The sequence below is a fragment of the Dipodomys spectabilis genome, unplaced genomic scaffold (assembly GCF_019054845.1).
Source record: "Dipodomys spectabilis isolate Male_0828 unplaced genomic scaffold, ASM1905484v1 ptg000628l, whole genome shotgun sequence".
In the NCBI taxonomy this organism is placed as follows: domain Eukaryota; kingdom Metazoa; phylum Chordata; class Mammalia; order Rodentia; family Heteromyidae; genus Dipodomys; species Dipodomys spectabilis.
In genome coordinates, this window is record NW_024871305.1 from 857,845 (window position 1) to 1,134,123 (window position 276,279).

The following is a 276,279-nucleotide window of genomic DNA, read 5'->3' on the forward strand; positions in this document are numbered from 1 at the left end:
CTAGGTGGCATAGGGGCTCGGGGGGACCTGGCTCTGCCCAGCAGCTTGCTCCTCTCCCCGCCCCACCCCCCATCATGATGTCTCTGGATGAGATGTCTCCTGCTCATGTCACTTTGGGGAGCAGGTTCCTTCCGGGCTGCACCCTGGCTCTCTTGGAGCTGCTCTGGGGGCTGAGGGGCTTAGCAGGAAGGCCTGACTCACCATCAAATAGCGGAGACCCAAAGTAACTGTGACTTCACAGATACAAGGACAGGCTCTGGTAGTTCAGGGCCGATGACGGCCCTCCTCTGCAACTCCATCTCCCTCATCTGACCTCATCCTCAGGGTTCAGGAGAACCGCTGGGAACACCAGGATGGAGAAAAGGAGGGGCAGAGGGGACAAGCCTGTCCATCAAGTAGATAGATCCCCATTTGCAGCTGGGTTGATCAGCTGTTGACCTCTTATTGGCCAGAACTTAGTCACATGGCCAGGCCTAGCTGCATGGGATGCTGGGAAATGTAGTCTTTGTTCTGGGAGGGGGGTGCACGTGCCCAGCAGGCAATGTATGAAGAGAGCGTGGCCTGTGCAGGGTCACGGACTCTCTGGCCTGCTGCCGTCAGGAAGTAGATTAAAGCCAAACGCTTTCAGAGCCGCCCGGACAGGAGGTGTCATAATCCCTGGAGCATCTGGTCCATTACAGTTTAAAAAAACCTAGACAAGAAGTATTAGCAGAGCACACAGGAAATAAACACACAGGCTCTTTATCTTCAAACAGCAATTCGGGGAAATCTCATGGGCCAGCACTCTGTAAGCTCGCTCCCATGCCGACGACCAGGGCAGAGCCTGGTGACCTCATCGGCTTCAGCTCCCACGCGGGTGGCTGGGAATTCCGTTTCCAATACAAGAAACTTTGGGGACACATGCAAACCGTAGCAGGTGACTTGAAAACAACTAAATTGAAAGCGGACTCTCTGATGACGCAGCCAATCCACTTCCTAGTATACACCCAAAAGAGCAGAAGCCAGGACTCGAGACACCTGCACGCCTGTGGCCACAGCTGCATCCATAGCGTCCTCCCAAACTCCCCGAGTGCGCGAGCAGATCCCGTGTCTGCCGACGGGAATGCGTCTTAGACATGCTAAGCAAAATGAGCCACACCGAGGGACACGGCTGCGGAAGACCCCACGGCGGTGCCAGGACAGCTGCTCCCCCACCAGACTCTGGGAGACCTCGCTGGGGAAGGGAGCTCGGGGGCCCTCATAGATGTTCCTGTCCGGGCTGGCTTTGAACCTCAATCTTCAGATCTCATCCTCCTGTGTAGCTAGGATGATGGGCGTGAGCCACTGGCACCCAGCTAGCGCCATCTTTTTTGAGAGAAAAAGCCAAGCTAGAGCTTGAGCTGAGTTCACGACCCAGTACTCACACACACACACACACGCAGGCATGCATACGCATGTGTGCACACGTGAACCACAGGTGTTTGAAGACACTCAAGGAGGGTGGCCAGCCCCGATGGGTCATCTGTTCCCTCCACAGACATCAGAGTGACAGGGATCTGCAGCGCCCACATTGTTGTTGCCACCAACGGAATAACTGGCTGGTTATCCCGGCCTGTGTAAAGCAGCACCAGGCCGTGAGATCTGACAGCCTGTGACCCCCGCTGCCTCAGGACTCGTTTTTCTTCTTAAATGCACCTGTAAGTGGATGTTCCTTGGATCCGAATCAGTACCCTGAGGATAGGAGACGCCACAGCGTCCCCCTCAGCGACTGCTCCTCCTCTGGACCAGCGCACACACATACATCTGAAAGTCAGAGGAACTTGGGTGCAAACCCCTGATCTAGTCTTTTGGTGCTGTGTGACCCTGGGCCCAGCGCTGTGTGATCTCTGTGCCTCATTTTCTCTGTGAGTCTGGAGTGACCCAACCGAGCGCAGTAACACAGGGACACACCCGTGTGGATGCGGTCAGGAAGAACCCGGTGTGAGCTCAGGACTTCATCCCTTGGACTCCTGGTCTCTCATCTACGTTGAGTTTGCTCCAGTTCAAACGAATGTCCTTCAATAATTAATTTCTCTTCCTACTTTAATCTTCAAAGCCCCTGCGGCCTTCGCGAGGTGGCGTGGCTGGAAGCAATTAGATGCTTGCTGGAGGTGCTGGCGGCCAGGGCCTCAGTTCACCTCCGGGAGCCGGGGCTGGAGGGAGGTAGGTGTCCTCGCCCGCCTGGAAAGTGTCAGAATGACAGAGGCGGCCGGGCGCCGGGGTCCAGGAGCTCGGCTTGGCCCTGGGACTCCTAGGGCTCCTCCACCCATCTGCCTCCTGGCAACACCTGAACTGGGGCCCAGAGGCCAGCCCGCTTGCTTGGCACCAACACTCAGTCTCCGGGGCCACGGGGACAGATCCTGGCCAAGGACACCACCCCCTCCTGCTGGCTGGCTGTGGTGGGGGCCACGGGCTGTGCCAGCAGCCAGAGCTACCTTGTCTCTGGCTCTCTGTTCTCTGCCTGGCTGTCTCTGAAGCCTTAACCTCTGACCACTGAGTCTGGAAATATCGCAGGCTATGGCATACGCTGTGACTCCTTGTTGAGATGCGTGTGTGTGTGTGTGTGTGTGTGTTCAGAGATCTTTACGTTCACACACATTTTGTGCAAGTACAAGAAGACAGTTGTGTGGGACTCACCGCCCCTTCCTCTCCCATCAATTGCCCCGGCTGTAATTCCTACCCGTAGGCTGGAAGCAGAGGTGGGCGTTCGGGGGGTGATGAGGCCGCAAGGGTGGAGCGCTGTGACTGGAGTTAGCGCCCTTGAAAATGGCCCCCAAGAGTTCTCCCTCAGTCCCTGTCCACCAGAGCAAGAAGTTGGTAACTAGCAGCCGGGAAACAATCCTCCCCCCACCTCAACCGTGTGCCCCCCAAACTCACACCTCCGCCCCCGGAGCTGTCTACCTGCCTGCCACCCGAGCTGTGGCACTTCGTTACACAAACACACGCTCATGTTCATGGCAGGAAGCACGGGAGACGGTCTGGGGCAGAATAACCGAACTGCAGCAGAGCATGACCTCTGTTTTCTCCTTGCTGGTGATTATTTTTAGAGAGCCAGCATTTGAATCTGTACCGAGATGTAATTTTTTTAAGCCAAATGAGATGATGGTGTGCACCCGGGGCGCGCTTCCCCGCGCCAACGGCCTCCACCTTCTCCTCCTGTGAGACTTCATCTCACCGAGGCCAGTGACCTTGACGCGGACCTCCCCAGAATGCCTCTCGGCCCAACCGAGATCTAACTGTGACATGGGGTTTTGATAACTCAAGATTCGAGACGCTACTTGGGGTGGCAGAAAGAGGACCAGGATGAGCCCCCTGACCTTTTTGCCAGCCCTGCGGCGTGCCCACCCCACGCCAGCCATGCCAGCTGCTGGGGGCACCTTCTGGCTCCGGCCAGACAGCAGCTTTTGCAGCGGAGTCGGGCCAGGGCCCGCTCTGCGGGGACCTGAACCCTGGTCAGCCTCGTCCTGACAGACGGCCCACCCTGCGGGGCCCCGGGGCCCCCCAGCCGCTTCCCCACGGCCAGGTCTGCCGCAGACCCTGTCCGTACCGCCCCATGTCCCCGCTTCTCCTGCCAACTGAGTTCACTAGGAAGGGAGTTAGGTACAAAAGCCAACATTTCTCCTGCCAGCAGAGCACGTCAGACAAATTATTTCCTTTTCCAATAACAAATATTTTTTGTGTTCCAGTCAGAGCAAAATAATAAAGCTGTCACTTTTTTTTTTCTTAAAGCTCAGTTCTTCTATCGCCTTGCTTGGCTTCTCCACATGGCCTGGCAAGGCTGTGGCCTTGGAGTCCCTGTGGGGAGAGGCACCGTCTGCCATTTCTCCACCTTCCCGAAGACCGAAATGAGTCCTAGGCAGACAGTTCCCAAAGTGGGTGAAAGCCACTTACGAGTGCTTCCCTCAGGACCTAGGCCTTGTGGTCCTGGCAAAGCCGATGTGGGCACACGGCCAGTCCACACCCAGATGCAGGTGCCAGGGCCGGGAGCAACTCAAGACCGCCATGCGCCTTCAACGCCATCCCACGGGACCAGCCCCACGCGGCTGCCGAGCCCCACGCACAGGCTCTGAGTGCCCGCCGCCTCCTGGTTGTCCCCCCCCTTCCCCCAGAACCTGTCACCCACCCTTCTCACAGTTGGGGAAGTAAGCTTGAGCGTCTAAGGTTCCTACCCAAGCTCGAAAAGCCTGGCCCTGGAAGATGGATCTCACCCGAGGCTGAGCCGGGTCCTGCCACTGATCACCAGGCCAAGCTTGAGCTTTGTAGAGAAAAGAAAAGTGTGTACCTGAGAAACAAACAAAAATTAGCCGGCACTGGTGGCTCATGCCTGTCATCCTGGCTACTCAGGAGGCTGAGATCTGAGGATCGCGGTTCAACGCCAGCCCGGGCAGGAACGTCCGTGAGACTCTTTGTCTCTTACCTCCAATTAACCACCAGAAAACCAGAAGTGGCACTGTGGTTTGAAGTGGTAGAGTGCTTACCTTGAGAGAGAGCTCAAGGACAGTGCCCAGACTCTGGGTTCAAGCCCCACGACTGACAACAACAACAAAACACACATACCCATACACTCACACACTCACACACACACACACACAACACAGAAAGACAAAAAATCATGGTGCGATCTGCGGCCGTCTCTTACACAGCACAGCACAAATGTCCTCTCAGACCAGTGGACGTGTTTTGGGTTGTGTTATTATTGTTGTGTTGCTGCTGCTGCTGCTGTTACCTTTAGGTAGTTGTGCAAAGCAAAGGGGGTTCAGTGCCACAGGCGGGTTAAGAGTGCCGCATCCGTGTCTCTATCGCCCAACTTTCTCAGCCCCGCCCACACGCCGCAGGGCTTCGGTTTGAGTTCTCTGGACACATTCAGATTGGAAGAAGAAATCAAGGCCCCCGCCCGGAGTCACCGCGGCTCCCTGGGCTCCTTGACTTTGGGACTCCAGGGTCCGATGAGGAACAGGTTCCTGCAGCTGCCGCCGCTCTTTCTTTTGTGACAGTCCTGTCTGAAACCTGTCCCCTAAGGAGGGACGGCTCAGCTCCACGGCCACTTCCATCACAGCCCTATGATGGCTGTGCGCACAGCTCCACCGCAAGATGCCGGGCTCACGGTGGCTGGCGGCGCCCCCTGGTGGCAAAGCACCCCATGGAGGCGCTCCTGCGAGTGCCACCAGGGCCGGAGGCGCAAGCCCTGGGGGGCGTGGCTTCCTCACTCAAGGCACCACTCCCCAGGCGGCCAGGCCCCGGGGCTGCCCCGGGGTGGACACGGCAATCCTGTGCGCGCAGCCTCAGAGCTGAGCTGCACAAAACCCAGGCATTAGATGGCGGGCGGGGCAGGGGCAGTACCGGCGAGGCGGGTGTTCTCCTACCTGAGTCATGCCTCCAGCCCCCGTTTGCATGCCCAAGGCGTGCAGTCCGGGCTGCAATCCTCCTGTGTGTGCTGGAGGTGACAGGTGCACCCCACACACCCAGCCACGGCTTGAGATGGACTCTCACGAATTGTTTTCATCTCAAACCCTGACCTCCGATCTCTGCACACAGCGTAGTTGTTTGTTTCGTTGTTGTTGTTGCTTCCAGGTGACGTCAGCATGCTTGGACACGGAGCCGCACGGTTCCTCTGCCCGCTGCTGCTGTGGTGAGAGTCCCCCGTGTCTCACAAGGTCCACAGTCCATTGTGGGGTGTGTGTGTGTCCTGGGACTTGAACTCAAGGCTTGGGCACTGTCCCTTAGCTTTTTCACTCAAGGCTGGCACTCTACCACTTGAGCCACAGCTCTGTTTCTGGCTTTTGGGGAATTCCTTGAAGCTAAGAGTCTCAGGGACTTTCCTGCCCGGGCTGGCTTTGACGCAAGATCCTCCGATCTCAGCCTCCTGAGTAGCTGGGATGGCAGGCGTGAGCTCCACCAGGCCTTGGTCCCTGCCCCGTCTCCGTCCTTCCTCTTGGCTCTAGTTACTCCATGGTATGCTCCCAGGCCATGCCAGTGCCCTCCCGTGAGCAGCAGTGCAGTTCTCCAGCCTTCCTCCCTTGGCTGACCTGTCCGTCCGCCAGACCAGGGAGCTCCCTACTAGGTGCTGACCAGGAAGTGGGTGGGCCGCACCGAAGCAGGAGAAGCAGGCCTGGGGGCTCAGGTGTCGCTCCCCCCCCCACCCCACCCCCCGTCCCCCGGCCAGGCCCCTCAGCTCTTTCTGATGAGCCCTATGGTTTCCGCAGTGCAGTTTGGACTCTGAGATCCTCCAGCCAGCTTCAGCCAGCTTCTCTGTGCCCATTTCTTCATCCACGCTGCCAGGCCACCTCCAGGAAGCCGGCTGTGACTGCCCCCCCATCCCCCCCACCCCGGCCCTAAGACCTTCATACCAGACCCTGTCCTGATCATTGACAGCCTAACTCACTCAGCCGCTAAGCAGCAAGGGTGACCTTGAGCAGGGCTCTGGGCCTGGCGTGGAACAGTCACGAAGGTCACCTGCCCTCAGAGGCCGTCGGCTGAGTGTGGGGTACAGCGAGCACCTCCGTTCCCAGCCTCTGCCGCTTCGCCATCCTGACCGAGGAGGACACAGGCCCAGAGAGGTGATGAGGCTCGCCAAGGACACACAGCACAGTGCCACAGGGCACCGCTGCCCTGCCCGGCCCATGCCCATCTTCCTCCCCAACAAGGCCGAGCCCCAACAATTCACACCGACGCCCTTGACCCTGGCATTGCCATCTTTTTTTTTTAATAGATAAGAAAATTGCATCTTTGAGGCATAAAGCCACCCGCCCAAGGTCGCGCACCTTCTCTAGTGGGTGCCAGGCCCTGGGGTGGTACAAGTCCCCAAGTCTCACCTCCTTCCGCCCCCCCCACCCCCAGCTCAGAGCTGAGCTTCTCCCCAGCCCTAGCCTATCCCAGGCCTGGCAGGTCACAGCGCTCAGTCCCTCTGCAGTCCTCGCCTGAGCCTCTCCCTCCCCCTCACACCCCCTCCCCCGCTGCTCCCTGAGGAGCTGCCAGCCTGCCTGGGCACAGGACGCTGCAGCTGGCCCGGCGGAGCTGCCCTCACCCCTCCCGAGCCGGGCGCAGGGGAGGGAGACGTTCTCGGCCTCTCCTGGTGCTGGCAGAGCTGCCCAGAGGCTGCCTGGCGGCTGGACGGAGCGCTCTCGCTGGACGGAGCGCTCTCGCGAGCCTCCAGCCTCGCCCCCCCCCCAGCTGTCCCCCCAGGGACGCAGCCTGGCCGCTGACACTGTCCACAGGACCACGGGGCTCGGGACCCTCCGTAAACCCCGCCCCGCGCCCGTGGCGGGAGGGAGACGAGGAATGAATGAACTTCTCAGCTCCCGAGGAGGCCGGGGCAGAAAGGCTGGAAACTGACTGCCAGGAGCTGCCCAGTGGGGCCAACTCCCCGCTGCCGCAGCACACCCCTTCCCCTGGCCCCCACCCCAGCTCCCCTCGAGCAGCAGACAGACGCGGGGCACAGGGTTCCTGAGACTAGAGGTGGGTTCAACTTCAGGAGAAGTTTCTGGGTGTGTGTGTGTGTGTGTGTGTGTGTGTGTGTGTGTGTGTGTGTGCAGCTGCTGTGTTGGGTGAGCCCTTTTCTGTGAGCTGGAAGGTTTGCTGTCAGCTGTTTGGGGGGAGCAGGGCTGCAGAATTAGAGCTGGGGTTCTGGGAAGGAGGAGATGTCCGTCTGGGGCGGATTGGGACTTGCTGTGTGACCTTGGACAAATCACTGCGGCTCTCTGGGTCTCGGTGTTTGCCCTGGGGAGACGGGCCAGCCTGGAGCAGGCTCCGCGCTCTGCAGTCTCCAGGCGTCTCCTTGCTCCGGCCGTGCCCTGCCAGTGAGGTCCTGCATGCAGAGCAGCCGGCGCACCGCGTGGGAAACACAACGGCTGTGATTTAGTCCTCACCCCCCATCCCCCGAATCCCGCCGCCCTGACTCGAGGTTCCCCTCCCTGTCCGCCTCCCGCCGCTGCCGCCAGCGTTCCTTCTGGTGGAGAGGATTTGGAGCGGCGCTGGCTGCTGTGAATCGCGTAGACATCGTTGCTGAGGGTAAGAGCTATTGTGGAGGTGATCTTGTAAATACCTTGTAAATTTAAAAAAGGGGGGTTCCACATACGATCCTAAACCGAGCGCCCCAAAGAGGCCAGAAACGAAGGTGCGTTAGAGGCCTGCTTCCATGTGCAGATTAAAAAGAGCAAGGCCCAGAGTGGGAGAGTGACCCACTCAAGGTCACACAGCAAGGGTCGCTGAAAATCCAAGGTGCCCTCACCTTCCAGGCCCAGGCCCTCCCTCTGGAGAGGCAGAGCTGAGGGGTGAGGCCATGTTGGGGCTCCTCCCTGGCAGCGTCGCGGGCCCCATCTCCTGACCCTGCCAGGGCCCTCCTTCTCTGAGCCTCACTCTAAGTCGGGGCTTGCCAAACCACGAGCACGGTGTTTGCCCATCCTGTGCCTCAGTTTCCCCGTCTATAAAGTAGAGCGCATCCTGCCTGCCCCGTGGGGTGGAGGGGGGCTAACGCGGGGCCTGCCTCAGGCAGAGCAGAGCGCTTCGCCCCCTCGGTGCCTGTGCGGTGGCACTGCGCCCCTCGGGGCGCGGGAGCGAGCACAGCACCCGGGCGGCAGTGCCACCCCTGTGGGGGCCGGCGTGGCCTCTCGCAGCGGACACAGCCTCCGCCCTCCACGCTGCCGGGGGGCTGGCGCCGTGTCAAGTCAGAGGTGGAGGCCGCAGGTTCAAGACCACCCAGCCTGGAAGGCCGCCCCCACCCCTGCCTTGTCCAGCCTGAGCCCCTCCGGGTGGTTCCGCGGGTACATAGTAGCTGCTCAATAAACACGAGCGACCGCCACGGTTTCAGGACGGTGCGCGTCTGTGTGGCCGCCGGCTGGGAGGTGCCAGGGAGATGACTGCCCTCCACCCTCCTCCTCTTCCTCTTCCTCTTCTCCCTCCAGCGGCCGACCTGAAGCCCCCGCCCCACCCCCCAGGACATCGTCCGCCATGCCCGTCCCCTCTGCAGACCAGAGCTTGCACCTTGGACATCCTCACTTTGGCGCCTGCAGCCCGCTGACCCCGCTCTGGCCGGGTCCGCCTGAGGCCCCGCCGGCCAAGGGCCTGTACTACCGCCGGGCGCGGAGGGTGAGCCCTCCCGACACCGCGCCGGCGCCGGCGGCCGACCCGCAGCAGGAGATGCTGGTGAACGTGGGCGGCTGCCGGTACCGCCTGGCGTGCAGCGCGCTCGACGCCTTCCCGCTCAGCCGCCTGGGCCGCCTCCGGCGGTGCCGCAGCCGCGAGGAGATCGGCCGGCTCTGCGACGACTACGACCACCGCAGCCGCGAGTTCTTCTTCGACAGGAACCCCAGGGCGTTCGGCGCCATCGCCAGCTTCCTGGCGGCCGGGAAGCTGGTGCTGCTGCGGGAGATGTGCGCCCTGTCCTTCCGGGAGGAGCTGAGCTACTGGGGCATCGAGGAGGGCCACCTGCAGCGCTGCTGCCTGCGCCAGCTGCTCGCCAAGCTGGACGAGGCCGCCGAGCTGCGCCGGGAGGAGGCCCTGGAGCGGCAGCGCGACGCCCGCGGCCCCGCGGCCCGCCCCTCGCGCCGCGCGCGCTGCATGCACCGGCTGCGCGAGATGGTGGAGAACCCGCGGTCTGGGCTGCCCGGCCAGGTCTTCGCCTGCCTCTCCGTCCTCTTCGTGGCTACCACGGCGGTCAGCCTGTGCGTCAGCACCATGCCCGACCTCAGAGCCGAGGAGGACAAGGTGAGTGGCCTCCGGGCGGGGACCGCGAGAGAGTGGGCGAGCCGCAGGCCAAAGGAAGAGCCTCACGCTCGCGAGACGCACGCTCCACCGCTCGAGCCAGGATCCCGGCCGGCGCGTTTACTTTGTGTGCCTTGAAGTGGGGTTGGCTTTTATCTAGGCTAGCCTTGGATTGCGATCCCCTAATGATGCCTCCTGTGCAGCCGAGACCCCAGAGATGCACAAGCCGGAAATGGCACTTCTCAAAGTACCAAAATATGAATGTTATCCCATGTGAACTGCCTGCAGTTTTAGACCAGCCCATTCATAAACGATCACTGTGTGTGTGCGCACATGTGTGTGCAGGTACCAAGGCTCGAACTCACAGCTAGGTACTGTCCTTTAGCTGTTTGCTCAAGGCTGACACTCAACCACTTGAGCCACAGCTCCATTTCTGGCTTTTTGCTAGTTGATTGGAGATAAGAGTGTCACAGAATTTTCTGCCCAGGCTGGCTTCAGACTGGGGTCCTCAGATCTCAGCCTCCTGAGTAGTTAGGATTATGGGTGTGAGCCTGATGTGTGTGTGTGTGTGTGTGTGTGTGTGTGTGTGTGTTTGCTGTTTTTTGACAAAGGAGCCCATAAGGGCAAAGTGACCGGCCGTTGAAAGCCGTTTGTGCCCCTCGCTAAAACAGAATCCATCGATAGGGAGAAAGGATCCGCCCACAGCTGGCCTCGGCGGGCTGGGAGGGTCTCTGTGACCACAGGACGTCACGTTACCTCTCTGAGCCTAGCTTCCTCCTTGCTAGAATGGGTGATGCTTTTTTAAAAAGCTGTGACATTGACCTGCAGGCCCGAGCAGCTACTGAGCTCACATCCCAACCAGCACCCCTCATCCCAGCTCCATTTTCAGATGGAGAAACTGAGGCATGGGATATTTGTAAGGACACCACGATCTGGAGTGCACAGAGGACCAAGGACTTTTGAAAATGACAAAGGCAGGGGCCTGGGCCTCGCTTCATGGGACTCGAATCGGAGGGGAGGCGGGGCTGGCAGCCGGGGGGCAGCTGAACCCTGCTGGGGCCAAGGAGGAGGGCGGCCAGAGCTCTGGGGCTAGCGGGGGAGTCTGTTCTGTGCAGCTACATCAGCCCAGAGACACCCGTAGAATCCGGGGTGGAGAGGGCCTGCTCCACTGTGGGGCGGAAACCCAGACAGCTAGCGGGGTTCTTTCAGGACTGTGTCCTGCCATTTGCATAAAAAAGCTGCTCTGTCCCGCAGTGCAGCACACGCTGCCGGGCTTTGCTTCACGTCTGCCCCCAGGGGACGGTCAGCAGCCGCCAAGCTGGCCAGCTGCTGTGGGGACAGCTGTGGGCTGGGTCAGGCAGGGGCCTGGATGACATTGGCCCAGATGAGTGAAGGTCACGGGCATTCCCGGCACAGAGACCACAGACCCGCGGAGGCCGAGACTCCCTGAGGACGGGCAGGCTCCCAGGCTCCCCCTTCACGGGCTGGCACCCCGGATTGTAAATTAAGGTGAACGGGGCAGCCAAGCCGGGAAACTGCCATGTTCTGAGTCTCCTCGGCCCCCGGGGGGCACAGAGTCACCTCCCGGACGCTGAGAGGCTGCGGGGTGGTGGTGGTGGTCTTGATCTCCCCTCGGGGCACCTGAGCTGTCTTGTGAGGCTGGGCTGTGAGGACCAGGAAGGATCCTGGACACCTTGCTGGGAACAAGCCCCCCGTGCCCCAGACACAGCTGCTGCCCCCAACCTGCCCTTCCACTGGGGCTGGGCCTCAGGGGTCCTGGCCAGGCACTGTGGCTCCCGGCAGGCCTGTGAGCTCTGCGCCTTGGAGCAAGTGGATGCACTCGTGCTAACCGCACCCCTGGTGATCTAGAACATTCCCTCCCGAATGACCCTTAGGGCTCTTTCGCACCCATCACACCACCACACCCAGGGCTGCCGTTTTGAAGGCTGGTGCCCCGTCCACGCACGTAGGACACCCCGCTACCACCGGCAAGGCCCACAGGCAGGAAGGCCAGCCTCACCCGGCCTTTGAGGAGCTCCCAGATCTGGAATGTTCCGTGACCAAATCCAGAAAGGTGGGGTGGGACCACTAGGCTGGTGTGTAAAACACAGACACCTCCTCCAAGAGGGGGGGCGCGGCTCGTCACCCCCCTCCTCTGTCTTTTCATCTTCAACACCCGCTGGGCTAGGGGGTCTTTCCTAGGCCCGAGTCCCTACGCCCCTGCCCAGTGTGGCTGAGGCAAAGCCCGCCCTCCAGGACGGATGCCCACCCTCTAGGGCGGATGCCTCCCTCCAGGACGGATGCCCACCCTCCAGGATGGATGCCCACCTTCCAGGACGGATGCCCACCTTCCAGGACGGATGCCCACCCTCCAGGATGGATGCCCCCTCCAGGACGGATGCCCCCCTCCAGTATGGATGCCCACCCTCCAGGAAGGATGCCCACCCTCCAGGACGGATGCCCATCCTCCAGGACAGACGCCTGCAGGCTGTTTCGGATGCAGAGCAGTGTGGGGTTCAGGTGGAGCGACTTGGCAAAGCCAGCTTGGTGCAGTACAGGGGGCCAGCGAGGGGGACAGGGTACATGGCCTGGAGAGGCAAATGGCAGCCAGGAGGCGGAGGCCGAGCCTGCCGGGCCTGCCGGGCCCTCAGAGTCACCTTCCTGCGCTCTTGGCCGGCCCCTTGGAAAGACTCTTAAGCAGAAGAGACCTCCCCCTGGAGGCCAGCGTGGGAAGAGGCTCCACAGGGAGCAGGAGGCTGGGCCTGGGGGAGCTCTGGCAGGCTCCTTCCTGCCCCGCCTGCGCCCGTTCCTGGGTGGTGGTAGGCTCTGGACACTGAGTTGGAGCAAGCCACGAGGTGGGGTGAGACCAGGGCACAGTGTCTGCTTCGTGGGCTCCAATCTCCCCCGCTAGACACAGAAGCACAGAGGGGCCCGAGGACCTCATCTAAGTCACACAGCAAGTTGGCGATTGGATTGAGGAATCAGGAGCTAAAACTCCTGAGCCCTCCCAGATCCTGAAGCAAATTTGCAACAGAGCTCCATGAGAATGTCCTCACCTTCCCGTGCGATCACATATACACATGCGCTCGCGCGCACACACACACACACACACACACACACCAACGGCCAGGTGTGCTGCCAGGAACAGTATTCTAATAACTGCTTTGTAGACATGACTTCCTTCCACTCAAACAGCCCCCTTGGGGCAAAGCAACGAACATCCAGAGGGGAGCCCTGATTGCCCCAGGGAGTGGAAGAGCCGGGATTTGAACCTGGGCCCCAAGCAATCTGAGTTGTCTCTCCGCACAGCAGCTTTGGGAACTCGGGGAGGGAGGCAGAGAGGCTGCCGGGCTGGGCTGACCAGCAGGGCTGAGGAGGGACCAGCACTGCTCCTCACAAAGGCCACGCACGGGCCCGTGTCAGCTGAGCTGGGCCCACGCACCGGCTTTTTCCACTTCAGAGCATTTTCTTCCACAGAAAACCTGCAACTGTCAACATTTTAGGTTTCACTTAAGTAGCTGGCTTCAGTCATTCGTCCACTCGTGTGTGTGTGTGTGTGTGTGTGTGTGTGTGTGTGTGTGTGTGTGCGCACGCGCGTGCATGCATGCATGTGTGCACAGGTGTATATAACTCCTATAATATCTATAGCCAATTCCTCAATCCTGGCTCCATACTAGAATCATCTATCTTTGGGGAAATTCTACTGCTCATGCTTAAGGGTCTCCAGGATCCCTCCTGGGCACGAAGACTTCTCCAAGCCTGAGCGTGACATATGTAAGGCTAAGGTCGCTCTAGAAGTGTAACAGGCTCTTTAGTCATCTGGTTATCGCGGTAAAATGTAGATTATGAGGCCAGGTACCATAGTTCACACCTGTAATCCCAGCTTTTCAGGAGGCAGAAATCAGGAAGACTGGGAGATGTGTTTCAAGAATTGAAGTGCCTGTCTAGCAAGCACAAGGTCCTGGGTTCAAACCCCACTACCACCAAAAAACAAAAAACCCCAAACAACAAAAAAGTTGATTTCTCTTTCTCATGAACCAGTTCCCCGAGTGAAGAGATCTGAGTACCCATGTCTTGACACCCCCAATTTCTCCCCCTTTGTGTTCCCTTCTCCCCCTGGGACATGGATCCAATCTGCCTGCTTGGAGCCTGGTCAGGAGCAGGCTCACCTGTGCTCTCCGTGAGACCTCAGACATTCCTGTACACCTGTTTGCAGGAGAGGCTGGGAAATGGGGTGAGGGCTCCCGGGCAGCTGGCCCCAGGTACCTGGCCACACCCTAGACAGCCAGGTTAAACAGGAGGGCCGTGCGCAGCTCTGCCCACAACGCAGGCCCACGCACACAGGCTCTGGTTCCCTCCTGTTTCCCTGCACCTGCCTCTTCCTGCTCTCTGTCCCCAGGGCGAATGTTCTCGCAAGTGCTACTACATCTTCGTGGTGGAGACCGTGTGCGTGGCCTGGTTCTCCCTGGAGTTCTGCCTGAGATTCGTCCAGGCCCCGGACAAGTGCCAGTTCTTCCGCGGGCCGCTGAACATCATCGACATCCTGGCCATCTCGCCGTACTACGTGTCGCTGGCGGTGTCCGAGGAGGCCGGGGAAGAGGCCCGGGAGAGGCCGAGCGCCGCCGGCTCCTACCTGGAGAAGGTGGGGCTGGTGCTGCGCGTGCTGCGGGCGCTGCGCATCCTCTACGTCATGCGCCTGGCGCGCCACTCGCTGGGGCTGCAGACGCTGGGCCTCACCGTGCGCCGCTGCGCGCGCGAGCTCGGCTTGCTGCTGCTCTTCCTGGGCGTGGCCGTCACCCTCTTCTCGCCCCTGGTCTACGTGGCCGAGAACGAATCCGGGCGGGTCCTGGAGTTCACCAGCATCCCCGCCTCCTATTGGTGGGCCATCATCTCCATGACCACGGTGGGCTACGGGGACATGGTCCCCCGCAGCGTGCCGGGCCAGATGGTGGCCCTCAGCAGCATCCTGAGCGGAATTCTCATCATGGCCTTCCCGGCCACATCCATCTTCCACACCTTCTCCCACTCCTACCTGGAGCTCAAAAAGGAGCAGGAGCGGCTCCAGGCTCGTCTCCGCCGCTTCCAGAACACGGCCGGCTCGGGCAGCGAGCGCAAGCTCCTCGCCGATGTGGACGACCCCGTCCTCCAGGACACGGCCTCCCCCAACACCTATGTGTAACTCCGCCGCCAGCCCACCGCCTAGCCGCGCCCCAGCCCAGGGCCTGCACCCCAGGGAGCATCTCCCAAAGGAAGAAGGGGACAGAGCCAAAGAGGTCCTCTGTCTGTGGAATCCTTGGAATCCTTGGCCCTCACGGCCTTTAGGCCGAAGCCCGCCCCATCCACTCCCTTCCTCCGCTCCCTGCTGGCCCCCCAACACACGCAGCTCCCCCAGAGGGCTCAGTCTCCCTGCCACGCTTTGTCCGGCTCCCCTCCACACAGCCTGTGGAGTGCCACCCCTCACCCTCAGAGCCTGTGTCCTGGACCACCTCACCACTGGGAACTGGGGGTGCCACCCTCCCCTCAGGAGTCCACGGGGAGCTCACCACCATCCTCGGCATTGCCCATTACCGCTGCTTCCCCACCCGCCCCCCCAGATCTGGAGCAAGCTCTTGGCAAGGAGGGCAGAGCTCATCTCTGCAGCAAATCCCAGGCTGGGGGCTGGGAGGGGCGGGGTCTCGAGCCTGGGCCTGGACAGGAGACACTGACAGGGTAGTAGGTACCCTTGGTGGCTGAACTCCACGTAGCCAGCCCTGGCTGGCTGGAGGTTCCACCTTGTCCCAGGTGTTTGGGGGACTCCTGCCCTGGTCCACCAATGCGGGGAGCTCAGCCAGCCAACTCAGCGAGGCTGCCTCGGACCCAGCACACCCTCGGGGCAGCCTTCTGTCTGCTCCTTATCGGCTGCCCAGGCCAGAGCCCTGCTTTGGAGTACCCCAACCTTGCATGTGGGTGTACTGGGGCCTGACTGCCAGGACGAGACAGCCCACACCCAGACTAGCGAGAACGAGCAATGGACTCTGAACTGTCAGGGCCCAAGGGCCTGGGGTGGGGGGGTGGCCCTCGTCCTCCCCCTCCTCCAGACAACCATCCCCAGGAGTCGGTGGGGACGCCCCAGCCTTTCTCTACGCCCTGTGAGGCCCATGTGGGTCTGCTGCAGGAAGGGCCTGGCGGAGTCCCGTGGACATTTGGCTGCGTGATGGGCATTTCAGCAGCCACGAATCTTCTGATTTTTTTTCTCTCAGGCAAAATATTGAAAGGCCAGAGCCTCCCACTTCCTGTCTGCTGGGTGCTGGGCCGTGTGGGTGGCACCGGGGCTTCTCATCCGTGAACTCTCACTGCTGCAAACTCGGGCTGGATCTGTGGTTCTCTGTCTGGGGTCCCGGAGACCCCTTTGGTGGGTCTCCGCCAAGCAGGCGGAGCTCTGCGTCCCGCTCACTGGTCAAGGAGGATGGCTAGAAGAATGTACGATTGCTAGACCTCTCCCCTCCCGCTCAGTGCCTGGCCGCAGCGGGCCGGGCCCGGGGGAGTCATCAGAGGAGAAGCGGTGGTGGGCCTGGGGCCCCAGGGCGCCTCTCTCACATCTGCCCTCTCTTCTGAGCGAAGCCTGGCTTGCGCTGCGGGAGTCCCTGGCGGTCCGTCACTCTCCGCCGCAGCCATGCCGTGCTGTGACTGCCTCCCACCCCGCCATTCCACCGCCCTAAGCGCACCAAGACCCAAAGGAACGCTCAACATCAATATTGGATGAACTCAGCGGCATTACACGGTTCCACCGACTCCACACTCACCCGTGGAAGTTCTCTACTAAATGAGAGGCAGAAAATTGAGATTGCTTGCTCACATGTGGGGCCTCATTAAATGCTATTCCCCCCTTCCTGTGAATATCCCAGGAGGCGGGTCTAGCATTGCCGGGCAGCAGCTTGCCCGCGATTGGATGGAGTGGGAGTGACCAGCAAGTTGCTAGGTGGTTTCTTCATCTCCATTGGCTGTCAGGAGCCTTGTGGTTCCCACAGTTATTCCCTCGGGGAATGTGCCCAGGTGCAGGACCTGTGCTGGCCAGCACAGACCACCTGTGTGTACAGGGGAGCAGATCTCCCCTGCAGGTCTGCCCCTCGGCATGTCCCTCTCTCCACATGTGCCTGAAAGGGACCTTCCTTTGCCCTTTCCCAGTGCTGGCAGGCTTCACTCATTCTTGCAGCTACAAGGACTCAAAGGTCATGGGTCCCACCTGCCCATTTTCCCTGTGTGAATGAGAAGGCGCAGGACAGGGCGTGATTTAGCCAGGGACACAGAGGCAAGCCAGGGACACAGCCAGGGACAGCAAAGCCAGGATGCAGCCCCAGCCCCGGACCCCCAGCCCTGACCTACCTGTTCTCTGCCCAGTGCCAGCCTCTAGCCAGCATTTGGCATCCATCCACCGGGCGGTTCAGGGGCATGGTCTCATTAAAAGTAAGACAAAAGGAGCCCGGCCTGCTGGCAGCAGCGGCTCCCAGGGGCCTCGTGGACACGCCCGCAGCATGGGGACTTTCATAACTCACCTTTGCGGAAGAACAAAGCCACCCCGAGCTCAAATCCCCCCTCCCACCGCCTGGGAGCTCCGCTGAGTGGCGGTGAGCGGATGAAGACCGGAGCCCTCGAGAGGCTCTGGGTCCCCTGCTCCTGCCTGGCTGAGCTTTCAGAGCCCCCCGCATGCCCCGAGAAAACCATTAAACATACTAAGAAGCGTGTTGTGACCCGTCTGGTGTGTCCAGCACGTCCAGCCAGGAGGCTGCTGGGTTGACTTTGGGGATATAGCAGAGGCAGGACGCCTCCGGCAAGAGGTCAAGTGGGACCAAGGATAGGTAGTCTCTGTCTCTCTGTCTCTCTGTCTCTCTGTCTCTCTCCGTCTCTCTGTCTCTCTCTGTCTCTCCGTCTCTCTGTCTCTCTCTGGCTCTCTCTTACTCTGTCACTCTCTGTAATTCTCCTAGGCTCTATATCGCTGTTTCTTTTTTTTTCTTTTTCTTTTTTTTTTTTCGGGGTCTGGTCATGGGGCCTGAACTCTGGGCCTGGGCGCTGTCCCTCAGCTCTTCAGCTCAAGGCTAGCACTCTACCACTTGAGCCACAGCGCTACTTCTGGCTTTTTTCTTTTTGCTTATGTGGTGCTGAAGAATCGAACCCAGGGCCTCAGGCATGCAAGGCAAGCGCTCTACCACTGAGCCACCCTCCCAGCCCCTACAACTATATTTATGTGGCATGCCCAGAATCAGCAAATCCGTGGGAGAACGTAGCTGAGTGGCTGTCGAGGGGTTGGGGGGAAGAGGCTGCTAATGAGCACCGGGTTCCTTTGGGGGTGACACAAATGTAGCATTCGATACCAATGATGATGTGCAACTCTGCGAATGCACCGCAAAGACTGCAGTGTGTACCTTTTAAAGGCTGACTTCTCTGGCAAGTGAATTGTCAGTAACGAGAGGAGGAGATGGAAAGGCGGAAGAGCAGGGGCAAGGACGCAGCTTTGGTGGGCCTGGGCTGGAGCCTCAGCTTGGGGAGTGGAGTCATAGGGCTTAGCTTTGGGCTTCCCTGGCCAGGCCAGGCCACAGTCACGAGGGCAGGCCAGACCGCAGCTGGTGGGGTCCTCTAAGCTGCCGTGGAGACTGGGCTGCACAGGACACGTCCTGGACTCCGCTCAGCCACATCAGTAGACTTCCAACAGCTCGAGTTGTTTATTATTTTCCTTTTTATTCATGTGCGTGAGCCAGGGTCTCACTATAACATAGCCCAGGCTGGCCTCACATTTGGGATCCTCCTGCCTCAGCCCCCCGAGGACTGGAATCACAGATGTGCACCTTGCATTTCAAAAGCCCACCAGCCCGAAGGAGCCGAACCCGTGAATGCACACAGAAAACTGGCACACGGGTATTTACAGCAGCCTTATTCATCGTCATCTGTGGAGAGGCGGGTATCCTGCAGCCGAGAGTGGAAAGCGAAGGTGCTCTGTCCAGGCAATGGGGGTGGGGGTAGGGTGCAGAAGGAGGCTGAGCACAGGGCCCCAGAACCAGCAAGGCTCCAGGGAGGCCTCCAGAGCAGAGGAGGCCGCTTGGGCCTGCAGAGAATGAAAAAGAATCCCAGGACACGGGTGGCAGAGAGCACAAAGGTGTATTGGTAAATCAAAGGAGAGAGCAGGCACCCCAACAAGGCCTGGGGAAAGCCGTGATGGGGAAAGTGGGTGAGGGGCTCCTCAGGAAGAACCGACCGCTCCCCCTGCAGGGAAATGAGCTCTCAGGTTCCAGGTCTGTCCTGGTCCCAAACCTCAAAGCCGTGCTCTGCCCTTCCCTAGACCTGACAGCACAGTGGTTTCAAGGTCGTTGGGCCCCTCCATGGTGGTCTCTGTCTGCTCCGCTCCCCACAGGTAGGGGGCCAGGGGCTGGAGAGACAGCTCAGCCCACGAGTTCGACCTGCACCCATCAGCGAACCCCCAGCATTGTCAGGGCACATGCCACCTCCAACACCGCCCCCGCCCCAGTACCTTAGTGCTGATGAGACACTGAGCAGAAGATCCCACAGCTTTGGTTCCCATCCTGCCCTGTCCCCTAGAAGCTCCGAGGTTGTCCAGCTCAGGGGGTGGACTGAGCCTGGCCTCCTGTCATGACAGGACTGAGGATCGGCCCGGCTGACCTGCCACTGTGGAAGCAAGGCTGCACTCCAAGTGTGAAACAGCGCAAAACCCCAGGGGCACACGCAGAGCCAGGTCCTCTCCACAGCCGGGCCCGGGTCCATGCTCCGCTTCCTCTCCACCCACAGCTGCTCTGGACAGTCTTTGCAGTGACCTTGGGGTCTCTTGTGGCAGGCGTCAGAGCTTTATTGCCTGCATGCCTGAAGGATTCTCCCTGGCACTGATGCACTGAGTTTTGCTTATTTGGTCATCAGCTAATGGACTCTTGGGGGAAAGAAACGGCATTATGCTGCCGCCACCGCCACTGCCATTGTGTAGATGTCTGTGTAGATGTTGTTGTATCCTTTGCATTACCCAGAAGTGGAATTGATGGGACTACATTTAACCACTTTGGAGAACTGCTGGACAGACGCCGCAGCGCTTCCCACAGCCGCCGGCCCCGCGCGAAGCTTTCATTTCCCCTCCTCTCATTCTCACCCACACGTGCTGCTCTTTTTGTTTTCATCGCCATGCAAGTGCAGGTTATTGATTTGCAATTTTCTGGTGGTTAAAAAGGAAGGGATCTTTGTGCGTCCTTACTTGAATGTCTTCCAGTTAGACCTTTCTCCATTTGCTGGGTTGGCCGCTTCTGTCATTGAATTGTCAGAGGTTTGTTTTTGTTTTTAAATATTGCACATACAAGCCTGTCATTATGAACAGGACTTACAAGCGCCTTTCCAGTTCTGTGGGTTTCCTTTCACTCTTCTGACGCTCCGAAGCACAAGACTTTTTAGTTCAGTGGAGTCCCCATATTCTTTTATTTGGCACCATACCTAGGAAAGCCTGCCCTGGTTCAAGGCATGAAGTTTTCCTGCTGCGAGCGAGTCTCACCTGTTTCCTGTGTGGCACAAAAGGAAGGAGCCAGCCTCATTTATCGATGGTGGCTACTTAGGAAGATGGATTTTAAAAATATTTCTTAAGGCTGTATTAGAAAAATCTGTGTATAAATAGTTAAATGCTCATTTCTCCTGGGCTGTGAAGCAGGATGACGATTCACAGGACAGACCCTCTGCTCGGACTCCGTGGAACTTTGCAAAATGCCTTCCGAGTCTTATTTTAGGGCCTCTGTTCCCTTTCTAACACAATGCTGTAAAGAAACCCAGTCTGTTAATTTTCCATCTCGTGTAGGATGCAGTGGACCCCCTACTGGAGATGGGCAGAAATGAACATCTCACTCCAGGCTGATGGCCGTGGGGCCTGACCGCATCATCCCCACCTCCTCCCCAACTCCTCCCACTGTGACCCTGATGGCCGTGGGGCCTGACTACAGCATCCCCCTCCCCCCCTCCTCCCACTGTACCCCTGCATGGGCACATTGTAACCCACTCTCGGGACACTGAGGCTGGCATCCCAGGTCCACGTTTCTAGTCAGTGCCCTTGCCCCAGGCTGTCCACGGTCCAGCGATGGTTCCCAGGGCCTGGGACTGCAGAGGGAGGCCCTGCTGGAAGTGGGGAGAGGCACCTCAAGGGCGCAGCACTGGCATGTGCCAAGTTAAATTACCTCAGCCCCCAATCTAAATATGCTACTCTTTGCAAAATGTTCTGGGGGGGGGGATTAGGCCAAAAAGACATCAGCAGATTGTCCATTTCAAAAGCTGAGGTCACCACCCCCTGCCACGGAGCACGCTGAGTCAGAACGGGGCACAGACTGCAGAATGGAAAGCTTGGGCAATGAGATCTGTGCAACCAGGGGACAAATAGTACTTACTTGGCAGAACACAGCAGTTAATGTCACTCTGAGTAGCGTGCTACCCAGTGATTATGTGATTAATGAGGGCATGGGCTGGGAGCGAAGCTGAATGGAAATGACAGCGTCATTTCTGGCCTGGGCTCTAGTCACCACAGAAGCCCAATGGCGCCTCAATCTCATTATTTCCGGGGTGAACAGTGTGTGAGAAGTGAGCTCATCAATAGGCTGGGAACTTTAAAAAGAAAACCCTCCATCCCTGGACAGGTGTGACCGTGAGAAATGTTTATTCCAGAGGTGGCTTGATTTTTATTTTCAACAGCACTCAAAGGTAAATGGTGGAATTACTTTCCTCCGTGCTTGCCTGGCCTTTGCCTGGTAAGTGTCCTGCTTCCTCTGTGTTCCTGAAGTCTCTCTCCTCTTTAGAGGTGCTTGGCTGCCCCCCCCAAACTCTGGGAGGAATGTCCACAGCTCAGGTGTCCCCTCCCTGCAGGCAGAGGAGGGAACTAGCTTCCTCCTTCCCGTTTCCAACCTCCTTCTTCCTGGCTGTCAGGAGAGGGCAGAGCAAGGTCCACTACACCAAGTCTCCACTCCTCCTGTAGGCTAGCTACTCAGGGCTCAAAAGGGTTGTGTGCTCCAAGGACCTAGAGATCCTGGCAGCCATCCTGGGCAGCAACTGAGGTGGGAGGCTGGGGTGAGGCACCAGGCTGGGCGAGCTCAGCCTCACGGGGTGGGGTGGGCACTTGAGCAATGGGGTGATGATCTGACTCCTAGTTCAGAGTTGGTAGAAACTTGACTTTCTTTTGTTCCAGTAGTGGAGCTTGAACTCAGGATCTGGGTGATATCCCTTGGCTTTTTCACTCAAGGCTGGTGCACTACCACTGGTACGCTCCACTTCCAGCTTTTTGGTGATTTATTGGAGATAAGAGTCTCACAGACTTTGCAGCCCAGGCTGGCCTTGAATCATGATCCTCTGATCTCAACTTCCTGAAGAGCCAGGATTTCAGGCGTGAGCCACCCGTGCGCAGCTCAGAAGCTCGACTTTCCGCAGCCTGTGGAGAGTGCTGGGCCTCGCCCTGGGGGAGGACGGTATTTTCTCTCCGTCCTTCACTCACCTTCCTCCCGCCCAGGCAGGCCCTCTGATCCGCTGTCCCTCTGAAGCTTCAGGATCCCCAGGACACGTCCCTATCGAGTGGCACAGACTGCACAGCACTGGGTGTGACTTAGGCCTCCACCTAGGACCATGGCGGTGCTTTGGAAGTAGTTGGAATGTGTGGAGGGGACAATGAGGAGAACGAGGTGCCCACAGGTGCACAGCCCCGCTGGCTGGCAGGATGAGGGCCGAGGCTGCGTCCTGCACTGTCTAGCTGAAGCCGCCAGCAGCGTGCACAGGGCCAAGCCACACATGCCCAGCAGCAGCGGCGCTGGGGGGACCCAACCTCAGGGCTGTGGAGCCAGGCTCTCCACACCTGGCTCCACAGCCCCAGTTGGGGCTCTCCCGGCGGGAGAGCTGGGAACACGGACACGGAGGGAGGGGTGGGGATGGGCTCACCCCTCTCTAGAGGCCATGAGGCCTGGGACTTGCTGTCTGGCCCGGGAGGCCTGGGGGCCTGTGCATTGTTCCTGCAAGAGGGTAAGTCCCAGTGCGAGGCTTCCTACAGCATATACTAAACCAATGTCAGTGCTGTTCTCTGCTGCGATGCCTCCGATGGGCATGGGAGTGTGGGGCGTCTCTGCCCATTGCAGAGGTCAGGTGACACTAAACATCGCCGCCCTGGGGCCTCGGAGCCAGCTTCCCAAGGCCCATCTACAACAGCTGTGGCCTGGAAGGCGGGAGCCGCCAGCCCTTCCCTCCCAAGCTGCACAGGTGAACTGGGCCTGGCCCTGGCCCTGCTGCTCCATAATCCTGGAGACCAGGGCTCGGGTGGGGCCTGGCACGCACAGGGTGCATCACAAGGTCTCTGTCTCCCCCAAACCAGCAACACGCAGAGGCCTGGACCACCAGAAGCGACTCTTTATTCAAGACGGTGTACAGCAGCCCCTCCAACACCCCCTCTACCCCCCCCCCCCGGGCCTCTGCGCAACCGCAGCCTCAGCAGGCCCTACCCCTGCAGGGGCCCAACTTGCTGGCCATCAGTTCAGCTCTTGAATTTGCCCACCAATGGCTTGGAGGGCCAAGATCCCAGGCCCTGCTGGTCCAGGAGGAGGGAGAGCTGCTGGCGAGCCTCCTGGTAGGGTCCTGCCTAGGGGGAGACAGAGCGGGGTGGGGAGAGAAGGGTGGAGGGAGGGTGAGCAAGGCTGGCACTAGGGGACAGAGGACTGGCGATGGGGTCGCAGGACAAGGGACGCGCTGACCTTGATGTCCTCGTAGGTCTGCAGGGCCAGGAGCTGCAGCTTCCCCAGAGCCTGGGCAGCCTGGCGGAAGGCCCTGAGGAAGGCGGCCTTACAGAGGCGCGAGGGGGGGCCCACAGCAGCACTGAGCGGAAGGAGAGGAGAGGAGAGGAGAGATGAGCAGCAGGGGAGGAGGAACCGCAGGCCTGCCCGCCATTCAGCCCCCCGAGGGAGGGGCCTGCCCCCCAACCGCAGGCCCTCCTCACTTGCTCTTCACACGCCCCGTGGCCACATCCACCACTTCAATGTCAGGATCCCCCAGACTCCAGTTGAGGCTCAGGCCATGGCAGGTACTGGGGGTAGGGCTGGAGGGGGCCACTGGAGGCCCCGAAAACAGATGCAGGGTGGTGCGGACGTAGGGCGGGGGCAGGCACGAGGCCCCATCTAGGCTGGGGCGGGCATGGATGGCCCTGTTCAGAGTTGGAGGGTCGTGGCAGGGGTCAGCTGAGGAGCAAAAGGCACAGGCCGTGGTCAGAGTCATCTCCCTGCACCCCCACAAGATCCCAGAGCCCCTTCGCCATTCGGGCCCCTTACCCAGGACCAGGCTGGTGGCGTAGAGCGGTGGCAGAAAGTGGGCCAGCAGCGCGCCGCCCAGGCCCAGCACGGCCCAGCGCGCCAGCTTGTCGCTGGCTGACAGGCAGCCCACTCGGGTGTCCCGGAGCGCTGGGGCCACGTAGGACACTGGCTTCAGCTGCCCACAGACGTGGACCTGCAGGCGGAAGGCTGGGATGTTCAGGACACTCCCCTCCGAGGACAGCGGGAGGCTGCGGGGGATCCAGAGTCAGCTGTGATTTTCTGATCCTGGCCCCCTCAACAGCCAAACTGAGGGGTGCCCAGCCCGGGAGCCCCACATACTAGACATCGTGAGCTGCTCCCTTGGGGGTGTTGCTGACATACAGGTGCAGGAAGATCCCAGGCTTGAGAGCAAAGGGGGGCCCGGGCCCCGGCTGCGGGACCAGCACAGCCTGCTCCTTGCCCTGGGGGCCCCCCTGGGTGGCCAGCAGCAGCTGCCGGAAGAAGAACCTGGGAGCGGCAGGTAGAGAGGGGCTGGGGCCGTCACCCTGGCCAGCCGAGGCCCAGCCCGCTGCCCGCCGCCCCCCCTCCCCCGCCCCTCACCTCAGCAGCGCCCTACGGGCAATGATCAGACCATGACAGTCATGCAGCTGCCGACCTGAGAACTCCAGCCAGCTGGCACAGCTACCACTGCCGGTGCCCAGCGCCACTAGCTCATAGATCTCCTTGGTGTGGCCCTTGGCACTGGGGATCTCTGCATAGGGAGGTGGAAAAGGCTTGGTGATGGGCGGGGGGGGGGGGGGAGAGCAGAGGCAGGCAGGGACGGGGCCATCCTCACCCCTCTCCAGGATGACGGCCGCCACCGTCCCCTTGCAGGCCTGGTATGGAGAATTCTCATCCAGCAAGCGAGCCAAGCCAGCGCTCACCACAGCCGCACAGCGCTGCTCATGGGTCAGGATGGTCTCTGCATGAGGGCCAGAGATCAGTGGCGGGTCCCACAGGCCAGGCTGCTCTCCCCAGCACTGGGACTTGGGCCAAGCGCCCATCTACTGACGCTCAGGGAAGTGAGTGGGCTTTCTGCTGCCCCAGGGGACCCTCAGAGGCAGGGGAAGCTGGGTTCCCTGGGTGCTAGGCCTGCCCTCCTCTCCTTTGGGATGCCAAGAAGGGGACAGTTTCCACCTTGGAGACCCGGGAAGCTGCTCTTCTAACAGTCCCTGTCCTTCAAAGAACGTTAGAGCAGGATCAGATGCTTCTCAGAACTGCAACCTGCTCAACCTCCCACCCACCCTAGAGCCAGGTTAGCTTTAGGGCAGCAAGCCTCCCCCAAGGGAGGCTCCCATACCGGTGCTGTCCAGGTGGCTCTGGATGTAGCGGAGGGCCGAGAGCGCTGCTTGCTGTTTGGCCTCTGTCTTGCTGCTCGCGGTTCCTGCAGGGCAGACCACACCATCCAGTTCCACACACACAGAGAAGGGAAAGCCAGGACCTGGGGGGTCAGGGGGGAAGAAGGTGTGAGGGAGGAGTCACTCAGGACACAGCACTATGAGGACTGCAGTTTGAAGCCAGCCCGGGTAGGAAAGTCTGTGAGGCTCCTATCTCCCATTAACCAGCAAAAAGCCAGAAGTGGACGTGTGGCTCAAGTGACAAAGTGCCAGGCTTGATCCAAAAAGCTAGGCTCTACGTCCGAGCCCCAATAATTCAGAACTCATGTGCCGAAGGTCAGAAAGCTTGGGGGAACCGTCCTTAGCTCAGGTTGTAGATGACCCATGTCTCGATCGCTCGAGATAGGGTCTTGCTCTGTAAACCAGGCGCACCTTGGGCTCATGATCCTTCTGCCTGATCCTCCCAAGAGCCTGCAGCCAACACACCCAACAGGTGCGACCCTGCCACAGGCAGATCCAGGCCTGGAGACCCGAGGCGCAGCTGGTTCACGGCGTCCAACCTGGAGGTCCCAGGCTGGGGAGGGAGACTCAGCCCCTTGTGTCCCCCTCCGCCTGGCCACCTGGGGTTGGTGAGCTGTCCTCGTGTCCTGGGGTGGGGCTGGGGGGTCCCACCGCGGCCCAGGCCAGCTCTAGGCCCGGCCTCACCTGCCTCCTGGTCCTCGCGGAAGGCCAGGGCCACGCCCAGGCTGGCCGTGTACTGCTCCAGCAGGGCCACGGCCTGGCCGGGCGGCGGGTCTCGGGGCAGCGGGCCGGGCGGCGGCGCGGGGGCCGGCGGGAGGTCCCGGGCGGGGCCTGCGGGCGGGACCCTCGGGGTCGTCCCCGGCGGCGCCCCGGGGTCAGCCCCGGGGTCTTCCCCGGCGCGCGCCGCCCCGCGCGGCCCCCCGGCCCCCGCCGCGCCCCGGGGCTGCCCGCCGCCCTCCGCGCAGGGAGCCGGCGGGGCCCCCCAGGCGTCGTGACCCGAGCCGGCCCCCGCCGGCCGCCAGGAGCCGGGCCCCGGGCTGATCTGCAGCGAGGCGGCCAGGCGGGGCTTCCTGCGGCCTCCGTCGTCCGCACCCGCCACTCCCACGCCGGGCTGCGCCGCCATGGCCAGGAGCGATCTGGCGCGGCGCATGCGCGGCTCTGTGCGGCCGCGTGGGGAGCAGGTGGTCGACGGCAGGTTGTGAGCTCCGCCTCCCTCGCCTGCGGCCGACCAATGGGAGCCCTCAGGGTGCAGTGCGATTAACCAATCGGAAGGCCAGGCTCTCCGGGGCCTTGCGGATGCGGATCCCCCCGGCCTACGCGCCTGTCCCAGGGCGAGGCCGCGCCCTGGGCCGGGCAGGGCCGGGCTCCTTCCATCAGCCTGGTCTCCAACCTCGGGTGGTCCTGAAGGTTGGAGAACCCGTGAAGAAGGGCAGGGGGCTTTTGAACTTGGCTTTTACGCTGTGTAGCTACCACCCCAGGAGGCCTCCAAAGCACAGCTGGGGCCTGGGGCCTGCGGCACCAGGCAGCTGTGTTTGCCCAGAGGACCACAGAGCTATTAGCACCCATGTTTAAGACTTCCCTGGAGGCCTGGCCGAAGCCAAACAGAAGTGCTCACCAGCCCAAAACCTTAGTACCCTGGCTTTCCCAGGAGGAGCAGTTCTGAGTTGGTTCACAAAAATACCCGAAGACGCCAGATCTTCAAGGTCAGAGGCTAGAGGTGAAGGGGCAGGAGTGGGGGGGGACAGGAAGGATAAGATGAAGCCAGGGATGCACACAATTTGCTGGGAGGGGACTTGCAAATGAAATCTTACAGTACATCCAGGTAGTGAGCAAGCAGGCCCAGCTCCTTCTTTCTGGGTCTCATTCATAGTGGCGGTTGCTTTGTGCTCTAGGGCCTGACAGGGCTCATGGGGACATGACCGCGGGACATGGCAGTGTAACTCCTGGGACACAGGAACCGTTGGTGTACCAGGAACTTGGATCTTCCAAAGAATAGGCATGGTGGCTTGTGTAGATGAGCCCTCACAGTTCAGTGGCCAAAATCAGAATGGGCCACTCCTCATTGTTTTTTATTTTTATTTTTTGTCGGTTGTGGGGCCTGAACTCTGGGCCTAGGCATTGTCCCTCAGCTCTTCAGCTCAAGGCTAGTGCTCTACACCACTTCCAGCCTTTTCTACTTATGTGCTGCTGAGGAATCCAACCCAGGGCCTCATGCATGCAAGGCAAGCACTCTTCCACTGAGCCACCTTCCCAGCCCCTACGACTCCCCATTTTGTGGCTGGTCTGGGATGGAACAGTATCACCCTCCTAAAGAGATGAGACAATGCAACAGGTGTACCAACTGGTCAAATTCACAGTGAGACAAAAGCAGAGTCACCAGACCCAGATCCCTCCCAAATGCCCACTGACACCACGGCATGCGGACAAGTGGTGATTGGATGCCACATTCCTCGTTAACTTAAACCATGCAGCGCTGGTTGTAGGGAATTTTGAAGCTGAGCTGTGAGACATGGAAAAGGTTTGAGAGGTTGGAGAGCCTCCTCGACAGTATGCCGACCCCTGAGACCTGGCGTTGGGAAGGTTGAAACAGACAGTTCTGGAGAGGGTAAAGGGGCTGGAATGCTGCCCCCTTCATTCGTGCTGGAAGGCCTGAGAGCTGGACCTTGAAAGACACATGAAGGAGAATCCATGTTTGAATTATGCCCAGGTGGCAGTTTTTACTCTCAAAACAATAAGGGAGCCAGTTGTTCTTTACACCAACTCTGTTTCATGTCAATGACTGTAATAACAAATAACGTACCTATGGCAACCTTTATTTGTTGTTAGACCAAATAAATAAGCTTGCCTCTAGGAACTCGGGGTTCAGGAACCGGTGCGCCATGGGCACCCTGGTCTCTGCTGCCTCCATTCTGTGTTTTTCTCGTTCCTTTGGCTTTGGTATCCTGTAGTACTGTCGCAAGTGGTAGTTAGCAGTAGCTGGTGGATCACAAGTGGCACAACTCATCTAGAGCCATGAGTCACCATGATGGTTATTCTAGAAGGAAGGCTATTGGCTGACAGTAGTATCAGGAAATTCCTTCTTTCCTTCTTTTGTGTATGTGTGTATGTGTGTGCATGTGCTGGTCCTGGGGCTTGAATTCAGGACCTGGGTGCAGTCTCTTAGTTTTTTTTAAACTAAAGGCTAGCACTCAAACACTTGAGCCACAGCTCCTTAAGGACCTTCCTGTCCTGGCAGGCTTTGTGCCACAATCCTCAAATCTCAGCCCCCCCCCCACCCCCCACCCCCCCCCCCCCCCGCTGCCTTATCTGGATAAGGTAATCACAGGGGGGAAACAGAAGAGTCGGAATTGGAGAGTGGCTTCATGAGGAACATTTAATGAGGATGGAAGGGGCCAGGAGCCAAGGACTGCAGGCAGCTTCCAGATGCAGGAAAATGCATAGCGTGGATTCTTCTGGAGCTGCTGACCAGTGTCTGCTATGCCTTGATTTTAGCCCTGTGAGAAGTGGGTTGGAATTGTGACCTCCACAACTGTAAGGTATTTCATTTTCTGAAGCCAATAGGCTGTGACAACTTGTAGCAGAAATGGGCCACTGATTTAAACCGTCTTCCAGCTAGGTGTGGTGAAGAATCACTCCTGAGGCAGGTGGGCAAGGGTTCAAGGCCAGCTTGAGCTACATAGAGAGTTTAAGACTGGTCTGGACCTTCATATAAGACCCTGTCTCAAAATAAGTAAACAATTGTTTTGGTTGCTTGTATCCTGAAGTAATTTTGAGAGCTTATGTCGCCTCAGTTTTAAAATCACTTGTCTAGTTACAAAAGGTGCCATTTCTGACTGCTGGTTTATTATAATCACTTTTTAAATATATTATCATCAAAATTGTGGAGATGCGGCCGTAGCCCATCCCGTTTATGAAAAATGCACCCCAGATGACCTAATTGGCCAGGCCCATCCTCCGAGGCAAACAGGCAGCTAAATCAGACACCGTCTGACTTCAGCCTTCAATCTGGGTAGATGTGTTGGTATTTTCTCAGGAGAATTGTCTCATCTCATTTCCGTTTTCAGCGACTCAATATTACCAAGCAATACTCGGATGCCCCAGGGACTGCTCCAGACAGAAAACATCTTGTCCTTGAAGAGGAACTTTTGATGTCGGCTTCTGAGGTGGTCAGGGGAGACATCTGCAGTCTGGAGTGCCGAGTCTTAAGGAGACAAGCCAAAAGTGCTTCTCCTTACTTCCCTCCTCTCCCTTCTACCATTTAAGCCACTCCTCCAGGCCTGTCTTTCACTATTTTTGAGCTAGGGTCTTACTTCCTAAGTGAAGCTGGTGTAACAGGTGCATGCCATCCTAGCTCCTTTTCTTTTGTGGAGATGGAATTTCACAGACTTTTCTTCCCTGGGCTGGCGGGGAACTTCGACCCTCCCAATCTCAGCCTTCCACGTCGTTTGTAAGGACAGGTATGTGCCATGTGGCCAGCTCAGAGAAGGCTGAGAAGGGGATGCTGGTGAACTTTTCTTGCCTGGACCGGCCTCAAACAGAAATCCTCCTGTGTACCCGGCCTCCAAAGCTTTCCTCCTTTCAGAAGAGCATTCATGGGAGTGTAACCTCCGCAGAAAAGCACGCCGGTAATGAATGGATTGTCCACCCTGACCACACCTGTGTGACCCCTCCTAGGGTGAGGAAACCATACCGACAGCCCTCGAAGACATCTCGCCATCAGCCCTGATCATTGGGCATAGCCTAAAACATACAAAACCCAGGGCAGCAGAGCCAGGCGACCCGGAGGACGCCCCTGCAGTCAGGCCCGGGAGCCAGCCCTCGGTGCGGGCGGTGCCTAAAACGCATCAGGTCTACGCGTGGCGCTGCAGACGTGCAGACTCCGCTCCGCCCGCACGGGGGCGCTCGGGGGCGGCGGGGCGGGGCTGGCCCGGGAGGCGGGACTTCCTGCCGCCCAGGGAGCTCTTCCGGCCAGGTGCTGCTCCGGAGGCCGCCTAGGCGGGCGCCGCGACTCTCCCCCCGCTCTCCGGGGCCGCGAGGCTCCTGCTGGGCGCCGCTTCTCCGGTAAGCACGCGACCCCGGGACGGCGCGCGGCCGGGCTCCGCCCCTCGGGAGGCCCGAGGTCTGCGCCGCGGAGGCCTCTGGGAGAACCCCAGGCGGGGCGGGGGCGCCGCGGGGGAGGTCGAGGCAGCGGAGCCCGAGGGCGTCGGTGCCCGGGTCTGTGCGCCCGAGGCCGGCAGAGGCGCCTCCGGCCCCCGGGCGAGGGCTGGGGCTCTCCGAGTGGAGCGAGGACGTGCAAAGGCCCTGGGGCGGGAAGCCGCCCTGCGAAGGTCCGTGTGGCTGAGATGGTGTCCTCGCGTTCGCCCCTCGGGGACGCCCTTCCCCGAGCTGGCTGCTGCGGGTGCCAGGAAAGCCATGCCGAAAGAACGTGGTAGAGGCCAGGCCAGGGGGACCCGGGCTCGGTGTGAGGATCCGCGCGGCCTCCATCCTCGGCGAGCTCGCAGCTAGAGGAGGCCCGAGCGTCCCGGGCAGCCCCGAGGCGCGCCCCGCAGTCAGCGGCCGTCGCTGTGGTGTGCTGGGCTGTGTGTGGAGCCGACGGCCCGCGGGCGCGCAGAGGCGGGAGGGGCCTGATGAGATGCGGTCGGGCTGTAGGGAAAGGTTTGCTGAGAAGGACCGCCTTGCTGGCGTGGGGGGCCCGGGGGGCCCATCTGGCTTCGGGACCGCAGCTGCTGGGCGGACAGGACACTTCCTTCTGCTGTGGGTTTCACCAACGAGAGCTGGTAGGTTCTTCCCGAGTCGGGAGAGCTTTGTGTTCACTTAGCTTTTCATTACACACACAGCCAAGCACCAAGTCTGACAGTGGGAGGACAGGTGGACCAGGCTGGGCCCCGGCACCGGCCATAGTCACGCTCACCCAGCTGCCTGCGTCCCCTACCTTCCGCGTTCCTTCTGAGGCCGCCTCGCTGTTCCTCCCGCTTTTCTCCAACAGTTGCTGTCCCTGGGTTTGGAGCCATCTTTCCAGGTATGCGTGCATGGGGGTGCACCTCCCCTCGCTGCTTCTGACTGCGCCCATCTCTAAGATGCTGCTCCTAGGTGCCCTGTCCCCTCCCCTTCCCTCCCCCCATGGCTCACCCAGGCTAGGCCAGCAGGCAGGCTGCCCGTCTGCTGCTCTTCCTCCCTCCGCGTGATGCCTCTGGGCACTTGTGCATCCCAAGAAGCCCGGGAGCCTTGTTCAGGCGATGTCTGCCCCTGCTTGCTTTCCAGGATGGACTTCCCCAGCCCCCTCCGCCCAGCCTTCTTCATGACTGGCCCCCTTGGCATGAGTGATATCCCCGACTTGTCGTTCATGTGTAGCTGGAGAGATGCCCTGACCCTCCCAGAGTCCCCTCTCCCCTGCTCCAAGGTGAGGATGGCCCCAGGGCCCTGGCGGCTCCAGGAGGGGCCCTGGCCAGTCTCCTGGGAGTGTGTGTGTCCACACGGGGTGACTTGGCAGAAACCAGGCCCCACTTTTCCTGTCAACCTCTGGCTCGGGCTTTCTCTCGTTTGGTACTTGATCCCTTTTTGTGACTGGAGATACCCACGCTGTGGATGCTCCTGGCCTCCATTTATCCGCTGGAGGACACTTGGGTAGTAGACATTTGGGTGGTTCGCTCTTTGGCTCTAAAACATAACGCAGCCATGATCTGCCCAGCTCTTCTCTTTACTACTGGCTCTGTCCCGCGGGACAAGTGACAGCCTTCCATGCTGCAGTCTCCCATCAGCAAAAGGACCGTAACACTTGGACCAGCTCGCGGGTTGCTGGGTGGGGTGGGAGCAGGCGTGGCGATCAGCGCTGACCAGCCCTGACCAGCCCGGGCTGGACTGCTTGTTTCCCTAGGGTGGGGCACTCCACCCGGCCCCGGACCTGCTGTGGGAGCCGGCGCTGCCAGGACCCATCCCCCTGCTGCCTCCCGGTCCCGGTAACGGCCTGCTTCCTCCCTGACCCTGCTAATGGCGTCCAGCCAGACACCCCCAGACCCCGCCATCACTGGGGCTTCCCAGTCTCTCCCCTAACTTCGTCTTCCTTAGACCCCTGGGACCCTGGCCTGACAGCCCGTGACCTCCTTTTCCGAGGCGCGAACCCCTATCGGAGGCAGCCCCGGGCTGTGCTGGACATTACTGAGCAGGTGAGGGGTGCCGCGGAGCCCTGGCCGTGCTCAGTGACCTGGCGCCTGCCCACCCCCCTGCAGCTGGGTCACTTCCTGGGTCCCCCTCCCCTCCGCAGCTCAGCCACTTCCTGTGGGATCATGGGGACGTGGCCTTCACCCCGCTGGGGAAGCTGATGCTGGAGAACTTCAAGCTGGAGGGAAACCGGGTGAGTGGACCGGAGTGGCCGGGGAAAGGCTCCCTCACTTGCAGGCCCGGGGCGCGGGATCCTGACGAGGCCTCTCCTCGCAGAGCCGCTCTAAGAAGGTGACGGTCGTCAGCGTGAAGAACCTGGTCCGGGACCTCAGCGGACACCAACCCTGGGGGCAAGTGGCCAGGGAGGAAGGACCGGATGGCGGCAAGGCGGCGCTGGTGGTGGGGATGTGGAAGGGGCCGCAGTGTGACCCAGGTTTCTGTCACATCCGCCTCCCCACCCCATGTGGTCATGAGCTAGGTTTCCCTGTGCCAGAAATACTCAACTCCAGGAGCCTGTTCCTGGATCTCAGGCCTGGCTGCGTCGGGGTGTTGGATAATGTTGGGGGGGGGGGGACTCTGTCTCCTGTTGAGTCATGCGCGCCCCTCCACCCGGCCTGACTCCTGCAGCTGTTTGAAGGGCCTGCAAGGTGGCCTGTGATTCCGAGGGAAGAGGCTTGGCTGAGGTCCCACATCCATCTTCCTGCAGTTTCTGCGCAGGGGTCACACGTGTGCTCCCGGTGTGGGGCACGGGGGTGGTTGTGGGAGGATAGAAACACTGCGAGCCTGGCCAGTGTCCTGTCCGTGGCTGCTCAGCGTCATCCTCTGCCGTCCTGCCCCCAGGTGTCCCTGGGCTTACCTCACCCACCGGCAACGCCGCTTCTCCATCCTCGGGGGCCCCGTCCTCAGCAGGACGGTCTCGAGCCTGCTGGGGCGTCTGCTGCGGGAGGAGCTGGCCCTGACGTGGGAGCAGCTCATGCTGGACGAGGCCTTCACCGGGGGCGCCTTGGCCTGGCTGCCTGGCAGGACTGCGGGCACCGGGCAGCTGGTCTACCCCACCGGAGGCGCCCTGGACAGGCTGTGTATCCTCTCTCACTGGCTGGAGGAGGGGAAGGGCCGGAGCTGGGGTGGGAGCCCGTGTGATCCTTAGCCAGAGACTCAGATCTCCAGGAGGTCAGTTTGGCTTCCGCCGGTGACCCCCAGGTCCTAGGGGACCCTGGATGCATCCAGCTCCGGGGACCTGTTCGGCAGGTTGTCACCTGCACCGTCCAGGGAGAAAGTAAGGCCCTGGCACCTCTCCTCTACCCCACCCAGCCTGCCGCCTGACCGGAGCCTGACCCCCCCCCCCCCCCAACCTCTCCTCCGCAGCACTGCTGGCTGTCCGCTCCGACTACCACTGTGCCGTGTGGAAGGTGGGCAGGCAGGGGCGGCCCGCCCCTTTGCAGGTGGTCCAGGTGGAGAAGGGTGCCACCGGGGTCAGTCTCAGGTGAGGGGCCGGAGGCGGCTGGGAGAAGGGCCGGCTGCGGCCCCCCCCCCCCCATCCGCCTCACACTTTCCTGTGCCCACAGCCCCCACCTGCCAGGGGAGCTGGCCGTGTGCAGCCGCTCCGGAGCCGTGTGCCTCTGGACGCCCCAGGACGGGTACTGCCCCTCTCCCCATAAGCATGCCACCCGCGCTCACCCGAGCCTGGCCTCCATGTCCCGCCTTGGTGCCCACATGTGCCTTCTCCGTTAGGCTACAGCAGATCTACAAGGACTCGGACACGCTCGTGTTCCGGGACCTCTCGCCCTGGCGCTGGGCAGACTTCACGGCCCACCCTCGGGTGCTCACCGTGGGTGACCGCACCGGTGTGAAGATGATCGACACACAGGTGGGCATAGGTGGAGGTGCCCCCCTCCCCCGGCTCCGACCCCTACACGGTGGGGGGAGGGGAGCTCTGACCCTGTGTCCTCCCTAGGCACCCCCGGGCTGCGGGCTGATGCTTTTCCGAGGGGGGGCAGAGGCTTCCTGCCAGAAAGGGGAGCGTGTGCTGCTCGTCCAGTACCTGGGCCAGACGGACGGCGGGTCTCTCCCGCCCACACTGCACCTCGTCTGCACCCAGGTGAGCACACCTCCACCCTGTCCTCAGACACCAGAGCTGCCCACGGCAGCACTTGAATTGCTGTCTGGAGATGTCTGTGCGTGGTGGCCGGCGGGCCAGGGTGGCCTTTCCTCTCAGTGCCACTCCAGTGGGCATCCAGGTGGGGGCGGAGCTGGGCGCCTGTGCAGAGCAGGTGGCTCCTGCTGAGGCACACGTCTGTCCTCCCCTGTGGGGGTCCTGGCTAGGGGACAGGTTTCCGGGAGGGGCCCTGTGTAGTCTTCTTATAATGTCCCCAGTTGTGCCAGCGGCTCGCCCAGGGTGGTCCCGAGGCTGGGCAGAGCGCTGCTGCTGGGTTCCCACGTGCCCCGAGAGCCTCGTGGTCGGGCAGGCCTCCACGGGCCGTCACGTGCCCCGAGAGCGTCGTGGTCGGGCAGGCCAACGAGGGCCCTCCCCAGATGCCAGTCCTGCTTCCTTCCTGCCCCAGTTCTCCCTCTACCTGGTGGACGAGCGCCTCCCCCTGGTGCCGATGATGAAATGGGACCATGGCCTGGCCTCCCCGCCCCTGCTGGCCTGCCTGCTGCCTCCTCCTGGTCCCAGCTGCCCGCAGCCCCTGCTTCTGGGGGGCCAGGGGGGTCAGCTGCAGCTGCTGCACATCACAGGTGGGTTGGGCTGGCCGGGGGCGCACGGCGAGCCCGCGGGCGGGGGTCCCTGGGCCTAGCTGACTGTCCTTCCTCCAGGAGACGGAACCTCCCCGCCCCGGCTGGCCACACACCCGCAGTCCCTGCCCTCCTGCACCGACTCCCTGTCTGCCTTTCCCCTGCTGGAGCCCAAGAGCCATCAGCAGCTGCAAGAGCGCCTGGAAGCTACAACTATAGGTAGCCGGGCAGGGAGAGGGTCAGCAGCTATGGGAAGGGAGGTGCCAGCCTTGCCCATCACCATGCTCTCCTCCCTCCAGGCCTGTCTGCCACCATCCCACCACCCTGTGGCTCCACGCCCATCCTGTCAGTCTTCCAGCTCTCGGCCGCCGGGGACATCTTCTACCAACACCTCCGCCTGCAGACGGCCTGCAGCCTCCGTGATGAGGGGGCTCCAGGCAGCCCGGGGCCCCACCGCCTTCCTGCCGGCGCGGCCTCTCACCCTCAGGACCATGCGCCCACACCGTCCTGGGATGCCCAGGCCACTGCCCACTGCAGCCGGTGGCTGGAGGCCCTGCTGCAGGTACCCCGTGCACCCCGTACGTGGACTGCACCCACCTTTTCCCACCGCCACCTACTGGGCCGCCTGGAGCTGCAGCAGAGCGCAGGGAAGACCACGGAGCGCCTGCGGGCAGCCATGGCCGAGGGGCGGCTGCTGCGGCGCGGGGACCTGGGCCCCCTCCCTGCTGCAGAACCACCCCCCGCCCCCCAGCCAGGCCCTCAGGACCAGCTCACCGAGCGTCTGGGGGAGGCCTGGGAAGGCCGGGGTGCTGCTTGGTGGGGGAGACAGCAGGACAAGATTTCAGGGCCCAAGAAACAGGCCAAGCGGGCCAAGCGCCGGACTCAGCTGTCCAGCACCTTCTCACAGAGCAGCTGCATAGACCGCCCGGACAGCCCCGGTGGCCCCACCCCGAGCCCCTCGGAGGCTGCGCCACGGCCCCCAGGGACGCCACCCTCCCAGGCATCCTTGTCGGGACCCTGGTTACCCCGAGCCCCATTGGAGCGGCGGCAGCCCCTCCGGGACCAGGTGGCCAGGCTGCCACCCGAGGACACCCCCAAACAAGCCACGGTGCCCCTCTCACAGCAGACACCTGGCCTCACCAGCTCCCAGCCTCCCCGGAAGAAGCCACGCATGGGATTCTGAGGGCCAGGGAGGCCGCCTCCCTGGGGAGCCCACAGGCAGCAGTTGGGCTGGGGGGCACTGGTGTCTGGTGGGAATGGGGGGACCATCTACTCAGCTCACCCCAGCTTCTCAGGGCCCACTGTGGACACCCCTGCAGTGCTCCACACTGCCCGTGCCCTCTCTGCCCCTTTGGGTCACCTGGTCCCAGCCTAGCAGGAAAGGCATGTGATCTGTGCACACCAGCCATGTGACACTGCTAACAAGAAGTTTATAATCACATCGCGTGACTGCACTAGCCATGCTGCTTGTGTACAGGGAACCTGGGGTCCCACATGGGGGGGGAACCTCTCACAGCCCAGCCTTCAGAGTGGGCTCCGTGGCCACCCTGTGGGAGGAAGGGGTAGACCGTGCCCACTCCCTGCCCCTGCCAGTTTGATGGTGAGGGCCACCTTGGCTTCAGTCCAAGCCAAACTCAATGTCCTCTCGGCCTGTCTCCATGCTGGGCTTTGCCACAGACCATACCTCATGCTTTTCCATTTTGTCACCTGAAGACACAAGAGGAAGAAGGGTGCTCACTGTCCCGCAGCGCCCTCCCCCTTCCCCACCTGCAGCCCACCCCCTGCAGCTCCCTCCCCTCCCCACCTGCAGCCCACCCCCTGCAGCTCCCCCCTCCTCCACCTGCAGCTACACCTCAGCCAACACCTTGGCCTTGTCCCAGGCTGGAAAAGCCAAGGATGATTTGAAAGCCCGTTTCTTAGCCCAGGACTTGCTGAGCTCTCTGTGGCCACCAGGCAGCTGGAGGCTCAGCCCAGGCTACGCCCCACAAGTGGCAGCTGGCCCATGAGCCTGGGAGTTGTCCTGAGTCATGAGCCAGAGCTCCAGGCTGAGGTTCATTGTCACCCACCGTCCTCACCCCTCTACCCCTGGTCTTGTTGCAGGGTGGATGGCCCCCAGGTTTGGGGTGCAGGCATGTTACCTGGCGGGTGACTGTCCCCAGCCTCTTGGGAAGGGGCAGGTGCAGGGTCTGTCGTGCAGGGTAGGGGCAGCTGGCCTGCGGGCTCAGGGTCACTGAGCTCCTGAATGAGTGGCCCCAAGGCTGCTGTGGTCTGCCTTTGCGTCTGCTCACTTGTCCCTTCCTTAAATATGCCCGCAAAAGGCTGCCGGGCCTTCTTGGAGGGGTCCTTAGAGAGGGTGAAGATGCCGGTCAGGGCACCCGTGTGGGTGTGGTTCAGCTCAGGGTCACTGTCGGCATCGTCGTCACTCAAGCTTGAGATGGCCTCGATCTTTGGACAAGATTCCTGCTGGGGACAGAAAAACTGAGCAAGCTCCATCTGCACCAGTCACCCGGGGTACCCGCCCTCTTCCCCACACCACAGGGTGGCCTTGCCCACTGGGTGTCAGATAGGCTTGGCCCGGGCGTCTGCCCACCTGCTGCCCCTGTACCACAGCTCCCCAGGAGCCCTGGCCACCTGGGCTTGCTTTGAGGGGTGGGCCTCACCCCTTGCCCTCCCCTCTGTCCACACATAATTCAGCCAATCAGATTCCTGAGGTGAGCTGGGTGGGCCCCTCAGGAAAATGCTCCCATGCATGGCTCAGGTGCAGGCACAGCTGCGACAAGTCAGCAGGCAGATAAGTGGGAGAAAGCCAGTGTCTGCCAGGGCCTTGAGAGCCGAGCAGCACCACCTCCAGGAAGGCTGGGGCACAAGGACATTTATCTCCAAGCGAGGAATGTGCTTTGTAGATGAGAACCAACGCAATCAAGTCTGAGCGTGGCAGAGCGCGGGCAGCCTCACCTGCTCCTCCAGAGATGCATCAGTACCATCAACATCCTCCAAGTCAGGCAGATCCTGAAAAAGCCAATGCGCACGCGTCACCAGGGAGGCAAGAAGCGTCCGGTTGTCCAAACTGTGGAGCATCTCCCCACCCCGGCCCCCCAGCAGCAGCCCTGGGTATGTTCACAGAGCCCAGAACCAACAGGACTTAGTTTGGAATTGTCTAGCTATGTGTAAACATAGGAATGCATATACACAACCAAACGTGGGCCACCCGGCACTGAACCAGGTGACAATGCAAAGTGTGGCATTAGAAATGAGCCAGGATGTGGCCTGGGGCCAAGCAGAGGGGGCAGCAGCTGCCCTGCCCAAGTCCTGTGCCCTGGCCTGTCCCCAGAGCGCCTTTTCCCCTGGGAAATGGCTAGACTCTGAGGCTGAAGGCCAGCGCTCACTCAGCACCCCCGGGGACGGGACGGAGGCAGTCAGGAATGGCCACTCCCGGGCTGTGGCCATTAGCAGGCTGCAAGGGCTTTGCAGAGAGGCCTCCGGTGATAGTGGACCTGCCCCAGGCCCCGAGGCCTGCCCGCACCTGAGTGCGCACAGCCCCACCCCTCGGCGGTGCGGACTGCTAGCCCGGGCCACCCTGTGGGTGGCAAGGACACGGGGTGTGGACCCCATCCCTGCGCTGCCAGCTGCGTGCCGGTGCCCCCCAAGCTTGGGCCTCCACCTACATCGATGAAGAGCTTCTCCTTGGTCTCCAGGGCCACGGGTTCTAAATCCTCACCAGATGCCACAGCTAAGCTGCCGTCAGCCGCCGACCCCGGGCTGGGGGACTCTGCGGAACAAGGATGGGTCACTACTCCTGCGCTTGCTTTCCCCAGGCAAATGGGCAGCCTGTGACAAGCCACAGAAAGCACTGGAAGCCGCCTCCCTCCTTAGGCTGGCCTGGGGGGTGGGCATCACTGCCGTGGGCTCGGAACTCTAGGGCAGAGGGGGGCCTCCAGAAGGCAGCTGCATTACCTTGGGGTGCAGCTCCCCCAGGGGCCAGGGCCTGGGCTGGCTCTTCTCTCTCTCTGTTAGCCTCCAAGGGCAGCTCCTCTTCTCCACCCGACTTTTCTGGAAACAGCTCATCCTTGGCCTCAAAGCTTTCGTTAACGAACAACTCTACTTTCCGCTGCGTTTCTGCATCCACGGGGGGCACAGGCGGCCCTTCCTCGCTGGCAGGCTCACCCTCCGCACCTTGTGGCTGTGGCTTCTCCCCTGGACAGGGCAAGTCCACGGTGCGCATGGAGAGTCTATGGGAATGCAGGGCGGCGGGCCCACGGGAAAGGCCCTCCAGAACCCACTGACCAGAGCGTGGCTTGGAGGCAGCCGAGCCCGAGGTCGTTTAGGAGATGCCACACTTTTTAAAGGGCACAAAGCTGGAAAGCCAGGCACGGTAGCATACCCCTGTAATCCCAGCACTCAGAGGCAGAGGAAAGAGGATTCTGGGTTCCAGAGGAGCCTGGGCTACAGAGTGAGACCCTGCCCTAAAGAAAAACAACTGGCTCAGGAGGAAAGTATGTGGTGGGGGCAGATGTATGGCGAGATGCTTAGAGCTACCCCATCTGAATGGTGTTAATAATAGTCACCACTTCACTGTTCTTTCAGCTTTCCTGAAAACATGAAAGTTTTCCAAAACATTTAAAAAAATACATGCCCCTCCCCACCAGGAAAATGTCTTCTCTTCGTGGTATGGTCATTCAAGTAGGTAGAAAGCAATATAATTTTGCCACTTTTTGGTCGGGCGGGGATTTTGCCATGTTTGAATAGGAAAGGTCTTGTTGCCGTCAAACACAGGGAGGAGGGGCATGCCAGGAAGAACGCGTTCCAGTGCTATCTATCGTATGCTCTTTGTGTCACAGATGGGGTCTCACATTGCAACCCAGGCTGGCCTTGAACTCGTGATTCCCCTGCCTCAGCCCCCCCAGTGGCATGCACCACCCCACCCAGCTGGAAAGGGACTGTGCGGCTCTTTCCTGTGGCCACCCACACAGAACCACAGGATGGACCACAATGCTGGGTTACTGATTGAGATGGAGGTCTCTAACTTTTTGCCTGGACTGGCTTTGAACCTCGATCCTCCCAAATGCCACCTCCTGAGTAGCAGGGTTTACAGGTGTGAGCCAACACACCCAGCTCTAGAATCGGTCTGAAATTTACACGTAATTGTTGGAGACCGAGCCACAGGTGAGTGAACACATGCTCAAAACATCCCGGAGACAAAGGGCTGTGGCTTCACCGGCAGCTCAGGGGTGTCCCCGTGGAGCACGCACCTTTCTCCTGGCCTGCCTTCTCCCTTCGCCGCTCCTCAGACCGGCGCTTGATCATGGCCAAGGCCTCCAGGCTGTCCAGGATCTTCTTGCGCTCCCTTGTCTCCCACTGCCGCCTTTCCTCCTTCTCGGCTGCTAGCCCACCCCGGGCCCAGGCCTCGGCACAAGCCCTGTGGAGGAGGAGGGGAGACCCAGACATGGGGATGAGCTCTCAGCAGCGAGGGGCACACGCCAAGCACGGGCTGTCTCAACAGACTTGCTCACGTCCTAAAGCGAAGGGCGCAGGACGCAGAGGAGCCGGCCTCTGCCCACACCGCCTGCTTGTGCGTGCTCGGGGCAGTTTTATTCTCACTGGCCAAAGCCCTTCAATAGGTGAGTGGCTAAGTGGATCCAGCGGCTCCTGACAATGGAATATCATACACCCATGAACAGAAATAAGGTGTTGGGCCACAGAACAACATGGGGGAGACTGAAATGCACTACTATACTGAAAGAAGCCTGCTCTGTTTCTCTGATGACCCAAAACAACTATTTGAAAAGTCTAGTCTTTTCCTTCCCTCCCTTTCCCCTTCTTCTTTCCTTCCTTCCTTCCTTGCTTCCTTCCTTCCTTCCTTCCCCCCCCCCTCTCCCTCTCCTGGGACTTGAACTCAGAGCCTTGGCGCTGTCCCTGAGCTGCTTTTGCTCAAGGTTAGCACTCTCCCACTTGAGCCACAGCACCACTTCTGGCTTTTTCTGAGTAATTTATTGGAGATAAGTGTCTCTCACTTTCCTGCTTGGGCTGGCTTTGAACTGTGATCCTCAAATCACAGCCACCTGAGTAGCTAGGGTTACAGGCATGTGCCACCAGTGCCCAGCTTCTGGTTATCTTTTTATGAGCAAAGAAATGGAATTGGTTTTCTCAAAGCACAGACCGATTGCCAGCAATTACATGAGAGGAAGCTATTATGTATTAGCTACTGGGTAAGTGCAAATCACAACTGTAATGGGTCACATTCTGTAGAATGACTGTAAGTAAAAAAGTAGATGAGCCGGGTGCTGGTGGCTCATGCCTGTAATCTTACTCGGGAGGCTGAGATCTGAAGATCACAATTCAAAGCCAGCCTGGGAAGGGAAGTCCATGAGACTCTTATCTCCAATGAGCCACCAGAAAACTGAAAGTGGTGCTGTGGCTCGAGTGGTAGAGCGCTCGCCTTGAGCTGAAGAGCTGAGGGACAGCCCAGGCCCAGAGTTCAAGCCCCACAACTGACTTTAAAAAAAAAAAAAGGTAGATGAACTGGGCACACCTGAAATCCTCCATCCTGGAATGGGAGAGCAGGGAGGAGGAAATTAAGTTTGCTGAGGATGTGGAAAAAATTGGAACCCTAGTTTATTTTATTGTGCGAGTATGTTGGTTTGAACTCAGCCAAGGCTTCGTGTTCTTGAGGCTGCTGCTCTACCATTTGAGCCGCACCTTCACTGTGGCCTTTTAGTGGTTAATTGGATATAAGAGTCCCACGGGCTTTCCTGCCCAGACTGTGTTGGAAACAGGATCCTCAGATCTCAGCCTCCTGAGTTGCCAGCATTTTCAGGCGTGAGCCACAGTGCTCAACACTGTTGAAGTCTAATGAGAAGTGTTCAGAGATGAGGCAGAGGCTGCTCTTCTCACCTGTCCTTGGGAAACACGGGTCTGTCATCCAGGTACGTGAGCTGCTTCAGCCGGATAGTGACGGTCCTGCGGTAGTAAGGGATCTGTCGGATGACTGTGTTTCCCATCAAGTTCAGCACGCGCTGTGGAGCAGACAGGCAGCGCCAACATGATGCTTTGCTTTTCGGGGGACGGCACTGGGGTTTGAACTCAGGGGCTCACCTAGACAGGCACTCCAGCCCTTCAGCCACACCCCTCTTTGCTTTCATTATTTTTCAGATAGGGTCTTGTGCTTTTGCCCAGGGCTGGTCTCAGACTGTGAGTCCTCCTACCATTGCCTCCTGTGTAGCTGGGCTCATAGGGGTACGCCACCACACCAGGCCCCTGAGTGATACCCTCAGAATACGATGTGCTTCCTTGAGAAAAACGGAGGTGTGAGTATCACATCCAAGCGCAAGAATCGGAGCAATGCTTTTCATTGCTTCTGGTGCAGTTGATTGGGTGGGGCGACCCTCCCTTCAACTGGAACTTTCCAGCTTGGTGTCCCCTTCCAGAGAAGTATTGGAAAAACATTCCCTGAGGCTTTGCCAAGTGCAGCTCAAACTAGTTTGCTGCCCAATTGCTCTTCCTGCCCTGCATCTCTGTGTAACTGATGATCTCTTTCCTGTCTAGTCGGCATGTCCTTTCAAGGAAGCTTGTGCACATAGATAAAAAGTGATAGACAGGAGGGAAATGCAGCCCCTATTTCCCGTGAGCCTCCCTGGACTGGGCCCTTCTCACTGGGCTTGCAGGTGCCCCGGAGGTCAGGACAGCAGTGGACTATTTTCAAATGCTGTAAGTTCCCCTTCTGCTTCAAAAGGCACACAGAGCCAGGCATGGTGGCTCACACCTGTAATCCTAGCTACACAGGAGGCTGAGATCGGAGGATTGTTGTTTGGTGCCAGCCTGGGCAGGAAAATCTTTGAGATTCATTTCTAATTAACCACCAAAGATCAGGAAGTAGAGCTGTGGCTCAAGTGGCAGAGTGCCAGCCTTAAGTAAAAAAGCCAATGGACAGGCCCTGAGTTCAAGCCCTAGTACGCCCCACACACACACACACACACACACACACACACACACACACACACACACACACACACACACACTCACGGTTCTGTGGTGGTTGTTTGTATTGTTTACCAAATTGGGCATGGTCTCGAGGACGCTCAGGATCTCCGGGTCGCTCAGCCTGTTGTGGGAAAGGTCGAGGACACAAAGTTTCCTGCAGTCCTTCAGGTGACGAATGTCGTCCACCGTCTCCAGGTGGTTGTGGGCCATCTGCAGTGTGTTCAGCACGGGGAGGCAGGCTGGAAGGGGGGGTGGGGAGAGTGAGCCCCGGAGCCGCCCCAGGGGAGAGGAGGGAGCGGATGCTGAGGTCGGGAAGGCGCCTGCTGCCGCTCTTACAGAGGTTCTCGATGGTCTTGATGTGGTTGTTGCTGAGGTTGAGTGCGTCCAGCTTCTGCAGGGACTCCAGGTTCTCGATCTTGCTGAGCAGGTTCACATGCAGGAAAAGGCAGCGCAGGTCGGTTTGGGCTTGCAGGTTCTCGATTTTCCGTATCCCGTTACACTCCAGCCAGAGGCAGCGCAGGCCTGTGTACTCTTCCAGGTTCTCAATGCGGTCAAAGCCTTGGGAGAGAGCCAGTGAGGTGACTGAGCTCCCGTGGTGGACCGGGGGGGGGGGGGGGGGGGTGGCTGGGGGGGGAGGCAAGCCGGGGGAGGAGCAAGGCATGGTTGCTGTTGTCCATGAGAGGGATTCTGATGTTGAAATCCTACCCGGCAAGGCCAGGTGTTAGGAAGCTTTGAAAATCCTATGTTCTAATCGTTAAAACAGGGATACAGGAGGACCCGTTGCAACAATGAGATGTACAAGTCGTTATGTCGAAAAACGAACTTTACAACTTTGGTGGGGGGGCGGGGGGGGGGGGAGGAGAAGATGGGAAGGGATGGGAAGGGGAAACAAAGGAGGAGGCTGCAATGCTTGATAAGAAATGTACTCATTATCTTGCCCATGTAATTGTAACCCCTCTGTACAGTATTTTCACAATAAAAAATAAATTAAAAAATCCTATGTTCTTAGAATACAAAAAAGTAATCCAGCATGCTTCCTTTTTATCTAGACAACCAGCAGCCCTTTTATGACTGTTAGGCAAAAATTTCCTTTTTTTTTTTCCTATGTGCTAGTACTGGGGCTTGAATTCAGGACCTGGGGCATTGTTCCTGAGCCTTTTCTCTCAAGGTTAGTGCTCTACTGCTTGAGCCACAGCTCTCCTCTCAACTTTTTGGTGGTTAATTGGAGGTAAGAGTCTCACGGACTTTCCTTTCTGGGCTGGCTTTGAACTGTGATCCTCAATCTTAGCCTGCTGAGTAGTTGGGATTACAGGTGTGAGTCACCAGGCCTGGCTAAAAGAGTGTTTTTTCATGAATGTCCACTATACTCTGCCGGTTTAACTTAACTACAAGATGATCTCTGCAGATAATGAGTCCTCTGAATCCATGCCCTCACCTTTGAAGTGCAGATACAGAGTGTCATTCAGTGCAGGTGTCAGGTAGAGCTTGTGCTGTTTGCAGAGTTTTTGCAGGAAATTCTTAGTCATTCTGTTCAGGTGGAAAACAAACAACAAAACAATTTATTTCACCATGTGGGTATGGGTGAGAGGGGAAAAATGGGAGGGAAGGAGGGAGAAAGGGAGCAAAGCGGGTGAATGTATCTTTACCTGACTTTTATAATTGTAACCCCTCTGTACCTCACCTTTATAATGACATTTTTTATTATTTTATTTTGTCGGTTGTAGGGCTTGAACTCTGGGTCTAGGCGCTGTCCCTCAGCTCTTCAGCTCAAGGCGAGCACTCTACTGCTTTGAGCCACAGTGCCATTCCCGGTTTTCTAGTGGTTTATTGGAGATAAAGAGTCTCATGGACTTTCCTGCCTGGGCTGGCTTTGAACTGCGTCAGCCTCCTGAATAGCTAGGATTGCAGGCGTGAGCCACCAGCGCCCAGCTTACAATGACAATTAAAAAACAAGCCGGGCGCTGGTGGCTCACGCCTATAATCCTAGCTACTCAGGAGGCTGAGATCTGAGGATCTCGGTTCAAAGCCAGCCTGGGCAGGAGAGACCGTGAGACTCCTATCTCCAATAAACCACCAGAAAACCAGAAGTGGCGCTGTAGCTCAAGTGGTAGAGCGCTCGCCTTGAGCTGAAGAGCTGAGGGACAGCACCCAGGCCCAGAGTTCAAGCCCCACCACTGACAAAAAAAAAACAAAAACATTTATTTCAGCTTGCCAGCTGAAATATAAGTTTCAAAGCTTTTAAATGTATCAATTTATGTTTGTATTTTGTGCAGGTTCTGGGACTTGAACTCAGCCACACCCTCTTATTTGGTCTTTTCTGCTCCATTCTGGCTATCTACCAGATGAGCCACCAGATCCACTTCTATCCTTTTTTCTGGTTAATTGGAGGTAAGGGTCTCACAGGATTTTCTACTGGGCTGGCTTTGAACCTTTATCCTCAGCTCTCAGCCTCCTTGAGTAACTAAGATTAGAGATGTGAGCCACTAGGGTCCAGGACTATGTCCACTTACATTGAAACCTCTACACCCTCTGATATGTTGGGCATCTATTTTCATTCCTCCTCCCTTTCTCTTTTGCACCCACTCCCCCTCCTTTTTGGCACATTTTCAGAGCCTCATCTGCCATTGCTACTTTCAGCATTCTTAAAAACTGCTGGTTATGTTCTAATAAAAATGCCGACACTGCCCCCTGCAGAGGCGATGCTAGAAGTGCACGGGGTGTGCGTGATCCACAGACCGAGCCCACCATCCCCTCTCGTCTGCCCTCCACCCAGGGAACGTGCAGCATGCCACAAACCTGGGTCCCCGCTCATCCCTGTCATCTCGTGTGTGTGCAAGGTGAGCGTCGGCTCCACTGTCACCACTGGGCTGGTTCTGGCTCTGGAACTCTGTGTCGGAAGAACCCACACCTACTTCCTTAGGGTCATTAACATCTGTAAAATCAAGGAGATTCTCTTTATGGAGATCAACAAAGGCCCCCAAAAGGTTCCCTCCCTTTTCAGTTTGATTGCTGTCTACTTTTAGCAAGGAGCACTAGAAATCCTCCGATGGAGGGCCATTTTTAAAACGTTAGCAAAGACTACATTAAGAAAAAATGTCCTTGATTGATTGGTATATGAACTGTTCTCAAATAAATATGGACTGACCAAACAAGCTTCGTCAGAAACACCAAGATCCCTTTTATATGAATTTTTAAATATGCAAGCCAGTGCAATATGTTGCTTAGGGCACACGAGTACTAAGCAGTGATTTTTTAAAAATATGTGCAAAATCTGCTTGAGAAAGGGAATGGGAGGAGAAAAGGGTGGAAATGTGACCATCAACCTTATGTGAAATGTTTTATTTCCTTAGCTAAAAAAAATAGACAAAATGTTCATCAATTTCAGCTCTGTAGCAATCCATAGGTATTTGTTATGTTTTCTGTTCATTCATTGGGCTTAAACAGTGCCTGGGCACTGTTCCTGAGTGCCTTTTTGCTCAAGGCTGGCACTTTTTGCTCAAGGCTGTGGCACCCTGAGCCACAGCTCTACTTCTGACTTTTTGGTGGTTTTAATTGGAGATAAGAGTCTCACAGACATTCCTACCTGGGCTGACTCTAAATTTTGATGCTCAGATCTCAGCCTCCTGAGTAGCTGTTATTATGGGCATGGGCCACTGATGCCTGGCAAAAGGCATGGAACTTTTTTTGTTGTTGTTGGTCATGGGTCTTGAACTCTGGGCCTGGGTGCTGTCCCTCAGCTCTTCAGCTCAAGGCGAGCACTCTACCACTTGAGCCACAGCACCACTTCCGATTTCCAGCTGGTTCATTGGAGATAAAGAGTCTCACAAACTTTCTTGCCTGGGCTGGCTTTGAACTGGGATCCTCAGATCTCAGCCTCCTGAGTAGCTAGGATGACAGACGTGAGTCACCCGGCGCCTGGCTAAGGCGTGTAATTTTTAAGGGCTGTGTGTCTTAGTATCACAGGATGAGTCTGAGCTATGTCACATGTCCTTACTGCCTACAACGCCCAGTCACACAGCAAGCAGACCGGCGTTTGCGGAATAATGAGTGGGTGCTCAGTGAAAGACTGACGGATTGTGTTAATAACAAGAGCTACCATTTATTAGTGACCCAGTACAAGCTGCAAACTCTGTGTGTGTGACTAGGGTTTGAACTCAAGAGCCTTTTGCTTGCTAGACTTTTTTGCTCACAACCAGCTCTCTTCCACTTGTGTCCCACTTCCAAGCCCAGCACTTTACTGGTTCTTATGGAGATGGAATCTTGTGGACATTTTTTGCCCAGGCCCTGAGCTGCAACCCTCTAGATCTCAGCCTCCTGACTGGCTGGGATGACGGTGTGGGCCCCCGGCACCTGGCTAGAGACTTTATAATGATCTCCCCCTATGTCTATACAATGATCCCTGCTCACAGGTAGACAAGAAGGCTGAGTCTCACAGCCTTCAGGTTCTAGGCCCACGTCTTGGTCCAGTCACTCCCAAGCAACCCGGGACAGGCGGTGAGCAATTTAACTGCAAGGCTCAAAACCAAAGTTGGCGGGGAGGCGGGAGGGGGGTGGCTAGGCCAGGGCTGGGCCCCGCCGGGCCGGGTCTCGGTTCTGTGGCTGGTTTGGCTCCAGTGGGGAGAGGGGCCCGGGGGTGGCCGGGAGCGGACGCGTGCCCTGGCTGCCGGAGGGCCGCCGCCGCGGCGCGGGACGCTCACCCCCGGCCTCGTCCCCGGGCCTGCTGCGCTCAGCACCTTCCCCGCGGACGCCCTGGTCCGGGTGGTCGCCCGCGGACTCCTCCACTCGGGGCTTGTCCGGTCTGGGCTTGTCCGCACCAGCTTCCTGCGCTCGGGGCCCCTCCTCGCCGGGCCCCTGAGCGCCGTCCGCGGCGGGCTCCGCGGCCTCGGGGTGCATGTCCACGCCTCTCACGCCGAGCGCCCCGCAGCCCTGCCCAAGGAGCCCCGCTTTCCGCTCCGACGCCGGCGCCGGCTCTGCGGCAGCCCAACGCTTCCCAGGGTCGCCAGGGTAACCGCCGCGCACGCGCACTGCGCCACGCCGGAGGCGGGCCTGGCGCGGGCTCCGCCCCTCGGCGTGTAGGGCGGGTCACGTGGGCTCCACACGTGGGGCGGAGCCCAGGGGTGGCGGCGACGCGGGCGGCGGCCGCGCGGCTCGGGCGGGAGCGGCTCCCTGCAGGTACCGCGCCCCGCGCGTCCTCCGTCCCTCGCGGGTTCCCCCCCCGCCCCGCCCCGGGCGCGGCCTCGCCCTCTGCGGCCGGCCCCGCGCCCGAGCGCCCCGCGCCCCCTCCGCGGGGGCCTCCGCCTCCTCGGTCCCGAAGGGCTCGGCTCGAGTAGGTGCGGGGCCGTGGGTGCGGGGCTCCGGCGTGGAGTCAGTCGGGAATGGCGGTGCTCCCGGAGGAGGGCGCGGGGGGGGGGGCGGCGCGTGGCTGGCGGCGGGGGGGCGGGGACCCCGGGGGGAGCGGGGCCCGGGGGGCGCGGAGACCCCGGGGCGCGGGGGGAGCGGGGCCCGGGGGGCGCGGGGAGCGGGGGGAGCGGGGAGCGGGGGGAGCGGGCCCGGGGGGCGCGGAGACCCCGGGGCCCGGGGGGCGCGGGGCCCGGGGACCCCGGGGGGAGCGGAGACCCCGGGGCGCGGGGGGAGCGGGCCCGGGGGGCGCGGGGACCCCGGGAGGAGCGGAGACCCCGGGGCGCGGGGGGAGCGGGGAGCGGGGCACGGGGAGCGGGGGGGAGCGGGCCCGGGGGGCGCGGGGCCCGGGGAGCGCGTGGCTGGCGGGGGGGGGGCGGGGACCCCGGGGCCCGGGGGGAGCGGAGGCCCGGGGGGAGCGGAGGCCCGGGGGGAGCGGGGCCCGGGGGGAGCGGAGGCCCGGGGGAGCGGGGCCCGGGGGGAGCGGAGGCCCGGGGGGAGCGGGGCCCGGGGGGAGCGGGGCCCGGGAGGCCGGAGGAGCCTCGCGCACGGCCCCCACGCGCGGCCTGAGTGGTGCGCGGTGTCCGGCTCCCCAGGCCCGTCCCGCGTCAGTGCCTTATTCCCCCTGCACGGTGCGGTGGGCAGCCGCTGGTCGTCTGGTCCCCGAGGAGGCCGCCGTTTAAATGCAGCCCAGTGGCTCCATTGTCTTGGGTGTCGGCCCGGGCGTGGGGCGCCTTCTTATTTTAACGCCTCCTGTGTGTTGATGGGTACTGGGTGTTGGAAGAGAACCGTGGTCTTCCCGGGCGCCGGTGGCTCGTGCTTACAATCCTAACTACTCAGGGGATGGAGACGTGGAGGATTGTTGGAAAACATCCTGGGCAGCAAAGTCTGCAAGATTCCTTCTCTCAACCAGCAAAACTCAGAATTGGGCCCTGGCTCAAGTGATAGAGCTCCAGCCATTAGCAAAAAAGCGCGCGGGGAGGGGGGGGGGGCAGCACTCAGGCCCTGAGTTCAAGGTCCCCCCCCAAATAGTGAGGTTCACTCAAAGGAGTATTTTAGTCTGTTTATTAAATATTATTTGCGTAGCAGTGTGCCAGGAGTTGGGGAGTAATAATATTCAAGATATATGAGATTATATCACATCGTTACAAAAGTCCCACCAGGGTAAGAACTTATATCTGAATAGCAGAGCTGTAAGGTTTCTAGAAAATATTGTGGAGATGGCTTCATGACTTGGAGCTAAGGTAGTATTTCTGAAATAAAACAATCATGAACCTTCAAGGAGAAACACTGATACATTTTTCTCCATAGACAATTAAGACATTCATCAAATGCTGCAGAAAGAGACACAGAATATGCAGAGAACTTGCATCTAAAAGCTAAAGAATTTAAAAAAAATTGTACTGGGGTCTGAACTTGGCTTTGCTCTACCACCTGAGCCACTCCTTGGCCCTAGAGTCTTCCAATTCTCTGAGGAAAAAGAAGACAACACTGTGGGAAAAGAGGCACCAGATGGGAACAGATTTCATGGATTAAACAACAGTACATAAATGTGTAAAGAATTTCAGCCCCTTTGGGGATCAGAGAAGCCATGAGGTCTTCAGAATTTGGGGGCAGTTCCTCCTGTGCAGGGGAGGGACCTGGTCAGGGCAGATCCCAGGGGCTCCTGGCCTCTGGTATTGTTGGTTAACTAGACTGGCAGCTGCCATAGTAGGTTCTGCACACTTGAGTATATTTTTCAAATATCAGAAAAGTTTGCTTTAGATACAGTTCCTGTCCTCTGTCAGCCTGAACTGAGTATCATCCATGGCCCTGGAATTAATTATTTAAATGAATTAATCTTGCCAAAGACCTGGGCTACACATGGCGTGGCTCTAGGCAAGCACCTCAGCTCCTCGCTCCTGCTTCTGAGGAGACTCCAGTGCCTTCTGCTTGATGGCTCTTGCTTTGGGAACATGGCTACATTTCCAGCTTCCTTTCTACTATCCTAGCTGCCAGACTGACAGTTTATCCCTTTTCCCATTACCACAGAAACAACTTATAACCACACACACGTTTAATCTGAGTGTGCTGGCTCACACTCCTGCTCCTGAGCTATGTGGGAGCTGGAGATGTGGGAGTCCAGGTTTTACCAAACAGGCAGATAGCTCACGAGACATTTCAATGGCTAGGCCCAGTGCTGCTCACCCACCTGTGATCCTCGGACAGTAGTTGGGTACTGTGGTACATGCTGCCCATTCTAGAAGTTCTAGGTAGCCCAAGTCGGAGGATTGGAGCCCAGGGCAGCCCAGGGAAGAAAGCAAGCATCTCCTCTGAGAATAATAACCAATGTAGAAAGGGGGTAGAGGTGTGGCTCAAGTGGTAGCACACCAGCCTTTCAAGTGTGAGGCCCCAGCACTGCCAAACAAAAGACCCCCACAAGTTTAGCCTTAGGGTTTAGGGTTCTGAAGGTCAAAAGGCTAAGATTCATCTTGCTGGGCTAAATTGAAGGCACCCAACAGGGCTGGCTCCTCCTGGAGGAGAATCCTTTGTCTACTTTGCTGGCTTCGAGAGGCACCAGTCAGTCCTTGTCTGGTGACCCCATCTCTATCTTCACACCCTGTTGCGGGGGTACCATGAGATCACATGCTCTTGCATTCTGCCTCTGTGGTTCCATCTCCATGTTTGGTCTTCCTCTCTGTTCCAGGAGGAAGAGCAGAAGCACTTCCTCCTGGGCAGGGGTCCTTGGTCACACCTACAGATGCCCTTCTGCCATGCACGATGCTGTGTTGACTGGCATGCAGGTTGGATTGTTCAGCTGACCGTCCAGTCAGTGAGCCAGAGGCCTTGCTGCCCCTGCCCCCCCACCCCCCACAGGGTCTAATAGAAGAACTTGTGGGGATTACTTTACATAATCAGACTTCCAAAGGATTAGTGCAGCGTGGTGTCTGGCCGGGTGTGGCCGTCACTGAGCAGGGAGATGGGTTAGGACTGTTTCGGTGAGGGGCTGGGCATTCTTGGAATGTAATGTAATGGCTCTGGGGCAAGGCTGGCTTTCTTCTCCTGGAGATTACTTTCCATGGTGCATTGAAGGGTCAGGACTGGGAGGACAGTGTGGGTGATTTGCTGAAACTTCTCTGAATGGGGTCTGAGCAGATGTGGAAATGCAGCGAGGTCTGCCGAGGTCCGTGCTGTCCATCAGACCCCAGCCCAGGGCTCAGGCTGCCCCTCCCACCTCACCTGTCCCTCCCCAAATCAGTGCCCTCCTGCCTGCCCTGAAGATGAGTTCCACACAGCTACCTAGCTTGCTTGCTTGCTTGCTTCCTTTCTTTCTTTCTTTCTTTCTTTGTCTTTCTTTCTTTCTTTCTTTGTCTCTTTTCTCTTTCTCTCTTTCTTTCTTTCTTTCTCTCTTTCTTTCTCTCTCTCTTTCTTCCTTTCCTTCCTTCCTTCCTTCCTTCCTTCTTTCTTTCTTTCTTTCTTTCTTTCTTTCTTTCTTTCTTTCTTTCTTTCTTTCTTTCTTTCTTTCTTTCTTTCTTTCTTTCTTTCTTTCTTTCTTTCTTTCTTTCTTTCTTCTTTTGCCAATCCTGGGGCTTGAATTCAGAGCCTGGGCACTGTCCCTGAGTCTCTCTGTTCGAGGCTACGCTCTGCCTTCCTGCTTTTTCTGTGTATGTGGTGCTGAGGAATGGAACCCAGGGCTTCGTGCATGCCAGCAGGGAGAGGTGGGATGGCAGGTGAGGTGTCTTGGGAAACACAGCTGCCTGCCTGAGGCCCCTGGTGTTTTTGTTGCCATTCCCCCCAAGTTAATTTCCTCCAAACAGTCCATCTGTCCATTTGGTCGCATTACTGGGAGAAGAGGTGTAGGAAGGGGGCACTGGGGTTGGTGGACTGCCCAGACGCACCCCAGTGCCTCATTCTGAGATGCAGCCTGGTGGACTGGTCAGTGCTTCGTTCTGAGACAAAGGCGGGAGGCCAGGCACACCCTGGTGCCTTGTTCTGAAGTGAAAGTGGGTGGACTGACCAGCCCCCCCCAACTTGTTCTGAGACAAAGGCGGGTGGCCAGGTGCACCCCCTCCTGTGACTCATTCTGAGACAGGCAGGTGGACTGGGCAGGTGCGCCCCGTGCCGCGTTCTGAGATGAAGGCCATCTATGCCCCTGGTGCAGGAGAAGTTTTGTGTCTTCTCTGGAAAACTTGAATCTTAATGTTATGTAATGTCTTTCCAGCTGTGCTGTGAGGGAAAAGAAAGAAGTCTGTGTCTTGTTGGCTTTTGTTCACAGCTCGGCCTTCGGAGGACGTGGTCAGTGGTCAGAAGGTCCAGGCCCACGGAGAGAAGGTAAGAGAGCTGCAGCGGGACGCTTGGGAGCCCTTGATGTCTGACTCCTCCCCAGATGTTCCGGCTGTTGAGACAGTTGGGCTCCAGGGGCAGGAGTTTCCTCTCCACAGCTGTGGTGTGAGGTCCCCAGAGGCAGCCCTGGCCTCTGTCTTGGAGCTGCGCATGCACAGTGGGCACTGCACTCAGTGCGTGGTCCGCCCACAAGTGTGCCCACACCAGCCTACGGTCTGTACATGGGGCGTGCAGCTTCATTGAAAGTACTGTTCCAGCCCCCTGGACACACCCACACCACCAGAATAGGCTTCTATCCCAAGTGCTCAGTGGTCTGAAGTCCTCATTTTCTTCCTTTTCTTTCTTTGGGAATCTAGCCCATGCTAGGCACATGCTTTGCTTTGCCCCTGAGCTGCTCCTCCGCCTTGTCATTCTGTTACCCTTTAATTGAGAAGGCCTAACACAAGTAATTTTTCTTCCCCTCCCCTTCAATCCCTTCCCTTCTTTTTCCACCCAAGCTGGTCTTGAACTCCCCATCCTCCTGTCTCAGCCTCTTGAGTGCTGGGATTACAGTTTTGCACCATTGTGTCTGACTTGTGTTTGCTTTATATATATTCTGGAGTTTGATTAGTCATAATGAAGAAACACATGCTTTAAAAAAGCTATTTCAGGACCAGCTCATTTAGGATGGTTTAACATAGAGCTTGAAGTTTTAATACTTTTTCTTTCCTGTGTGTGTGGGGCAGGGGCTACTGGGATTGAACTCATGGCCTAGAGCTTGCTAGGCCAGTTTCTTTCACTTGGGCCAGCCTTGGACTGAGATATGAGTAACTGAAATTAACAGGTGTGAGCAGTGCATCCCCGGCCCTAACGCTTTTTCTTACAAGAAGTCAGTGTTTTGGCCGTTGGATATGGCTCTCATAATGATAACCACTCAGGCACTGTGGCCTCTGACTTCGCCTGTAGGTCATGCATCTCCTTGGTCAGCATCTCCAGCCGACCTCCGATGGCCAGCACATGTATACCCACCAGTCACATGATGTTTTCATCATCTGGTTAAGTGTCTGCCTCTTCACTCTTTGTTTATTTGCTTTAGGTTGTTTTGCCAAGACAGAGTGTCAGTGCATGGATAGCCCATGCTGGCCTCTAAATCACCATCCTCCTGCCTCAGCCTCCCAAACACTAACAGATTTGGCCACCTTACCCTTGTACAGAATGCTTTTCTGTGCAAGCTTGGTTTTGTCTAGGAGGATGCTAAGGTCATTAGGCTAGGGCCTTGCCCCACACAGCCTCTGCCTCCTCCACCGTGCCCGTGGCTATGGAGGCCTCTGTACTTGCTGACAACTCTCTATGAATTGAGCCTGTGTCTTTTGAGTCTGTCATCTTACTCTGCAGGAACAGGAATTAAAAAAAAAAAAAAAGAGTTCAGCACATTGTGCTTACTTCTTTCCCCACAACACATAGTATTAGCATCAGAATTTTAGGAGGAATCTGGGAATGTGGTAATTGTATTGATGAGTCTCCTGGGGAGAAAGGAACTTGTGGAGACCCAGGTATTAACTGAGCAGATCATCAGCTGGCAGGGTGCACAGGCCGCAGGCCTTGGAGGGGTCACTGTTACCTGAATGCAGGCATCAGGATATGTGTCCTGCGTGGTCCTTAAACACCTTTTTCCTGTCCCTGCAGGGTACCATGGCTGCTGTGGACAGCTTCTACCTCTTGTACAGAGAAATTGCCAGGTCTTGCAATTGCTACATGGAAGCCCTGGCATTGGTGGGAGCCTGGTACACAGCCAGGAAAAGCATCACCGTCATCTGTGACTTCTACAGCCTGGTCAGGCTGCACTTCATCCCACGCCTGGGCAGCAGGGCAGACCTGATGAAGCAGTACGGAAGATGGGCTGTCGTCAGTGGTAACCAGATTTTGTGTTCTTTCGTATTTTAAGCGGGAAGCTGTAGTCAAGGAGCTGTTGTGTTTGCTGCGATGTTTTCCCGTGAACAGGTGGTTAAGAGTGCCTATCCCCGCCTGCCCTCCTCTTCAAAAGACCTTGGCTCCGGGCAGCGTGCTGCCTTCCACCGCCTCATCTCAGCCTGAGGCAGTCGCACTTCCTGTCCCTCACATTCCCTTTTTGATTTTTGAATTTCCATCACAGTGTCCCAGAAAAGCACCTCCTGGTGCTCATACAAGCCAGATGGAAGTTTGGAAACAAACTCCTACTTCATCTCTTGCCCTTGTGCTGGGTGTCAAACAGCCCTGTCTGACTGTGGAGCGCTGGGGTGTCTGGCGCGCAGCCTTTGCATCCCTCATTCAGCATGCCCTTGCCCTGTGGGGGTGGAATGTGCACTCCCTGGGGTGCAGTCGTCTCTGTTGAACTGGCTGTGGGGAAGGAGGTTTCTTGTGAAGGTCCCTTGGAACAAGCACGCTCAGGTTTCTTGGCTTGCATTTCAGGTGCAGCAGATGGAATCGGAAAAGCCTATGCAGAAGAATTAGCGAGCCAAGGTCTCAACATTATCCTCATTAGTGGGAACAAAGAGAAGGTGCAGACTGTTGCCAAGGATATAGCCGACACCTACAAAGTAGAAACTGATGTTATAGTGGCAGACTTCAGCCGAGGACGAGAGATCTATGTTCCCATTCGAGAAGCCCTGAAAGACAGGGACGTTGGCATCTTGGTAAATGACGTGGGCGTGTCCTACCCCTACCCGCAGTATTTTGCTCAGGTCTCAGAGGACAAGCTCTGGGACATCATAAATGTCAACATTGCTGCTGCTAGTTTGCTGGTCCACATGGTGTTGCCAGGAATGGTGGAGAGGAAGAGGGGCGCCATCGTTACCATCTCGTCTGGCTCTTGCTGTAAACCTACTCCACAGCTGGCTGCGTTTTCTGCATCGAAGGTCAGTTTTTCCTTCCCAGAAAATGAAATCCTCAAACGACAGGCCGTTTATTTACAGCCATGAGCTCTTTTCCAGCAGCTCCTGTTTGCTTAGGCTGTATTTTTTTCTGGAATGATAATAAGCAAGTCTTCTCTCCCTCCACACTTGCTTCCATGTTTCCTCTTAAGAGCTGCCTCCTCCTCTTTCTTCCAGGCTTACTTAGACCACTTCAGCAGAGCCTTGCAGTATGAGTATGCTTCTAAAGGAATCTTTGTACAGAGTCTAATTCCTTTCTACGTAGCCACCAACGTGGCTACACCTGGCAGCTTTCTGCACCGATGCCCCTGGCTGGTGCCTTCACCTAAGGTATACGCACATCATGCAGTTTCTACTCTGGGGATTTCGAAGAGGACCACGGGATACTGGTCCCACTCCATTCAGGTAGGGTGGCTTCTAAGCTTGCTCAGTGACACACGGGCCAGGGTGGAGAGGGGAGGACTGTGCATGCTGACTGTACTCACAGTCTCAGCTTACAACATGAAGATGCTCTCAGCCTGTCTGACAGCTACAGATGGAACACACACACTGCCTTAGTGGGAGAGGGTGGGGGCCGGAGTGAGAAGGCTGGGCGGGAACTCCATAGTGAAGACTCCAGCACTACTCGAAGGGTGACCTCCAAGTGAACCTCAAGGTGAAAAGCCTGAGACCCCAAGATAGTGCACATCTCCCTCACATGACCATGACCTCCAGAGTGTCTCTGTATTCTTGGACTCATTTGTTCAGGCAGCAAAGTTTGTTGTTTAAAATTTGTTGTTCAGACATGACAAAGACCTAGGTCTGTTAAGAGAATCTTGGCTTTGTTAAATATTTAAATAGTTAAATATTTAAAATTATGATTCTGAGTATTAGGGAGAGAACTCAGTGATTTATAACAACTGGTTTGTGGTTCATTCAGTAATTTGTGCTTTATTATCTAGCATAGAAACTAGCTGTGCACTAATTCAGACTTTTTTAATACTTGGAGGTTTCTTCCCTCCCTCCCTTTCTTTTTCTTTTTTCTTTTTTTTTTTTTCTGCTTAGGCTCACCTCAAACTTTGGTCCTTCCAACCTCAGCCTCTAGTACTGTGTAATTTATATGCACCAGTGTTCTAGTCGCAAACCTTGTGTGCACGGATGAGCTCCTTAGAGTGTTCTCCTGAGTGTTTATGAAGCTCATTTGATTCCTGAGGTAGATTCCCCCCACAGAACTGTTCCATTTCCACCTTTTCAATATCATTTTTATTTTACTCAAATTATTTCCAATATTATCAATCTGTTGTGCGACATCCCTGTGTCATTAGGAACCAGCAACACCCAGTGTGACAGCCAGACGTGTTTCCAGACACTGCCATCTCTGGCTGGGATGGGTCGAGACCCCTCCTGGTTCCCTGAGCCCCTTCCTCATGTCCCCAGCCACCTTTTCAAGTACTAGAGTTTCTTAGTTCTCCTTTAAGTATGTTCCAGCCTGTCCCCCGAAGTCGGCTCTTCGTGGACTACTAACCTGTTAGTAACTGTTCATCCCATGTGAGATAAAGATGGCATTGGCAACCACACACATCATTCTAGACAGGATGTGCGCATGCACGTGTGTGTGTGTGTGTGTGTGTGTGTGTGTGCGCGTGTGTGTGTGTGTGTGTGTGTGTGGTGTGCGGGGGGTGGGGGGGACGGGGGGAGAAGGGAAGGAGAGATAGTAACAACTTAAGTTGATCACATCTGCTTGTTCCGCAATGATTATAGGATCGTGTCTTCTGCAAAAGTTGTTCCATACAAACCAGGGGCTGGCTTTCTCCCTTGTCCTTAGTAAGGTTGCAGCTATTTGTCTGATAAATCATGTGCATGAGTGTTGATGGCTTTGGACTCTAACCTTCAGCTTTTTTTTCTCTCTCATTTTCAGTTTCTCTTTGCACAGTACATGCCCGAATGGCTGTGGGTATGGGGCGCAAACCTGCTCCACCGATCCTTACGTAAGCAGGCCTTGTCCTGCATGGCCTGAGCCTGCGCTGGGAGCCTGCAGTGTTCCCACGTTTGGAGAAACACATATAACTTCTGTGCTGTATTTTCTTTCATTGCTGATTATCTGGCACACTGATTCCTCATTTGCAAAGCAGACTTTGAGAGTGCTGTGAAAAGCTCTTGGGCCACAGGTGTGGCACAGAGCACAGTGCCAGCCGCCCGGGCGGGGAGCTGGGGGAGGGGCCTCAGTGTGGCTTTGCCTCCCACTGCCCAGCAGTGGTGTGACTCACGTCTATCCACGGTGTGTGTCATCATGTTGTCGTCTTCATAAGAGCCCCAGCAATCTCACCCCATGTCACCTGGTGGCGCCTACCGCTGCTGCTGTTGCTTTTTAAGGGAGTTACTTATTTTCTCCTGGTAGGCGACTGTGGGGTTCTCAGATGTTCACTAGGAAGACCATTGCAAAGCAGAGGGCCTCAGCGTGGACGCGTATATGGCGCCAAGGCAGCGGCTGTGGTGGGTGTGTGGAGATGCCACCCTTCCCTGAGGGCCCAGAGGACCGCGTGTGCTGTGTGCATTATGTTTCTGAGCAGCTTTATTTATGGTTGTGTTTTAAAGAGAGGACTTGTCCAGATGACATAAGTGGAACCTTCCAGGGTATGAGAAGTCTGTCCTCCTCTTGGTCCTATGAACCAGCCCCCAGCCTGTGCTGTAGGTTACCATGTCTCACCCTGCTCCTCTACAGTGCTGTCTTTGTTCCTAGATTTGGTCTGCATCAGGTAACCCTCAGTCAGCTTTTGATTATTGTGGATAGGTAGCGACTTCCCAGTGTGACATCCAGCCCTCAGAGCTTGTTCTGTCTGATTTTCATACACTTTTCTATGTCGTCCTACTGCATTCCCCTGATGTCATGGATGTAAACATCAAGTATTTATGGAATTGTAGTTAAAAATATGGACACATTATGTGTGTGATCCAATGTATTGTATCTGTTAAATAGTAATTTAGAAGCTCACTTTTGGCCTCTGTAGTGGCCTTGTGCATTACATAGTGAATGCTTTTATTGGTGTGAAGACAAATGGGTGGGTGCAGCCCCCCACTGTACAGGTTAGTTTTGGACCTACTGTGAGATGGCTTTAGTTCAGATCTTAGGAAGCCCGTAGTCCTCAAGGGCCACGCTCCTAGTGTCATGTCCCTATGCAAACATGGCAGAAGGTGCAGAATTAAAACTCAAGAGGTTACTACTGTGATGCCAATGCTGGGATATAATATTGTGATACATAGTAATAATACAGTACTGTGATGTGAAAGCTGGGAACTTGGTTGGCAGTGGGGACTGGTAGAGCTATGTGGGTGTTCTGTCAGTGGTGAGGTGGCCTATGTGCTTTTAAACTCTTGGGCCTGCAACCTTGCCCATAGCATCTCCAGCTGAGACATACACCTGGAAGGTGTTCCTGCTGAAGTTCTGAAGTTCTTTCACTCCTAAATCATGTGTTCAAAGATGTGAAAACTATGCTTGAAGATACTGTATGGCAGCAAAGGATTCAGCACAGATGACTCAAATTCCTCTTCTTGTTGCATGGATGAGAACATTGTTGATGTGAAATAAGTACCAGCAACTTTGTGTAAAAACTGTCAGGCTGGGTGTGGTGGTGCATGCCTGTGACTCCAGCACTCTGGATGGTGAGGTAGGATCTAGAGTTCTAGGACAGCCTAGACTCGTAGATCTGGTGCCAGTCATGTGTAAAGTTCTGTGGTGTGGTAGGATGTCCTTGCAGCTTCTCCCCTTGGCAGACTCAGCCAGAAGGGCTGATTGGGGCAGCTGTGGGCAGTTTGTCCCTCCTTTCAGCATAGGATCAACACAGAGACTGCTTAGGTTTTCTAGCCCTGGTAAAGAGCTTTCTCCCCTGGAAGCTTGTTGGAGAATTCATCAGACCGTGACGTTTCCAGCCAGTGTTAAGGATGTGGGGCATCTGCGTCTTGGAGATGGAATCTGCAGGTGGAACAATAAAAGCATTGCATTTCCTTGGAAAAGATTTTGTTGTCAATGTTTGTCAGCTGATGGTTTGGAAAGAGGGTTCTTCTTGTGGAGATGATGGGAAGAATTAATCTGAGAGCGTGTGTGGCTGTAATTCACTAGAATGATGTTGCCGTGACAATGGTATACCTGCCCCGGGCCTGGGAAGCCCAGGGTGCCAAGTGGCTCCTGATCTCTGCTTAGCTGTGTGTACAGTGAAGTTTTTCTTTATTTTTGAAACAGGTCTGTTTGTAACCCAGATTGGCCTTGAACTACTTTGTAGCCCAGCTACAAAGTTGGACTCCAACTCTCTGTCCTCCTGCCTCAGCCTCCCGAGTGCTGAGATTACAGGTGTGTACCGCCACACCTGCTATGAGGGGGGGAGGTGTGATCAATGATTTTGGCAGCATGGACATGGTGGCTTGCTCTGAGCCACTGTAGTCAGGTGGTAGGGATGAGCCCAAGTAATGGGTTCTTGCACAAGATGAGTCTGGCATGGTCATTGGAGTTACTTCCACCCAGCCATCACTAAGGGGCAGGACCATGGGGCAGCAGGTGCTGGGCTGGCCAGGCTGCCTCATTGCCTTCCTAAAATGTAATCCTGACAGCTGCCTTCGGTGGATTCTCACTCATGAAGTTGTGGAGATTTTTCTTTTTCTTTTGGCAGGACTGGAGTTTGAACTCAGCCTGATGCTTGCTAGCCTAATGCTTTTACCACATAAGCCAAGCTCCCACATCCCTTTTTGCTTTTTTGTTTAAATAGAGTCTTCTGCTTTTGCCCAGGATTTGCCTCAGACTGCAATCCTCTTACCTGTGCATTTTTTTTTTGTAGCTAAGATTACAGATGTGAATCTCCATATTCAATATGTTTGTTGGGATGGGGTCTTGCCATTTGTTTTGGGAGGAGGGGGCCTGGCTGGCTTCCTGATCTCTGCCTCCCAAATGGATGGTATCCCAGACTTGAGCCCATACACCTGGCCCGCCCCCCAGCACCTCTTCACATCTGTGTCAAGGCTGAAGCTCATGCTTGAAGCTGCCTACGAGACGGCTCCCAGCACCGCCAGCTGCAGGGCCACTTAACCTCGGGCATCTTTTGCTTCTGAAGTAGCCTGGGAGCCCCGGAGTCCCCCGGTTCAGCCGCTGCCTTTGGCTGTTTCTATTTCAAATAGCTCCGCTTCGCGGGACTGCAGATCCTCTTCTGTACGGGGACCCTGGTCTGGGAGGTTGCGGTAGGGCTGGGAACGGTGGTAGCCCGGGCGGGACCCTTTACCCGGCGCTTGCTGGTCCCTAGGTTCCGGGAGGGGCGGGGGGGCGGGTGGAGGCTGTGTGACCCCTCGACCTGGGCTGATCCCAGAAGAGCACTTCCGGCCCCGGAGGGCCCAGGTGCGCCCTCGCCGCCGCCGGCCACGCCCGCCCGCCCGCAGCCCCGCGCGCAGCCCCGGGCCTCAAACGCCGCGAGACCTCCGTCCCTCCCCGCGGCCCCCGGCGCCTGGAGCGCGCACGCAGGGTACGCAGGGCACGCAGGGTGGACGCCGTCCGCCGTGGGTCTCCCCGCTACACCACGGGCCAAGTCTCGCGAGAGTTGTGAGTAAACAGCCCCGAATGGAGAGCCGAGGCGCGTTTGCGGCGGAGGCGCCGTTTCTCCGGGCCCGCCGACCCCGAGCCTGAGGCGGCGGCAGGTACGTCATCCGCGCGCCGCGCCCGCCGTCCCGCCGTCCCGCCGTCCCGCCGCTGCGCCTCAGAGGCCGCGCCCGGGGCCGGGGCCCGAGGCCGCCGTGCTCCCCGCGGCCCCGCACTGCGGCGGCCGGCCGGGCGGGCGGGCGGACCACGGCCCCGGGCGGCCGAGCGGGCGGGCGGGCGGGCGGACCACGGCCCCGGGCGGCCGCGCGCCGTTCGGACCCCCGGGCCGGTTCGCCATCTCTTCCCGTGAGGTACACTTGAGCGGGGCGAGGCGGCGGGCCCGGCCCCGGCCGCTGCCCGCCTGCGGGAGCCGGGGAGGCGGGCGCGAGGTCCGGCGGGGGTCTCCCGGCCCTGCGCCGGGTGGCAGCAGCCCGCGCGCGCGGGCCCCGGCGCCGACCTCGGCGGACGGCCGCCCCGCGCTGGACGCGGAGCCCGCGGCTCGCGGCTCCCCGCGCGGAGTGACGCCGCCCCCCGGCCGCAGTCGGAGACCGGAGACTTCCTTTCCTTGTGCTCCCGGGGGTTTGAAGTCGGCCCCGAGCCGCGGCCCCGCCCCCGGGCCTCGTCCTACGGGGCGTCGGGCCGTAAAGCCCCCTTTTCAAGCGTACTCGCCAGCGTTACTCACCTGACTCCGAGTGAATGTGCCGCGTGGTGCGGTCGGCCCCGCGAGCCACTGTGGGACCACGTCCTGCCACCCCAGAGACGCCTGGCACCCGCCTGCCGTCGGCCCCCATTTCCGGCCGGCTTTCCCAGGGTTGCCTTTTGCACTCAGCATCTCCTGCCTGTGGCCTCTGGGTCTGGCAGCCTTCCCGCAGAGCCAGGTGTTGAAGGTGCGTCCGTCAGTGCTCCTCCCTTGTTATTGTGGAAGGGCGTTTGTCAGATGGAGAGCACACAGGTTGTTCAACCACGCGGAACACTTTTTCCCCAGCAAAATTTTCTGCTCTAGTCGATGATGGCAGGAGCTGATGGTGGGAGCTGATGGCCCAATCCACCTCTGTCCCTGAAGTCTCTACTGAATTCCCAGACACCCCTTATAATCAAGGGTGGTTGTTTCTAAAAAAGTGAGCTCTAAGGCAGCGCTTGAAGAACCTTGGGAACACTAGGAATGAGTTTCATTATCGCTCCCAATTCCTGTGTTCTTTGGTTCTCTTCCATCTGTCTGGCTGGACTGCTGCCTTTCAATTTGTGTGGCTGCCACAGGGTGACAGACAAAGAGAGTAACACAACTAGAAGGACCTAGTTAGTGACCTGCACCTCTCCCTCTCAAAGGGTTTATAGCAAGTTCTTACTTCAGGAGGGAGTCGTATTTTATTAGCAGATTGGTGAGCTGAAGTACTAACAAGAAGCCAGAACTTAGGTTTGGTATTTGGATAAAAAGAGATGAAGGGTCTCTTCCCTTTCTTTGTCTTTGAGGCAGGTTTAGGAAGTGATTAAAAAAAAAAAGGCTGGTATGTCTTCCTTTGTGGACTAGTTTGTTCTGACATGTTGCAGAGATCTTTTTGCTATATTTATTAATCTTGACAATGTCTTTTTGCTTAAAGAAATGAATTTAAAATGAGGAAAGTAGATAGTTTGGAGGCACTTCATGTGGCTGGTATTGCCAGATGATCAAAGGATAAGCAAAGGCTGCTAGGAATCGAGAAATACATGAAGGATGTAGGATGGCTATATAAATAACATAAAAGTCAATGACACAGTAAACCCAGGGTTATCTGTTGACACAAGGGCTACAGTACAGATCTCTTTCTTTTTCTTTCTTCCTTTTTTTTTTTTTTAAATATAGAACTAAATTAGACGTAGTAACATTCAGGAGGTTGAGGCAGGATGATTTTGAGTTGGGGGCTATTTTCAGCTACATAGTGCGTTTGAGGCCAGCTTTGGTGACCTGGTAAGGCCCTGTCTCAAAAACAAAAAAACAGGGCTAGGAAGGTGGCTTAGTGGTAGAGTGCTTGCTTTGAATGCATGAGACTCTGGGTTTCATTCCTCAGCACCACATAAGCAGAAAAAGCCGGCAGTGGAGCTATGGCTCAAGTGGTAGAGCGCTAACCTTGAGCTGAAGAGCTGAGGGACAGTGCCCAGGCCGAGTTCAGGCCCCATGACTGACAAAAAAAAAAACAACAAAAAAACCCCACAAAAAACAAACACCAGGTGTTATTGTGCATAACTGTAATCCCTGCTACTCAAGAGGTGAGTCCAGTTCCAGGCCAGCCTGAGCAAACGTTAAGGAGATCTCATCTCCTGTTGGTGCATGTCTGCTATCTTAGCTACAAAAGTTTGAAGAATAACTGTCTGAAAACCAACTAGCAGGAAGTGTTGAGGGGGCATAACTCAAAGAGTAGAGTGACTGTCCAATAAGCATGAGACCCCAAAACACTCACACATAACAACAAAAAACCCTGCAACTTACTGATGGTCAGAATGTGCCAGAAGAAATAGTTCAATCAGACTTAAGTATATACCTTTATTTTAAGATTTTTAAGTATATACCTTTATTTTAAGATAGTATGTACTGACATTGCTTAATTGCTAGCCTGTTAAACAATGGTAATATTTCAAGTATGTAATTAGTTAGGGAAGTGGTAGCTATGTAGCCAGCTTTTAATTAAAGTGGTTAGTACCCTTGCATGGCTTAAACATTCATTCTTCCTGGAGCTATCTCAGTAACTAGCTTATTAGAATGCAAGACTTGGCTTCATAATTAGATGATTATCCCTGTGATACAAATAATGTCCTCTACCTGAATTAGGTCTTAAAAGTATTTCCAGATAATTTCCGATGTCTTTAAGTTACACCAAAAGTATAGTCTTTGTGATATTCTTCTATTATGCTAATTATAAGTAAAGAATCTTAGAGCAGATATTAACTGACAGACAGGAAGACCATTTGTTTACCAAGGTAATAAATTTTCTTTATTTTGTGTCATTTTACACACATTTCATCCTGTCTTATTTCTGGTACATGGGATTTGAACTATGTCTTTTTCATTCATTTAGTATTTGATGTAATTTCCTTTTTCCTTTTTTTTTTTTTTTTTTTTTTTGTGCTATTCCTCAGGATCTGGGCGCTGTCCCTGAGTCTTTTTTGCTCATAGCTAGCAGTCTACTGGTTGAGCCACAGCTCCACTTCTGGCTTTTTGGCAACTAAGTGGAGATAAGAATCTCATGGGCATAGGACTTAACTGCCTGGTCTTATTCATATGGCGATCCTCACATCTCAGCCTCTCCTGAGTCGCTCATATGACAGGTGGGTTAGAGGAACAGTCAGGCTCATGAAAGATCGTCTTTTAGGTATTCCTTTTATGCACCTACAAGAGATCTTGTACATCAAGAATTCCTAGAAATTAAATCTAATTAGCCTTGGTAGATCCAGAAGCACATTAATTAGGCCCAAGAGAAGATGATATACCAGTGGGAGCCAGCGAGATGGTGAACGTTTTCAAAGGGTGCCTTTTTCTTAGGCTTCTGTCAGGACAGTTTAAAATTGCTGCACAGCATTCCCTAGTGTAGATGAACCATAATTATTTCAACTTTCCCTACTATTGCACATTTAGATGATCTCTAATTTTTCCCATTTTTATTGTGTCCTCAGTCGTAAATGGTTATATGCTTTCAGGTTCACGTGTTGGGATGGAGTTCAGAGGATTTTAGAAAGGCAGGCTCCTCCTTCTAACTCTGTGTCCTCTGCAGACAGAAGGTTTCAGTTCCCAGCTAGCTTTCCCTCTTGCTAGCATGGCATGGGGTCCTGGGCAAGTGGCTTAGCTCCCCTGGGCCTGATATCTCTTCTGAAAATATTACAATAGCAGGCTGTTGTGATGATTAAATGAATTATACATGCAAATTACTTAGAATAGCACTGGCCACATAAGAAATGATCCATTAGTGTCAGGTTTTTGCTATTACTGGATTTATTAGGCCAAACCCTGAAGCTATGTACATTTTAAGGGTTTTGGAAAATTGCTGTTCTAACAAACGTTCTAACAGTTTTGTTTTTTATATTTACCAGTAACACATTAGATTACATCTATTATTAGGTTTGTTGAATTGTATTATTTATTCATTTATTGGTGGCAGTATGATGAACTTGGGACCCTCACGCATACTAGGCAGGTGGTCCACCACTTAAGCCAACACCCCAGCCATTTTTGCTTTTGTTATTTTTAAAAATAGGGTCTCACTTTTGCCCTGGCTGGGCCCTTGCTTCTGTTTATGCCTTCTGTAGCTGTAGCAGGGATGACAGGGACAAGCCACCATGCCCAGCTAAAATTGGTTGAGGTGGAGTCTTCTGAACTTTTTGCCTGAGCTGGCTTTAAACAGTGGTGCTCTCAATCTCAGCCTCTTGAATATCTAGGATTACAGGCATGAGCCACCATACATACCTGGCTTGAATTTGTTTTGTTTTGTTTTTGAGACAGGGTCTCACTTTGTAGCCCAGGATGGCCTGGAACTTGAAATACTCCTGCCTCAGCCTCCTGAGTCCTGGGATTACAGGTATGCACCCTCATGCTGTTTGGGTTAGCTGAATTCTTAAACTTATTATATACTGAGTACTTCAACTTTTTTTTTTAAAGATATCACTTTTATAATGTTAATCATACAAACCCAGGTTAATTTTAACAGGGTTTGTGTTGTGTGTCATTACTACTAGGGCTTGAATTCAGGGCCAGGGCATTCTCACTTAGCTTCTTTTCCCTCTACCACTGCTCTACCACTTGAGCCATGCCTCAAAAGCTGTGCTTTTTGGTGGTTAATTGAAAGTAAAAGTCTTGGTTTTTCCCTTCCCTGGGCTGGCTTTGAACCCAATTCCTCAGCTCTGTTCCTCCTAAGTAGCTAAGATTATAGTTGTGAGCCACCAGGCCTGGCCAAAAGTCTTCTTGAGTGTGAATGTTTCTAGAGGAAGTGCCATCTCCTTAGAATGAGATAGATGGTCAGCCCATGTCCCAGTTCCATGTCCATGGGTTCAATCAGTTGATAGTCAGATAGACCTAGGGAATAAATCATATTGGTCTGATTATGTAACTTTCTTTTGCTGTCATTTCTAGACAGTGCTGCATAACAACCACTCACATAGTATCTGTGTTGTATTAGATGTCACAGCCCATCTAGTGATCATTTAAAATATTCAGAAGGATGACAAGGTTATATGGAAACACTGCATCATTCCATTCATCCATCTAATTTTCATCATCTATTATTGGGGACTAAACCTTTGGGCTTTGTGCTTAATAGGCAAGTTCTCTACCACATGAGCTGCACCCAATCTTTTTTTTTTTTTTTTGGAGGGGAGTGGTTGTGCAACTTGAACTCAGGGCCTGGGCGCTGTCCCTGAGCTCTTCAGCTCAAGGCTAGCACTCTACCACTCTGAGCCACAGCTCTACTTCAGGTTTTTTGAGTGGTTAATTGGAGATAAAAGAGTCTCATGGGGACTTTTCTGCCTGGCCTGGCTTCAAATCATGATCTTCAGATCTCAGCCTCCTGAGTTGCTAGGATTACAGGTGTGAGATACCAGTGCCTGGCTAGTCCTTTTGTTTTGGTTTTTTTGAAACAGACTGTTGCTAACCTTGCTTAAATTGCCCTTGAGTGTATGATCCACATGATCCATCTGCTTCTGCCTTCTGAGGAGCTGGGATTATAGGTGTCACTATGCCTGGCAGTTGTTTTTCATTTCTGACTTCTTCCTGTTGCTTGTTAGTTATTAATATTATTTGATCAAACCAGCTTAGTCTTCCCTGCCATAATTCATAGCTTGTGCAATGCTGTCCTCATCTGCCCATTCTCCAGCTCCCTGTGTACCCCTCTTTAGAACACCCACCTTCTTGTCCTTAGCATATGTATTCAGAAAGGGAGGAAAGGAAGAAGTTAGAATTTCGTTACACATGTTCACACTGTGTACACACTCTGTGTGGCTTCAGCAAGCCTGTGTCAGGGCTTATGCATGCCAGCCTTGGTTCTGTGGGGCTCCTGGGAGGCTCAGTTGTTTACATGAATGACTAGAGGCAGTCTGCATTTTCAAGTACACTGGACAAGTCTGGGACTGACCTGCAGGACCCTCATGATCAGTACCTTCTCCAGTTGCACAGATTATTCCCCTTATCTTTCTTCCTTCCAAATACACAATTATCAGTAGCTAACTGCTATGTTTCACTTTCTGGGCTTCTTATCTGGAAGGTCATCTTTGAGGTCAGAGGTTTCTGCTGGGTTTATTCCCTGGAACAGGGCAACTCAGGCCAAGCAGGAGCAGTGGCTCTGCTGGCCATCCGTGGCTCTGTCACTCCTATACCTGGCCTTCCTAGCCTCTCTCCCTTCCACTCCTCCTCAGCTTAGTTCCGCAGAAGCTGGCTGCAATGTCTCCCTCCTTCCATTCAGCAGGGACTGTGTCAGCTCAGCTTCCCTGATGCCCTAGTCTCAGCTCTCTGCCGTTTTCCTTTTGTGCTTCTGATTTGGCTGTGTGAGCTAGGGTCGGCCTCCTGTGCTGTATCCCACCTAGAGGAATCTGCCCCCGATGTGCTTGTGTGCTCTGCAGCACCTGGCAGTGTCTGAACTTGGGAAGCACTAAAATTACATTGATTTTCTGGAACCCTCTTAAAGTACTATTTTTTTTCTTAATTTGGGGGAGAATTGTTTACCTTATGAAGTCTCTTCATTTAAAAACCTCTAGCTTATTTCTTGTACTCTTTTCTTCCTTCCTTTTTTTTCCCTTTTACCTTCCCCTTTTCCTTTTTTCAGATTGGCTTCAAACTCCTGAATTTCCTGTTTCTGCCTGGCTAGTGCCTGACTTATTTCTTTCTTTTCAAGTCAGGCTCCTGCCTGAGTCATGAGGACACACAGCTCCCTTCCACATAGACCACAGCACAGTACAAGTTCGTTCTCTTTTTCTGTAAGTGAACTGTTTAGAATCAAAGTGGTTTTAACCCAGTTGGCCTACAGTTTTGATGGTATTTCTTCCAGTGTTCTATTATGTTGTCCAAATAGATCATAGATTCTTTTTTTTTTTGGCCAGGCATGGGGCTTGAACTTGGCCTGAGTGCTGTCCCTGCGCTCTTCAGCTCAAGGCTAACACTTCTGGTTTTCTGGTGGTTTATTGGACATAAGAGTTTCACAGACTTTCCTGCCCGGGCTGGCTTTGAACTGAGATCCTCAGATCTCAGCCTCCTGCTAGCTAGGATTACAGGCATGAGCCATTGGCACCTGGCAGGTCATAGATTCTTTAGTTTGAGGCAGAAGAGTTCTGAGATTTGTTTTCTTCATTAAAAAAAAAGACACAGTGAGGGACCCATTTAAATCTTTTAGACATTCCAGGTTGTTAGCATGCTACCATTTTTGTGTTATCATTTAGTATTATCATTTGACCAGTAATCTTTAAGCTGGGTATATGCTTCATGAAATCACATTCTTTGATTCCCCCATTGTGGGAAATGCCCAGCATAAAGACACACAAAGTCTGGGTGGGTTCCTAGCAAGTGTTGGGGTGACAATAGGAATCCTAGGCTCCTTCTCCATGGTGTATTGTGCTCTTCTTGACATTGTAGTAGTTCTTTCTGCTGAGGTCCACAGGGCAGCTGTCAGTTTCCTAGCAGTAGAGGCTTTCCAGAGTAGTTGCTCATGGCAGCAATGGAGGGCCTCAAACTTCTCCTTCTGTTTGTGGAGGTGTCCAGCATGTGGATAGGGGCAGAAGCTGAACCCTTGTTGCTCTAAAGTGTGGCTTTCTGCCAGGATTTAACCCCTGGCTAGAGAGGTGGCTGATGCTTCTTCGCCTGTCCTCTCCCCACTCCCTCTTCCTCCTGCATTATTTGTCTCACGTTCATCAGTGTAGCTGGGTTTTCTAGTAACACCACAGCCAGCATTTCTTTTTTTTCTTTCAGTACTGGAGTTTGAACCTCACACATGTTAGGTAAACACTACCACTTGAGACATGTATCTAGGCCTTTTACTTATTTTTTAGAAAGAGTCTCAGATTTTTGTCCTTCTATGTATATACACATCTTCCCAAGTAGCTGGGACTATCGTATAACTCAGCCTGTTAGTTGAAGTGCAGTTTCTTGCTAACTTTTTGCTTGGGATGACCATAAACCAGCATCCCCCTCCAGTCTCCCAAGTAGTTGGATTATAGGCATGAGCCACTGTACTTAGCGTGTGTGTGTGTGTGTGTGTGTGTGTGTGTGTGTGTGTGTGTGTGTGTGTTTGTTTATGTATAATTTTTTGCTGTGTTCATTGGGAAGACTGATTTTTTTCCTTTCTTCTACAATTCATATATTTTGAAAGATACCTGTACCATGAATAATTTAATACTGAAATAACATTCTTTAGCAATAGCTTGCCTCCAAAGCTGTCCTCTTATGTCAGTTCCAATAAAGGGCTGATCTGGTTTTATAACAGATTTAGCAGGTTAAATGTTTTTTTAAGTTTGAGGGTTTGGCAAAACAAGTCTAATGACAGTAAAAACCTTTCTATGCACTTTTCGTGTAATTGGCAGGAAATATTTTACAGTCTGAACACTTTTAATGCACTGTCTCTTTTTTTTTTTTGGTCGGTCATGGGGCTTGAGCTCTGGGCTTGAACACTGTCCCTCAGCTCTTCAGCTCAAGGCAAGCACTCTACCACTTGAGCCACAGCGCCACTTCCGGGTTTCTGGTGATTTATTGGAGATGAGTTTCACGGACTTTTCTACCTGGGCTGGCTTTGAACCACGATCCTCAGATCTCAGCCTCCTGAGTAGCTAGGATGATAGACGTGAGCCACCAGTGCCCGGCTACACTGTCTCTTAAAGATTGTGTTAAAATGGATTTGATAGAAACTAGCTTGCCATTAGGTATTAATTTTACAGCAGAAAATAATGTTCATAAACTGAGTTTTCCTGAAAACTTGGTGAAATTGGTTGGGAATTAGGAGCGTATTGGTAAGATGGCCTGGTGGTGAGTTACAGGTAACAGGAGCTACACAGAATCCGAACAAGCCTCCGCCTCCTCCTGTGTGTGCCTGGCTGCTTGTGGTCTGTGTGCTCAGGCTTCTGATGTCTACAATTCTCTTAGGCTGGTTTGTGCCACTTTTACATTTACTGTCCTTGCTTTATTTTAATTAAAGCTTGTTTCTATGAAACAAGTGACTCATGAACAGAAATGAAATAGGATGTCTTATTATTGGGACCCTTTGTTCCTTTAGTCTTAATTGCAGCTGTCACTGGATCATGCCTGCCTCTCTCAGGTGCTCCTAATGCTTGTGTTCCTCTTTTTGCTTCAGAGATCACGTCACACGGTGATATTGGCTGAGTTCTGCTTGACTTGGCTCTGTGCAGATGGAGTCGAGGACTCAGTGGTGTCGGTCCGAATGACAGCAGCCTTCTGTCCAAAATGGAGAAGAAGCGGAGGAAGAAATGAAAGCCTCCCTACGGGCCAAGCTGCGGATGGCCATGGGACTTAACTTCTATTTACGTTGGACAAGACTGTAGGATGGTTGACCAGTAAAGTTGCAGCATTTAGCCAAAACACAAGTTCATTTTTGATCAAGGAAGAAAAAGTGTGGTTGGATTTTAGCAATTTTATTCACTTGTGACCATGAAGCTTGTCAATGTCTGGCTGCTTTTGCTAGTGGTTTTGCTCTGTGGGAAGAAACATCTGGGTGACAGGCTGGAGAAGAAAGCGTTTGAAAAAGTGCCATGCCCTGGCTGTTCCCATCTGACTTTGAAGGTGGAATTTTCCTCAACAGTTGTGGAATATGGTAATGGTGTTTCTGAAGTGTTAGCCCCAACCCTCTGCTGTTGCCAGGGAACTTGTTCTGATTTTCTACAGTAGACGTCTAATGAGATGAGCACACACTACATGAAGGCTTACCTTCAATCAAGTCTTTTCCCAGGACGGGTTGCTTGTGAGAAACACAGGCTACTTGATTCTGTGGAACAAATACCCTTGTAGCCAGGAGCACTGGTGCTTGGAGTTGCTGAGTGCATGTTCTAAAGCCCAACTGTCCAAATGTGATAGCTAAGCAAATAGGCCATTTCATCTACTCTCCAGTTGTATGTTCATTTTTAGCAAAATGAAAAAAGATCACTTGACTCCCTAAATTCCTTTTCCTTTTGAAAAACTATTTTTCATTGTAAGTTCATACTTACTTAGATAAAAAGTATTGTTAAAAAACAACAGCAACAACTGATAAAACTCTCATAGGAGTATAGTTTTGAATGGTGTATTGTGAAATTGGCTTAATTCAGAGCTCTGAAGCACTCTCCAGGCTCCAGACTCCTTTCCATCTGTTCTGTTTACTCTGGGCTTTCAGGGCTACTTTCTTTTACTGGTGGAAGTTCATATTACATGTACTTTGTTATATACACATATATCCTTGTTTTTCTTTGTGATCATTGATTTCAGAATATATTGTGGCTTTCAACGGCTACTTTACAGCCAAAGCTAGAAATTCATTTATTTCAAGCGCCCTGAAGAGCAGTGAAGTGGACAACTGGAGAATTATACCTCGGAACAATCCCTCCAGTGACTACCCTAGTGACTTCGAGGTGATTCAGATCAAAGAAAAGCAGAAGGCAGGGCTGCTGACGCTTGAGGGCCACCCCAACATCAAGCGGGTGACACCCCAGAGGAGGGTCTTCCGTTCCCTGAAATTTGCTGAGCGTGAGTACCGGGCCTCTTCAGTCCCCTTGAGGTTCACACTGCAGGAAGCATGGAGGCAGTGCGGTGTGTTACCACATGTTACTGGCTGGCATGTACAATGCGGCTCTGTGGCTTTGCGGTAAAGGAAGCCTGAGGCTCTGCAGTTGAGGTGCGATTGCTTCTGTCAGGAGGGATTCTGTCTAGGATCGCCTTGGGGCCCCTAAACTACTGAAGGGGAAACAACCTTGTCTTTTTTTTCTGGTGACACAGTGTTGCTGTATAGCCCAGGCTGGTCTGAGAGTCAGTCCTGCCTCAGTCTCTGAGTGCTGGGACATGTGCCACCTTCCCCATAGACCTTACCTTTGTGTCTCCTCTTTGCCTGAGTTTGGCTTTCTCAGCATACGTTTTTGTTATAAAATATCTTTTCTTGGGTTTTAATTTGTTTCTGTCCCAGCCTCCTGTCTATGAACAACTGTGCCTCAGCTGGGCCGGACACAGGGATGAGGGGAAGGGGGTCTGGCTCCCCATGTTGGCTCCAAGGCCACAGCTGCCACTCCATCCCAGTTGTTCAGGTCAGCATAGAGTTATCCTCAGATAAAAAGTTCAAACTACCATGCAGTGTTTTCGAAAGTGTATATCACCAAAAGGGCCGTCCTCTTCATCATGAACCAGGAAAATAGTTTTAGCTGCTTTAGCTAGTCCTGTTTATTGTCCTTTCCTTCACTAAAAGGGATATCTGTCACATACTAGGTCAGGAGCCTCGTGCATGCATTTTTTGAAAAGTTAACATACAGTGTTGGAAGCTAGTTCTTGACTCAGCTGCAGACTTCTGGGATCTAACTTCTTCAGAGTCCTTTCTGCTAGTCCAGATGTTTTGTGTTATTTTTTTCTCCTTAAAAGGCGATAGTACCCTAAAATGATCCAGGAAAATCAAATTAAACCTGGGATAGTTGGCCAGTTTGCATACATTGTATTTACTTGAACTCATCTGTATTTTGTTTTTTTCATCATAGAGCACTCTAGAATGTTTTAGCACAGGAACCCTACACTGTCCTGGTGGTGGTCCTATGTGCATCATTCCACAAAGACACAGAGAGCCTCTGCTCTTCTTACCCTTAGTGGTGCTCTTGAGCAGTAAACTCCTTTTCACTGAAGCTTTTTTTTCCTCATCCCTAAAATGGATCTACCACCTCCCTTACTGGGCTCCTGGAAGATTAAATGAAATCAGGCATTTAAAGATAGCTCAGGAGTGTGCAGAGTATTGTAAATGATGTGGAATGGTGATGGTTTCTTCCTCTAACTTGAAGACCATTTCACTTGGTTTTGGATGATCCTGTTCTGCCCTGGATTTCAGCCTTAGTTCTATCCCATGAGCCCTCAGACTAAATGAACCTGTTGTCCACAAGACAGTATTTAAAGGTATTATGAAGGTATCTGTTCCTTGATGGCTCTACAGGTTTTCTAAATTGTTCTTAAATAGTGAAGGTTACAACTGAATTTGATAGCCCAAGTGCAGTGTGAGTCACTCAGGGTGAAGCAGAGAGCCTGACCCTTGATTGAGCGTTGGTAACTCCAGTGTTATTTCTGAAGGGACTTAGCAAGCAGAGCAGCAGTGCCATGCAGGAGATGTGTAGGCTGGGCCAGCACTTGTTTCACATAGCTGACTTTGGGTGGGCTTCCACATTTTGTTTTCTCTAGGAGTCACCTGCTAAGCCTGGGAGAGTCATTTGTGTTAGAAACAGCTGCTAGTATAGGTTTGTTCTTAAAATGGATGATGCATTATAATATGAACTTACTGAAAGAAAAAGAAATCTTGTATTTGTTTCACTTTTCTCTCCCATTAAAAAAATAGATTTACAAATGGGAAAATGCATTATTCTTAGCAACTAAGTTTTGGCAAAAGTATACAGTCCAAGCCAGGTGCCAGTGGCTCATGCCTGTAATCCTGGCTACTCAGGAGACTGAGATCTGAGGATCACAGCTCAAAACTAGGCCAGGCAGAAAAGTCCTCGTGAGACTCTTATCTCCAATTAACCACTCAAAAAAAAAAAAACAGAAGTGGGAGGCTCAAAGTGGTAGAGCACTAGCCTTGAGCTAAGGGAAATGCCTAGGCCCTAAGTTCATGTCCCATTTCTCCCCTCCCCCAAAGGATATAGTCCATTGTGATACAGAATTGTTCCATTATCTTCAGAAATTTTCCCTCCTTCTCCCCCTTCTGCTTATTCTGGGTTATGAAATGTGAAATTTAACCAGGTAAGAATATTAGTATACTGAGCAATGCATAGTTTTAGAAGGCCCTTATGTGCTGGGCATGATGGTGCATACCTGTGGTCTGTATCCCAGCCCTCAGGAGGCTGAGGCAGGACGATTCCAAGTTCAAGGCCAGCCTGAGATGAGACCCTTTTCCAACCCTCTCCTTCCTCCCTCCACCAGAATAAAAGGTTTAGCCAGAGATAGATTTAGTAGCCAACATAGCCTTTCTCTGTTGCACAAGGCAGTAGTGTAAGGCTTCATGACCTCCTTGTGGCCAGTTTATTCCTCTCCGGCTTAGTGAGAACAAGCTGCTAGTGAAAAATGAAGTAACAGAATTGAACTTTTTTTTTCTTTTTTAAAGATGGTCTCAATAAGTAATCCAGTCTGGCATGGAACTTTTTATATAGCCCAAGTTGGCCTCAAATTCAAAATCTTCTCCCAAGTCTGTGATTATAGACATGTACTACCATACCTAGCAAAACTTCTTAAAATTTGTTAGTCCTGTTTTGCCTTACCTTGGTTAGAAAATTCTAAGTAGAGGACAGTTTGGGAATAGTATGGGAAGTACATAGGTTCTACTGCTTTGAGAAAAATCCTAAAAAGGAGAGAATTCCACTTCTCCTCAGATGTGATTTCAAGGAACCACTGCTGAAGTGTGGTGTATTTTTCTCTTTTTTCTGATTGTTCTCTTTCTTGGCTCCAGCGGACCCTGTTGTGCCTTGTAATGAAACTCGCTGGAGCCAGAAGTGGCAGTCATCACGTCCCCTGAGGAGGGCCAGCCTCTCTCTGGGCTCTGGTTTCTGGCATGCCACTGGAAGGCATTCAAGTAGACGGTTGCTGAGAGCCATTCCACGCCAGGTTGCTCAGACATTACAGGCAGATGTGCTGTGGCAGATGGGATACACAGGTATGTGCCCTCAGTAGGGACTGTGAGAAGTCTGTTGTCAGAGGCTGTCTTGTGCAGTGCTACCTTATGTGTTTGTCCTTGCTGTTTGTTGAGCAGCATGCAGTGAGCTACACCTGTCTTTGACTTCTGGTAGCTGGCATCTGTGTCTGTCTGTGACTTTTCTATATGGCACCAGATGTGTCCTGAGTCCAGAAGGGCAGATTGCAGAGCATTTCTTTCCTATCAACATACACACAAAGCCTGGGCTGGCTGGCAGTCTGTAGAGGTCTGTACTTCCTAGGAAAGAGATCATGTTGCAAGATGGTCACCTGGATTTGTGTAATTTTGTGAAAATCAGTTTTTATCACTTGAGTTTGGTGCTTTGTATGTAGAATGACTTAGTGACTGACTCCCCTTGCTGATCTGTTTCAGACTGAGAAACTATTAAGGTCATATCTTTGAAATAAAAGCAATAAGGTTCCATTGTTTTACCATCCATCATGCAGAACATTCCTGCTTGAACTAATGTGAGAATTTTTTTCCCGTATTCAAGTATAAGCCAGAGTCTTGCCTGTAGACTGTCACAGGTGGTTTGGCTTTAATCTCCTGGTTGAAGATTTGCCTCTCTTGTGGTTTCTTATCCTGATACCCTCACCATCTCAGAGATACTTCACAACATTTAATACCTGGTAGACAGACATTTTATTTATTTTTTTTTCGGTCGTGGAGCTTGAACTCTGGGCTTGTGGAGCTTGAACTCTGGGCTTGGGCACTGTTCCTGCGCTCTTCAGCTCAAGGCGAGCGCTCTACCGCTTGAGCCACAGCACCACTTCCGGTTTTCTAGTGGTTTATTGGAGATAAGAATCTCACGGACTTTCCTGCCCGGGCTGGCTTTGAACTGCGATCCTCAGATCTCAGCCTCCTGAGTAGCTAAGATTACAGATGTGAGCCACCAGCACCCAGCTTAGACAGACATTTTAGTAAAATTATTTTCTTTTCCTGTTTTTTTTAAAGTTATTTTTAGAGTGAGAAATTCTCTGTAATCACTAGCAACATTTTTCTCAGAGACTCTGTGTGTGTGTGTGTGTGTGTGTGTGTGTGTGTGTGTGTGTGTGTGTCTGTGTGTGTGTGTGTCTGTGTGTGTGTGTCTGTGTCTGTGTGTGTCTGTGTGTGTCTGTGTCTGTGTGTGTCTGTGTCTGTGTGTGTCTGTTTCTGTGTCTGTAGCTCAGAGTTGCCTTGAACTTAAGCCTTCAACCTTTGCCTCCTCCCCACCCCCATCAAGTGCCAGGATTACAAGTATGCACCAAAATGCATAACTTGATTTTATAGACACAAATTTAGAAAGATGTTTCCAAATATGATCTTGTATTTCTTCATTTTGGAATAGGTGCAAATGTCAGGGTTGCTGTTTTTGATACTGGGCTGAGCGAGAAGCACCCCCACTTTAAGAATGTGAAGGAGAGAACCAACTGGACCAATGAGCGGACTCTGGATGATGGTAGGTGTCAGCCTACAGAGAGTGGCCACTGGGGGCCTCAGGCTGTCGCTCCTTCCTGTCCTTGTCCATGTCAGGCAGAGTGTGCTTTTCCGTGTGCTAATGGCCCACAGTTATGTGGTCAGACTTCACCTGTTTGTGCCTTTTTGTATGACAGAAGCTTTTCTGAAGATTTCAGGAGGTGTAGGGAAGCAGAGGTGGGGTGCCAGGTGGGGGCCCCACGGGGGCAGTGGCAGCAGTTTGGGTATAGGACAGTGGAGTACCACCAAGTTCTCCCGTGGGGCTGGAGAATGACATTTACATAGACGGCTTGGCAGCAGCATTGCACTTGTAAAATGGCAGCGTCTCACAGGACTTCTTCTTCCTGTGGGCATAGGTCTGGGCCATGGTACGTTTGTGGCAGGCGTGATTGCCAGCATGAGAGAATGCCAAGGATTTGCCCCAGATGCAGAGCTTCATATCTTCAGGGTCTTTACCAACAACCAGGTGGGTGTTTGAGGACCCCTGAAACTGATGGGACCCGTCCTGAAATGTAAAAAGTAAAAATGTGTTTATAAGTAGTGCCTGTCAGTGATGCCAAGCTTCCCTCTGGTGCCCCACTTGTGCTGGAGCCTTGCCCTAGTCCTTTCTGTCTCTGTGTGACTTTGCCCTTCTACCACCACTTGCCTTGACCTACCTTGAGCTCTGAAGACCTTGCTCCAGGCCCACTGTGTTCAGTGATTCCTAAGTTTTCTGTTTCTTAAACTTCAGGCATGCTCAAGGCTACCCTGCCATAGGTCTTGCTGGTGGATGGATAATAATGTGCTTTGTGTTTTTTATTTGTGCTTGAGATTTATTTGAGGTTTTTGTTGTTGTTGTTTTAAAAGATACTTATGGAAGAACTAGGGGCATGGCTCGTTGGTATTGTGCCAGCCTAGCAAGTATGAGGCCTTGAGTTCAAACCCTAGTTCACCACACACACACACACACACACACACACACACACACACACACACACACACACACACACACACACACACACACACACACACACACACACACACACACACACACACACACACACACACACACACTATGCTTTATGTAGAGCGTATTCTTTATCCTAAAAAAAGGGTCACTGATACACTGGCAGGTGTTTTAATTTAACTAGGTTTCTTACACATCTTGGTTTTTGGATGCCTTCAACTACGCCATCTTGAAGAAAATTGATGTACTAAACCTCAGCATTGGTGGCCCTGACTTCATGGATCACCCCTTTGTTGACAAGGTTGGTCAAGTTATTGCGTAGCTCCTACTCTTTTGTCTCCCACCTCTGTCATTTCCAGTGGGTTAGTGGCTTCTTACCCAAGTGACAGCTTTGTGAAAACAGATAGTGACATGAGCTTTAATGACTTGTTTGTCATAAACCAGTGGGTTAAAGGCCTGTTAATTCCTTTCTAACCTGTATAGGCTTTGCTCTGCTCAGCTGCTCTGCTCTGCTCTGTTCTGTTCTGTTCTCCTCTGCTCTGTTCTGCTCCACTCCGCTCCGCTCCGCTCCCCTCCCCTCCACTCCACACCGTGTCTTCCTGAACCAGGCTAGTGAGCTGTGTGCCCTGCACTGCTCAGTCCTGCATCGTGGGTACTGTTCTCTCTCTACACTAGTGTCCAGATGTGCCTACCTTGTCATGCCCACACTGCCTTGGAGAGGCTCCTCCTTTTGAAGATTGTTGAAGTCAGGGTTTTAGCGATAATTATGTGTTGACTGTTTAGAGTGGCATACTTGTATTAACTAAATGCATGCTAATTTTGTAGGTGTGGGAATTAACTGCTAACAATGTTATCATGGTTTCTGCTATTGGCAACGATGGACCTCTGTATGGGTAAGTGGCCTCAACAGAGTGGTTTTGGGATACTTTCCCTGAAACAACTGAAAAATTATGTCAGTCTGTGCATGTCTACAAATACTTGTTTGTATCTAATACTTTGTGTTAACAAATATTGTCAATTAAATAAAACAACAATGTGTAAGAAAACCTTGAGTATTTACCAATCCGCTTAGCAGTTGTCAGCATAAGGCCATTCTTCTGTTTCTTTTTTTTTTTTTTTTTGGGGGGGGGGGCAGTTGTGGGGCCTGAACTCTGGGCTTGCGCGCTGTCCCTCAGCTCTTCAACTCAAGGCTAGGACTCTACCAGTTGAGCCACAGCGCCACTTCCGGCTTTTTTTTTTCCCCTGCTTATGTGGTACTGAGAAATCGAACCCAGGGACTCAAGCATGCTAGGTGAGCGCTCTACCACTGAGCCACCTTCCCAGCTCCCTTTTATTTTTTTTAAATGCTACAAATAGCTATTTAAAGGCCCAAATCCATTTATTTCTTTTTTAAAAATAGTTATTACAAAGTTGATGTACCAGAGCGATTATAGTGCTAAATTTCTTTTTTATTGTGAAAATACTGTACAGAGGGGTTACAATTACATGGGCAAGAAAATGAGTACATTTCTTTTTTTTCTTTCTTTTTTTCTTTCTTTTTTTCTTTCTTTTTTTTTTTTGGTCCGGTCGTGGGGCCTGAACTCTGGGCCTGGGCGCTGTCCCTCAGCAATTCAGCTCAAGGCTGGTGCTTTACCACTTGAGCCACAGCGCCACTTGCGGCTTTTTTCTTTTCACTTATGTGGTGCTTAGGAATCGAACCCAGGGCCTCATGCATGCAGGCAAGCGCTCTACCACTGAGCCACCTTCCAGCCCCAATGAGTACATTTCTTATCAAGCATTGTAATCTCTTCCTTTGTTTCCCTTTCCATCCCTTCCCATCCTCCCCGCCTCCCCTATAGTGCTAAATTTCTTAATATTCTTTCTACCTTCCCTGAAACAGGTCAGGAAAATGACTGTTAGGAAGGAATGGGTTCTGAGTATGTATTGAGAATATAACTATATATAAAGCACAGGGGGTTCAAGGAGAAGTAGAGGCATGCCTGCCTTTCTGGAAAGATGGGGTATACACCATGAAGCTCCAGAGTAAGAAAATGCTTCCTGCTGTTTTAGCGGCTTGTGAGAGACCTCAAGTAGGAGAGCAGCAGGAGCCAAGTGGCAAGAAACACAGCCCACTAGCCTCTCTGTATGGCTTTAGATCTCAATTTTCTTTCTACCTGCACCTTTGATTTTTATTCTGTGTTTAATGTGTGTAGGTAATTTCTTGTGTTTAGCATCCTGTGTTATTGACTTGGGAGAACTGTTTGAGTTAACCAAGGCAGAGAGGAAATGCTGGACGTATGTTCCTTGTGCTGTGTACAGTGGGGGAGAGACTGAATGTCTGTTCTCCGTGCGTGCACATGCTTTTGGTGTGGACATGCACCAAAGCCAGCTAGACAGGCTGGGCTGAGGCACCTGCTGAGGGAAGGCAGGTTGTCTGGAGGATAAAGGGAGCTAATGCAAAGCACCCCCCACATTGTATGAGGCTAAACTATGTAAAGTTGGTGTTTATGTAGGTGAGCAGACATAAATAATGAATAGCTTAGCTTAGAAGATGACTCTTCCCTTGCAAGAGGTCCAAGGTTCTGGATTGGCTGTGGCATAGCAATGTGTGTTGTGAGATATAATTGTCAGTGGGTGGACTGCCCTTCCCATACCTCTCCTCCCAAAAGCCCTAGTTACTGTGCAGTCCTGTTAGGCTTTCTCATTTTCCTTGCATGTGTTCCTCCTGGTCCCCTGCTTTCTATTTCTGACATCTCTGCTTAATTCCCACTTGCTAGCTTGTCAGTTTCCTCGCTCTTCTTCCTTCATTTCGTCTTTTTCACTCCAGCTCTTCTGATGTAGATCAGTGGGTCCAGGGTTTGAGCTGACCTGCCCCCAGGCTGAGAGCCTTCCCTTTTCTGAGCCCTAGGTCATTGCCTGTCACTGAGTGAGGGCATAGGGAATGACAGGTGTGACACAGGACTGTTCACACGGCAGTTACAGTGGTGGAGCGAGGCTGTAGGAAGAGCACCACACAGATATTGCCTTCCTTTTTGTCTGTTTTTCTGTTCAAATAGTTCCCTAGCAGTTTTTTACTCAGTAGTTTGCACTAGATCGTATTGAGTAGTAGATAAAATCCACATCTTCCAAGGGCTTTGAAATTCTAGGCTGGAATTGGCAAACTTTTTCTGTTAGGGGTCAGAGAGTAAACATTTCAAGCTTTGTGGCCAGATAGTCTCTGCTACTTGGCTTTGGCCTTGTGGCATGAAAGCAGCAATGAGTTATGTGGAAGTTGATGGGCATGGCTGTATTCCAGTAAAACCATACTTAGAAAAACAGGTGGCACTTGATTGGGCCCACAGCCACTTTTTGCCAACTCTAGTCAGAACCTGTTGGCTCACCTTTATTTACAGCTGGCACCTTTACCTCAGGTCTGGTCCTCCTGTGTCTGTAGTAGAAGCTGTGTTTATTTCATATTCCCTCTCTCCGACCCTGCTGCTAGTCCTCCTGTTCACACCTGTCTGCTCTTTTCCATGCTGTTCTTACTACCTTGTCACACAGTTGCCCTCCTGAAACCCCATGGCTTTTGTGGGAAGTTGTCTTTGACCATTTTTAATCAGAGTAGTGAATTTAAGTTGTGTCGTTGGGAAAACTTGGAGAGGAAGGCCTTGTCTCCGCGTATTTTGTGCTTGTGGTGCACACATGGACCTGGATATCTGCAGTGCCTCTTGCAGTGATGGTAAGTGCCATGTGACCATCCCTGTCACCCAGCTGGAGACAGGCGCAGGCTGACAGCTCGGGCATTGGGAGAGTAGAGGACGGAAGCATGCTGGTTGAAAGTGAGGCGTGTGTCCATCCCAAGCCAGGCCCCTTGCCAGGATCTTTCTCTGGGGCCTGTACCCCAGCCTGAGCCTACAGTCGTGGCTCTCCCCTTTTCATTACCAGCAGTGATGTCTTGATTTTCTGGCTCAGTCCTCTCAATAGCTTCCCTTTTTAACACTCTTGAGTGTGTTAGGTATTGACAGGTCAAGAGTGGATGGGTGGGAGGGTGGGAAGGCAGTGTTCTTTTGATGGCTTCAGTGAGAGGTTCTACTAGTGACTTCAGTTAGCCTATGTTCCTTAGAATCATAGGCCTGTGTAGACATCCAGCATTAAGCCTGCTTCCTCTGAATGGTCTCCCTTCCCCGTGGCATGTTGTCCCTACTGAGCTCAGATGTCAGTGTCATTGTTGAGTGGGCTTAGTTTGAAGACACTGCAGTCTTGCTGTTATTATCTTTTCAGTCACTTGGAATCTGTTACAGTTGTTGAATTGTCAAAGAGTTTTTCCTTTTGATAATGGAGTTTAGATGTGTGCATGTCTAAGCACATAACTGGTTATTTCAGAAGCACTTCATGTTGATTTTAGAATTTGTATGTTTTTGGTCATTACTAATGTCACAGTAGCTTCTTTGCACATCTAGTACCCTTGATGTACAGGAGAGAACAGCTTTGGGTTTTTTTGTTTTTGTTTTTTTCCTGGCCATTCTCTGAGGGCTTTCTCTAAGGGCAGAAGATGGCAGGGTAATAGTTGTACCCACTTTGTCTGAGAAAGTGAGGTGCACTGCTAAAGGTCAATTGATGCTTCATCCTCTGCGGTGATGTTGTTGGGGCTAATCTGGTGGAGGAAGCAGAATGAGTACCCTTGGAACAACTCAGAAGTGATGTGAGGATATGTAGTTAGGTGGTGGATTTGTGACATGTTCACACGTGGAAGTTCAGAGTAGGGAGCAAGTTAGGGAGCCTGTGTGGTAAGGTGACAGGGAGAAGAGGGAAAAGAGGAAGAGCACTGCAGGTGAGAGGTAGTAGTTAAACAGTGTGGAGTTGACTAGGGCAGTGGCATCTCACAAGACCGAGGAGGGTAGCAGCCTGTCAGAGCTGCACAGGTCTTGTCACAGAAGAACCTAAGGAAGCTTTAGATTTTTCTGGCAGTGTTTTTCCTTGTTTGAATGATTCATTGTAAATTATTTCTCTCCCCCCTTTTTTTTGTGTGTCCCAATTTAGCACTCTGAATAATCCTGCTGATCAGATGGATGTGATTGGAGTGGGTGGCATTGACTTTGAAGATAACATCGCCCGCTTTTCTTCCAGGGGAATGACTACTTGGGTATGCTTTCCTGTACTAGTCTAACGTTGGCCCCCAGAGCCTGGGTCTGAGCCTTGAGATGGACTTCTTAGCACACAATAGATAAGCAGCCAGGGCTGCGGGCGTGTGGTCTTCAGGAAGTCAAAACTTCCAGCTCCTTTGGTGTGTGCTGTCTCAGTCTAGCATCCAGAGCCACTGTGAGGTGTGAATGGTTCTGAGGGCCATTTCCCAATTCCTCCTCCTCTTGGCTTGTTTCTGAGTAAAACTTGCTCATAGGTGAGCTGACTCTGCTCACTCACCCTCAGGGCTCCTCAGTGCAACTGAGATGATTTGCTTTTCACCTTTCAAAGTAAATCCAGTAAGAAAGCTTAATATGAAATCTGCTAACATGGAAATAATAGTATTTAGTTTCATAAAATCAGAATGACTCCCAGCAAGTTTATAACCCAGTGGGTTCACAGTGAGTTCACCCTCCCTTGCCCAGCAACAAGAAATTTGATTCAGAATTTGGAGCTCCCTCAGAGTGACACTCAAGTACTTTTACCCTTGAGGTGGCTGGGGGACACCTGCCCTGGCATTGTTTGGTGTCAGGTCATCTCTTGGTGCTCAAACTTTGCATAGGACCTCCAACTCGAGGTCCCAAGTAAGGCCCCAGAATCACACCTGGGACTCATTCACATCTGCAGAACTCCATGGGATAGTCTTCTATGGCAGCCTTAGTGCAAGACATTGTGCGCTCCTGGGTGCCCCCTTCTGTCAGCTGCCAGGGCTCCCTTCCTGATGCATTCACTGGATGCCACCTGCTGGAGTTGCCACTGCCTGCACGCCAGCGACTCCACTCAGCACAGGGACCACACCCTGTGCTATGCCACGTGTCCTTATCTGTACTCCTCGGGCAGAGGGGACCTGGCCTCTGCCAGTGCAAGTCTCAGGCTCTTGTGTAGGCGTCTTCAATGATCTGTGACGGGATGTCACATCCTTGGCCCTCATCGGGGACTTGTTTTTCAGTGGCAGTCTGAGCAGTGTTCTTTAGTTACCTACAGAGAGTGCTTGGGCTGACACGTCTTCCTCGGTGCCCACAGATCCTCCTACATTCCTTTTGTGAGACATTGGTATGCTTTTTCTCAACAGAATTTAAGATCCTGGCCAAGTGTGGTGGTAACAAGTTTAAGGCCAGCTAGGCTATATAATAAGAATGTATCTCAAAAAGAAAAAAGAAGGAAGGGGGGAAGGATGAAAGGAACATCAGCTTCTGTTGTACTTCTCATTTTGCTCCAAATTTCAGGAGACTTAAGAAGTGCTTAAACTGACTGCAGGTTTAATGTGGTCATCCTACATTGGCTTCTTCTTCCCTTTGAAACAGACCATGTGCATGCACACACACACACACACACACACACACACACAGAAATATGCTACTTTTTTCTAATTTTTAGTTTTCTGATTTTTCTAACATTTAAAACTTATCTAGAGAGAGCAGTTTCTCACTTCTATTCAGACTGACTAGTGTCTGGTTTTAGCAACTAGCTAAAATACTAGCACTTAAAAAATAATTTGTTGCCGGGCACCAGTGGCTCACGCCTGTAGTCCTAGCTACTAAGGAGGCTTAGATCTGAGGATCACGGTTCAAAGCCAGCCTGGGCAGGAAAGTCCGTGAAACTCTTATCTCCAGTAAACCACCAGAAAATCAGAAGTGGCACTGTAGCTCAAGTGGTAGAGCGCTAGCCTTGAGCTGAAGAGCTGAGGGACAGCGCCCAGGCCCAGAGTTCAGGCCCCACGACAGACAATTATAATAATAATTTGTTTTCTGGCTGTCTTCTTTTACTGGGTATTGTAAAACATACTAAAAATGATTCTGAATCCCACACTAGCACTGCAGCTTTTTCTGGTTTACAGGGAATTTCAGATTCGAGCCTGTAGCTGCCTCAGGTTTCAGTGTGTAAAGTCCTGTGTTTCTGTCCTGATCTATTCACTCCTGTCCCCACGTGGCTATGTGCCAGGGGGAACCAAGCTGTTCTTGTTTCTAGGAACTACCAGGAGGCTATGGTCGTGTGAAGCCTGACATTGTCACCTATGGTGCTGGAGTGCGAGGTTCTGGTGTGAAAGGGGGGTGCCGGGCCCTCTCAGGGACCAGTGTCGCCTCTCCAGTGGTCGCTGGTGCTGTTACCCTGTTAGTGAGGTAAGCATGTGCAGCACAGAGTGTCAGCTCTATCTGGCCTTGGGGCAAAGGGGCAACAGTGGGGCAGACAGTGGGTTTGGGGCTTAAGGCATGCAGACTGGTGCTATCTCTGCAGGAGAGGTGGGGTCCCCGCTGTTAGGGTTAGGTGATGTGTGCCAACGCACCTTGTAAGCTGGAGGAAGCCAGAGAGCGCTGTGTGTGGAGAATAGCTATTGACTGTGGTTTTAAATACATTGTGTGCTAGACCTGTACATTTTCTCTTCACCTGAGTGCCATGTATTGGTCAGGGAAGAAGTTGCATCTTTTCCATGTCCTGTTTCTGTTAGGAGTCGTCAGCTTTGTTGTACCCACTTAATATGCCCACTCTGATGTTGTGGGTACAGAGAGATAGCAGTGTTGTGAAGCAGGTGAGCATGTCCATCTTCTCAGTGACCCTTGTTTGTTTGTTTTTTTTGTTTTTTGGTCCGTTGTGGGGCTTGAACTCTGGGCCTGGGTGCTCTTCAGCTCAAGACTAGCACTCTACCACTTGAACCACAGCGCCACTTCCAGTTTTCTGGTGGTTCATTGAAGATAAGAGTCTCATGGACATTTCTGCCCAGGGTGGCTTTTAACTGTGATCCTCAGATCTCAGCCTCCTGGATAGCTGGGATGACAGGCGTGAGCCAGTGGCGCCCAGCTGATCCTTGTTTGCTTTTGTGGCAGCTCAGGCTGGACTGTGAGGGGCGGGGCAGGCTGGGTTCTTCCCTGTTAAATCTCATCTATGGCAGAGCAGAGCTGAGGCACAGGCCCATCTCTGCAGGTAGTGTGCCTGGTAGGGAGCTCTCAGACATGGGAGGTGGGGTGGAAGCTTGCTTGCCCCGCCTGTGGTCAGGTGAACCTCGTGGGCTCCTGCTCATTGTGCTAAGCACCAGCCTCTGGAGCTTGCATTCACCCCTATATCTCTCAGTAAATTGACTTCTGTTTAGCTGAGGTCCACATTTGGACACTGTTGTGATAATACTGTGCATGTGAAATCTTTTCTGTGCTAATTTAAAAGTTAAACTAGGCAAATGATAGTGAATATGTTTTTGTTGTAGTTTCTTGCTTGTTTGTTTTTTTGCCAGTCCTGGGGCTTGAACTCGGCACCTGGGCACTGTCCTTGAGCTTCTTTTGCTCAAGGCTAGCGCTCTACCATTTGAGCCACAACACCACTTCCAGCTTTTTCTGTGTATGTGGTACTAAGGAATCGACCTGAGGCTTCATGCATGCTAGGCAAGCACTCTACCACTGAGCTATATTCCCATCCTCAAATTTTTTTTTTTTTTTAAGTAAGTGAGTTGCATGTTTATTTTAGCTTCTGATGGCAGAGGTTATTTTGTTTACTAGTACTTGGGTCAAGTATCTGTCCACTCCTACAGGTCAGAGGTAGGTTCTAGAAAGTGCTGCAGTGGCCTCTGAGTTGCCTTTGCTGCTAGAAACTCATCTCTCCCATTAATATGGCTCTCTCCCCCAGGCACACATTGAGATGTGTTGGGGAGGGAGGCCGGGTGTATAGCTTACTCATGCTTTTGTTCTTGCCAAGTGCCAGAGATTCAGCCAGGGCTCTTGTTTCTAGTGTTGTGCATTCTGGTAACAAAACACGGTCCACTTCGCCCACCTGCTGTGATTGTTAGCAGGAAGTGAGGGTTCCAGCTTCAGTGGAGCTGTCACCTCTGTGCTGCCCAGTGAGGGGGGATGAGAAGATGGGGAACTCGCCATTCCCAGTGACAGCTGTGACTGCAGACAGCTTCAGCATCAAGGAAAGCTTTTGCTTTCATCTCCTGCTGGAGATAAAAACACCTATTGTGATGTTAGGAATACCTTGTAGCTTGACAATAGCTCGTGATAGATGCTGAGCCACAGGGAAGTGGAGCCTGACCTTTCCCTTTGCTTTATAGGTAGGAAGTGGAGGAGGACTATTGACCTATAGCTTCTAGCAGTTATTTTATTCTGTCATTAAGAATTAATCGTTCTCTATCTCCTTCTGTCAGATTTTCCATTTAGAAAACTTGCCTACCCCTGAGACCAAACTGTCATGCAGAAATATTCCAAGGCTTTGTGCCTATTGATTTTTCCTCCCAACTTGGAAATTAAAATTTACTTGTATAAGATCTATAGGTAGACCAAAATGGATTTTTTTTTTAGTGATAGTAAGGAGTTATTTTAGTAAAACAAAGTTAAAATAGGGACAGATATTTCCTGCTACTCATGCTGGAAATGAGGACTCCAAAAATGAATGTTACAGACCCACAATGAATGTTTTAATGATAGAGCTACCTAAGTTCCTGGCTAGGTAGAGCTGGGTATTAGTTTTCCAAGATGCATTCTGACAGTGAAATGCTGAAAGCGTCTGAGGTCCACACATCCAGGCCTCATCCACCTGGGTGACTCATCCTCCAGATGCGGGAACAAAAAGACAAAGGTTTGGTCTCCAGCCCACACCTCTGTCCCGTCCTGCATTGAGTCCCTCTCCAGCATCCGCTTATGCTCATTTTCTTCCCCAGCCAGCTGATGTCCCAGATTGTGTTCACCCCTCCCATGGGGATCATACCTTTTTAGTATTCTTACCTCTTGCATCCTATGTGATAGATTTCATCATTATTGGGAAAGTTAATTTTGCATAAACAAACAGGCTAGATAAAATCACTGTTCAGAAAACCATCTGGAAGGTCACTTACTGAGCAGCTCATCCTGAGGCAGGTGCAGCAGCCAGTCACTTTGCTTGGCTTCACCCAAGAAACCCCTGTTAGAACTGAAACAAGACTAGGGGGCCACACAGTTGCACCTTTGCAGTTAGGGACAGTCCAGTTTTCATTCTTTCACTGAGAGGAAATGAGCAAATTTTTACTCTCCCGCAGCACAGTCCAGAAACGTGAGCTGGTGAATCCTGCCAGTATGAAGCAGGCCCTGATCGCATCAGCCCGGAGGCTTCCTGGAGCCAACATGTTTGAGCAAGGGCATGGCAAACTGGATCTCCTTAGAGCCTATCAGATCCTCAACAGCTACAAGCCACAGGCAAGGTGGGTGTGCTGGTCTCAGTGGGCCTTTCTCCTTCACTGGTCCCTTGGAGGTTTCCCTCTGCACATAAGAGCCTCAAGGACACTCAGCCTAGCATTTGGGTGCTCAGTTCTGGGTTATGGTGTGGCTTTTACTAGCGTGCTGACGGCAGAACTCAACCCACTGAGTCACCTAAGTTCTGTTATCTTCAGTGTAAGTAGTTAAAGAAAATGGCAACTCCCTGTTGGCATATTTAAACTTTTAACATAGATTTACAAAAATTTTGCAAGAAAGAATCCTCAAGAACTTGTTTCCAGCTTTCCTCGCTGACACCACCTTAGCTGATATCGTTTAATACAGGTTAAAAGTAAGGTGCCACCACTAGGCCTGTCTTACTAGGAATCCACGATGCTGCCCTTCACGTTCCCCTTGTGTTCTTTGTCCAGGATCTGGAAACTCACTGCATTTTGTGGGGCATGATTTCCTCCTACCCTGGATAGCTCATCTAGCCTTTGTTATCACATAACTGGTTTTCTTAGAGACTGACAGGCACTTGTTTTGTCAGGTCTTTTCTCTTGATGGGTCTGAAGGGGGGGCTTTTTTTGTTTTTGTTTTTTGTCCTGTTTTGAAGTGATTTTAGATTTATGGGCCATATTTAGTTGTGGATCTGAGTTTCTCTGTTGTCACATGGCCATACCCATTTGTTAGATGCCCCTCGTGCTGAGCTAGGAATGGAGCTGGCCCAGCAGGATTCATTTGAGATAAAGGAAACTGAAACAAGTGTTGATCACTCCTCCAGCCCTCACACCAGTTCTGTCCGTGTCCCTGTGGGTTGTGCTCTGCTAGCACTCACGGACTCAGCTGAGTGTATGGTTGTGAGTTTCAGCAGCACAGTGAGAGTTTAGAGGGACCTGTGGGGAAAGAGGACAACTCAGTTGCACGGTCTTGAGAACTCCTGGCTTAGCTTCCTAACTCCTTCTTCCTGGCCGCTCTAAGGCAGGGACACCCTCCTGGGGCTCGGTCTAGGTTTCCATTGGGGCTGGCCACACACTTGTTCTCTGTTAGCCAGAGCAGCTCCACAATTCCAGCCTCCAGAGGCAGGAGCTCCCACCAACTGCCTAGCAGCCTTCTGAACCCAGGAGCGCCCCATAGCAAGCTCCTCACACCACACCAGCCCCGCAAGCTAGACCATGGTTCACTGTTTCCTGCTCCTCGGTCACTAAGAGGCCTGTGTTTCTGACATACTCTTCCTTATTCCAGCTTGAGCCCCAGCTACATCGACCTGACTGAGTGTCCCTACATGTGGCCCTACTGCTCACAGCCCATCTACTATGGAGGAATGCCAACAATCGTTAATGTCACCATCCTCAATGGCATGGGTGTCACTGGGAGAATTGTGGATAAGGTGATGCTTCTCTGACTGGACGGTGACTTAGCATGGCCTAGACATTTTTGCCTTAGTTATCTGTCCTAAAGTGTGGAAAGTCTCTTCTATAGGGACATGGGTTTCTCATAGCTAGTCCTGCATCAGAAGGTGAGGACATTGTTTGCTCTCTTGCTCCAGTGTCTCGGGTGTGGCTTCTGGCAGCTAGGCCCCATCACTTCTCCTTCTGCACCGTGGTGGCTGTGACGCAGGCCTGGCTGTCATTACTTTGCTCCTTGGCCTTTGGGTTTGGAGGGTTCTTTGTAGTTTCTTGACTGCTTACTTGCTAAGTAAACATCAGAACAATAAGGGACTGGGAAAAAAGCTAGAACATTCTTTATAGCCCCACTCCTCTAACACTGCCACTGTTTTAAAAAATAAGACTTACCATACCTAATCTGAAATACATACTTTTAAATCGTGTGGTAGGCAAGGATTCGAATCCATGCCATTTTAATTTTTGAGTTCTTGGAATCTGTCGGCATAAAACTCACATCTAACCTCAAATCTGAGTGTTTTGATTTACATAAGCTTTCTACTCAGGTAAAAGTTCCTTGGCAAACAGCTTCTGTGCATGTGTCCCCCTTTTTTATGTAATGCGGGAAGATAATTTGAAGCGGTATTTTCCAGGCTTATCTGGTATCTTTCATACAGCCCCCGGGCTTCTAGATATTCGTGTATCAAGTTGCCAACTTATTGAAATATTTCCAATAACCAGTGTAAGTAATGAAGGATATGAGGCCTTTCTGTTTTCTGCATGCATTTCATTTCCACCTTGGCTTGGCTTCTGTTTTCCTGCAGCCTGACTGGCAGCCCTACTTACCACAGAATGGAGACAACATTGAAGTTGCTTTCTCCTCCTCCTCGGTATTGTGGCCTTGGTCCGGCTACCTGGCCATCTCCATTTCTGTGACCAAGAAGGCAGCTTCGTGGGAAGGCATTGCCCAAGGCCATGTCATGATCACGGTGGCCTCCCCAGCAGAGGCAGAAGTAAGGCCATGTCAGGCAGAGGCCTGTTTTCCTTGACCTTTTACCATCCCTAGCCAGGAAGGAGAGGAAGATGCTGAGGGTTGGGTGTGAACTACAGGTGGCAGATAGGATGACCCTGGACCATCATGCACTGCCTCCAGAGTGGCTGCATCGATGGCCAGCCTCACAGAGAACAGGCTGCTGGCTTTGTTGTTGGCCCCACAGCACCAAGGACCTGCCTGGGCACATCGGAAGCAGGCCTCCCTGAAAGGAAATACAGAGTCGTCCTCTGTGGCTCTACTCTCTTTTACAAAGTGCTTTGAGTTTTAAGTCTTCAACTCTTGAGTTAGAATGGAATTAGTTGTGATACCTGAACGTTTGTTGTTACTTGGTGTTTAATGTGGGTTCAAATAGTAAGTAGAAATGACCATTTTTTTTTTTCGGTTGATCGTGGGGCTTGAACTCTGGGCCTGGGCACTGTCCCTCAGCTCTTCAGCTCAAGGCAAGCACTCTACCACTTGAGCCACAGAGCTACTTCTGGTTTTCTAGTAGTTTATTGGAGATAAGAGTCTCACGGACTTTCCTTGCCCGGCCTGGCTTTGAACCATGATCCTCAGATCTCAGCCTCCTGAGTAGCTAGGATTACAGGCGTGAGCCACCAGTGCCTGGCTTTAGAAATGACCTTTTTAAGCTAGACTGGGTAGTGCATGCCTGTAATCTCAGCACTTGGGAGGCTGAGGCAGAAGTATTGAGAATTCAAGACCAGCCTGGGCTACGTAGTGAGACCCTGTTTCAAGAAAACGTAAGAGAAAAGAGATATTTTTAAACTTGAAAAACCTAAGAGTTTTTCCTGGAAAAGGACATTCCAAATTTCCAGGGATTTTTGTTTTCTTTTTCAAGGCGAAAAATGGTGCTGAACAGACTTCAACAGTGAAGCTCCCAATTAAGGTGAAAATAATTCCCACCCCTCCTCGGAGTAAGCGGGTCCTCTGGGATCAGTACCACAACCTCCGCTACCCACCAGGCTATTTCCCCAGGGACAACTTACGGATGAAAAACGATCCCCTGGACTGGTAAGCATCTGCCTTGCACTGATGCGCTCCAAACCCCTGTCCTCATGGTGCCCTGTTGGCAATTCTGTCATGCTCTGAGGACATCTCAACTTCTAAATATTCACAAATAAACTTAGAGGAATTCTGCTGCAGCCGGGCACTGATGGCTCAGATCTGTAATCCTGGCTACTCAGGAGGCTGAGATCTGAGGATCACAGTTTGTAGCCAGCTCAGGCAGGAAAATCTGAGACTCTTCTCTCCAATCAACCATCAAAAAGCCAGAAATGCTTGGCTCAAGTGGTGGAGCATTAGCTTTGAACAAAAAAGCTCAGGGACAGTGCCCAGGACTGGCAATTAATTTGTGCTGTAAAATCCTTGTTATCATTTCCCCTCACCTCCTCCATTCAGTTAGCCAGTAAATGCAGTCAGTGTCACCTTCAGCTGGCCTGTCCTGCTGTGTGTGCCATCCTTTGCCCCCACCTGAGTTTGTCGTCAGCATCCCGCACCTGGATGCCATGTTGCCTCCTTGTGTCACTCTGTTCTCTTGATCATTTCCCAAGTGTCACATGAAAACAAGCTCTCCTGATGCCTCTTCTGACTCATTTATCTGGCAGAGACTGAGCCGCTTCCCTCTGTGGCCCCTCACACACCCCTGCCCACTTGCTGTCCCTTATAGGCCATCTGAGACACATTGTTCTTGGCCCAAAAGCCAGACGTTTCTGCTTTAGGTTAGGTATTTAGGTCCATGTTTAAAATAGGTGGATGGGAGGCTGGAAGATTGGATTAGGGTACAGGATCAGAGGGAGCAGGAGGCACTGGAAGATTGGGTTACAGGAGCAGAGGGATGTGGGGATATGAGAGCAGCATGCAGGGCTGTGCCCTACAGGGAAGCCAGCACACTTGTGCTACTGTAGAAACAGGTTCTAGAGGGAGGCCGGGGAGCATTGACTTGCCTGGCCCTTGGTTTTGCCAAGAGCTGTGGGCAGAGAGGGCTGGAGAAGCCACATCAAGTAAGCCGTGCTGTCAGTCAGTCTCACGCAGGCTGTCCCTGATAGAAGACATGGCGCTTGCCCTCCAGGCTGAGGACCAGCCTCCTTGCCTCCCTGTGGCCATGCCCTAAGCTCATTGCCAGATGCAGTGGCTGCTGGCTGTTTGCTTTCTGCCACAGCCGAAGTGCTGTTTCTGTGCACCCTACGCTGCCTCTGCCCAGGCTGGCACTGCTCCTTCAGAGACAGCTGCACTTCTGAGGCAATCCCATAACAGGACAGGCCTTTATCCCTGTGGCTCTTGCTTTTCAGGAATGGGGATCACATCCACACAAACTTCAGGGATATGTACCAGCATGTGAGAAGCATGGGCTACTTTGTGGAGGTTCTTGGCGCTCCCTTCACATGCTTTGACGCCACTCAGTATGGTGAGCCGCACATTGGACACATGTTAAATGTCTGAAAGTGAACCATTGAAGGAAACCTGGGCAGGGGCTCCCATCGAGTGGAGGCCGGGAGGGAGGCTCTGATGATGTGCACACATCCTTGGTGATGATGGCTATGATGCCCAACTACACACAGGGTTGTTAGACATGGGGGGACAGAGATGTCTGCAGTTTTTGTTTTTAGTTTTAATTGTATCTTACTGCTTCGAGCAGCCAGCACTAGTTAGCAATGCCTGCTCTCTTATTCCTTGCCTCCTCCTGTGGCATTCACTACAGGGTAGCCCAAACCAAACCATTAGAAGTCAGTACCAGCCCGGTGCTGGTGGCTCACGCCTGTAATTCTAACTACTCATGAGACTGAGATCTGAGGAGCATGGTTCCAAGCCAACTTGATCAAGAAAGCCTGTGAAATCTTTGTCTCCAGTTAACCACCAGAGAACCAGAAATGGTGCTATGGCTCCAAGTGGTAGAGGGCTATCCTTGAGGAAAAAGAGCTCAGGGATAGTATCCAGGTCCCGAGTTTGAGCTCCATGAGCAGCAACAACAACATCAAAAGTCAGTACTGTCACTGTTTCTAAAACAGTGGCACCTGCTATCAGAAGTGGCTGTCCTCAGCCTTGACCCTTTGTCCCTAGGGACTTTGCTGATGGTGGACAGTGAGGAGGAGTACTTCCCTGAGGAGATCACCAAGCTGAGGAGGGACGTAGACAATGGCCTCTCGCTCGTGGTCTTCAGTGACTGGTATAACACTTCCGTCATGAGAAAAGTGAAGTTCTATGATGAAAACACGAGGTACTGGGGCAGCTAAGGTGGCACATGCCTTTGTGACTTGCTGGGTAGCAGAGAACAGGAGTGGAAAAGCGCTTTGTATGGAAAGAAATTGCCTGTAAGGAAAGATGCTCGTTGACCTGACACACAGTTTAGAGGTGGTCTCTTTCCTTGTCGATCTTAGGTACTCAAGCTTTAGGTTTCTGTTTAGTCCTGTTCCATTCTATATCTTTTAATAGTAAGGTAGGCAAATTCAAAATGTACCTAAAAAACTTTGGAGACTTTCTAGTTAATTAGCTGTTGATCAAGATCTCTAGACTAGCAAATACATTACTTGTAATAAATTTGGATTTTTTTTCTGTTGGATTTTTTTTCTGTATAGTCTTGTGACTTGACTGTGTAAGGTTCGTGTGTCTTTTCCCTTGCTTCTCTGATTGTGGCTGAGCAGTTAGAGGTGGTGATTTCAGTGAAGTGCTGATTCTAGTGCCATAAAGTAAAGCCTTGCCATATGCTGCACATGGGTTGCCAGTTGTTTGAAGTTTTTCTCAAACCAAGCAACTGGTTCCCATTGACACTTGGGTGTGGATGGGATTGTTACCTGAGATGTGTAGTTTTGTCAGGGATACATGAAATGTGTAGGTTTTTACTTCTTGTCCTCTCTGCTGTTGCCATTTCTTTCAGACAGTGGTGGATGCCAGATACAGGAGGTGCCAACATCCCAGCTCTGAATGAGCTGCTGTCTGTATGGAACATGGCATTCAGTGATGGCCTATACGAAGGGGAGTTCACCCTGGCCAGCCATGACAGTAAGGCTTATGTCTGTGTGAGCGTAGGCATGAGCTATGTACTATGAGCAAGGGGGAGGGGTGGTAAAGGGAAGTCTCAGAGCCAGGGTAATGGGATTCCTAAGCACTCTAGCGTTTGGAAAGGATTAGTCAGTGCTTTCAGAACTGCCTCTGGGGCTAGACATGTAGCTCAGAGGGAAAAGTGTTTACCCAAAATGTGCAAGGCCCTGGAGTCTATCCAGGAAACCCAGCATCAGGAAACAAACTGAAAATATTGAATGCAATTGTCCTAAATTTCTGGGCTGCCTTTAAGAGTCTTCATGCACTACTCATTCTCAAATAGGAAATGCCTCATAGGTTCTGATTACTTATAAAATAATATTTGCTCCCACATAAATTTCTAGCTGTGATTTTGTGGCCCATATAATGATAATTACTATTGACGGGCTCTTCGAGCCCTGACTGAGCTTGCCCTGTGTCTCTGGCTTCTCTGACTTGCCCTGTGTTCAGGCACTGTATATTAATCTGTTTCTTACTTGAATTTTGAGGTGATCACTTAATTTCAGTGCGACAAGGAAACAGTATATTCTCAAGATTACAGACAGTCTTACAAATAGATCCAGATGGGAGAGAAGAATGCACTAGTGAAAATTGTACATTGGGTAAATGAGTAGCTGTTGGTGGAGTGCTTGGGGTTTCTGTGCACCTGTGACTCTGAACAATTGTTTTCTAGTGTACTATGCATCTGGGTGCAGTATTGCTAAATTTCCAGAAGATGGCATTGTCATAACACAGACTTTTAAGGACCAAGGTAAAGAATGCTGTTCCCAGGTTTTTTGCTTCCCTCTTTTTCTACCTTTTCCCTCCCTCCTCCTCTCCCCTTTATCTTCCACCCTCTCCTCTCCTCTTCTTCCTCCCTCCCTCCCTCTTTCTTTCAATGGCTTTCTTGCATATCACTCCCACAGCATAGCATTCACCCTTCTAATTTGCTCAGTTCCATGAATTTTAGTGTATCAACAAAAGTTGTGCACCTGGCACAGTCTGCTTTTGAGAACATTTACATCAACCCCCGAAAGCTCCATTAACAGTGTGATCTACTTGCCCCCCCCCCCTTTTTTTTTTGTCTTTTTTGGTACTGAGGATCGAACCCAGGACGTTGCACTGGCTAGGCAAGCGCTTTGCCACTGAGCTACATACAGCTCAGCCCTTCTTTGCCTTTCTTTTCATTGGCAGTACTAGACATTTGAACTCAGCTGGCTTGGTACTGTTGAACTGTGTATGTATGCCTCCAGTCCTGTTTTTTACTGGTTACTTTTAGGTTAGGCTGCATGACTGAGCCTACAGTGGGCTTCCCTTTGTCTTTTGGAATGACAGACATGCATGCTGTTAGCTTACCTTCCATGGAAACAGGCTTGCTTACAGATGTTCTGCTGGGACTGGGCTGGCATCCCAGTCACCCTTCCATGTGCCTTGGGATGATGGACACATACCATCGCTCACAGCTGTGGGGTGAGAAGCAGTCTCATAAGCTTTTTTGCCCAGGTTGGCCTCAAACTGCTATCTTCCTTCCTCAACTTCTCAAGAAGCTAGGATTATGGGCATTAGACACGAGTGCCTGGATTTGTTGTTGTCGATTCATTTTAAAACTTCTTGCAGTAGTATTTCTATACTACTTAATATAAGCCTGGCTCTTGCTGGTAATTTGAATATATGTATATAGGGGCCATTGTAAAAGAAACAGAATTCCTTCAAGAGGGAAGCTCAAATATTTGTTGTTTCTGTCGGTGGGTGGTTCTGCTTTGGTAATTTCCAGATCACTTTAGAAAAAATTTGACCATCTTTTAGCATTCTGCTTCAGCTACAGGCAGACATTGCCAGGAAGGCAGGTCAGTCCCCAGCTCAGTATCCATGACATCACCAAATGCTTTGTGTGCAAAGCCTGCCTGGTGAGTGGGGAGGAGCAGGGGTAAGCCTTGGAAAGCCCGGCGTGGAGCATAGGGCAGCAAGAGGACCTGGGGATGTTCTTCCCACACATCGCATGTGCAGGTAGTGAGTCTTCAGCATGCCTACCCTCCACCACTGTAAAGAGACCATTCTCCGGAATTGAGAATTAGGGACTGTTTTATTCACTGAAGACATGAAGCTAAGATTTCTCAGATAACCTGCTTATGGCTACAAGATAGAACTTAATTCATATTGCCTGGGAGGGTTTTCTTCTTTCCTCAAGGCAGATCAATCCTTATTACCTAGGGGTATATTTTAACTGTCAGGTTTTTTTTCCCCTTCAAGGCAAGGCCAGTCCATTAACAATTCTGTTACCTAGAGATACATTTCAACTGTCACAAGGACACACTGATCATGTTTTGCCAAGCCCTCAGCCCAGTTCCCTGTGGTAATTTTCCTAACAAAAGCAGTTCTCATAGGCATGTACTTCCAGTGCTAGGTGCAGGGAAAAGGTGAAAAACACGATCACAGGATTAGTTTGCTACCCTCTGGCAGCTCATCGTTTTGACAAGGCAGGGTGGGGGAGGGAGGGGTAGTATATCAAAGGTAGATTTAACCATTCACAGTCTATTTGGTATTTGAGAATAAAACTCAACTGCTTTGGTTTGACATGGGGTATAGTCCAGGTTATGCTGGATCTCATCAAGCCAGGAGGCCAAATGGCTACTTGGTGTACATTTCCCTAGTTCTCCTGTTCTCTTGCTCCACCTTGCCCTTCTCCAGAGAACACTGCATTTTCTTCTACTTGGCTCCTTGTGAGACTATACAGGGAGGGCCAGAAATGCAGCACTCACTTACCATAGACCTGTTAGATTTGTTGCTGCATCAAGCCCTGGCTTCTGGGGAGGGGGTGGGCACATTTTCAGTGCGAGGAAAGTAGTTGCTTTACAGCAGGAGACTGCACGATACCCCTGACACTGCCGCCCATGCATTTATCCCATTTTAACCTCCTCATTAAACATTCCACACTGTGTCATCTGTGGAGGCAGAGGTAGGAATGCTTTCCTTATGGAACATTTGTACTTGTGGCTTTTAGTAAAATTCCACCAGTAGCTCCCGCTACAAGGAAGTGTCCACAGATAGAATTATGAAGAGGTTTTGTTATTATTAGGGAAATATTTAAAACACTGTAGTGAGAGCTACTGGTAGAATTTTAGAATTATGAAGAGGTTTTGTTATTATTAGGGAAATATTTAAAACACTGTAGTGAGAGCTACTGGTAGAATTTTACTAAAACTGAAATTGAGACTTGAGATACTGCTTTCCTGTTCTTAAAGTTTGCACTGTTTTGACTGAATATTAGGGTTTCGTTTGGTTTTGTTTTTGGTCACGTAGATTAAATCTAGAAAACAAATAATTCCCCAACAAGACCTCTTCTGTTTCATTGTTGTGTTGTTCCAGGATTGGAGGTTTTAAAGCAGGAAACGGCAGTTGTTGAAAATGTCCCCATTTTGGGACTTTATCAGGTTCCGTCTGAGGGTGGAGGCCGGATTGTGCTGTACGGAGACTCCAATTGCTTGGATGATAGTCACCGACAGAAGGGTGAGATAAAGCAGGGGATGGGCTGTGGGGGTGAACTCTTGCCTGCCACACACAAGCACAAGCCCCTGGGTTCTGTCCCCAGTACTCCAGAACAACAATAGCTACCACAGGGGCTTGAACACAGGAACCCCACATTTCCTTTGTGCCTGGAAAGGGTTTTTGAGAGGCTAGTGAATGAACAGCACCTGCTCATAGAAGCCAGGGACAGCAGGCTCGAGAGCTCCAGGGACTGGAATTGCTTGCAATATTCTGATAAGTATCTAAGGGTTGATAGGTTTAATAGGCAAAAGAAAACTGCCTTTACAGGCCTCAATGCCACTCCTGTCTTCCCAGCCCACAGCCAGTGGGCCAGGGTGACCTGTGTGTAAGCCCTGGATTCAGCTGAACCAGCTTTTGCTTCCCGCTGGGCAGGGTGAACTTTGCAAGTGCAACCATGTGGGAGCGCCCTATTCTGCTCTGGTCCACTCTTGTTCATGGCTGTCTCTGATCAGCAAGAGATAAAGATAGGGGCAAAGAGAGAAGACTCAGCCCCCTTCTTGTCTTAGGTCTTCTGGATGAAAGGCTTTTGAGCTGGGACACAGACTTTAAAGTAGGGTAGTGAAGGTGCTCTGCCTTCCTAACTGGTAAGAGGAAGCCAGGACCTCCCAGCTCACTGGAGGGCAGGGCAGGGCAGGGCAGGGCAGGGACGGGACGGGACTGTTAGCACCCAGCGTTCACAGGCTTCCTTTTCGAGCTGAGCATAGTGCATTGCACCTCTCCCAGCTCCCATGTTAAGTTGTGGCTGACTAAGTTTCAGGTGTTATGTAAAGCCTTAGAATATGACTGGGTTTTTAGAAATTAAAAAAATGAGGTTAGAGTCACAGTAGATGGAAGATTAATGTCTCGTTTCCACAGAGATGCTCTTTTAAGATCTGAGATCTCCTGGTAAGAGGCTTTATTAAAATTTTAAATACCTGGGAGGACTGTCGTATCCCTGCCTTTCAAACAGTGGCTTTTAGCATCTTCTGTGGGCTTCACGCCTTGACCAGAAGTGCTGCTTCAAGAAGAGCATGTAGTGCACTCTTCTGTCAGGTTGCCCGGGTGGTGTTGATGGGGCATCACAGCCCCCTGAGGAAGGAGCCATCATATGGCTCGGAGATGCGAGGTGGCCTGAGAAAAGGCCTGACCGTGTGTCTGGGACCCAGAAACTCAGGCTGAGGGACCCCAAACCCACCACCCTGGCTGTGCCCCTCACAGTGTAAATCACATTTTCTGCCCCTGGTTGCTGGTCATGCTGTCCAGCCCTGCCCTCTGCCCCCTGGTCTGGGGGTCCCCACTCTCCAGGCCATTGTTTTCTCATGGATGTCTCTGCATGAGCCTGGTCATGAGGGTCCAGGGCTGAGTGTGACAACCAAATAGCCAAGCCAGCCCAGTCACACTGACCTGCACTGACCCTTGGGGGTGAAGCTGTGGAGCACATGGGCTGGGGACTGAGTGGAAAGCACATGCTTCGTGGGAAGAGGGGACCTGGACTTGAGACGTCCTAAACCCCTTCCCCTCGTTCTGGGGGCTAGCTTTCTGTTGCTTCCCTGTGACGATAGCTGGTTTTACAAACTCATTCCTTAACAGCTTGCTTGTTGCCTTTGCAGACTGCTTTTGGCTTCTGGATGCCCTTCTGCAGTACACATCCTATGGGGTGACCCCTCCCAGCCTTAGCCACTCGGGGAACCGGCAGCGCCCTCCCAGCGGGGTGGGCTCGGCCCCTCCCGAGAGGATGGAAGGTGAGTATGCAGCCCCCAGGTGCCTCAGCAGGGAGACAGAGCCAGCCCCGCATTGCTGTTTTGGGAATTAGTCATGTCCTGTAGCCAGTGGGGCCTGTGTGCCTGTGAGCAGCCCATGTTTCCTTGCTGGCTGCTGGGGGCTGGCTGGGTGGTGAGGGAGTGCAGCCGCTGTCCTCTCTGACTCAAGATGGAAGGCACTGTGGCCTCTGTGGTCATCTATGTCCGTCGTCCCCTTTACCACCAAGATGAGGCCCTGCAGTGGGCAAGGACAGGGATAGCACTCGATAGATAACACACCAGGCTGGGCGCTGTGCAGGGATAGGTGTAACCCAGTAGGTGTGTGAAGGGCACGCTCATTTCCCATGAGCACACGGGGGTTCTGGAACTGTAGAACACTGCTGCTGAGTGTGTGGCCGCCAGCCCATGCAACACAGAAAGGAGATAGAGCTAAAGATGCCAGGCATAGTGGTACCTGACTAATCCTAGCGCTCAGAAGGCTGAAGCTGGAGTGTCTAGGGTCAACCAGAGCTACATAACGAGATCCTGCCTCAAAAAGGAATAAACAAAACCAAAGTCATTTTTTTTTGTCAGTCATGGGGCTTGAACTCTGGGCCTGAACACTGTCCTCAGCTCTTCAGCTCAAGGCTAGTGCTCTACCACTTGAGCCACAGCACCACTTCCCTCAAAGTAATTTTTATGGCTAAAGTTCAAGTAAAAGTTATTTTAATCACTTTAGTGTAATACATCAAAAGCATCATTTTGACATATGCCACCACCCATTCCAGTTGCTCAGCCACATGTTGCTAGCAGTTATAGTAAAAGATGGCCCACATCCAAGAGATGTCAGAACCTTTGAAACTGAAGGGTACACACACACTCTTTGGCCAGAAACTGCGGGGTATACACACACTTTGGCCAGAAACTGCGGGGTACACATACACTTTGGCCAGAAACTGCGGACACACACACACACTTTGGCCAGAAACAGCGGGCACACACACACACACACACACACACACACACACACACACACTTTGGCCAGAAACTGCGGACACACACACACACACACACACACACACACACTTTGGCCAGAAATGGCGGGCACACACACACACTTTGGCCAGAAACTGCGGGCGCGCGCACACACACACACACACACACACTTTGGCCAGAAACTGCGGGCGCGCGCACACACACACACACACACACACTTTGGCCAGAAACTGCGGGCGCGCACACACACACACACACACACACACACACACACACTTTGGCCAGAAACTGCGGGCGCGCGCACACACACACGGGCACACACACACATACACTTTGGCCAGAAACTGCGGGCGCGCACACACCCACACACACACACGGGCACACACACACACTTTGGCCAGAAACTGCGGGCGCGCACACACACACACACACACTAACACGGGCGCACACACACATACACACTTTGGCCAGAAAATTATTATGCAAGAAAAAGGTGGTTCTGCGGGGAACACACACACTTTGGCCAGAAACTGCGGGGTACACACACACACTTTGGCCAGAAATTGTGGGACACGCACACACACACACTTACTTTGGCCAAAAAATTATGCAAGAAAAAGGTGGTTCCATGGCGCCGGCTTCAGATTTGTTTCTTCAAAGATGACTAGCAACAGCTGGCCGGCCAGGGCTGCACCTGTTGTCTGGTGGCGTCAGGGATGACCTTGGAAGCATGCAGGGATGTGGGGGACTGCACACGGGTCGGCAGTCAGGCACACAGACACAAAGCCCATTTTCTCCCTGGCGTCTTGGGTGATGGCTGCTCTTTTGTTGCTTTTGCTGCTGCCACAGGAAACCATCTTCATCGCTACTCCAAGGTTCTCGAAGCCCACTTGGGAGACCCGAAACCTCGGCCACTGCCAGCCTGTCCACACTTGTCCTGGGCCAAGCCCCAGCCTTTGAATGAGACAGCGCCCAGGTCAGTGCCTGCCAGTGCCTTTCCCCTGCCCCTCAGGGCCTGTGACTCACTCCTTTGTCATTTTCTGATGAGTCCCATATTGCCCTTTGGTGGCACAAAAGAGTGCCTTGGGAAATAAGCATTGTGCTGCTCTGGCAGTCCTTGTTTAAAACCCAAGACACCCCCCCCCCCCCCCAAAAGCAGCCACTGTGGCTCAGCGTAGGGCTTGTGATTACCCTCTGCGGTTGCACTCCCTGCTGAGGTGTCCACTATGAAGTGAAGCACAGGCTTTTGTCACTTGCCAGGGCGGAGACTGCCTGTGGGTGTGGCCTCTGCCATGGAAGCCCACCCAGGTGAGTGTGTGGGTACCGTTCACCTTCCGTGCTGGTTGTATTGCTAGGGGAGCACCTCCTCTTGTGCCATCCCTGACCTCCGCCTACTGAGCAGTGTAGCACTGTCTGTGGGCCCGAGTGGCCCTGCTCCCCCTCCCCCGCCTCTTCTCCAATCATCCCGCTCCAGTTGCCACCCATGAAGTTCCACCGCCGTCTCTCTTGGTCAGGATAAGCCAGTCCCTGCTCTCCCTCTCTCCAGTGCTCCTGCCCCAGCAGGATGAAAGGAGGAGGATGGGGGCCAGGTATCCCAGGAACTGCCATCAGAAGAGTGCCATTTCCTTGCCCCCACTTCTGCTGACAATAGTTCCCTCCACATGCTTTTTCCTCCCCCTACTGGGATCAGTGTGGATGGTGGACAGAGCTCCACACGTACTGGAGGCAAAATGTTCTCTGCTTGACGTGAACAGCACTTGGTCAGCCTGTGCTGTGTCTTCACCCAGAGTGCGCCTCAGTCCAAACAAGGAGACTAGAACAGCACAGCGTCTTCTCTCTAAACTTTTAATTACTGAATACGTTGCCATTCTAGTGTCACCCCATTATTTAAACTTCTGACATGCTTCCATTTTTGCACCCTATGTATTTATAACCCTCTATTATTCTGGCATTCAAGCCAGACTTTAAATTCCAGACATGCTCAGCAGCTCATACTCAAAGGACAGTCAGTGTTCACTAAAGTTCCAGAAACTCAATTATTCTCCACAAGCTGTTTAAGGCTCTGAAACAGGTAATGGTGCCCTCGCTATCTACCGTCCACATCAGATAAGCCAGCAAACATGAGGTGCGTGGAGGTGCTGATAAAGTCCAACTCCTGCAGTTTTGATTCTGACTGACCCTCAGTAATCCCTGCTCCTTAACGCGCTGCTGCATCAATTTATCTCACATTTCCCATCTAGTGGGAAATTATTCTCAGTCCTCAGAGACCTCTGAAGTTGTGAAGACTAGAGTGTAGTGTTGGCCAGCAGCAGGGTCTGGGGCTGTGCTGTGTGAAATGTCCTTAGACGTAATGGGAGCCTCAGCCCTAGGAGGAGGTTGCTCCGCCTGTACCTGCCTTCTCTGAAAGACTTCAGTGGTGGTGATGTGAGCATGCTGATACTGTGACTGCTCTCCCGAGAAATGCCATCACCAAGTCATGGGGCTCCAGAGTAGAGTGGCCATTAGAATCCAGAGTGGCCCCTGCACACTCAGCCCAGATATGACCGATTCCATGACTGCCAGTTAAATGTCCAGACTGGTTACCCCAGAGCTATAAAGTCGTGCACAAGTACAGGCAGGTTATGGGCTTGGAAATTCCCAGTCCTGCTCCTAGGAAAGCCTAACCTCCACCCTGGTGCTGCTGATGGGACTGGCTGTCTTTGGCTTCATTCAACCAGACACATGCTGACAGCTTCCTGATGACAGCAGAAAAGCAGGGCATTCTCCAACTGCAGGCCTGCTCCTCCCTGTGTCTAACGGCCCCTCCTGATGGCAGCAGAAGAGCCAGGCATTCTCCAGCTGCAGGCCTGCTCTTCCCTCTGTTGAACTGGTCCTCCCAAGTCGCCTGCTGCTGTCCACAGTGCTCAGCCCCTATGCTCTTCAAGTCTAGTTGCACTAGCTCAAACAAGTTCCTCAGACCAAGACCAGCAGTAACCATGTCTTGAACGCTCAACACATTCCTCTCATGGAGCAAAATGTCCCTCACAGAGCGAAATGTCCTCCACCCAGAGCACCACGTTCCTCTCACAGAAATGTCCTCCACCCAGAGCACCGTGTCCCTCCCACAGAGCACACTGCCTCTCGTAGGACACCTTGTCCCGCACAGAGCGTGCATGCTTTATTGATGGCTGCCACTCTTCAGCCCAAGCAGGCAGGTGTTGCTTCTCTTCACTGCTTGGCTGCTCGTGAGTTTTATCCCATTCTTTCTTTGGATGGTAGTTTCCTTAAGGGCACAAGATGCCCAGTTCTCATGTGTTGTTGGGGTGTCCTCACTGTGCTCTGTACATCCTCAGGAAGTTCAAGTGGAGCCCACTCTCTTACTGCTTCGGGAGAGGAACTTGGGCTCCTCCATCCACTGCTCCTTGCAGAAGTGCTGTGAGTGGAGAGGGGCTGGTGTACAGTGTTACAAACCCAGGATGTTACAAATCCTGAGGTCTATGGCACGCGGTTGGATTTGGCCTGGAAAAGATGGCTCCCACTGGCTGCTGAGCTGGTAGTTAGGCAGACAAAGCCCTTCCCTGTGCCCTGTAGACCCGTGTTGCTCTCAGGCTTGGGTTAAGCTTCCTGGGCTGGTGCAGTTGGTTATCTTTGTTTTCATCATTTCTTTGAAGTAATCTTTGGAAACACCAGAAGTTACTCTCCATCGACCTGGACAAAGTGGTGTTACCCAACTTCCGATCGAATCGCCCTCAAGTGAGACCCTTGTCCCCTGGAGAGAGTGGTGCCTGGGACATTCCTGGAGGTGAGCCCTTAGGCACTTCCTCGCATGCTGAGTCTTTTGAGTTGTCCCACGGTCTGCCCTCCATCCTCCCTCCTCCAGAGATGGGCCAGGCCACCCCTGTTTGCCTTCCTGGGAACCATGATAGCCCTGGACACGTGTGTGATACAGATCAGCAAGACCAAGAGCAGGAAGATGGCACTCTTTCCGAAGTCCATTCTCCATTTCCTTTATTAAAGTTTCTAGTCACTTGCATACCGTATGAAAGTTGTGCAAGCCAGCATGTATTGTGTTCTTCAGGCTACCTGCTGCAGCTAGCTGTGCACGGGCAGGTCTCCCGTTTCTTCTCCCAGCCCCTACTGCCTGAGATCCCCTGTGGCCCTGAGGTGTGTCCTGCCCTGACCCTGGAGGACACTGAAGCCTAAGTAGACTTTGTAGCCAGGTTCTCCTTCAGCCAGACCATTGATACCAAGTCACTCAGCTGAGCACAGAGCAGCTCTGGGAACTTCACCTTCTGGGGGGCGGGGGGGGGGTCACAGTTCCCAATAGGGAGCTCTTTGGACTTCAGAAATAGACCAAGAACTCCAGGAATCATAAAGGCTTAGTCTTTGCCACCTAGTCCTGGAGACTTGGTGTGCTGACTCAGGCCTAGGGTGCAGTGATGGGGACAAGCTTAGGACCCCTCAGCAACATCTCCACAAGGGTCCTCCAGCCACATGTCCCACACAGGCAGGGCGCCCCCATCCTCCAGCCAGGTGTCCCATGCTGCAGGGCGCCCCGGTTCTCCAACCAGGTGTCCCATGCTGCAGGGCCTCTGGCCAACAGCCCTTGGCCTGCCCTCTTTCTCCCTAGATGGAGACTTGACTATCTTCAGGTGCTTTTAGGAGCAAAGTCCCTCATGCACACAAGAGTGCTCATGCTCAGATGCTGAGCATGCAGCTGTACATTCTGTCCTGCCCACACTCCCCTACACCACATAGCAGCCTCGGTTACTGGGCTCAGGCTGCAAAGTGAGGTCTGCCTTGCTAGGTCAGCTAATGAATCTGCTGGCCTTTAGCTTCTGACGAGCAACTCTTACAGAAAGGCTGTTCTGCTAATCCTTGCCTCCCTGTCTTTTGCAGGCATTAGGCCCGGCCGCTACAACCAGGAGGTAGGCCAGACCATCCCTGTCTTTGCCTTCCTGGGAGCCATGGTGGTCCTGGCCTTCTTTGTGGTGCAGATCAATAAGGCCAAGAGCAGGCCGAAGCGGAGGAAGCCCAGGGTGAAACGCCCACAGCTCATACAGCAGGCCCACCCACCTAAGACCCCGTCAGTGTGACCATTGGTCTGGCTGACCATTGTCCTGATCACCCTGGTGGGCAAGTGGAGCCCAGATAACGTTTCAAGGGGTCCCCATGCCAGGGCCTCCCCTCCTCCGATGCACCCAGGCCCGCAGTACCTCCTGAAGTACCTCATGGCCCTGGGCACCAGTAAGAAGGACTCCACGGGCAGCCTCACGTGGTGTCATGCCTGACCAGGCACCAGAGATGGCTCTGCCCTGAGATGACAACATATTTTCTCCGTAAGCTCAGCCGCCCTGACCGAGCTAAGATACATGCGCTTGATAAAGGCTATTTTCTATATTTATTGTGGAGAAGAGTCACTTTAAAGACTTGTGCTATTTGAAGCAAAGCTATTTTTTTGTTAATGGAATGCAGTTTTCTACTATTACACCATGAGACACAACACGGATCCCGTGGTCTCCTTTCGGATGAGAGGACAGATTTGAAGGAAACTTGCACAAATCTGTGAAACATAGACCTTCGCTTCATTTTTATAAGTATCAACTGCCATCATGTTTTGTAATTTGGGGTCTTGATTTCACCATTGTTGGTGAGGAATTTTCAATAAATATACATAACCTGTCTGAAGCTGAAAATTTGTGTAACAAGTTCTTTCACTTGTCCATTTCTGTTTATGACAATCTGCAGGAATTCTGAGTTAACCTGTTAATTGTTCCAAGATGTTCCACTTTACAGTGTATAACCCAGTAGGTTATGCAAACACTAGTTGGCATGCTAACTCCAGAACACTGTCCCAGAACAAACCACAGCCCCATTAGCAGTCACCCATCTTCTCCCCGCTACGGCCCCCCAGCTCTCTGTCGGGGATTTGCCTGTTTCATTTCAGTGGAGTGTCCACATAGTGCCCTTGTAGCTGTTCTCACTGTGTGTCCTGGCTTCAAGGTTCTCCCAGGTGTCAGAACTTGCTTCTTTTTGATGGCTGTGGATGGGCCACCTGGGGTGTGATGTCCCATGCTGCTGCAGTGAGCAGCACTGGGAGCAGGGAAATCTTGCTCCGTGTGGCACCTTTGGAGGAAAGTGGTGTGCCAGTACTGCAGAAGTGGCTGTCTGGTTAGGCCCCCGAGTGCCTCGGTGCTCTTGTCGTCTTGGTTTGCATGTTCATAAAGCCTAGTCAGATGGAGAATCTTCCTGTGGGTTCTTTGGCCATTTGTGCATCTCCTTTGTGGAGAATGTCTAGTCTTCATCTACTTTTTTAATTGGATTGTTTTAATTTTTATTAATAAACTAAGGATTTATTTTATGTTCCAAATACAAGTCCTTATTGGACTAACAAATACATTCTTTCATTTTGATGGAGTGTCTTCACTTTTTTCAGGGGAAGTGTGTATATTTTTCTTTGGGCAGTACTGGGGTTTGAACTCAAGGCCTTGTGCTTGTGAGGTAGTCCCTGTGCTGCTTGAGCCCTGCCCCGACCTTTCTTCACCTTCTTATGGGACCCTATGAAGCTTAGATGTTTTCGTTTTGTCGAGGTCCAGCTCTTCTGCTTCTCTGTGGCTGCCCGTGTGCTGGGGTCCCTTGTCTGACTCCACAAGGTGCACCATTCAGAAGAGTCCTGGAGGCTTGTGGCCCTTGATGGATGATGGCAGTGGGATTTCAGTGGTCTGCCTGGGGGGAATGTTCTAGAGAGGCTGTCAGACGATTCAGACTATTGGTAGCCCCAGTGTGTGTACGGTCTTGCATGGGCCTCGGGCAGGGCCTTAGAGAGCGCAGTGTGTTGGCTGAATAACATCAGGTAGGAGCTGTTGGGTATGTGGTCCAGCCAGGCCTCTGGAAGTGACACTGGTGGCTCCCCCAACCCATCTGAGGGTCTCTGGTATGGATTCATCATTTAGTAAGCACCCACAAAAAAAAGACCGTCAAGACAACAGCTAGCCACCACCACAGATTGGCCAGCAGTCCACAGGAAGAGTCCCCTCCAAGGAGAGTCACCCAGGGACCTTAACCATATGAGTGGTGACAGCAGAGAAACCCTGCTCCTTCCTCCCCATCCTGCCCTGTGAATGGGACACTTAGGTCCAGTCCTTGCCTGGAGACACGGGAGCTCCACTGAGGCGAAGTCCCCAGGGCCAGCCAGCCCAGCAGAGAAAGCTCGAGCTCTCCCAGAGCCGTGACTGGCAGCGGGTTCAGGTGCCCAGTCTGCAAGGCTGCCACAGGCTCCTAAAAGAAACGGGCTGGCCTGGCCTGAGTGCGGGAGCACAGGGGTGCCACAGGTAGAGGGAGCCCGATGGAAAAGGGAGGAGGGAGATTCGTCAAGTGTTTCTCACATGGCTGCCAGAGATCAGATGGGAGATTTCAGAGAAAGACTAAGATTTTTTTTTTTTTTGGTCCAGTCATGCGGCCTGAACTCTGGGCCTGGGCGCCATCCCTCAGCTCTTCAGCTCAAGGCGAGCGCCCTACCACTTGAGCCACAGCGCCACTTCTGGCTTTTTTCTTTTTGCATATGTGGTACTGAGGAATCGAACCCAGGGCCTCATGCATGCAAGGTAAGCGCTCTACCCCTGAGCCACCTTCCCAGCCCAATGACTAAGATTCTTAAAAATTTGGATGTTTAAAAATAGAAGCAATCCTAGAAAGAGTCCCGGGCCTGGCCCTCCACTCCCCCCTCCTGCCACTCGAGAGCACGCCACCTGGGACCCTAGTTGAAAAGCTTCCAGAGGCCCCGCAGCCCCGCTAGGAGCAGTGGGGGGAGAGCCCCCAGATGGTGGAACGAGGGTACGCAGCGGGGAGGCTCGCCAAGCCCCAGCACGCACGGAAGGGCACGTGTGTGTGATCACATTTACATGAAAGGTCCCAAACAGACAAATCCCTGGAGACAAAGCAGATTAGTGGTTGCCAGGGCCCATGGGAAGAGGCTTTCTTCTGGGGTGATGGAAATGGTGTGGAATTGGTGTACAGTTACACAGCCTTGTGAGTGACTGAGAGCCACTCATGCACACTGGAAAGTGGTGAGAGTGGCAGGTTTGTCACCCGGCTGTGTCGGCCCTGCCTTCCCCATCTCTGGTGGCCGCCTCACACCCGCGTTCTCCACCCCATCCTGTCTTCCAGACCTTCCACTCCAGCCTCTGCGCCTGTCTTCCCATCACCATCACCATCCCTGGCCGACCTCTGACCCCTCACATCCTGTTACAAGGGCACTTACTCTCAAGGCCCACCCGGATGCCCCAGGTTGAGATACAGGCATCTTGGGGCCCTTGTGCATTTCCTGTGGAGGACCGTGGAAGCTGCTGTAGGGGTGCTGTCCTTACAGCCCCCAGCCTCTGCCCCAAGAAGCCAAGGGTGTGGGGAAGACAAGACACCATTGCTGGCCCAAGACCTGCCTTCATCATAACTTCTTAATGGGTGTAAGCGCAGAGAAACTAGCCGAGGCCACTTTCCCATGAGGAGCCCAGCCTGGTGTCTGCCACAGGTCCATGGGGAAGAAAGGAAGGATCCTTGGGCAGTCCTGGCGGACAGCTGCCAACCCAGCAAGTAGTGCTGGCTCCAAATACAGAGGGGAGAATGCTTGCCAGCCGGGGGTGCTCCTGTGCAGAGGCCGGCGGTGTGCTCCTCTGCTCCAGGGCCGGGGCCGGCAGTGCTGGTGGATGGGAACCGCAGGGCACCCCTGCGCAGCTCGCAAAGGCCATGCCGCCTGGGATGCCAGCAGAGGGCGGATACCAAACCCCCTCCGAATTAAGAGATTTTCTTCCAGATGCTTGCGATTTCACAGCCCAGCGGCCAATTTCCAAGTCATGCACATTAATGAGCAACTAACGAGGGACCGTGGTGGGTGGCTGGGGAGGGGGGTTGTACCCCGGGCCGCAGCATCTGACTCCACCTGATGCAAGGCCCTTTATCTTCTTTCTCAGGAGGCCAGGTTTTGGAGGAGGGGCAGGGAGCAGTCTGTGTGAACACCACCTGTGGTCCGGACCCTTGTCCAGCCTGGGCTGCTACACGGGCCTCACCGCCCTCTTCAGCGCACACTGGCCATCTTCCCACGGAGGAACCAAGGAGGACATGGTGTAAACATCCTGCCAGGGCAAGATTTCTCCATGGGAGTGCGTCTGGAGCCAGCCCAGGTAAAAAAGTTCAAGAGACTCCATGGCTCACTGGGCCACGTGCACCCATTATGCCAGCCACAGGGGAAGCACAATAGCTGGACTCGGTGACACATGCCTGTGTTCCCAGAGATACAGGGAAGCACACACTGGATAATGGCAGCCCCGGCTGGCCCAGGGTCAGTCTGCCTGGAAGCCGGAGGAGGAGGGACGGGAGAGGATGTCCGAGGGAGTGCTTGTGGACCTCACAGCCTTTCTGAGGGCTGGGCCGGCCGCAGGCCAAGGGCACAGCAGCTGACCCTCGGACCTGTGGAGGGTGGGGCTGTTGCGGGCCTGCCCCCAGGGGCTTCTAGCTGAGCTTAGCCCCTGAACTGGCAGCTGGACTGGCGCCACCCCAGGGCGGGGCCTGGGTGGGTGGTAGGAGGTCTTGAGCCTCACTGATCAGGTCAGAAGTCAGAGCTAGACACTCTTGGGATAGGTGGTCTTGCTCCCCTATGTCCCTGTCCTTCTAGGCTTTGAAGCCGGATCCCGTCACATGCCCTCCAGGCCCCCTTAATGAACAGCTGATCAGTGCCTCTCCTGAGAGCTAGACTGCAGCCAAAGCACCAGGACGAAGTCTGACACCTGGCGCTGTGGCCCAGACGAGGGCTGTCTGCTACCTTGGAGTCGGGGTTTGGGGGTAAGAAGGAGGGCCTGGGGGGCACGATGGGTGTGGACCTTAAGAAGCAGGGGTGGGTGGAGGTTGGGAGATTGAGGCTCCCTAGGAGGAGGTTGGTGGTTTGAACAAGGGAAGAAAGGGGCTGGGAAGGTGGCTCAGTGGTAGAGCGCTTGCCTTGCATGCATGAGGCCCTGGGTTCGAATCCTCAGCACCACATAAGCAGAAAAAGCCAGAAGTGACACTATGGCTCAAGTGGTAGAGCACTAGCCTTGAGCTGAAGAGCTGAGGGTCAGCGCCCAGGCCCAGAGTTCAGCCCACACGAAGGAGTCAGGGTCACCTTGGAGTCCCACACAGAAGTGAAAAAGGGATAGAAAGTGGGAAGGGTGAGGAGAAGGGGTGAGGTCAGAAGTCACAGGGCAAACGAAACTGTCATGTTCAGGCTATGGCTGAGGTGAGGGTCTGGCAGGGGGTGGGGTGGGGCGGGGAGGGTTGGGTCTGAGGAGAGGAGAGTTTGGGATGAGTCCTTAGGCTTGGAAGCTGGGGAGGAAGAGGGGTGAAGATGGCTCTTAGCCTCTGTCCTTTGTCAGGACAGCCATGGAGGGGCAGACCCAAGGGAACAGAGGCCTAACAGAGAAGCCTCACCCTGCGGCTGCCACCCCCAGCTTGTCCTCGCTGGGCGCCGTCTTCATTCTCATCAAGTCCGCACTGGGAGCTGGCCTGCTCAACTTCCCCTGGGCCTTCCACCAGGCGGGAGGCGTGCTGCCCACCTTCCTGGTGGTGCTGGTAAGTCCCCGGGCCTCCAGGGACAGGCAGGCACTGCTGTGGCTTTCCCATGTAGGATCCCCTGTCTTGTTCTGCAAGATGGCGGGCCCCTCTCTGCTAATGAGGCCGTGGGCAGAGGCCATCCGGGGTAGTGCCTGGGCAGCCTAAGGTGCCTGATCTAGAAGCCGGCTTTGCAGACTTCTAGAGCACCCACCTCAAGCATTCTCCCGCTGGCCTGGTGCAGATGGGGTGTCTGTGGTCACTTTGTGGTCATCAGCTCTGGGAGTAGGGACTGGTGGGCCGAGGCACCTCTGTTCCCCTCCTGTCCCTTCAACCGCAGATGTCTGCCTTGTGCTGTGTGCCCCCTGTGCCACGTGCCGGGCAGCTCACCAGGGCTAGATGCTAATTTGAAAAGACCCTGCGGCCTTCCTGGAGCATAGCGCTGAGGACTGGAGGTGCTGCTGGGCTGGCACAAATCACCACTACCCAACGCAACACACCACTGCTGGGCTGGCCCAGCCACACTATAGTGGCCAGGCTTGGGTTGGGTGTGGGAGGGGTAAACAAAGGAACCGGGTCTAGGGCTCGGTGGGCGGGGCTTTGCATGGGCATGGTTCTATGGGCGGGGCCACACGGCAGAGGCGGGGCTTCTCCTTGACCCAGGAGAGATGGCCTGCTGTGTGGCCTGCACCCCTCCTGTATGTCTGAAAATGTGGGAACAAAACATCAGAGCTAACGTAGAGGCAGCGGGAGGTGGTGGGAAGGACGAGCACCAGCCCCGGGCAGGTCACCAAGCGGAAGGCATCACCAGCATCCCAGGCCTGCTCCCACTTCACAGCTGGCACCGCAGCGGCTCTCCGTCTTCCTCACACCACACGGCAGGTGACCAGCAGAGTCGGATTTGGGGCCCAGGCAGGCCTGCTCCGCCTTGTGTTCCTAACCACCCACTCTGCCTCTCCAGCCAGCTCTGGAGAGCCATGTCACCCCTGGCTTTCTGCTGTCTCCTCTGTCCGGCTGAGGCTGAGCAGTGTTAGAAGCACAGATGCAGACACAGGCTGGCAGACTGGAAGGGCGGGGTGGGGCGGGGCGGGGCAGGGCGGGGCCCTGGCCTGTCTCTGCGGAGGATGAGGCCTCGGTGCAGCATGCCACCCCCCTGAGGTGGCTGGCTGGAGTCCTGCGGTCCTTCTTCCAGGTCTCCTTAGTCTTCCTGACCAGTGGGCTGGCCATCCTGGGCTATGCAGCCTCCGTCAGCGGCCAGGACTCCTACCAGGGTGTGGTCCGCGGGCTGTGTGGCCCGGCCATGGGGAAGCTGTGTGAGGCCTGCTTCCTGCTCAACCTGCTCATGATCTCCGTGGCCTTCCTCAGGGTGATCGGGGACCAGCTAGAGAAGCGTGAGTACTGTGCTGGGCCGCAGGTGGACAGTAGATGTGGGGACAGTAGACACTGGCTGCCCCCCGGGGGTGGGGACAGCAGAGGTATGGCCGTGCCACGCTCTCAAAAGGGCAGGGAAGGGAGAGTGAGTGTATTATCACAGGTAGACACACACGAGGGAACTGTGGCTGAAGCTAGGGTGTCTCGAAGACATAATCCCTTTTACAGATGGGAAAACAAGCCATGGCATGAATGCCTCACGGAGACCCCCGGAACTCTCCCCCACAACCCCAGCTTCTCGCCTCCTAGTGAGACTCTTCCACTAAGTGCTGCTTTTGCTGCATCTTAACCAGTTCTAGTGTGTTCTTTTTTCACTTTTATGCCAAAGTATATTTTTTTTAATTTTATTTTCTGCTGGTCTTGGGGCTTGAACTCAGGGCCTGGGCGCTGTCCCTGAGCCTCTCTGTGATCAAGGCTGGTGCTCTACCACTTGAGCCACAGCGCCACTTGCAACTTTTTCTGAGTAATTTAGTGGAGATAAGAGACTCAAAGACTTCCTGCTCTTGGCTAGCTTTGAACCGTGATCCTCAGATCTCAGCCAGGATTACAGGCATGAGCCACCGGAACCGGGGTTGGGGTTTTTTTGCTGATTTTTTTTTTTTTTTTTTTACTGTTTCTTCCTTGACTTGTCAGATGTTTGGATTATTTCATTTCAGTCTGGAGTTTTCCAGACCCCTGCTTGGTTTCTGTCTCAATTGTATCATGGGCAGAGAGCATCCTTGGGGTGATTTAGATTGTTGAGGCCTGGTCCCAGCTTGCGCTCAGTCCAACGGGTCAAGAAAACGGATGTTCTATATGTTGGTGGGTGCAGGATGCTGGAAACTTCCATTAGGCCAAGGTGGGCAACAGCATTGTTTAGCTCTTCCTTAGCATCGATTCAGGTTATTGCGTAGCAGCAGAACGGAAGTGAGGCACGAAGTGGCTCCCTCAGGATGGCCAAGCCCCCGGCAGCGTGCACAGCCCACACAGCTGCGGAGCTCCTGTGCAAGCCAGAAAGGGCCTGTGGCCAGCGAGAATGCCACAGGAGCAGGGATGGGGCCCTGGGCAGAGCTCCCGAGTGCTCGTGGAATGGATTTCTGGGAGGTTCTGGCTCCTTCCTTCCTGAGGCCCCCGTGCCTGTCCTGCGTGGCCGCGCTGTGCTTGCTGCCTCAGCGCCCGCCCCTGTCCCCGTCAGTGTGTGACTCCCTCCTGCTCGGGGACCCCCAGCCCTGGTACGCTACCCAGCGCTTCACGCTGCCCCTGCTGTCCGTGCTGGTCATCCTGCCCCTGTCGGCACCCAGGGAGATCGCTTTCCAGAAGTACACCAGGTACGGGGCTGCCCACGCCTCTGGCAGGGTGCGGCTGAGTGGCCGCTGACACTGCCCCTCTCCACGGCAGCATCCTGGGCACCTTGGCTGCCTGCTACCTGGCTCTGGTCGTCATGATGCAGTACTACCTTCGGCCTCCGGGGCTGCTGCGGGAGCCTCCGCCTTTGCCAAGGTGAGTTTGTGAGAATGGCTTTCCCGGCTTCCTGGGGGAGAAGCGGGCCCAGGTCCACCGCAGAGCCTGGGCCCCTTGTGTGAGGCCCCGATGGCTTCTCTGCCAAAGCACACGTCGTTAGCCAGGCACAGCAGCTCACACCTGTCATCCTAGCTACTCACGAGGCTGAGATCAGATCAGATCAGGGGCCAAAGCCAGTTCAGGCAGGATAGTCCATGAGACTCGAATAAGCCAGCAAAAAGTCAGACGTGGAGCTGTGGCTCCAGTGATAGAGTGCTAGCCTTGAGCAAAAAAGCTCAGGGACAGTGCCCAGGCCCTGAGGTCAAGCCCTAGACTGGCACAAAAAGAAAAAGAAACAAGAAATAAAGGACCAGACCTAGTTGTGCACGAAGGCACTGAAGGCTACCCCAGCTGGGGCAGGCTTCTAGGTTCAGGCAGAGGCAGCAGAGACAGCTTCTAGGGACAGAGGGAGCCGCGCCAGGCAGCAAGCGGGGTAGGGTGTCGCGGAGAGACCTGGAGCCGGGACAGGGATTGGAGCTCTGTTGAAGCACGAGGTGTGACCTGATTTTCTCCGAAAGAGATCACCTGACTATGTTCTGTGGGGGTCAGGGGAAGAAATGGGACCAGATGGGCATGGTAACTCATTCCTGTAATCTTGGCTACCCCAATACAACTCTCCTGCATACCTGCACAGAGAAAGACAGAGAGACAGAGACAGAGACAGGGACAGGGACAGAGAGACAGAAAGAGACAGAGACAGATAGAGAGACAGAGACAGACATGCAGGCAGGCAGGCAGAGAGACAGACTGACAGGCAGCTAGACAGAAACAGGACCAGGCAGAGGGGGTGCTGCTCCTGACCCTTCTGTAGCATGTCCTCTGAGCATGCCGGAGGCAGGCAGGGGGGGCTGCCTGACAAAGGGACCAGACCCACCAGGCAAAGACCCCACAGAGGGCGTGAGAGTTGTGCCCTTGCATACCTCGTCCTCTTAGTAGTTTGGATGAGAACAAAGCGGCCTGGGCTGTGGGAGGCGCGCTGATGGAGGTGGCTGGCCTGGGAAGGAGGCAGTTGTGTGTGTGTGTGAGTGTGTGTGTGTGTGCGCACACGAGGGGGGGGGAGGCAGCTCCCCTAGCGGCTGCCTTGCCTGAGTCCTGCCCACGTGGAGAATGTCATCTTGCCAAATGTCAGCAGAGCCAGATTTAGCAAGTGCAACATTTAATAAACCTCCTTTCCATCCCCAAAGCTGGCCATAAACACTGCAAACACACCTACGGCCCACGTGGTCATGTGTTTCTGCTCTTCTTTAAATTCATCCTCTCAGCCGGGGTGTCGAGATTAGAAAGATAACAGTTCAAGAACAACCCTTGCAAGAAGTTAGCAAACTGCTCTCCATAAGTGCCCTGGGGGTGGCGGCGTGCTCCTGTGGAGGCAGGAAGACAGGAGCAGGGGTGGGAGGATCGCCGTCTGAGGACAGCTTGAGCGAGAAAGAGCAAGGCCCTATCTGAAAGATAGCTAAAGTGGGAGACTGGGGGCGTGGCACAAGCGGCAGAGCACCCGCAGAGCCAGTTCAGGCTGATTCAGACCCCCACACTCCCTGTTCTTGTCTCCCCACAGCCCCGTCTCCTGGGCCTCTGCGCTCAGTGTCTTTCCCACCATCTGCTTCGGGTTTCAGGTAAGCGTCCACTGTGGTATTTCCAGAGGCTCCCTGATCCCTAGGGACCGTGTGGCTCCCCGTTTGGGGGAGGGAGGGGGACATTTGAGGACTTAGCGCTTAATGGCTTCCAGCAGCTGTCAGCTGGAGACTGCGCACAGAGCGTCTGGGCTCTCTAGGAGGCACGAGTTGTCACTGAAACTGGGAACTGTCCCCCACCTGTGGTGTCCGCATCTGCAGCCCTGCACTTGCTGGCTGGGGACTGAGCATGGGGACCGGGACCAGAGCCTCTTGGCAGATGCTCCTAGGACTGTGGCCGCGCTGCAGACCCAGGGCTGCCCATGGCTGCCCACAGAGCCTGGATGCCGGTCGATTCCACCTCAGGCCACAGGGCTGGAGAGACCCGGAGGCTGCGGGGCGGGGCAGGATTCTTTTTTTGTTGGTGGTCTTGGGGCTTGAACGCTGGGCCTGGGCGCTGTCCCTCAGCTTTTCAGCTCTAGGCAAGTGCTTTACCACTTGAGCCACTGCCCAACTTCCCACTTCCCGATTTTGTGAGTGGTTTACTGGAGATAAGAGTCTCACGCCCAGGCTGGCTTTGAGCCTTGATGTTCAGATCTCAGGCTCCTGAGTAGCTAGGATGACAGGAGTGAGCTCAGGGCAGGATTCTTGAATGTCACAGGCATGAGGACCACGGGAAGCAGGCGAGGGGCATTCACAGACACCGCTGCAGGCGGTGCTGCTGAGAGGGAGTCTGGCGGGAGATGGAGGCAGCCTGGGGAGGGAGGCCTGCAGGTCCAGAGCGAAGCCCAGGAGGCCCACCTGGGACCAGGTGAAGCCACAGGCAGCTCGGAGAGCCAGGGGCAGCTAAAGCCACCTGCCGCAGCTCACTGGAGGAAGGTAGCCTCCGTCTCTGAAAACCCTGCCCTCCACCAGCACCTCCACACCCAAGGAGGAGTGGGGCCCATCAGCTCCTCCAGCAGTGCCGCTTTGCAGCCCTGGCGTCCTGGTCCCTCGTGTGCCAGCTGCCTCCTCTTTCTTCCTCTTGTGTTTGTGAGAACCATTTTGGAGGAAAAGAAACTCGGAAACATTTCTGATTTCTCTTCCTTTTAACAGTGTGGTTTCTGGGGCTCCACCAAGCCCACGTGACTTTCTCACATTTCTTCTGCACACGCAATATTTTGAAAGCTGCACAGCCCGGTGTTAGCCGTCAGCTGTCATCTGGATTTAGCATAACTGCCCCTCTCCTGGCCCGAGCACATGGTGCGGAAGCCGGCGCGGCCTACCAGATGCTCGCCGCTCACCTCTGCCCGGCTCCCCTTCGCTTCCCCTAGCAACCAGGCTGCTGTGGTTTCCAGGGACACAGGCTGCTGCGCCAGGGGCTGGGAGGGAGAGCTGGCAGGGCAAGGTGGCAGGCTCTGCCTTGGAGAGCCAGGGGTCAGGGGTAGGTCTGAGGCTGGATGGAGGTGGCCGTGCTGATCAGGATCCTGGCCTGGTTCCTAGGTGTCCTCTCTCCCCCAAACGTGAGTGCGCACGCCAGGCCAGGCCAGGCCAGGAGGAGCAGACGGCTCCAAGGTCTGTTCTGGCCGCACCGGCTTCTGGAACTTCTGAAATCTGTGGTTATAATAATAATAATTATTCTTATGATTATTTTGGTCAGTTGTAGGGCTTGAACTCTGGGCCTGGGTGCTGTCCCTCAGCTCTTCAGCACAAGGCGAGAGCTCTACTGTTTGAGCCAAAGCGCCACTTCCAGTTTTCTGGTGGTTTATTGGAGATAAGAGTCTCACGGGCCTTCCTGCCTGGGCTGGTTCTGAACGTGATCCTCAGATCTCAGCCTCCTGAGTAGCTAGGATGACAGGAGTGAGCCACCAGCAACCTGCTTATTATTATTATTGGTGGTGGTACTGATGTTTGAACTCAGGGCCTCTCATTTGCTAGGCAGGCCCTTCCGGTAGAGAACAAAGCACAGGTGAGTCACAGAATGGCTGAGACCAGTTCTGTAGATGGCTCTGGAAGAGGCAGAGAAGGGTCTGAGCCAGGCCTTGGCTCTTCTGTTGTGCTGCTGACTTTGAGGTCAGGTCTCACTTCCCGCCTGGGCTCATGCCTGGACTGTGATCCACCTATTTTACGTGTCCATTCGTAGTTGGGATGACAGGTACCGGTCACTATGCCCAGCTTCTTCCACTGAGATGGAGATCCCCTGTGAACCTTTGGCTCAGGTTTGGCTGGAACCATGATCCTTCTAATCTCAGCCTCACGTGTAGCTGGAATGATGGCTGCATGCCACTCTCCCCAGCTGGTGCTTGAGATAGGGTCTTTGTGTGTGTCTGGGCTGGCCTCAAACCATAATTCTCCCCACCTCGGTCTCCCATGTAGCTAGGATTCCAGGCGTAAGCTACTAGCACCCCGCTAGTTTTCGTTTTTATTTGCATTTATTTATTTGTATTCTTTTGGTCGGTTATGAGGCTTGAACTCAGGGCCTGGGCTCTGTCCCTGAGCTTTTACACTCAAGGTGAGTGCTCTACCACTTGGAACCATAGCGCCACTTCTGCTTTTCTGGCAACTTACCCATGGGGTGCCATGCCGCTCACGGGAGGCCAGGATGACCCCCACTGCCTGCCCAAGCTCTCCCGTGGCCCCAGAGACGCCCAGAGCGGAAAGCCCAGGTGCCCAATCTGCCTTCCCCAAATGGGCTCAGATACGTCTGTGCCTGGCGGGCACAGCAGCCCACCTTCCACCACGTAGGCCTGGCATTAAAGTGGGGTGGGACCCAGGCCTCTGCCACTAGTGGACTTGAGGGGGTGTTCATGGGTGACCCCAGAATGGTGGTCAGCTGGGCTGGGCTGCGCTTGTCCTGAGCTAGAGCCCTGAGCAAGGCAGACCCGGACAAGGCAGAGCTGAATTCATGGAACCCCATGAGAGGAGATTGCTCCCCTCAGCATGAGTAGGGGCTGGTAGAAGGGGAGCCCCAGGAAACAGCTCGGTCAAAGGCCCTGGGGCCACCGATCAGGGTACAGGCAGTCTAAGTTCAGGGAGAGACATGGGGGAGGAGGCACCCCATGCTGAGAGACAGCATAGTGGTGGGGACCGGGAAGGGTCAGACCCAGGGCTGTGTAGGGGGGACTCTCCTCCCAGCCCCTCGGTCACAGAACACGCCACGGCCCACCCTGGGGTGAGAAACGCGATCTGCATTGGCTGCGTCCATTCCCTGTGAGAGTCTGCATTCGATGTTCCATGTAACTCCACAGACCTTGACAGTCCCTGCCAGGCGTCGCCACCCTCCCAGACCCCTCCCCACCCCTCCCAGACCCTCCCCACCCCTCCCAGACCCTCCCCACCCCTCCCAGGCCCCTCCCCACCCCTCCCAGACCCCTCCCAGACCCCTCCCCACCCTGCTAGACCACACCTACCCTCCCAGACCCTCCCCACCCTCCCAGACCTCCCCACCCCTCCCAGACCCCTCCCAGACCCCTCCCCACCCTGCTAGACCACACCTACCCTCCCAGACCCTCCCCACCCTCCCAGACCTCCCCACCCCTCCCAGACCCCTTCCAGACCCCTCCTCACCCTGCTAGACCACACCCCACCCTCCCAGACCTCCTCACCCTCCCAGACCCCTCCTCACCCTGCTAGACCACACCCCACCCTCCCAGATCCTCCCCACCCTCCCAGACCCCTCCCCACCCTTCCAAGACCCCTTCCAGACCCCTCCCAGACCCCTCCCCACCCTGCTAGACCACACCCCACCCTTCCCAGACCCTCCCCACCCTCCCAGACCCTCCTCACCCCTCCCAAACCCCTCCCCACCCTGCTAGACCACACCCACCCTCCCAGACCCTCCCCACCCTTCCCAGACCCTCCCCACCCTTCCCAGACCCTCCCCGCTCTCTACACTGCACCACCCGGGTCCCACTGGGGTGGCGGGTCCCCTGGGGCATTTGAGACAGTTCCAGTGGTCATAAATGGGGGGCAGAAGGGCAAGCTGGAGGCGGGAGGTGCCCCAGGCAGCCCTCCCCCCGGAACCCGCTCCCTCCCAACATGTTGGCCCAGAAATCCCGGGACCCCTGCCCGGGACTTGAACCTCAGGACCGTTTGAGCTCCCAGTGCCTCTGGGAATGTCTTCTGCTCCGAGGTCTGCGGTTCTCATCTGGTCTTTCCCCGTGCTGTGGGGGTGCCCCTCCCCACGGCCCCCTCCCTGAGCCCGCCTCTGCCCTCCAGTGCCACGAGGCAGCCGTGTCCATCTACCGCAGCATGCGTCGGCAGAGCCTCTGCCACTGGGTCCTGCTCTCCGTGCTGTCCCTGCTGGCCTGCTGTGTGGTCTACTCGCTGACAGGTGGGCCTGCGGGGTCGGGGGGCAGAGGGCAGAGGGCAGAGGAGCGGGCCGGGGATCTAGAGCCTGCCGCGGGTCCAGCCTGGCCCTTTGCCTCCTGGGCTCGTTGAACCCTTAGCGCCCATTTCATAGATGGGACAGCGGAGGCCCAGGTTGGCTTTGCACTACGCGTTCAGGGCTGAGCCCCTGCCTCTGCTCCGCCAGCCTCCCAAGCGCCTGCCCGTTCAGAGAGGAGGCGGGAGAGGGACATGCGCTCCCACGGTGACAGGCAAGGATGGAAGTGCAGCCCAGAGAGGGCTCTGACATGCCCGAGGCTGCACAGCACATCCACCGCACAGACCCAGGTTTGGGGCCCACCCCGACAGGTGTCTGCTCTCGGGGCTGGCACCTTTTCTTTCCTCCACCTCCAGACCTTGGCAGGGACAGGTCTGTAGTCCAGTCCTCCAACTGGGCAGCCTTGGGAAAGAGCAGAACAGAACCTTCTAGAACCTTCCACCATGAGCACCTTGAGGTGCTGGGAAGAGGAGGCACTTTTCTAATCTCAGCACCCGGCGCCCTGGCTCTCCTGCAGGGGTTTACGGCTTCCTGACCTTCGGGACAGAGGTGTCCTCGGACATCTTGATGTCCTACCCTGAGGACGACGTGGCTGTCCTCGTGGCCCGTGTGCTCTTCGCGGTCTCCATTGTGACGGTCTACCCCATCGTGCTCTTCCTGGGGAGGTGAGGCTGGGCGGGTCGGGGGGGCGGGGTGGGGGGAGCGGCAGGGACGCCTGGTCCGGGGCGCGGGGACCCCGGCCAGCTGTGGAGGGGAGAATGTGTCTGCACGCTGCAGGTCCGTGCTGCAGGACTTCTGGAAGAGGAGCTGGGGCGCGCAGGGTCCCCGGGCGCTGGCCGACCCCTCGGGGCCGTGGGTGCGGCTGCCGCTGACTGTCGTGTGGGGGGCCGCGACGCTGGGCCTGGCCCTGGCGCTGCCCGACCTCAGCCAGATCACCCGCGCCGTCGGGGGCGTCAGCGCCTTCTTCATCTTCATCTTCCCGGGTGGGTGTTTGTCCTCCCCGCCAGCCCGTCTCTGCGCAGACTCCCTGTGAGAGGTCGAGGTTCCGGAAGGTTCTAGTCCCACAAGGGTAGCCACAGCCAGGAAACCTGAATGGCTACAGCCACAGGGCACTGCAGGTCACAGAGGGGTTCTGTGTCTGCAAAAGCTGCGGGTTCTTGGGGTTCAGAGGAAGCAGGGCCGGGGCCCCCGGGTGAGCAGTGGGGCCGGCCGTGTCGGTAGCCTCTAGCCTCGGGAAATGGTGGAATCGAGGGCCAGGGGCTGAGACCCAGGGCGTGGGAACGCCAGGTTCGTGGGAGGCTGAGACTCCTGGGTGGCCTCTGCTGTGGGGTCCCCCCGCCCACAGGTCGGGCTGCGCTGTGGACGGCGCAGGGTGTGGGGAGTGGGGGTGCTGAGGAGGGGCACAGGGAGTGACCTGGGGTGGGGGTGCAGGGTCTGATGCGCCCCATCTCCTCACAGGCTGCCCAGAGGCTGCGTTGCCCGAGTGCATGTCCTTACCAGCCTCCTGGCTGGGTTGTTTTGGGGTGCTGAGCTGGGGTCCTCACCCCTGAACGCTCAGCAGGCCCTGAGCCAGGGCCACCTGTGGGGACAGCCCTCGCAGGTCCCGGGGACCCCGGACCGCAGCTCTTGGGTCTGACAAGGGGCATCGGGCGACCCGTGTCTCCCCCACAGGTCTGTGTCTCATCCGTGCGGCGGACGTGGAGCCTGTGGGACCAGGAGTCCAGTGAGTGGCCCCCGGGGGCGTGGCCGGGGTGCCGCCCATCCTCCCCACCCACATTCCAAAGGCCCCGGTGTGCCGCGGCCCGCTGGGTGGCGAGGCCCAGCGCCTGTCCCTCAGCCGTCAGGGGTCTGTGGGAGGGCGCAGCGGGGTCACCTTCTCCGCCCCTCACCGCTTAGCCCCAGGGCAGGATGGGGCGCGGCCCGTCCTGTCTCACAGGGGCCTGGTGGCTGTGTGTTGCCGGGCAGCAGGTCCTGATGGGGGGCAGGGCAGGGCCTCCACCCTGCAGAGGAGGAGGAGTCAGGAAGCTGGCTTTGCAGCCGGACACGGCCAGGGCTGGTCCTGGCCCTCTGGGTCCGGACCCGTGGGAACCTGATTCCCGCTGCGCAGATGTCCACGCGGAGGGGAGACAGGCAGGCCCTGTGCTGGCTCTCAGCTGCTGTAGTGACCGCAGATGGCCAATGAGCGTGCGCGCGCGCACACACACACACACTCACACACACACACACACATACACACACTCATACACACACACTCACACACACACACATACACACACACACACACATACACACACACACTCATACACACACACACACTCTCATACACACACTCACACACACATACTCATACACACACACACACTCACACACACACACACACTCTCATACACACACACACTCATACACACACTCACACACACATACTCATACACACACACACACTCACACACACACACACACACACTCTCATACACACACACACACACACACACATACTCATACACACACACACACTCACACACACATACTCATACACACACACACACTCACACACACACACACACACACTCTCATACACACACACACACACACACACATACTCATACACACACACACACTCACACACACTCACACACACACTCATACACACACACACTCACACATACACACACACACTCGCACACACACACACACACTCACACACACACACACACACTCTCACACACACTCACACACACACACTCACACACACACTCACACACACTCACACACACACTCACACACGCACACACACACAGCGTGAGGCGGCGGGCAGGCCGTGCTGTGCACAGCTCTCCAGGTGTCCCTCGGCTTGTGGCTGCGTCACACCTGCCCTTGCCATCTCTGTGTGGTTCCTCTCTGGTCTCTGGCTCTCAAAGATCCTTCTAGAAGAAGGGCCCATGCTGCACCAGGTGGCCTCTTTCACATCATTGCATTTGAGTGACTCATTTCCAAGTCGGGTCACACAGGCCCCAGGGGGACGCGGTGGATGGGGCCTGGAGTGTGGCCCCGTCCTCCGGATCCATGAGCCCGAGCTGGCTCTGCTCCAGCCGCAGGTGTGGCCTGGCCACGTCTGCACTCATGAGAGTTGCTCTGGGCATCTTTAAGCCCCACTCAGGGCTGCGGCTGGCCCTGGCCATCTGGCCCCCCGAATAGCCCGTGCCCTGCAGTGCCCCGTGAACAGCCCGTGCCCCGCAGAGCCTCCTGAATAGCCCGTGCCCGCAGTGCCCCCGTGCCCTGCAGAGTCCCCCGAATAGCCCGTGCCCGCAGTGCCCCTGTGCCCCGCAGAGTCCCCCGAATAGCCCATGCCCGCAGTGCCCCCGTGCCCCGCAGAGTCCCCCGAATAGCCCGTGCCCCGCAGTGCCCCCCGAATAGCCCGTGCCCGCAGTGCCCCCGTGCCCCGCAGAGTCCCCCAAATAGCCCGTGCCCGCAGTGCCCCCGTGCCCCGCAGAGCCTCCTGAATAGCCCGTGCCCGCAGTGCCCCCGTGCCCTGCAGAGCCTCCTGAATAGCCCGTGCCCGCAGTGCCCCCGTGCCCTGCAGAGTCCCCCGAATAGCCCGTGCCCCGCAGTGCCCCCCGAATAGCCCGTGCCCGCAGTGCCCCCGTGCCCCGCAGAGTCCCCCAAATAGCCCGTGCCCGCAGTGCCCCCGTGCCCCGCAGAGCCTCCTGAATAGCCCGTGCCCCGCAGTGCCCCCCGAATAGCCCGTGCCCCACAGTGCCCCTGAATAGCCCGTGCCCCGCAGAGTCCCCCAAATAGCCTGTGCCCTGCAGTGCCCCCCCGAATAGCCTGTGCCCTGCAGGGCCCCCCCGAATAGCCTGTGCCCTGCAGGGCCCCCCCGAATAGCCTGTGCCCTGCAGCACTCTGTGGGAGCCGCTGCTCTGTCTCCCGTGGTCCAAGCTCAGCAGTTCTTTTTTGTTGTTATTTTTGTTTTGTTTTTTGTTTTGTGCCAGTCATGGGGCCTGAACTCTGGGCCTGGGCGCTGTCCCTCAGCTCTTCAGCTCAAGGGGAGCACTCTACCACTGGAGCCACAGCGCCACTTCCAGCTTTTTCTGCTTATGTGGTGCTGAGGAATGGAACCCAGGGCCTCAGGCATGCAAGGCACGCGCTCTACCACTGAGCCACCTTCCCAGCCGCAAGCTCAGCAGTCCTTAATGGAGGCGCTTTCTCCATGATGTTCTTCTTCTGGTGGCTGTGGTCGTCCAGTCTGTCAGGGACCGGCAGGCAGTGCTGCAGCCAGTCACTCCCGCCCCAGCCTCTCCCTTCCCCCACGCCCCGCCCCGACCCTGAGCGGCCGAGGAGGCTCCCTCTGTGGCAGGGGTCCCTTCCAGCCTCCCTGAAGGGGCCAGAGTCTCTGGCGGTCTGGCCATTTGCTGCCATCTTCCAGCTCTTCCTGGCCACAGACACACAGACACTGTGGCCTCACTGGGAAGTTTGTGGGTGAGCCTCCCCCCCCCCCCCCGCCTCCCTGGACCTGGGGGAGGGCAAATCAGTGGGTGCAGAGTGGAGCGCAAGCGGGGCTAAAAGTTGTCCCTCCTGCATTTCTTTGGTGAAACACTGGGATGAGGGAACAAAGCTATGAGGCGAGTCTCGGGTCGAGGTGATGAGAATGCTCGGCCTCGGCTCACGCGCGTCCGTGCGCACGGGCCTGTGGGTGCGGCGCGTGGAGCTGGCGCTGACGGGGTGTCCCTCGGCAGGTGCTGCCTGGAGCTGTGGGGGGCGCTCTCCGTGCTGCTCGGCACCTTCATCTTCGGGCACAGCACGGCCGTGGCCGTCTTGGAGCTCTTCTAGGGGGGCCTGTGGCCGGTCCCTGTGGCTTCCGGGGCAGTCGTGAGACCGACGTGGCTTCCTTCTTCCCGGAGATACTGAGTCACCGCGGGGCTCCGGCGTGACGGGAGGAAGGGTGGCGCAGGCCCCGGCGGTGGCCGCGGCACGTGGGCACAGCTGGTGCTTGCACGTGGAAGCGTGCGGCTCCGCACCCCTGTAGCCGCGGTCCCAGCCAGGTGGCTGGTTGGGGCTTCCGGAGCCTCCTTCCCCCGCCCCCTCCTGCTCCCCTTGGAGCCCCTGGGCTCCCTGCTCTGCAGATGCAGCCCTCCGTGCCCGCTCTCCTTGGCACGCGGCTGCTTCCCCCAAACGTCTCCCTGTCCTCTGACGCCGGTCCTCCCTCCGGCTCCTCCTGAATTACCGAGCGTGTTTCCTGAACTCCATTGCATCTCGTCTTCATTACCCAGCGAGGGTGTGCGCCGCCCAGTTCCTAAGGTCACCTTTGCGGGGCTCCCAGGTTAGGACCCCAGATTAGCTTTTGCGGCATACGCTGAGTAAGGAAGCAGGGACTGAGGCCCAAGAGCCCTGCTTTGGGGTGTTGAGCCCAGGGCTTTTGGGGTGCGGTGGACGCAAGCCAGGCTCTGAGCAAAGCACAGGACCGGGAGCCTTCGCTGCGAGCAGGACGCACCCCGGAGCTGGCTGCCCCTCAGGTGTACCCCGGACCCCAGGACCAGGAAAGCCCTGCTCCCCCTGCTTGGCCTCCTCATTTGCCCAGACGCACTGGGCTCTGTGCTCCCGTCCAAACGCCGTAAGCTGAGCGGGAGCCGCCTGGGCCACAGGTGGGCAGAAGATGGTGCCTGGCACGGGGTGGGGGAGGGGCTGGCATTCCGGACTCTTCCGCGGGATGGGTGGGGAGCCGGGCACATCTGGGACTGTACCTGGTGGGTGTCTCTCAGCTCTTCTGCACGGATGGCTCTCCCACCCCTGGCGGCCTCCCGCGTACTGTCCTGTTCCCATCCCCAGAAGAACCCACCAGCGGCCACTCCCCACACCTGGCCTCGGGTCCCGATGACCTGCTCATTGTGTCCAGAGGTGGACGGCGGACAGCCAGGCTGGGTGGACGGGCCGAGCTCCTGTGCACTTCCTTCCCCACCGCACCCCACGCGGAGGTGCCTGCGGCCAGGCGTGGCCCAGGGTGCCCGAGTGCGACCCTGAGAGGGCGCAGGACGGCTCCAATCCTCTGACAGGCACACCATGGCGGCCACACCCGTCCCATGGCCAAGTGCCATCCTGGGCAGGGGCCTTGGCTGTGATGGCGGGGGCCCTCCTGGCCAGGCAGGGGAAGGTCGCCTTTCATTGATTATTAATACTCAGCCACGACGGGCTCAAAGACTCTGGTGGTTCCGTGCAGGGGAGGGGGCTTCCTGTCAGTCCCTGCAGGGGCTTGGCCCGGCGGGGGGCCCAACCCTGACCCCCCCCCCAGCCTGGCTCTGCCCACCAAGCCTCTGCCCCTGCAGCAAACCTCTTCTGCACGCCAGGCCTGGTGATGAGAGGGAGGTGGCCGGATCTCTGCACTCCCTCCCTTCCCCCGAGTCAAAACTAAGAATGGGGACATGAGGACGTGAGGCTGGGTTGGGGACAGAAACACAGCACACACTATCCCAACCAGACTTTATTATTGGGTGCCTCTGCCTAGCACACCACTGGCGAGGGGCTCTACTGGCACCTACAGGCCCGGCCCAGGCCTAGGCCGGGCACTAGGGGGTCACACGCCTACCAGGTTCGTGGACGGTCAGCGAGGGGGAGGGGAGAAGCAGCCTGCCTGGGGGGATGGGTCCTGCTGAGAGCCAGGGGGAGGGGTGCGTCCTGCAGGCCTCCCCTCCCTGATTGGCCTCCGCTGGACCCCAGGACCCCAGCAGCCGAGGATGCTCTGCTGAGGGGGAGGGGCTGCCGCTCAGGGGGGGGGGTGTGCCAAAAAGACTGCTGTGTACCAAAGTTGCTAGAAAAGAGCGGGCGGTCTCCGGTCACAGGAAGGGGTCAATCCCGGCCCACGGTGCACCAGGCAGCTAGAGGAGAGAGGGAGGAACCCACAAGAGGGTGGGCAATGAGCAGGCCCTTCTCCTGGGGCTCCAGGGAGGGCGGCAGGCCTGCTCCTCCTCCCCATGCCCCCCCCCCTCAGCTCCGCATGCACCAGGACTGGGGAGGCGGGGCCTTCTGGACCAGGCAAAGCTGCCCACTGCCCAGCCAGGTGTCCAGGCGCACCCCCGTCCGGTGAGCTCAGCTCTCCCCTGCCCGGGTCCAGTCTGTGGAGGGCGCTCGTGGGCTCCTCTGCCCCTCTGTTGGGCAAAGGTTCTCACCGGGCGCCCAGCGGATGGGTCGTCCCTGCAGGGCTGCCTGTGGGCATCTGTACCTGGCACAGAGATCCGGGAGAGGGCCTCAGGCTGGCTCAGCGTGTCCACCTTGACGTGCCGGAACGCCTTGCACACCGGGCTCTGCAGGTGCCTGCGGCGTGGAGCAGACCGTTAGCCAGGCAGGGCCACCCCTCCAGCTCGTCCCCTCGGGGGTCAGTTCAGATGAGGACCTCACCACGGGCGTGAGCACCAGGAGGAGGCCCCGAGCCCTTCGCTGGGGGCTGCAGCCAACAGGGAATGTCCATGGGAGGTGGGGAGGGGACACAGCACCTGTGCCCACACAGGGGGGGTCAGGGGTGCTTGGTGAGCAGGGGACACCTTTGCACAGGGAGGCTGCCCACCAAGCACCGTGGCTTTCTGCCCGGCACTGGCCCACCCTGGCATGGCTGCCCTCAGGGTGGCAGGCTGAAGGTGCTCAAGGCCGAGCCAGCCCTCCACGGCGGGATGAAGAGCTCGGGAGGAGGGACGGGGCTGGCGCCTCAGTGACTCTCATCTTGGAGCCGCGCTGCTCACGCCCCACCGCTGTGGGACCTCGGCGCCCCGGGGGGCTGGCGTGGGCCAAGATGCTCGAGAGCCTGCTGCTGCTGGAGAGGCCCAGGCCGGCCAGCTTTCCAGGTGGGTGAGGGTTTTGTAACCTGGGTGCCAGACTCGTTCCTACCCTCCCTAACCAGGGTACAGGGGGGTCTTGGCTCACTCACCTCTTCCACTCCTCGTCCGTCTCCCAGAACTCGTAGATGACAAAGGTGAAGCCGTCCGACAGCTTCACGGCGGCGATGCTGCAGGGGTGGAAGCGGAGGCCTGGTCCAGGGAGGCTGCCCGGCCCAGGCCCTTGGCGGCCCTCAGACCACAGCCGCACCCCACCGCTCTCCAGTCCCCTCCCCCCACCTAAGAACTCTAAGGCCTCCTGGGAGGGCAGCAGGAGGCCTCCAGCCGCGGCTTTTCTGACTAGAGGGAGGGACAGGAGCCCCGGGAGCAGCTCCTGGCCCAAGGCTGAGGCCCTGATGCTCGTGGGGCTCAGGTTGGAATGAGAGATGATGCTGAAGATTTCAGTCATTAAAAACAACTTCCGCCTTTCCGTCCAAGCACACTGCCGCGGCTCTCCTCCTCGCTGCTGTATTCAAAGTCTCCTGGAGCCTGCCCGGCCATTAGGGGCAGGGCTGGGCCACAAGGGACCACGCAGGGCATGGAGCCCACTAATCCTATCATTAGTTCATTATGCCCAATTTAAGACTCCATGGGGAGCTGGGGCTCCTAACTCAATGAGGGATGGGGAGGGAACAGGAAGGGGACGGGCACCTGCTGCCCAGTGCAGGCTGAGGCAGGCGCTGCCGCCGCTGCTCTGGCCTTTCGCCAGCAACTGGCAAAGGTCATCACGAGCAATTGAGCTCAGCTGGTTACTGTTGCTCCCCATGGTCCTGAGCCCCGCACCCACCCCTTCCTTACCCACTCGCTGGAAGCCACACCCACTCACATGGAACCCCACCCCTGGAAGCCTCACACCTCCCCCTCCCCTCACTCACTGGAAGTCACGCCCCTCATGGAAGCCCCGCCCCTGATCACTCAGTGGAAGTCACGCCCCTCAAGGAAGCCCCGCCCCCTGCTCACTCACTGGAAGCAGCTCCCTGCTCCTGCGGTGCCCCTCAGGTACTGGCGCAGGGAGTCCAGGAAGCTGCTCAGCTGCTCAGGGCACACCACCATCTCCTGCCGGACCAGCTGCAGGTGCTGTGTGGTCAGCATGGCGGTGAGGGCGGGCACCTGTGGGCCTAGCCCTCGTCCAGCCCCCCAGGATCTCACTTCAGGGGGTCCAAGACACTGTGGTCAAAGTAAACCCGAAATGTCTGCCCCCCATTCTTTTCATCCTCACACGTGAGAACTGACCAAGGAGGACTCCATTTCTGACGGGCAATGGCCACAGCACTGCCCACCAAGCCCCAGACAGGGCTACATGGAGAGGCTACAGGGCCCCAGCTCCCAGTGGGACCCACCAGCCTGGCCTTGCCCAGCCCTATCCCCCAAGTCCTGGAGCCTCTCACCCCTGGGCCCAGTGCCCCTTCTGGGGTCTCGTGAAGGGGGTGGTGGGCATTGAACGCTCAGATCCCGAGAGTCCAGGCTCAGGGTCCGGGACGGGGCCCAGGGACCGGCCTTACCATGTTGGTGCCTTCGTCATCGGAGAGGCGCTGCTCCAGGTCAAACCAGAGGGTCTGAAATGGTGACGCCGGAGAGGGGCCTGAGACCGAGGCCGCCTCCACCCGAAGCCTCCAGGCCCCCACACAATGCACGGGAGCGCCGGACCCCAGCGCTGAGGACCTGCCCACACCGCACCGGCTCCTCAGCCCGGGCTGATCTCGCTGGGCTGGCTTCCTTCACTCGGTGCTGAGGATTCTGGATGCTGGGGCCAGGCCCAGCCACAAGGGAACGGCAGAGGCTGCGGCCCCGAGGGCCGGCTGGGCGCTCCGGAGGGCACGCAGGGAGCCCTGAGGGCTGACCCAGGATGGGGTCCACCCCGAGTGTCCTGATTGGCACACGGCATGTCCCCACTCCCTGCCGCCGCCTCTGGCCTCCCGCACCGGCAGCCGGGGAGGTGCTGAGGGAGGCGTGGGGAGGTCCTGGCCTCCCCAGCCCCGCTCAGACGGCTCCGCTCACCCCCCAGCCTCCAGGCTGGCAGCTGCCCTCCATCTGCTCCAGGAGCACGAGTGACCAGCCTGGAGCACGGGCCCAGCACCCCACGCTCACAGGCTCTGCAGGTCACAGACGCAGGTTAAGCTCAGGGCCTGGGTTTCAATCAAGTGCCTCTCTCATTAGCCTTTTCTTCCCCCCAGGTTGGTCGTGGGGCTTGAACTCTGGGCTGGGCGCTGTCCCTCAGCTCTTCAGCTCAAGGCGAGCGCTCTACCACTTGAGCCACAGCGCCACTTATGGTTTTCTGGTGGTTCACTGGAGATAAGAGTCTCACAGACTTTCCTGCCTGGGCTGGCTTTGAACGGCGATCTCCAGACCTCAGCCTCCTGAGTAGCTGGGATGACAGCGGGAGCCACCGGCACCGGCTCTCTCATCATTCTTTAATTTAGACACCGCACAGTTGCAGCCTTTGCTATTCTTTAACTTGGGCGCCCCAATAACTGCCGCCCATCCTTCACAAGGCAGACTGTCCGGCTGCACGCATACAGTGCACCGGTGTGAGGACACGGGGCCGTGGGGGGGGGTGCAGCTACACAGTCACCTCTGCCTGGCTTTGTGCAGGACACATCTGACCCTAGGCCCACAGGTAGTAGCCAAGGGTACCCCCCTCCCCCCCATGCAGGCCTGGCCGGTTCTCAGGCCTGGTCTCCGGGAGGGCAGGGGCTGTAGCCAGCCGCTCTGCCTTTTCCATGCAAGAATGAGGGATGCCCACGGGCGACCCCCCCCCCCTCCTCCCTCACCCCGAGGGGCAGAAGGGGGCTTAGGTGGGCCTTTGGGGTGACTGGCTCCAGCGTCCAGGCCTGGGCCAATCAGAGGCTATGGAGGAGGACCCCACCCATCTCCAGGATGCCCAGGTGCTCCAAGTTGCCAGCCAGCCTGGTTGTTAGGGCAACCAGGGTCTAAAAATAAGCTTCAAACAGCCTTCCTCCCTCCTCCTCCTCCCCCCCAGCCCCCACTGAGTTGTCATGACAACGGGCAGCAGGGTCCCCCGGAGCCGGAGCTGCTCTGGGCCTCGGTGCGTGGCGGTAGCGGGACCCCGCCTTGGCCTCAGCCCGGCGGGTCTCCAGCCTCCTCCCCGGGACCTGTTGCCAACCAGGGTCTCCCGTCTCTCGGGTGGAGAGTCCTTGTCTCACAAGGGACGCCCTCAGAGTGAGTCCCAAATCCTCCAGGTACTGGCGCCCTCTGGGAGGAATGTGGACAGGGCCACCCGTCCCGGGCCCCAGGGCCCGCTCTGGTAGAGGAGCACGGCAGGCAAGTGGAGCTGGTGACAGTGTCCAGTGATCTCTTCGCACGTGGCTGGCACTGACCATAACCGGACACCTGGCTCTGGGGTTAGGCCCATTGGCAAAGGGTACAATGTGCTGTCTTCTCTATCATCAGAGGAGAATCTGAGCCTCAGAGAGGGTACGTCCCCGGCCCAGGGCCACACAGCCACACAGGTGGCACCAGCGTTGGAATGCCAGCAGTGAGACACCTGAGCCCACCTGTCAGTGATCCACGGCCAGCTTTCCTTGCTTCCAACAAACAGTCCCCGTGTGAGTGCCCCACCGAGCCGGGACCCTCCCTGCGCAGCTGCCCTCCCCGCCCAGCCTCTGAATGGCGTCCTGCAGCATGGCCCTGCTGGTCCGTCACCGGCCTGCTCCCTGGCACTGCCCGAGCGCCCTCCTTACCCCACGCTGGCCCCGCATCTGCCCTCAGTCCCACCACTCGCTTCTGCCTGGGAGGAGGGCGGAATAGGGGCAGGTCCTACCTTGCTCTCCAGCCGTCCAATCAGCTCTGCCAGCCTCCCGATCTGGGCCTCCAGACCGTCCTCTTTTGGGTCCCTGGTGACTGCAAAAGAGAAACGGAGACCCTGGTTTGGGGCAGAGCCCCCAGTGTCCACCCCGCCCCAGGCCGGGCCCTGTCCCAGAACCCCTGCACCCGCGGTCCCCTCTCACCGGGCGACAGGCTCTTCCCTTGCTCTGGGGTGGCAAGCTTGTGGTTGGGGGCGTAGGGAGGAGAGGGGCCTCCAAACCAGGTCTCCATGACAACGTGGCTGGGTTTGCAGTGGTCCTGTCTGCGGCGGGAGGGGGAAGCCGCAGGCTCTCAGAGCCATTCCGCTCCAGCCTGCGTGTTCTAAGCACAGCTAGGGGCTGAAGCCAGTGCAGACCTGCACTGCCAGGCCTGCGGCGTGGGCAGCGTGGCCTCCCATGTAATAGAAGAAAAGGTGAGGTCTGTGGGGCAGGTCACGCAGCCAGCCGGGGCAGAGCCAGGCCTGAAACCCAGGGCCATCCTAGGACCCTGCGCTCTGGGCCGGTGTCTCAGAGGTGTGGCTCTAGGGCTGGGAGTTTACCAGCTTCCTCCTGGCACAGGCCAGGGACACACCAGTCCCCAGCCTCTCGGAGGCCACTGTGCTACTCTGTGCTGAGGCGGTGACTGAGACTGGTACCAGTGAGATGCCCGAGGGGAGCCCAGAGAAGAGGGGGCGATCACCCCCCCAGTGGCCCCGCAGGGCCCAGGCGCGCACCGGATCTGGCTGGTCTGCTCCTCGATGGCGTCCACGGCGCTCTCCACGGAGCTGAGCAGCGACTGGATCTGGCCGGCCGTCTCCTTCAGGAGGAAGCGGGTCACGAACTGGTCCACGCTGCTCCCTGCTTCATACACCTGTGCGGGGAGGGGGAGCGCTGGGGGGAGGCCGGAGGGGCTGGCGTTGCGTTGCACCTTGAGGGGGGACACGCTCCACACCTGGGAGATGGGGGGGCCCAGGCAGGGCCAGGAGATCGGAGTGCTCACCGCTCTGCCGCTGTGACCGCCAAGGACAAAAGGTGAGGCACAGAGCCCAGGAAGCGCTTCACACACACACACACACACACACACACACACACACACACACACACTACACTCATGGCAATGGGCCGTGATAAAGGCTGAGAACGAGCCCAGTGCCGGCGGCCCACACTTGTCATCCTAGCCACTCAGGAGGCTGAGATCTGAGGACTGAAGTTCAAAGCCAGCCGGGGCAGCAACATCGTCTCTGAGACTCTGCCCTCCAATGAACCACCAGAAAACTGGAAGTGGTGCTGTGGCTCAAGTGGTAGAGCATGTTTCTTGAGCTGAAGAGCTGAGGGACAGCGCCCAGGGTCAGAGCTCAAGCCCCACGATGAACACACACACACACACACACACACACACACACACACACACACACACACACACAGACTGAGAACAATGGGAATGGTGTGGTAGCAGTGCTGGCGGTGATGGTGTGCAGTGGTGAGGGTGGCGGTGGTGGTGGTAATTGTAGGGGTGTGGTGGTCGTGGTAATTGGTGGGGATGCGGTGGTCGTGGTAATTGTAGGGGTGCAGTGGTCATGGTAATTGGTAGGGGTGTGGTGGTGCCGGCATTGACCGGCTGTGGCTTTCTCGCTGTAGCAGTGGTAAATCAGTACAGAGAAATTGTCAAACGTGGTGCCTCCTTTTCTTCCATGGAGAATTCTTTGGGGCCTGGGCTTCATGATGACACTCAGAGAGATGACAAGAGCACCTGTGCAGCCGAGGCCAGGAAGAAAGCAGGGCATGATGCAGGGAGGAGCAGCTGGGGTGTGGGGCTGGGAGGAGGGGGAGGCGCAGCTGGGGGGTGGGGCTGGGAGGAGGGGGAGGAGCAGCTGGGGGGTGGGGCTGGGAGGAGGGGGAGGAGCAGCTGGGGTGTGGGGCTGGGAGGAGGGGGAGGAGCAGCTGGGGTGTGGGGCTGGGAGGAGGGGGAGGAGCAGCTGGGGTGTGGTGTAGGGAGGAGGGGGAGGAGCAGCTGGGGTGTGGGGCTGGGAGGAGGGGGAGGAGCAGCTGGGGTGTGGTGTAGGGAGGAGGGGGAGGAGCAGCTGGGGTGTGGGGCTGGGAGGAGGGGGAGGAGCAGCTGGGGTGTGGGGCTGGGAGGAGGGGGAGGAGCAGCTGGGGTGTGGGGCTGGGAGGAGGGGGAGGAGCAGCTGGGGTGTGGTGTAGGGAGGAGGGGGAGGAGCAGCTGGGGTGTGGGGCTGGGAGGAGGGGGAGGAGCAGCTGGGGTGTGGTGTAGGGAGGAGGGGGAGGAGCAGCTGGGGTGTGGGGCTGGGAGGAGGGGGAGGAGCAGCTGGGGTGTGGGGCTGGGAGGAGGGGGAGGAGCAGCTGGGGTGTGGGGCTGGGAGGAGGGGGAGGAGCAGCTGGGGTGTGGTGTAGGGAGGAGGAGGAGGAGCACCAGGCAAGGAGGGGCCTTAGGAATAGCAGGAGGACCAGTGTACCAGTGTGAGCAGGGCTCACAGCAGGACATTTCTCAGCTGAGCTCCCTTGCTGAGAAGCTTCTAGCAGTGGATGGTCCCCAGGGAGGGAGGAGGAAAGGCCAACAGTGGCCCCGCGGCAGGGGAGGGGCGCAGGTTGAGGTCCAGGTCTGGGCTGTTCCCGGGCTGCCTCTGCCAAGACCTGGCTTCCCACACCACCAGGCCCAGCACCCTACAGTCCTGCCCAGTCCTTGGCAGAGCGAGGGAAAACAGGGCTCATCAACCCATCCATCACTCTGCCTGGGAATTAATTAGCAATCATTGCACAATAGGAGACGCGGCTGAGGAACAGGCCGGGGTGGGGAGAGGAAGAGGAGGGGGCTGGGCGTTGGGACCGGGAAGAGCGTGGGGATGGACGTCTGGAGCGGGGTGCGGGGAGCAGGTCGCGGGTCTGTCCGCGGCAGCCCCTCGCACGGCCTTCCTCCCTCACCCTGCCACCAAGCCACCCACAGCCCAGGACCGCCCAGCGGCCACAAAGATGCAGGGCACACACTGGGCAGAAAAAAAAATAGCAAGAACAAGTGTGCGAGAAAGGTACCGAGAGGAGAAAGACGCTGACATGTTCACCGTCCCCCCAGCGCCGGCGATGGGGCCGAGCCAGCAGCAGTCAACGGCGTGCGCACAAGCGTGAGTGCTGAGGCTTGAACTCGGGGCCCGGCCCTCTTGCTCAGCCATGCCTCCTATCCAGCATTTTGCTGATGAACTGGAGGTGGAGTCTTGTGGAATTTTCTACCCAGGCTGGCTTTGAACCACCATCCTCCAGGTCTTAGCCTCCTTGGGTAGATGAGATTACAAGTAGGAGCCACAAGCACGTACTCAGGCAGGAAAGATTCTTGCAAAGAGAGGCTGTGAACAGGAGTCACAGCGACACTGGGAGTGTAGAAGTGAGGCACCAGCCACGAACTGCCGCGTCTCTGTGATGACTGCACTAAGTCAACAAGGAGTGGGAAAAGCAGCTTGAATTTCTAAAGTTCTATTATCCTGGAAGGGAAGAGGAAGCGTGTGTGTGCAGTGTGTGTGTGTTTTCTTTTTATTTTATTAGCCAGCTAGTAGTAAGGGGGTGTCGATGCTTTCTGTTAAATAAGAACGAGGGCATCTACCGTCCTAGTCACAATGAGCTGGACAGAGCAAACCAGAGAAAGGCAGGTGCCGGAGAGGAAGGGAGAGCAGCTGTGGAATCGCGGCTCAGAGCTGCAGCACAAGGTCCTGTGACCACATCTGCTCAAACAAGACCTGCAGCAGAGGTGGAACTTAAACAGCTACAGCAGAGAACGAGGCCAAGGCACCGCCGGTGAAGGCCACGAACCCCGGGCAGACCGGGAACGCTGCATCAGCTGAGACGGCAGTGCTGTAGCAACCAGCATGAGAGGCCCGGCCCGGCAGAAGGCAAATTTCTGCATCCCTAGAACTGGAGCTGCGGGGTGCTGGAGCTCACACCTGTGGTCCTCGCTCCTCAGGAGCCTGAGCGCTGAGGATCGCAGTGTGGAGACAGCCCAAGTGGGGAACTCTGTGAGACTATCTACAACGAACCACCAGAACGCCAGAAGTGGAACTGAGGCTCAGATGGTTGAGCACCAGCCTTGAGCAAAAAAAGCTCAAGGGTAGTGCCCAGGTTCTGAGTTCAAGCCCTAGTTAGTACTGGAGAGAGAGAGAGAGAGAGACAGACAGACAGACAGACAGACAGACAGACAGACAGAGAGAAAGAGAAGGAAGGAAGGAAGGAAGGAGCAGTAATACAAACAGGAACAACTTTGCCAAACGTTAAGGTCTTGCAGGAAAATGGCCAGCAAGGTGGTATGCTGCTGCCGTTGTAGCTCTCAGGAGGTTGAGAGCTGATAGAAAAGCGAGCAATCCGACCAGAGTCCAGGCAGGACAGAGCTGCCACGGAAGGGCGGTGTCGTGTCACCTTCGCCCCGGCCTGCTGCTGTCAGTCAGGTCGAGCACTGCCATGTCCCGGGCAGTTCCAACTGAAACCAAGATTCCGACTAAATCCCTGCTCAACTCCTCCTCCAAAAGTTAGGGATAGATTCTATTTTTTCAGTAGAAGAACGACTCCATGTTAGAGACACCCATTCTCTCAGAACACACTGGAAGGCACCTCACCATCTGACCCCCAAATCCTCCCATGTCAGCACCCCTGCCCCCGCCCCGGTGTGAGGAGAAAGCACTCAGCTGCCCACAAGCCCTGAGCAAGATGGCGGGAGGGATCACAGAGGCTTGCCACAGTTCACTCAATGAGAGAATCTGAAGAGAGCCCGTCTGTCGACAGCTAACCGAAAATCAGCTGATCCTTAAAAAAGGAAAAAAAGAAAAGGATCAAGGGTGTCTGAACAGATTGGCCACCTCTCCCCAGCCACCACGTCACCGGGGAAGGAAGATGCATTCCCTCAAGGGGCTGGAAGGTTCTAAACCAGGGTCTGGCGTTCGCATCGCCATGAGTGGAGGAATGCTGGTGAGGGGCTGATGTGAAAGGCAGGAGCTACCAACATCGTGATGGCCTCAAAAAACAGACCCCGAAAGGCGTTCGAAACCCCCAGTGCGCTGCCTTTCTGCAAACAAGCCAGTGGGAAAGAAACGCGGGGCAGGCCGTGGGCCACGCCCCCCACAACCTCCGCGCGTGTGCACGGGGCTCTGTGGAGGCCCAGGGCCTCTCCCTGGGCTAGGACGGCACTAACACAGGTGGCCGGTCACGCTGGGGGCCGCCTTGCTGGGACACAGCCCTCCCCCCCCAGCCCGAGCGCGCTCAGCATGCGGGACACGCCTGATCTAGAAACACCGGAGCTGGCCTGCACCTGTGCCAGGCATTCCCCGGGAGCCTAAGCACCAAAACCCCAGTCCCTCTGCCCTGCGCGGGCCGGCGCCAGACTCACGTGGCACGCCTCCCCTTCCAACGCACCCCTCCCCCGGTGGAGAAAGCAAGGCTCTGGGCTGAGGGTGGAGGCCACGCCCCCGGCATCCCCTCCCAGGCACTGCTCCCGGGTCCAGTGCCGGCTGGCCAGGCCCTTCGGGCCACTGTCCAGGGGCCCAGGCCGTCAAGGCCCCCGCCCCAGGAATGGGGCCTCATGTTGCAAACCACACCCCAACAGCCAGGGCCACTCACCAGGCTTCTCGTTCGCCTCACAGCATCTCTCAACATCCACCCTCACGACCACAAACCCAGTCCACCTGGGCCAGGAGCCCCCCCCCCAAATCCAGAACCAACTCGGGCCCTGGACCCTCATGGGCAGCGCCCATGCGACTGACCTTCTTGGTGTAGCCCATGGCCTTCAGGACAGAGTGGTTCAGGGTCTCCAGGGAGGCCAAGACATCCTCATAGTCCCCCATGTGCTCCACAAAGTAATCTGGGGAGCAGAGCAAAATGGGGGTCACAGGGGGCCCTGCTCCACCCCAGCCCTCACCCCAGTCCCACAGGGGCCCCTGTACCCCACTGCAGCCACTGCCAGCACCTACCACATAGCTCCTTGGTGTCCACATGGCTGCAAAGAGAGAGAGAGAGTTAGCAGTGGAGGTCCCCCTGGCCCTCTGGTACATGCAGCCCTGCCTGGTCAGTACCGGGTCCTCCATGCATTGTCTCCAACCCAGGCACCACTGCGGGCAGTGTGGGCCCGGCTGGGCCTGCTGAGGCCTGGGGCTCTGGGTCCTACACAGCCTTCCTCCTCTGAGCCTCTGAGTCCCTGCCCCACTACCACGCGGCAAAGCCCTCATCCTCTCTCTGAGCATGAGGACGCAGCGTGCACAGGCCCAGGGAGAGGTGGGGTGGTGGCCGGCAGGGCCACACAGGGGGTGACCCCTCGGCCCGGCCCCTCGCCCGGGAGAGCGGCTGACAGGGGACGGTGGGAGCCGGGCTCCACCACGCACATCTGGGTAAACATCTCTGCCCGAAGAAACGTGGCTTTGACTGTCCTTGGCTCAGAGGTTCCCCCCAGTCCTCGGAGGAGGAGGTTGGCCTCCGGGGCCCGCTCTGCGCTGCCCAGGCCTGGGACGCAGGCTTACTCTGTGTTGTCGGAGTCGATGGTGTGGAAGAGGTCCTCCAGCTCCTTCTCGTTGAGAACACCGTCGGCGAAGAAGAGCTGGAACTCCTCCAGGGACAGCTTCCCGTCATCTGCAGGGCAGCGGGGAGGGGAGGGGAGGGGAGGGGAGGGAAGGGAGGCAGCCCAGTCCGCACATATTCCACAAGGCCGCCCAGACCCCCGCATCTTCCCGCCACCCACCAGTTCCTGCACCTAGTAAACTCCAGCTTGGAGACTCGGGGCCTCAGCCAGCGAGTTCTCTCCCTCTCCCTCTGATAGCTAGTTCACACAACCACAGCACACACAGCAGATGCCGGCACCGGCCGGGCACCTCATCCGTTCCTGCCCCCATCACGCAGAGTCACGGCCGTTAGTAACACTCCAACCAAACCCTGCTGCCAGGGCCTACCGGCGACCCCCTCTGCTCTGGGCTCTGGGCGGCACGCAGCGCTGTACGGGGCAGCCTCAGGCCTCCCGGAGGCCGCCTCCCCGCTGCCTGCCTGAGATGCCTGGCCAGGCTTAAGCCAAGCGTGATGGAGCCCGGTGTTCGGTCCGTGCCTGGTCCTGAGGGGGCATCCCCAGCCCTCATGGGGCTGTGCCCTGGAGCCATCAGCCGCGAAGCGGGGGCCGGAGGACGTGAGCAGGGAAGTGGCCTGACACCTGCTCAAGTTTCAGCATCGTTGGAGGCGACGGTAGACAAAAGACCCCCAAATGACAGAACCCAGCTGCGGCATTTGACATCCCAAGCAGGACGCAGCCCTGTCCCCAGACCCACGGTCCTCATCGTACATGCTCACACAAGAGCGCTGCTGCCCACTTCACTGCGGCAATATGGCTGCAGAGTCTGGGGCTCCTGAGCCCCCCCCCCACCGCAGGACGGTGTGGGGAACCTTCCACCGGCCAGCTTGTGGTGGGTCCTGAGACCGCCCCACACCCACCCCTTCTGATGGGGGCCGGGGGGGGGGGCGGTAACTGTGCTGTGATTGATTAGCTGTGTCTGCCTTGGCCGGGGCAGGGGGCGCCAGCAGCAGGGCTCAGCCTTGCCTGGGCTGTCCTGGCCCCTGGGGCCCCTCCCCACACGGGGGGAACAGGCTGACGGCAGGGGGTCAGTGCCGCAGGCCCCACGTCACAAAGCCTCTGTGACTGACATTTACCGTGAACATCAAGCACAGGCCTAATGAACCCGTCTCTGCTAATGAGGCCTCTGTCATCCGCCACCGCTGCCTCGGGTCCAATTAGGTAAGGCAGGCGCCCGGCCCTGCCACCTCCGCGGCCTGCACAGGTGTCCCTGCTAATGAGCCGGAGCCCAGCCTGCCTCGGTGACCTCTCCAAGGCCCAGAGCCCCACAGCTCTGCGTCTCTGGGGGGTACCGCTACCCCCCACGCCTGCCACCTCCTGGGGTGATGGATGCCAAGCCGTGGGGCCTCTCGCTCCACGCCTCCAAGCCCAGCCCAGCCTGGGGCGCTGCTCCTGCGCTCTGCGCCCCACGGCACCCGCGTCCCGGAGGACACATCCTTCCTGTGGACGCCGGTCAGGGCTGGGGTCCAACAATCCTGTGTGTACAGGACCCATGGCCACGCCGCACACGTGGCTCCGTGCTTCCACGGCCGCCCTTTCCACAGCTTGTTTTTCACTGGGTGTGGAGTCAGGGCCCCGCCCGCACTGCGCCCCTGGGGAGCACGTTGGGGCCTCTCTCAGAGGGAGAGGGAAAGGCTGACCTGGAAGTGGTGGTTGGTGCCCCGCAGGGGCTAGTGGGAAGACAGAGGTCCAGAGGGCTTGGGGGTCACAGAGCCCCAAATGGCTGAGCCTTGTCTGGACCCCAGGCTGGGGGAGGGGCTTTCTCTCTTCCTCCTGGGACACCCTGGTGACGGCCCCCCAATGTGTCCTGGGGGGGCAGGGTGTGTAGCCTGGGGTGGGGACAGAAAGCGGCAGCCGCAATGCCCGTGTGCTCCCTGAATCCCCAGGAGCTCTCGGGTGGGGTGGGGGGTCCTCCCTGAGCGTGGGGTGGGGGGTCCTCCCTGAGCGTGGGGTGGGGGGTCCTCCCTGAGCGTGGGGTGGGGGTTGGGTGGGGTGAGGGGTCCTCCCTGAGCGTGGGGTGGGGGGTCCTCCCTGAGCGTGGGGTGGGGGTTGGGTGGGGTGAGGGGTCCTCCCTGAGCGTGGGGTGGGGGGTCCTCCCTGAGCGTGGGATGGGGGTCGGGAGGGGTGAGGGGGTCCTCCCTGAGTGTGGGATGGGTCCCCCTTGCTGCATCTTGCTCATCTCTACCCCCAGGGGCAGCTTCTGGGGCCCGTGGCCTCTCGGCCCCGGCGTAGGCCGCTGCTCCTCTGTCCACCACTGCCCATGGTGCTGACCACGCTGCGTAACCAGGCCAGGGCGGCCCTCTTGAACTCAAGCCCACAAAGACGGGGAGGGCAGGATTTGGGGGGCAGATGACACCCCATTTCCTAACCTGTCCCCCGCCCAGGCTGCACTGTCTGGCTAAACAAATATAGTGTTCCCCAACTCTCTTTAAGACTGTCCGTTGTAGGAGCTGGGAACGTGGCTCAGTGGTAGAGCACTTGCCTTGCATGCATGAGGCCCTAGGTTCGATTCCTCAGCACCACATAAGAAAAAAGAAAAAAGTTGGAAGTGGCACTGTGGCTCAAGTGGTAGAGTGTTCGCCTTGAGCTGAAGAGCTGAGGGACAGCGCCCAGGCCCAGAGTTCAAGCCCACGACCCCCCCCCCCCCCCCCAAAAAAAAAAGAGCGTCCGTTGCACACAGTGTCTTGGCTTTTCCCAAAAGCAGGAGTTATTCCCAGGCTGTCAGATAGGGAGCAGAGCCAGGACTCAGCCTGCAGGCTGGAAGCTGCCTGCATCCCCTTCCCTGCCTGACGCTTCCCCAACGCGAGGGTCAGGGCTGGGAGGGGGGGGATGGCCAGGGGGGGGAGATGGACAGCGAGGGGGGGGGGGACTCACCGTTTTTATCTGCTCGGCGGAAAATCTGCGGAGAGAAGAGGGGAATCAGCCCAGAGCGGGGGCTGGCTGCCGCCCTCAGCCAGTGGTCTCGGCTCTGACACCAAGCCCCTCTTCTCCCCACGGGGTGGTCTGGATCTGGGGGGGGGGATTGGGGGTAGGGGGGGGTGCACTAACAGGCACACACACGCCCCACACACCCTACACACCCCACACGCCCATTGCGCTTGGCTGCACACAACCACACTCAAGCCAGCACCTCGTGCGCACACTCCCGGGCTGGGCTGCCTGGGGCTTCCCCGGGAGGCGGGTCCCACCCAAGGGGTTCCCTGCCGCCCGTGTTTGTCTGGGGAGGGAGGAGGCAGCCAGGCAAGGATGTGGCTCAGCTGGCTCGCTTCCCTCAGGCGGTGGCGGACACTTGCGCCCCCCCCCCGCCCCCCGCCCCCTGCCCCGGGCCCATCAAGTCACAGCTACCTTGGAATCAGATCCCAGGAGGCTGATGCCAGCACCAGGACAATGGAGTCTGGAAGGAATCCTGGGTTTGGGGCAGCCCCACCCCTGGGAAACTGAGGCAGGGCTGGGTGTTGCTCACAGGCTCAAGGGCTTGCATACTTCCCCAGATAGCAGGGAGGTGAGCTCCCTTCTGACTGAGTCCTCGGGCTGGCCCTGAACAGTGGTCCCCACAAGAACAGCATCGGGGCCCTTCCAGCCCCTGGACTGAGCGGAACCACGGCGGCCGGGGACACCCAGGCCTGAGGGTAGACAAACGCTAGCCAGGGCCACAGCTCCAGCGCCCTCTCCCTCAGCCGCTCCCCAGAGCCAGTGGAGGTCCCTGCCCACCCACCAGCGAGGGGCCAGGGCTTCACACCCGGCGGCGGCCGCCACGCGGGCCTCCACCAGTGTGGAGTGCGCTGTGTGTGCACTGTCTGTGTGTGCCGCGTGTGTGCTGTGTGTGCAGTCTCCCTGTGTGCAGGCTGTGTGTGCACTGTCCTGTGTGTGTGCTGTGTGTGCACTGTCCTGTGTGTGTGCTGTGTGTGCACTGCCATGTGTGCACTGTCCTGTGTGTGCACTGTCCTGTGTGTGCACTGCCCTGTGTGTGCGCACCATGTACCTGCTGTGTATCCTGCTGTGTGTGCCCTGTGTGTGCACTTTTCCTGTGTGTGTGCTGTGTCCTGTTGTGTGTGACCTGTGTGTACTGTCTCGTATGCACTGTGTACTGGATGTGCGCTGTGCCCCCCGAGTGTGCACCGTGCCCATGTGTGCACCGTCCCCGTGTGTGCACCGTCCCCGTGTGTGCACCGTCCCCGAGTGTGCACCGTCCCCGTGTGTGCACCGTCCCCGTGTGTGCACCGTCCCCGAGTGTGCCCCGTCCCCGTGTGTGCACCGTCCCCGAGTGTGCACCGTCCCCGAGTGTGCACCGTCCCCGTGTGTGCACCGTCCCCGAGTGTGCACCGTCCCCGAGTGTGCACCGTCCCCGTGTGTGCACCGTCCCCGAGTGTGCACCGTCCCCGAGTGTGCACCGTCCCCGTGTGTGCACCGTCCCCGAGTGTGCACCGTCCCCGAGTGTGCACCGTCCCCGTGTGTGCACCGTCCCCGTGTGTGCACCGTCCCCGAGTGTGCACCGTCCCCGAGTGTGCACCGTGCCCATGTGTGCACTGTCCCCGTGTGTGCACTGTCCCCGAGTGTGCACCGTGCCCATGTGTGCACTGTCCTCGAGTGTGCACTGTCCTCGAGTGTGCACTGTCCCCGTGTGTGCACTGTGCCCATGTGTGCTCCGTGCCCATGTGTGCTCCGTGCCCATGTGTGCTCCGTGCCCATGTGTGCGCTGTCTCTGTGCTGTCCCCCATGTGTGTGCCATGTCCCCTGTGTGCTGTGTGTGCACTGTGCCCCTCTGTGAGTGTGCTGTGTGCTGTCCATCCGTGTGTGCGCCGTGCCCCCGTGTGTGTGCGCGCGCGCGCGTGTGCAGCCCCGCAGGCGTGGGTGTGCCCCGGCTCTGCAGGTGCGCGCCCCTGCAGTCGGGGCAGGAGGGAGAGGAGTAGGGGAAGGAGGAGGAAGGGGAGGGGGAGGAGGAGGAGGGGAATCCCGGCCTTGCTGCGGGGAGCGCACCGCCCTCCCCTGGGCCAGGGCTCGACCCGCAGCCCCCGCCCCAGAGCTGGGTGGGGCTCCCAGGTCTAGGATTGGGGTCCCGGCGGGACTCCCGGAGTCCCGCCAGCGGGGCGCGGGGGCCGGGGAATCCGGCCAGGGGTCGGCGGGGTCCCGGCTCGGTGCGGAGGAGTGGGGGCGGGAGGGGAGGAGCGAGCGGTCCTAGGGTGGGCGAAGAGGGAGGGCGCGGGGCGCGCGGCTGCGGGGCGCGGGGGTCTCTCCAAGTGCGCCGGGGAAGGGACCGGGAGGGGAGGGGGCGGCGTGGCCGGGGGCGGGAGGCCGGTCCCGGGGTCCGGGGCGGCGCGGGCGGGGTCCGTGGTCCCGGGATCCCTGGGCGGCGCGGGTCGGGGTCCGGGGGTCCGGGGAAGCGCGGGCCGGGGTCCGGGGCGGCGCGGGCGGGGTCCGGGGTCCCGGGATCCCGTGGTAGCGCGGGCCCGGGTCCGGGGGTGTCCGGGGTCCCGGGATCCCGGGGTAGCGCGGGCCCGGGTCCGGGGGGGTCCGGGGTCCCGGGATCCCGGGGTAGCGCGGGCCGGGGTCCGGGGGTCCGGGGAAGCGCGGGCCGGGGTCCCGGGGCGGCGCGGGCGGGGTCCGGGGTCCCGGGGTAGCGCGGGCCGGGGTCCGGGGGGATCTGGGGTCCCGGGGCGGCGCGGGCGGGGTCCGGGGTCCCGGGGCGGCGCGGGCGGGGTCCGGGGTCCCGGGGCGGCGCGGGCGGGGTCCGGGGTCCGGGGGGGGCGCGGGCGGGGTCCGGGGTCCCGGGGCGGCGCGGGCGGGGTCCGGGGTCGGGTCCCGGGCGCGTACTCACGTCCAGGATGACGGCGGTGCCCCCGCGCGGCGCGGCGGGCCCGGGGCCGGGGCCGGGGGCGGCGGGGCCGGCGGGCGGCGGCGGCGGCGCCCGGCTGTCGCCCATCCTGGCGCCCACCCAGCGCAGCAGCCCGCCCAGCGCGCGGCCCTGCGGCGGCGGCTCCCGGAGCAGCCGGTGCGCGCCGGCCCTGCACAGGCGCGCCGCCCGCTCGCACATCGCGCCGCCGCCGCCGCCCGGACGCCCGCCGACCCCCGCCGCCCGCGCTCCCGCCGCCCCCTCCCCGGCGCCGCCTCCCGCCTCGGCCCGCCCGCGGACACCGCGGGGACGGACCCCGAGCCACGTGCGCGCCCGCCCGCCGCGGGGCGCCGCCGCCCCCCCCCCCCCCCGGGACGCGGCCTGCGGACCCGGCCGGGCCGCGGGGGGGCGGGGCGGAGGGCGACTCCGCCCCCGGCCCGAGGACCCCCCCCCCCCGCCCTCCCCCGGCACCCGGCGAGCAGGGGCAGCGAGGAGGAGCACCCGCCGGGCTGGGCTCCGGGGAGGGGCCGCCCTGGGCCCCGGGCTCCCTGCCAAGAGGCGGAGCCAGGCCAGGGACGACCCCCAGGACGCGGAGAAACGGGGGGAGGCCGAGCCGAGGAGCGCGAGGAGCCGGCGGGGGAGGGGCCCTGGGCCAGACACCTGTGCCCGGCGCAAAGGCCCTGCGGCCGGCACGGGTGGGGGGCCGGGGATCGAGCGAGGGGAAGCTGGTGGAGTGGCCGGAGGGCCCCGAGCCCCCCTCCCCTGACCCCCCCCCCCAGCCCGCCTCCCCGCGCGCACACGCAGACCTCAGGCACCGGTGGAGACGAACACTGGCTTTATTGGGGCCTGTTCCTAGGAGCGGGCTCCAGGCCTCCCCATGGGCGTCCAGCTGGTCTGGTGACCCCCGCCCGTTCGGCCGCCTGGCCGCAGCCCCGCCGCCGCCGCCTCGCCCGCCTGGGGTCTCGATCGGCCGGGCGCGGCGCGGGGCGGGCGGCGCCCTTCTCCCGCCAGGAGCGGCCTCCCCGCAGGCGCCCCGCCGGCGCCCGCTCGCGCAGGCCGGCGCTCCTCCCCCGTCAGAGCCCGGGCGTCAGGACATGCGGCGGGCGGCGCGGGGCGCTAGGGCGGCTTGCGGGGCGCCTTCCTCAGCAGGGAGCTGGCCGCCGCCAGGGCCCCGCCCTGCACGAACCGCACGAAGTTGTCCCCGGCCAGGGGCCCGAGCGCGTACAGGCCCTCCTGCTGGGCGCTCTGGTAGGTGTAGGGGTCCACGTCGATGGGGTTCCTCTTGGCGCTCGGGGGCTGCGTGGGGTCCACGGTGAGGTCGGCGCCCGCCCCGGGGAGGAAGGAGAGGTCGGGGTGCGAGCCGATGAGGACCAGCACCAGGGAGGTGCTGAACACCTGCTGGCCGCCCCGCGGGTCCCGGAACACGGCCTGGCCGCCCTCCTTGAAGAGCAGCGGCCGGTGCTCGGGGAGGCTGCGGTAGCCCTGGTAGGGGCTGGGGGACAGGATGGACTGCTCGCGCATCATCTGGTGCACCTTGTGGTACTCGGGGTACAGCATCCTGGGCAGCTGGTTGAACACCAGGCCCGGGTCCTCCACGGGCCGGCGGAAGGCGTGGATCACCGGGATGTTGTAGTGGCGCGCGTAGAGCACCGCGTCGGCCGCCGACAGCCCCGCGCCCACGATGAGGATGGGGTCCGAGGCGGGGGTCACGGCGCCCGCCCGCACGGCCGCCTCCAGGGCCGACAGCTCGTGGTGGACGAAGGGCAGGGCCTCCCCGGGGATGGCCAGCCGGGCCGGGCTGTCGAAGGTGCCCGTGGCCAGCACCACGTTGTGGGCCCACAGCGCGAAGGGCCGCCGGGGCCGGTCCTCGGCCGCCAGGAAGCCGCTCACGCGGAAGAGGGGGCCGGGGGCGGCCGGGCTGCCCGGCTCGGGCCCCTCCCACTCCACCGCCGTGACCTCCGCGCCTGACACGAAGCGGGGGCCCAGGCCCTTCCTGGTCACGTAGTCCTGGTAGTAGTGCGCCATGTCCCCCGCCGTGGCCCGGCTGTTGCGAAGGCCCCTGGGGGAGGGCGGGGGGGGGGGGGGTCAGCAGGGCCCCCGGGGACCTGCGGGCCAGCCCCACAGAGCCTCCGTCCCCCCCACCCCACGTGTAATGAGTCCGCAGGACGGCTGGGGCGGCTCCTCCGCCGGGAACCCCCAACGCCCGTGCCTCAGTATCCCCACTTGTGAGTGGCCCGGCGGGCACCTCACCACCGACCACCACGCTATGAACCTCAGGGGTCAAAGGGGTCTGGGGAGGCCCTGGGTGTCCGAGACATGTGTCCTCAGCCACCAGCTCTGCTACCACTGTGTTTCCACGGGACAGTGAGCTGAGATCTCCCACTGGAGAGCTTCGGCGGGCCCGGGGTCGGCCCGGGGTCTGCTGTCCCCCTCGGGGCAGAGTCCCCGCCAGCCAGAGCATTCCGCGTTCCATTCCCGTGCTCCCCAGGGACCAGTATGAGGCCCAGTAAGAGAAGGGCTGCAAACGCCGCTGCCCACCTGCCCCTCCTGTGGGCCTGGGCCAGTCCTGTCCCTCCTCGAGCCTCAGTTTCCCCTTCTGCAGGGGGGAGGAGGAGTGGGCAGATGGGTCTGCAGGGCGGCCTCACCTGCGTTTCTTCAGGATCCAGTCCTTGACGTCCAGGTCCGGCAGCCCCATCCACTGGCCCTGGCTCAGGGTCACCATGGAGCCCTCGATGGACTGCGTGGAGAGGCGCTGTGAGGGCCAAGCCGGGCCGCGCCTCCCGCACCCCTTCCCAAGCCCGGGGAGCAGGGGGGTGGGAGTAGCGGGGGGACGGGGAGGGAGGAGAGGAGGGCGGAAGGTAGGGAGCAGGCTGACCCCTCCCTGCCCCACTCACATGCCAGGCCCCCCCGGGCGGGTTACGGCCCAGGACCAGGTGGGGGACCGCCCGCTCCTTCTGCAGTCTCCAGGTGAGGACGGAGTCTGCGTTGCCCCCGAAGTCCGTGTCTGGTCGCAGGAGGGCATCAAAAAGCAGGGCCACGGGGCTCTGGCTGCGGCCCTCAAGGCCTTCAGACAGGTACTCCAGGTCCTGGGGAGGTGGGAGGGTCAGTGGGGTCACTGCAGGGGGCAGAGTCCTGAACCGAGGGCCTGGGGGCGGGCCCTGGGGGTCATCCCTAGGGGGTCTGGGGGCGGGGCCTGGGGGCCATCCCTGGTGGAGGCCCTCCAGGAGCCCCCAGGGCCCCAGAGCACAGGCCCAGCAGACGGCTTCAAAGGGACTTGGGCACTCCCGGTCCTACTTTGTCCTTGTCCCCAGCTTGGGGGCAGAAGGGGGCGGGGAGGGATGCTGCCCAAGAGGCCGAGGTGAGGCGGGCGGCTGGACGGAGTCCTGGAACGTCCATCCCTGCGGGCAGCGGGGCCCCGCCTCCCTGGTCCTTGTGGGTGTGGGAAAACAACCCTGACTTCACTTCTCTCCCTGTCTGTACGCGGCCGTTGGGGGCCCCTGGGAACGAAAGCCCTGGGGGGCTTTTTGAGGGTGGGGTGCCTGCTTCCTTCTGCCCCACCTCCAGCCACACGGGACTGGTTACCTGGTCCAGGATGGAGACGCCCGGAGCCTCGGCGAGCTTCCTCTGCAGCAGGGGGTGCGGGTGGACGGCGTCGGGCCTGGCGTAGGGCGTGTGTCCCGAGAGCAGGTAGGACAGGCAGATGCCTGAGGGGCCGTTGCCTGAGGGGACAGGGAGGGTCAGGGGGAGCCGAGTGCGGGGGGCGCCTGGGCCGGAGGTGGGCCGGGCGTTCATCTCCACGCTTCGTACAGGAAAATAAAACATCGAAGCCTTTTCTGTGCCCAGCAGCGTGTGCAATAAGCAGCAGAGCAGAAGTGCCGAGTGCAGGGGCTGCGTGAGACCCCAACAGCACGGTGCGGGGGAGGGGAGGGGAGATGCTGTCCTTCCTCCCCATACGAAAGAGACACACCGTTCTTTTTCTCCGACTGAAGCGTAGGGGCACAGAGCAGGCAGGAACGGGCCTGCGGTCACTCAGCTGGCACCCAGCGCGCCGGGCCTGGCGTCCTGAGGCCTGCCTGGTCACGTGGGTGGGTAGCTGCTTCGGGGCTGCAGGGAGGGGCGTGGGGGGGGCGGGCGAGGCTGGGGTTTCTGAGCTGCCTCGGTGGCACCCTCATCTGGGCCATGCATGGGCCCCGCAGCCTTTTTCTAACCGCTCCCTTCTCGTCACACCCAGGACCTCAGCCACTTGTAGACTGGGGTAAGGAAAATCCCCAGCACCCTTTGGCTCCCGGTGGGAAGTGCCGATGCTTGCATTCTGCCAGTGGCTGAGCCCCACAGGAACCGAGGACCCCGCGTGGGTAGCACGGCCAAGTCCAGGGTGATGGTGGGGCCCGGAGCGGGTGGGAGCCGGGCCTGCTCCTGGGGATCCCTAGGTCCTGTGTCAGCCTCCTTCCTCGGGAGGACAGAATGGAACCGCTAAGCATGACGCCAGCCACACGGTCAGTGCCACACACGTGCCAAGGGGCCAGGCCTGGCTTTGCCCAGCGCTGACCTCAGGTGCCAGAGGGCACTCTCCCCCCCCCCCCCGACGTGGCACTCACCGATGATGATGACCGGGAGAGGTGCTGAGCTGCTGGTGCCCAGGTGAACCTTTCTCTGAGCGCTCATGGTAGGGCCTGGAAGCTGGCCTGGGGGTGGGGAGGGGGAAGAGGGGAGAATGGCCCCTGGGTGAGACCTGTAGCCCACCACCATGTGCCCCTTCCCATGTCCCCATCTCCCGTCCCTGTCCCTCATGCCCCACAGGCAGGCGGCCTCCCTTCCCTCCACCTGCAGCTCTGTCTTCACACCTCCACCTCTGTGGGGGACAACCACCCACACCTATCGTGTCTCCCCCAGGATGCCTGCTCGGCCCAGCCAGGAGCCAGGCCTCCGGCGGGATCAGCTGACAGGCTCTGGTCTGAGCCGCAGAAATGAGAGTTCCAGCTGGGAGGCTGTTGAGGGGCACGGGGTGTGTGTGGCATTTGAGGGCACTCATCCCCTGCACAGGCTGGGGCTAGAGCAGGAACTCAACCCCCCAGGGCAGCCTGGGGCTGCTTCGGGAGATGGCCAGGAAACCTGTGGTCGCTGGAGCACGCGCGACCCCTGCTGGCCACAGGGACAAATCACTCAAAGTGACCCAAACAGGCAGAGTGGCCTGTGCCCAGCGGCTTCAGGCCACTGTCCCCCATCTCCAGACACCAAGCCCAGCTGCTGCCTCACCCACCAGCCACGGACACAGCCCCAGGAGAGCACTGCACGTGCGGGGAGGGCCACAGCACTAGCGCGTGCCATGAGCGGGGCGCTGTGCCTGTTTTTCTCCTGAACCCGTACAGACACAGACAGCCTGATCCCCAGGGTTGGCCACGTGGAGGGTAGCTCTGCTTCAGTCACCACGCCACTGGACTGTCCCCTCCAGGGCTCACCCCACACACACACGTGAGGGGAGAGGGGTGGATGCGGGGGCCACAGTCTCCAGAACTTTCCAGAAGCCTCTAGAAGTGGGCCTTCCTACAAACCCTTCCCAAGTCCACAGAACCAGCTGGAGCCAGTTGTGGCCTCTGACGTATGCAGGGGACTCGGTGTCCACCAGCCGGCAGGTCTGGCCGTCGGGACAGGCAAGAGAGCCTGGGTGTTGCCCCCTGGTGGCCGGCACGATGACCGCGGGCAGTAGTCCCGAGGGGCAGGGGCTGCAGAAAGGAGTCCAGCCCCCCCCCCCCCCCCCCCCCCCCCCGTGCCCGCGGTCCAGAGGGCTTTGAACAGCTCTTCACAGCTTGCAAGGGCTTTGCCTTAGCAGTCTCCTGAGCCAGCTGGATCTGAGTCAGGCTGCCTTGTTCCAGAGCCTTCTATGCTCCTCCCCCCAAAGTAAAACAGGTCCTGTCAGGGATGCCGCAGCCGGGCTAAACGTGCAGCACATCGTGTGTGTGTGTGTGTGTGTGTGTGTGTGTGTGTGTGTGTGTGTGTGTGTGTGTGTGTGTGTGTGCGCGCGCGCGCAGACATGTACATGTATGTGCATGTACACACACGCTTTACTGCCCAGTCCAGGGCTGGCCGGAGGGGGGGAGACCGCAAGCACATGGTAGCCATGAGGTGCTAGCCGGAGGGAGGGTTTGTCACCAGCTCCAGACGCCGATGTCCCCAAGGCCTGGGTGGCCAGGGCTGAGCTGTCAGAGCGCCCTTGCCTGCCTACCGCAGGTCCCTGGACCAGCAGCCAGGGAGGGCCTGGCTTTGGTCTTTGTCCTGTGTCATTTCTATTTAACCCCTATGTCTCAGAGGAGGAAACTGAGGCTGGGGGGCGGGAAGACCGCACTCCAGTGGGGACCCCAGTGAGATGATACCTCCATGGTCTGAGCCTTCAGGCTCAAACCCCCATCAGATGAGTGTGCCGCCCTGGCCGCAGAGGCGGGTCGGGGCTGGTGGCTCGTCCCTGGGCAGGGCAGGGGACACGCCGCTTCCTGCCGGCGCTGTGCGCAGTCTGGTTCCTCCTGACCCCCGAGGGAACCCCCAGATGCCCGAACAGAAGCTTCTGGATGCCACACACGTGAGGTTAGGCCGGACCCCAGAGGACTCTTGTGAGCTTTCCTCCTTGGCCTTGGATGAACCCGCCACCCTGAAAGCCTGCGCGCCGCTCCCCCTCGCCCCCTCCTCGGCTGCTCCGCGTGGGGAAGCTGGGACCATCCACTGTGGCGCTGGCTTGAACGCCCCTCTGCTTGGCAGGCGTTGAGGGAAATGCTAACCTTACACGCTGCGGGCTCGCTGGCCACCACGCACACACCATGTGGCTGTTTATTGGGCTCTTCTGGTGGCCTTTTGCCCCTTTGACCTAAGACCCCCGGAACGCTGGGTTTTCTTGTCTCCGTGGGACAAAACCCCATCCACATGCACCATCCGGTCCAGCCCTGGGTCAAGGCGCAGGTCACCAGCCCTGACCGAGCACCTGAGGGCCTGGGGCATGAGGAAGTGCCACCTGCCATTACTCACCTGCGTGAACTCTTACCCAGCTGCCTGCTCTGGAGCCCAGGGCTCAGGCAGCTGCCCCGGCGGAGGCCCCACCCCTCTTCCCAGCATCCCTCTGGGGAGGAGCTGAATGAGGGACCCCCGTGGTGAGCAGGGAGGTGGTGCGGGGGGGGAAAGCACCTGACCCCGCCTCCTCTTTCCTGCCTGCAGCAGCTGGGGGCTGGCCGGTGCCGGCCGGGGGACCCAGATGTCCCTGGTGGGCCTGCGCTGGCCTCTGCGCAGGGACGGAGGGGGGACTGCTGCTGTCCGCCTTGGACGCCACGCCAGTCCTGCTGGCCGGGCCACGGTCCCCGCGCCCACAGCCCGGCCCAGACACTCACCTGTCGGGCAGTGGGTGGAGAGGGACAGGACCCGGGCTGGACGGGCACTTGCAGAGCCGGGGTCGGGGTACCTGCTGCGGGAGGAGGCGCAGGATGCCCCTCGGCGGCGTGGGATCCCAGAGGCCGGGAGAGGCCAGGAAGCTGGGGTATTTCAGGGAAGGCGGCGCGGCGGTGGGCGGGGCCAGGGAACTTTCATAAGCGTGAGTCAGCAGGGGCCCCTGGGTGAGTGAACTTGCCCCTGGGTCCTCTTAAAGGGCCCCTGCTGGACTACCGCCAGGGGGCACTGGCCCTCCTTCCAGCCCATCTCCCCGCCAGTCAGCCCCTACCCTGGGGCTGGGACCCTGAAGGAGGAACCAGTGACCCCAAAAGAGCCAGTCTGGCGCAGACCCTAAGGGACTCTAAGGGACTTGAGAGTCCCTTAGGAGTCAAGAGCTGGAAGTTGGGGGGGTCCTCGGCTGCCTCCTCCCACCACCCACTTCCAGCCTCTGGAGAGAACACCAACAGGCACCAACCCATGGCAGGAGATCCCAGCTCTTGGCTTCCTGGCTGGAAGCTCAGGACCTGCGTCTCCCCATCCAGACAACGGGGCTGGAGGGGGGTGAGGGTGGAGGGGGGGCACAGATGCCTGTTCCTCCTCCTCGGGCATGCTGGATCATGTTCTCATCCCTGCCCTCACGGGCATGGTTTGCATGGGGAGATGTGGGGGTGTCTGTTGAATTCTGGGACCAGAACCACACTGAGCACATAGTAGGTGCTCCATGTTTGCTGGACACGGGGAGGGGCCTCCAGTCCTTTGTACCATTCTCTGTGGTGGCCATGGTTATGCTGTCACCTGTGCCCAGGGGCCTGGGGGTGGCCGCCGGAGCCAGGGCTGGCTGGGAAGGCCAGATCTTCACTCTGAGAACAACTTTAGGAGAAATCCAGACACCCAATAATCAAGGAAATAACATTGTGACGCAATTTCCTAAAAACCAAAATAAATACCAATAAAACCAAACCCCAAGCTAAAGAAAATGTTAACATGGGTTGCCGCCCCCGCCCCCCGCCCCCCTCCCCCCCCCCCCCCCCCCCCCCCGGCCCCTGACATGCCAGGCCGGGCCATCTCTGAGCCAGTCCTAGGAGGAGAGGTCAGGACACGCGGCCCTGGCCTCCTGGCTTCAGCAAAGAGGTCAGGGCCCTCGAGTTCATGGACCAGATCTGCCTGCCCCCGCCCCACCCCCCCTCCCCGCTCCTGCCGCTCCCACCCCTGCAGGCCTCAGATCACAAGGGCACCGCGCTGGCTTCCGTTTGTTTTGCCTCCAAGCTTTGTTTGATTTCTTGTAAAGGCCTCAAAATTCTCCATCATTTGAGAATGAGGAACCATGGCTCTGGCTGTATCATGGCACAAAGCGTGCAGCCGTGAGTCCGAGCTGTGACGTGGGCTCGGCTCCGTGGGCTCCACAGAGCCTCGGTTTACCCTTGGCTGTTGGTGCAGAGCGGCACGGCTCACAGCCTGCCTGCTCTGGGCTGCAGCTCTCTGGCTGGCTTCTAGCCCAGGGCAGGCAGGCTGTGAGCCCCCCCCCCCCCCCCCCCCCGCTCCCCAAGCCTGTATTCCAGCTGTGACTTCTGCCCAACCTCCCAGACACTGCAGGTGCCTCTCACACACACAGCACCCCCCCCCCCCCCCGGGGGAGGTGGGCTGGATGGGCGTGCAGTGGTGAAGGAGCTGGGAGCTCTCCGCGCCGCACCACCCACAGCTCCTGGCAGCAACCTGCCTGTGGGTTTGCAAGTGTAAACTGAGGCAGAGACTCTCGGACTCTAACCCTGGAGCACCTTGGCTGCTGAGGGGAGGATGGTGGGGGGAGGGACCCCCAGGGAGAGCGGGAGGGAGGCCTCGCCCCGGGGCTGGCCCGGGTCCACCAGCCTGCTGCTGCTACTGTGTCCCCTCAGCAAGATCGGGATGGTGCAAACAGTGTGGGACAAGTGTGGACTCTCTTCTGGTGGCCTTGTTTACAGGGGACATTATTGCACACTGAAATATCACACTGTTTGCACAGTACACAGCTGAGATGAAAACATACAAAAGCAGGTAAAAGGATGGTGGCCTGGGGGGCCGAAGGGGCAGCGGCAGAGGGGCCTCCGCAGGCTGACCGTGAAAAGGAAAAAAGAAAAAGAAAGGAAGGAAGCTTTGCTGGGAGCCCGGCCTTTGGTTTCTCCTACATGGTCTGATTCTCTTGCCTCGGTCATCCCGTGTGTGGAAAGCTGGGGCGTGTCCCCTACATGGAAGGTCTCAGCCAGCCCCTGAGCTACTGCCTCACAGGGTCTGCTGCTCTTGGCTCTGGAGCTCCACGCCAAGCACGTGGGTTTTTACTGTAAAAGCTTGGTTCTGGGCTGCAGGCCTCTGAGCAGGAGTCGCCGCAGAGCCGGCTCTCCAACACTCTCAGTTCCACCTCTCGGAGTGTGGCTTCTCTGCTTTCTACGCCTGGATTCTCAGCTGAGAGTTACCTTACAACCTCTTCGCAGTTTCCTACGCAGGCAGCTCCATCATGCAGTCTGCAATAACCTGCCGTGGCTGCCCGCCCTGGGAGCCTCACCGGGGCCACGCCGCCTGGTGAGCTCAGTGGCACGTTTAGGCCACGCACCCACCTCGTGTGGCCTCCGTGACCGCCTGCTCCCCAGCCAGACCAGGCCGGAGCGGCGAGGTGCGACTGGGGCCGGTTGGGCGCAGCCGGGATCCTGACCCCACCGGCCCCGGGTCTGGCATGCAGGGACCAGCCCTTCCGGCACCTGACACACAACTAATATTTGTTCAGGGCCATGCAGTGTACAGAGCCTCGGCCCCTACACCCCACCGATGTTTTTAGTAACGACTTTAGTTTACTGATGAAGAAATACCCACAGGGCCAACCAAGGCCATGACAGCACTGGGGAAAGAGGAAGGGGGGAGGGGAGGGGGAACAGAGAGAGCAGGGGTCCCACAGCCTGCCTGCTGGTGGCTTCAGGGGGACCCTGGGTCCTCGGGGGACAGGCCGGCAGGGGAGCAGGCAGCCCTGAGAGCCACTGGAACCCCTCGACACGGACGTGGGGGCGGGGGTCGACGGAAGGCCTGGCCCCTCCCATCATGGGCATCTCAGCCTGCTCCTCCCGCAGCTCAAGCTGGAAATGCCACAATAACCAAGACCCTCGGGATGGGGTGACTTCCGGGAGCCTCTCGGCACAGGTGGCCCGCGCGGGCCACACCCAAAGGGAGAAGTGAAGGGAACGGCAGTGGGGAGCCACAGGGCGTGGAGTTTGAGCTCAGGACCTTGACCTCTGCAGGAGCTATCTCCACCTGGGCCGCGCCTCAGACCTTCCCCACAGGCTTCCCTGCTCTTGCCCAGGTCGACCTTAGACTGCGATCCTACCACCTATTCCCAGGTGGCTGGGATTACAAGCATGTGCCACATGCCTAGTCCTCTTTCTCCCTCTCGAAAAAGTATCAGCAGATAGCAATAATGGAAAACAAAGGCTCCATTACGGTATTTTCACCCGCGCATGTAATGAACTCCCAGGGTACCCTCCTCTTACTGCCGCGTCTAACCCCCTTCCCACCTCTCTGGCCCCCTTTCCTTCTAGAGTCCAGTGGTGCAACCCTTCCTGGAAGACCAAGACAAGCAGATTATGAAACTGCACTGAGCGGGCTGTGGACGGGAGCTGGAAGAGCTGTGGACGGGAGCTGGAAGGGCTGTGGACGGGAGCTGGAAGGGAATCTGGGCAGGGAGGACGCTGGACGGGTTGCTGGGGACCAGGAAGAGTAGTGTTTTTTTTTTTTTAATCTTATTTCCATGACTTTGGTATAATTAATAGTAGTTCTGAGAGAAGATGATGTTCTGTGCTGTGCTGTGTTCAGCACACATGCCCAGCACAGACCAAGACAGAGCCATCGCAGCCCGGTGAGCTGCGTGGACGGCTTTGTCGTCTGCGTGTGGACTTCCCTGGTGAGCTCCCCAGGCCTTTCTGAATACAGGCCGTGGCACATCATGAAAGCCCCCGCCCATTCTTGGTGGTGGCGTGCATGCGTGCGTGCGTGCGTGTGGAGACAGGGCCCTGCAAAGCGTTCGCTGTGTGTCCTTGGACAAGCTATCATGCATCTCTGAGCCTCCTTCTCCTCGTGTGTAATATGGGGGAAGTAGCCGTTGCTAGCTGCTGGGGACTGCTCACCACCCACTGCCTCTGGGCACTTGGGATCTGCTGACCTGCCTGTCAGTTTCCCGCAGGCCCGTGGGGTGGTGGCAGCGGCAGTGGACTGCGTGGGAAAGGCAGGTTCCCAGGCTTGCCCTCCACGCTGCCCTGAGTCTCCGGGGTGACTGCTCGGTGCACCAGAGCCCGGCAGCAGGGTAGGACTGGGAGCCCCCCAAGGCCTCACCAGAACCGACCTCCATCCTGTCTAGGGTCCCAGCAAGCCCCAGAGGAGTGCCCAGCACGGGCCGAGGCCCCCGGGGGCCCAGCCGTGTCCCCACCACGCACCTCTCCACCCAGGGGCCTCTTCCGGGGCCCGTGCTAGGGCCGACCCCGGAGCTGGCCGGGAGCACAGGCTTCCCTTGGCTCACGACACCAAGGGTCCTGCTGGCCACCGCGAGGGTCAGGAGGGCAGGGCCAGCGCCCCTCCCACGCTGGATGACACGGACGCCAGGCGGCCTGGCCTGTCCAGTCCGACGGGCTCCACACCCAGGCTTCCGGGCCCGTTCACAGGCTGTGACCCGCTCTGACCCAAGGCCACTGCCTTGCGGAGAAGCCCCAGCGGGGCTGTGCTCTCTGGGACCCGGGCCTGTTGCTCATTGGTCACCTTTTTGCTATAGCCTCCTGTGCTGCTTAAAAAAAAAACAAGTGTCCCTGTTTGCTGCCCTCCGTGGCTTCCATGGGGGGGGGGGGAAGGGCAGCCGCTCCCGGAGCTGTTCCCCACTTCCGGAGCAGCTGGACATCCCAGGAAGCAGCTCTGGGCTTCTGGAAGGAGGCAGGACAGCCCCGATCACCCCATCTCTCCCACAGGGCCTGCCTTTCCCACCGGTCACCCCCACTTCCCCACTGCGCCCCAGGCGCCCCCCCCCGCCCTGGACAAAGGTCTCCAGGTCCATCTCTAGCCTGGCACTGTTTGCAGGAGCAGAAGTAGCAGAGTGACACCCCAGCTCTTGGCTCCTGGGGAGGAGAGGGCGAGGGGTGCCAGGAGCCTGGAAAACCTGCACGCTTCTTGGCTGCCCTGGAGAGTCCTGGGCGCAGGCAGGAGCGCTGCCCGCCCGCTGCGGAGGCTCAGGGAGAGCTGGCCCCACCCAGGCCTCGCCTGCAGGCTCCCCGTCTATCTGGGACTTGGTGATGGGCTGCAGCTGCGGAACAACGCCTCCTGCTAAGCCCTGGACAGCTGACTCCTCCCAAACAGCCCCGATTCGGGTACCAAGTCCTGCGCTGCGTGAGGGCTCCTTCCCCTCCTCCCTCACCCCTGGGGCTTCTGTTAGCAGCACCGCAATGGACAGCCACCAGGGGACTGAGCCAAGTGCCCGGCTGCCAGCCACCCTGTAGCATGGCCCCTGCCCAGCTTCCCAGCTCCTCTCCAAGCTGAAGACATACTTTCTCTTCTCTCTCCTTCCTTCCTTCCTTCCTTCCTTCCTTCCTTCCTTCCTTCCTTCCTTCCTTCCTTCCTCCCTCCTCTTCATCTTCTTTGTTGTTTTTGGTGCTGGTTCTTGGGCTTGAACTCAGGTGCTGTTCCTTAGCTTTTGTACTCAAAGCTGGTGCTCTACTACTTGAGCCACAGCTCTACTTTTTGAAGAGTCTCATGGACTTTCCTGCCCAGGCTGGCTTTGAACTATGATCCTCAGATCTCAGCCTCTTGAGTCGTTAATTTGACAGGCGGGAGCCACTGGTGCCCAGGGAAACACAGCTTCTTTGTGGGTGCTTTGCTTTTGGAGGGGCTGAGATGTGCTTGCTCTCCATTGACGTCACCCCAGGATGAGGCCGTGCGGCCTGGGCTGCTTCCGGTGAGTCGCCATGGCAACCGGTGCTGTCCCTACCGTCCGGGCCATCCTCTGTGTCCCTCACGCTCTGGAGCAGCCTTGTCTGGCTGCATACGGAGCTGATCTGCACGTGTTCTGCAGGAACCGTGCACAGCATGTGGCCCTGGAGACCCGGCGGTGAGCAAGGCCGGGACAAGGCGCCTTGTCAGCAGGACCTGACAGGCCCAGCAGCCTGGGCCTCATTCTCCCGTGCCGGGGAGCCTGCCATGTGGGCCTTGGTGCCAGCCTCAGGCCCAGGCAGACCCAGGCAGGCCCGGAGGTGTGCCGGCTGGATGGAGAGGCGCAGACGGCAGTGGCCCAGCCCATCCTCACCTGTGGGTGACTCCAGCGTGTGGGCCACGCACGGGGCATGGAGGCCGAGTGCTCAAGGGGCCGGCGTGGCCCTCGCTCCGCCCACAGCTGCTCCCACGTGTGTCTGCGCAAAGATGGCTTTATCTGACCCAACTCCAGGCCGCCACGGCCTCTTCCTCCACCTCACGCTGCCCTCCATCCTCCCTGATCAGCTGGCAGCCCTGTCTGCTGGCGGGGGCCTGCCCTCCCCGTCCCGGGCTGACCGTGGCTTTCCTTCTCTGCGGCAGCGCACACGTCCTGGACACCTCCTACCAGTGACACCTCACCTCCTAGGCGGACACGCCGGCGTCCAGCAGGAAAGTGCCCCCCCGGGGCACCCGACAAGAGCTGGGAGGCATCGGCTTCCCCTTGAGAGGCAGAGGCCTCTGGGGAAGGCTGAGAACCTGCCTCCTTTATGCCGCCCTGAAAAGTCCCGCACGAGGCGCCGCGCTGAGCGGTGGGCTTCCAGTGGGGAGCCCTGCCCTGGGAGAGACGGCAGCCCCGTGCGGAGATGACAGACGTCTGCCGGAGGGGGCTTGCTGGGGGCTTGCTGGGGGTCGGGCTGCCCGGAGCCCCCACCCCACGCCTCAACCGGGCCTGACACGGAGCTCAACAATGACCAGAGAGTTCAGGACAGCCCCGAGAGCAGGCCCGCCACCCGGCACTGCTGCTCCCAAAGCCACATGCCCACCAAGCTTGGCCAGGCCTTGTACCTGCAAGGCTGGGCATCTGCCAGCTTGTCCGGTGCATGGTGCAAAGCGCCTTGTGGTAAAATAGCTCTCCTGGAGCTGGCCTGATCTCCCCTCATTCATTCATTCACTCATTCGTTCATTCACAAGGCTGCAACCAGGGGCTGAGCTCTGTGATCTTTTACAGGGGCCTGCGAGGAGGGGGTGCGGCTGGTCTCGCCTCTGGGCTGGCCTTGCATGAGCACCTGGTGCCCACATTTCCCTAACGTGGCTGTGCCAGCCCAACCAATGCGCCTGTCGGCTCTTCCAGCAGGGGCCCCCCTCATCCAGAACGCTGGCCTCTCCCGGGCTTGGCCCTGGCCGCACGCCCGGCCCCTCCCCGTGGACGCCGCGCTCCGGCATGACCCTTGCATGGCCTGCGGTGTCCTCACCCCTCGGATGCAGTCAGTAACTTCAGGACACACGCGTATCTGGGGTGTATGGCTGCCGGTCTTGAGGTCTCGCTGCAGGCCCCCGCACCCTCTCCGTTAACCCTTGGCTTTCACCCCGACCACACTCTGGCCTGTTCTTGATGCTGACACGGGTGGAAATCCACACGGAATGTTCTCTCAGCTGCTTCTGCTCCATGTCATGTCCAGGCAGGGGCCCTGCCGCCGTCTGAGGACGTGCTGGTGTGGTCCTCTGTGTCCGCGGATGGACACCCAGCTCTTGGAAGAATCCTGAGCCAGGCCATCTGCGTTGCTTTAGGTATTTGGACATCTGGACGGGACCCACGGGTCACACACATTTGTGCGGAGCCTGCTGCCTCTGGCCTTCTGCAGCCATTTAGGAGCACCCTTGCCTGCTCCCTGCCCACCGGCCTTTCTGCATGCCAGGCTGGCCCGGGCTCCTTGCCAGATCTGCCCTGTGGCTGCCCCGCCTTAGGGGAAACACTACCGGAGAGGCTCAAGGCCCCATCAGTCCGGCCTAGCTCCTCCATCTCTGCTTTTGCCCCTGGCCTGAGCCTCACCGAGTGCTTCTGGGAAGCCCCGGGTGGGAGCCTGCCTCCTCTCTGTTCTGCACAGGCTGTCCCTTGTGCCCAGGGCAATGCCTCCTCAGGCTCCTCCCGGGCCCCACGGCCTCCTCGGCCCGTAGCTGGCAGCCGCGGAGGGCGCTGTGTGGTCAGGGCAGGGGTGGCAAGCTGTTATCGCCAGCCATGTCCCCAGAGCCAAGCGGGACCCACCGCAGGCCCGCAGAGACATGCAGCAGAAACAGGCCAGAGCCGACGCAGTGGCTCACGCCTGTGATCCTAGCTACTCAGGAGACTGAGATCTGAGGATCTCACTCAGTTCAAAGCCCGTGATCTACAATTAACTGCCCAAAAGCCAGAACAGAGTAAAAAAGCTAAGGGACTGTGCCCGGTCCTTGAGTTCAAGCCCTAGTACTGGCCCAGAATGAAATACAGGGCAGTGAGACTGTGCCCTGTGGGCACATGCCAAGGCCTAAGTCCCATGTGGCAAAGTGCACAAGTACAGCTCTACAAATGTGGCCTGGATAGACACGGGGCCTGCCCGGACTTCTGAGGACCTGCCGGACCCCTGGGACCTGCTGGGACCTCTTGGGACCTGCCCGGACCCCTGGGGACCTCCGTCAGGCCTCTCTCTGGGTTTTTTCTTCTCTTTCCTGGTTTTTGGCCCTGTCCATTGTTTTTGCCTGTTCCTGATGCCGGCGTACATGGAATCACGGAGAATGTTCCGGCTGCATTCTTTCCCCTGGTGTTGTCTCTGAGACGCAGCCGCATTCCAGACCTTGTTCAGCCTCTTGGGCCCAAGTCCCTATGTCTTGACATCTGGCCTCTTCCTCGGCCTGTACCTGGACCTCTACCATCCAGAACTTTTCTCGCTTCCTGCTTCCTTCCTGGGCCCGGACAGCTGTGTGTGTAAATGCCTGATTTCTTCCTGTGCTCAGCAAGGTGTCCTTGATGTTCAGGATGTCAGCACATCCTTGAAGTGCAACCAGCCCCGGCCCTGGCCTGGGCCACTCACAAAGCTGCTGGGTGTGTGTGTGGCCACTCACAAGGCCGCTGGGTGTGTGTGTGTGGGGGGGTACTGGGGCCTGAACACTGTTCCTTAGCTTTGTTGCTCAAGGCTGGAGTTCTACCGCTTGAGCCACACAATCACTTCTGTTCTTTTGGTACTGGCTGGCTTTGAACTGTGATCCTCAGATCACAGCCTCCCGAGTATCTGACAGGCACGAGCCGCAGGCGCTCAGCTGGGCCCTGGTCTTGGGATGCACTCGGGGGGAGGCCTGCCGGCCGGGCGGCAGCCTGAGCGGAAGGTGACGCTCCTTGAGCACAAGTACGTTGTCCTTACTCTAGAGAAGTGTGTGGGGCTGGCTCCCGGGCTGCAGGTCGCGATGTGCACAGTGCCAGGCTCCTGTGCAGGAGCCTGCTCGCCGACAGTGGAGGCTGTGATCCTGACTCTCAGCCCGCCTACCGACTCTCTCCCTCCTTCCCAGAGGCTGAGCTGGTCGCTGCTCCCAAGTCCTGGCAGCCTGACTTCTGGCAGGGGTTTGCTCTGGAGGGGGCAGCCCGAGGGGGGAGGCAGGAGGGGAGGGTAGACAGGGCTGGGAGGGGCCAGCCCGAGGGAGGAGGCGGGAGGAGAGGGTGGACAGGGCTGTGGGGGGGGCAGCCCGAGGGAGGAGGCGGGAGGGGAGGGTGGACAGGGCTGGGAGGGGCGGTCAGGTCTGACAGCCAGCTCTCAGGGGCTGTGTGCAAAGCCTGAAGATGCACACAGCATGGCCAACTTCAAGTGAGCTGTGGGAGGCAGAGTGGGCACCGTGTGGGCACGGCCACTCTCCCTTCCGTCCTACGGAGGGGTGATGCCACAAATGGTCCTGCGACAGCTAGCCAGTGTGGAGAGGGGCCTGTCCTGCTCTAGCAGCCTGTTAACCCCTTCACGGCAGGACTGCTTGGTCGGACTCACACATCTAAACCCTTCGCAATCCTTCCTGGCTACTGGAGCTCAGCCCGGGCCAGGCTGGCACCGTCTGGCTCTGTCCCTATCTGGGATGGGGTGAGTCCTGGCTCCCTCCAGCAGCTCTCCCTTTGTCCCATGGCCTGGGCGGTCCAGGAGGCAGGCCATACTTTTTGTTGTTGTTTTGTCGGTCGTGGGGCCTGAACTCTGGGCCTGGGCGCTGTCCCTGCGCTCTTCAGCTCAAGGCGAGCACTCTACTGCTTGAGCCACAGCACCACTTCCGGTTTTCTAGTGGTTTACTGGAGATAAGAATCTCATGGACTTTCCTGCCTTTGAACCGGGATCCTCAGATCTCAGCCTCCTGAGTAGCTAGGATGACAGGTGTGAGCCACACCCCCATGGCCACACATTTTTATGTCTGTTTCTTCTCTGAAGGAAAGATTCGGACACCACAAGACAGGTGACCTTGAGCAAAGGAAGGCATAAGGGGACCACAGTCCCCCGAGCGGTTGTTAGGCCCTGGCCAGAGCTGGTGTGTGTGTGTGTGTGTGTGTGTGTGTGTGTGTGTGTGTGTGGTGGATTTTGCAGGGATGGGGGAAGGCGCAAACTGGCTGGCGGGGGCCACATGACCACACCTGCCCATGGCGGTGGACGGGTGGCTAGGCCAGCCCCAAGGGGGTCACCGCAAGGAGACGGCGCACAGCGCGAAGCGCCACATGGGAGTGAGCTGCCCAGAGAAGGGCGCGAGGGAGGCACTCGAGCTGAGGGGCCAGGGGCGCAGCGTCCACTGTGGCAGGCAGTGGGGTGGCCAGGAGGTCATCCCAGGGTGAGCCTCACAGGCCCTGCCTGAGCGGACCCCCGTGCCAATGGAGCCGGCGAGCACCAAGAGCCAAAGGAACGGTTGTGGCCGCCAGGGTTCAGGGGCCGGCCCTCCACGGAGGAGCAGGGTTGCCAGGGCCCCGGAGGAGAGCCTGGGCCCGGGTCCAGGGCCCGCGGACAAGGCCCAGGTGCTGGCTGACCATCAGGCGTGCGGGGCCTCCACGAGTCGTGCACTCTCCGGGAGAGCCCGTTTCACAGCCTGGGAGACCAAGGTCCTGGCCACAGCACTCACAGAGACCCCACGAGGAGCAAGCCAGCCTGCCAGCTCCCCGGAGACCACAGACAGCCTTCCTCCTTCCAGGACCAGGGAGCCGGCCGCCCCCCTCCCCGGCCCCTCCCCGGCCCCCGGCCGCCTCACCTGATGATGGACGGCCGGGTGTGGCGAGGCGGCAGAGGTGACCAGCTGGTGGGGGAGGAGCAGGTGCAGTGGAGCTGGCCGTCCCCCAGGGGACACTCCCCCCCCCCCCAATTGGATGGCAGGGGAGCCGGGAGACAAGGGGCCAGGACGGCCTGTTTGTTGCATCACAAAGTCCTGCACGGGTGCCTGGTCAGTGAGGGCAGGCCCCCTCACGGCCACCCATCCCCACAGCTGAGGCCTTAGGTATCCACAGCCCCAGAGATGGCCCTGGCACGGACCAGAGAACTCCACTGTGGGCAGCCCGGCGCAGGATGGGGGGGGGGGGGAAGGGGAAAGAGAGGCCTGAGCTGTGGGAGGAGGGGAGGCGGCGGGCATGGGTAGCCCTGGCATCCTGCACCAGCTGGCTCTTCTCCCCCCCCCCCGCCATCTTCCCCCCCCACCCCCGCGCCCCTTCCAGCACAGGCCTCAGGCCTGGGCTTCCCTGCTGGCCTGCAGGTCAGGGGCAAATGCAGCAGCGTCACCTAGGGGCAACAGAGGGGACCGAGCCGGGAGTGACAGCCAGGGCCGGAGACGTGCCCATGCAGGCAGCGACCGGAGCCAAGCACATGCAGGGCCGAGACCGGTGTGCAGTCAGGAGGTCCAGGGGTGCGGGATAAGGCACAGCTTTGAGAGGCGGGGGTGGGTGGCTGGAAAAGGTCTTTTCACTCCCATTTCATCCCAAGCAGGGATGGAGCTGGGGTCAGGGGCGGCTGGGGGCTGCATAGGCCTGAGCAAACCAGGCCCCCGTGGCGTAAAGGCTGCTCTGGCCACCCCTGCAGAGACAGCCCAGCTTGGGTGGACCTGGCCCGGGCAGGCATGGCACGGGCCCTGCCACCGGTGCAGACCGGCTCCTCCCGGTGCTCACAGCGGTGCTCCCTTGCCAGACACCACGGCCGGACTCCCAGATAAGCGGGGCTGGGGGTCGGGACAGGTGGGGCTCTGGCCAGGCCCCAGGGCCCTGCTGCTAGGCAGTCTTGGGAGTGGCTGTGGGTCTGAGAGGCCCTGAAGAGCAGAGCCCTGTGCGCCGGGCATGTTCCACATACGTCGCTGCGGCAGTGCCAGGATCAGCAGAGCACCGCGCAGGCACCGTACAACTGAGGGTCTCAGCCCCACGGGGTAGACCCCTTTCAGGAGCTGCTCAGAGAGACTTGCAGCGCCCCCAAGTCCCTGAGTGCCACAGCCCTCGACCTTCTCGTCCGCACCCAGGTCCCGGCCATGGGAAGCAGCCGGTGCGCTCAAGCTGCCCGGAGCAGTCCCAGGACTCAGCATGGACCCAGGGCATTCTAGAGGTGGGCGGGGGACACACAGAGGGCCATTGGTCTTTGAGACCTATGCCAAAAGCCTAGAGAAGGAAGATGGTGAATGAACTTTGCATTTTGGGGGGAGGGGGTCTGGAAGGCGATGGGGCTGCCATTCCTGCAAAACTTCCTTAGCGCCAGGCACAGGAGCAGCGTGAAGCAGGGCAGAGGCCCCAAACCACTTCCCCTGGGTCAACCCCCCAGGCTGCGTCACCATAGCCAGCAGGCCACAGGAGCCTGGGAGAATGGAGGGCAGGAAGGGCAAGGGGCCTGTGTGCACGTGCTCTGATGCAGGACACGCACGCACACACACACAGAACCAGCCCAAGATAAATGCAGACAATGTATCTGCCAGCAGACACACACACACTTATATACAGACACAGTGCCGTGCACACACTAACAAATACACACACCTACCCACACGTGACCACAGATGGGGTCAGATAGCACACGTGTGCACACTTCTCTTCCCGAGAGCAGTGCCGGCATCTCTGCATCTCTTCTCGGGGCACATTCCCCGGCCCCATCAGCACAGGAGGGCTGGGGAATGGCCCGGCAGACATCTCAGAGCCGATTCCAGCCTTACAACAACTCGAAACTTACAACCAATAATCACACTGAAAACTTTATTGAACAAACTTGTTCTTTACTATTTAGTTCACTATGAACCTGAATCACCGTGATTTTAAAGCCTAAAACCCAGCGGAGGCGTCCCGCAGACACGTCTTCCATGTTTGATTTAACTGACTACACTTTACGTACAGTCTGGAACTTTTCACGGTTCTGAGCCGTGCAAGTGAGCTGGTAAAAGGCAACGCAGCTTTCCTTTTGTACTGCGTGGAGAACAATGACCGAACAGCCAGGGCGGGCTGATGTCCGCCCGCAGGAGATCTGCTCTCACCCGGGCCGCAGCCTGCTTCTGAGACGCCCTGGCACCAAAGGCGGCAGCAGAGGCTCTGGAGGGCCCAGGGCCCCCGGGGCGTGGGCACGGCACCATCCCCGTCAGGGGGCGCATCTTCACCAGGGCGGGGACAGCCGGCAGAGCCTTGCCAAGCACCTTGCCGAGGGAGGGTGGTACAGCCCAGCTGCGCCTCCACTCAGCGCCTGTGAGAAGTGGGTCTGGGTAGGTCCCACCCACAACACAACCCTGTCCTGGGGGCGGCACCTTGGGGGCAGGCTCAGAGCTTGCTGTTCTTCTGGAACTGGGCCACCAGGCCCAGGACCTGCTCGGAAGCTTTGATGGTCTTGGAGCCCAGGTAGGCCACGCTGTTGGTGCTCGTCTCCTCCAGGAAGTAGCGGTAGTTGACCATGAGGCCACAGGAGCTGGTAAGGCCCCTGGGACTGCTGTCCGCCATCCAGTTGATGCGCCACAGCACGGCCCCGTTCTGCAGGTGGAAGTTGGCCACAGGGTTCAGGGCGTAGCCGCGGTGCTTCTCACCGTACAGGTACCAGGCACACAGCCTCATGAGGGGCGCCTGCAGCGCGCAAACCAGCTTCTCCGACTTCACCCACTCATTGCTGCTCAGGTAGGTTTTGAGGGTCTCGTGAGCGGGGCCGCCCGTGGCTTCGGCGATGTCCCTGGACTCCGAGTCTGTGAACAGTTCGTTCCTCCCGTGCTCCTTTGTTTGCGGGCTCAGGAGCCCCAGAAGCCACTTGGTGAAGCCAGGGATGGGCGACAGGCTGGAGAACGCCCCCAGGTGAGGGAACTCCTTCTGTACAGCAGGGGCAGGGAAGGAGGTGGGAAAAGAAGTTCAGCAGAGGCGGCACCGCGTGGCAGGAGCCCTCTCAGTCTACGGCCATCACCTCTGGTGTGGTGTGGCTGCCGTGGCATCGGGTGGGCTACTGTGTTTTTCTTCTTCTTTCAAGGCACACTTAGGCGGAATCTGGTCTGTGCGGGCCCTGGAGGGCTCTGGAGTCCCTAGGGAGGCCTTTAAAGTGGCACCTCCATCCGCACACAGAAGGAACACTGGCAGAACAGAGGCTGGGCGCCTGGCTCACATGGGAGCGGGCCTGTGGCAGGTGTGGTAGCTGTGGTTTCTGACCTTAGACCCTCTCTCCCCTCGGCACCCCCACCCTCCTCGCCAGAGCCAAGGCTGATGGGGCCGACCAGTGCGGCGGGGTGGACGGGGCAGAGCGGGGGTGGGAAGGACTTGTCACCACACACGTTCATCATCACTGTGCAAGCTTTATAGAGAGCTCAAGGATTATTTCCCGAAATCTGGCATTTTTGGGTTGTAAATGCGAGCTCACTGTGAAAGAAGGAAACTGTCATTCGCCAGCACGCTGACGAGACATTCTGTCCTCTGCTCTTCTTAGGCAGTTTTATATGGCTTAGACGCTTATATCTTGCACTATGAGTTTATGTTGTGAACATTTTCTGATCATCACTTAAAATCCAACAATACCATGTTAGTGATCAAATAATATTGGAATATCAAACTACACTGGGATCTGGCCTCACGAGCCCCGCCCCCGCGGGGCATCTAGGGCGGCTCCCAAGGTTTTGCGTAGAATATCCCATCAAGGTTCTTGGGGCTTTCTGGCTCACAGCTGAGGCTCGAGGAAACGGAGGAAACCAAGGAGGTTCCTGGGCCAAAGAGCCAACTCTACCTCAGAAATAGACTGTGCGCAGACTGCCCAGAGCTCAGGCTCTACGCTTAGTCTCCTGCCTTTCCTACCCTAACATGTTCCCCTTTCCTTGCAAGTCTAACACTGTCAGCAAAGAAAAAGGTCCTACGTACCTGAAATCTATGTTATTTTAGAGGCAAAGATCAGGAGGATTGTGGTTCAAAAGCAGCCTAAGCCAAACGCTCAAGAGACTCCATCTCAACCAATAAAAGCAGTATGGTAGTACACATCTATCATTCCAGCTAGGCTAGATGTGTAACTAGGCATCGCATGCTAAGCTGGCCAGGGGAAAAAGCGTGGCTCTATTTGAAAAACAAAAGCCAAGAAGCCTGGAGTGTGGCAGAGTTCCTGTAAGCAGAGTTCCTGTAAGGTCCCTGAGGTCAAACTCCAGTACTAACAAACTAAAAACAACAGCAGCAACAAAAGGAAATGTGAATTTAATCAGATGTGGCATGCTACTACCTCTGGGGACAAACCGCAGTGCCAATAAAGAGGCCGATTCCCAACAGAATACAAGCTGTCTGACTGAGGTCCTAGGAAGGAACAGCCTGCCACCGGTCCCTGGACTGAACCAGGCTGGGTACCGGCGATCCGGAGGATGAGATTCTATTCACTGTGGCTCTCCCATCCCCCAGGAGGCACTGGGAAAAGCTAGGCCCAGAGGCCCAGAGCTCACCACTCATGGTACACAGGCGGCAAAGAAAAGGCAGAGACCAACATAAGCCAACATGTTTACCTTCTAACCCTGGGTTAGCCTGGCACCCAGGCCACACCCACACTGACGGGGGTGAGAGGCCAGAGGGGCTGCAGATGTGTGTGGGGCGCCCGCACAGGTCAGGCTCAGTGAGGAACCAGGAACTGGACCATGCTGACGGGGACGGCTGTGAGTGACAGGAGGCGGCCCTGGCCGGTGGCCAGAATGCACCACGCTCCAGCCCACAGGAAGCTGGACTCCTGATGGGTCCTCTCCTCCCGCCTCTCCCACCTTCGGGAGACCAACGCCCGCAGGCTCGCTGCTGGCCTGGCAGCCTCTGCGGGAGGCGCCTCTGCGGGGCTTGCTTACCTGCAGCTCCCTGACCACCTGCTTTATGAGGAACGTTCCCAGCTCCACGCCCTGCAGTCCCTGCTGGATCAGGCTGATGGAGTAGAAGATGGCCGCAGCAATCTTGTTCTTCTCCTCTGTCTCCGACAGAGGGCAGTCCTTTACGATGGCCTGGAAACCACAGACATGGTGACCTGGCGGCCTGTGGCCCTCACCCCTCACCACCACCCCTCCAGGTTCAAGGGCAGCGCTCAAGGAAGTGGGGGCCCGTGCAAATGCTGCTCTGCATTTGGAGGTGGCGATTCTGCAAGGTCCCCTGCGGCGGGCTTGGCGCAGTGTCACTTTTCACTGCTTTGAGACCCCTGAGCAAGCTCGAGCAGTAACTAATGCCTCTTTTTGTCTTTTTCAGGCCGTCCTGCGAACTGTAGCTTGTGTCATCCGTCCTTGTAGCACTGGCACACCGTGCCGAGCCTTTGTCAAGGCAAATTGGCGACACGTAATTTCTTTAGATTTTTTTTTTTTTTCCTTTTCTTCAAAGGCCTGGTTTTCTGCCCGTTAGTGACTTTCACTCCTCTCTGAACTGTTTCTCAGACTTCTCAGCAGGCCATACAGTCATTTTTCTTTTTCAAAATCTACCTTTGTATGGCTTTTCTAAGTGCCTTTTGATTTCATGCCAATAATCTGTTTTTCCTAAGTGAAAACACATCATCACAGGGACACAGACTTCAAGCCATCTAAGAAATGACTCAGGCTGGAGAGCCACTCAGGGAGCCCCCCCACGGGCTGCAGGTCTTTCAGCCCTCATGCTCTGGCGGCCACTTGACAAGGGTGGCACAGAGGCATGTGGAAGCAGATGTGTCGGCCTGCACGTGAAGATCAGACCTCACTGCCTGCAGCTACCTCTGATCCGGGTGGGGCTGGTCAGGATGTGGGCTGTGTTCGAATCCTTACTTGTTCTACCACATTGGCACAGGACTGATGCTCCACTAGGCCTCGGCTCTCATATGTCTAAATTGAGGCCAGAACACCTAAGCTGCTGTTTTGATGCTATACAGGTGTGGACTGCGGACATAGAGCTGCTGCTCAACAGTAAGTGTAAACTCACCCCAATCCTTAAATACACAGCAGCAGCCCAGTGCGTGTGCAATTAGACGTTTTCTAGCATGCTCTACGACGGGTAGCTGCAGACGGCCCAGCACCAGTGCCCACCTGGACTCTCAGACTCCCCCAGCGCAGGCCCTCAGGGGTGACTCCTCTAGGCCTAGGTGTGCATTCTGTACTGACACCCGCTGCCAAAGCCCTCAGAGAGGAATTTCCAGTCCCATGACGCCCGTGGCCTAACAACTCCTCCACACAGAGAAACCAGCAAGTTTCCTCCCGGTGCTAACAATACCTGCTCACTTGCCCTCATCAATTCCTGAGGAAACCCAGGCCAGGGCCTGCCTTGTGTGCAACCTTCTCATCCACTCACCTTCCCAGTGGCCTCTGCTGACCCCACACACCTGACGCTGTGTCCTTGGGCCAGATCAAGGCCTCACCTCCCTAGCTTGCCTTCCCTCCACCAAAACCTCCTCTCCGGAAAAGCTCCTGCACAGCAAAACAGTTACAGAATGAAAGGACATCTTCACCAGCTAGCCAATGGACAATGAGTTAACATTTAGAACACACAAAAATTCAACAGTAAACAGCCCAATTAACGGGCAAATGAGCAGACAGTCCTCAGAAGAAATATAAACGGCTGATAGATATAAAGCCTCATATGGTGTTGTTGGGAATGTAAATGAGTCAACCACTATGGAAATCAATATGGAGGTTCCTTAACTACAAAGATGACCTTATGACCCTGACATGCTACTCTGGGCATGTGAAGCACTATAAATCAATACACAAGAAAGACACTGGCATGCCCATGCTTGTACAGCTTCATTCACCATAGCCAAACAGCAGAATCAGCTAAGGGACCAGCCATGGGAGAATGAAAGAAGACACGGCACATACATGCCACGCATATTACTCAGCCAACTAGAAAAAGGAAATCCTGTCATCTTCAGCAAAGTGGATGGAAGGGGAGCTCGTGATGTGGAGATGGGTCAAGCTTAGAAAGCCCATGGTGGAAAGCATTTGCCATTATACTAAAAGGAGAGGCTAATGGGGATACACTCTCCAAATTGATGGAGATGTCAGAATGAAACCCCCCTGTATGCTAATAAAAGATAGTAAACAACAACGTCAGCACCCTGCTGTGCTCCTGTTTCCAGACTCTAGATCACCAGCTGGCTGTACCACGTATCAGATCTTCCTGCCAAGTGGCTCTAGACCAATTCACCACAGCAAGGGACCAGCCAGCCCGCGTCACAACCTCCACCTGACCAGCAACACCTGGCCCACAGCAGAAACGTGGTTCTAAGTCTACCTTTGAATTTGTGTGTGCGTATGTGTGTGTGAGAGAGTCTTGGGCCTCGAACTTAGGGCTTTGCACTCCCTTGGCTTTTTCACTCAAGACTAGTATTCTACCACTTCTGAGCCACAGCTCCACTTCCTAAATTTCTCAATCACACTGGACAACTAATGCTGGACAGCTAAACCTTGCATCCATCCTGCCATCCCTTCTTCTACAACAACCGTTTCCTGCCTCACAGTAATGTCCTGGGACAAACCTCAACCTGTCTCAACTCAGTTTACAGAGACAGTGAATGCTCTCCTGCTTGCCTGTCTGTATCTGGGCATGCTACATGTTTGCTGATTTTATTTACCCAATCACAAAGTCCACTAAAATTCAAAGGAATTATTTATTAACTTTTTTTTTTGGTCGGTTGTGGGGCCTGAACTCTGGGCCTGGGCACTGTTCCTGCGCTCTTCAGCTCAAGGCAAGCACTCTACCGCCTGAGCCACAGCGCCACTTCCGGTTTTCTAGTGGTTTATTGGAGATAAGACTTTCCTGCCCAGGCTGGCTTTGAACCATGATCCTCAGATCTCAGCCTCCTGAGTAGCTAGGATTACAGGCATGAGCCACCAGTGCCCGGCTATTCACTTATTTTTGTGCTAGTCCTGGGGCTTGAACTCAGAGCCTGAGTGCTATCCCTGAGCTTTTTCTGTTCAAGGCTAGCATTCTACCCTTGCGCCACAGTTGCACTTTTTGCTTTATGTTAGTTAACAGGAGATGAGTCTCATGGTCTTTCTTGACCAGATAATCCTCAGCTCTCAGCCTCCTGAGTAGGTAGGATTACAGGACAGGCATGAGCCCTTGGGGCTCTGCTCAAAGAAATTTATTTTTATTTTTTGGGTCCTATCGTGGGGCCTGAACTCTGGGCCTGGGCGCTGTCCCTCAGCTCTTCAGCTCAAGGCTAGTGCTCTACCTCTTGAGCCACAGCGCCATTTCCGGCTTTTTTCTTTTTGCTTATGTGGTGCTGAGGAATCGAACCCAGGACCTTGGGCATGCAAGGCAAGCGCTCTACCACTGAGCCACCTTTGCAGCCCCAAGAAATTTATTTTAAGAATAGAAAACCGAGGCACACGCATGCATATAATAGGATGCCTATCCTGCCTGAAGTGGCTAGCTGTAGGTACCTGGATGTTGTTGGTGATGTCACTGGTCAGTGCCACATACAAAACAATCAGGGGGTCGCCAGGGGTGGAGCAGTGAGAAGAGAAGTAACACCTCCTATAGGGCCCCACACGGCGCTTCATATCCAACCAGTTTTTCACTGGATGCACGGCCTCGGCCCTGAGGAGGAAAGCATTGGGATAGAGACAAACAGGTATTACAAGTGAAGTAACAATTGCTCCTCCCTATGCGTGGTACCCGTTACAGCCAGTACACCTTTCAATACAGCTTTCACTGACTCACCAGGAAAAGTCAAAGAAAATACTTTTTTTTTTTTAATGTTGAATGCGGGGCCTGGGCACAGTCCCTGAACTGCTTTGGCTCAAGGAGAGCATTCTACCACTTCAGCCCGAGCTCTACTTCTGGCTTTTTGTGTAGTTTATTTGATGTAAGAGTCTCACAGACTTTCTTGCCCAGGAAAGTGCTTTGAATCATGATCCTCAGATCTTAGCCTCTTAAGAAGAAGGATTATAGGTGTGAGCCACTGGCACCTGGCTAAAAACGACTTTTGAGCGAAACAGCATTGATGAGAAAAGCTATAGTTACGGACGTTTTACAAAGAAATTGGCATTCTTACTCCCAACACTTGTTTCAACACACAAAGCTACTCGATGCTGTTGCTGGACACCCAGCTTGACTGTGGACGCCCGTGGTGGGAATGCGCTGTTCATGCTGTGACATTCAACATGGTTCCTTAGGCCGCCTTGCCCTACTCACCTCCACTGCTCAGCCCCACCCCCACTGCTCAGCCCCAACCCCACTGCTCAGACTCACCCATCACTGCTCAGCCCCACCTCCACTGCTCAGCCCCACCTCCACTGCTCAGCCTCACCTCCACTGCTCAGCCCCACCCATCACTGCTCAGCCTCACCTCCACTGCTCAGCCCCACCCCCACTGCTCAGCCCCAACCCCACTGCTCAGACTCACCCATCACTGCTCAGCCCCACCTCCACTGCTCAGCCCCACCTCCACTGCTCAGCCTCACCTCCACTGCTCAGCCCCACCCATCACTGCTCAGCCTCACCTCCACTGCTCAGCCTCACCCATCACTGCTCAGCCCCACCCATCACTGCTCAGCCCCACCCATCACTGCTCAGCCCCACCCATCACTGCTCAGCCTCACCTCCACTGCTCAGCCTCACCCATCACTGCTCAGCCCCAACCCCACTGCTCAGCCCCACCCATCACTGCTCAGCCTCACCCCCACTGCTCAGCCTCACCTCCACTGCTCAGCCCCACCTCCACTGCTCAGCCCCACCCATCACTGCTCAGCCCCACCTCCACTGCTCAGCCCCACCCATCACTGCTCAGCCTCACCTCCACTGCTCAGCCCCACCCATCACTGCTCAGCCCCACCCATCACTGCTCAGCCCCACCCCCACTGCTCAGCCCCACCTCCACTGCTCAGCCCCACCTCCACTGCTCAGCCCCACCTCCACTGCTCAGCCCCACCTCCACTGCTCAGCCCCAACCATCACTGCTCAGCCCCACCTCCACTGCTCAGCCTCACCTCCACTGCTGAGCCCCACCCATCACTGCTCAGCCCCACCCATCACTGCTCAGCCCCACTCCCACTGCTCAGCCCCACCCTCCACTGCTCAGCCTCACCTCCACTGCTCAGCCCCACCTCCACTGCTCAGCCTCACCACCACTGCTCAGCCCCACCTCCACTGCTCAGCCCCACCTCCACTGCTCAGCCCCACCCTCCACTGCTCAGCCCCACCTCCACTGCTCAGCCTCACCTCCACTGCTCAGCCCCACCTCCACTGCTCAGCCTCACCCTCCACTGCTCAGCCCCACCTCCACTGCTCAGCCCCAACCTCCACTGCTCAGCCCCACCTCCACTGCTCAGCCCCACCTCCACTGCTCAGCCCCAACCTCCACTGCTCAGACTCACCCATCACTGCTCAGCCTCACCTCCACTGCTCAGCCTCACCTCCACTGCTCAGCCTCACCTCCACTGCTCAGCCCCACCTCCACTGCTCAGCCCCAACCTCCACTGCTCAGACTCACCCATCACTGCTCAGCCTCACCTCCACTGCTCAGCCTCACCTCCACTGCTCAGCCCCACCTATCACTGCTCAGCCCCACCTCCACTGCTCAGCCTCACCTCCACTGCTCAGCCCCACCTCCACTGCTCAGCCCCACCTCCACTGCTCAGCCCCAACCTCCACTGCTCAGCCCCACCTCCACTGCTCAGCCCCACCTCCACTGCTCAGCCCCACCTCCACTGCTCAGCCCCAACCATCACTGCTCAGCCCCACCTCCACTGCTCAGCCCCACCTCCACTGCTCAGCCCCACCTCCACTGCTCAGCCCCAACCTCCACTGCTCAGCCCCACCTCCACTGCTCAGCCCCAACCTCCACTGCTCAGACTCACCCATCACTGCTCAGCCTCACCTCCACTGCTCAGCCTCACCTCCACTGCTCAGCCCCACCTATCACTGCTCAGCCCCACCTCCACTGCTCAGCCTCACCTCCACTGCTCAGCCCCACCTCCACTGCTCAGCCCCACCTCCACTGCTCAGCCCCACTCCCACTGCTCAGCCCCACCCATCACTGCTCAGCCTCACCTCCACTGCTCAGCCTCACCCATCACTGCTCAGCCCCACCCATCACTGCTCAGCCCCACCTCCACTGCTCAGCCCCACCTCCACTGCTCAGCCCCACCCTCCACTGCAGAGCCTCACCTCCACTGCTCAGCCCCACCTCCACTGCTCAGCCCCACCTCCACTGCTCAGCCCCACCTCCACTGCTCAGCCCCACCCTCCACTGCAGAGCCTCACCTCCACTGCTCAGCCCCACCTCCACTGCTCAGCCCCACCTCCACTGCTCAGCCTCACCCTCCACTGCTCAGCCCCACCTCCACTGCTCAGCCCCACCTCCACTGCTCAGCCTCACCTCCACTGCTCAGCCCCAACCCCACTGCTCAGCCCCACCCTCCACTGCTCAGCCTCACCTCCACTGCTCAGCCCCACCTCCACTGCTCAGCCCCACCTCCACTGCTCAGCCCCAACCCCACTGCTCAGCCCCACCTCCACTGCTCAGCCCCACCTCCACTGCTCAGACTCACCCATCACTGCTCAGCCCCACCTCCACTGCTCAGCCCCACCCTCCACTGCTCACCCCCACCTCCACTGCTCAGCCTCACCTCCACTGCTCAGCCTCACCCATCACTGCTCAGCCTCACCTCCACTGCTCAGCCTCACCTCCACTGCTCAGCCCCACCTCCACTGCTCAGCCCCACCCTCCACTGCTCAGCCTCACCTCCACTGCTCAGCCCCAACCCCACTGCTCAGCCCCACCCTCCACTGCTCAGCCTCACCTCCACTGCTCAGCCCCACCTCCACTGCTCAGCCCCACCTCCACTGCTCAGCCTCACCCTGCACTGCTCAGCCCCACCTCCACTGCTCAGCCCCACCCATCACTGCTCAGCCTCACCCTCCACTGCTCAGCCTCACCTCCACTGCTCAGCCCCACCCATCACTGCTCAGCCTCACCCTCCACTGCTCATCCCCACCTCCACTGCTCAGCCCCACCTCCACTGCTCAGCCCCACCTCCACTGCTCAGCCCCACCTCCACTGCTCAGCCCCACCTCCACTGCTCAGCCCCACTCCCACTGCTCAGCCTCACCTCCAATGCTCAGCCCCACCTCCACTGCTCAGCCCCACCCATCACTGCTCAGCCCCACCCATCACTGCTCAGCCTCACCTCCACTGCTCAGCCCCACCCATCACTGCTCAGCCTCACCCATCACTGCTCAGCCCCACCTCCACTGCTCAGCCTCACCTCTACTGCTCAGCCTCACCTCCACTGCTCAGCCTCACCCTGCACTGCTCAGCCCCACCTCCACTGCTCAGCCCCACCTCCACTGCTTAGCCCCACCCATCACTGCTCAGCCCCACCCATCACTGCTCAGCCCCACCGGCCACTGCTCAGCCCCACTGGACTAGTGTTCTGCTTCCCCAGTGTGGGGGAGGCCAGCAGGCACTGTCATGTGGTTCCACAGGACGTGACTGTGGTCAGGATGTGCATGCCTGTGGTAGACTGTGTCCTAACTGTGCCCACAGTAGTGCAGAGATCATTTCACAAGTGGTAAGATATATGTTTTGATTACTAACACAGAAGCTTGGTCTGGTGACACTCTGTTGCAGTGAGCCTTGGGAAGCCACAAGGGGGCTGATCTGGTTTACGTGGGAGGATGTGAGACTGAGTGTCCTCTGGGCCATGCCCCTGTCATGACATCCTAGGGAGACCCAGGCTGTGACTTGAAACGAGATGCCATCTGAATGGACACTGGCTTCCGGTCCCAGGGACAGGGCAATCTGCACACTTACTCGCTGATCTTCTGAAGCACTTCGCAGGGTGAATGCCAGGTGACCCTTTCGAGGTTCAGGAAGCCTGAAGAAAACCACTCTGACAGCATGGCTTTCAGCACCCCACTCATCTCCTGCAGAGAGCAAGGGCACAGAAGATCAGAAGACTCAAGACCGAAAGGCTGCGGCAGCTTGTTGTGAGGCCTCCATGGCAAATTTACCTCAAGCCACATCTGGCTGAAACTCAGCTCTCTCTCTACTTGGACTTTACTGCTTCAGTCCACAGATACCTGTAGACTGAACTAAGCACCCACCTGTTGAAAAAATTACTAAATACATCAGCTTCATGTGACAATGACAGCTACATCTTAGGGTAAAACTAACGGACTGTGCAGGGCCCCACACCCCTGCATTCTCTCTGGAATGCTCTTGGTGTAGTAAATAAACCCTTATTTCTACATTTGTCAACAGAAGTGTTTGCTCCAGTTCTAGTTGCTGACCTTCACAACTGCTGCTGGGGCACAGCTCAAGTACGGCACTCTAATCTGCTTTAGTAGGCCAGAAAACACCAGTGCAGCAGATCTGGGGAACTTTTCCTGATTCTGCTATCGGTTCTACTAAAGACCCATTTGCCCTGAAACCTTCCACGCAAGAACAGAGCAAGACACATGAGACAGAGCCAACTGAGCTGTGTGGCAGAACAGGGCGCTGCGCAGGGCCGCCTCCACTGTGGCCTAGGGGTACAAGGGCGCTTCCAGCTCCCTAGTCTTGCTGTTCAGCCAGGCACACAGCTGTTCACAGGGAGGACTGTGCTGGCCTGGGGCAGCCATGTGCCGGCTGTGGTGAAGGAGCCAGCAGGCACAGATGCTCAGCAGCCACTATGGAGAACCCTTTGCCTGCTCCGTTCTCAGGTTTTTCCCTGGCGGGCTGTACCAAGCAGCCATCTCAGGCTTACACATTAGTAAACGTCTGCATCCAAGCCCCTGGGGCTCAAGGCCAGGGTGGCCCCTCCACACCCGGTGGCCAGGGACCAAACTAGATTTGGCCTACAGACACCTCAAGAGGAATATTCATTTTGAACCGAGTTGCCTGAGCCTAATACACTGTAAGATGAGGTAAGATAGCTTTTCCAGGAAGAGCAACGAGACCCAAATCTGGGTCCACTGAGGACAATAGAGAGCACAATTGGTACTGGGCTGTCCCCCGATGCTGAGCTGTGAGACTTCTCTGTCAAAGCACTGTTATTTGCATCTCTGTTACTTACAGAAAACTACATAGGAAGAGATATTATTAGCCTTTGTACGAGGTTCCTAAGAACACAAAAGGTTATCAGCTGTAAAGCGCAGCTTTATAATCACTGTAAAAACTGAGCATGACCATTTCACATTTAGTTGCTGTCAGGAGGGGCCTCGGCACCTGACTACAAGTTGCAGTGAGGGTCAGTGGCTCACTTCTCAGAAGGCTGTCGCCTCCACCTTTCTGCAGTGAAGCACAGAGGGGGCGTCAAGTACAAACCCAGCCTAACTGGCAGGAGCCAGGGCCAGGGCTGCTGCACGCATCATTAGCCCCTGGTGGGTCTCAGGTGGGGAGGGCGGCAGGCAGGAATCTGGGGGCTGTCTTAGATGACATAGCACAGCTGGACAGTTGTTTAACTCCAGATTCTGTAACAAACCCTCCTTTACTAATTTATTAGTAAGTAAATGGGCAAAGTCCATTTCCAACTCATCTCTACAACTGTGTTCACTCATATGTGACACTCAGTAGAAGAGATACAAGGTGTGGAGAGACTGGTCACTGGGGAGTAGCAGGCTGAGTAGATACCACTGCTGGGTGATACAGAAGGCTCGTTTCACACCTGCCCACTTTGCACTTGACTAGAATGGTTAACCCTCACAATGTGCTCACCACCACGGGCCCTCCCCCTGAAAAATATAAACAGAGTACGTCCCCCACCCCCAATTCCCAGGTGAGGCCCTTCTGAACTGAGTGCTTAGGCACAGTGGCTGGCTGCAGCGTGAGGTGTGCGTTTATTACATCCACAGTAGGAAAACATGGGAAATACTGGCTGGGTACTAACGAGCAAGGACAAGGTCTGCCTGACGAAGCTTCTCCACTAACATCTCTATCTATTCTGGGGCTGCTGACAGCAGTGACATGTGATGCTGGACAGGAGAGCCAGCAATCTAGGTTAAGGGTGAGAAGTCACTGCTAGCTCCAACACCCACCACAGCTGTTCAGGCTGAACGAACTGCCAATGGTCACTAAGGACAGGCAAGAAGGGAATCTCCTCCGCTTGATGCAGAGCGGGGAGGACACATTCTCTGTTCAGCCCTCATGAACTCAGCAATCAGTGAGCACAGAACAGGCTGAAAAGTACAAGGGCTGGGGCGTCTGCTGGTGAAGGCAGCCTTACTCTGTTTGCTCTGTGCTGTTCGTTCCAGCCTCCATTCCCCCCTCCTTCACCCACAGGACACTGTTAGAAGACCAGCCCACTTTTCCTTTCCTGAAGTTCCTGGCTCTGGAGCTGTGCTTTGGGTATGTGAGGTTACTGTTTGCTCACAAGTCCTGGGCTGGGGAGGGAGTGGAAGCTGGTAGTAAGGGAAATGCCGCAGGGACTGGGATCCGGGGAACAATTTCATGCTACCACCTCCATGTGTATAAACGGTGCACAAACACCACGGTATACTCTCCTATGTGAACCTAAGACTCTGTTTAGTGTGGCAAAGCACAGAATTTGCTGGCCTGCCTAGGGACCTTGACTGTACAGGCCCAGGGCCACCCAGAGAGGCTGCCTAGCTGTATCTGGTCCAATACTGAACTTTACAGCGAAAGGGAACGAAAACCTCCGAAGGAAAGAAAAGCTTTGTCTGGTTTCGGACATCTGAGGAAATAAACCCCAGCCTAGCCTGCTGCCCTTGGTCCCGCTGCGCTCACAAGGAGAAGCCGTCTCCCACTCGTAATTTCCAATCATCACAGCTGTTGGCGAGGGGTCAGGACCCAGGCCCGCTGCAGTTCACCATGTGCAAAGCTCCAGTAAGACCCCAAGGGCGGGGATGCAGCTCAGGGGCAAAGCACTTGCCTGGCAGGTACGACGTCCTGGGTTCCATCCCCAGTACCAAAAACACCAAAAAAGACCCTGGGCAGTCCTTGGAGATCAGGCTGACCTCGCTCTCACCACCAACTGCACCTTGCTGCTCACCTCAATAAACACTGAAGGATGCAGGGGAGCTAAGTGCCAGTGGCAAGAAGGGACAAGAATGGACTGGAAGCAGACCTGCTCCCCCACTTGGCTGGGGGAGGGCCGCAGTCAGCCTTGTCTTGGTCAAACATCTGGCACTCACTCTGGAGCAAATGCCCCACCCGGGAATCCGTCACCAAGGGTGGTGGCAGGCCCGCAGCACCCTGAAGCCACCGTAGGGACAGGCCCAGCACCTAGCCAGGGGAGCCGGAACCTAACCAGTCCAAAGGTCAACCAGGGCTAGGCGGTAGCAGGCTGGAGAGTGGGGCGGGGTGCCACCATCAGGAGCTAGAGGACTGCTCCCTGGGGAGGGTGCTCAGCATGTGGGGGAACCCCTGGGACTGGAGGTCCTGCTTTTAAGCCTGTATGTCAAACTAGTGCTTCCTAAGGCTGAGTTCACAGATGATGTTCTGAGGGGCCTCTTGAACACGGACGCAAAACGCCAAAAGCCTAAAAGAAATAATAAAAATAGATTGTACGCCAAAACTGCTGGTGTCTGCTAGGAAGGCGGCCTATGCCACACTGTGGGATCTTGCCGCTCTAGCAGGAAGGCTGTGTGTGGAGTGCAGCACAGATTTGGAGAATCTGCACCATCTGCTCATTTTTTGAGTGACCCTGAAGCTGCTCTAAAAAACACAGTACACACTGTTCACACTGTGTAATTCTGGCAATAGATGGCAACCTCAGAGCCCAGCTGACAAAATCTATGAAAAAAACTCCATCCTAAGAATGATATAAGTAACAGAGACTTTTTTTGGGTGGGATTGCTACTGAGGTCTGAACTCAGGACCTTGAGAGCAGCCTCTGAATCTCAGTCTCCTGGGTACCTAGGGTTATAGGCGTAAGACAACAGCCAACGCTGCTTGGAAATGACAGCAATGGTATAATGTTATGTAACTATTACAAAGCAAGGGAGAAAGCAATGAACAGCACTGTCCTCTACAGCAGAGGCCCTGGAGATCAGGCTAGGACCCCAGGTGCGGGAACGGAAGAGGCAATGACCGAGCAACTCGTTTCTCAGTCTTTGTGGAGGGGTAAAGGCCAGGCTGTCCTTACTCACTCTGTTGACCAATTCCTCGGCTTCTCCTGGCTTCTGGCCTGTGTGCAAGCCTAAACATGGAGGGAGCAAGGTTAAAACAAAAAGTCTTAAGGACTCAGCACTTGGCTTCTCTGGATTTCCAGAAACCAGCTTCTCCCCGAAGGTCACGGCCATGATGTCCTTACACTGTAGATTGTGTGGCAACCATGAGCATCTCTCCTGGGAGAAGCATTTTGAAACACCTTACAGAACTGAAGAGTTCAGAAGGGGAGGTAAGGAACCACTGAGGTCCAGATGAGCTAGCATGAACCTCTGGGTCCAGGGAAGTCTACTGGCCCTTCTTTGCTTTTTTCCAAGGCCTGGGACCCTGGGGCAGTCTAAGGCAATCTGAACTTGGGGTGTCAAGGAACTGTTTCTCTCACCCCTGGGCACCCACGAGTCTCTCAATGACTTGTTCATCATTTTGCTATACAGAGAATTTATGGCAGGGCTGCTCTCACCGGTTAACTAGCAGCAGCGTGCAGTGTGAGGAACCAAGCAAAGCTGAGCCCCGCAGACTGAGCTTCTGTGACTGGCTGTTTGACTGGGTGATGCACAGTATAAGTTGTTCTCAAAGGATGGTGGCCCTACGTAGCAGCTTTATAGGGGAACCAGCTAACCAATCAAGTCTGAGGCATTGTTGTCACTGAGGTGAACCCTAACCCTAACCACACTCAAAGTCTGGGCATCTAAGGCTAAGGGTCAAGAAAGCTCGATAGACACTGTTAGCTCACAGCACAACAGATAATCCATGCAAGGAATCTCATACCTATGGCATGTGCTCTGAGGTCTGGGGCAAGTCACACAACTTCAGGATTCACGTGAAAGTAAAACCTGTTATGCCACTTAAAAGAGTTCTGAATTGACTTAGCAAATAATCTTTCAACGGCTCCTTTTCTTTCCTTTTGTCAGTCGTGGCGACTGAGCTCTGGGCCTCAGTGCTGTCCCTCAGCTCTTCACCTCAGGGCTAGCACTCTACCACTTGAGCCACAGCGCCAATTCTGGCCTTTTCTGCTAATTTGGTGCTGAGGAATCGATCCCAGGGCCTCATGCATGCGAGGCAAGCATTCTACCACTAAGCTGCCTTCCCAGCCACTCAACTGCTCCTTTTCTTAAAGCACATTATCCAAGTTTTTAATGTTGCAAGGTTTGCAACGTTTACATCACTTTCTACTCACAAAAAGGACAGGATCCTGCTGCTCCAAAATAATTACTAACAGCACCAGCCAATTTTCAGGCTATACTATCTTAACTCTCAAAGTCTGTCTGCATCTAACATGAACCCACTGGGCCAGGCACCTAACTACCTCAGGAAGTGACCTTAATCCAGGTGCCAATGGCTCATGCCTGTAATTCTAGCTACTCAGTAGGCTGAGACGGGCAGGAAAGTCGTTGAGACACTGACCTCCAAGTAATCAGCAAAAAGCAAGCCTTGGATCTGTGACTCCTGCGGTGGAGTTCTAGCCTTGAGCAGAAAAGCTAAGAGAGAGTGGGAGGCCAGCGTTCAAACCCCGGCACCTTCACACAGGCCAGGGTGAACTTTGACTCATCACTGTCAGGCCGGGCGGGTTAGTTCAACCGCAGGAGAGGGGAGGGGAAGCGTGGTATTCCGGACGGTGGCGGCCTGCGATCCCGCCCTTTTGGTGCATCTCTCGGATTTTAAAAGACCATGTCTCACGCACAGCTGCTGCCCAGTTAAATTCTGCTGACAGCCTGCGCGTGGGCAGAGCTGCCTGCCGCTCCATTCCGTATCTGAGTACAGCCTTGGGGAAAACAATAATAACAATAATGATCGCGACAGGCATCACAGGCCTGCAGGAGTCAGGGACCAGGCGTGGACCAGGGGCTACTACTACCACTTAGTAGGGCACGCACGGGAGGGAGCGGGAATGCGGGAGGGGAGGCGGGCGCGGGGCGCGGGGCCGGGGCGGCCCGGGCGCCGGGGTCGGGGCGGCCCGGGCGGGGCCTTACCCGGACGTGCGGCCCCTCCACCAGCTTGAGCGCCTGCGCCTCCAGCAGGTCCGCGCGCAGCCGCACCAGGAAGCGCGCGCCGCCGTCCAGCCGGCCGATGAGGCGGAAGAGGCCGCGGTAGCGCGGCACGAGCGCGTGGCGCAGCCGGTCCTCGGCCTGCAGCAGCGCGGCCGCCTCGCGCGGCTGCTGGCGCAGCTGGAGCAGCCCGGCGCTCTGCTCGGCCACCTGGCCGTGGTCCACGCCGAAGCCCTGCGCCAGGCGGGCGAGCAGCTCGGCCCGCGGGCCCAGCTCGGCCAGGCCGCCGTAGAAGCTCACGAAGTCGGCGCACTGCGCCTCGGCGGGCGCCGGCGTCTTCTCGCGCAGCTCGTAGGTCGGCGTCGGCGGCACGGCGCGGCGCAGCAGCTCCTCCATGGCCCGCTCCGAGGCGCCGGCCGCCGCCGCCGCCGGAGGCCCGCTGTACAGCCGGGGCCCCGGGGGCCGCGGCGGCCTCGGGGGGAAGCGCAGCGGGAGGAGGCGCCGCGCCGCCAGGCCTGGCCCGAGGCCTCGCATGGCACCGGGCTTGAGCTGCGGAGGGGCCAGCCCGGCGGCCCCGTTGCCCGGCATCGCACTTCCGGTTCCAGCTTCCGGCGCGCGCCGGCGCTATTGGCCGAGCCTGGAGGACGGGCATGGCAGCGGCCAATCAGAGGGAGGGTCCGCTAGGCGGGGCGGGCCCAGCGGGTCGGCCTGCGGCCAAGTGCAGCCAAAGGTCCCCGGGCGGAGCTGCCGGGCCGGGCCCGTCCTCGCCTGGCGCTCGTCCTGACCCCTGCGCTCCGGGCCTCTTCCTTTCTCCCCTGCACCTGCGCCTCTCCAGATCCAGGGCTTCCCCCGCCTCCCGGGGTAGCAGGAGCCGCTCTCTGTGCAGATTGCTTGGCTCTGCAAGCGAGACCCCAGAGACCGCCCGGTGCGCACGCTCAGCGCTCAGGCCTGGCAGGTTGGTTTGGCGCTGCCCTGGGCCCCGGGTGCAGGACACCCACCCCTCCCCAGGGCCCGAGTTCCCGCCCGCACCTCCTTTCCTGACCCGCCGTCACTAGCAGATGGCCTAACGGCCAGGCCCGGCCCAGCCTGGCCATCAAGTGGAAAATGAAGGGGCCTGCCCCCATGGGGAGCAGCTTCCATCCGACCAGTCAGGATGCCAGGAAAAGGCCCCTCACCCCGCGCTGGTGGGAATGTACACCAGTGCCACCCACCACTGTGGAAGTCAGAGCGGAGATTCGACCAAAAACGGACAGTAGAAAGTGGAGGCGTGGCTCAAATGTGCAACCTCAGCCTTGAGCAGAAAAGCCAGGCGAAAGCAGCAGGGCCTTGAGTTCAAGCCCTCATATTGATGGGGGGTAAAAAGGAAAAAAAAAAAAGATAACCCAAAGAATAGAAGGCATTCACAAGTCGCTTCTCCAGTGTCTGCACTATACAAAAAGTTCCTCCAAGTCACACACAAAAAGACAATAAAAAATGGATGGAGAATTTACACACACATTTCTCGACACATACATGACCAATAAACACATGCAAGTCAAAGCCACATTACTGCCACACTTCACATCTGCTCTGAATAGCCATAATAATAACTACAGGAGAATGAGTGTTGGTGGGGGCGTCGGGACCCCTGCACACTGATGGTGGGAATAGCAACTGAGGTAGCCACCCTGGAAATAACTCGGTACCTCAGAGGGCTAAGGGCAGACCTTCCGTCTGGCTCAGTCATTTACTTGAGAGGATTGTGAACGTATGCTCACACAAAACCTTGTGCACATGTGTTGCAGTGACCTCATAATACTGTATCTCTGCACAGATGAATCCCATGTGCTCTGTCCTTAAAGTGGAATATTATTTGGCCATAAACACTGGTGAAGCATCTGTATTTGTTATGGCACAGATTAATCTTGAAAATATGATATGACAGGTGAAGCCAGCCACAAGAAGCCACAGGCTGTAAAATTCCACTTCTGTGAACTTACAGAATGAGTAAACTATGGAATAAATAAGTTCACAGAGATAGGAAGTCAATTATGAGTTGCTAGGGGCTGGGTGGGGTCCGGGTGTGCCTGCTGATGGCTTTGGGTTATTGGGGGTGGAGATTATGTGACACTGAACCACTGGATGGGTTCTACCCTCATATTTTAAAAGGAGGCATTTTACATTAGAATAATTATGACATAAAGAAAAATTCCACCCCAGTAGTGGTTTCAAAGACTCAGCGCAGAGCTCCTGATTGGTGGATCCACCTGGGTCAGGTGTCCGGGGTCACAGGTCACAGTGCCCAGGCAGCTGCTCAAGATTCAGCCTTCTAGCTTAGGACCCAAGGTTCAGACCTGTGGCCTGTGGCCTGGACAATTGTCTTGAAAGATGTCTGTTTTGAAAAGTCTTAGAAAAAAGACACAAATGAATGCTAGTACCTCAGCCCCTCCCAGCTTTATTTCTGCCTAGCTTTCCAGGGTTTGCCTATAGGCCAACAGATTTCTCAGAGTTGCTCTCCTTTGCTTCTCCTGTCATGTCACCCGCCTTTCCCAGGTTGCTGAGCCACCTTCATAATACACCACTCGTACCCCATATATACATTTTGGGATGCTGAGGCTTGAACTCAGAACCTTGTGCAGTGCAGGTACTCTTGTCACTTGAACCATACCTGAAAAGTAACTAAAGCAAAATGAGCTGAGCACCATGGTTGAGGTAGGTCTTAACATTTTGCCTAACTGCCCTTGAAACATAATACCCGCCTCTGTGGTTGCTGGGATTACAGCTATGAGCCATCATGCTGGGTTCTAATTACCCTCTTAAATAGCTATGTTACAGTCAATTCAGTTGTGTATCATAATGTTAGTCATTTGCCCATTTGGGGATATTTATTTCTATTCATTATTATTATTATTGCTGGTTTATGTCTCTCTCCCATACTGTAAGAAGTACATCTGAACATATTCTTTACTTAAATTACCTAAATTACATAAAGAAAGCTCCAACCAAGGTTGCATCTGGGACCTGGGATAGGGGAGACGGTCCTGGACTTGGAAGAGGTTAGCCGAACCCAGGAGGGGCTGCAGACGTGGCTGGTGGGTGCCCTCTGCAGGCGGAGACAGGCAACAGGCCTGGTTCTCCCTTAGACTAGGGGAGGAGCTTATCAATGACCCAGTTTCAGCCCCAGAGGTGGTGGTCAGACTTGCGGCCTCCAGAATGGAAGGACCATAAATGCATGCTAATTTAACCCACTAAACTGGAGGTCTCCTGTGACAGCAATCAGAGGAACCAGTTGTGATAACTGCAGCTTCCAAGGTTAGCTTTATTTGCTTCCAGAAGAAATGCCAGAGGGAAATCGATGGTTCATGATGGAACTGGCCTGTACTCGCAGCAGATAATCATTAACCTGGTGTTGCTTGTAATGGTGATTAGGCATTATTCCCATGCTTCAGATAAACTCAGTTCACTTTCATAACTCCACAAAGCAGTAAACCATGACCTGGCTTTCTTTTCTGGTAACTAAGGCAGATTTGGTTCCAACTGGCTCTAAAACTGAAGTGGCCTATGCTCTGTTGATATCAGATTGGGACCTCAGGGAAATGAATCCAGGGCCTGGGCATACTACCACTTGAGCCACAGTTCCACTTCTGGCTTTTTTTTTTTTTTTTTTTTTGCTAATTAATTGGCGATAAGAGTCTCATGAATTTTCTTGCCCAGGCTGGTTTCAAATTTTAATCCTTGGATCTCATCATCCTGAATAGCTGTGATTACAGGCATGAACTACCAGTGCCTGGCCCCAGCTTGGCTTTAAATGCCAATCTGGGCCCTTTCTAAATCATTCTGAATTTCAGGAGGGGGGCCGTAGAGCACAAACACCCTCACTTCTGGAAACGCCTTACACACTGGAGAATTTAGGAGTCCCACGTTCTTAATTTAAAAAAAAAAAAAAAAAGTAGTAGAAACCACAAATTCCAGCAGAGGGCGCAATTGCTGTATGAAAGGAAGGCGTTTGTCATGAGGGTGTGACGATGGAGTTTTCCCGGGGCAAGTGGTCCACCCTGAGAGGGTTCTCCAGCCCCGTCCAGGCGTCCAAGGAGAAGCACGTTGCCAGTCACTTTGCTGTACTTGTGTTTGTGTTCTGAGAAGTGGGCGAAGCCTGCCCAGCTGGCTTTGAACTGTGATCCTCAGATCTCAGCCTCCTGAGTAGCTAGGATGACAGGCGTGAGCCACTGGTGCCCGACCACCTCTTTGTTCTTAACACACTATTACCACCAAGACACCCAAGTTTGTCATTTACAACAATATCCCCTTTTCTCCACATAGGTCATTCTTCGCTCTCATATCGCTCCGCTCCCTCCATGACTCTTCTAAGGTGTTTAATTTTTTTTCCTATGTGCCCTTGAAAAGTACATCATTGTTTTGCAATGGGCCATATGGTTTCATGGGTGAATGTTACCAGATGTGCAAAGAAGAATTAATATTGATTCTTCCTAAGCATCCCCTCCATGTCTGCCTCCCAAAAACCAACCTAGAAAAAGTGGGAATACTTCCAATCTCATGGACCCTGATAACAAAGCCAGAGGCTACCACAAGGAAAGAAAACTATTTAGAGGCCAGTATTTCACACAAGCAGAGATGTACTCACTCTCAATCCAATGCATTAAAGCTGACCGAATAGTACATTAAAGGGACTAAACACCATGACCACGTCTTTATCCCTGAGATGTAAGAATGACTCAAAACGCACAAATCAATTGAATACAGAACATTAACAAAAAGAAAGCTCAGAATGACAGCCTCATCTGAAGTCCCTGGTTCTCTCATGGGTTTGAGATAAGGCATTTGATAAAATTCACTGTCCACGAAAGATAAAACCACTCATGAAAATAGTTGCGGAAAGAATTTATCAGTAAGGGCCATAGACGGAAAGCTCATAACCCAATAAACAATGAGAAAAATGGAACACTTTTCCTCTGAGACGGAGTGTAAGGTAAGATGCTCTGAAGTTACACAAGAAAATGGAAGGACAGACTTGCAGCATCATTCGCAAGAGTCCACATTTGGAAACAACCCATTTCATTATTCTCAATAGACAAATGGATGAAAAAATTGTGATGCATTGAAAAATGGGTACATGCATGAAGAAATGGATACAAAATTGTGCTAGTGCAATTATATATACATCACAATTTATTTGTATTATGTATATAGGTATGCATATACATACATACATACACACACACACACACATATATATATGTATATATGTGCATACAAACAGTGGAATATTATTTGGACTTAAAAAAGTAGGAATCTTGCTATTTGCAATAACACAAATGAACCCTAAGTTGCATAAGGCAGACTCAACAATACTGCACAGAAGCAGAGAGTGAAATGTTGGCTGGCAGGGGCTGTGTGGGGAAGAACAGAAAGACTTGGGTGACAGGTGCGAAGTTTCACTTATATGGATACATTCCAGAGAGCCCTGGTACAGTATGGAGACCATAATCAACAATATTATACTGTGCGCATGAAATACCCAGCAGGTGCTAAGGTGATGAATACGCTAATGAGCGCCATTGGGCTATATGTACATCAAAACATCAAATCCTGTGCCTTAAATACAACTGCACTGTATCTTTATGTAATTCATCAACTATACCCCAGGAAAGAAGAAAAAGAAATAAATCTGTGTGGGCACCTTGCTGGGTTGTGGGCCGGGGTTCTTCCACTGACTACAAATCTATGTTCGCCCTAGAAGAGCAATGTGGTCTGTGTGGAGGGCCTTGTGCTCCTGCTTAGCTTTTTCTGCTGGCTCTCTGCCTCTTGAGCCACAGTTCCACTTTCACTTGGAGATAAGAGCCTCATAGACTTTCCTGCCCAGGCTGGCTTTGAGCCATGATCCTCAGATCTCAGCCTCCGGAGTAGTTAGAATTATAGGTATGAGCCATCACCAACTCTTTATTCAGTTCCATTCCACACTAGCTGTAGTTGGGCATTCCCCGGTAAAAGTATCCTTATTAAAGAAGTAATAGACTATTGAGACTATATATTATCCGATGCACTTAATGGTTCACAAAAGTGGTCTTTTGTGGATTTCTTCATTGAAACAGAATCTAGCAAATACCATTAGCTATGACATGTTTTTTTTGTTACATAAAAGAAAGAAAAAAAGCATTCTCCACGAGTTGTATAGAAAGCCACCCACACACAGATTTCTTCTAGCCCTAGTTTTTTTTTTCTTTCTCAGCATTTGATGTTTTCAGTGGCAAGGCTGGAAAGTACGTTCGGATTTTTGTATTTATCTCTATATCTTTTACCTAGTTTTTACTACAGCTAGAAGCTCAGGCACTACCCCAAAGGACATCTGTTTCTTTTGTCTTTGTCTAAGGAATCCTGAGATATTTCTGTATTTTAAATCATTCTCGGTAGAATTTTGCCAAGCACTATCCTCGATATTGCCTGATTCTATATATACTTAAAAAAACTGCAGGTGGGAGAGAGAGCAAGAGAATGGGTAACATTGCCTCAAAAGAAATAGACTCACTATCTGACTTGTGTTACAGTAGTAACACCTCTGTACATCATCTTTAGAATAACAATTAAAAAAACCACAACCAACCTACCCAGGCTTTGACTTCAGGCCAAAGCTCTTGCTAACCAGGAAGGCTTAGCGTCTCAATGGCTAACATCTGGAGGAATAGTCAATGGCTGAGCCAAACAGTGGTCTGACGCTTGAGGCTTTGCCCATCCAGCTTTTCCTCGTTGGCTCTCACATCAGCACCTTGACTGGATCTGGTAAAATCCCCTGCTTTCTCTCAGCACATGGAGTTAAGGAACCACTGACCCAACTCATCTTAATCTAGACAGACCCAGCCAATCAGCTTGTTCATTATGCGTGCTCTGATTGCTCAAGAATGGATACACGATCCAGACCTAGCCAATCAATTGTTCTTCCCTCCTGGGCCCTGATTAGCTCAAAGATGAGCACTTGTCCTAGATCTAGCCAATTACCTTGTTCTAACTAGCTGGGCTCTGATTGGCTCAAGGAGGGACTCATGACTTTGAGTCCTGGTTAGTCCAATGAGACTCTACCCTCGCATGCCTTGGAATTATTAAAGAGTCATTTTCTTTCTTCTAAGGTTGTTAAGCTTGAGGATGATAGCCAGGAGTACCAGAAGCAAGTCTGCTTAGAAATACAGCCGATGGAGGAACAAAAGCTGGCAGGGAGACTGAACGTAGAGTTTGAATTCCTGCTTGAGCCTGGCCTGTCTTCCATGACATGGGCCAAAAATGTCCCTCTTCCTCAAATATGTATGACCATTTGGCTTGTTTGTGGTGATTTCCAAACTAGGGAGAACCTGATGATCCTCTCTGTCCTGTTGTGTGTGGTGAAGTGTCTTCCCACGATCCTTGTCCAGGGCCTTGGGACTGACTTCGTGTCTGTAACGGGCCTCCAGTCAAGGCACCAGAAGAGATGGCTGCCAGAAGAGGCCCAGTCACAGCCTCTCCCTGAACTGGGAAGAGAGGCCTGGGCTGGGAGCCTGCCAGCCGGATGCCTAGCTGCTCTACAGCTTTGTTCAAGGAACTAGCACCGCACTGGGGGACGGCACTTGCCTCTTATTTCTGATCTTTGCAGATTCAGTCACCTTCTGCACAAGCTGTCTGTGAACACAGATGCAGCACCGTGAGTGAGCTCCGAATCACAGAGGCATGGCTGTAGCCGTTAGGATGGATGGGTCACTGAGACAGGAATCCAGATCTCATGTACAATTTTGTTGCACAACTATTTTTTTTTCCTCTCAAGGCTAGTACTCTACCACTTGAGCAGTGCCTCCACGTCTAGCTTTTTGGTGGTTTATTGGAGATAAGAATCTCTCAGATTTTCCTGCCTGGGCTGGCTCTGAACTTCGACCTTCAGATCTCAGCTTCCTGAGTAGCTAGGATTACAGGTGGGAGCCACCAGCGCCCGGCTGAGCCTTTTGCATTCTGCAAAACTACACCATCACATAAATATGCATAACTCCATTATGCCACCAGCCTTTCTCACTTAAGACATTAAGGTAGACACTGAGGACTGTATCTGTGTATCTCCAACATTAACACATGATTAGACACTAATTGCTCTGGGTTCTAGCCACTTCTTAAACAGGCAAGCTTTTCCATTTGCAGGATTTAAACTATATCAGAGCAATTTGTGTTGCTTAATAGCTACAAATTTGTTAGCTTGCTTCCCGACCAACCAGACCTGGAAAGCTATTATGTAAATATAGATAATGTTACTTCAATGATGGTAATTAATGTGGAGACCTCCAGACAGAGGCTCTTTATGATTAGGTCTATAGCTGTGAGCAACTCCATCTGTGGGGCGCACAGAGTTGGGACATTTTTCTGGCCCCTCAACAGTTCTTTCTGAAGCTGAATACATTCTTCCCTTTCCTTAAAGGGGACAAGGCTAGAAGATGGGGTTCCACAGCCAGCCATGAGCAGAGTGACTTTGGCACCTATGTAACTCTCCTTCCTGCAACCATTGGCTATATATATTATTCAGTAGAAAGACAGGTTGGAAGTGTGACTCAGGTGGTAGATCTGCCTGACAAGTTTCAGGCCCTGAGTTCAAACATCAGTAACACTACCAAAAATGACAAATAATAAAACAAAATGTTAAATACAAAGTGATCTAATCCATTTTGGCAAAAAAACCTAAAATGTACACAGAATAATCTGAAACTTGTGCAGTGATTATCTTTGAGTAGGAGAGGGATGAATGAGTTTGTAATTTTCTTTGTGTCTTAGAAATGTCTCTAATTTCTGTATAGTTTTATAGAATCACATTGGTTATAATTAATGAAGTTCTCTTATGAGACAGAATCTCACAAGGTCGCCCTGCTTGGCCTTGGCCTTTCGCCCTTCCTGCCTCAGACTCAAGTGCGACCTGCTTGGCCTTGGCCTTTCGCCCTTCCTGCCTCAGACTCCTGCGACCTGCTTGGCCTTGGCCTTCGCCCTTCCTGCCTCAGATGCCTGAGTGCTGGGACGACAGATGTGCGCTCCCATGTCTAAGTAAGAGTCACATCTTATTTAAAAATGGACATAAATTGGGATTTCCCATGGGGAGAATTGGATAGGTGAATTTTTTGGGGGGGGGGATCCAGTCGTGGGGCCTGAACTGTGGGCCTGGGTGCTGTCCCTCAGCTCTTCAGCTCAAGGCTAGCGCTCTACCACCTGAGCCACAGTGCCACTTCTGGCTTTTTTCTTTTTGCTTATGTGGTGCTGAGGAATCGAACTCAGGGCCTCATGCATGCAAGGCAAGCGCTCTACCACTGCGCCACCTTCCCAGCCCAAGTGAAAAATTTTTTAATAGACCTTTTAAACAAATTTTAAGGACTGAGGGTGTGGCTCAAGGAGAGCAGCACCGGCCTAGCAAGCACAAAGCCTTGACTTCCCGGCTGGCGCTCTACCACCTGAGCCACGCCTCCAAAGCCTTGAGTTCAAATCCTTGACATCACACACTACCGCCAGCAAAACAGAAAAGGGTTTCTACTTCCTCTGGAATCTTCTAGACTTTTTCTTTAAGATTAGAAAAGAATTCAGCTCTACTAAGTAGACAGAGTCTACCAAGTATAATTTAGGGATGAAGACCAGGATACGAACTCAGATCACAGCGTATTGTAAAGGGGTCTCTTTGGCTGTCTCTTTGGCTGTCCGGGTAGTGATTTTGGCTCTCCCCCCTTTCCCCCCCCCTCCGCCATCCTAAACCCAACAACAGTGAAGTCATCTGCTTATTCCTTACACAATAAGTCAAATATACGCACTAAAAAGGCTCATGCAAATTTCTTCATTAGTAAAAATCACGCAATTAACCTGAAATGTGTGTTAAATGAAGCGGCCAAATTGTTGCGTATTTTCCCAGCTCTTAATTATAATTTTGGTAATCAATTTTTGCCCTGATTACCAAAAAGGGAAAAAATAAAACCTCCAGTAGATGCCTGATCGGATGGAGGTTGCTGAGCTGGAGCACAGATGAGACCCAGGCTGTTTCTGGCAGAGAAGGCCTTAACCTTTGCTTCATTCTCCTTCATCTGAGTGCTCATGCTGAGATGATTGGATTGTAAGGAAGGCTTTTTGGGGGGAGCCTCAGCCTCTCCTGAACTGTGCAAGGTGACCAGAAATTCTGTTTATCTTCCTTGTGTTTATTTCTTTTCTTTTCTTTTTTTGTTGGTCATGTAGCTTGAACTCTGGGCCTGGTTGCTGTCCCTGCGCTCTTCATCTCAAGGCTAGTTAGTGCTCTACCACTTGAGCTACAGTGCCACTTCTGGTTTTCTGGTGGTTTATTGGCGATAAGAGTTTCACGGAGTTTCCTGCCTGGGCTGGCTTTGAACCGCGATCCTCAGGTCTCAGCCTCCTGAGTAGCTAGAATTACAGGTGTGAGCCACCAGCGCCCAGCTTCCTGTGTTTATTTCTTAAATGGCTTTTGACTGCCAGGTTAAGAACTTTCCCCAAGTGAAATCTGATGTCCAAGTTCACAGGCCTGAGCAGTCACATGGCCCAAATGTCCTGAATCCATGATAAGGAAACCAGCAGCAAGGGCTGGGAAGGTGGCTCAGTGGTAGAGTGCTTGCTTAGCATGCATGAAGACCTGGGTTCGATTCCTCAGTACCACATACACAGAAAAGGCTGGAAATGGTGCTGTGGCTCAAGTGGTAGAGTTCTAGCCTTGAGCAAAAGTAGCTCAGGGACAGCATCCAGGCCCTGAGTCCAAGCCCCAGAACTAGCAAAACAAAACACAACAACAAAAACAAAAAACAAAACAACCCAGCGGGCAGAGGGTCCTGATAGGCACATGCCCACCAGGGCTCAGGACTGTTGGGTCTCAGGATAAGGAGAACCTGGCAGCCCAGCAGTCCACAAGCACTAGGGGGCGCTGTGGGGTCATGGGCGCCCAGACCATGGAAGCTGGGAGCTGGCGGCCTCCTGGGGCTGCCCAGGAGGGCCGAGTGGTGCTGACCCTGAACCAAAGCCCCTGGCAGTCAGAGGCAGAGCAGGCCGGGCTGCCCGCGAAGCCACGGGGCCCAGGGAGGGCGAAGGGGGTGGCTCTGCAGGGTGGGGGGGGTCCCCTGGCACAGACCTCTTCTTCCCAGGGAGGGAAGAGCAAGGCGATCTCAAAGCACAGGCCAGCACGGCCTCCCTCGGACAGGAGGACGCGGTCCATGCGGCGGGAGGCTCAGAGGAGCAGAGGGTGGAGGAAAGCGGAGGTCGCCGGCCGCCGTGGGGTCCCTGGTGTGGGCTGCACGCAGACGCGCCGTGCCACTATTTCCCGTGACGGCCAGTGGGTCTCCAGGGCCCCGGGGGTCACACCAAAGGGTCACCTTGTGTGTGGGGGTGAGATACAGCATCCCTCTGTTGTCAGAGCACCATGGCGATTGTCCCCCAAAGCCGGGGACTGGGGAGGGTGTCTCAGACAAAGGTTTGCAGACCTAGGAGAAGTGGAGCATTTCTGAGCACGGCCAGGAGTGGCCGGCAGCTGGAGTTCAGGGAAGGCCCAGGGCCGCGGGAGGCAAAGCACAGTCAAACTGAAATGTGAAATCCCACGACGTCCATTTGTAGTTTGCAAGACTGTTTTGTTTGATTTGGTTGTTGGTTGTGGGGCTTGAACTGAGGGCCTGGGCGCTGTCCCTGAGCTGTTTTGCTCAAGGCTCACACTCTATGACTTTGAGCCACAGCGCCACTCCCGGTTTTCTGGTGGTTCCTTGGAGATAGGAGTCTCACAGACTTTCCTTCCCCGGGCTGGCTTTGAACGTGATCCTCATATCTCAGCCTCCTGAGTAGCTAGGATCACCCTGTGAGCCACCGGCATCCAGCTGCTGGTATCTTATTGTATCCCATGTTGTGTGGTAGGGAGAGGAGAGAGGGGAGGAGACAGATGGACGCGAGCACCCGCTCCCTGGGCTGAGGGACAGGGCACGGCCCCTTCCCAATTTCTTTGACCGAAAGGGAACTTTTTAAGCTTCTGGGTCTACAGGGTCTCAAGTGAACCCCCTTCTTCCCAAAGGCCTCTCTGGAGTGGTCTCTGTTCTTCTGCAGCCTCATTTTGGGGAGACATATCCCAAACTCCATCAATTCATTCTTTGGAGCTCTTCCCAAACAAAAAGAAACCAGGTCCTTGGATATGCGCAGCATTGTTTCCAGGTTGCTGTGTCTTTTGATGTGTTTAGGGTTCCCATTTCCAGGCAGAGCAGCCTAACTTCCTGGTGAAATTCCTCCACCTTCTCTTTTGCAGCGTGTACGGTCACGTCCTGCTTCTGGAAGCTTCTGGAAGCTAGGGCCACATGGACTTCCCCCGTGCCTTCCACGAGAGCTGTGTTTTGTGGTCCAATGTAGGAAGTGGCCCTGGGGTTCCCACAAGGCTAAGAGCCTCCCCTCCCCCCCCCAGCTCTGGTCCAGGGAGACTCTGAAAGGAAGGGAGCTGCGACCTTGGTCCTCAGAGGTGTTCTGTGGTCTTAGCGCTGGCCAGGTAACCCTTTCCTACCTGCTGCCCACCCTGGCTGGGAGCTGCAGGCACCCCTGTGTCCCCCCCCCCCGCCCCCCCCCCCCCCCCCGCTCCCCTCTCTCCCCGGCCCTGGCCTGGCCGCTTCCTGGCTGGTGACTGCAATGGCTTCATAAACGCTTTTGTTTCAGATTCTGGCCTCAAGAGTTTTGGTTTAATACCTTGAATTGTCTTGACCTCTGAATAAACACACAAGAGACGCAAACACACAAGAGACCCGCAAACACACATGGGGGGAACATCTCTATCACTTTAAAGTCCACAGAGTTTTTTTCTTTCTTGCTATTGTTGCTAACGTAGTTATAATTTTTTTTGTTTTTTGTTTTGCTTATGTGGTGCTGAGGAATCGAACCCAGGGCCTCAAGCATGCAAGGCAAGCGCTCTACCACTGAGCCACCTTCCCAGCCCTCTGTACAGTATTTTTACAATTAAAAAACATATTAAAAAAAAGTCCACAAAGATGAAACCACGGAAGCCGAGGTTTCTTTTTCCTCCACTGCACTCCTTTAGTCTGGAAGGCGTTTATTGACCTTCTAATAGGAAAAATGAGGAAACAGGCCCATTTGTTTTCCCTCTCTACTTTCTTCCTTACTAGCCCTAGGAAATCACTGAGAGAGAGAGAGAGAGAGAGAGAGAGAGAGAGAGAGAGAGAGAGAGAGAGAGAGAGAGAGAGAGAAGACAACTTAGCTTTATGGTGGCTGATTACCAAATGCTTATGTTGTATAAATCCTCAAGACTTAACTATGGGCTGAATTTACAATATATTGAGACTCTGGCAAGTTTAGCAAATGAGAGAATTCTAATGGGGACACTTGAATTAATTAATCTGCTTTGTCTTCTCAGCTCTGTCTGGAAGCTGAAATCTGAGAAGACAAGAATAATAGAATTTTCTGGCTTTGAAGCGGTGTTTTTGCCTTCTGGTTGTACCTCAGGAATATGAAGAGCTTAACACAGCTGGAAAATTATGATTTCTGTTATACACGATAAAGATAATGAATCCCATACAGTTAAATTACCATCAGCGATCCCAATCGGTGCCTTTTTTTTTTTTTTTTTAAATCTGTGACTGAAGGAAAGGTACTTATCAGCTGCACTAATAACTAAGAGAACTAGTCTAATTTCCCAAAATGTATTAATGTGTGGTTTAGGTGTTTTGGTTTCTTTTTTCTTCCCTATATTGGAGCTTGAATGCAGGGCCTGTGCGCTGTACCTTTGCTTTGGGGCCCAAGACTGGCACTCTAGCGTTGGAGCTATACTTCCACCTTGGGCTTTTTCTGTGTTAATTGAAGAGTCTCATGTGTTTTTCTGCCTGGGCCTGCTTCTAACTTTGATCCCCAGATCTCAGCCTCCTGAGTAGCTAGAATTACAAGTGTGAGCCACTAGTGCTTGGGACTGTTTTTTAGTTTTTAAAGCAATCAATGGGCCTGGATGCAAAATTTGGTTGTTCTGTTCCCATCCCACAGAAAAGGTGGGGCCGGCTGCCCTAATGCCACCTTGGCTTCAGTTCTTCTGTTAAGCACCTGCCTGGGAAGTCAGCATTGAAGGAATGCCTGGTTGTTATCCCTGGGATGAGTCTGTCCAACTCCCTCCCTCCCTCCCTCCTTCTCTCCCTTTCTCCCTCTCTCCCTCCCTTCCTCCCTCCCTGGTCTGAATTGCTTTCTTCTCTCCTGTCATCACAGACTCATTCCTTCATTCGACACACAGCACCTACTGTAAAATGGATCAGGCAGTGAGTCAATGCTGTGTAACAAGTTACCCGAATGCTTAGTTATTAGTTTTAATGGACAGTGGTCTCTTCTTGCTCCCTATTCTGCGGTTGCAGTGTGTAGGCTCACCTGGAGAAGGCATTTCTGTGAAGAGGTTGTTGCTGTCTGTAGACAGAAAGTGGGGAGCTGACCTGCCCCTCTGCTAGGGAACTTCTGCCCCCTAAGTGGTTCTGGGGAGTTCTGGGGCGGCTGTACCACTGGGACACAGAGAAACTCCTGGAAAGGGCACCAAGCAGCCATGTTTTAGCTACTATAAAGAAACGGAATTATGGTTTTAAGCAAACAAGATCTGCTGATCTCGGATGCATTGGGAGTGTTGATCCACCACCTTTCAGAAGATTAGAATTTCTGTTTAAACAAAAGATTTCCTTCTTGTAATTTATTTATGGCTGACATTGCAAGAGTCACCATAGAGCCAGAATGAAGCGAGGAGGATGAGGGCTGGTGTGTGGTGTGTGTGTGCAGTGTGTGTGTGTATGTGTGTGTGTGATGAGTGCCAGGGGTAGGAGAAGCGTGATCACGGGGTGACTGTGGTTTTATACAAGAGCTGAGGGTGGGGGTGGGGGCATAACCGGGGAGGGGGAGAATGGGGGGGGCCTCTGACCTCCCAAGGTCTTAGCTCAGGGAAGCCGCCCTGACTCTTGTCCCCAGCCCCTCTCTTCCTGGCTCGGGGCCATAGGTCCAGGAGAGTGCTGGCCTTGCCCGGGCTCCTTCTGTGCTGGCTGGTCCCACATCTTTTAGGCAGTATTTCTTGGACTTGCTTTTTTTCCCTTAGTTTTGGAAACTAGGTGGCTCCCTGCTACCCTTCCCTAAGCAACAGTCCCAGGTTGGGACCTGGGCAGGGCTGGGGTGAGAGAGGGGAGGCGGAGGGAGGGGGGAGTCTTAGCTGTGCAATGCTGCCCTCTGCTGGTGTCCATGGGTAACTCAGCACTCACTTGGGCACAGGCCCTGTTCTCTGTGAAGGGCTTCACCCCTCCCTCCCCTCTTAAGCATACTTAAGCTTTTTCCATCCATGATCTTATTCTGATCCACACAGGCCCAGAGTTTAATAAAAGCAGCTTTTCTCTAGGTGGCAACCAGAGGCTTACGGTTGCAAAACCACCTTTCAGGCCCATGAGCTTTAGGTAAAGCAGGGAGCCGGGCGGGCTGGGGCAGGCGCGGCCCTGGGGTGGCTGGATGTCCAGCCATCGTGAGGTGAGACCCTCATTTTGGAACAAAGACCCGATTTTGTGCTGTGCGCCAACCTGCCACGTTGTGTGGCTGGCCTTTTGCTGTGAGGGCTGGGGGTTCGAGCCGGATGTGTGCTTCACCTCAGCCCAGCATGTAGCCCCTGGGGCTTTCTGAAAGGCATGTGGGTCTCGTCTCCTCTCACTTCAGCGACAAGCTGCTTCTCCGTGCTCTACCCATGCTCTGTGCTGCAGGAATTCTCCGCCAGGCCTGGACCTGCCCTGGAAGGACTTAGGGAAAACGCCTGCATTGCGGCAGGTCCGGGCGCGTCCGAGTGTACACATGGCCCTGGTGATTCTAACAGTAGCCAGGATGGAACCGAATGGTGCGGGGCGGGCCTGGCGCAGCTCCTGGCCTTCAGTGGGCGTTTAGTGCCAGCTTCTCACTTCTTATTTGGCTGGAAAGCCAATCCGAGGTGTGAACAAGAGGCCTGTCTTTGGGTGCCTTGTTTGGGTCAGAATGGAGGCTCAGAGGCATGCTGGCAATAGGGGAGCTTCCAGGGTGGCTGGTGGAGGGGGGAGGTGGGTGGTCAGCAGGAAAGGCTTGTGGGGTGATTGGGGGTGGACTCTGGCCACCAGCTCCGTCCACCAGCTCTGTCCACGGTGTGAGTCTGGTCGAGGGTTGCATGTGCAGTTGCTCACTGAGAAATCTTCCAGCTTTGCAGATGTTTGTAATGAAACCCTCAAGCCGAGATGCAGTATTTCCCTCTTTCTTTTGCATTTCTCAGTTTTCCTTAAGTGTCTCTGTGATTACTAAAGTTGAAGTTCCACAACGATTACGTCCTGCAAACAAGTGGTGGAGGCCTCCAATGAATTTTAGGCCAACTTCATTTCCAACTTGCTTACTTTTGAAAACAAAGTAGTCTTAATTTCTCCAAACTTAATCAACCCCCGAGCCACAGGCCATGGATTCTTGTAGGAAGCTGACTGTGGACCATGCTGGCGGCCCAGGGAGGGGGTGGGTGGTTCTGGAGCAGCAGGAGGAGGAAGGGTACCGAGGGTCTCAGCCACGAGCAGGAAGGGCGTCAGGCTGGTGACAACCGCACGTGACCATGGTGTGGACAGATGCCCAGGAGCCGAGACTCAAGGGTTCACTACGGGGTTCAGGTGCGCTTCCCAAGGGAAGCAGCTGAGGAGCGAGGCTCAGGCACCTCCAGCACACGGTGGTGGTGGGGTAGACGCAGCCCAGGACAGGGGTGGGCAACAGTGGAGACATCATACGTGTTGGAGCAGCTGGGCCGGCTGTCCGGCAGGCCGAGTGCGGCTCTCCAGTCCTGCAGGCTCCTTGGGCACCGCCCACAGCTAGCACCAGGGGCAGACATGGGGCCCTGAGCAGGACCGTGGAACCTTACTCTGTACCTAGCAACTGGGCTGGTGACCCCAGGCATTGGAGTTGGGGACACTGAGTCACAGAACTGTGGGATGACTTGTGTCCCTACAAGCCAAGCAAGGCTGGTCACTGTCACAGCTGGTGGCCAGCTAGGGAGGGAGGGTAGGGAGCCATTGCGGAGTGCTGAAGGGAGCGAGGCCTGTAGCCCTGGGCTTCCGCTTCTGCCTGTGTACCTCGCCAGGGCTGCCTGAGAGGGGACAGAGCCACGGACGCCAGCGGCGTCCACTGCTGTGACAGCAGCGCCATCAACCTGGGTCTGCAATGCAGGGGACCCTTTACAGCATGTTCCCATTTCTCAGATGGACACAATCGATGTGGAGAGAGCAGCGCCGGGAGCAGCTGGGCTGGCAACACTGAGCTTCCAAGAACGGGCTGTTTGCAACTATGCCCTCCGCCACCCTCCCAAAGACAAATGGAAACCCTGTCCTCTTCTCAAAACAGTTGAGTGTAGTTTGCTCTTTAACTGCTTAAAAACCCTGCCCCATTCCTTTTCCCCCTTTGACGGTGCCTTAGTGTTTGAACTCAGTGCCTTGAGCTCAGCTGGCTTGCTTATGGCTGGTGCTCTACCACCTGAGCCACACCTCCAGCCTGTGTTTTTGCTGGCTATTTTGGATGAAGACTTGAGGATTTGTCTGTCCTGCCTGGTCCTCCAGATCCTAGTTCCCGAGTAGCTAGGATTACAGGTGTGGACCATGGATGCCTGGAGAAACCCAAAATGTTTAAAAATGTAATTTTATGAATATCATTTCCATAATTTAAAAAATCTTATACTTTTCACAAGTTAATTATATTTAAATACATGTATGTATCACAGAATTATCTGCCCACAGCTTAACTGCTGAAGGAACAGGAAAAAAGAATGCTTAGACTAAACATATTTTCATGAAAATGAAGACAAATGAACTAATAAATTGTCAGCTTTCAGTAAGTAATCTCCGTATTGGATGACTGAATTTTCTGGTAAAATATTTACCATGCTCTTTAAAACCCTTTTAATCAACGGAAACACAGAGAAAGCTCAAAGTGACGGGCCAGCCTCTGCTGGCTTAAGAGCTGAAGTGATTTCTACTGAAGTTCGTTTTAATAAGAGGCAAATTGATTTCGAGCGATTCTCGTCTTGGTAGCGCAAGCTCCTGCGCTCAGCTCCAAGCACTGGGCGTGGAGGCCTAGGTTCAGAGGCCAAACAGGTAATTCATCATCAAGTCCTTTTCAATTATCTTAGGATTGGCCCGGCCTGTGACCCACAGCACCGGGCAGGGGCTGGCCTCTCTTATTTTTCCATGTGGGAATCGATATAAACTGGCTAGCCATACACTAAAAACAATTAACATAAGTCATTAAAAATATGCATCCCCAGCCCCTAGATGTATTAAATTAGGACCAACAAAGGTGGGCCGGGGTGGGGGCTGCATTAGACTCCATGTCCCAGCCTGCACAGGTTGGGGCCCCTCAGATACCCCAAGGCCATGCCTGGGGCATTTCTCACAGGGATGGGGCCCTGAGTCCCCTAAAGGTTTGTGTTTTATGATGAGAAGACCAAGTGGCACCTGTGCCCTTGTCCAGCCTGGTCTGTGGAGAGGAGGCAGGCGGCCACCGAGAGCATGGCCCAGTACCTCTCCATGCTGCTGGCCACACTGCTACCAGCCCCTCCTCCAAGGAGTCTGAGAGGTTGGATGGGGATTGGGGCTCACACACCCAGTGCCCACCCAACCCCTGCTCACCAAAATCTCTTTGCCCTGCTGCTCAACCCTGGCAGTGCCGCCACCTGGCGCTGGGCACCTCTGTGCTGAGGGGTCTCGGGCACTGGCTGGAGGCTGCTGATCTTGGCCCTGACCCGTCCGATACCAGCCACGCCTATTTTCTGTTGCTAAAACACAACACCGCAGTCTAGGTGAGTCATAAAGAAGAGAGGTTCATTTTGACTTACGGAGGGTGGAAGCAGATCCTCTGGGACGGGCTGGTGTCTCCTGCTGTCTCTCCCTCATCTCCTACAACCACCCAGACCCAATCAGCAATCCCCAGGGCGGTGATCTAGTTCTAAGCCCCTCCCATAGGCCCCCAGCTGGGGCCACGGTCAGATTGCTTCTATTTCTGCAGCAAGTTCCAACGTGAGGTTTGCAGGGGACAAAGTGCATTCAAATCATGGCTGTCCCCTGCGGGGACAACCAATTAAGAGACCTGGGTTCCCTCCTGTTAAAAGGCATCCACCGTATGAAAATCTAACAAATAGAATTTAGCAAGTACAGTGTCTTTCCAGGGGCGCTATGAGTAACTACTGTTGCCAACTAATTCTCAGGGTTAGCTATGACGACAAATTCCTCCATTTTAACCTAATGAAAAACACATAAAATCCAAAGAGCACAATCGTCCATACAGGAAGACTTCAACTTGCAAACAGGCTGGGTAGGAAGTTCACTTACGCGGGTTGACGCGGGTTGTTTGGAGGGTGCTGTTGCCATAGTAAACGGAGCCTTGGCCACCTCTGCCCGAGAGCTGGGTCTAACGCGGTCACACAGTGGTTGTACCTGACTAGTGATGAAATACATTCTAGTCCTGTGGCTCCAGGAAAGCAGGATTAGCCAGAGGTGGCATGTGTTGGGCTCCTGGCTGAGGCTCAGTGGCCATGCTGGGCTGGCACCTGTGTCCATGGGCCTGAGGTACAGTTGGCGCCCGAGGGTGGGAAGGCTTCCCTGGGGTCTGCCTAAGGTGGAGGCCTGATGACACGGTATGGGGTGCCTCCAGGCGTGGGCGGGCCCAGGAGAGGCACCTGCTGCGGGCTGGTGTCTGCATTCCGCACAGTGGTAACCCCAGGTTGTGGCACAGGGTGGAGGCTGGCTGGGGTGTGCTGTGCCGTGCCCAGGGCACTCTTGGCTCACCTGTCCACTGTGGTTCTCTACCAGCTCAAGGCAGCGCCCCTCCCATCTACACAGGGGGAGGCCTTGAGCCTGGGAACTTCCGTGTCCAGGGGTGGAACGAGAAACAGCTGTGTCTCCCTGACTGAGCCCACACTTCAGTGAGGTTCTAGGCAGAAGAGACTTGGTCAAGCACCTTGGGAACTCGCAGGTGGCACTTGCTCGGCCTCTTCTGCGCCAGCCTTCAGAGCCCGCACCTGCTGCTGGACGGTGCACATCCACACGCTGAGCTCACCGCAGCCACGGGCGCTCCACCTGCGACAAGTCCTCCCTTCCTGGGCTCCTCCAGGACCAACACCTCCTGTGGGGTGTTCACGCTTCCTCCGCCCCATCCCTCCCCGCCCTGCCTTCCAGTCTCGTACTTACTTTCCTGCAGTTTCACTTAGCAATGGGGCCTGTGCATTCTCATCTGAAAAACCAGGAACACAAAACAAACTTTTGACACCAGGAAGCTCCAGTGGCAGGATTTCAGGCACCTTTATTCACGGCAGACAGTTCTGGTTGGAGACTTGCCTCTGAAATCTGTGGTCCAGGGCGCCAGCTCCTCCCCAAGCCCCACTGCCTGCAGCCCTGGCTGCCACTTGCCATTTAGGGGCCTAGAGAAAGAAGGCTTTGCACACAAGTTTCAGCCAGACTGGCCAGAGCTCAAAACTGGGATGTTAAGGGAATACAGCACCACCTACTGACTGAAGGAGGACCGTGGTGACTCCATTTTAGCAGATTTGACTCCTGTGTGTTCCCCAGATAATTTTAAATAAACATTTCTGTGCAGTACAACCAAGAATGGTGGTATGGGAAACAGGTTTTTCTGAATGAAGGTCTCCCCCACAGTGTCTGAAAGCACTGCGGGGTTTCAGTCGCCTGGCTTGCCTTCCAGACTGTTAATGCTGGCTTCTTAGCACCAGACACTGCAATCTGAGCGCAAGAGTTACTGTCTCTGCCTTCGAGGATCAACAATAAAACTGATACTCTGCAAGAATTTCGGCAAAAAATGTTACTCAACCACCAGAGGTTCCTACTGGTCACTCAGCCTTTTCTAGCCACGTGACTGGCACAGACTCGATCCAGTTTCTCTCTCCTCTCTTTCCATCTGTAGTTTAAAGAAGGTCTAAGGTCACTGAGATTTAAAATCCTGCCAGGTGTCTGTGGTAACACTGGTAGGGTCTGGACGAAGTTACTAGAATCTCATGCACTAACAAAGGAGCACCTCGCTCCACCAGGCTCAACACGGTAAGGAGGTGGGGACTCATCACTGACCTCAGTGCTCAAGCTCAATTCTGAGTTTTGGCAATAGAGTAATTAGTGACAGTATTTCTGAATAAAAAAATCTTCACATGCATTTAGTCCTTTGCAAGTATGGTCAACAAACTACTCAACAGTCACTTTGTGCTGAGAATAAAAGAACCCTAAACTACAAATGTCTCACATCACTACATCGAACAATAAAAGGAGTTACTATTTCTCTAATAAAAATTACACAGTAACTTGTATCAAACAGCAATTACTACAAAAGAATGGCAGGAGAAAATGACTTCACAAAATGCACTAAAAACTTGGAAAACTTTATGCAGGAACTACCAAAATTTCAGTGTTTAATAATTAGGTGACAACTGACCAAGTGTCTAGATGTGAAGACACCATGTTTGGGAAACTTGGGGGGGGTGGGGCGGACTCTAAACTAACTTTACAGGACATGGTAGCAATGTGCTCTGGAAGATAAACCCAGCCACGCAGGGCAGTGGGTGTGAAAGCCACTTGCTTTTCCTGGCGTCGAAGACGATGCTCCAGATTTCAGTGGAAAACATCAGCAACCTGTTGGAAGAAACAAACAAACGAAAACATTACAATGGCTTTCTTCACTTGAGGACAAATAAAAACGATACACAAGCACCAATTACAGGGCTTTTGGACTATTCTATTGTATTCTATGTATTTTCTAGGCATAATACTCTACCAAAATGAAAGCGTTTTATTGGAAAATTTTCTGAATCTACTTCTCACTCCCATTTCTTTCCTTGAATTATTTTTGTCACTTGATGGTCTTTGACAATCTTCAATCCTGCTATCTTGGGATTTCTCAGTTGGTGGGAATTCTAACTACGAGGAACTCCCCTCCAAGGTTTCAAGATGGCAAGACATTTTCTAGATGAACTTCAGATTGGAATGAAGATGACAGAATACATGTAACGTAGCTGTGTGATTTTCTCGCAGTGAATTAACCCAATCTGTGGTTAAGACACACGCAAATTCAGGCAATACTGGCCACTGGAACCTCAGCCTACTCTCAAGGGTCAGGGCAACTTTCATTTCAGTAATGGAGTACCTGTTCTACTCACATAAAATTCAGAGTAAACCTCCTTTTTAGAGGAAATTAAATTGCTACAAATGACATGTGAAAGAAGTGTGAAACTCCTTAACAAAGTCTCTGATACCACATACACACACATGGGTGAAGAAGCCCATAGTGCTGATGGACTCCTGGGCATCTGTCTGTCTTGCTCTAAGTGGAGTTGAAATTATGAATAGTCTTTCTTTATTCTCTGAAACTGTCCAGTACAATGTAATCAGGCCTGGAGTAAAGGCCAAATGTGGCCATGGTCTAGCTCATCCATGACAATAGTCTTTATAAGTTGAAACATTTTTAATGTGGATAGCCTACCTGTTGTTTTAAAGCCAAAATTAAATGAACAAATAAAGGAAAATCTTCCAGTGGCAAAGGCAGGCCATGGAGTTGCTGGGAAGACCACGGGAGACCAGAACTGGAACTTGAACTTGGTACTTATGCTTTTCCGCACGTGGCTACAGCTCTACCCACTGTGCCATCCCGCCAACCACTGTTAACTCGTTAACTAACAATGACATGGGTCTGATTAGTAAAAACTAGGAAAATAGAAGTCTACATGAAGGAAGGGAGCTTGGTGTAAACAGATGTGAAAGCCCGCGTCTGCGTCGGCGGCGGGTGCCTCCGGGATGCCCGGAGGTCTGGGAGGCCGCGCGAGTCGGCCCGGCACGTCACGGGCCAGGTGGGCTGGCGGCGATTCTCAGCTGGGCGTCACCCCGGTGCCCCCTCACCTTCAACTCTTCTGTGTGGCTGGGATCTTGTTTTCACCTTCCAGCTCTTCCACCCCAGCCTGGGTCATGAGGTCGGCGATGTTCTTCTCCAGATCGTCGATGCGACTGCTCATGTCATCGAGTGGCCCCGTCATTAAGGAAACGCACAGCCACACGCAACTGCGGGTCTCTCCGAGGCCCCGCGTGCCCCTCCGCGGTGCGGCGGGCCCGGGGCTCCCGCTGCCCGCCGGGGCGGCCGCCCAGCCCGGCCAGGCCCGTCCCGGCCCCCACCCTGCCCCGAGGGGCCCCGCTGGGGCCGACGGCCCGGGAAGGATATTTCTCCCGATGATCTGGTCCGACATGGTCTGGAATTTATCCTGCATCTGCTGCAAGAGCGTCTGCACCTAGGAGAAACCAGAGCCCACCAGCAACACGCAGCGCGTCCGGCCGGCCCCCGCCCCGGGCCGAGCGCGGGCCTCCCGCGGGCGCCGGCTCCCCGGGCGGCGGGCCGAGCGCGGGCCTCCCGCGGGCGCCGCGCGTCCTCCTTACCACTGAGGTGAGGTCCTGCACGTTCTTGGGGTCGGTGTCAGCCATCTCCCCGGTTCCCAGCTTGGCGGCGAAGGTCTGGAGCCGTCAGCGCCACTTCCGTTTGTCACCGCGGGCAACCCTCCCCCTCGGGCCCCCATCTCTCGCGAGGAGACCGGCTACTCGCGGGGCCGCAGGGCATTGTGGGGGCTGTAGTTCACATCACACACCGGAAAGCTCGCTTTCCATTCGGAGGTGATGCCCCGCCCATCCTCGTGGCTCCGCCCACCACCACCTTCCGGCCCCCGCGCACGGAGGGCCGCCGAGACGAAGCCGGAAGTGGGCCGGGGAGGGCGGGATCGCCTGGGTTTCCACGCGGGCTGTGTGTCGGGCGCGCCCTTGCCCGGGGTGCGCCTTGTGAGGGCCCAGAGCAGGACACACGGCCAGCCCTGCGCCTCTTTTGCCTTTCTCCCCACCCCAGAGCCCACGCGTGCCCCACGGCGACTGCTTGGCCTGTGCTGGGCTTCTTGGGAGGTGGCCGCCATGTTTGCAGGCCATCTTCAGGGCTGGTCTCGCCGTCCGGGCGCCGCCGGGGCGGGTGGAGGAGGGACTTCCGGCCGGCGCCGGGGAAGGAGGCCGCGCGGCCCGTGCTGGGACCCTGGCCGGGGCTGCGCGGCCACGAGGGCGGATCGGGTCTCGGGTTGACGGAGTTGGGGCGGCCGCAGCGGGCTTGGCCAGGGCGGCCCGCCCCAGCTACGCTTTCCCTCAGCCCCCAGCCCTCCCCTTCTCGCCCGTGCACGGAGACTTTCCCTCCTGTGCCGTGTGCAAGGCTTTAGATAGGTGTATGTGCACGCACGCACACACACGCATCAGATGCTTCCCCGGACTACCGGAAATGGGCATGGTGTTTGTTCTAACTGGAGCCTCTGAAGACACATGCCGTAATCTCATGGTCTTACAATTTTGAGAAAGCAGACACAGGACTTAAGAAACAGGCCAATCAGATTACGGTGGTGATAGATGCAGGACTTTCTACTTTTTCTATCATCCTCGAGTTCTCCTCTGTCAGCAGCTGCTGTATTTGGCAGTCTAGGTCAGAGAATTCCTTGTGGTGGTGGTTGTAGGATGTTGAGTAGCAGTTCTGACCTGTGCCCAGTAGATACCCTCTCTGCTCTACCACCAGCTCTGACAACAACTCAAAACATCTAGACACTGCCAAATGTCTTCTTGGGGCAGAGGTTATAGGAATCAGAAGACATTGCCAAAAATTGGTTTTTGCTACAGCCGTTTCTTGAGAATGTTCCCCTATATATATATATATATGTTGAAATTGAAGATTGGTTGTATGTGTTTTCTACAGTTTCTATCGCACATTGAGTGACTTCAAACAACAGGAGTTTACTATTCTACAGGTTAGAAGTATCAATCTGTTGTCAGCTCCTGTGGGAGGACCTGCTCCTTGCCTCTCCAGCTTCTGGCAATTGGCAGCATTTTTGGGAATCCTTAGCTTATAGGATGCAGCATAGCAATCATTTCTGCTTCTGTCTTCACATGGCCCCTGCCTGCGTGCCTTTCCATTCTGATAACGACAGCATCATTTTGCATTAAAGGCCTACCCTAAGCCACGTGACCTATCTTAATTCATTGTAAGTGTGTGATGATCCTACTTCAAAATAATGTCCGTTTCCAGCTATGAAGGGTTAAGATTTCAATGAACCTTGTCTAGGGCTTATAATTCATAATAACAAAGTAATATGGTAATTGTACAAAGTGCTTTGTTCCATGCTAGTTATTTTGTAGAGTTTTCATAAAGCTTTGGGGTCATTTAGTGGCTAGCTCAGGTCAGGCTGGGCCTCAGGCTTCTGCCTTTGGGCTATATAACACAGTATAGATCTAGTCTATGGCCATGAGCAACATGTAAACATGGATTATCAGCAGGAGATAGTTTCTTCCTTCCTTTCCTTCTTTTGACAAGAAATTTGAAGGTTTTTAAACCCTGGTTGGAATTTTCTTTATGCTCTGGTGACACTATGGTGACAGCTTAAAAGAACTTTTTTGTTTTTTGCACTCGAAGAGAAGACATGTTTTCTGTGTATATATAGGCTAAGATCTGTTGAACCGTTTTGTGTAAAGGCTTCATTAACTTATCACCATGACTGATCTCACTGCATGGGAATGTCACACAGGACCGAATATTGTTTCATGAACAAGACTGCTGTATTATGTGTAAAGCATCAGTAATTAACCTTTAAGCTGAAATTTGGAACAACACTCCTTTTGAACCTTTATTTTCATGACATAGTTGTCTTACCTCCCCTTAGCATTTTTTCCTCTTTCTAGATAAATTGTATGTTGTGGTTCTCTTTTTCAGGATGGCCCGGTTCTTATATTAGTAGTTTTTTTCATTCACAATTGGCCTTAGGTGACACACCGTCATTGGCTGGATGTGACCAGCTGTTTATGCGTTGGCCTTGTGCAAGTGGAGCAGGAAACATCATAACATGGTCTACAGCAATCCTGCTTCTTTCTGTTCCTCATGCAACTGCCTGAGCTCTGATAGGCCCCCACCCTGGGTTGGTGCTGAGTTCACCTTGTTCTCTCTCCCACTGCCACGTGAGGCTGGTGAGAAGCTGGCATCTAGAGGAGCCATCAGATGTCATCTTTTCAGTGGCCTGGTTGGCTCTGGCTTCAGTGGCCATTCCAGACCTTTGCAGATTCCTCACACCGGCGGTTTCATCCCCTTCACTCTCAGAAGATGACCTTAATTTCTCAGGAGAAAAGTTTCTGAGAAGACAGTGCGGGCTCTCAGTCACGATGCCTCGTGCCCATCCTTTGGTACGTGGCCCCGTAATTGGAAAGGAGGAGGCTCAGCAAAGCAGCACTGAATCAATCCATAACATCGGGTCACCACTCCTCGGGGATCAGGTTCACAGGGCCAGCCCGGGAATTCCTGCAAATGCTAGATAACCGTCCTTTTTCTCTTTGGCAGTACTGGGATTTGAACTCAGGGCCTTGTGCTTGCCAGGCAGGTGCCTCATCTCCAGTCCCCTTACACTGGTTATTTTTGAGGTAGGGACTTGATCTCTGCCTAGGCGCATGCCTGGGCTGCCTTTTGCCCACTTTAGGCTTCTTGCCTAGTTAAGATGACATGCAATGCCACTATGCCCAGGTGTGTGGAGAAGTGGGTCACATGAACTTTTTTGCTCAGGATGGCCTCTGAATGACACTCTTAATCTCAGCCTCCCAAGAAGCTGGGATTCCAAGTGTGAGCTGGAACTGAGCTGGGTACCTGTTCTGTACGGCGCAATCATACAGGGCACAGGGGGCCGCTGTGCTGGCAGGAGGAGGTGCAGGGACAGGACACACACTGTCCAGTGCTGGCCTTGCTGAGGAGTGGAGTCAGGCTCAGCTAGACAGCAGACTGTCCAGTTGTGTCAGAGTTAATTGAGAACCACTAGCATCTAGGTACCAGCCCTCCTGGTGGGGACTCCATGTGAAGATGGAGGCCTGCTAGGCTCTCTGCAGGGTGTTCTTCATGCTTTGACTTGGGCATGAAGACAGGAGCTCCCAGTTTTGAGGCTGTGTTGACAGAAGAACAGAAAATGGCTTTTTGGAGGATGGGCGGGGGAGAAGACTGGCCTGACCGGCAGTGTCGTGATCCAATCGTCTTGAATTGCTTTGCTTTGGGGTTTGCAGTTACGTTTATGCTTTTTATGTTCATTTGAGGCAATTTTCCAAATTAGTGTCTCCATGCCTGCCTGCCAAGGAATCAGTCTGCCATTTATTTACCCAAAGCAGCAGTTTCCTGGAGACAGACTGCCCAGGGAGGAGGGAAATGACTTGCATGGGCTGGCTCGCAGGTCTGGGTTCTTCTGCTGTGCACTCTGTCCTCGTAACTTGTGCAATCACAATCTGCCCCTCCCAAACCGGTGCCCTGTGGCCACGATGTAAACACATTAGTTTGTTCTTGACTTAAGAACTGATGCCGACTTTGGGGTAAACAGAACAAGTACCAGAGTGCTGTCACACACAGCCCTTGACAGGCGTGAGGCCTTGTGCAAGATGCTGTGAGCTTGGAGAGTCTCAGTGTCATATCTATGGGATGGAGATGACATGCATTTTAATAGTATAAATCACAAGTTACATGTAAATCACACAGGCAGTGTGTAACATACTATATGCATACATAGAAGTGTATGAAGTGTCTGGCTCTTGGGAAGCATTTACTAAATGTTGATGCATTCTCTTTTTAAAGAACCTTTCTTATCTAATTGCTGTCTATCAGCTATCACCTATTACTTACCTATCATCTACTATCTGTAATACCATCTGTCACCTGTCATTTATAGCCTATCATATACTTATTATTTATCTGTAATCTCTACCATCTATCATCTGCCTAAATATCTATTACTTATCTATAATCTTCCTATCGATTCTACTTAGAGTCATCTATGCATCTTCCTATGCATCTCCTGTCTATCATCTACATATCTATTCTATTACCCAACAGCTCTCAGAATTAAAAGTGTGGCAGGAATTTGTTAGCGGGCTGTCATCAGGAGTTAACAGAAGGTTGTACCTAACAGTGGCAGGTGCAGGTTCTGATCAGTAAGCTGGTCTAGATGGAGAGCCACCCTGACACAGGCGTAGCCCGGGACATTCTGGTCTGAAGCAGACTATTGTTTGGTTTGCTGCTGGCTCAAGAGTGGCACTGGGCTGCTGTGGGAAGAACAGGAGCCCTGATGCCAAAGGCCTGGGTCTCCTGCTGGCCGCTTACCCTGGGCCGTGCTGACTCCTCCTCCCTCTCTGCAAGGTGGAAGGAGACCACAAAGCTTCCTGTTGCTGCTGTAAGGACTCAATGGAGAATCACCTACAACAGCTATTCTATGTTGAGGGCATCCAGTAAGCAAGCAGCAAGTGCAAACCATTATCACCATGAACGGTCCATCCCTCAGAATCTTCTAATAGCATGATCATAGGTACAGTGTAGACCAGCATCAGACAGACCAGCTAACAGTCTGTTGTGCTCTACCTCAAGGTAGACCAGATGTATTTATTTGGACTTACCTGCAGTCCAATCTACTTGGAAGGTTGGCTTGCAGCTGATTGTTCCATTGGCCTGTTTAAAATGACATGGTGAAAATCTGGGGTGAGCTATCAGCATTTCTAGCAATGTCTTTGTCTGGGCAAAGTTGTCTTTGGTGCCTACCATGCCAGGTGCCTGCCTGGGTTCACCTTGCTGTGGTGCCCTCCGTTTACAGAGAACTGTCCACACCGAGGGCCACGTTTATCCAAATTAGAAAACATGCTCTTATGAAACCACATTTCCCAAATAATGGATTTGTCATAGTAAATGGGAAAATGTAGTTTTTGATCAGCTGAGGAGGCTGATATATTAACAAGAAGTGAAGCGGACAGTTCACTCAGTGGAAATAAAAGCTTGTGTGTGTGTGTGTGTGTGTGTGTGTGTGTGTGCCCACGCGCGTGTGTGTGCACTAGTACCTGAGACTGAACTCGGGGCCTCGTGCTTGCTAGCCACCCCTCCCCCCAGTCGTTTGTTTTCAGATAGGGTCTGGCCTCCAAACTTGATCCTCCTGCCTCTGTCCCCCAAGTAACTAGGATGCAGGTGTGTGGCGTCATGATCCAGGCTCATTCTGTGTTGTCAGCTGTGCAGGTGTGTGACTTGTAGGCTGTGATGGCTGCTGGCTGGAGAGAAGGTGGGGAGGGCTCTTGCCTGTATCCTTTGGCAAGCAGCCATTCAGCGCCTGTGTTTCTTCCTGGGGGTGCTCCAGTTCACGTGGGAGAGGAGGTGATGGCCCCTCCACCTGGCAACCGAAGCTGCTCCTCAGCCCATAGGAGGAGAGAGGGGCACACGGGGTACACACGTGAGGACTTCTTAAACGTCCTACAACAAGTTGTGTGCCACGCATCTCCTGATGCAGCCAAACTGAGGCTGGTCCTCGTGGTCTGGGTCTCCGTCAGCTTCACAGCCATTAGGACCGCCGAGGTCACCACATCCGTAATCAGGCGTGAGCCGGCGCTGTCCTGCATGGATCCGTAAAGACAGACTCATTCGCCTCACAGAGCTGAGCTGGGGACCCAGAGGAGTCAAAACTGTGAACTTCTAAGACCCAGCATCGGCCACATCCGACGCAACATAGAAACCAGAGAAAAGCAACTGTCCAGCAGTTTTAACCACCAATACCCATTTATTTTAATGGAAAAAAACAAATCTCTGCATTCTATATTTTCCAAAAAGATTTACTATCGAAACAAATACAGTATGTGGAACTCTAGCTGCATAATTTCACTACAACCAAGGCAACATGTGCCTTCTATTTGCTATGGAAGGAGAACTGAAAAGCACAGGGCAAACGTCGATTGCATAAGGAAGCGTGTGCGTGCGTGTGTGTGTGTGTGTGTGCACACGTGTGCGCGCGCGTGTGGTTAAAACTTTAGTAAGCAGCTGCATTAAAATATGCTAAGACACTCACCTTACCCTAGGTTGTGGCAAGCTCTATTAAGAACCCACAGGCTGTCACTAGTTTTGTTTGATAGAAAAATTTGGTGTGAGCTTAGACGGTTCATTTACAGTTCATCAAGGAGAAGAGAGTCTTCGTGCAAGCACCCACTTTCCTGTTTCCATTACGTGCTCACAGAATAAGAGCCAATTACTTTGAATACAGAATGAACATCATTTATTTTCAGGTTTGCGAACGACGGTGGTCGAGTCACACAAAAGGGTACTTTTAAAACTACCTGTATTTACTCTATTTTATGCCTGTATATATGAAACCAACGGTGTGGGTGTGTACAATGTCTATACATGTGGGTGTGTATGCGTATACAGGATGGTACCTGCTGCCTCTTCGTGTGCACATGGGACGCGGTGATGCGTGTCATCACACGTGCACCGAGGAGCGAGAGACCCTACAGCGCCATCCACGCCGCCGGAAGTGCTGGCGACCACGGGGCTGGGATGCCATGGTAGATTTCAGCCCTTTTCTTGGCACTGATGGCAGGATTCCTTGCTCTGCACCTTGTCCCCGGGGCCCAGGGTCACGGCATTTGGTGGCAGTGGGAACTGGTGGCGGTCCTCACACGAAAGAGAAAGGACTTCCTTCTCTGCCCTCCCTGTCTGTGGACCCGCCTGGCTGGTTGTTCAGTGCGAAAGTGAGCACTCTGTGGCCTGTCCTGGTGTGGCGTGTTTAAGAGAGGGGCCGGAGGGGGCTAGCTGACCTCGCGCCTGACCCCTCCGTCTGACCTTTCAAATCTAGGCTTCTCCTGAATAGTCTCTCTCTATAAATACTGTGTATATACACATACAGATACTCATACATATACAAATACGAACCCACAGACACAGCTGCGTGAATGGAGCACTGGCTAGCAACATGGCAGCACGCGAGAGAAAAGTAGTCATTGTTCCGGCTCCCAGAAGGTCAAGTTCTCAGTCATGATCCTTAAACATTCAGGGGGGAGTGCAGAGGGTTACAGGAGGAAGGAAGATGCTGTCAAAACTGTGAGGAAGTCCGGACTAAAGGAAATTATAAAGGAAATGAAAATGCGGAGGGATTGAGGCCTAGTTGTGAAGTTCAATAGCTGTAAACGGCAATCTTCAGATTTGGATAGACTTTTTTCCTTGCTTTCTTTTTCCTGTTGCTATGGAAACTTGGGAGTCAAGCTTCAGATGTCAGGAGTTCTCACAGATCTGAATGGAGAAGGCTCAGAGTTAGACTGGGAATGTAACAACTCAATTCAAAATATTTCCACTAAACAGCAGAGGAACGGCGCACAGGCTGTAACACACACCACAGGCCCTTGGTGTCACCCACGATAGTGTGACATTTGAAGGTACAGTGACCCCACTGCTTTGTCTCTTCAGGAGCTGGACTTGGGGCTGGGGGAGAACTTTGTGGTAGAAGACTATGTTCAGTTCTCAGCACCAGACAAACAAATGAGCCAAAAACCAGATTCCTCTGAAATTGGTAATGATGCCAAATGTCTCCTTTGAGATGAACAGCAGCTATTAGTGTTGCTTATGTCATGTGCATTAGCTAAATTATGATACGCTAAATTATGAACAAGCTGACTATGTAGCATAGGGACCAATGATTGTCATATACACACATCTATTTGTCATCGATTCTATCTATCGATCTATCTGTCTATCTATCGATCTATCTATTAATCATCTGTGGATCTATTCATCTGTCACATATGTAATCTGTTGACTCTATCTATCTATCTATCTATCTATCTATCTATCTATCTATCTATCTATCTATCTATCTATCTATCTATCTCTACTTCTTTGGTTACAGTGGGAGAGACCCATTGGTGGTTCTTCAGATATGGCAGATTAATTCTGTATTTTTTTACATTACACACACGGTGGCCTAGAACCACACAAGCGTTTTCTTTTACAGTGCTAGAAGTCGTAAGTCCCCAGTGAGTCTTACGGGGTTACAATCCAGGTGCTGACAGGGCTGTGTTCTCCTGCCTTTCCCATCTTCCAGAGGTTGCCCACGTGGCTTGGCTCATGCGTCCTTCTTCCATGTTTTTTTTAAAATGCATCACTGGAGCTTGAACACAGGCCCTGTCCCTTACCTGGCTTTTCTGTTTACAGCTGGCCCTCTACCACCTGAGCCATAGGTTAATTCTTCCTTATCTTCAAAGCCAGCCAGAGGGTAGTGTCTTCTCTCCCCACCTCTGCTTTCCTCTGTGTCTACCACCACATCCTCTGCCCTCGCATCAGGACTTGATGAGGAAGTCGGTCTCACTGGCTAACCCAGAGCACACCCCCCACCCCATCTCCATCACCTCTGCAAAGGCTATTTTGAGGGTGAACATTTCAGGGGTTCCAGGGATTAGGACCTGCAGCCTTTACTCAGCCACTGCAGGTGGGTGGCACTGTGCTTCTGGAAGAAATCAGACAGTTGGTGGAGTGGTGGCCAGGCCATTCACGTGGAAAAGTTCACAGCTCCCGCTCACGGCAGCCCCTTGAGGCCCCCTGTGAGGGTGGGCTCAGAGATGGCCCCGCCCCACTGCTTTGTTAGCCAGACATAGCGGCGTCTTAGGATGCGCAGATCCAGTTTCAGATGAAGCTCGTCCTGCTGCTTTATCTTGGCAAGCACTTCTCCATCAACGCTCTTCCATCCAGGGCCAGATTTCACCAAGCCAATATCTACAGTGGCCCTGGCCAAAGAGCCCGACTCTCACGGAGCAGGGGGCAGAGGGAACTGACCCGTCTGCCAGGGCTGTGTGAGCTCAGGGCCTGCCTGGGCCTGCCGCCCTCTGGATTCGGCTCCAGACCCCACCCCTGCCCAGAGCCTCCCACGTGGACTTCCCTCACCACCGAGATGGGCTCTGGTTGCAGGACAGTGGTGAGATGTGGAGCACGTCTGAGGCAGCCTGTGAGGAAGGTCATGTTTTCAGCTGATCTTGAGTGTTGGGGAAAGAATCCTGTCATCCCAAGCCCGTGGTCTGGCCAGGCTGGAGCGATGCCTCTGCTGTGTGCAGGGGCCGGCCACATCTGTGGTGGGCCCCGCAAAGGGAAGTGGAGGATGTTCGGCCAAGCCTCCTCCTCATCTCTGTCCACTAGGTGTCACTAATCACATCCTCTCAGTGTGTTAGCAACAACAACAACAAAACATTTCTAGACATTTCCAATTGTTCCTCAGGGAGCCAGTTGGCTAAAATGAAAGAAAACAAAACGTTGGGGGTTGACTAAAACCCATTAAACTAGAATGCAGCCCTTTGTTTTTAAATTAGAGTCTCCAATCAATTTAGGCTATAATGTAGATGACGTCTGGTCCAAGGGCAGCTGTGAGGATGACAGGAGGTAATCTGTGTTGTTTCTGGGAAGCTCTTAGCTTGCAGTGTGGGACACATAGGATACCTCAAGGGCCAGCTAAAGACACATCTCCTTAAGGGACCGAGGCTGGGTGCCACGAGTCAGGGCCATCTGTAGACAGAAGACAGCCCCTTCTTTTAGCCTTGTTGTTATCCGGGCTCTGTCTCAGCCCACAGTAGGTTTCACAGCACCGGGCTGACACACGGGAGAGGCGCAGTGTAAGGAGGCGGTGGATGGCTGGCTTCGCCACACGGCACTGAGACAAACGCCGTGCGTCTCCCTCGGGTAAATACACAGCAACATTGACAGTGATTGCATCTGCGTTTTTCATTACTCTCATTAGTTTTATTTCCTATTATTATTATTATTTTCCGTGTGTGTGTGTGTGTGTGTGTGTGTGTGTGTGTGTGTGTGTGTACTGAAGCTTCAATGTAGAGTCTTGGGTGCTCTTGCTTAGTTTTTTTGCTCAAGGTTGGTGTTCTACCACTTGAGCCACAGCTCTATTTCTGGCTTTTTGCTGGCTAACTGGAGAGAAGAGTCTCATGGACTTTTCTGCCTGAGCTGGCTTTGAACCGTAACCCTCAGGCCTCAGCCTTCTGAATTTGATCAGAATACATTATAGGGCCAAGCCACCAGTGTCTGACCATGTAATTTACTCGGATTAAATTTACCTCTTCCTATTTTTCTTTCTCCTTGTGACAGTCTGTTTTCCTGCATTGCATGGAGCTTTATACATTGTGATTGGCCCACACTGAGATGTGATTGCTGCTGACCCGCGGATTCATCTCAGATACAACATTCCTCTCTCCTCCTCTCACCTCTCCCCCCCCTCCCCCCCCCCCTTCTCTGTCCTGTCAGTTCCCCAGGCTCCTAATTCACAATTATACCAACCAGCCACTTCTCCACAGGTAAACACCATGGCTCCCAAGGATTTGGATGCCAGCAGCAAATGTGAATAATTGCTAAGATTAAAACTGACTGAATGTGCCACAAATACAAAATATCTGACAAGTTCTTTTTATGCTCATGTTTCTATTACTCAGCATAATAATTCACTTGTTTAAAACACTGTTTCATGCCTGCTGAATTGTTTTAAGAAGATGGTGAGAAAGGGATGTGGGGGAATGACTGAATACATTGTTTACATGCGTGGAAATGTCACAATGAAATCTCCTTCACAGAGTGAACACATGCTAATAACATCACTATAGTCATTACTACTACTCAGATGGAACTGCAAATGTACATGTTCTTTTTTTTTGTACTGAAGTTTGAACTCAGGGTTTTGAGTGGGCCGGCCAGGTGCTCCACCACATCCCCACCCCCTTTTTGCTGGTTATTTTTCGGCTAAGATCTTCTGGGTGTGGTCTAGGGGATAGTCTCAGACTGGGATCCTCCCATTCCTGCTTCTCTTGAATGTGGGATTATAGACATGTGGTACCATATCTGGCCATAAATATGTATTTTTCTATTCTTACAGAGGTGCAGTATCTACTGTAACCTTGAAAGAGATTATTCTGCACGATGCAAAGAGAAACAGGCCCTCTGGTAGACCAGTTAGCCCATCAGGGCACAATTCTATTAGATCAAGTTCAGCGGCATCGATGGGACATTTTGCTTGTCACCTGCTTTGCAGAGGAGCAAAGAGCCTGTGTACAATTTCTCAGATTAGCTGGCAGGGCACTGGTCTCATGCCTTTGAACATTATTTGGATGTTTTCTGTTTACATGTTAGATTTTCTATCCTCTAGACAGAAACTGAAGATGAGCGGTCCTCTGGGATACATTTTCTTGGGAGGATGTGTGGGGTGAAGGTCATTCTCATACTCACACGAGCACTGGAGGCAGAGCAACTTACCGGCTCCACTGAGGAGCAGGAGGAGCAGGAGGGAGGAGAGGCCGAGGCGCGGGGTGCCTGCGGCGTTGCAGTCCACTTTGGAGTTCTTACAGGAGCACACGTGTACCCTGAGGTCGGTGACGTTTGTCAGCGGGGGCTTCCCTGAATCTGTCACCATGATGGGCAAGTTGTAGTTTGCTTTGTTCAGGTTCTGAAGAAGGCTCACAAGGGCGTGTGTATCTGGAAGGCAAGGAGACCCTCGTGAGAGAGGAGACGAGAGTTCTGTGGCCCACCGCGGGCCCTGTGCTTTAATAAGTGATTCTAAGAGCATGAACATCGAGACAACACAACTGCGGCCCCCTGGTGGCAGGAGCCATGTTTCAAATGGCCACCTGGGGCTGGCAGCAGCTTTAGGGACGTTGGAAAGATGGCGGCTTTCTCTCATCGTAGCTTCTACAGCTCAGTGCTGTTACGATGCTCTTCCAGGGAGTCACTGTTGTGAAGATCTGAAGATTAGTGACCACCAAGATCTCCTCTTCTTCTTACCTATCCACCTATCAAACCATCTTCACAAAGACTATCTTTTTTTTTTTTTTTTTTTTCTTTTTGGTGATTGAGGGCCTTGAGCCCTGGGCCTGGGCACTGTCCCTCAGCTCTTCATCTCGAAGAAGTACTCTACCAGTTAAGTCACAGTGCCACTTCAGGTTTTCTCAATGGTTTATTGGAAATAAGAGTCTCAGACTTTCTTGCCCGGGCTGGCTTTGAATGCGATCCTCAGATCTCAGCCTCCTGAGTAGCTAGGTTAACAGGCGTGAGCCACCAGTGATCTGCCCTCTTTTCTTTTCTTTTTAATACAGGATCTCCCGGTATATAGCTCGATCAGGCCTCTAACTTACCATTAGGTTATGTGGGCCTCAAACTTAAGATCCTCTATCTCAGCCTCTTCAGTGCAGGGACAACTGGCATGCATCACCATGTCCTTAGCATCTAGAAGCTGACATGAAAGTCCCTGTGTTCAGAAGCTCATAACAACCCCTGTTGTCATGGAGAGAGATAGTTGCACATTCTGGGTTTCTGCCTGTCCTTAACCCATAGCTATTTGGGTGAGAATCCTCAACACAGAGACCGGCTTTTTCAAGTTCCCCTCTGCTTCCTACTCCCATGGGTGGTGTGTGTGTGTGTGTGTGTGTGTGTGTGTGTGTGTGTGTGTGTGTGTTGGTCCTTGGGCTTGAACTCAGAGGGCCTGCCACTTGACCCACAGCTCCATTTCTGGCCTTTTTTGTGTGTGTGGTTAATTGGAGATAAGAGTCTCACTGACTTTCTTTCCAGGCTGGCTTTAAGCCACAATCCTCAGATCTCAGCCTCCTGTGTGGTTAGAATGATAGGTATGAGCCACTGGCATCTGGCAGGATTATTTCTCAATAAACATTGAGAAAACCTTTTGAGTGTAGAAGGCATTCATCTACCAAATGAAATCAAGAGGGACAACAGGAGTGTGATAAACGTGCAAATAAACTCCACAGAACAGTCCTCCCCAGCAGGAGGCAACTGGCGTGACCGCTGTCACCCGGCTGACAGGCCAACTCCAGGGACATGTCCCCAGTCTCCTTTATATCAAGGACAGACTCCTGGATGAGGGGATTCCATCCGGAAAGACCAGATGATGATCGTCCAAACCAGCAAATAGAACACCATCCCCTGGAACAAGGGGAAGGGCTGTTTTAATTAAAAACTGTTGGTGTAACAGAATTCATTCTTTAAGAAGCAATAAACTAGACAAACAAGCAAATAGAATCAATAACGAGAGAGGGGCACGCGTGAAAGAAGGTATGAGGTAGGGCGGACACAGTAAGTAGGAGGGCTTTGCTTTTAGGAGGAAATTCTACGCACAGTTGCACGACCAGTCTTTCTATATGTAATAAAATGGGCCGCCCCTGCCCCTCAACCCCCGAAAACTACCACTGGGGTGAAGAGTGAGCTGGATCCGGAGAGCAGGGGACCAGCGCATCACCGGGGCAGGGCGCATGTCTAAAGTGCTGAGGTGAGGTGGTTGTTTCTTCCTTTTCTAGCAGACAAGATGAGCACTGGGGAGGGAATGTGTGAGAATCAGGGGCACTTCATTCCTAATAAAGCAGGTGACAAATGTTGGGTCAAGTTTTGAATTCTACCTGCTCGGGGGGAAAGACATGGAGAAACACACACCGCTTCCATTTTCATCCACAGGAGAGGAAACCTGGGAAGACTATCACAGCCAATGATGAAGATTAAGGTCACCATCAAGACTCGGGCCAGGCCCGAAATAGGAGATTAGAGGCCGGAGCCTTTGCACAGCGTCTTAGGCCGCTGGCTTTAGTCTTCTGAAGGCAGGCAGAGCATGGAGGCACTGGCCAGCGTGCAGGTGGGGGGTTAATGGAAATGGCTCTCCTGCCTCTGGGAGAGGAGACCGCAGAGCCAAGACACGCCGTGGCGGAGGGGAGCCACAGAGAGCGCTTAGCTCTTGACGGCTAAAGACTGGAGTGATCGTTCAATATTCGGTGTGGGTGAATATTCTGTGCACAGCAGTTACAAAGAATCTGTGGAGTTTAATTGGACGCAAGAGGGAAGAAGAATTACAAAGAGCCGTCTTGTGACTGGATGGAGACTGCAGATGAGCCAGGAGGGTGTGGAGGCCCCAGCACACAGGGGCGGGTGTGTGGGGTGGCATGCTCAGTGCAAGGTGGACCAGGCACTCTATGATGGAGGAAGAGGAGAAAAACCTACAGATCTGTACTGGTAAGAAAGTGTTTGTCAGGCCGTGCAGATAATGCTAGCTACTTGGGAGGTTGAGGCTGGGCGATCACTGTTTGAGACCAGCCTGAGCAGAGGAGGTTCTGGGACTCCCTCTCCACAGGGAAGCTGGCTTTGGTGGCCATCCTAGCTTTGTGGGGGGGCTGAGATCAAGAAGATGGCGTTTCCAGGCCATCCTAGGCAGAAGAGTCTGTGAGACTCCCTCTCCACAGAAGGGGCTGGTGTGGAGGTGCACACCTGCTGTCCTAGCTCAGACAGGAAGACTATCAGAGGCACACCGTGGTCCAGGCCAGCACCCGAGCAGGCAGTGAGAACCTATCTTAAAACATTCTAGCACAAGCCGGGCGCTGGTGGCTCACGCCTGTCATCCTAGCTACGCAGGAGGCTGAGATCTGAGGATCCCGGTTCAAAGCCAGCCTGGCAGGAAAAGTCCATGAGGCTCTTATCTCTAATAAAACCACTCAGAACACCGGAAGTGGTGCCATGGCTCAAGTGGTAGAGCGCTAGCCTTGAGCTGAAGAGCTCAGGGACAGCGCCCAGGCCCAGAGGTCAAGCCCCACGACCAACAAAGCAAACAAACAAACAAAAAAGGGCTGGAGGTATGGCTCAGTGGTAGAGTACCTACCTAGCAAGTATGAGGCCCTGACATTAGACCTCAGTACCACAGAGTGGGGGAGGGAAAGATATTCAAAGCTTGGCTCAGTAATGCATACCTGTAATCCCAGTGCTTGGGAAGCTAAGGCAGGAGGATGGGGAGTGCCGGGGAGCAGGAGCCCAACTCCACCTCCAACTCCCTCTCCAAAGAGAGAGAGGCGCGCCCTGCAGCAGTCTACAGAAGGGGAAAGGCAGCACCGGCAGGAGGTCTAAGGGCAGACTCACTGTTGATCTTGGAGATCTTCCAGACCTTGTCAGGGACGCTTTGCTTCTGGATTTCGAACTTGAAGGGATCTGTGTTTGGGTGAAGATCCCTGTCTGATGCTCCCAGGATGACCACGCTGAGGTTTCTGGCGTCGTCGCAGACTTCTGCCACAGTGGGATAGATGACCGGGGCGTTGTCATTCACGTCCTCCAGGGTGATCAGCAAGGTTCCTGTGCCAGTAGCCGGTGGGTTGCCTGCAGGATGGGAAAGACTTTATTGTGTACTGGTGCAAGGGGCGGGGTATTCACCCAGCACTGGTGCCATGTTCACACTTTCAAACAGGACCTACAGTGGTAGATGGCTTTATTTTGGTGCCAGTCCTGGGGCTTGAACTCAAGGACTACGTGCTGTCCCTGAGCTTTCTGGCTCAAGTCTAACCACTTGAACCACAGCTCCATTTCCCACTCATTTTTGCTGGTTTATTGGTGATGAGAGCCTTAGGGACTTTCCTGCCCTGCCTGGCTTCAATCTCAGCCTCTTGAGTAGCTAGGATTACAGGCATGGGCTAGCAGCACCCATTTGAACAGTTTGCATTTTCGTATGGGGTTCAGTGGCTTATAAGGCTTTTGTTTTGTTTTGTTGGAGACAGGATCTTGTTAGGTAGCCCAAGATGGCCTCAAGTTCACAATCCACCAGCCTCAGCCTCTCGAGTGCTGAAGCCAGGCCCAGCTTTACTTTAGAAATGTTAGAGCCGGGTTTGCAGGTCACCAGATGCAAACATGTCTTTTGACTTTATCCTGATACGGATTTGATGACAGTGCTGTACCATGTCGGGTCGACGTTCTCAGCGGGTGAGCACATCCCAACACCCCACCCACCCCCACACGCATCATTTTTCACGATCACTGCAGTGTTAGATAGTTACCCACCTGGGACACCCCACACTTGGCCTGGGGTCACCAACGCAGAGCTGCTTTTGAAACATGTACCTCAGGTGAGAGGGCAGAGCCCTGGGAGACCCCCAAAGCTTCAAGGGGGCTGTGAAGAAGACTCAGGGGAGATGAGTTGGAAGAGGAGACGTGTGAGCAGGGGAAGCCATGCAGCTTCGCAGGGAGAATGGTCTCCTTGTCTTTCTGGGGAAGAAGTTTCCGTCGGAGGGTAGAAATGGGTGTAAGGGAAGGCAGGGAGCCCTTCCCCGAGTAGTGAGAGGTTTCAGGGTAAACATTCAAGTAAATATCTACGGAAAATAGAAATGCACGTGGATGCAAGAGTAGATCAGATGGATGGCTGTTTCTTTTCCTTTTTTTTTTTTAAGGTGGGCCTCGAACTCAGTACCTGCTGCTTCCGTGCATTGGCCAGTGCTCTACAGACTGAGCAATGCCTCCGACCCCAGGATGGCTGTTTCTACCAGTGCCATAGCACCAAGGTCTGTTAGAGCAAGAACTCCTAAGCAACTGCATAATGGCTTTGAAGTTGGTTTTTTCACTGTCAGCTCTAGTCATCTGGCCGAATTTCGTCACTGAAAAATTATTTTTCTCTTTTTATCGAACTAATTGAATATCTCAGAAGAATCCATTATGTGTATTTTTTTCCCCACCCTGAATACATTATGAAGTGAAGTCATTTGGGAGAATGGATGGGAAGACATTACCAGCATTTGAAATATGGCCAGAAGAATTGGCCTTTCGTGGACTTAATTATACTTCTGTCTTCAATTTCCCATGTGTTATTCTCAGGCCAGCTGGTGATGTCTTTCTCTGAAGTCAGCAAAATGAGCTTGGTTCCTTGGGTAGTGGGAAAAAATGGCAGGAGGCAAAAAATCTCCCGAGGAAACCTTCTCTACACCCTGATTTTGGGGAGGGGGAACGGTCACATTCAAAATCCCATGTTGTAATGCAAACTATAATGATTGCTTGGTGCTGGTGACTCACACCTGTAATCCCAGCTACTCAGGAGGCTGAGATCTGAGGACTGTGTTTCAAAGCCAGCCCAGGCAGCAAACTCCATGAGACGCTTATCTCCTCCTCCTCCTCCTTCATTGTGGGGGTTTGAACTCAAGAACTCGGTGCTGTCCCTGAGCTTCTTTGCTCAAGCCTAGTGCTCTACCACTTTGAGCTACAGCTCCACTTCTGGTTTTCTAGTGTTTTATTGTAGATCAAAGTCTCACAGGCTTTCCTGTCTGGGCTGGCTTTGAACTGCGATCCTCAGATCTCAGCCTCCTGAGTAGCCAGGATGACAGGTGTGTGCCACCAGTGCCCAGCTTGTTGGTTTTTTTTTTTTTCTGGCTCTGTTTCTCTGCTCAATCCTGTCAGCACGCGATACTCTTAGCCCATCCAGAACCAGGGAAGCCCAGATGGTGGCCAATGTTGGACTCCAAGTGAAGCTCCCCAGGGCTGAAGGCCTGCAGAGGGAGCTAGGGCCCGAGAAACCCAAGCTGCACAGGGTCTCCTGGCATTGCTTTCCTTTCCTTTTTTTTTTTTTTAGTCTGAAACCAGGACTTGAACTCAGTATCTGGTGCTTTGGCTCACTGGCTAGTGCTCTACGAACTGAGCCACACCTCTACACCCCCCTCCTACCCCCTCCCTCCCTCCTACCCCCCACCTGCATTGTTTGGATTCTGACCATGGAGGGGATGAGGGATGAGAAGCAGGGACAAGTTTTCTGTGTGTGTGTGTGTGTGTGTGTGTGTGTGTGTGTGTGTGTGTGTGTGTTTGGGTCCAGTTGTGGGGCCTGAACTCTGGGCCTGGGCGCTGTCGCTCAGCTCTTCCGCTCAAGGCTAGCGCTCTACCACTTGAGCCACAGCACCACTTCTGGCTTTTTTCTTTTTGCTTATGTGGTGCTGAGGAATCAAACCCAGGGCCTCATGCACGCAAGACAAGCACTCTACCACTGAGCCACCTTTCCAGCCCCTTCTTTGTGTTTTTCTATCTCCAGAATTTTTCTTTGATTCAGAGTCTTGACCAAACAGTATTCTCCCATAGCCAAAAAACTGTGGAGCTTTTGCTTCCGGGTTGCGTTATTCTGAAGCTATTCGTCTAAGCTGTGTACCTTGTTGGTAATAGACACAGCCGGAAATGTGGGATGACTCTAATTTAAAAAATGTATATTCGATTGGAAAAGGATTAGCAAGGAATATATTAAACCCAAGTGGTGATTATCTCTCCAGGCAATTAACATTAAAATAATACCTTTCTGTATTTTTCATTTTCTTTACAATAACCATAATTGCAATAATAATCACAAAGACAATATTAAATCCAAAAGTTATATGGGGATTAAAAATGCTTTCAGTTCTTTTCTCTGTTCTTTCTTTTCTCTCTCTCCTTCCCTCCCTCCCTTCTCTCTGTCCTCTCTCTTTCTCTCTTCCTTCCTCCCTCCCTTCCTCCCTCCCTCCTTCCCTTCCTTCTTTCTTCCTTTCTCTTTCTATAACGTAGTAAATTAGCAAATTCAGAGCCATGCAAGTGGAGTAAGTGCTGTCATGAAGGGGCAGTGGGTGAGGTGGTCAGTGTGAAGGGAAGATGAGGAAGAAGAGGAAGAGGAAGAGGAAGAGGAGGAGGAGGAGGAGGAGGAAGAGGAAGAAGAAGAAGAAGAAGAAGAAGAAGAAGAAGAAGAGGAGGAGGAGGAGGAGGAGGAGGAGGAGGAGGAGGAGGAGGAGGAGGAGGAGGAAGAGGAAGCAGCAGCAGCAGCAGCAGCTGGGTACCAGTGGCTCATACCTGTAATCCTAGCTCTTTAAGAGGCTGAGATGTGAGGATCAAGGTTTGAACTCAGCTCAGGGAGGAAAGTCTGTGAGACTCTTACCTGCAATTAACTAGCAAAAAGCCAGAAGTGGAGCTATGGCTCAAGTGGTAGGGTTCTAGCCTTGACATAAAAAGGTAAGGGACAGTGCCTAGGCCTTGAGTATCAAAACAAAAAACCAGAGAGAGAAGGGGGGGGGGGAGGTGGGAATAGGAGGCCCCCTGAGTTCCTTGGAGTCTGAGTGCTAGGACTTTCCTGAGCGGTGGGCTGGGATTGGGCTGGATCTGTGTTCAAGGCCATGTTCTCGTCACTGGCGGGAGTGTGCATGCAGAGACACTGTGAGAAATGAGAGCTGGCAAAGCAAGAAGCTGGAGGCCCGAGTCCCGGGACACCACGGGAGGAGTTGTGTCCAGATGTGGACCCCAGGACAGCTGGGTGGTGAGGCTCGTGTGTAGGGTGGGAGGCCTGGGGAGGTCATGGTCTGCTCCCCATTCCATGTTTCTGTTGAGCCTTCGGTGGGGGCTGGGAGCCCGCGAGGGGCAGAGGTTTTGCTGCACGAGACGGCTCTAGCCTGGCCCTTGTCTTTGCAGAGAGCAAGCCGCCCTCCCCTCGCTGAGGGTCCCCTGTTCATGATTTTGTTTATCCCCTGTCTCCCAGAATCCTAACGACTTACAACTCATTTCCATGTGTCTCGGAGCCCAGACCCCCATTGTTTTTAACTCATAAGCATTTTTATTGCTTTGTTAATAGAGATCTTGATAATTTCATTTTAGAAAGCATATCTGTTGAAAAAAAATTAATAGCAAACCAAATACAATATAACCTGGCAGAAAAATAAGTTTACAAAGCGGAAAGCCAGCTTCCTGTGTGTAACACCCGTGGGGAATGACGCCACATAATTCGGACTAAACTTCTCTTAGGAGACGCGGGAATCTGAGGCCGGGCTGTTGGTTTATCTTTGATTTGACTTTTTGGGTTGACGTAGGAGGGAATAGAGAAGTGGGCGGAACTGATCAGGAGGCCATGTTTAGACGTGACAGATTCATTTCATTCCCTCCGTCCATAGTCCTTTTCGGAGACTCCTGTCCTGTGCTTGTGGGGAGAGTGGGGGGGCTGACAGTGGGGTGGCTGGCTGATCCTGGGGGTGCAGGTGAACAGGAAGGCAGCCGGGAGGCCAGGCCAGGGATGGGGCCCACAGTCTGGGCAGCCAGGGCCCCGGGGCGGGGGTGGGGGGGTAGCTCCTGGGGGCTGTGAACCCAGAAGGACCGCCTGGGAAGGCTGGGAAGGCCGGCTTGTGGAGGGCGTGGGCTGGCGTGGGGCCTGGGTGGCTGGCAATGCTCTCCGGGGAGGAGGACGCATTGCAGCACGTCCAGGTGACTGTGCCGGCCCCGTGGGCACGGCTGATGGCCTTTTAATGCCCACATCTATTTCTTTCCCGTGAAGGTGGAGGAGCGTGGTGTGTAAGACGGCTGAGCGGTCGGTGGGTGTGGAGCGTGGTGTCAGGTGGATGGATGCTGTCCAGCCAGAGGCCAGCTCCCTGAATTGCCCCCGGAGTAGACGGAGGCGTTTTCTGGCTGTCTAATGGGTGCCGTGGCCTATTCTGTGCATAGGGCTCTGTGGCTTTCCTGTGCCCAGATCCCCACCCGTGCGGCCACAGAGGGCGTTTCCCTGTCCGTCTCAGACACTGAGTTCACCCCTGAAGGACCATCCTGTCAGCTCATCCTCAGAAGTCAGCCCGCCTGGTGCGGGCAGCTCAGCGGGAGGTTCTGAACCCTGCAGGCTCTAGGGATTTCCATCCATGCTCTGGTCTTGGTGACAAGCTGGTGACATCGGCCTCACTCTGCAGACAGGGATGCTGAGAGGCTCAGGGACGAGGGGAGCTGGTGCATCCTGCGATCTGTGCCGGTCTCATCACAGCCTGCCCCCCCCCCCCCCTCCCCCCCTTCCCTCTCTCCCCCTTCCCTCTCTCCCTCCCTCTTGCCAGACCTCGAGGGCCAGTTTTTCAGTGACAAAACTGTAGCCTCAGTGGAATGCTTGGTGGCTCATGCCTGTAATCCCAGCTATGCAGGGGACTGAGATCATAGTCAAAACCAGCCTAGGCAGGAAAGTTTGAGAGACTTATCCCCACTTAACTAGCAAAAAGCCTGGGGGGGGGGGATAGGAGGGAGGAGAGGAAGAGGGAGGGGGAGAGGGAAAGGGACAGGGGGAGAGAGGGGGCAGGAGAGAGGGAGAGGAAGAGAGAGAGAGTGTGTGTATCTCAAGTGGTAGAGTGCTAACCTTGACCAAACAAGCTAAGTGAGAATGTGAGGCCCTGAGTTCAAATCCCACTACTGGCACACACGCGCGCACACACACACACACACACACACACACACGCACACATGCACACACTTGTAGCTAGTATTTTCGGCCTGATTAATACTTTGCTGTGTTTGAAATAACACAGAATGATGTCTGGGCTTGCTATACATTTATTCTCCCTCAATTAATGTAACAGTGGAGATAAGACCTGTTAGGGCTCCATAACTAATGACTTGATTTTATCCAAACCAGCATCTTTTGGGTAGAATCAATGTACATTGACAACCTTCCTTTCTCCCCCGCATCAATGAACTCTTGGTTGACCTGCGGCAAGAACAAGACCCTGACTCTGCTCTTCTGAAGTTCGGGTCCCCTCCGAGCCCCAGCTTGGGGCTGTTTGTGTTCAGTGGTTCGGCAATCATCTGCACTAAGTAACATGCTTTGTCTTTTAATCAGTCTGAATGTACGCTGAACAGCATGTCACTTTTTAATCTGTGGCTTTTCAGGACACCAATCTCTTGGAGGGCAGAGGGGAGAGACAGATTGGGCTGGGAGACATCTTAGCTTATGAAAATCATGACCGTGGAAATGGAGCTGTGGCTCAAGTGGTAGAACACCAGCCTTGAGTCAAAAAGCCAAGTGAGAGCACAAGGCTCCGAGTTCAAGTCCCGGTACTAGTACACACACACAAGAATCACAATCTTAGGGATACCCAGATTGTCTCTGTTATCCTGACTGTACCCCTGTGTATCATCTTGACGACTCATACTTTTTGACTGACAAACTCAAACATACTTACTCTGTGTGGGAAAATGCTGTTGAATTTAGTAGGACTGTGGCTTTTTATTCTAACCCCCTTCCCCTTCCCCCTCCTCGTTCTCTCTCCTTTTGTTGGTACTGGGGTTTGGACTTAAGGTCTCATACTTGCTTGGCTTGCTTGGTGGGTGCTCTACCACTTGAACCATGTCTCCAGCCTAACTTTTTGCTGGCTATTGGAGAGGGAGTCTAGTAGACTCCCCCCCCAACAGTGACCTCAAACTGTGATCCTCCAGACCTCAGCCTCCTCTGAGTAGCTAGGAGACCCAGGAAGACTTCATCTAGACTCCTGTTTTTTTTTTTTTTTGTCAGTTGTGGGGCTTAAACTCTGGGCCTGGGTGCTGTCCTTCAGCTCTTCACTCCAAGGCTAGCACTCTACCTAGACTCCTGTTTCTATCACTGAATGTCAGGAAGAGGCAGCGAGGAATAACATCCCCTTCTGTTTGCATTCTCTGCAGAATGCTGGTGTGGGATGGGGACATTGGGGTGAACGTGTCCCTGCTGGCTGGAACTCCTATGTAAAGGGTGCTGGTTTGGATCAAACCAAACCACTGGTGATGGTGGCACCGTTTAGAACTCCTTTTCAGGCAGAGGCCAGCCCTGGTCGGTAACATGCAACCATCACGGATTGCTGAACCTGTCCAGGTTCTGAACACGATAGGGAGGTAGGGAACATGGGACAGGTGAGATGGATGGGGAGGAGGAGGAGGAAAAGGAGGAGGAGGAACGGGGGGGAGGAGGAGCAGGAGGAGCAGGAGCAGGAGCAGGAGGAGCAGGAGCAGGAGGAGGGATGGGAGGAGGGATGGGCAGCGGAGCGAGCTCTGAGCTGGGCGGGTCAGGTCTTCCCAGGGGACCCTAGCAGCCGGCACCAGGCCAGCTTCAGCTCCCATTCCCCTGTGCGACCGGCATTTGGCCCCTGGGAGAGGAGCCCAGCCGCACAGCGCCCCTGGGCTCTGCCCAGTGCTGGTGACCCACGGCCCAGCCCGGCCCGGGCCCGCACCTCCCAAGGGACCGCCTTTCACTGCATTCCAGAACGCTTTCTCTCCGGCTTGATAGTTCTGTAACGGTTATCGTTTTCTCCCCTTTCCTGACACAGGGTGGCATTTCTCTGCTGTGGAAATGTTTCACAGGGTTACTCCATGCTGAAGGCCAGACTGAACCTTTCCAGAAAATACGCACCACGGAAGGCAAAGGACCATTCTCAGCTCTAAGGAGAAAAATGCTGGCCTGCCACGCCGAAGGCCACGTAGCTCTCATCTGCAGGAGTCAGGCTTCGCCGACCCCTCACTCAGCTCTACAGCCCGCTCTGAGTTGGCAAAACAAATTCATTTCAGCTAGACTGGAATGATCGTCTCAGGTACTTTATGGCTCATTAAAATTGCTAATAGGCTAGCGCTGGCTGCAATCCTCGATACTCAGGAGGCTAGGATCTGGGTGACTGTGGTTCAAAGCTAACCCAGGCAGGAATGTCTGTGAGATTTTATCTTCAGCAAAAATCAGGGCAGGAGGCATGGTTCAAATGGTAGAGCACCTAGATTTGTATGCTTGGGGTAGCTTCCAATGTTGATCCTCAGATCGCAGTCTCTTGAGTAGCTGCGATTACAGGCGTGAGCCACTAGATAGGCGTGGAGTTTGTGACCCTTGAGTATCTCAGCCCTGAGAAACCCCAGAGGAGCCGGCTGTGCAATTTGGAGGTAACCAGCCCAGCTCCCAGCACCAACCTCCCTGTACTTTCAGTGTCTTCCATGAGAAGTGGGCGTGCGAGGAGAGCTTGCTGCCTCTGGTTGGTCCCTGTCCCCTGGGAGACTCCAAGAGATTTCCCATTGTCCTTTGAAAGGTACTGGTCCTCAGGGGCAGGTGGCCATGGGGTGGGAGGAGCAACCTCCACTTTCTTGCCTGTCACGTGACTCTGACAGGGTTTCTGGTTTCTTGACCTCTCGGGCCCTGCCTGGGTCAAGCCTGCCTCTCACCCTTCCTTTTTATCACTATGGTTTGGCACAGATTCCCAAGTGACTCCTTGCTTGGGAAAAAAACCAACAGGGAAGATTTAGCTTCTCTGGTGTTAAATGACAAAAAAAAAAGTCTGTACTATTTTTCATTATCTCAAATATACGGAGTTGGAACGAAATTAGTAAAAACAAACGCTCACGTTGGATAAAGTGGAGGCACCAGTTCCTACGATTAACTTGGATCTAACAAAGTGTTGTCTTTCCCTGATTAAACACCATAGAAGTTTCCAGTGAGTAGAGGAAAACAAGCCTTCCAACCAGAGTTACTCTGATTTATGAAGTCTTTCAAGTTCATGTTCTTTTTGCTCTCCGTCTTTGGGGCTTTGTTCTAGATGATCATTCCTCACGATGGTTCTGAATAGTAATTAGTGCCAGCCTGTCTTGCACATGCTTCTTGAGGGACATTTCGCTCCTTGCGACATCTGTGACACGGGCTTTTGATCTCTTTATCTGGTATTAGTGTTGGAGAGTTGGACAGTAAGCCCACTGCAGGCTGAGTTTTCTTTGGGTCACAGAAGGATTATTCTCAGCCCCAGCTTTTTTCTCCAGAGCCCCACTGGGGCAGGTGACAGTTCATATGGCTTGTGACAGAGGTCTGAGGGCCGGGTCTGGCCGCTCATCTTCCCAGGAATTATCCTGCTGGCTTTCTAGCGGCAGCACGTGAGCCCCAGAGTGAACGAGCAGCTGCCAGGCTCCCGCCTGACCATGGAGGGGGGCGCTTGAGCTCGCTGCCCGAGCCATGCTGGACGCGATCGCCTTTCCATGGCGGCCTGGGCGTCCTCACGCTCAGAAATGTCCCCAGCCCCCATGTGCGTGCTCGAGGAGCGGCCTCCCTGCCTCCACTCCCCGACGCCCCGCGTGCACCCCAAGAATCAGAAGCGCCCAGATACGCTTGAGCCTGACAAGAGCGCCCGGACAGCGTCCTCGAAGCACTCACCGCTGTCGGTGGCCAGGAAGAGGGCGGTGTAGACGCTGTTGTGGACGAACGGGGACTCTCGGTCCAGCACGGCTGTGGTGTCCACGGTCCCGTTGATGGGGTTGATGCTCAGCCAGCCCGCTGGGTCCTTGTACAAAGAATACCTGGAAGAAAACCCAAACAGCAGCTGGCATTGGAATCTCCTGAGCGTGGCACAGGCCCAGACTTCATGCCAGCTTCCGCCGCCGTCCAGCCAGCGAGGGCTGATGCTCAGCTTGGGGGAGTGCGGAGCCTCCTTCCCTCCTGGAAGGTTTAGCACAAGGTCGCCCGGCAGCCACAGTGCAGAGCTGCGCTGAGAATGCATGTGTGCATGGGGTCTGGGCTGAGGAACATCTGTTCAGTGCTAGGAGTCAGCCACAGACACCTTGCCTGGGATGGGGGGGGGGGGCAGCTGAATGCAGCCCTGGTTTCTCTGAATGGGAAGATTGCTGTCGGGGTTTCTCTGCCTCTGTCTCTGAGGACGGACGGCTGGGGGGCGGGTGAGGGCCCTGCACACCCCACCCCGCCAGCTTTGGCTGGTCAGCTGCAGGACCACATTTCTCCAGATGAGCATGCTGCAGCTATGGCCATGCCAGCCCCCACAGGGGGAGAGCCCCCCTCCTCCCGGAGCCTGCTTTGAGATCCGGCTAAAGGTCTGGAAATGGAACCCTGAGCTGCTTGGGGGTGCCCTAAACCCCATCACAAGTGTCCTGAGAGGAAGGCGGATCTGAGACTCACAGGCCCGGAGAGGCCCACGTGATTGCAGAGGCTGAGAGGAGAGGCTGCGTCAGGAACAAGCTGGCTACAACAATCACAGACTGTGCGCAGCTCTTATAAACACCACCACATTTGTTTCTGGAATCAACCTTGTTTTGGGGAGGTGAGGTTGCTGGAAATCAGAGAGGCTTAGCAACTTGTCCCAAAGCAGCCCAGCTGAGGCTGGATTCCAGAGCCTGGGTCTGGGCTCATCATGCGCAAGGCTGGGCTTCGCTCACCAGCGCGTGGCAGGCCTGACAGCAACGCTCAGCGAGCGAACCCCGTGTCTCGACTCCTTCAGTGGAATTCTCACAGGGAAGATGCATAAAGGTCCACATTTCCCCCCACCCTGGGTCCTTAGGTAACAAGTTCACAGCAAATCCAGGAGTGGTGTGTGGTGGGTCCACAGATTTACAATCATGAAAATTCCAGATGGACCATGTTTCATTCCCTCATTATTCAACCCAGCTTAGAAAATAAATAAAAAAGGGGGTGAAAGAATCTAACTTTTTCCCGCGGCAAGCAAGAGGCTGCGTTCCTCTGTGTCGCTTATTTATTTCTGTCTCACAGCGCTACAGTGTGACCGCACAGTGAGCACATCCTTGTGCTGCGGGGTAGCCACACCGCACAAAGGCTTAGGTATGAGCTCAGAACCGGCCTCTGCTTGGCGTGAGCAGTCTGGCTGCCTGCCTCTCCTTTCCAGGGAAAGCTGGGGCTGGGGGGCTGGGGCCGGGTGTTTTTGCAGGCTCCATAGTTCACTGTTTTTCCTCTTTAAAAAGAAATCAGATGGGCTGGGAAGGTGGCTCAGTGGTAGAGAGTTTTCCTTGCATGCATGAGGCCCTGGGTTCAATTCCTCAGCACCACATAAGCAGAAAGAAAAAAGCTGGGAGTGGTGCTGTGGCTCAAGTGGTAGAGCGCTAGCCTTGAGCTGAAGAGCTGAGGGACAGTGCCCAGGCCCAGAGTTCAGGCCCCATGACCGGACCCAAACAACAACAACAAAAAACAACCCCCCCCAAAAAACCAATCACATAGCCAGGTGTCTACCCATGGCTCATGCCTGCAATCCTGGCTATTTGAGAAGCTGAGATCTAGAGGATGGCGGTTCAGAACCAGCATGGGTGGAAAAGTCTGTGAGGCTCTATCTCTGAAGACATGGCTCAAGTGGTAGAGTGCCAGTTGTGAACAAACAAGGGCCTGAGTTCAAATCCCAGTACCTGGGCACATGTATACATGCGCATGCTTGCATGCACACACACATGCACACACAGAGCAATCAGGCACCCGGTTATGGTCTTTGTGCTTACACAGGACTAAAGTGGTTTTTTTCTCTGTGTTTATTTGGGGCCTCTTCCCCAGACCCCACATGGAGGGGGGCCTGTGTCCCACACACCCCCTTGTATAGCCGTTGCTCCTCAGATCAAGACCAGGGCAGAGGGCACAGACAGGCACTCCATCTGTCATGGCCTTCCGTGGGCCCACACCATTTCCCAGTGCCCACGTAATCCAAACTAAGAGCTGCAGCGCTCTGGGTACCAGCTGGGTCCTGACACACTGGGACCAAGGTTCCGCCACCCCGCATCAGCTTTTCCACTTTCTGGCTTTTCAGCTCTTTTGTCAAATCAGCTCTTTGGACCAAGTGGCCAGACACTGAATCGTGCTGATGTTTTATTTAAAATAAGCCTCTCCATACACAAATGCTGTAGGATACTTTCTTGCTTCTAGGCCTGAGAAATGCAGATGCCTTAGTAAATTGGAGTTTCTGGGCAATTTGTCTGTAATGTGAACACTGCTTGTTACGGAGAGGAGAATCAAATTAAAGACGGAGCTCATTTAGGTCTGTGCTGCGGCTCACAGAGTGGCTCTGAGCTCCTGCCAAGCCTTGGTTATGTCTGGGGTGGGGGTGGGGGTGGGGTGGGAGATGTCAGAAATTGAGGCTGATGGGCTAGAGGCCGGAGTCAGGTATTAACCTGGAAGGACTTTCTGAGCCGAAGGCTGTCTATCTTCCTTCTTTTGGTGGGAAGGAGGAAGGAATGGGGGGCTTGGCAGGCCTCTGGGTGTGGCTCTCTTTCCCTGCTGGCTCCCCTAGGCATGGTGCCTACAGGAGAGGAGTTAGGGGGTTGAACTCAGGGCCTCCTCTTCCTGCAAGTGATCTACCGCTGGGGCCACACATCCAATTCTTTTTTTGTTTTTGTTTTTTGTTGGTTGTGGCGCTTGAAACTCTGGGCCTGAGTGCTGTCCCTCAGCTCTTCAGCTCAAGGTGAGCGCTCTACCACTTGAGCCACAGCGCCATTTCTGGTTTTCTGCTGGTTTATTGGAGATAAGAGTTTCATGGACTTTCTGCCCGGGCTGGCTTTGAACCGAGATCCTTAGATCTCAGCCTCCTGAGTAGTTAGGATTACAGGCGTGAGCCACTGGCGCCTGGCATACATCCAGTTCATTTTGCTTTAGTGTATGGCTATTCCCCCTCTGCTTCTCAACCAGCTGGGATTACAGGCACATACCAACACGCCCAGCTTGGTGTTTTTTTTTTTTAAGATAAGTTCACATGACTTTTTTGCTTAGGCTGGCCTTGAACTGCAATTCTCCTCTGCCTCCAGCATGGTTGGGATTATAGGTGTGTGCCACCATGCCTGGCCTGAGTTGCTGTTACCTTCAGATGGACCAAGCCTTGGTTCCTTCCAGACACTCTAACTCTTCCCATGACAAGGGACTGCGGGCCCGGATTCGAGACGGGCAGTGGACCACGTCTGATGTGCTGTGGGTCCGTTTCGCAGCACACGGCTGGGAGCGGGATCTCTTTTTCACTTTTCCTGCATATTCCAAACAACTGCTCCTGCCCACCCAGCCTGCTACCCTACCCCTACTCCTAAGTCCTGAGAAGGCAGTTATTAAAGAAAAGCAAAATCTTCACAAATGCCTCTCAATGATCATTTCGCTATTGCTGTCAGCCAAATCGATGGCAAAGAAATACAGAAAAACAGACTCAGTGTGTGAAAGCGGGAGTTGGTCCAGGCCCTGGGCCCCTGCCGGGGAACTGTGGGGAAGACATCAGAGACCAGGCATACCCTGAGCCCCCTGGAATAGGGTAGCTTGCTCAGTGTGGGTGGGGCCATGCAAATGAGCCTCCCTCCACAGGGTAGCATGCCCACTATGGGTGGGGTTATGAGTTTCCCTTCCAAGGGAATGAGCCTGCCTCTGAAAGGGTGCAGAGCGGAAGGCTGCTTCCACCACTCCCCATCCCTCTGCTTCGCCCAAAGTTGTCAATCCCAGGAAGTGCTCGTTCCTCACGTCTCAGGCTCAGGGCTTGTTTCTGGCAGCTGCTCTGAGCCTGCTTTATCCTGGAGAGACAATTTCATCTCTCAGAGTTCTCTACACAAGTTTCCTCGTATTCTTGGCTCTTCCCATCCCTCACATCGTCACCTGACGCTGCCAAATAGACTGTCTGCTGGCTCAGTGTGGACAGCCTGCCTTTGAGGGCAGGTAGCAATGCACAGGCCCGTGCGACAGACACATGGACAGAGGGTGATGGCTACCTAGCAACGTGTCCAAGGAAATGGCTTACAAGATTAAGGCAAAACAAAATGAGCAAAACCCAATCGGCCTTCCCACTTTTGCCTGCTTGGCATTAGCTGATCGGAACGCTGCGGGGCTCAGAGCCTGTGTGCCGGGGCTTGGCTCCAGGTGGCAATGTCTGCACCAGAACCAGGCAGGATTGGCATATCCCTGGTCCTAGGCAGCATTTTTTTCCTCCAAGTCCAGAAGATGCCTCGCTCCTGCCACAAACCTGGCCTGTGACCTTTAGGGCTTGACTTTGGCTCCCACCCTTGACTTCTGCGTCCAGCTACCAAAGACGTGACACCATATTCCCTGGTTCTTTTTGATTCTAATAAATCATGCCAGTCTTTACTCAAGTGATTGTTACGCATGCATGAGCAAAAAAGTTATAAAATTATCCCTGGCAGGCAGATGCAAACGGAGATCCTGGTAGTTTTTCGTACATGTCATGTGACATTTTACAATATAGAGTGAATGCAGAGAGAAAGAGAGGGGGGGGAGGGGGAATCATTAAAGGTGAGAAAAATAAACAGCCAGGAAAGAATGGCTGTATGAATTGCTCTCTGACATCAGCAGGATCATTTTTTTTTAAAAGTAAGATCATGAGAAGTCGATTTATGTCCCCAGAGCCAATGCAAATGCAGGGTCTGCCTCATATCCATTTATCAGCTCCCAAGAGCTGATTTATGGTCCAACCGCCTGCTTTGTATTCTGACTGGCTTGGAAGGTTAACTGACAACACAGAAAGAAATATCCTCCGACTCATTGCAGATGACGGGTTATAAATGGCGCAACTTGATTTTTCTCCTCTGGAAAATTAGTGTTTTGAAACATGCATTAAAAATTAGTCCTTCTCCAAGTGTTCCCAGACCCAATGGTCTGGGCCATCTCTTTGTTGTTGGTTTAGCCATGTAATGTCCTCATAACACTGGATGGGAAACAACTGCCTTTGCTTTAGAACGTTCTAGATCCACGTCCTCCTGTGGATTCAACACCCCGTCACCAGCCATGCTGTGCCCGAGACACCTGCCCTCCCCTCCTGCAGGGCTGTGCTGTGCACGTTTGGGAAGGAGGTGCCACAGGGGGTGTGTGACAGAGGCTACTGGGTCAGCTGACCCGGACTGTACTTGGAGCTTCTGCCTGGCCTGCATGGTGCCTGGTGGACAAGCCTTCATCTAGGTGTCCATGCGGTGGAACCCAGAATAAGACACAGACTCCCAGGCCCCAGCCTTGGTGTTCTTGTCTGGTGGTCAGGGTGGGGCCTGAGGCTCTGTCCTTCTAGAATCCTCCATGGGATTTTGCTGCAGCTGATCCAGCAACAGGCCCTGGAAGGGCTTCTCCGAGCCCAAGGTTTCTGGTACAGGTGGAATGAAGCATGTTAGACTGAAGGGAGATGGGTGGGGACGACCAGAACCCGTCTCCCACCTGGGGAGATGGCCCAGCATCTCCCTCCCCCGCCCCCACCCAGCTGAGCACCAAACCCTCACCATTCTCCCTTCTTACGTCCTAGCATCCATCTACGTTGAGTTCCGTCAGTCCCTCAGTTCCAGGACACCCTCGCTCCTGCATGCCTTCCACCCCCCCCCCCCGCCTCCCTCTCTCCCCCAATGCCCGTCTTGTGTCCACATGAGCTTCTTCTAACGCTCAGATGGACCCCGGCCCCCTTCTGAGCCTGGCTGTGGGACCTCTCTGCTGCCTGCAGATCGGGCTCTATCCACCTCGGCTCACGCCGTCCCGCGCGCACAACGCACTCTGGGAGCAGCTCCAGCGCTTCGGAGCCTCTGTGCCTTCGCTGATGTTATTGCCTCTGCCCCAACATCCTGTGCGTGGTCTGTCTGCAGGTCCTTCCCTGACTGTGTCTTTCTCTCTGCTCTTGTCACAACGTCTCTGTTGTCGAGGCTCTTGGGCTCAAAGCATCTCTTCATGCATCTACCTCCTCCTCTAGGTGGGGTGGGCCTGGCGACAGAGGAATCGAACCCAGGGCTTCCTACATGCAAGGCAAGCGCTCTACCACTGAGCCACCGTCCCAGCCCACGGTGAGGCAAGTGAGGAGGTCCTGTGCACATGTTCACGGATCTATCCACGCATCTGTCCTTTCTGTGTGTAGCTGTTAAGTCCTAGGTATTCTGTATACTGCATGTACGAAAGCAGAGAGAACGGGACATTCCTGTCCTCATATGCCTGGTGTTCTAGGAGAGAGAAAGACAGAGCGTGAGAGCAGGAGAGAGAGCGAGAGCGAGAGAGAAGTCAAAAGAGAACAGGCAGCAAACGACACAAGAACTTGCAGAGCTGTGAAAGACATCACGTTGGACGACGGTCCCAGGAAGGGTGGGTGGGGGAGGAAGAGTTGGGGGTGTGCGATTCTTTGGTGGGTACTCAAGAAGGCTCCGAGGAGAAGGCAGGGGGGCGCTCACTGGACAGGAGAGGGTCCCATGCAGTCCAGGGAGGGGAGAACATTCAGGCACAGGAGTCCTGGGTGAGCTGATGTCAGGAAGGGGCCTCCAACAGAGGCAGCCTGGAGCGGGTCCCGGGGACCCCTGCACAGATCCCGGCTCAGCAGTCTAGTGTCTGGGGTCTCTGAGAAGGGCGGCGACCTTCCCAGGCGTCTGCGGCCCTGGGTGGAGGACAGTGGTGAGCCTCCTGCACAGGTGGACTCGAGCTAAGCTGCAGGCGCAGCTGGTCTTGCGCGGGCTGGCTGTCAGGCTCAGATCTCACCATCCTGTTGTCAAGGGGAAGTTGGCACTTTTCGCACCAGGACGGTGGGAGATTGATGGCCTTGGTTCTGCTAATCAGACTCAGACGGACACTGCTCTCTGCTTTCGGCTTCATTCCACACTTTAAAACACTCAATGCGTCCCCTTGATTATGCACGGCACCCAGCTCTCGTTACTGTGAGACCAGAAGGTCACAGCATGGCTCAGGGCTCAGAAATATGGCACCTGTCAGGAGGGTGATTTAGGAACCTGGCCTTCCTCAGGGGACCACAGCGCAGTAACACCAAGTCAACGATTCGATCTTACTATGAATGGAAATTAGCAGAACTCTTCCCCCGTTACATTCACGGTAAACTTTTTTTTTTAAAGCAAAATCCCACCCACTTGCCACCCAATCCAATGAGCTCAGAGCTGGAAGGCTCTGAGCATGTGACGGACAGCAGGCCACGCGGCCGCGATGCTGGGCTGCGATGGTGGCCTTCCTCTTCTAACTACACTCGTATCCTTGCCTTTTTTCACTGCTGGGGTGGACGGGCAGATACCTCACAGCTGGTTCTGGGGCTGGGTGGGGACAGGGATAGAGCATCGGGGTGGGGGGTGAACAGGTGGAGCACAGAGGAGTTTTATGGCTCTGAGACATCTGCTAGGAGAATATAATGCATGCCATGATGTATTTGGCCAAACCTAGAGCGTGGACAGCTGCAGGCGGGCCCCCAGTGTGCCCTGAGGACGCAGGTGACAGTCACGTGCTGGTGTAGGCTTGCCCGTTACAACCAAGGCACCTCTCCACTGGAGGACGCCGCGCCTGTGCAGGGGACAGGGGGCTCATGGGAAACCTCAGAATGTTCTATTCAGTTCTGCTCTAAAAAATGAAAAATAAAGCCTATTAAAAAACGAAAGGAGGCAAGTCTCAGCTTTCCCAGCTTCATGGGAAGCAATATGATGAACTCAGCAGAGTGGAAGACTGTATCTGGAAGATGATGTTAACGCGAATTGCATGTGCAGAGGGAAGATTCCAGCAACATTCACCACACATGGCAGGAGAGCAATGGCCAGCCTGGAAACAGTCAGTTTTTCTCTCCCACCCATCATGATATTTCTTCTCCCTTTGTTTAAGAAAAAACACCTCAAATGTGCTTCCCTCGTCAGCCTGGGCAGGCAGCTGACCCCGTTCTGGCCATCACGGAGCCTCTGGCCCCTGACTCCTGTCCTGGACTGAGCACTGGGCCGGGCATGTCCCTGTGACCTGTGCCTCTCCCAGGACCACGGCGGTGGCCCAGCCTGTCACCCCCACAGAGCCTCCTCATGTGCTTTGTTTTCAGACTGCATTTCCAGAGTTGGTCTCGGCTGCCTGAAGTCCACCGCAGAAAGAGGACCTGCCTGGGAGGTGCCATGGACCACGGAGGAAGACTCATGTGCTACTGGGAGCGACAAAGCGGGGCCTGGCCGCGAGGAGCTTCAGGCTCTGGGCTTCCGTCCAGCTTCTCACTCACTGCAGCTCCTGTGCATGCTTGGAGATGTCCAGACATTGTAAGGTCAGCAAGGAGAAAGGTGATGGTGCTGGACACCCAAGAGCCAGCTGCAAAGGAGTGTAATTCAAACCCCAGTTAAGAGGAGAGGATGTTAACTTCTGCTGGGAGATGAACCTTTGCATTAGCCATTAGTAACTCCACACTAACTACAGCTGGAGCCCAAGTGATTACTGCACAGAATTTAATATTTATGCCAGCGTGAATGCGCAGCAATAAAGCTCCATTTCATCTGTTTTGTGGAACGAGGAGGGGGCATTATGCACAAAGGCATGCACGAATGAGTGAAGAAATGCAGCAAATGGTAGCAATAAAACTCCCTCTCAGCCAAACTGCTGAACACTCTCCTCCTAGCAGGAGAGTCCTTGCTCAGCAAATATCAATTACCTGAAATCACAAATGATGCGAAGCAATGGATAGGCAGGCGGAGCCTGCTTGTACTTTCCCTTCCTCTCAAGAACACCAGAGAGCTGGGAAAAGGCACTTGGCAAAAATTCTAATGAAGAATCAGGGGTAAGGGCTTTTTCTCAACAGGGTGAAAACAGCCTGGCGTTGTCAGCGCTCACTCCTCATTGGAGGAGCCGGGGATCCGCCCACTTCGACGGAAGAAGCAGAGCCATAGTGCCTGTGTCAGACTCTTCCCACCAGACTCATGCATATTCAACAGCTCTCTAGTCGACTTTGTGACAGTAATATGGACTGTGGTTTCTCCAGACTGTTCTGCACGTTTTCAAATTATTTCCTCTACTGACAGTTGAAAATCCATCATCGATAGGTAAAACTCCCAGCTTTAGTGACTAAGGTACTGGGCAGCACCCAATGGATCCTTCTAGATCCCTGCTGGACATGCAGGTGTAGGGACTGCTGGAAGGCCCAGCATCTCACCCTGCCCCCAACACACACCTGAGCTCGAGGGCACAGCCTTGCTTCAGAAGCCTGCTTCATAGCCATTTATTTATTAAACCAGCTTTTTTTTTCTTTTCTTTTTTTCCATTCCCGGGTCTTGAACTCAGGGCCTGGGCACTGTCTCTGAGCTATTTCATTCAAGGCTGGTGCTCTACTGTTTGAGCCATAGCTCCACTTCTGGCTTTTTGCTGGTTAACTGATGATAAGAGTCTTATGGACTTGGCTGTCCAGGCTAGCTTTCAACTGCGACTCTCAGATCTCAGCCTTGTGAGTAGCTAAGATTACGGGCGTGAGCCACTGGTGCCTGGCAGGGCTGGTAATTCTTGGCTGCAGAAGGGCTGTGTACATATTAGAGTTTACCCTGATCCCTGTCAACTAGATGCCAATAGAACCCCATCTAAATATTTGAGATGGGGTGGGGGTGGAGCACACTGCCATGGCAAAGGCCCACACTGAGTAGATTCCAGTCATCTAAACACAAGCGGTTTGCTTTGTGCCATTCAGTCACCCAAGGCTGGTAGCATGAATAATGCTTCTCAAAGATCTCTTTTTCCTAGGGATCCAGGTAACTCGAGAGAGAGGCGTATATAATCAACTGAGAAGAAAACCCATCGGGTCAGGAAGCGAGGTCAAAGAACCTTCCCATATGTCTGACCGTGATGGCGGGTCCAACACGCAGGGCGGGCGCACAGGCTGGACTGGACAGGACCATAATGCTCACGAATACAATGCTGACTTCCTACTAAAAAAATGTTGACTTCCTCAGAGGAAAAATGAAATTACTCATTTCTTTCTCCTCCTATCATGCATGACGAGCTCGGGACAAATATAAATAGGCCTGGTGACGAATGTGTTTTGAGAGTCTCACCACGGGGAACAACCTGACACTAGCTTTCTGGGTAATTAGATAAATGTTTGCTGGGTGCTTGCTCTTTGTAAGGGCTCTGTGGGAACCCTGGGGGGACACCAGGATGGTGAAGGCACCATTCCCGAGCCATGGCGTGCCCAGCCCCTCGGGTGGTGGGTTTTAGGAGGTGGGTGGCATGGGTCGGCAGGGTGGTTGCGGGGACCTTCATGTATTAGTAGTGGAAATAGACGGCCGATGGTATCTTAGGTTCCTGCATGCTGCTAACAGCCTAAAGGCCTTACACAACTTAAATTCATCATCTCAACAGTTCTGGATGTCAGGGTCTAAGCTCAAAGGTCTGGGCAGAGCTGTGGTCCTTTTGGAGGGTGTAGGCACGATGTGTGTTCTCCGAGTCTCTGGCTCTCCTCACCACGTTCGACTCCAACCTCTGCTCCTGTCCCCTGGTCCCTGTGCATCTTCAGACTGAAGACGTTTTCACTGTGTTTGGTGAGGTCATCATGACACCCGGACACAATGTAGTTAGTCCCATACATGTTCTTTACCCTCTACTGGTCTCTTTTCTTCTCCTCAAGATCCCTCAAAAACAGAGGCCCAGTTGCAAATAAGTTCTCTCTCTTCGCACCTCTGGTCTTGTGTGTGTGTGTGTATGCTTATTTTTGTGGTCTAAGCTTCTGTGTAGAGAAAGCGTGTGGCCTTTGTCCTTCTGAGCTTGGGTTATCTTAACCTGGTCTGGTCACGTCCTGTCTCATCTGCTTCCCTCAGTGACATAATTTCATTCATCCTCCTTTGTGGCTGACTAATGCTCCATTTGCTGGAAGTTCTGTTTTTAGATTTTTGTTTTGAGGAACTCCCGTACAGATTTTCAGGAAAGCATGTATTCTTGAAACCTAGTCAAAATCCATGAAAGATGGATTTCAGCTTCATAGAAAGATTCATCTCAATGAAATGATTCAGATGACATTAGAAAAATCTACAAGTTTCTACATGTTTCCACCAAGTCCCCCCAGCGCCCCCAGGAGGCCGGGCGTGGGTGTGTGGGGGACGGTGGTCTCCACACTGCATAGCAAGCGGTGCGAGCTTGCTCACGCTGAAACTATTTTCCTGACATTGGATCTTTATTACTACGTTAACAGGAAACAAATTCCAATTGAACTTTGGAAGATTCCCCCCCCCCCCCACACCCATTATGGTAACAGTGCAGAGTTCGAGTTGGTGAGAAACGAGCATTGAGTCCCTGGAGTGGCCTGAGCCCCAAGCGGGGCACGTCTGGTTGAACCCACACACGGCGCACTTCCCAGAGCAGCCCAAACGCTGCTTCCGAAGGCAGGCAGCTTGTGATGGGCTGGGTGTGTGGGGCGCGTCCAGCCAGCTCAGTGTTAGCATTCTGGCATCGAGGCTAGGATGGATACATAGTTTATTTTATTGTGCCTTCAGGGCAAACTATTATTACTGTTTTCGCTCATTCTCTCTCTCGTCTTTACAACCTGTCCACTTGAAACCATTCTGAAATCTCACTTCTGAGAAAACACCAGAAATGCATCTCGATCTGCCCCTTAACTTGTCTCTTAGCAGTTTTATTCTCCCGATCAAGTAGGAAACCACATCTCCAGGTGAGAAGCCAAATGCCTAGCACATCCCCACGGCCTTCTGTGCCTGTAACAGGGCGTGGGCCGGCTGGGCCGGGAGGTTTGGGTGAGGGCTCGTGTGGCTTTGCAGATACCGAGGAATGCCTTTAAAGAACTCCAGAAGGAATCGCTGTCTCATCTCTCCTTGCAAAACAAGGCTGTTGGGCTGGGAAGGTGGCTCAGTGGTAGAGTGCTTGCCTCGCATGCATGAGGCCCTGGGTTCGATTCCTCAGCACCACATAAGCAGCAAAAGCCAGAAGTGGCGCTGTGGCTCAAGTGGTAGAATGCTCGCCTTGAGCTGAAGAGCTGAGGGATAGCGCCCAGACCCAGAGTTCAGGCCCCAAAATGGACAAACAAAAACATGGGCTGTGTGATGGGTCATCAGGACATATGGAGTTCTGGCTGACCTGCTGATGGCTGAAAGAGTCCAGTCCCGTGGTAGCTGTTGGACCATATGGCCTACAGACTCAGGGGCCTGGTGATTTGGGCTCCCATCCGAGTTCTTGCAAACATGGAGCAAGGACCCTGGTACCTCTGAATGCATGGCAGAGAAAACAATTCCTTGTTCCATGCTTCCTGAACATTGTGTTTTTTGTTTTTGTTTTCCAGCTGGGTACTTGTTCACGTCTTAATTCTAGCTATTCAGGAGGGGGAGATCTGAGCATCACAGTTTAAAGCCAGTCAAGGCAGGAAAATCCATGAGATTTTTACCTCCCATTAATCACCAAAAAGCCAGAAGTGGAGTTGTGGCTCAAAGTGGTAGGGTACTAGCCTTGAGAAAAAACAACCACAACAACACTCCCCCGCCTGCCCAAAACAAACAGACAAACAAACAAACAATAAACAAAAAAACTCCCAAGGACAGTGCCCAGGCCCTGAGTTCAAGCCCTAGGTCTCACAAAAGAAAGTATTTTTCTGTTTATAAAAGCATGTGTTCAGCATTGAGAACTTGAAAATACTGAAGGAGAAGATGTGTCTCATTCGTTCCAGGAGCCCCTGAGAGCACTCTAATCTAGTGTGTGTGTGTGTGTGTGTGTGTGTGTGTGTGTGTGTGTGTGTGTGTGTGTGTGTGTGTGTGTGTGTGTGTGTGTGTGTGTGTGTGTGTGTGTGTGTGTGTGTGTGTGTGTGTGTGTGTGTGTGTGTGTGTGTGTGTGTGTGTACCTGGGTGCTAGCCCTTATTTTTCTTTCTTTTTTCCCTGTTGATCCTGGGGCTTGAACTCAGGACCGAGGCACTGTCCCTGAGCCTCTCTGTGCTCAAGGCTAGCACTCAACCACTTGAGCCACAGTGCCACTTCCAGCTTTTTCTGCGTAGTTCATTGGTGATAAGAATCTCATGTACTTTTCTTTTGGATCTCAGTCCTCAGATCTCAGCCTCCCGAGTAGCAAGGGTTACAGGCGTGAGCCACCAGTGCCTGGAAAATCTGGGGATTTCATTCAAGGTACCTCGCTTTCATGGCACAGCTCGCCAGCTGGGGGGCCCCTAGATCCCCCGCTTCAGCTAACACCAGGAGCACTTCTCAGCTGAAAACTTCTTGCAAAACTTGCTCTGCACCAGTACCTATTACTCACTCATTGGCTGCTTTATTATGCATTTAGGCAATTTCCCATTGTTGGACATAGAGAGTTTTCTAACTTTTTGCTATCATAAATAAGCCTTCAGTGCACAGCTCTGCACATGAATCTGTTTCCTAAGGGCGTATGTTTCTGACAGTGTTTCTGATTTCTTCGAGATAAATTCCTCAGAGTGGAATTACTGGTGTGGAAGAGCAGAACTGTTTGCAAAAAGTTGATACATAATGCAGCAGGTCTTCAGGAACGGCACCACTTTGCACAGCCTGTGTTGTGCCTGTGTTTTCAAGGCACTGTTTGACAAAATGGTTTTTTGGGGGGCATTTCATTTTGTTTTGTTTCAAGGATGTAGCTCTGTTTCGACAGGAGTCACCCAACAAAGAAACCGCCTCTTGGCTTTGGCCTTTGGCCCAGGAGGAGGGAGCTCCGAAGCCCCTTTTAGGGGGTTTAGGGAGGTGCCGGCTCTGCTCCGCCAGCAGCCCTGGCTCCCTGACTCCTGTTCTATCTAGGCTTCTGACATCAACGACATTACGTGACCATGAGGTGTTTTTACGCAGCAGAATAGCACAAGTGAAGAAGACGGCTGCTGTGTGCGGCCCTCTGAAGGGCCGGTGGGCTTCTCTCACCCCCAGCCCTGCCCCTCCCGCACTACCTGGACTCCCCCTAGTCCCCCCACCCCTGCCCGCTGCCTGGCCCCTGGTACCAGAGCGAATTCTTAGGATCTTGCCCAAGGGAAGGCTGGACACAGATGACGCGGGTGGAGGCGGAAGGGGTGAGGACCTCCGAGCGAGGCTGCGGAGCATCCCAAGTGACTTCGGGGGCAGAGGCAGCCGTGCCCTGGCAGGGCTGCCAGATAGAAGGTTTCCAGGCCAGACCACAGCTGGGTGAGTCTCCAAGCAGCACAATCACAGCTAACACACACAGCACGCTCTGAGTGCCTGAGTGACCTGCCCAAAGTCCCACGGCCCTTTGCTCCTGTGCTGCCTGGGCCGGTCCACCCGCAGCCCGGCCTGGGATGCCAGGTTGGCTGCAGGGGGCCGAGGAAGCCCCTGGGCAAGATGGGGTCACCACAGAGCCCTGGCAGCCCGAGTTAGAACTGGGCCGGGCAGAGAGGTGGGTGTGAACTGACCGTGGTGCTGAAGTGGAGCTGCACTGTGGGGCCGAGGGGCTGAGGAGGGCTGAGGGAGGGCTGAGCGGGGGTGAGGAAGGCTGGGGAGGGCTGAGGGAGGGCTGAGGGAGGGCTGATAGGGGGTGAGGAAGGCTGGGGAGGGGCTGAAGAGGGCTGAGGAGGGCTGAGGAGGGGCTGAGGAGGGCTGAGGAGGGCTGAGGGAGGGCTGAGGAGGGCTGAGGAGGGCTGGGGGGGCTGAGGGGGGCTGGGGGGGCTGAGGGGGGCTGAGGAGGGCTGAGGGAGGGCTGAGGGGCTGGGGAGGGCTTGAGGGGTAGGCCACTCGCTTGGCTGCCTAGTGAGGAGGTGGAGGAGACACTGGACAGGTGTCTGAACTAGCAAGGGCTGGGGACTCACACACAGAGAGTGAAGCTCCAGATCTGCTGTTCCTTCAGCCTCCCGCAGGGCAAAGGTCTCTCCGCCCATGGCTGGTAGAACAGCCCTGTGTGGACGCTGCTGGTGACCAGACATGGCCTCTGTGACGGCACTCAGGATGCAGTCGAGGACACAGGTGGACTGAAGGAACTGAGGACGGAGGCATGCAAGTCTGTCGCTTTGAACAGATGTGCACCAGCCCAATGTGTTGGTTCAAGCCTGTAATCCCAGCTACTGGGAGGCCAGCGATCAGGGGACCACAGGACCACAGCTCAAGACCATCCCTAGACAAAGTTCTAGAAACCCTCTCTCACTCAGTGCTCTGCAATGGGGCACACACCCACTACACAAGCAACAGCGGAGACCCACACACAGCAGCATCGCAGCCAGGCATCAACCTGAGACTTGACCTTGAAAGTAACGTGCAAAAAGGGGCTGAAGGCGTGGCTCACGTGGCAAGAGCACCTGCTTAGCCAGGGCGAGGCCATGAATTCAATCCCCACACAGCCTCTCCCCACCCCACCCCAGGACCCCCAAAGACATAGATCAGGAGCCGGACACCCACTGCAGCCCCCCTGAGGGGCCCAGCAGCCCCTCCTGCCTCTTCTGGTCTTAAGTATCCTGACACGGAATCTCGCATCTTTTGGGGGACTGAAGCTTTCTATCCTGGATCACTAGCGGCGGCTGCCACAGAATTAAATAATGACAAAGCGAGTTATTATCCAGCCTGGCTTCCGCTGGGTCCCCAACCCACGGCCGAGATGCTTCACTGTTGGAGTGCTCGTACATCTGTTTCAGCGGTGACATGAAAAACGTCCTTCCCAGTCCCCTGGCTCAGAGCCATGTGTCCTTTGAGTCCTGACTCGGCTTTTCCTGGGGAAATACGTGTTGTTTGGTTGAGCTGGGGAGGAAGGTGTAATTACGTTCCTCTTAAATGTTGCTCTCATTCTTGTTAATCAAAAATTAGTAGTTCTGAAAAAAAACCAAACCCACAACTCAGCTCCCCAGGAAGCCGACAGCGGCTCCGCGGCCTGGTTAATTACAGCGAAATGAAACGGAACACTCGCTCTGCCCGTGGAACTCGCCACGTGAAATGCAATAGCGGCCGCCTCGGGGTGGTGGGGTTAGAGGTCAGCTCTAATTTGTTCCTTCATTCTGAGCTGTTTATTAGTTTTTATACAATGAGGATGTATTGCAACTTAGAAAGCATTCAAAGGACTGAAAAAGGGAATTATAAGATTGCTGTGGAAAAACCTGCAAGTGAGAGAAACAGGGATACGCTCCTGAACTTCCTGCTCCTGAACTTCCTGCTCCCCACCTCTCCCCTGGCCAGATGTTGGTCCTTCAACATCAACATTTCCTTCTAGACTACTTCTCAGGCATCTTCGGTAACACCTGTCAATGTGAACAATCCTGTTAGCTGTTCACCTACTTACTGTTTCCCAGGAAAGAGTCGCTCTGCTTGATTCAAACTGTGCCCCCAGTAACAGTGCCCTGCCCATACACAGCCACACAGACAACTCCAGTGGGAGGGTATCAGCTATCGGATAAAAACCACCACGGTCTTCTAAAGAGAGTGAGACCCTAGTAGTTCTGTGACAATCCCTCCCTTGTTTTTGTTTTTGTTGGTCGTGGGGCTTGAACTCTGGGCCTGGGCGCTGTCCCTCAGCTCTTCAGCTCTACCACTTGAGCTACAGTGCCACTTCCGGTTTTCTGGTGGTTTATTGGAGATAGGAGTCTCCCGGTCTCTCCTGCCCGGGCTGGCTTTGAACCGCGATCCTCAGATCTCAGCCTCCTGAGTAGCTAGGATTACAGGCGTGAGCCACCAGCGCCCGGCTAATCCTTCCCTTGTTAAAAGCAACCCTCAAGCTCCTTGAGAACAGGGGCTGGATGGAACCGAATTGGTTACATGGGATCTTAAGAGACTGGGGATGTAGGCCCCATGGGAGGAGCCCCCCAAATATTCTGTTGAGTGAAGGAAGTTGGGCAAATACGTGTGTGTGTGTGTGTGTGTGTGTGTGTGTGTGTGTAAAAGAGGACAGGCTCTAGCTGCATTTGTGCACCACACTCATTCGTGGTGAGAGGGGCCTGGCTGCAGAGCGGCCTGGGCAGCGCCATGCTGTGGCCTGTCCCGGGGGCTGAGGCCTGTCCAAGGAGGCTGGGGGCCCCTTCTAGGGGGTGCTGAGGGCCCATCCAGGGGTGCTGGGGGAGAGGGCCAGGGAGAGACAACTCCTCTCGTCTCCAAAGCTCCAGGGGAGGTGCAAACCAGGAAGAGCTTCAAGTAATAATTAAATGAAGATGTTTAATTAGCTTTCATTTGCTCTGTTGATTAAAGTCAGGCCCTGATGGAATCCTTTTTTTTTTTAAAGCCATGGCAAAGAGGCATTATCAACTCCTGAATAGGATTCACTATGGTCTCATGCCTGGTAAACATGAACTTTGGAAATCATTCATTTGTAATTTACTCATCAAACAAATTAAAATTTGCTGAGTTCCTTCTGCGATCCACAGGTGTGGTTCATGTCCGTACCTGGGTCATGAGGAGAGGGGACAGACACTGAGCACGCAGGCCAGCCAGGGCGGGCGACCATCAGTCCGCTGACCTCCCCTCAGACACCGGGTTAGCCCGTGAGGAGCCACTGCTCCTGGCGGGATTATGGTCTCTGGTCTACTCGTGTTGTCAAGGAGACCAGGACGCTTGTTGACATGTGCTTCGGGTTAGGGACACCTTATTGAGCACATACTGCTGGACTGCAGGCCGGCAGCGCCATGACCGCCTCTGAGAGGGGCCTGGGTCTGTGTATTTTCTGCTGGTGTCTGTGCTTGGGAACGCCGGGCATCACTCACAGCCCTGTGCCCAGTGGAATCACAGGCAGGAAGCTCAAAGACCAATGCTCTGCTGCGCTGTCTCCCCAGATTCCTGGCACAAAGGATGCAGTGTTGTGCCAACATTTTGATCCTCCTACCCACACCACTGCACATAGCTGTTTTGAGATGGGGTGTCTCTTGACCATTTTGTCTGGGCTGGTCTTGAACTGTGAGCCTCCTACTATCTGCCTCCTGAGCAGCCAGGACTACAGACATCACCCACCACACCTGGCTGCACTCTAGATTTTATTTATCTATTTGTTTGTTAATCAGCGATTTCTCTTTTCATGTCAAGCCCAGCTGATAATTTTCAGAGTGAGGCAGGCATGGTTTAGGCCAGTGCTGGATTTTGGGTCTGAAATGTGCTCTATAGGCCCATGCACTGAAGGCTCGATCCTCACCGCCAGCGCTGCTGGGAGAGGGCCCCATGGCTGGAGAGCTGCCCTCAAAGGGGCTCCCGAGGCCCTGACTGTCCTTGCTCTCTTTTTCCTCCCTGGCTTATCCTGAGGCCGATACTATCTACCCTGCCGCATGCTTCCGCCATGCTATGTGGGCACAGCATCCGTCACTAGGCCCGACGATCAGAGTGGTATTTCCAAACTGTGAGCCCAAAGTACCCTGTCTATCTCTTTGTCTTTGCTTCTCTCTGTCTCTCCCTTCTCCTTTTATTTTGCTAGTGCTGGGTCTTGAACTCAGGGACCTTGTACGTGCATGACAGGCACAGTGTCACGTATCCCCAGCCTTTCTCCCCCCTATTTTTTTAAGGTAGGGTTCCATGTTTTTGTGGCCTCTGGCCACAATCCTCCCATGGACAGCCTCTTGAGTAGCTGGGATGACAGGCGCACACCATTACAGTAGCTGGCTCAGGGACTGAAATGGAATCTTGCTAGCTTTTTGCCAAGGCTGGCTCTAATGGCGCTGTCTTCCCTGTAGCCCTTTTCTCTTTATAAGATGGTTTGCCTCACGAACTTGTAGCGGGAACAGCAAGCTGACTGTGTCTGCCTCCTTTCTTATCTACCCTCACTCAAACTCTCCGGATCACATGCCACCTGGATACTGATGACAGAGTTTTGTCTCTAGTCTGGGCCTCCCGGCATCCAGATCACCTGCTCCTGCTCTGCCTCCTGGTCCCTGAGCCAGCGCGTTTGGGACCCTCTGTGCCGTCTCTGGCTTTCCCTGTGTGTTCTAATGGCATCAGCTGGTACCTTGAGGTAAGATTAGGAGCAGAGGGCTCAACAGTGCCATTAGAACACACAAGGAGAGCCAGCCCTCCATTAAACAGCAGAGTTGTCTGCAAAGCATTTTGGGAGCGGTGCTTGGTCACATGACAGCCTACAGGGTCATTCCTGTAGGGGAGCCACAGCTGGGGTCAGCCCCTTTCAGGCTCTCATGTGTTCATTGGCTGGCTAGTGTTGGTGATTGGCAGCTGGTCTCAGATAACCAAAAGCTTGGGCTCTTTCCTTGCATTCCTGAAGGTCCACCTTTCCATCTCACTATATAGATAGCGACCCTGCTCTAGTCCAAATGCCTTGATCTAAATGAAAGAAAAACGCTAAGCAGATCCAACAACGCTAAAAATATCCAACAAGAAACAACGCTAACATTTGTGAATGCTTTCTATACTGGTTCTGAGAATTAATTTCCCTGGCTGACAAGGACCACTGTAATTATATTCAAATGTCGCCAATTTGAAGATATGTTTACAACTAAGAAAGTCTGCTTCCCCAGTGAATGTATAAGAAGATATGCAGACAGATGACTCAAGAAGCTGGACAATTAGTTAAAAAAAAAAAAACAAAAAACCACCTTTCCACTGTTTAGCTACATGGCTAGCTGTAACTGAAGTGAATAGTGAAAACGTTTGTCTCTAGGTCATTATAAAAACCAAGCTTCTATTTTTAGACAATGGTGATGTTACACTTAAAAAAATTCATTTATGTAATTAATGAGGCCTTGTTTCCCATTGGTACTCTCAGAAGGGGGAAAATCTGACCACTAAAAATAAGGCTGGCTGTGCTAATACATTTACATAAATAATTAAAAATTCCACAGCAGAGAGGCAATAAAATGCATTGCTACCATAACTTCCAACGGAAGGACATCACTTTAATTAAAAAGTACAAAGGCACCACCGCAAATGGCTCATTTATATCTCAAGCTTTGTCTTTGTTGACTCCAGAAAGAAATATCTTAACTCATTAAAAACAACAACCCCCCCAACCTCTCCCCAAATCTGATTATTGGGGTCAGTCACCACTTTTAATTAAGATAAAACATCAATAATATATTTTAATAGATGGAAATGCTCTTCTTAATTTCCCCAGGTAGAAGTGTTATTATTTAGCCTTTAGCTTGTGATTAAAAATTTAAAGGTGGGAGTCACCTCATATAAGATGCTTAAGTCTGGTTTTGAAACATGATTTTTTGGGGGGGTTCAAAGCCCTCCCTCTTCTTCATAAGTGGCTAGCCCCTCCATGTTCTGGTCTTCTCTGTTTCTGAGGATAGCAAGCTACTTGACTCACTTTCTGCTAACAGAAGTCTTAGAAGTCCAGAATAAAAGCTCCCTCTGCCAGCCAATGACGAATTTCATGTTGTGTGTGTGTGTGTGTGTGTGTGTGTGTGTGATTTTCCTTAAAAGTGATCAGTATTAAACGAGGTGTTGAAGAAAAGGGCCTGGTAAGAGGCAGGAAGGCCAGCAAAAGTTGAAATTGGGCATTGAAATACTCTTTTGGGGTGGAGTTTTCATTATTCCATGCTGCATTCTTTCTAGTTTGGATGCAGGGATCGAAAACACACCTAGACAGAGCTCCACGGAAATCAGGAGGAAGGAGTGTGGTTTTCAGAGGGAGGAGGGCTAGTTTGGATCTCATTCAGGTGCGCTGTGTTCGGAGCATGGGCTCCACCTGGATCAAGGCTTCTGAAGAAGGCTTGGTGCTGGAAAAGGCTCTTTATGTAACTTTCCTGGGCCTGTGTTCCACTGGCACCCCTCTGGGGTTGATGACCCTGCCTGGGACCCATTTAAAACAAGGCCATTCAGAAATGTTTTCCTGCCTGCTAAACCTTAATCAATGTTTGAAAATTAAAAAGAATAATAGCTTATGTCTGCTCATGCACAAAAATGTTCGCTGACTCTCCTAACCCAGTGCCTGAGCTTGTGCTGTGAGTTCTTGCATTTAGGCCAGGCCCCCACTGGGCTTTGATTTTTTGAAGGCCACTGAACCCGGGTCAGACAGTGGAGGCTCACGACTATAATCCCTGTTTCTTGGGGAGGTGCAGATTGAGAGGTTTGAAGTTTGAGGCCAACCCAGACAAATCAGTTTGGGAGATCCTATCTTAACAGAAAAAGCTGGGTTCTGTCTGGTGCATATGTCATCCTAGCCACTTGGGAAATGTAGCTAGGGGATCACAGCAAGGCTCACTTGGGGCAAAATCAAGACCCTATTAACAAAATAAACAGCAAGAATGGCTGGAGGTATGGTTCAGGTGGTAGTGTATGTAATCTGCTTGTGAAGTAAACACAAATCCCTGAGTTCAAACCTCAAAATTGCAAAAAAACAACAAAAACCAAACAAACCAAAACTCCCAAACAACAACAAAAAACAAACAAACCCCCTGAAAATACTTTTAAGCTTTTAAGCTTCTAAAGATTTTTCCAGTCTACAGTAGGCCTCATTCCCAAATCATCTGAAATATATTAGAATGCATTTATGTTACAAGAACATTTATTTTCCTGAAAAAACTGAAACTTTAAAAATTTTTGTCCAGTTTTCTTTTTGAATCAATTGAACGTTGAAAAACTGTCAATAACTAACTGCCACCTGTTCCCCTGGTGTCTACTGAGACATTCCTTCTTGCCAGGTGAGATGTACCAATAGTTTAGAAATACAGGAGTTGTCCTGTGAATAGTAAATGCAATATGTAAGTTGTCCTGACATCATGGATATTTGGGATTGGTTAATTTCAGTTTTACTTTATTTTGTTAATTTCTCCTTTGTGGCTCTGTGCTCTTGTGAGCTCCAGCTCCCTGTACAGGTTCAACATGGAATGTTCTTTCACTACTGACTATGTGCCAAGCCCGTAGTGAGCCCTTCTTGCACACACACTTTTGAGTGCATAAATGAACAGCGGAGATCCCTGCATTTCATTCTAGTAGTGTCATCTAGCAACACACTCACCTGCTACCTTAAATGTGCAAAATTCCAGTGTCTCTGGATGCTACACTTGGGATAACTCTCCTCAACCCCTGGTGCTCCTGGGAAGTGATGGGCCTCATGGGAGGAAGTTAGGTCATAGGAGGCGTGGCCTCCAAGGGCCAATGGGAGCTGCCCCTCCTACTTCCTGTCTTTGTGTCCTAGCTGTGCTAGGGTGAGCATATAGTTCACGTGCTGCGGTGAGCTACCTCACCTCAGGCCCAAACAACATCCAACTTGATCACAGGTTGCAATCTCTGGAACTGAACCCCTGGAACCTTTCTTTTTTATTATCCCAGGTGTTTTGTTACAGTTATGGAATGATGACTAATACTAATTCTATACAGTAGATTGAATTTAGGCAAGAGCTTTTACCAGTTGAGCCACTCCTCCAGCCTTTATCCTGTAGTTTTTGTATTGGATTGGAAGGTTCTCTCCACATGGCTGAATCTGCTAGTCACCTCCTGATGTCCACTGTTCTTCAGTAGAAAACTTCAGTTTTAGAAGCTAACATACTGCCATCTAGTCAAGTGACTACATTCCTATCTCCTGAAAGTGGGGGTGGTCGTATGACCAATTTTGGCTAATGAGATTTGAATAGAACAGACAGGAAATATCCCTCTTTCTCTTCCCGCCCTTCCCCCTTGTGGTCTGGAATACAGATATGAAGGCTGGAGTCTGGAGCCCTAGCAGCCACCACAGGTCATGAGGAAGAGGCTGGTAAACAATGAGGCCCCGGGGTGGGAGGGGGGTCCTGACTTCCCTGAACGCTGTCCTACTGCCCCAGCCGGCCACTCTGCTCTGAACTTGTTTTAAGTGAGGAAAACCCACACTTCTGTTGTTTCTGAACCGATATCACTCTAGATTTTCCTGAGGTATTCAGCCAAACTTATTTGCTGCAGACATAGTGTTTGATATACGCTTGCAAGACGCCCTGGATAAATGGCTCTCTCCCTCCCCCGCCAAGAAAAAAAAAATGTTGAGCAGTATATGTAATTTTACGTGGGTAGGGGCAATATTTTTCCTTCGCACAGATCTTATATATTCAATGTGTAGGCAAAGTTGCTGCTGTGAAATTGTTTGCCACAGAGTCTGGACAGGATGACTTCTGTCTGAAAAATGTTTAGAATAGGAATTGCTACCAGGATGCTTGCACGGAATCCCTGATTGTACAGAGGATGGAGTAGCCCTCCCAGGCTGCTCGGATGTCTTAGCTGCTAGCTGCATCTACAACATAACCAAATCAGGGACCCAGTGGAAAGGCCAGTCCCCTGGGGTCATCGCGTCACAGAGGAGAACTGAGCAGACATAGCTGTGAATTCCCACGTTAGCACCAGCACCATGGAGATGCTCCTTCTACCATCAACTAGCCAACAGGCTCACTGCATGGGTCAACTCCCCAGGAGAGCTTGGAAGAGTCCCAAGATTTGGGGGCAGATGGAGGGTGCCCAAGTCCCACCATGCAGCAGGAGGGCAGATAGGCCTGACAGCTGCTCTGTTCTAGGACACGTCAGTATCAATACGATCTCTACACCAATTTAGAAATCATAAGGAAAAACAGATAAAATTGGACTGCCTGGATATAAAAGCCAAGGATTTCTGTGTATCTCAGAAAGCCTTCACAATATCAATACATTTGCTCCAGAAAAGTCTTTGCAGAGACTTATCTTCAGAAAATTAATGATGCATTAAATAATGTAGCTACAGGCAGGCCTAATATCTTAAAAAAAATTGCAAACAATTAGACACAGTGTTAAGTATTCAATCTGGAAATGCAAAAGGCAAATGAGTAGATCCCTGTAATGGAATACTTGTGTATTATTCAGAGATGAAAAATAATGGGATTATTTCTTAACATGGACAGCTGTTTGCTACATGCTGGGAAGTAAAAAAATGTCTGGTTCTGAGACAGAGAATACATGACTGAAGGGGCCCAACCCACCCTGTCAAAAAGGACTTCCTGGGGGCGATGTGAAGGGGCGGGGAAGTGACAGGGACATTTCCTTTCTTTCTTTGTGTATAACTGACTTTTCAAAAGTTACCTCTATGAACTACCTCTACTTTGTAGTAAAGATAAGACACAAGCCAAAAGCAAGAAATTCACCATTACTGAACCACTGGCAAAGAGTGGGTCTCATGGACTTTTCTGTTTTGTTTTGTTGGTCGTGGGGCCTGAACTCTGGGCCTGGGCGCTGTCCCTCAGCTCTTCAGCTCACGATGAGCGCTCTACCACTTGAGCCACAGTGCCACTTCCACTTTTCTGGTGGTTTACTGGAGATAAGACTCTCACAGACTTTCTTGCCCAGGCTGGCTTTGGATCGCAATCCTCAGATCTCAGCCTCCTGAGTAGCTAGGACTACAGGCATGAGCCACCGGTGCCCGGCTCTCAAGGACTTTTAACATGCCTGATTTCTGTCTTGAGGAAGAGGAAGAAGAGGAGGAGAGGAATAAAGGCAAATGGAGGAAGAGTAGAAGGGAAGAAATAAATGGAGAGAGAAAGGGAGAGAGGAGGACCAGTAGTGGGGAGAAAGAAGGATGAAGAGGGAAAGAGAGAAAAGGAGAGATAGAGGGGGACAAGAGCAGAGTATATGCCCAGAGAACAGATCAATGGAAAGGGACCCAGAGACACAAAGGCTCACCCCAAGATGGGGACACCACAGTGCTGTGTGAAGGAAGGGCCCATTACAGCTCTGTGGCCGGGTATTGGGACTGCTAGAGGCAGCTAGTGGGGTCAGTAGTGTTTTCTTTTTGGCTTTTGGTCAGCTATGTTCAGAGTTCTCCTTGAGATAAAAATGAAAGAGTTCTCAGAGTGAAGTTCCTCCCTCCTCCACGGCCTGCTCCCTGCAGGATCATTAGAGCAGCAGCAAGCACGACACAGCTCCCAAGGTCACCGGATCTGCCGGGGAATTCCGTGGAAGTGTCCCAGCCTGGCTCCCCCAGCAGCCCTGCTTCCCCTCTGCACACGCAGCCCGGCCAGACCGCGCTTCTCACTGCGCACGGACCTCGGTCTGCTGGGAGCCGCCTCCTGGGAGGCCTCTCCGGCCACCGGCCACCGGTCACCGGCCCGGTGGCCGCCACCCCCATTTCATCTCTGTGAGAGCGGCCTCCAGCTGGGCTGGGGCGGGGCCTGGCCCGCTGTGTGCTGGGCCCCGGGCCCGCAGGCGCCAGGGCCCCCAGCGGCCGCGCTCCCCACGGGCGGACGCCGGCCGACGCAGAGTCACCTTGCTGCGCCCGGCCTGCGGCCCTCCGGCCTGGGAGCCAGCGTCCGCCCGGCCTGAAGCTGCCCCGCACGCGGGCCAGCCTGGCCTGGGCCGCGCCCCGGGGCCGCTCTCACCACCCAGCGCCCCCCGTCCCGTTCCACGGGCCACGAGCTCCTCGCTGGGCGCCGCCCTCCCCGCCTCCCCCCCCCCCCCGCCTCTCCCCCCCCCCGCCTCTCCCCCTCCCCGCCTCTCCCCCCCCCCGCCTCTCCCCCCCCCCGCCTCTCCCCCCCCCCCCGCCTCTCCCCCCCCCGCCTCTCCCCCCCCCGCCTCCCCCCCCGCCTCTCCCCCCCCCGCCTCTCCCCCCCGCCTCTCCCGCCCCCGCCTCCCTCCCTCCCGGCCTCCCCCCCTCCAGCCCCCCCCCCGCTCCCCACACCGAGCCCCACCTGATGGTCTGGTGCTGCAGCGAGTCGGGGTCCGTGGCGTTCACCGTGAGCAGCACGCTGCCCACGGAGATGTTCTCCAGCTTGGTCACCGCCATGGGGTCTGGGTAGAAGACAGGACCCTCGTTGACATCGAGGACAGTGATGTGGACCGTCGCGGTGGAGCTGGGGCCGTAGGAGACGTCGGGGACCAGCGGCTCCTCGTTTTCCACTTTGATCAGCAAGGTGTGGAAGGCCGAGATCTCATAGTCCAGGGGCTGGGGAGCGGACGGGGAGGGGGTCAGGATGCGCATGCGCCGCCAGGGACACGGGGGGGGGGGGGTCAGGGTGCGCATACGCCGCCAAGGACGGGGGGGGGGGGGGTCAGGGTGCGCATGCGCCGCCAAGGACCGGGGGGGGGGGGGTCAGGGTGCGCATGCGCCGCCAGGGACACGGGGGGGGGGGGTCAGGGTACGCATGCGCTGCCAAGGAGGGGGGGGGAGGGTGTCATGATGCGCATGCTCTGCCAAGGACGGGGGGGGGGGGGGGGCGTGGTTGGGATGTCTGGATGCACATGCGCCACCAAAGACAGTGGTGGTGGTGGGTGTCAGGGTGCACATGTGCCGCGAAGGGCAGCCAGGGGGGTCAGGAAGCGCATGCGCCACCAAGGGCAGACTGGGCCCCCCCCCCTCCCCCTGCAGTCAGTTTGCGCATGCGCCACGAGGGGCGGCCACTTCGTACCCAGTCCCTCTGACGGGGCCTGAGCAGAGGTGGGCGCTGGGGACAGAGCCAGGCCTGAGGACTCACCTTGACCACGGACAGCATCCCCTCGTTGGTCTGCGGGTTGGTGTGGATCTCGAAGCTCTGCCCCGGGTTTCCGTTGATGATGGTGTAGGCGGCCCTCCACGCGCCCGTGGTGGGGTCGTCCTTGTCCTCCACGGTCAAGTTCACGATGACTCCCACGGCTCCTTCCTCCACCGTCGCTTGAAACTGCACACGAGGCAGATACCGATGGTCACTATTGTGTGTGTGTCCGTGTGTGTCCCGGGACTCGAGCTCAGGACTGGGTGCTGCCCTTGAGCTTTTTATTTGCGCAAGGCTGGGGCTCTACCACTTGAGCCATACTTCCACTGCCGGCTTTTTGCTGGTTAATTGGAGATAAGAGTCTTAGACTTTCCTCTGGGCTGGTTTGGAATGCAATCTGCAGAGCTCAGCCTCCTGAGTAGCTAGAATTACGGGTATGAGCGGCAGGACCTGGCTGTCATTATTAAAACAACAACAGAGTGGAGACTATGTACAGACCTCTTGCTGTATGCATGTTATTGGGTCCATTACACATAGCATCTAATTTAATAACTAATAGCCCAGGAGGATTGTAACTCCGCCTCTCAGATTTCCTTGGCCTTAGGTGAAGCCATGAGACTAGTCTCCCACATAACCTGGGTACGGTGTTGCTGGCCAGCCAGAGGAGAAAAGATGGTGGCTCTGAACCATCGGGGAAGCAGAAAGGAACTCTATGGTGGTGTTGAGTCTTTGCATTTTTATTTGCTTATGTTTTTGAGCCTTTCCCACCCCAGCTGCCAAATGATCTGATAACCAGAGATTTGGGACTTATAAACCAAGGTTTGGGGCTGGAAATGCCTGCCTTCTTCCTCATGAAGAAGAAAACCAGTTCCAGCCCTCCCAGCTCTTGGCCTCCAACTCATACAACTAAAAGCCCATTTGGTAAGGAAACAGATCAATGGTCCAGAGCCTGCTTGTACTTGTGTTTTTATTGTACTACATCTCAAATACTTGTTGCAAGTAGGTGTGGTGAAATCAATCAATAAATGAAAAATTAGCTGTCCCATGGACAGAGAATTTCATGAGCAATCATTAGCACATTTCCTTTGAGCTGGAAGCATAAAGTATTGTTCAAGTGCTTACCTCTGACACACTATGGGTGAATAGTAATCTGTTTGCAAATATTTTATAAACAGGTTAACACCAACGAGCTGACAGCAAGAAGAAATACCTTGGAATTTCAATTAGTAACAACGCGAATGTAAAGATGATGTCAGAAAGGCCTTGTGTTCCAAAAGGAGTAATTTGAGGAATGAGGTTTCAAAAGCAGCCACAGATTAATTGACTTTCAAACCATTAATCGTGAGGCTCAATCTTGGGGCCTCAGTGGAGGGGATGGGGCGGGGAAGGAACTAATTTGTCTATCATACCTCAGCAAACCTGGATGAGTTGTTTGTCTGCCATGAAAGAGGTGCTGGAAGATTCTGAGCTGGGGTACCAGGGTGGAAAACCTCCGGGAAAGGCAGGATGCCAATGGTGCTATTGCACGGAAATGGTCCCGTGGTGACTATTCTGACTGGATTTCTCTGATTCTTGGCTAAGGAAAGTCTACTGGTCTTCTCTCTGTCCCTCCTGTCAGAAGTTTGGAATTTCTGAGCTGGAAAACTCAACTCACAGTTCTCATCCAGAGGAGAATCGCCTATGGAGCTTAAAAAAATCCCTGGGTCCTATTTCAATTCAGTTGACCAAGGAAAGTTCTGGGAGTCAGACTTTTCTGCCCAGAAAATTCTAATACATATTCTAGGAGTAAGAAACAGGATAAGTCCAATTCTGAGGATGGCAAGCATGTGTCCACCTGACTGCCTGTCATTGTGGCTGGACCGGGCACTCTGACTAGGTATTGGGCCTGAGTGTGGTGCAGTACTTGATCGATTACTTCTGTCTACCCTGTGTCCAGGAGGGGCTGTGGAGACAGGTGCTCTCTAACCCCTTGTTTGCAGATGAAGATGGTGGCAGAGAGAAGAAAGTAAGGGAGACCCCAATCCAAAGTCTGTAGTGAACCAAAGATCAGACCTGAGTCTCTTGGATTCGAGTCATAGTTGCTACTCAGGCTCACTCTTGATAGCCATGTGCAGGCCTTCCTGTGGCTGTCCAGAGCTCTATTCCGGCCGGTCGCAGTGGACATTATCACCTAAGCTGTCTACAGGCTCTGACGCCTGTACCTTAGGAACAGGAAGGCAATCACACAGGCCTGCGGTATGCTAGACTAGAGCGTGCCGACCCCGTGCCAGGTAGAGAAGCTGTTACCTGGAATGCACGGGTGAGAAGACGGCCCACCTGTGCACCCACGTGTCACATGGCTAAGAGCACCGTACAGCTATGATTGGAGGAGGCGGGTGACTTCCTGTCTGCTTTATCTCCAGCCCCTCCCAGGGCGCAGAGAATGAAGGAGTGGGTGATCTTAGCTGGAAGTGGGAGCAGAGGGCTGAGAAGATGTGGAGGGAGAAGCCACACAGGAAAGACCCTGAGGGGCGGAGTCACTGACTGGTGCCTCCATTTGCGTGAATGTTCTGGAAGGCAGGGGTGCAAGGTCCTCTCCTGTTTCCAGCCCGTCTCCAGCAGAGCCTGCAGGATGACTTGTGTGGACTCATGGCACTTTGCATTCATTGGCCCCTTTTGCCATAATACATTTTCATGGGCTTTAAAAATTCATTTTTGTGATGTGAGGCAATTAACATTTGACTTTGAAAGTCAAATTTTGGTATGTTTTTTCTTTCTTTCTGATTTTGGAGGCCTACCACTGTGTTAATCAACCGTGCTTGGTCGAGAAGTCAACCCTGACCTTTAGCGCCTGGGTCTGCAGAGCTGATGAATGATGAGTAAACAAAGCCCTTTTGCAGCCATGTCTAAAAGACTCCCAACGACGAGATCTTCATGCTGCAATATCTTCTAAAGGGCTTGAATACAACACTGGCTTAGGGTGTGAGCAAATGAACCCAAGTAGAATGGGAAGGCGATGATGTGCTCAGAGTGTGCAAGCATACTGATCTCCCCAGTCCTTAAGGCAGTGAGGGGTTAACAGCCACATCTGCCTATCGTCTACCCATTTGTTGTCTACCCATTACTTGTTATTATCTATCCATCTACCTGTTATCTATCCATCATCCATCCATCCACCCACCTATCCATGCACTTACTCATTCATCCATGTATATATCCACCCATCCATCCAACAGTCCATTCACCCATCATGCACCCACCCATCCATCCATCCATCCATCCAAGTATGCATCTACTCATCCATCCAATTATTACTCATCCATTCATCCATGTATCCATCTATGCATCCATCCAATTATTCATCATCCATCCATCTACCCATCCATCCATCCATCCATCCATCCTCTGTCCTCTGTATATTACCATTCCTCTATACATCCATCCTCTTAACTACTCATCTAGGGGTACACTAGTAAACAAAGCAGACATGGTATATTTTCTCATAGAGATTATAGGCTGGAAAATATATAATAAATATATACTGATGAAATTATATTAACTGTATAAGAGGCTGCACAGTTCTTGGTGGGGGGTGTCTGTAGCAGTGTGTGGTACAGGGGAGGTATGTGATATAGCGTGAGCAGGACCAGCATGGCAGGATTTCCTGAGAACTGGAAGCAGAGGATGAGGTCACAAAGGTGAAGGGGAAAGAGCCCTCCTGGCATCTGGAACAGCAAGAGTGAAGGGCGGGCAGCAGGAGGAGGCTGTACGTTTGCACAACAGGAAGGAGGCTGTGGATGGACTGTGGATGGGACCAAGGAGAACTGTTTGGCTTTGGGTTGCTGAGATGGGTGGAGCCTTGTGAGCTAGGAAAAGGCATTTAGAATTTACTGTGAAAGCACAGTAAAGTCTAATCAAGGAACGAGTTTGTGTTAAATCTATTCCTAGATAATTCAGAAAAAGAAATCTTTAAAAAACACCATTCAACACAATTATGATGGTCATTGTTAAGACCATTATCTGATTCTTGCATAAACTATAAGCCAGTTTCTTTGAGTATCCATTTAGAAACTCATTATTGCTTAATTAAACACTCATTCTATTAATTCTATTCAATGTTTTAACTCCATTATGTAATTCACGAATGGAAAATTAAATAGATTAAAATGAAATAGTACCATTTTACATTTCTATAGCGATGTTCACTTTGTGATTTAAAAACAATAGACATTCATTTACCAAAGCACAGCAGAAGGAATTATGGATTGTAACATTACTTCCTTTAATTAGGAAAAAAACAAAGTTACTTTTCTGTCAAACTGCGTGTAAATCAAATACCAGATGTAAAACCTATTTTCGCACCACCGTCGTGGGCCATGGGCTGAAGCACGCCAGCTCTTTCAGTCTGGAAGCCAATCACTTCATTCTCTCTTTGAGAAGGTAGGGTGAGTGACAGGACAGATAATTAGTAGTGGGCTGTCTGGTCTGGACACAGAGGTCTCCATCAGGGAGAAGAGAGAGGGACGTGGATTTTTTTTTTAAACCAGCATACATTAATTGTGCAAAGGAATGAACATCACTGTGACCTTTCCACTCATGCATAAGTCATGTAACACATGTAACACATGTGTTACATGACATACCTTGTACCTTGTCTTGCCAATCCTCTCCCTAGATCCCCTTCCCAGGAATCTGGGGTGAGGTCTGGAGGTTAGTCTGGGAGGGGGATATGACAATGAGCATCCTTGCCCATCTGGAGAGCTGCAGCTGGGGGGAAGCGACGGCAGCTACCTTTATGAGACTGTACACACGCAGGCTCCACCTGCTGGCACCTGCTGGCACCTGGAGACCTGGTTCTCAAGCTGTTGGCCCTGAAGTTTCACAACTAAGAGCGAACTTGAAAAGCGAGGGTGTCCTCATCTGGGCCATGGTTTCACAAGATTACAAAATGAGTAAGAAAGATTTCTATGCCTACGTTCTGTGTGTGAGGATGAGAGATCACTGGAAATCTAACCAGCAAACACTTTTACAAGTCTATGTTTACACAGAGGATACCTACCACTTATTGGAAGAATCTAACCTCTTGCTGACAGTCTAATGGCCGAAGACTGTGGTTGACATAAATAAGATAATCCATTTAAGGAGCTTGGCACAATGCCTGGCATATATATATATATATATATATATATATATATATATATATATATATATATTAGTATGGAGTTGATATTTGTTAGCAAGGATAATGAGGATAGATTTTGCTCTGTATTACATGAAATTCTTACTAATAAATTGGACCATGTGGTTCAATCCCCAATGACTCTTTCTATTCTTGTCACCGTCAACTTTATAATGAGGTTATTTGTGTGTGTAGCTTACATCCCTGGCTTGGTATATGTGCACGAGCACCCCACATTCATGCTCGTTCACCCCCGTCTCGTTCTGACAATAGGCCTTTGTCTCCACAGCAAATGATGATAATCTACAATGCCCTCATTTGGAAGGTCAGCTGGACCAGGTACCTGGATCCCTTCTGTCTATAATTAGGACTGGCCTCAGGCTAGAAAGAGGAAAAGAACCCATTTTAATAAGTATTCATTCTGTATGTGCTGCTTGCTCGGGACTGTCAGACACAGCAAATGAAAGGGGGCAGCATTGCCCACCCTGAACACCTCCTTTCACTATGCACTTTGCATACTATGATATAGCCATTCTCTCTCATTTCTGTAATTCCTTAATTTCATAAAAATCCCAGAGTCATTTTTCACAGAAACAGATAAACCAATTCTAAATTCTTCTGGGCTTATATGATCCTTCTCTCTCTATGAATATATATTCTTTATGACTGAGTAATACTCCATTGTGTATGCGTGTATGTGCACGTATGAATGTAAGGAATAATGAATCAGCCAGAATAAGAAGAAATATCGCATGTTCTCTTTCACATGGAGAATCTAGACAAAAAGGGAAGAAAGAAAAAAGAAAGGCAGGCACAGTTTGGAGAGGAGGAGGGTAAAAGAGAGGTGAGGAGGGGGATGGTTATGAGAAAAGTATTTTACAACAGAGGAGTGACACCCATTAAAAATTGGTTAAGAAGATGGAAAGGGGCCGAGAGAGAGAGAGAGAGAGAGAGAGAGAGAGGGAGAGAGAGAGAGGGAGAGAGAGAGAGTAACAAAGGGAGCAAATTTATCAGTGCACAATCACACACATTTATGGAAACGCCACAAGGAAAATCCCTTTTGTATTAATACATGCTAATAAGAGTCATTCAAATAAATGAAAATTAACACACACACACACACACACACACACACACACACACACGGCTGGCGCATGGCTCAAGAGGCAGAGTGCTTGCCTAAACTCTCATGAGGCTATGGCTTCAATCTACAGTACTGCAAATAAATAAGTAAACAAATGAATAACATTGACATAAAAGCGTCAAGAAGTAGAGAATGTAGAGTTCTAAGTAAGATGGCCTTAGATGGGCCTGAAAATGCTATTAGATGTGGTTGCTACCAGGAGCCCCCTGAAGCTGTGTCATGGAGGTAGCACGGGCTGCTCTGGGCAGCTCTCAGGGTGACTGGACCCAGATCTGGCCACTGGACTGTGGGGGCAATCAACCCGTGAGCCATCGGATTTATTAACGGCTCAGAGAAGCAGAGGTGTCTGTGCTGGCAAGCATGGGAGAGGCCGTTTGGACACTGATGAATTATGGGAGAAACCCATTGTGCACAGAGAAGCAAACAGCTGGGTCTACTGAGAAAAATGGAGGAAGATTTCTGTGATTGGGACCCACCTGGGTCTCTGACTGGTTTTGAGTCCTGCTCAGGTCTCTGGGGTCCCCATGAGGTCCCCATGCCTGTCACCAGCCTTATGTTCACTTCAGCCTCCTCCAGTGAGTCTCTGCTCCCAGCTGCCATGAAGCCCTGGGAGAATAGCTCTGCAAGATGTCTGCTGATCTCACAAGGCGAGGGTGGCCTCTTCATGTGGATTTGGGTGGCCTGCACGTTTCCCTAAGTATCTCCCCATTTATCCTTACATCTTGCTGTGGAAAATGTCCAAGGTTCATACAAGTGGACAGAGAGAGCCTTGGGAGTTCCCAAGTTTTCTGCCACGAGCGTCTGCCATCTCTAGCCCTGGCGCATGTCTGTGCGCCGTGGAGCAAACCCAGCGGTACCCCATCATTCCATTTATAAATATTTCAGCACATGTCTCTAAAAGATAAAGACTCTTCTGGAGGAAACATGATCAAAGTCCTTTCTTGATCCACCTAACATTGATTTTTTTTTGTAATGACAAGGACAGTGTTTTTCTTTTGTGCCAGATCCTTGGGTGACATTTTGTGCACTATCTCTGTTACGCCAAGACAGGGTAGGAGGGTCTCTGCTATGGGACATTTATACCGAGGCCTGCCAAACACCAGCGGTGTCACCAACGTTTCCTCGTGTGTAAGGCTGCCTTCCATTTGCACATGGGTGAGGGAATGCAGACCCTAACTTGGAAACCATTCAACAACAACAAGAGACAAAAGCTCAGCAAGAAAGACACACGGCCCCATGAAGGATGCTCTCTGAGACTCACTGGTGTCCTCGGCAAGGTGGTACTCGATCGCAGAACTGACCTCACCAGCTCCCTTGGGGATCTCAAAGCTCCCAGCCCCAGGGAGCTAATGAAGCAAATACTCCCTTAGCTCAGCACAGCTTTGTAGACGGAGGGTCTGTGTGTGTAAGCTTGTCTTTGGGGAGGAGCCCCTTCCAGCGAGAGGAATAACCAAGAGTCCCCCGACCTCCTGGCTCTACAGGGGCCAGAAGAGAGCTGTCAGAGAAGGAGGCCAAACCCATGGCTTCCCTGGCCACCTGCTGTTCTCCGTTCCTCCCAGGATGAGCTCCTCTGTGCCACATGCTTCCTGCAAGGCATTGTCACCGGTTGACTACAGACACAGGTGCTCAGTGAGTGGCGTTCCTGCTTTCCGGGGGGCACACCTGCTAACAACTCTCTTCCTTGTCTACATGAGTGTGCCTTCTGAAGACTCTCGAGTCAGCCAAACACAGACACGTACACATTTGCCAGACTACAGAAGAAAAGCTCAGGAAGAAGAGGCTCAAAGAACAAAACATTTTTTTCCCCTCTCTACAAAACAAAATGAAAACACAGGGTCCTCACCCCAAAGTCATACGGTTTGACAGTGGCTCTCTTACATTCCTGAGAACCAAGGAAGGGGCAAGAATCTACCCATAAATCTGATGTTTTCCTCTCAAGAATAATCATGTATGCCGCCCAAGGAACCTGATAATTAGATTTGTTCTGTTTTGTATATTAGAGTTCCTGCCTAAGATTTTGTCTGGGCTGGGGGGTGGGGGGCGCGGGGAGGAGGAGGGAAAAGCAAAAGCAAAAGCAAAAGTTTGCTGTTAAAAAAGGAGTCTGAAAATCCCTGCCTTAGGCAGATATTGAAATAAATATTACATTAGATGGTGGGAGAAGAAAAATGAAAACATGAGCACAGAGCCTTTCTTTTCCTGTGAAAGCCCTGGATGTGTTGTTTCCTGCTCTTCCTTCTCTCCTACACTCCAGTTTTTCTCCTTTAAAGAGAAATGAAAGGAAATGCAAAACACATTCACCAATTGAAAATAGTTTAATTTTGAGGAGCAAAGCCATTTTCTGTGGCATTTGGCCACACAGATTTGAATCGGGGGGAGAATGGCCTTTTTTTTTTTTTTAAGCAATCCTAAGAATCATATGGTCTGCTCTAAAGACATTGGAGTTGGGTTTATGCAACTCTGCATGCACGGGTAAATTCATCATTTGCAAGTGTCTGTGTAGTCCTGAATGCAGACTGCACATTAGGACCACATGACTCGGGGGTTCCACTTTCAGACTTCCTTGGGGGCGGGGAGGCCCAGGTATTCGTACTTCTCACTGCCTGTGATGGTGCTAATCAACAGCTGAGAACAACTGTTTGAGCGACCACCAGAGTCACCGAAGCTATGACCTTGGTGATGGGATGACCTTGAACATGTGCTGGGGCCTCACAGGTGGATGGCACCAAAGGATTCCCTGTGGGGAGCCAGGAGGACCCCAGGGTTCTCCGCACAGGGCCAGTGAGACACACGTTCCTGTGCGATCCCAGGGCTGTCTCTGGGCCTCATCTCTATCTGTGACTGCTTACTTTTTACAGCTGTACCTCTTCCTTCATCAGCCTCCACCCTCTGTCTCCAAGCTCCCATCCAACAGGCTTTCCAGCAGCGGAGGAGTCTGCTTCTCCAGAAGGTGGGCCTCATGGGAGGGAGCACTGATTCTCAAAGGATCCACTTTGAAGCTGCTGTATTTGGCTGCCGTCTTTGAATCTTTGGATAGGCTCTAAGCCTGAAGCACTGCTTTGCAGGCCAAAGAGGGACTTGGAGTTCAGGGAACCTCTTGCCTGGCCCCTTTACCTAACAGCTTCTGCAAGAGAACCAGAGGCAAGAACCCTGAAAAGCAATAGCCTGTCTTCCTGGCAGTATGTAGAGAAGTCTTGCGTATCTAAATAATGCTACTCATCACTCCCAGAATACGGTGGCCAGACACCTCGCGTAGGAACAATGATAACTCTGGAATGAAACTGCAAATTGTCTCATGTTGAGATGACACGGCGAATCACCCATTCGGCCATCTTTCCAACAAGCCCGGCTTGCAGCCTCTTGGTCTAACTGTATCATTTTGCTATTATGTGCCCAGGGTTGAAACCTTGTCTGGTCATGTGACTCAAACAAAGCTGGACGAAGGGCTCTACATTGATTGTACCTGTCAGTCCCTATGTAAACTTTGACAGCAGGCCCAGATTCTAGAACCTAGGATCCCCAAGTCCTTCAAACCAGTAATATTGTCAAATCCCTGAAGACTTGTTGGGGAGAGGAGACTCCTTTCGAAACCAAATAATTCCTTCTGCTGTCTTGATCACACTACAAGCAGAGGACAGTTGAAGGTGCTACGTCCCTGGGTAAGACTGTCTTGGTCTGGTTGACTTTTCTCTCCTCATGACTCCTTGGGTCACGCCCCAGCTCTAGCAATTCTAGCCCTTGCTCAGTTGCCCTCTGGAGCACTTCTGGCTCCCACCTCTGCTGGGATGCCCTGGGCCCTAACATCTCCACGCCTCCGCCTCAGATCCAGGATAACCGGGACAGGTCATGCCAGCCTCTTATACCCACGTGTCTAACCGGCACCTTGAAATGGTCACAGTCAAAATGGAGGTCATTCTACCTTCCACCTCCATAGGAGAGCCTTCCCCTTCCCTCCTCACCTCTGTCCGCAAATCGTACCACTCAGTTTGGGGGTGCTGGTGCTGGAAACCCTGGGCCCATCCCTCATCCCCTTCCTCCTCACCTGACACTCCCAGTACACCTGCCACAACTCAGGGGAGGAACCCCATGTTTTGATCATGTTTGTTTACCCTTTGGTGGACATTTTTAGCTGCTGTGAACGGTGCTGCTGTCTATGTGCACGTGTCTTCATCCCCTGGGGAACATGTCTGGGAGGGAGGGCTGTACAACTCAGGAGAGGCCCGGGGCGAAGGGCGACTAAGTATTACCACAACGAGGAGCCTCTTTCTTCTCTGTGTCCACAGCCCACTGCTCAGGTCAGTGCGGGAGCCGCAGTCCCCAGAGCCCACAAGAGGACAGGCCCCTCTCTGCCCGTCCTGCTAGCTACGGAAGCACATCCTTCCTTCGTCTCCCGAGCTGTGGGGAGAGCGGTACACTTGGTTGGGCTCTGGATGCTAACACCCCAGTACAAATGAGGGCGCGAGAAACCTTCGGCTTTCATTACGAGGGATTTGGGCAAATTCATACACGGAATTGACTTACAGCTTCTAATTTGTATTTAAATCCCAAATGTCTTAGTCAGGAGAAACAGCTCTAAATCCATTGTCTGTGTTTGCACCATTGATTCTTGTTTCAAATAGACCCCATGGGTCCAATTGTACTTCCCACGGGCTCTTCCAGGAATCCCTTCCACAGAAGCGGACGGAAGCGCCAGGCAACACGGAGACCTCGAGGGGAGAGAAGACGGATGAGCGGCCTTCCCCTTGGGAGGCAGGTGCCATGGTGGAGGGAGGGCTGGGCAAATCACTCTCCATCCCCGCAGGGCTCTGCTCCCAGGGTGGTGGGGCATGACTTAAGTCTGTGTGGGGAGAGAGGTCGCCGGAGGGCAACCCAGGAAAGCAAGGCAAGTTTCCTGTGCCAGCAGCTCTGTTGTATTGGCTGTGTGATCTCTGGCAATTGTCTCAACCTCTTTATGTCTTAATTTTCCTCTTTGCGCACCGGGGATGATCTTGTAGGATTATGACATGAAACTAGCATGCTTACAAAATGCCTAGAGAGTCCCAGCACGTAAGAAATGACATGACATGTACTGCTACCACGAACCTGAGCACCATGAACACAGACACGGATGGCACTGTTGTAGTGGAGCCGTGTTAGTAAGGAACCTGGACAAAACAACACTTGGCTCTTTTGAGAATCTTTTTTGTTACGGCAGCCTCGTCTCCCACAGAATAATATTCCTGCCATTGGAATGGGGTCACTTTGTGGTGTAAGCTTCCTAGGGCTGGATGTCACTTGTTTCTATGAGCATCCTGACCGGTATCTATATTGGGTTGTGGGGTTTGGGCGCTGTCCCTGCACTCTTCAGCTCAAGGCGAGTGTTCTTGAGCCACTTGAGCCACAGCGCTCCTTCCAGTTTTCTGGAGGTTTATTGGAGATAAGAGTCTCACAGAGTTTCCTGCCTGGGCTGGCTTTGAACCACACTCCTCAGACTGAGGTCTCCTGAGTAGCTAGGATGACAGGCATGAGCGTACTGGTGCCCAGCTCCTAATTATATTCTTTTTTTTTTTCCTAAGCATATTCTTAATTCAACTTCAGGGTCTCTCAGCCTTACCACGAACTGTATTTTGGGGGTAGACAATTACTCGTTAGCTGGGGGCTGTCCTGGGAATGGAAGGCTCAGCAGTGTCTTCGGGTCTAACCCATTGTTAGTTGTCACAAGCAAAAATGTCTCTAGACACTGCTGGATATACGTGACTCCATGCTTCTATGTGTGTGTGTGCGCACATACATGTACATGCGATCCTACTCCAGTGAGAGCCGCTGCTCTACCTAACCCATGTCTGCCATGGCTCCTATAAACCCGTGCCCTCAGGACCTTACGCCCCCAGCGCCCCCAGGACAAGATTAATTGGTATTCCCTGCCAGCCTCACAGGAAAACAGAAGCAATACAGTCATATGAGAGCAGGTAACTGAATCAGACATCACCAGAAATACGTCCAAGGGTAAAACTACAGGCTATAATTATGGTGAGAATTATTGACGTAGTCTTCATCACCCTACAATTTTTGAATTAGCCAGTGGTGATAAGGGAGAAAGCTAGCTCTCCCTGCGTTCTGTTCTTACTGTGCAGTACACATAGTTTCTGCCTGGGGATGCTTGGTGGGCCATGCAGTGACCGCTAGAGCAGGGGCCTCAGGGCCAGGGTCCCCTGAGGAAGGGGGGTGGCCGAGGATGCAGTCCCGGGCGTCCCCACAGCCTCAGAACAATGGAAGACGGTGTCTTCCGTGGGTCCAGTGAGGGCTGTGCTGCGCCTGTGTGGATCTGGTAGAATGACGGTGCGGGGTGCGGGGTGTGGGGTGCGGGGTGCGGGGTGCGGGCCCGTTCTCCGCTCCAGCTTTCCCCACAATGTGTTTCTGAGGCCTGTGGCCGCCGCCTGCCTTTGAGCTGGTTGTAGATGCAGGCAAATGCCCCCCATCATCCACCGACCTGTGCACTAGGTCCCAGGGGACCAGAGTGCCTGCACTTTGGACAAGTCAGCCCCAGACCCTCTGCTCGGTCTCAGCAGCTGACCCTGGGCTACAGCGCCCCCCGCAGGAGGGAAACTGCGAGCCCCTCTCCTAGTCTTGTCTGTACCCGAGCCGCCTCTTCCTGCTCAAGGTAGGCTCCACCCCTGAATCCTTTTCCTGGCTGCCCCTTGGTGTCCAGCCCGTGCCTGACCCCATTTACAAAACACGTTACCCTTCCAATGGAAAGAACAACTACCTGGGTAACAAAGCCACGCCCGCCCCCTGCTCCCTCACTCAAGGCTGGCTGGTTCTCACCTCCTACCTTGCCGGTAAGGAGCATTGAGTGTAGCAAGAGATGTTACGGAGTGGGAAGCGCAAAAAGAAGCATTGCAATCTCCCTTGCAAGCAAGGAGCAATGCAATTGGTCACTCAGAGAGGTAATTAGGGTGGAATACGTACAACTAGGAAATCCCTTTTCAGGTCTGAATGAACAGGCACCAAGGGGCTGCGGGTGGAGCACACAGTCAAGTCTGCCAGACACCTTCTAGTAGCATCCGGGTTCCCTTTGCCTGCCACCTACTCCTGGGGTTGGGGAGCCAGGGTGCTCGCAGGTAACGGGGCCACCCCCTCATGACGTGGCTTCCCACAAGGAGCATGGGAGAGAGCGTGGGAAAGACAAGGATGTGGGTGCAGGACAATAAAGACAGATAGACAAAGATGTGGATACAGCTGCAGCATGGTTAGGAAGAGAGACAAGGAAGGGGGAAGGGAGGACTGGGTGGGGGGGAGGGAGGACAGGGGAATTCAAGGTAGAGAAGAAAGACAAGAGAGAGGGGAGAGAAGGGAGGAGAGGAAAGTGAGGGTAGGGAGAAAGAAAAAAGGAAGGAAAGAAAGACAAAAGGAAGGAAGAAATAGATAAAAGCTCAGCCTTGCAACAAGTCGTCTTCTTCATCTTTAATAAGAAAACGTGGGCAAATCCAGGCTTTGCCAGTGTTTCAGTATTCCCAGGTATCTATGGCAGTAGAAAGAGAGACAGGAAATTTCCACATCAAGAGGAGGCCTTGGGTGTCCACAGGCACCGATCCCTGTGACTGCGGGTGGGGGGTGGGGCTGGGGACTGGAGGGGTGCAGGGGACAACTCTGGCAAGGTTAGGGTGCCAGGCATTATCCCTACCAAAAACAGTTTCTAAAATTTAAAATTTCACAAAGTAAAAATGACCCTGTAAAGCCTTTAGAAGATCTCCGTGGAAGGTTCTGGCACCGTGGGGGAGATGTTCTGCCGTGTGACCAACTCATGGCTTGTTCTGGGGCCCAATGCATGAAAAATGCACACATGACCCCGAGCGCACACAGCAAGTCTGCTCATACGCTGGGGTCAGACATTTCACTTTAGAGTTTGTAAAGGGAAAACCAGGCACTCTACCAACATGCCCGCTGATGGGGCGGGTGTGTGTGTGTGTGGGGGGGGGGAGGCGCTGGGTGGAACGGTGAAACACAGCACAGAGCCATGAAAATGGATGAGGTAGTAAATTGTTTGGCATTATCGATCAAAAGGGAAATCTATTGTATCAGATGATGGAAATGCCTTGGGCTCACTTAGTGGAAATAAAATGTGTTAAGTTAATGAAATCCAGAGAATGCCGGCCATTCGAGGGGCACATTTGAAGGCAGAGATGAGATAAAAAAGAAGGAATTTCAGGCCTTTGCTCTTCAGCTGCAATTTACTGAGAGGAAGGGAGGGGCTGGGCCCCGCTGACTGCTCACCCAGCTGCCCTGGGCACAGCCCCTCCATAGATATGTCCTATGGACAGTCTCTAAGGGGTGAGGTGATATCTGTCTGGGGAACCCTGTTCAGAGGAGTTGGGTAGAGTTTGTGGGGATAGGGGACTCAGAATCCATTCTTTCTTATTGCCATATTCTGGTTCTGAGAATTATCTCCAATGACTCCACATGATGGTGAGTTCTTCTGTTCTTTGCAACGCCAAAGAGAGGCCAAGCTCACCCAAACCACACAGCAAACACCGAAGGGTAAAGAATAAAAAGAACAAGAAGGCATTGCCATCATGTGGCAAGCACCGGGTTAAGCTCTGTGCACCGTATCTTCACCTGGACTGAAGAAATAAGGAATATTATTTCTCTGTCTTACAACAGATAATTAAGGAAATAAAAATCCCAATATAGCATGGTCCCAGATTTGCAACTTGGCACATCCCAATGGAACAAGAAGCTGGCACTATCCAACCGAAGTGTCGATAGCACTCACTCCCGGGTACAGGAGCACGTTGACCTGTTCTGCTGGATGCTTTTATATCATGTTTCCATTCAAAGTATGTTGAAGAGAAAGCTCTTTTGCAAAAGTACTTCTGGAAAGGAAGAATGAAATGGGAGGGATCACCACACTTGATGCTTGGCCTTCTATATCTCTGCAGTGAGGAGGGGCAGGCAGAGGTGGAAGGGCAGAAAGAGAAACTGCGGCAGACCTGCACAAATGTGCTCAAAGGGTTATAATATAATATGCACAATATGTATATATGTATTTATTTGTAGTGGCAATTGTGTGGTTAGAAGAGTGGTTTTTTCTAAGGTGACCCTGGAGAAATTGTACACCCATTGGCAAATAACCTCCTCTTGATCAAAAGTTAATTAAAAATGGATCTGGGTCTTAATTGCAAAACACAAAACAAAAATATTAACTTTTAGAACAGGATAAAATCTTAGCACCTATGGCTAGGCAAAGAACTTTACAGTTGACCCCCCCAAAACACAGTCTATAGAACAAAGTATAGATGGTATTTTATCAAAATTAAAACAAAACAACACAAACTTAGCCAGCACCGGTGGCTCACACCTGTAATCCTAGCTCCAAGGATCTCGGTTCAAAGCCAGCCTGGGAAAGAAAGTCAGTGAGACTCTACCTCTAATAAACTACTCAGAAAAAGCTGGAAGTGGTGCTGTGGCTCAAGTGGTAGAGTGCTAGCCTTTAACACAAAGAGACTCAGGGACAATGCATGGGCCCTGAGTTCAAGCCCCAGGACCAGCAAAAACAAAAAACAAAAAACAAACAAAAACCCAAAACCAAAACCCTGAAATAAAAAATCCAAACCCCAAAACCTTTGTTCTGTGAATTACCATAGTAAGAAGATAAAAACACAAGGCACAGACTGAGAGGCAGAGTTGGGAGGCTCAGGTCTGAGGCCAGCCAGGGCAAAGCTATTGTGAGGCTCTATGTGGAAAACAAACTAAAAAGAAAAAAAAAAAGGAGGGTGTGGCTCAAGGGGTGGAGTGTTTAATTAAATGAGAGGCCCTGAGTTTGATTCCAAGTGCTAGACAAACAAAAGCAAAAGCCACACACAGAGGAAAGCAAAACAACAATCACCCAAAAACCCACCCCACCAACCCCACTCCCGTCAAGCTGTGCAAAGCAATATTCTCCAATGTGCGTTTTAACTGTGATAAGCACTCTGAACATTGGCGCCGGGGCCTTTCCAAAGGTTGTCAGCCATTGCCACGGGCAGGGGTGCAGGCCGACCTGCTCCAGGAGTGACGGGAGAGCTGCAAGCCAGCCCCCAGAATGCGGGCTGGAAGCCGACAGCCGTCACAGACCCACCGCTGGCCCTAAGGACCAGACCGTCTCCACCCACCCTCCCGGCTACCCTGGGGGAGGGCGGTGGGGTAGGGAGAAGAACTCAGAAACCAGACTGGATTTCTGTCAAGGTTGCAGTGTTGGAGACGGTCTTGCGCCAGGGTAGACCCCGAGCGATCCCACAATTCCAAACTAGGCTTGTGCTGAAATAAATCAACAAACAGGACCCACATCCCCTGTAGCCTTTCTCTCTGTCCCGTCCTCCGGTCTTGCTTTCTTCTCCCCGGACTTGGTCTTCCAGGAAACCATGGACCAAAATAATTGGGGTCTTTATTTTAAACCTCCTTTCCTTGCTGGGATCTCAAAACTTTGCTCAGCTGGAAGATGGTGTGTATTGATCTTTCCTAGAGATTCCAGGGGCTGCTTCTGGGTTTCTAGGCTTCAAGCCCTGGACCCTTGGCTTGTCAAGCAGAAAGAAGAGGTGCCGAGGCTGGTCACCCTACCATGAGTTGGTGGCAAGAGCTCTGGGGGTCAGGGGCCGCTTTGGTCAGGGAATGGTGGTCTGTGCACACGGACGGTTCTGCCAGGAGCTGTTCTAGAACATTCCAACTGCCCCTCGCCAGTGATTTACAGCGCAGGGCTGACAAATGGCTCTTTGATGGCTCCTGAGGAGCGCCCCTCGGCCCACCTTCCCTGCACGGCTGCTTGCGGGGAGGTCGCCCCGAGCAGCCGTATCTCCGCTAAATGAAAGAACTCCATCATTTTTATCTTTCAGAGGCCAGGAAAAATCACCTGGCAACATGTAAGAGAAGAAAAAATAAGCTGTGTTTGAAAAGGCAGGGTGAGCACACAGCACAAGCAAATGAAGTTAGCATGATGCTTTCCTGCCAGCACCAGGGCCAGAGAAAGGAAAGCAAATACACACACACCACACGCACACACCCCTCCCCCACCAATCAGAATCTTACTAACCTCCAATCCCGAGACTCATTTATAGATGCAGGGCGGATTTCCATGCCAACCTAAAAACAACAACAACAACAACAACCTCGAACAAGTTTTACTGCCCAGTTACGTTAGGATCTCATAGATGGAATTCTTCCGGGAGCAGGCTTGTGCCAGATGACACGAGGGTGTCAGCCTGATCCCTTTCCAAGTGACACACATTGATTGCACTCTCCGGCTACAGAATGCCTTCCTTCCTTTCCCAAGAGCCTGCCAGCAAACACAAGACCCAGGAGGAGGGAGGACAGAGAGTAGCCCTGCGATTCCAGCCCAAGTGTGACAGAGCAGGGACCAGACTCTGGGATGCCATGAACACCGTGAGAGCTGCTGTCTGAAACCTTATGCCAGGCACTGTGCTTGCGATGCATTAGGACCTTAGCATTGAAATGCTCTGATGGACTTAATCCTTCCTATCCTATCCCGTCCTAGTCTATATGTATGGGTATTGGGGTATAAACGTAGGACCCTGGCACTATCCCTTAGCTTCTTCTGCTGAAAGGTGGTACTCTACTTCTGTTTTTTTTGGTGGTTCATTGGAGATAAGAGTCTCATGGACCTTTCTGCCCGGGCTGGCTTGGACTTGTGATCCTCAGATCTAAACAGCTAGGATTACAGGCATGAGCCACTAGTGCCCAGCTTTTATTAACAGGCCAGTTCTCAGAGAGGTCAAATCATGTGTGTAAGCCCACAAGGTGACGGCACGTATAAGCAGGTATATATAAAGCAGGTATAAGGTCAGCCTGTGGGTCTTCAGCACTTGGTTAAATATCCGGTTAATTATTAATGGCCTTCCCCCAGCAGACAACATAGGCATGCCAGAAAGAAGGGTTCTGTGGGGGTTGTATGAAGAAGGAAGTTGAAGAACCTTTCAGTAACTGACAACAGTTTTTAATGGATGGTTCTAGAATGCCTTGTGTACCACACAGAGGCCAGGCTTTGTATGTTGTCTTGCTCACGGGACTTGGGGCCATCATCCACGGAGATGGCCGAGGAGTTTTCCAATCAGATGCCGGGTGTTCCCTCCCTTGCTGTCATTGAGTAGCCTTGAAGAGATGGGATTTAAATTATGTCGAGAATATTAGTTGAAAGTGAATGAAGTGAAGAGCAGACTTCTCGTTTATGTCCCCAGGGTGATAAACGAGGGAGTGTGATTTTTTTTTTCTAAGGCAAAGAAAATGGAAAACCAACGTGGACTTCAGACACATGAGAAATAGCTTATGAATTTAGATGATAGCTCGGCAGAAATAAATTGTACATCTGTTCATTCATTTTAATAAAGTGGAGAAGGTGCCGTGATGCTTGGGCCCGCCGAGAGCCCTGGCTTTTTAAAAATTATGATCCTATAATAGTAGCATTAAAATTTGTAATGTAGCCAGCACTTTCCGAATTGGAGGGAAAAATTCGTTTATGAAGTAAAAAGTTCAGGCTTTGGGATGGAAATGGGAAAAGTGCCATTTTTCTAAGTCAGCCACGATTCAGTCCTGGGAGAATTCCGAAGCATCTTCACCATCAACTATGTTTTCAAAATCTTAGGAGAAAGTTTTCAGCCTGCTCACCCCACTTCCCTGGGTAATCTCTAGCCAGGTAAACTGTGCAGACGTGAGACATGCATTTAACTAGCTCTGTTATTTCTGCCGTGAACTGGCGGTACTGCCTGTGTGAGGACAATTACAGATT

General features: G+C 54.6%; 12 protein-coding genes across 17 annotated transcripts in view; 5 read left to right on the top strand and 7 right to left on the bottom strand.

The window, feature by feature from the left end:
* The first annotated feature begins 8,964 nt into the window (after window positions 1-8,964).
* Window positions 8,965-14,896, top strand: Kcng4 (potassium voltage-gated channel modifier subfamily G member 4). Its single transcript, XM_042671458.1, has 2 exons — window positions 8,965-9,720; window positions 14,117-14,896. Exons 1-2 carry the CDS (start codon window positions 8,965-8,967, stop codon window positions 14,894-14,896), a joined length of 1,536 nt encoding a protein of 511 aa, XP_042527392.1.
* Window positions 14,897-23,227: 8,331 nt separating this feature from the next.
* On the bottom strand, window positions 23,228-26,516 carry Adad2 (adenosine deaminase domain containing 2). The gene is made up of 9 exons (XM_042671459.1): window positions 26,078-26,516; window positions 25,336-25,476; window positions 24,832-25,005; window positions 24,597-24,747; window positions 24,336-24,503; window positions 24,015-24,244; window positions 23,687-23,924; window positions 23,445-23,565; window positions 23,228-23,332 (listed from the first exon to the last, which is right to left on the bottom strand). Exons 1-9 carry the CDS (start codon window positions 26,514-26,516, stop codon window positions 23,228-23,230), a joined length of 1,767 nt encoding a protein of 588 aa, XP_042527393.1.
* A 4,145-nt stretch (window positions 26,517-30,661) lies between these two features.
* On the top strand, window positions 30,662-36,705 carry Taf1c (TATA-box binding protein associated factor, RNA polymerase I subunit C). Its single transcript, XM_042671475.1, has 16 exons — window positions 30,662-30,720; window positions 31,231-31,412; window positions 31,655-31,793; window positions 32,268-32,349; window positions 32,459-32,556; window positions 32,655-32,744; window positions 32,828-32,901; window positions 33,392-33,630; window positions 33,711-33,827; window positions 33,917-34,034; window positions 34,117-34,188; window positions 34,283-34,418; window positions 34,506-34,649; window positions 35,113-35,287; window positions 35,366-35,503; window positions 35,584-36,705. Exons 3-16 carry the CDS (start codon window positions 31,656-31,658, stop codon window positions 36,465-36,467), a joined length of 2,505 nt encoding a protein of 834 aa, XP_042527409.1. The 5' UTR covers window positions 30,662-30,720; window positions 31,231-31,412; window position 31,655; the 3' UTR covers window positions 36,468-36,705.
* An 87-nt stretch (window positions 36,706-36,792) lies between these two features.
* Dnaaf1 (dynein axonemal assembly factor 1) lies at window positions 36,793-48,154 on the bottom strand. The gene is made up of 12 exons (XM_042671460.1): window positions 47,959-48,154; window positions 46,058-46,193; window positions 44,697-44,788; window positions 43,598-43,819; window positions 43,334-43,500; window positions 42,176-42,297; window positions 40,534-40,700; window positions 39,239-39,478; window positions 38,950-39,053; window positions 38,240-38,293; window positions 37,423-37,744; window positions 36,793-36,991 (listed from the first exon to the last, which is right to left on the bottom strand). The coding sequence occupies exons 1-12, from the start codon at window positions 48,152-48,154 to the stop codon at window positions 36,903-36,905; spliced, it is 1,911 nt and encodes a 636-aa protein (XP_042527394.1). The 3' UTR covers window positions 36,793-36,902.
* Window positions 48,155-48,389: 235 nt separating this feature from the next.
* On the top strand, window positions 48,390-59,257 carry Hsdl1 (hydroxysteroid dehydrogenase like 1). 3 transcript variants are annotated; one of them, XR_006146310.1, is made up of 7 exons: window positions 48,411-48,433; window positions 52,860-52,969; window positions 54,647-54,872; window positions 55,409-55,854; window positions 56,047-56,274; window positions 57,767-57,925; window positions 59,245-59,257. XR_006146310.1 is itself a non-coding variant. In XM_042671467.1 (6 exons), the coding sequence occupies exons 3-6, from the start codon at window positions 54,653-54,655 to the stop codon at window positions 57,863-57,865; spliced, it is 993 nt and encodes a 330-aa protein (XP_042527401.1). In that variant the 5' UTR covers window positions 48,390-48,433; window positions 52,914-52,969; window positions 54,647-54,652; the 3' UTR covers window positions 57,866-58,800. The 3 variants fall into 3 exon arrangements, 2 of the variants coding, with proteins under 2 accessions (XP_042527401.1, XP_042527400.1); XM_042671467.1 differs by lacking the exon at window positions 59,245-59,257 and having other exon boundaries at window positions 48,390-48,433; window positions 52,914-52,969; window positions 57,767-58,800; XM_042671466.1 differs by lacking the exon at window positions 59,245-59,257 and having other exon boundaries at window positions 48,417-48,433; window positions 54,648-54,872; window positions 57,767-58,800.
* A 2,132-nt stretch (window positions 59,258-61,389) lies between these two features.
* On the top strand, window positions 61,390-118,541 carry Mbtps1 (membrane bound transcription factor peptidase, site 1). 3 transcript variants are annotated; one of them, XM_042671435.1, is made up of 24 exons: window positions 61,392-61,521; window positions 70,753-71,229; window positions 71,877-72,134; window positions 75,070-75,273; window positions 76,640-76,750; window positions 77,124-77,233; window positions 77,898-78,014; window positions 78,539-78,606; window positions 82,712-82,814; window positions 84,821-84,972; window positions 87,849-88,010; window positions 89,248-89,392; window positions 90,212-90,400; window positions 91,280-91,452; window positions 92,730-92,845; window positions 93,499-93,655; window positions 94,313-94,437; window positions 95,150-95,227; window positions 97,822-97,962; window positions 99,591-99,722; window positions 101,565-101,691; window positions 104,366-104,496; window positions 105,594-105,796; window positions 118,527-118,541. In XM_042671435.1, the coding sequence occupies exons 2-23, from the start codon at window positions 71,067-71,069 to the stop codon at window positions 105,788-105,790; spliced, it is 3,159 nt and encodes a 1,052-aa protein (XP_042527369.1). In that variant the 5' UTR covers window positions 61,392-61,521; window positions 70,753-71,066; the 3' UTR covers window positions 105,791-105,796; window positions 118,527-118,541. The 3 variants fall into 3 exon arrangements, with proteins under 3 accessions (XP_042527370.1, XP_042527369.1, XP_042527367.1); XM_042671433.1 differs by lacking the exon at window positions 118,527-118,541 and having other exon boundaries at window positions 105,594-106,390; XM_042671436.1 differs by lacking the exons at window positions 97,822-97,962; window positions 118,527-118,541 and having other exon boundaries at window positions 61,390-61,521; window positions 105,594-106,390.
* Window positions 110,555-125,131, top strand: Slc38a8 (solute carrier family 38 member 8). Its single transcript, XM_042671461.1, has 11 exons — window positions 110,555-110,580; window positions 111,170-111,290; window positions 112,411-112,660; window positions 113,875-114,007; window positions 114,078-114,179; window positions 115,795-115,852; window positions 120,047-120,161; window positions 120,730-120,877; window positions 120,990-121,195; window positions 121,884-121,935; window positions 124,946-125,131. The coding sequence occupies exons 1-11, from the start codon at window positions 110,555-110,557 to the stop codon at window positions 125,037-125,039; spliced, it is 1,305 nt and encodes a 434-aa protein (XP_042527395.1). The 3' UTR covers window positions 125,040-125,131.
* Window positions 125,132-126,628: 1,497 nt separating this feature from the next.
* On the bottom strand, window positions 126,629-151,807 carry Osgin1 (oxidative stress induced growth inhibitor 1). Its single transcript, XM_042671476.1, has 8 exons — window positions 151,670-151,807; window positions 148,898-148,984; window positions 147,882-148,018; window positions 147,194-147,385; window positions 146,945-147,036; window positions 145,409-146,358; window positions 132,175-132,182; window positions 126,629-126,643 (listed from the first exon to the last, which is right to left on the bottom strand). The coding sequence occupies exons 2-6, from the start codon at window positions 148,962-148,964 to the stop codon at window positions 145,416-145,418; spliced, it is 1,431 nt and encodes a 476-aa protein (XP_042527410.1). The 5' UTR covers window positions 148,965-148,984; window positions 151,670-151,807; the 3' UTR covers window positions 126,629-126,643; window positions 132,175-132,182; window positions 145,409-145,415.
* On the bottom strand, window positions 126,986-144,500 carry Necab2 (N-terminal EF-hand calcium binding protein 2). 2 transcript variants are annotated; one of them, XM_042671477.1, is made up of 13 exons: window positions 144,285-144,500; window positions 141,344-141,368; window positions 138,375-138,483; window positions 137,832-137,857; window positions 137,625-137,722; window positions 132,606-132,742; window positions 132,037-132,155; window positions 131,850-131,929; window positions 129,571-129,624; window positions 129,033-129,145; window positions 128,122-128,199; window positions 127,423-127,514; window positions 126,986-127,078 (listed from the first exon to the last, which is right to left on the bottom strand). In XM_042671477.1, the coding sequence occupies exons 1-13, from the start codon at window positions 144,498-144,500 to the stop codon at window positions 127,050-127,052; spliced, it is 1,176 nt and encodes a 391-aa protein (XP_042527411.1). In that variant the 3' UTR covers window positions 126,986-127,049. The 2 variants fall into 2 exon arrangements, with proteins under 2 accessions (XP_042527411.1, XP_042527412.1); XM_042671478.1 differs by lacking the exon at window positions 129,571-129,624.
* A 13,044-nt stretch (window positions 151,808-164,851) lies between the features above and the next one.
* On the bottom strand, window positions 164,852-182,697 carry Mlycd (malonyl-CoA decarboxylase). The gene is made up of 5 exons (XM_042671450.1): window positions 182,122-182,697; window positions 175,856-175,968; window positions 171,480-171,636; window positions 167,934-168,083; window positions 164,852-165,954 (listed from the first exon to the last, which is right to left on the bottom strand). Exons 1-5 carry the CDS (start codon window positions 182,668-182,670, stop codon window positions 165,421-165,423), a joined length of 1,503 nt encoding a protein of 500 aa, XP_042527384.1. The 5' UTR covers window positions 182,671-182,697; the 3' UTR covers window positions 164,852-165,420.
* A 19,706-nt stretch (window positions 182,698-202,403) lies between these two features.
* On the bottom strand, window positions 202,404-205,685 carry Hsbp1 (heat shock factor binding protein 1). The gene is made up of 4 exons (XM_042671464.1): window positions 205,551-205,685; window positions 205,339-205,405; window positions 205,023-205,143; window positions 202,404-203,762 (listed from the first exon to the last, which is right to left on the bottom strand). Exons 1-3 carry the CDS (start codon window positions 205,593-205,595, stop codon window positions 205,025-205,027), a joined length of 231 nt encoding a protein of 76 aa, XP_042527398.1. The 5' UTR covers window positions 205,596-205,685; the 3' UTR covers window positions 202,404-203,762; window positions 205,023-205,024.
* A 6,481-nt stretch (window positions 205,686-212,166) lies between these two features.
* Cdh13 (cadherin 13) overlaps window positions 212,167-276,279 on the bottom strand; it is a 726,505-nt gene continuing 662,392 nt past the window's right edge. The window contains exons 9-14 of the mRNA XM_042671463.1: window positions 257,230-257,412; window positions 256,447-256,700; window positions 230,666-230,808; window positions 220,888-221,121; window positions 217,243-217,461; window positions 212,167-213,240 (exon numbers count right to left, since the gene is read on the bottom strand). Of these exons, the coding sequence (XP_042527397.1) occupies window positions 213,233-213,240; window positions 217,243-217,461; window positions 220,888-221,121; window positions 230,666-230,808; window positions 256,447-256,700; window positions 257,230-257,412 (1,041 nt within the window). The 3' untranslated portion in view covers window positions 212,167-213,232. The remainder of the gene's footprint in view (window positions 213,241-217,242; window positions 217,462-220,887; window positions 221,122-230,665; window positions 230,809-256,446; window positions 256,701-257,229; window positions 257,413-276,279) is intronic.

What these genes read in the sequence shown, in the direction of transcription:
- Kcng4 (XM_042671458.1), top strand. Translation starts at nt 8,965, where the DNA reads ATGCCCGTCCCCTCTGCAGACCAGAGCTTGCACCTTGGACATCCTCAC. An exon ending in TCAGAGCCGAGGAGGACAAG is followed by an intron (nt 9,721 to 14,116) that starts GTGAGTGGCCTC and finishes CTCTGTCCCCAG; the next exon opens with GGCGAATGTTCTCGCAAGTG.
- Adad2 (XM_042671459.1), bottom strand. Translation starts at nt 26,516, where the DNA reads ATGGCGGCGCAGCCCGGCGTGGGAGTGGCGGGTGCGGACGACGGAGGC. An exon ending in GGAGCAGCTCACGATGTCTA is followed by an intron (nt 24,245 to 24,335) that starts GTATGTGGGGCT and finishes GATCCCCCGCAG; the next exon opens with CCTCCCGCTGTCCTCGGAGG. An exon ending in AGACCTACGAGGACATCAAG is followed by an intron (nt 23,333 to 23,444) that starts GTCAGCGCGTCC and finishes GTCTCCCCCTAG; the next exon opens with GCAGGACCCTACCAGGAGGC.
- Taf1c (XM_042671475.1), top strand. Translation starts at nt 31,656, where the DNA reads ATGGACTTCCCCAGCCCCCTCCGCCCAGCCTTCTTCATGACTGGCCCC. An exon ending in CTGCACCGTCCAGGGAGAAA is followed by an intron (nt 33,828 to 33,916) that starts GTAAGGCCCTGG and finishes TCTCCTCCGCAG; the next exon opens with CACTGCTGGCTGTCCGCTCC. An exon ending in TGAAGATGATCGACACACAG is followed by an intron (nt 34,419 to 34,505) that starts GTGGGCATAGGT and finishes TGTCCTCCCTAG; the next exon opens with GCACCCCCGGGCTGCGGGCT.
- Dnaaf1 (XM_042671460.1), bottom strand. Translation starts at nt 48,154, where the DNA reads ATGCACCCCGAGGCCGCGGAGCCCGCCGCGGACGGCGCTCAGGGGCCC. An exon ending in CCCGTGTTTCCCAAGGACAG is followed by an intron (nt 40,701 to 42,175) that starts GTGAGAAGAGCA and finishes CCTCCTCCACAG; the next exon opens with GGCTTGTGCCGAGGCCTGGG. An exon ending in TGGGGGAGCTGCACCCCAAG is followed by an intron (nt 39,054 to 39,238) that starts GTAATGCAGCTG and finishes CTTGTTCCGCAG; the next exon opens with AGTCCCCCAGCCCGGGGTCG.
- Hsdl1 (XM_042671467.1), top strand. Translation starts at nt 54,653, where the DNA reads ATGGCTGCTGTGGACAGCTTCTACCTCTTGTACAGAGAAATTGCCAGG. An exon ending in AAGATGGGCTGTCGTCAGTG is followed by an intron (nt 54,873 to 55,408) that starts GTAACCAGATTT and finishes CTTGCATTTCAG; the next exon opens with GTGCAGCAGATGGAATCGGA. An exon ending in ACTGGTCCCACTCCATTCAG is followed by an intron (nt 56,275 to 57,766) that starts GTAGGGTGGCTT and finishes TCTCATTTTCAG; the next exon opens with TTTCTCTTTGCACAGTACAT.
- Mbtps1 (XM_042671435.1), top strand. Translation starts at nt 71,067, where the DNA reads ATGAAGCTTGTCAATGTCTGGCTGCTTTTGCTAGTGGTTTTGCTCTGT. An exon ending in TTCTATGATGAAAACACGAG is followed by an intron (nt 93,656 to 94,312) that starts GTACTGGGGCAG and finishes CATTTCTTTCAG; the next exon opens with ACAGTGGTGGATGCCAGATA. An exon ending in CCCTCCCGAGAGGATGGAAG is followed by an intron (nt 99,723 to 101,564) that starts GTGAGTATGCAG and finishes CTGCTGCCACAG; the next exon opens with GAAACCATCTTCATCGCTAC.
- Slc38a8 (XM_042671461.1), top strand. Translation starts at nt 110,555, where the DNA reads ATGGGTGTGGACCTTAAGAAGCAGGG. An exon ending in CCATCTGCTTCGGGTTTCAG is followed by an intron (nt 115,853 to 120,046) that starts GTAAGCGTCCAC and finishes TCTGCCCTCCAG; the next exon opens with TGCCACGAGGCAGCCGTGTC. An exon ending in TGTGGTCTACTCGCTGACAG is followed by an intron (nt 120,162 to 120,729) that starts GTGGGCCTGCGG and finishes GCTCTCCTGCAG; the next exon opens with GGGTTTACGGCTTCCTGACC.
- Necab2 (XM_042671477.1), bottom strand. Translation starts at nt 144,500, where the DNA reads ATGTGCGAGCGGGCGGCGCGCCTGTGCAGGGCCGGCGCGCACCGGCTG. An exon ending in TTGGACGGCTGGAGAGCAAG is followed by an intron (nt 129,625 to 131,849) that starts GTAGGACCTGCC and finishes TCACCATTTCAG; the next exon opens with ACCCTCTGGTTTGACCTGGA. An exon ending in ACGGACGAGGAGTGGAAGAG is followed by an intron (nt 127,515 to 128,121) that starts GTGAGTGAGCCA and finishes TCCACGCCGCAG; the next exon opens with GCACCTGCAGAGCCCGGTGT.
- Osgin1 (XM_042671476.1), bottom strand. Translation starts at nt 148,964, where the DNA reads ATGAGCGCTCAGAGAAAGGTTCACCTGGGCACCAGCAGCTCAGCACCT. An exon ending in TCTCCCGGTCATCATCATCG is followed by an intron (nt 148,019 to 148,897) that starts GTGAGTGCCACG and finishes CTGTCCCCTCAG; the next exon opens with GCAACGGCCCCTCAGGCATC. An exon ending in TGGATCCTGAAGAAACGCAG is followed by an intron (nt 146,359 to 146,944) that starts GTGAGGCCGCCC and finishes GCCCTCCCCCAG; the next exon opens with GGGCCTTCGCAACAGCCGGG.
- Mlycd (XM_042671450.1), bottom strand. Translation starts at nt 182,670, where the DNA reads ATGCGAGGCCTCGGGCCAGGCCTGGCGGCGCGGCGCCTCCTCCCGCTG. An exon ending in GTGCTTCAGAAGATCAGCGA is followed by an intron (nt 171,637 to 175,855) that starts GTAAGTGTGCAG and finishes TTTCCTCCTCAG; the next exon opens with GGCCGAGGCCGTGCATCCAG. An exon ending in AGGTGGTCAGGGAGCTGCAG is followed by an intron (nt 165,955 to 167,933) that starts GTAAGCAAGCCC and finishes CCTGCTGTACAG; the next exon opens with AAGGAGTTCCCTCACCTGGG.
- Hsbp1 (XM_042671464.1), bottom strand. Translation starts at nt 205,595, where the DNA reads ATGGCTGACACCGACCCCAAGAACGTGCAGGACCTCACCTCAGTG. An exon ending in TGCAGGACCTCACCTCAGTG is followed by an intron (nt 205,406 to 205,550) that starts GTAAGGAGGACG and finishes GGTTTCTCCTAG; the next exon opens with GTGCAGACGCTCTTGCAGCA. An exon ending in GGACCAGATCATCGGGAGAA is followed by an intron (nt 205,144 to 205,338) that starts ATATCCTTCCCG and finishes TGACGGGGCCAC; the next exon opens with TCGATGACATGAGCAGTCGC.